At 43.5% G+C, this 288,358-nt stretch overlaps 1 protein-coding gene across 5 annotated transcripts; it reads right to left on the minus strand.

Annotated features, from left to right (window-relative positions):
• Positions 1-35,746: 35,746 nt before the first annotated feature.
• Positions 35,747-207,119, minus strand: LOC129707370 (sickle tail protein homolog). Of its 5 annotated transcripts, none has more exons than XM_055652365.1 (18): positions 206,901-207,118; positions 183,531-183,627; positions 139,694-140,511; positions 126,027-126,125; positions 125,891-125,937; positions 119,940-120,097; positions 86,405-86,580; positions 64,461-64,591; positions 62,616-62,763; positions 60,175-60,703; positions 59,863-60,043; positions 58,948-59,105; positions 55,690-55,833; positions 44,134-44,250; positions 40,896-40,967; positions 39,020-40,759; positions 38,422-38,550; positions 35,747-37,706 (listed from the first exon to the last, which is right to left on the minus strand). In XM_055652365.1, the coding sequence occupies exons 1-18, from the start codon at positions 207,053-207,055 to the stop codon at positions 37,233-37,235; spliced, it is 5,373 nt and encodes a 1,790-aa protein (XP_055508340.1). In that variant the 5' UTR covers positions 207,056-207,118; the 3' UTR covers positions 35,747-37,232. The 5 variants fall into 5 exon arrangements, with proteins under 5 accessions (XP_055508340.1, XP_055508333.1, XP_055508358.1 ...); XM_055652358.1 differs by having other exon boundaries at positions 40,896-40,970; XM_055652393.1 differs by having other exon boundaries at positions 37,566-37,853; positions 40,896-40,970; positions 206,901-207,119.
• Between the last annotated feature and the right edge of the window lie 81,239 nt (positions 207,120-288,358).

Here is a 288,358-nt window from a genome sequence, read left to right on the forward strand (position 1 = left end):
CGCATTGTCGCGGCCTCATTATGGTCGCCGTGAATTTTTCAACATGTAAAAAAATTAGCGGCGACTAGAATTAAGCCGCCATGGAGAGTAGCGAGATTTCTCGAGCTGTAGGTGGGTCGCTAGGAGGTCCTAATGGGTTGCCAGGAGGTCAGAGGTTCTTGTAGGTTGTAGCTGGTGCTGATCGGTGAATTTCATTGGCTCATTGGGGGAAAAAAAGGTAAGCAGTAGTTTTCAGAGCTAAGGTTACTTTAAATGTCCGCCGTGCTTCACAGCTGTGTTTCTCTGGCTTCTTAATAGTTGTCGCCACTCCTTCTTCCCCCTATCTTTTAAAGAACTTACCGTACACTGCTTTAGCCATCTTAATTACAGCGCCAACCTTCCTGTTCATCGCGGTGTGTGTCTGTAGCACCTTGGCTTTGCACCGTGTGAATTTTTTAGATAGGGCAAGCGGGGGGGAGCACTGCCTAAAAAATTCACATAGGCTGGTGAAGGAAGCAGTGTGTGTGTGTGTGTGTGTATGTGTGTGTTCCACTCTGATAGTTGCCGGTTTTTCATGCGACTGCCGGCAACTTGACAGTCGCCGGCAGTCCACTGAAAAATCGCCTAAGTGGGAGAGGCCCATAAGTTTCCATCTATCCCACAAAGATGTTGGTTAGGAATAGCAATTGTGCAGTGAAGATAATTTCTTACAGTTCTTGGTGAATAATTATGCCAACATGGATAAAGGTTGAAGTGGTCATTGATACTGTGGTGAAGGTATATGAATCACACTGAAATAATATGTTAAATAAGATGGGGATTGAGAGTTTGGAAAATGAAATGGGGGGGGAAAAGAGACAAAATACTACATTTTAAACCCAAGATCTTAAGCTTTTCTAATCTACGAATACAAAAATATTTCCTTTCTGACCCATAGTGCCACATCATGTTATGAAGTGTTTTTTAATTAACACTCCTAACTGTCAGCACCGGAATAACAGATACATTAACTTAATTGTCCTGCCTTTTTCCACGTAGCTTAAATCTGAGAATCATGGAATTTTGTGAACCAAAATAAAACTATTCCCTTTTTCAGAAGTGTTCCAAACTTCTGCCACCTTTTGTGTGTACAATTACAAAACCATTCCTGAAAGGTGTCACTGCACTTAGATTCAGGACTCTTCTTCAAAAGGATCCTCACCAGAAAAATCACTATCCATTTTCAGATCAGGGATCAATTCCAGAGATGCTGCCTGATCTGCTGAGTTACTCCAGCACTTTGCATCCTTTTGTATAAACTGGCATCTGCAGTTCCTTGTTACTGCAATTTAAAGATTGTGTGCCTTGTCCTGGTCTTCTCAACTATAAGTAGCTGCTTCTCCTCTTTTGACTTCCCTTAACATCTTAAACCAGCAAATTATGATCTAAATAAATTGCACGGACCTGTCATTCCTTTATAATGTTAACCTTTTGGAGTCTGCTTAATCTGAACCTTCCTTTGATGTAAAACATGAATCTTACAGTAAGCCGGTACAATCTAGCAAAGTTTTGGATAGACTTTACCCTTCCTTTATCTACACCACCCATGAATCCATCTTAACATTGAAGATCCACACCATCACCAAATTCACTTGGAGATGTCCGAGATGATCCAAGTGAATTTGAGTGCAGGATGGAAATTAGTAATGAAGTCAAATGAACCATCTCAACATTTCCCTTCCATTTCTTGATCTCACCAATAGATAGACCATCAACAGACATCTATTATAAACCTACTGACTCCCCCAGCTTATTCCCACCCTGCCTTCTGCAAAGACTCTATCCCCGACGCATCTGTGCCCCAGATGAGGTGTTCCATGCCAGGACATCTGAGATGACCTTGTATTGAACACCTCACCTTGGGCGCAGGACATCTGAGAATTCCTCGCCATTTAGGGAACGGGGGTTCCGCTCTTCCAGCACAGATGGGTCCCTCACACGGGTCTCCTTGGTATCCCACAGCTCTGTCCGCTCCTGTTCCCCCTTCCCCTAGCCACAAAAGGGGTAGAGTCCCCCGAGTTCTCACCTTTCACCCCATTAGCCGTTGCATACAGCACACCATCCTCTGATATTTTCACCACCACCAACAGGATCCCACCACTAGCCACGTCTTGCCCATCTCTACCCTTTTCCGCAGAGATCGTTCCTGCCGCAACTCACTGGTTAACTCATCCCTTCCCACCCAACCCACCCCCTCCCCAGGTACTTCCCCTACACCCGCAGGAGATGGAACACCTGACCCTATACCTCCTCTTTCGACTCTGTCCAGGGACCCCGGCAGTCATTTCAGGTGAGGCAGAGGTTCACTTGCACCACCTCCAACATCATTTACTGTATCCACTGTACCAGGCGTGGACTCCTAGATATCAGCGAGACCATGCGCAGACTCGGAGATTGTTTCACTGAACACCTCTGCCTAATCAGCCTAGGTCTACTAGATCTCTCGGTTGCTAAACACTAACTCCCTCTCCCATTTCCATACTGACCTTTCTGTCTTGGGCCTCCTCCACTGTCAGAGTGAGACCCAACATAAATTTGACAACAGCACCTCATATTTTGCTTGGGCAGCTTGGAACCCAGATGTATAAATATTGATTTCATTAACTTTAAGTAACCCTTGCTTTCCCTCTTTTTCGTCCTTCCCCCATCCTAGTTCTCCAACTAGTTTCACTGTCCTGATTGAATTTTACTGATTGTATACCTCGTTGTCATCTAATAATCAGCTAATAATGAACCATTCTACGTTTTCCTTGTTCATCGTCCCCTTTGACCTGTCATTTTCACACCTTACCCTTACATATCACTATGTCTCCCTCTCCCCTTACTCACTGAAGGTTTTGATCTGAAATATCACCCATTCTTTCTCTTCAAAGATGCTGCCTGACCCGCTGAGTTACTTCAGCATTTTGTGTCTATCTTCGGTGTAAACCAGTATCTGCAGTTCCTTCCTACACAACCTCATCACTTCTTGTTTGAATATAAATTATGTCCATCCAACTGCAAAGTCGCGACTGTCATATGAGGAAAGATTGAAAAGACGGCTTGTATTCACTGGAGTTTAGAAGGATGAGGGGGATCTTATAGAAACATATAAAATTATAAAGGTTTCGGCCTGAAACGTTGCCTATTTCCTTTGCTCCATAGATGCTGCTGCACCCGCTGAGTTTCTCCAGCATTTTTGTGTACCTAAAATTATAAAAGGACTGGACAAGCTAGATGCAGGAAAAATGTTCCCAATGTTGGGTGAGTCCAGAACCAGGAGCCACAGTCTTAGAATAAAGGGGAGGTCATTTAAGACTGAGGTGAGAAAAAACTTTTTCACCCAGAGAGTTGTGAATTTATGGAATTCCCTTCCACATAGGGCAGTGGAGGCCAAGTCATTGGATGGATTTAAGAGAGAGTAAGATAGAGCTATAGGGGCTAGTTGAGTCAAGGGATATGGGGAGAAGGCAGACACGGGTTATTGATGGGGGATGATCAGCCATGATCATAATGAATGGCAGTGCTGGCTCGAAGGGCCGAATGGCCTCCTCTTGCACCTATTTTCTATGTTTTACATTTTCACTGTCCAGGTTGGGGAAGAGAAGGGGGATCTACACACCTTTTAAATCCAAAGTGATAAATTTACATTGAGCAAATGGGAAAAAAATGATGGCAAATGTTTTTCAATAAAAGCATTAAATACCAATGCTGCCTGCCTTTAGTCATCAGCAAACTTAGAAATTGTATGATCTAACGCTGGGGTTCCCAACCTTTTTTGTCCCGTTTACCCCTGGCAACTTTACTAGCACATAACAATGTTATTTCACTTATTTATGAACAACTAATGATGAACAGAACCAAACACAGTCAGTCAATGAGAAAAAATATGTACAAATCCAGAATCAACTAATTTACCCCCTGGATAGGCAACATTTAAATGTACCCCAGGTTGGGAACCCTTGACTAAGGAATATATTCACCGAATATTTCCCCAAAGCAGATTGTTAGAAATTTGAGGTTATAACTAGTAGGATAGACAAGGTGAAAAATATTAAGAGTCAAACAACATGGAAACCAGCCCCTTGGCCCAATTTTTTGTTTATTTAGTTATGTAAAAGTGTATTTTTTTTGTGTTTTTTGGTGTTTTTATGTGGGGGAAGAGGGCACGGTGCGGGGGATACCGTCCTTCAGCCTCTTCCTGGTGAGGACGCGACTATTATTCGAGTCGCGTCCTCGCCCCCCCCCCCCCCCTCCCCCCACAGCGGCCTACCTACCTGGATTGGCGCGGCCTTTCCTGCCGGGATCGACCGGAGCTCCAGCAGCGGCGGGACAGTGCTGAAACATCGCGGGGCTGGCGATGCCTTACCGGGGGTCGCCGTCTGGAGCCCGGAGTGCCGGACCTGCTGCACCAACATCATGGAGCTGCGGTTTGCGGAGCTCCCAACGCGGGCGGCGCTGACTAACAACGCGGGGTCCTGCGACTCTGCCCGGCTCGGCCTGCGGACTCAGGAGCTGCAGACTCCGGCAGCGGGAGACGGCTGATCAGGAGGTCCAGGCCGCTGAGGAGGAGGATGTTCACCATCGGGGTTCGGCGTCGGCATTCCACCAGCCCGGCGTGAGGGCCTGAACATCGGGCCACCCGGGGCGGCGACTGCGGGTGCTCGGAAGGCCTCGACCACGGATGAACACGGAGGGGAGGCTGGCTGGACTATGGTGCCTTCCTCACCTTGGTGCCATATATGTTATGTTGTGTCGTTTCTGTGTTTGTGCTTTTTTTAAAAATTTTAATTCAATTTCAATTTTATTTTTAATATGTTTTATTATTTATTTATTATTTATTTTTATTATTTCTTTGTGATTTTTTTAATGATACTGCCTGTAAGGGAAATTCATTTCGTTGTCTCAAATTGAGACAATGACAATAAATTTGAATACAATACAATACAATTTGTCCATGCCGAACAAGGTGTCCCATCTACACTAGTCCCTTCAACCTGTGTTTGTCCCATGTCCTTTTAAACCTTTCCTATACATGAACCTATCCCAGAGACTGAAATATAATAGTAACCGCCTCCTCCGGCAGCTCGTTCCATAAACCCACCAACCTTTGCGTGAAACCATTGCCCCTTGGGTTCCATTAAATATTTCTCCTCTCACATTAAACCTGCGTGCTCTGGTTCTTGATTCCCCTACTTTGAGTAAAAGACTTTGTGCATTTACCCAATCTATTCCCCTCATGATCTTCTACACCTCCACAAGATCACCCCTCATCCTGCACTCCAAGGTATAAAGTCATAGCCTGCTCAACCTTTCACTACAGCTCAGGCCCATGAGTCCTGGCAACATGCAACTAGAGAGTAGTCCTGAACTACTATCTACCTTATTGATGACCATCGGACTTTACTGGCTTTACCTTGCACTAAATGTCATTCCCTTATCATGTATCTGTAAACTGTAAATGGCTCAATTATAATCATGTATTGTCTTTCCGCTGACTGGTTAGCACGCGACCAAATAAAATTAACTGAACATTCTCGTACATTTTCTCTGCACCCTTTATGGATCAACAACATCTGTCCTATAACAGGGTGACCAAAACTGAACTCTAAATGTGCCGTCAGCAATGTATATACAATTGCAACATAACATCCCAACTTACTAATCATCTCTACTACATTGTCATCCAAATCATTGATATAAACCACAAACAGCAATGTGCCCAAAACCAATCCCCGAGGCACACCACTAGTCCTCTAGTCTCTAAAACAATCATCCACTATCAACATCTGCTTCCGGAAGTGGCGGCGCTGCCTGACAGCTGCGGCTCGCCTGCAGTCCGTCTGTTTTTTTCTTTTGTCCTGTTTTAGTTAAATTTTAGTTTATTAGGTTGTGTATGCGGCGGCGTTCCGGTGGCGGCGACCTGAATTTGGGGGCTCGGCCGCGGGTCCAATGGACGACATCGTCAGAAGCTCGCAAGTCACAGGTTGGTGACCTGTTTTTCCGGAGCTCCCGCAACAACAGCTGCGTCCGCTGGACTGGAGGGCGGTAGCTTCGGCAGCTTCGACCGCCCCGGGCCGCGGAGCTTGAACCGGCCCGTTCGCGGTGCTCGGTTGAGCCGCGGAACTGACTTACCATCATCTGGCCGGGTCACAACAACGGAAGCCTGGATCGGCTCAGCGCAGAGGGAGAACAAGGAGGGAAGAGACAGTGACTTTAAGGCTTTTGCTTTCATCACAGTGAGGAGGTGCCTGGTGAACTCACTGTGGTGGATGTTAATTTGTGTTTATTGTATGTGTTTGTTATTTATTACTATATGTATGACTTTTTTTCACACAGAGAGTGGTTAATCTCTGGAACTCTCTGCCACAGAGGGTAGTTGAGGCCAGTTCATTGGCTATATTTAAGAGGGAGTTAGATGTGGCCCTTGTGGCCAAGGGAATCAGAGGGTATGGAGAGAAGGCAATTACGGGATACTGAGTTGGATGATCAGCCATGATCATATTGAATGGCGGTGCAGGCTCGAAGGGCCGAATGGCCTACTCCTGCCCCTAATTTCTATGTTTCTATGACTGCAGGCACGAAATTTCGTTCAGACCGAAAGGTCTGAATGACAATAAAGGAATTCAGATTTCATGAAGCCAGTTCTCTATCCAGTCAGTTAGCTCTCCCTGGATCCCATGCTATGTTAACTTTCCATAGTAGCCTACCCTGTGGAACCTTATCAAATTTCTTGCTGGATTCCGTATAGACAGGAGCTTTGCCCTCATCAACCATTTGTGTTACTTCAAAAAACTCAAGATTTGTGAGACATGATCTCCCATGTACAAAACCATGCTGATTATCCCATATATATATATATCTATGATATATATATTATATATATATATATATCTATATATATCCTATCTATGCATATATATATATATATATGCATATATATATATATATCTTATCCTCAGAATACTCTCCAGTAACTTGCCTACCACAGATATTAGGATCACTGGGCTATAGTTCCCAGGTTTTTTCTTGCAGCCTTTCTTAAATCAAGGCACAACATGAGCCTCCCACTGGTCTTTCAACAACACACCCATATCTAATGATGATTCGTATATCTCAGCCAGGATGCCTGCAATTTCATCTCGTGTCCTCTGGTATATGTGGGCCTGGGAGATTTATCCATCTTCATATGCCTAAGATATTGAGCACCTCCTCGATTGTAATGCTGTCCTCAAGCCACTTACATTAACTGTCCCATGTTCCCCAGTCTGCATATCTTTCTCTACAGTAAACACAGGGGAGAAATACTCATTAAGGACCTTGCCCATCTCCTGCGATCTGCAAGAAATTACTGCTTTGGTTTCTAAGGGTCCCAATTCTCTCTCTGGTCACCGTCTTTCCCTAATGTGCTTATAAAATATATATGTACTTCCCTTAATATTGGTCGGTGCTTTTTCCTGCCCCCTCTTTGGCCTTCTTCATAAGTACGCTCCTCAGTTCCCAAAACTCCAAGAATACACTCAATCTCAGTATCCTTTACCTGTCCATTGCCTCTCATCACCCAAGCTTCCTTACTCCCACTTGCCCTTCACTCTAACAGTAACCACACGCAGAATTCTTGTCACCCCACTTTTAAACGCATTCCAATTTCCGGATGCTCCTTTGCCTGCAAACAAACTGCAATCAACTTGAGCAAGTTCCTGTCTAATACCATTAAAGGTGGACTTGCCCCAATTCCAGAGAATCTTCAGTTACTTGCCCTTCCCAATTTCCTCAGAGTATATCCAGCTTTGCCCTCTCCCGTGTAGCACCCTCTAATATTGCTCAAGGAATCCTTTCTGAACACATTTCACAAATTCCACCCTGTCCAAGCCCCTGGCAATGCAACAGTCCCAGTCTATATTGGTAAAGTTAAAATTGCCCACTATGACTGCAATCTGTTGGCAATCTGCTGCTTGCAATCTGTTGGCATATTTGATCATCCAATTCCCACTGACTATTTGTTGGCCTGTAGTACACTGCCAACAAGATGCTCATCCCATTTTTATTAGTTCCATCAGAGATTGACTGGACAAACCATCAGTAATGTCATCTTGGACTTCTGCCATGACATTCTACTTGGTCAATAAAATAACACCCACTCCTCTTTTACCTCTATCTCTCCTGTGGCACCTGTACCCTGAACCATTAAGCTGCTAGGCGTGTCCCTCTTAGCCAGGTTTCCATAATGGCCACAACATCTCAGTCGCCTGTACCTATCCACACCCCGATTTCATCCATCTTACAAGTCATATTGAAATAAGTGCAATTTAACCCAACCGTCCTTCCTCACTCCTTGCTGTGCCCCTGCCTTTTCTGTCCACTGAACATTCTAACGTGTATTTTAACTTTCAGGGGGCTTTCAATAAAATGTCAGGCTAAAGCCAGTGGGAATGAGAATGTGAATGTACGAACACTAGTTGAGAACTGATTACTGGGCAGAAAATTAGTTTTTTTCAGACTGAAAGGAGAATCTTGTAATATAGTTACAATCTATATTAATGATCTGGACAAGGGATCTACTGTAATATATCTAAATAGCTGATGATACAATATTGAGTGTGTGGGTTGTACAGAGAATACCTAACTGCATTAAGGAGATATGGATAGGCTAAGTGAGTGGGTAAGATCATTCAATTTGACAGAAAAAGAAAGTTCCCTTTTAATTGGTGAGAATTCAGATGGACTTGACTGTCTTTGCACATGAATTACAATAGAGTAGGCCATTCAGCCCTTTGAGCCAGCACCGCCATTCAATGTGATCATGGCTGATCATCCAGAATCAGTACCCCGTTCCTGTCTTCTCCCCACATCCCCTTGACTCCGCTATCTTTAAGAGCTCTATCTAACTCTCTTGAAAGTATCCAGAGAATCAGTCTCCATTGCTTTCTGAGGCAGAGAATTCTACAGATTCACAACTCTCTGGTTGAAAACGTTTTTCCTCATCTCCATTCTAAATGGCCTACCTCTTATTCTTAAACTGTGGCCCCTGGTTCTGAAATCGGGAACATGTTTTCTGACTCTAGCGTGTCCAATCCCTTAATAATCTTATATGGTTCAATAAGATTCCCTCTCATCCTTCTAAATTCCAGTGCATTCAAGCCCAGTGGCTCCATTCTTTCAATACATGACAGTCCCGCCATCCCGGGAATTAACCTCGTGAACCTTCACTGCACTCCCTCAATTGCAAGAATGTCCTCAAATTATTATTATTTAAAAAAATATATTTTATTAGAAACAATTGTACAAGAATAAAACATTCGGCATGTAAAATTATACAATTATTGTACAGCTTCTATTTTGACCTTTTAACCTGAAAATGAGGGAAAAGAAGAGAAAGAACAAGAGAGGGGAAAAAGTGAAAAGATAGGACCCCTAGACTACCAAGGTTGTGTGGCCAACGAGTGAATAAAGATATAAGAGAGGAAAAGGAGAAAAAAAGAAAAAAGTGAAAATATACCTGCCCCTCGCCACAGACTCACCACTCTGTGAGAAAAAGTGTTTCCTCGTCTCTGTTCTAAATGGCTTACTCCTTATTCTTAAACTGTGGCCCCTGGTTCTGGACTCCCCCAACATTGGGAACATGTTTCCTGCCTCTAGCGTGTCCAAGCCCTTAACAATCTTATATGTTTCAATAAGATATCCTCTCATCCTTCTAAACTCCAAGAGTGTACAAGCCCAGCTGCTCCATTCTCTCAGCATATGACAGTCCCGCCATCCTGGGAATTAACCTTGTAAACCTATGCTGCACTCCCTCAATAGCAAGAATGTCCTTCCTCAAATTATGGGACCAAAACTACACACAATACTCCAGATGTGGTCTCACTAGGGCTCTGTACAACTGCAGAAGGACCTCTTTGCTCCTATATTTGATTCCTCTTGTTATATAGGCCAACATGCCATTCACTTTCTTCCCTGCCTGCTGTACCTGCATGCTTACGTTCATAGACTGATGTACAAGGACCCCCAGATTCCGTTGTACTTCCCCTTTTCCGAACTTGACGCCATTTAGATAGTAATCTGCCTTCCTGTTTTTGCTACTAAAGTGGATAACCTCACATTTATCCACATTAAACTTCATCTGCCATGCATCTGCCCACTCCCCCAACCTGTCCAATTCACCCTGCATTCTCATAGCATCCTGCTCACAGTTCACACTGCCACCTAGCTTTGTGTCATCTGCAAATTTGTTAATGTTCCTTTGAATCCCTTCATCCAAATCCCTTCATCCATGTATCTTGTAAATAGCTGTGGTCCCAACACTGAGCCTTGCGGTTCCCCACTAGTCGCTGTCTGCCATTCTGAAAGGGACCCGTTAATCCCTACTCTTTGTTTCCTGTCTGCCAACCATTTCTCTATCATGTCAGCACTCTACCTCCAATACCATGTGCCCTAATTTTACCCACTAATCTCCTATGTGGTACCTAATCAAATGCTTTCTGAAAGTCCAGGTACACTACATCCACTGGCTCTCCCTTGTCCATTTTCCTAGTTACATCTTCAAAACTTTCCAGAAGATTAGTCAAGCATGATTTCCCCTTGGACCGATCCTGTTACTGCTATCCAAATGTTCGGCTATCTCATCTTTAATAATTGACTCCAGCATCTTCCCCACCACCGATGTCAGGCTAACTGGTCCATAATTCCCCGTTTTCTCTCTCCCACCTTTCTTAAAAAGTGGGATAACATTATCTACCCTCCAATCCACAGGAACTGATCCTGAGTCTATAGAACATTGGAAAATTATCACCAATGCATCCACGATTTCTATAGCCACGTTCTTAAGTATGCTGGGATGCAGACCATCAGGCCCTGGGGATTTATCAGCCTTCAGTCCCATCAGTCTATCCAACACCTTTTCCTGCCTAATGTGGATTTCCTTCAGTTCCTCTGTCACCCAGACCCTCTGGCCACTACTATATCAGGAAGATTGTTTGTGTCCTCCTTAGTGAAGTCCTCTCGAGATTTATGCGTAGCCCCCTCTCCTCAGCCTCCTTGCCGAAGACTCTCGAGCTAGACTCACACTTTACTCACAAGGCACTTACCTCACAAGGCCGCTTCCTAAGAGCCGTCTTGCTTATATTCACTGATAAATTGCCTAATTTACCAATTTACAAAACAAATTCCTCAGTTTTAAACTGTTTTCCCCCTCTGACTCACTTCAAACTCTCCTCCCACTCGGCCTAGAGCCAATCACTGCTTTTTCCTGCTTCTCTTTGCTGCTTCTTCAAAATCCATGGGAGCTCTGAGTACCCTCATCAATCAGCCTCGTCACTTGCTCAAAACACTCAAATCAAGTTCGTAAAATATAACCTGCCATGGACAAAGGCATGTTCATTGTCCATAATAAATCTCTAGGCACAACACACACTGCAATTCATTGACTCGCTCATCCCTTTGCTTCCCTGGTACCTTGCTGCAACTGCAAGAAATGACACACCTGTCCCTACACCTCTTCCCTCACCTTTTCTAAGCTCTATTCTCATTTTAGCTCTGTTAATGTATGTTGATGGTTCTACTCCAGGATTGTCTCCTCCAACTCTCCAATCTCCTTCAACTCTCCAATCATCCTTCCACCAATCATCATTCCATCAGGCTGTTGGCCTACCGTTCTCCAAATCACCACCTCACATCCACAACCTCATTCAAAATTCCTCTATAGGTTGCAGCACTGCACAATTCAACCCCCACCTTTAACAAGTTCATACCCATCTTACCTGGAATTCTAGCTCTGTCATTTAAATCATCCAGCCACATGATGCCAGAGATAATTTATCTTTTCATGTCTTCCTCAAAATGGCATTGGCCTTTGTCAATAAGTCAGCATTCTCCACCTTGTGACTAGCAGAAATGGACTGTGCTTGCCTCGTTCAGTTTAGAGATACAGCATGGAAACAGGGTTTTCAGCCCACTGAGTCCACACTGACCAACAATCATCTGATCACACTAGTTCTATGTATCCTCATTTTTTTCATCAACTCCCTACACATTAGGGGAAATTTTACAGAGGCCAATTATCCTACATACCTGCATGTCTTTGTGGGATAGACACAACAAGCTGGAGTAACTCAGCGGGTCAAACAGCATCTCTGGAGAAAAAGGTGACGCTTCTGGTCGAGACCCTTCTTCAGACTGAGAGTCAGGGGAAAGGGAAACGACAGATAGAGATAGTGATATAGAACAATTGAATGAAAGATAAGCAAAAAAGTAACGATGATAAAGAAAAAGGCCATTGTTAGCTAAGGACGAGGTGAAACCGAGTTACAGACAATGAGACTCAACAAGACGACTATGAAGCAAGTATGACTTGGTTGCGGGAGGGATGGAGGGCGGTTGCTAGGACTACTTGAACTTAGAGAAATCAATATCCTATATCAACAATCTATACCGCTGGGTTGTTAACTGCCCAAACGAAATATGAGGTGCTGTTCCTCCAATTTGCATTGGGCCTCACTCAGACAATGGAGGAGGCCCATGACAGAAAAGTCTTTAGGCTCCTGTACCGTCTACCTGAAGGTAGTGGGGAGATGAGTGTGTGGCCAGGATGGTGTGGGTCCTTGATGATGCTGCCAGCCTTTTTGAGGCAGCGACTGCGATAGATCTCCTCGATGGAAGGAAGGTCAGAGCCTATGATGGATTGGGCAGTGTTTACCACTTTTTGTAGTCTTTTCCGCTCCAGGGCGCTCAAGGTTCCGAACCAAGCCACGATGCAACCAGTCAGCATGTTCTCCATTGTGCACCTGTAGAAGTTAGATAGAGTCCTCCTTGACAAACCGACTCTCCGTAATCTCAGGAAGTAGAGGCGCTGATGAACTTTCTTTATAATTGCATCAGTGTTCTCGGACCAGGAAAGATCTTCAGAGATATGCACGCCCAGGAATTTGAAGCTCTTAATCCCTTCCACCATCGACCCCTTCTTATATAAAAATTGTAACATTATCACTGTTCCCCAGAGTTTTCATTAACCCATTCAAGCTATTAACGAATCAATTTTCCATTACACACACTTAGATCAAAAATAGCGTCTTCCATCAGTGCTCACATCCCTAAACAATGGATAGAGAAAATAATATTTTCTTTAAATGTTAATACTCCACAATTACTGGGAGCAATTTTGCAATGTTTAAAGTGGCCTTTTTTTAATTAACATTTCCAATGGCTATCTTCAAAGTCTGAGTCTGGAACTGTTCTGAGGTGGTTCTAACCCTACCTTTACTGGTGTTTTTCCAGAAAGGACATCTCTCGACATCTATGTATCAGGAGCTTTGGTTTGTTTCTTTCCATGCCTCATTTCCTTGTTCCCTTCTTAGCAATTCAAGCTGTTGAACCCTTTGTGAATGTTCTTATGTAGTCTTGGTCTGGGATTCCACAGCCCAAATGTGGCTACTGGCAGACTCGTGTTGAAGATGGCAGCAATGTCAGAAAATGATTGTTGTATGCAGAGGCTAGTGGGGTGAAAGGTAAGGTTGAGAAGAACTTCATCCTTGTTCTGTCTGGGGGAAGGGGGTGCAAGAGCAGAAACATAGGGCACAGGAGATGCAGGTGAGAGATGAGGATCCATCTAGGACATTCTTGGGGGAAATCATGTTTATAAAAGAAAGAGGACATCACTGAAGTCTTGGAACAGAAAGCCTCATCTGGCGGTGGAGACATTCAGATTAAGGGATAACGTTTTTGCAAGTGGCAGGGTGGGAGTAGGTGTAGTCCAGAACACCGTGGGAATCTATGGGTTTGTAATTGAGTGGTGAATCTGTGGAATTCTCTGCCACAGAAGGTAGTTGGGGCCAGTTCATTGGCTATATTTAAGAGGGAGTTAGATGTGGCCCGTGTGGCTAAAGGTATCAGGGGGTATGGAGAGAAGGCAGGGATGGGATACTGAGTTGGATGATCAGCCATGATCATATTGAATGGCGGTGCAGGCTCGAAGGGCCGAATGGCCTACTCCTGCACCTAATTTCTATGTTTCTATGTTAAAATGAAGTTCTGCACGGCTCCAGGAGGATTCCCCTATGGAGTCATCAACATAGCAGAGAAAATGTTGGGAGATGGTGCCTTTTTTGAGTGGGTAATACATATACAGCGCCCTCCTTAATGTTTTGGAAGAAGACCCATCATTTATTCATTTGCCTCTGTACTCCACAATTTGAGATTTGCAATAGAAAAAAAATCACATGTGGTTAAAGTGCACTTTGTCAGATTTTAATAAAGGCCATTTTTGCACATCTTGGTTTCACTAAATAGAAATTACAGCTGTGTTTATACAGTCCCCCCCCATTTCAGGGCGCCATAATGTTAGGGACACATGGCTTCACAGGTGTTTGTAATTGCTAAGGTGTGTTTAATTGCCTCTTTAATGCAGCTATAAGAGAGCTCTCAGCACCTGGACTTTCATCCACTTTCCACCACCTTTGGAAACTTTTATTGCTGTTTATCAACATGAAACCTAAAGTTGTGCCAATGAAAGTCAAAGAAGTCAATATGAGACTGAGAAACAAGAATACATCTGTTAGAGACATCAGCCAAACCTTAGGCTTACCAAAATTAACTCTTTGGAACATCATTAATAAGAGATTGTGGATGATCAGCCATGATCATATTGAATGGCGGTGCTGGCTCGAAGGGTCGAATGGCCTACTCCTGCATCTATTGTCTATTGAAAGAGAGCACTGGTGAGCATACAAATCGCAAAGGGACTAGCAGGCCACATTCCCTCCTACATTTGGCAATAAGTCTTAGAACCTGCATCTGCAGTTTAACAGCGACAGTTGATTGGGGGAGCAGTAACAAATTTGCCAGTCACCACAGGACAAGCGTGGTAACCCAAGTTCAACAGACTTATTGCTCAATCTTTCCCTATAGCTCAGGACCTTAAGTCCTGGCAACATCCATGTTAAATCTTCTCTGCACTCTTTACAGTTTAACTACATTCTTACTATAGCAGGGTGACCAAAATTGAATTCAATACTTCAAATGTGACCTCACTAATGTATGTACAAGTGTAACATAACATCCTAGGTTCTATACTCAATAGCCTGATTTATCAGGACCAATGTACCAAAAGCCTTCTTGACCATCTTATCTACCAGTGGCACTACTTTTAAGGAACTATGTACCTGCACTCCTGGATCCCTTTTCGCACAGAGGGTGATGGGTATATGGAACGAGTTACCAGAGAAGGTAGTTGAGACAGGTGATACAATAACATTTAAAACTCATTTGCACAAGTTCATGGATAAGGAAACGTTTAGAGAGATATGGATCTAACATGGGCAGGAGGGACGAGCGTGGATGGGGCATCGTGGTTGGCATGGACAATTTGGGCTGAAGGGCTTGTTTTTATGTTGTACTAGACTAAGTGGGACCCGTTGGGTCCCATGTTCACACGGGAGGGCTGATCCCCCGACGCAATATTCCACCTCTCCACCAATTCCAATATTGGTGGCCAGTGGGGGGGCTTTCTGGAGTGCTGGTATGGGTTCTTGGGGTGGCAGCTCAGTCCCTCAAGCCTGATCTGCTGGCAGCTCACTCACGGCTGGTGGGCTGGCAGTTGACTGATGACTTTTCCTTGAAATTCCATTTAAAGCAGGGTGCAAGTCCACCAAATTCAAATCCATGTTCCTACCATTTCAAGCAGGGTGCAAGTCCACCAAATTCAAATCCATGTTCCTACCATTTCAAGCAGGGTTCAAGGCCACCAAATTCAAGTGCAGTTTCTTACCACTATGAACAGGGTGCAAGGCAAGTGCAGTTTCCAACCAATTCAAGCAGTGCACTTCAAATGCAGTTTCATACCACTTCAAGCTGGATCCAAGGCCATCAAATACAAGTGCAGTTTCATACCACTTTCAGCAGGGTGCAAGGCCACCAAATTCAGTGCAGTTCTATTCCACTTCAAGCAGGGTCCAAGGCCACCAAATTTAAATGCAGCTTCATACCATTTCATGCAGGGTGAAACCACCATAAAACCACACAGAACACCAAACTCACAGTTCAGTAGACATTCAGTGTGTTCAGTTGATTCACAGCTCAGACAGAGTCATGACCTCTCCCTCCCCCATCATGCAGAGACTGAGCCACACCCACACTTCCGGGTTTTATAACCCCTCCCCCTACCACCGCAAAAGGTGTGGCTTTCAGGGCGTGATTGACAGGAGAGAGATTCTCAACATTTTTTAAACACTAATAACACTTTTATTTTTCATTGATGGGAAGAATTCTCCGCACCTGCTCAGCGGAGGGGGGACTGAGTAAGATGGCCAAAAATCACAGCCATAAGTGTAGCATTTTATCTAAAATCAATATACAGTGCAAACAGGAAGTAAGTGCATTTGCAGTAGTGCCTTTTAACTTCAAGCCAAAGCACCCAAGCCGCTATTTGCTGTAAGTAGTGCCTTTCAACCTCAAGCCAAAGCACCCAAGCCACAATTTGCAGTAAGTAGTGCCTTTCAACTTCAAACCAAAGCACCCAAACAACCATTTGCAGGCAGTGCCTTTTTACTTCAAACAAACCATATTTTCATTTTCAAACCACATTAAGGGTACTCACAGTTGTGTAGAAATTTGTTCAGTGTTATTCAGAGCTCAGAGATGTGACCCTTGGCTTCATCCATCTTGCAGAGAGTGAGTGAGGCACACTACTTCGTGGTTTTATAGTCCCTCCCCCTCCCTCCAGCAGGGGCAGCAGAGAGAATGGTGGATGTTTTTAAACTTCAAGCCAAAGCTCCCAAGGCACCATTTCAGATTCAGATTCAATTTTAATTGTCATTGTCAGTGTACAGTACAGAGGAAATGCATTTGCAGTAAGTTGTACCTGTCAACCTCAAGCCAAAGCACCCAAGCCACCATTTGCAGTAAGAAGTGCCTTTCAACTTCAAGCCAAAGCACCCAAGCAACCATTTGCAGTTTCAAGTTCCTTTCAACTTCAAGCCAAAGTAAGTACCCAAGCCACCATTTGCAGTAAGTAGTGCCTTCAACCTCAAGCCAAAGCACCCAAGCCACCATTTGCAGTAAGTAGTGCCTTTCAACCTCAAGCCAAAGCACCCAAGCCACCATTTGCAGTAAGAAGTGCCTTTCAACCTCAAGCCAAAGCACCCAAGCCACCATTTGCAGTAAGTAGTGCCTTTCAACTTCAAGCCAAAGCTCCGAAGCCACCATTTGCGGTAAGTAGTGCCTTTCAACAAGCCAAAACACCCAAGCCACCATTTGCAGTAAGTAGTGCCTTTCAACTTCAAGCCAAAGCACCCAAGCCACCATTTGCAGTAAGTAGTGCCTTTCAACAAGCCAAAACACCCAAGCCACCATTTGCAGTAAGTAGTGCCTTTCAACTTCAAGCCAAAGCTCCCAAGCCACCATTTGCAGTAAGTAGTACCTTTCAACTGCAAGCCAAAGCACCCAAAACAACCATTTGCAGGCAGTGCCGTTTTACTTTAAAAAAAAACATACTTTCATTTTCAAACCACATTAAGGGTACTCACAGTTGTGTAGACATTTGTTCAGTGTCATTCAGAGCTCAGAGAGATGTGACCCTTGGCTTCATCCATCTTGCAGAGAGTGAATGAGGCACACCACTTCCTGGTTTTATAGTCCCTCCTCCTCTAGCAGGTACAGCAGAGAGAATGGTGATTTTTTTAAACTTCAAGCCAAAGCTCCCAAGCCACCATTTGCAGTAAGTAGTGCATTTTGAACTTTAAACCAAAGCTCTCAAGCCACCATTTGCAGTAAGTAGTGCATTTTGAACTTTAAACCAAAGCTCCCAAGCCACCATTTGCAGTAAATAGTGCATTTGCCACCATTTGCAGTAAGTAGTGCACCAACTTCAAGCCAAAGCATCCAAACAACCATTTGCAGGCAGTGCCTTTTTACTTCAAACAAACCATATTTTCATTTTCAAACCACATTAAGGGTACTCACAGTTGTGTAGAAATTTGTTCAGTGTTATTCAGAGCTCAGAGACGTGACCCTTGGCTTCATCCATCTTGCAGAGAATGGGTGAGGCACACCACTTCCTGGTTTTATAGTCCCTCCCCTTTCCTCCAGCAGGGGCAGCAGAGAAAATGGTGAATTTTTTTAAAATCATTAATCTCTCTCCGATTTGTCATCGATGGGAAATAACCTCCGCACCCGTATGGCGGAGGGGGGCTCTGGGCTAGGTGGCCAAAAATGACAGTCGTAGGTGGCGGCGTTCTGTCGGAAATCGCAGCACAGTAGGCCAAAAGCGGTCAAGATCAGAGATTTAGTAATATAGATTACTCTATGACTTTGAAATTCACTCCTCCTCATACTGCAGAGACATCAGAAGGCCAGTAGAGGGTGCACATGTTTCACTGCTGAAAACTCCACTTTGTTTTGATGGGCGAAGCCACAACCAACTATTTTGCAGTGTTACATTATATTATAAACTTACATTATATTATTTGATATAAAACATCATAGATTGACTGATCATTTATTACATGTTCAATAGATTTATCTGCTTTTATCATTCATCAGATTCATCCATCTATTTTTGGTTATCTTTCTTAATCTTTCATTAATATTTCTATAAATCAAGATTCATTATTCAGCGGGAGCTCGTGACAGCATTGTTCTTCTCTCCTTAAAACCCATTCTCTCCTTAAAACACCATTATTGTGCCAAATTCAAAACATTCAGTCCATTACCAGAGCCATTAATGTGCAGCAAAAAGTAATCGATCGTAACACTGATTGATTGTGTAAAACCCCTGTCCCACTTGCGTGTCCTTGGCATGCTAATTACGCGACCTTGTCGTTGCGTTGAGGCGCACGGGTATCGTGGGACCACAATACGGCCTGTGCGCGTGCGCGCTACGCTACGTTCCCTACAAAATCCCGGAGCGGCGCGCCATACCGCTCACAACTCCATTCCCCTCCGCGCTTCTCCATGCCACCGTTCCGCGCGGCCACGCGATACCCGTGCGCCTCAACGCGACGACGAGGGCAAGGACACGTAAACCTCACAAAAGAAAATGCATGAAAACTTCCATCAAGCTATTGAAACAACAATATAACTATCTAAATAAAAGTATTTGCAGAAAGATGTAAATGGATAAGAGACTCTGTACGTACACCCATTGTCCACCTGATCTACCCACAATTCTTAGCAGGATATGGGCCAAACATGGGCAGGGGGGACTAACATAGAGGGGGAGTTCCAAAAGGTTTCCAAATCTCGAAACTGTTTGGGCACACATGTCTCACACCACAGGTAGAAAATCATCCAGGGTAGGCTGACTTCCATTCAAATTTAGTAATATAGATTACTCTATGACTTGAAATTCACTCCTCCTCATACTGCAGAGACATCAGAAGGCCAGTAGAGGGTGCACATGTTTCACTGCTGAAAACTCCACTTTGTTTTGATGGGCGAAGCCACAACCAACTATTTTGCAGTGTTATATTATATTATAAACTTACATTATATTATTTGATATAAAACATCATAGATTGACTGATCATTTATTACATGTTCAATAGATTTATCTGCTTTTATCATTCATCAGATTCATCCATCTATTTTTGGTTATCTTTCTTAATCTTTCATTAATATTTCTATAAATCAAGATTCATTATTCAGCGGGAGCTCGTGACAGCATTGTTCTTCTCTCCTTAAAACCCATTCTCTCCTTAAAACACCATTATTGTGCCAAATTCAAAACATTCAGTCCATTACCAGAGCCATTAATGTGCAGCAAAAAGTAATCGATTGTAACACTGATTGATTGTGTAAAACCCTTGTCCCACTTGCGTGTCCTTGGCATGCTAATTACGCGACCTTGTCGTTGCGTTGAGGCGCACGGGTATCGTGGGACCACAATACGCCTGTGCGCGTACACGCTACGCTACGTTCCCTACAAAATCCCGGAGCGGCGCGCCATACCGCTCACAACTCCATTCCCCTCCGCGCTTCTCCATGCCACCGTTCCGCGCGGCCACACGATACCCGTGCGCCTCAACGCGACGACGAGGGCAACGACACGTAAACCTCACAAAAGAAAATGCATGAAAACTTCCATCAAGCTATTGAAACAACAATATAACTTTATCTAAATAAAAGTATTTGCAGAAAGATGTAAATGGATAAGAGACTCTGTACGTACACCACATTGTCTTCACCTGATCTACCCACAATTCTTAGCAGGATATGGGCCAAACATGGGCAGGGGGGACTAACATAGAGGGGGAGTTCCAAAAGGTTTCCAAATCTCGAAACTGTTTGGGCACACATGTCTCACACCACAGGTAGAAAATCATCCAGGGTAGGCTGACTTCCATTCAATCATTTTACAGGAGCAAGGAATCTCTGAACTGCCCTCACCCGAGTGTGGAGCAAATAAGAGGGAGGGTTGGTGGGAATGACTCTCTTCCAGCAGCCTGCCACTTGTTTTTGCTCTCCAAGTTTGATGCCTGGGATTCCCAACTCGTCACCCTGGCTGGGCTTGATGGCGCCCAGAATATTCAAATGTGATTTTAATGTCCGACCACAGCAATCAACTAACATTCACATATCTGCCACCACAACAAGCTATCCCGCCTCATTTATCTGCAGCCTTGTGGATTGAAATGACATGTTCATTTATTTGACATCACATTTAAGTGACAAGACACTTACACCGTGGTGCATTTGACCATCCCTGGCTCTTCTTACACTTTTCCAAGAAGGTAGTACAGTCCTCCATTGCTTCCAATATCTCATCAGCAGATGAATGTAAATCATCTCTGATTTAATATTGGGAAGGCTGAAACCATTACTTTTTACTGCTGCTCAGAGTCTTCCCCTGAACAATCCCCCCCCCCCCCCCCCCCAATCCCCCCCGTCTCATTGCCTGAAACCAAACAAGACCGTTCACAACATTGCTGTTATATTTGGTTCACCATAAGTTTTTGAATGCACATTCTCCCCTAGACCAAAGACTGTGTGCTTCCAGCCTCAGAATAATGCTCTACCTGTCTCAGCTTAACTTTGCCAACATCTTAATCAATGTAGTCAATGTAGGACGGGATTGTTGAACCTGGAGGCACCAGTGTTCTCTTGGGCAGTTATCCAGCACCCACAGCCTTCATCGCCCTCCCACATCCACCCACAGTTCCCCACCACCCCCCTCCCAAAATTGGACTCCATACAAAACTACCAGTATTCTAACAAAGTCCTATTAATCCAATAACATGTTTCCTCTTGTACTCCCTGAAGTGGAGCTCAATCCAACAATGTCTTCTTTGTATTCACATCCCTCCATGGGTCCACCCCCTCTGATCACTTTAATCCCCTCCAAAATCTCTAAACAGGGATCATTCAATGAAGATTGCCCATTTTTAACGTTTAGACTGAGAGGGATACGATCCAGAAACAGGTCCTACACTACACTGTCCACACCGATCATCAACCACACATTTGCACTAATCCGACATTGATCCCGTTTTCTCCCATTCTTCACACATTCTCTTCAAATCCTCCCATATCTTCCTACTCACTGACAGGCAGAATCATTTACGTATCTGCCTCTGTTTGTGGGATGACTGTTTCACACACCAGCAAGGCCAGCAAGCATTTAATTAAGTTATCATCACAATTGTTCAGGGAGCGTGTTCCAGGATTTAGACACAAAAATACATAATTCTGCCTGGAAACAGACCCTCCAGTGCAACTCGATTAAGATGCCGACCAATGGTTATTCATTTGAAAGTCAGGATGGTGGTCTGCTGTAATTAAGGGATCAACATTGATGTTATTAAGTTAGATCACAAGACCGCAATGAGATCTAGGAGCAGCATTAGGCCATTCAGCCCATTGGGTCTACACTGCCATTCAATCATGGCTGATCTATTTTTCCTTCTCAACCCCATTCTCCTGCCTCCCCCCCCGTAATATTTGACCTGTGGCCCTTCCTAATCAAGAACCTATCAATCTCTACCTTTCGATGTGAAACAGATTTTATCTCAAGAATAGGAATATAAGGAGTGTTAGAATACTAGCAAATGCTAACTACAAACACAGCCCTGAAATCACTGAAGTTTTGCTAGGAATCATTGTGCAGGCTCTGGGATTTTGAGCAGAGATCACAGAGAGAGCTCAATGCACACGTGCACTGGTAACCATCAATGGACAAGAATTAAATGCAAATTAGGAACAGAGGTAAGCCAGTCGACCCATCAAGCTTTTCAGACATGTAACAAAAACATAGCTGATCAAAATGTAACCCCAATGACTGCATTCTCATCTACACATGGTGACATTTAATCCCCTTTCTATCACTAGAATCATTCAATGGTTCTGCGTCTATCAACTACAGAGGAAGAGAGCTCCGAAAACACAACCATCAGGGGAAAAATAGTTTTATCTCTGTCTCAAATGTATTCTTCCAATGCCTTGAGGTGCAAGCTGGTGGTAGTCCAAGTCAAGGAAGCGTTTACGAGGATAAGGATTCTCCCCAATAGGAAACTTTCTCCACATCTATACTGTCATGGCTCCTCAGAATATTACACGTTTCATCAAAGTTGCCTCTCACTGTTCTGAATTGAACTGAACAAATTTTATTAGCATACAAGGAATTTACCTTGGTGCTTTGCTCGCAAGTAACAACACAATATGCAGTAGACAAATCAAACTAAAACATTATAATTTAAACATGTGAAGAATTTAAAATACCAGAGCAAGAATAGGCTACAGACTATTGGACGTTGAGTAGAGCTGCTTCTTGTGGAATAAAGCTGTTTTTATGTCTGGCTGTGGCGGCTTTGGCAATCCGGAGTCGCCTTCCAGAGGGAAGTGATTCAAAGAGTTTGTGGCCAGGGTGAGAGGGGTCAGAGATGATCTTACCCGCTCGCTTCCTGGCCCTTGCAGTGTACAGTTCATCAATGGGGAGGGGGGAAAGTTACAGCCAATAACCTTCTGGGCTGATCGAATGATGCTCTGCAGCCTCCGGCTGTCGTGCTTGGTGGCTGAGCCAAACCAGACGATGATGGAGAAGGTGAGGACAGACTCTATGATGGCCGTATAAAACTGGACCATCATTGCCTGTGGCAGATTGGGTTTTCTCAGCTGCCACGGGAAGTACATCCTCTGTTGGGCCTTTTTGACCAACAACCAATACCAGCCTAAAGGGCCTGTCCCACTTTCATGACCTAATTCACGATCTCTGCCGAGTTTGCCCTTGACTCGTACTCGCAGCATGGCCGTCACGAGGTCGTAGGAGGTCGTGGATTGGTTGTGATGCTAACCGTATGTACTCGTGGCATCAAGTAGGTCAGGGTATTTTTCTAGCCTGATGAAAAATGTCCATGAGTAAAACAGATCGTGAATTAGGTAGTGAAAGTGGGACAGGCCCTTTAAGTGGCCTCCCTCCCTTCATAAAATAATCCATCCATTCCAGCCATTAAAATCAAAACACTACTAATGTTGGAATTTCGAAATAAAAACAAAAATTGCTGCAAACATTTATCAGGTCAGGTAATATCTGTGGGAAGGTAAGATTTAGATACAGGATCCTTCATCATATAACCATATAACCATATAACAATTTACAGCACGGAAACAGGCCATCTCGACCCTTCTAGTCCGTGCCGAACACGTATTCTCCCCTAGTCCCATATACCTGCGCTCAGACCATAACCCTCCATTCCTTTCCCGTCCATATAACTATCCAATTTATTTTTAAATGATAAAAACGAACCTGCCTCCACCACCTTCACTGGAAGCTCATTCCACACAGCTACCACTCTCTGAGTAAAGAAGTTCCCCCTCATGTTACCCCTAAACTTCTGTCCCTTAATTCTCAAGTCATGTCCCCTTGTTTGAATCTTCCCTACTCTCAGTGGTAAATGTAAAAATTGTCCCTAGTGTTAATATGCGGGAATCGCTGGACTGCGCAGACTCGGTGGGCCGAAGGGCCTGTTTCCGCACCGTATCACTAAACTAAAAAACTAAGATGCTGCCTTACCTGGTTAGTATTGACAGCATTTTCTTAACTAATTCCAGTTATTAGTTCAGTAAACCTTTTCTGAACTGTTTCTGATGTGTTTATCATCCGACATTAAATATGGAGACTTGTACTGTGCGCAATCCTCCAGATATGGTCTCACAAATAAAAAATCTATGTAACCACGTTAGGTATGTTGCAAAGCCTACCTGAAGCGTCGCTGAAAATCTGTCCCAGCCCGTGTGCGCGATTTTGGCGCCGTTTAGAGGGGGGGGGGGGGGGGGGGGGTTATAACGCAATTTCCCCATGGCTGTTCATTTGGATGCATAGGGACACAGTGAATCGAGGATCGAGGATGTTCCGCCTAGTTAATTATTAACGAAAAAATCGCTGGAAAATTCCGTCGCTTTAGCTATTACTTTTAAGGGCTTTCTATAATTGTTATAGTAGTTTAAAAATTAACCTCTAAACCCCCGACCGCCGGCAACGGGACGGATCTCATACAGGGGACAACAGAAGGTAGGCTGTTTATTTTTACATTAAAAAGGGCTTCTTAAGATCCCTATATACAAAGTTTAAAGTTGCGAGTAGCTCATTTTGGGCCCATTATATCCCGCAGTATTTTTCTGGGCATTTGAGGGCACAAATCTACTGCAATGTGAATGTTCTAAACCAGCGCGTTCACAGGAACCCACTAGAAAGCTGATTTAAATTGACTTTAATTTACAGCAATTGAACACTAAATTCCTTCCATTTGGCCTATAAATTAATGTAAATGAGATTTAAAAATCATGTTTTATTGTGAATTATTTGTGAATATTATTTGGACACTTAGGCTATTTAAAAATGTTAATCATTTATTAAGAAATAGATAGATGTTTAGATCTAGTAATTGAAGTTTGAAATTAGCTCCAATTGGGTAACTAACTAATTATATGCTTTAATTTCAGGTCATCCAAGTAAGATTATTTATATTTGTTTCAGAATGCTTCAATCTATGATCTGAAAATTTCATTCAGTTCTCTTAATTTTTAAGAAAGTTATGGGCTTTTGACTGTCCACGATCACAGATTTTGTGTTATGTCCATAGAAAATCAATAGGGAACAAGATGGTAATTTCCGAGTATGAAAATGGCCATAACCTTTTTAATACTTGAGATGTGAAAGTGAATTAGGTGTCAAATTAAACTTCTTCTAATGCTTTATCTGATGGGATAAATTGCAGACTTGATTTTTTAAATCTCAAAATTTTGTAACATTGCTAACCACGTAGCAGTCATCCTTGCCCGAGGGTTAATGCTTCCGAGATCTGGACTACCCACAGCTGGCACCTCAAGGCACTGGAAGAATACCACTTGTGCCTTACAATACATTGGGAGGACAAACATACAATATTAGCATCCTCTCCCAGTCCTCCAGCCCTGCATTGAGACCTTCAATCAGCTACTATGGGTAGACCACATCGCTTGCCCACTGAAAATCAGACTTCCAAAGTTCTGTAAGTTCCCGCTTCTGTAGTGGGAGGAAACCACCAGTTGAACAAGGTGGAGAAAGATGCATGGATACGGTCAAAGCTTCTTTAGAATTACAATATTCCACTAACTCTAGCCAATGACCATTCAAAATGAAGAAGGAACTTTTGGGTTGGAATTGAGAACTTTGAGGCTTTGCACACACAAGCCTCGTAAAAGTAGCAGACCTTAAATTTCATTAGCCATTCCTCAGCCAAACTTGCCCAGCTGATCAAGATCCTACTGTAATTTTTGTTAACCTTGTTCAGTATCTACAATACAACCCACTTTAGTGTCATCTGCACACTTACTAATCATGCCTTGTACATTCTCATCCAAATCTGATATGAATCACAAGCAGCAATGGGCCCAACACTGAGACCTGAGACACACCACGAGTCACAGGCCTCCAGTCCGAAAAAACAACCTTCCACCACCACCCTCTGCTTCCTTCCATCACACCAATTCTGTATCTATTTTGATAGTTCTCCCTGCAATCGAATCTTCCAGAGCAGCCTACTATGAGGAATGCAGTCAAAGGGATGGCTGAAGTGCATATAGAAACCTCTATGGCCTTGTCCTCCAACTTTTTTTGGTTTCCACTTCAAAAAACACATTCAAATTCGTAAGGCATGAACACCCATATACAAAAAAAAACCATGTTGACTATCTCTAATCAGCCCGTCTCCCCAAATGCATATATACCTTATATGCTCTCCTGCAACTTACCTACCACAGATTTTAGGCTATCTATGTGCCTTTTGTCCACTTCAAACTTATTTTTCACTGCACCTTTAGTGTCTTCATGAATTTCATTTATATAAACTGTAAAAGGTAAATGCCCCAGCACCAATCATTTTGATTTGTTTGGTTTTTATTTCATAATTCCATCATCTTCCCACCCACAAAAACCTCAATTATGTTTTGTTGTGAGCTATCTATTAATCCTTGCCAGTACCTTACTTACACCAGCTTTTATGTTCCGCTATAATAAACCACTTATCAAAACCTAATTACATGCATGCACGATTTCCTCCTTTTCCACTGCATTTATACCTTCAAATATCTCCAATAAATTGCTCAAATATAATTTCCCTTCCACAAAACCATGTTGATTTTGCCCAATTACCTTGAATTTCCTTGTGTCGCTGAAGAAGGGACTCGACCCAAAATGTCACCCTTACGTTCTCTCCAGAGATGCTCCCTGTCCTGCTGAGTTACTCCAGTATTCTGTGTCTATCTTCGGGGCAAACAAGCATTTGCAGTTCCTTCCTACACAATGTATCTTTAATAATAGCTTCAAAATGTTTACCTTTGACAGATGTGAAACAGACATTTTTTTCCTGTCCTTTGCCTCCTACCCTTTTTGAATAAACCAGTTATATTTGCTATTTTCCAATCTAATTGAACCTTCCCTGAATCCAGGGAATCTTGGAGTAGTAAAACAAATCTATTAGCCACTCCCATTAGCCACCTCTTTAAAGATCTTTGGATGAAGTCCATCAGACTCTGGAGATGTGTCAGCAGTGGTAGCATTGACTGAATCTTTAATTCCCCATTAGCTAGGTCAGCAGAGGATATACATAAAGAAGCTAGTACATGCAATTTCCATATTGATATTCATGCAATGCTCAGTTGCTCAATGTGTAATCCTGATAATCAACTGGTGAGTTGTCTGACACTTTGAATCTGTGAATGGATTACTTCATTTTCTTCAGAGAAACCAAAGTTCATGTTAGCTGTTGGATGCCATCATTTTTTTTGAGTCAGCAATAAAATTGTGGTCACCCCAGGCAAAGGGTACTTTCTTTTGTCACATAGATAGAAACATAGAAAATAGGTGCATAGAGTAGGCCATTCGGCTCTTCGAGCCAGCACCCGCCATTCAATATAATCATGGCTGAACATCCAGAATCAGTACCCCGTTCCTGCTTTCTCCCCATATCACTTGATTCAGTTAGCCCTCAGAGCTACAGTGCATTCAGAACGTTTTCAGACCCCTTCACTTTTTCCACATTTTATTATGTTACAGCCTTATTCTAAAATGGATTAAATTATTTGTTTCTATCATCAATCTACACACAATACTCCATAATAAAAAATCGCAAACAGGCGTTAGAAATTTTTGCAAAGTAATTCAAAATAAATAACTGAAATTTCACATTTACATACCGGTAAGTATTCAGACCCTTTGCTATGACACTCAAAATTGAGCTTAGATGCATCCTGTTTCCATTCATTGTCCTTGAGATGTTTCTACAACTTGATTGGAGTCCACCAGTGGGAAATTGAATTGATTGGGCATGGTTTGGAAAGGCACACACCTGTCTATATAAGGTCCCACAGTTGACAGTGCATGTCAGAGCAAAGACCAAGCTATGAAGACAAAGGAATTGTCCGTAGACCTCAGAGACAGGATTGTGTCGAGACACAGATCTGGGAAAGGGTATAAAACAGTTTTTGCAGCATTGCAGGTCCAGAAGAGCGTAGTGGCCTCTGTCATTCTTAAATGGAAGAACTTTAAAATCACCAGGACTCTTCACGAGCTGGCCTCCCGGCCAAACTGAGTAATTGGGGAAAAAGAGCCTTGGTCAGGGAGGTGGCCCGATGGTCACTCTGACAGAGCTCCAGAGTTCCTCTGTGGAGATGGGAGAAACTTCCAGAAGTACAACTATATCTGCAGCACTCCACCAATCAGGCCATTATGGTAGAGTGGTCGGACAGAAGGCACTCCTCAGTAAAAGTCACATGACAGCCCACTTGGAGCTTGCCAAAATGCACCTAAACAAGATTCTCTTGCCTGATGAAAACAAGATTGAACTCTTTGGCTTAAATGCCAAGTGTCATGCCTGGAGGAAACCAGGCACCGCTCATCACCTGGCCAATACCATACCTACGGTGAAGCATGGTGGTGGCAGCATCATGCTGTGGGGATGTTTTTCAGCAGCAGGAACTGGGAGACTAGTCAGGATCGAGGGAAAGATGAATGGAGCAAAGTACAGAGAGATCCTTGATGAAAACCTGCTCCAGAGCTTTCTGGACCTCAGACCTTAAGTTCACAGCCAAGACAACGCAGGAGTGGCTTTGTGACAAGTCTGTGAATGTCCTTGAGTGGCCTAGCCAGAGCCTGGACTTGAACCCGATCGAATATCTCTGGAGGGACCTGAAAATAGCTGTGCATCAACGCTCCCCATCCAACCTGACGGAGCTTGAGAGGATCTGCAGAGAAGAATGAGAGAAATTACCCAAATACAGGAGTGCCAAGCTTGTAGTGTCACACCCAAGAAGACTGTAAATGTGATATTTCAGTTTTTATTTTTTTTTAATAGTCTAAAGTTGCAGGGGGAAAACTTTTCTAAACGTCTTCAAGTGTTTTCACTTTTTTATTCTCGCGCCCCCACCTCGGGTATTGGGAACCGGGATGAAAAAAAATGAAGTTTAATCTACCTGGGTCGCCGTTTGGAAGCGTTGGCTGTAACGTAACAGCTCTGTGAGAAAAAGTGAAGTCCTGGGGGTGCAGTGGGTGAACACTTCTGCGCGGCACTGTACGATCCGGTAGGAGGGGGCCGACTCTGGTGTCTTGAACACATCCAGTGAATTGGCCTCCACTGCCTTCGGAGGGCGGGGAGACCCTGACCCACAGATGGACAGAAGAATTGATGTTTCCCATTGGGAACTTTGGATGCCGTGACCAAAAGTAAAGGTGCAACCTGGTTATATTTTATAGGAGGTATTTCATATTTGACTTCAGTAAACCAACTAAATTTTAATGCAGATGCACATAATCTCCTCAGATCTTGCAAGATACATTTCCAGATTCATTGCTTAAACGTGGAAATCTGATTCATCGACAACAGGCTCCACATCCATATTTGGTGAGTACATATCCAAATTTGGGTCAAGGTCAAAGGTCAAAAACTTTATTTGCCATTTGTGCTTACACACATAGGAACTCTTGTGCGGTTCTTCAGACAGTCAAGTCAAGTTAAAAAGACACATAGACGACACATCATCTATAAAAACATATACTTCTCTAGAACTAAAAAAGAAAGAAAATGCCTAAAAACCCAATATAAAGGGGAAAGTGAGAGCATTGTAAATTACACAAACCCTATATAAAAAGTGTTGATTGCATTGTAAATTGTACAGGCCCAGGAGACAATATAATATAATATAATATGATGTGCTATGAGGTAGGTCAGGACATCAGTTCCTTTTGTTTTGGCCAAGAGTCTCACTGTGGCAGGGAAGAAGCTCTTAAAAAAGCGTGTTCTGTTTGTGACGATGCTGTCCGCTCGTCTGTGCCTGAGGTTGTATGTGCAGTTTTTGTGTTTGAGCAGGGAGTGAGCTGGATGTAGTGTGGCTCTGATGATTCTCTCTGCTCTTTTTTGACAGCGCTGTGTATAGATTGTATCCATGGAGGGGAGTTCCGTTCTGATAATCCTCTCTGCAGTCTTTATGACCCAAAACATTAATTTGGAATCAATGCTGGGATCTTTATTGCTTGGAATATATATATATTTTATATATATATTAGTGAAAAATGTAAGTGCTCTATTTAGTAAATTTGCAGATGACCAAGGACATAGCATTCTGAACACAGATAGAGTGGCAAAATATGGTAAGCTTGCATTAATAGGCCGGGTACTGTTGCAGCTTTATAAAACTTTGGTTAGGCATGGAAAATATGAGGTGATGCATATGAGGAGGTCAAAGGAAAGAGGAAAGTATACTGTAAATGGCAGCACCCTGAGGGGCATTGATATGCAGAAGGACCTTGGAGTTGGTCTGAAAGTCACAGCACATTTAGGTAGGTGGTAAGACAGCATAAGGCATGTGTTTGTTTCACTGGTCAAGGCATCATAAGTGATAGGAGTAGAATTAAGACATTCGGCCCATCAAGTCTACTCCACCATTCAATCATGGCTGATCTATCTCTCCCTCCTAACCCCATTCTCCTGCCTTCTCCCCATAACCTCTGACACCCGTGCTAATCATAAATCTATCTATCTCTGCCTTAAATATATCCACTGACTTTGCCTCCACAGATTCATCACCGTCTGACTAAAGAAATTCCTCCTCATATCCTTCCTAAAATAATATCCTTTAATTCTGAGGCTATGGCTTCTAGACTCAACCACTAGTGGAAACATCCTCTCCACATCCACTCAACCAAAGCTCAAGTCAAGTCAAGTCAAGTTTATTTGTCACATACACATACGAGATGTGCAGTGAAATGAAAGTGGCAATGCTCATGGACTTTTGTGCAAAAGACAAACAACCAAACAAACCATAAACACAATCATAACACACATATTCTTTTACATAATAAATAATGGAAGGAAAAACGTTCAGTAGAGTTAGTCCCTGGTGAGATAGGCGTTTACAGTCCGAATGGCCTCTGGGAAGAAACTCCTTCTCAACCTCTCCGTTCTCACCGCATGGCAACGGAGGCGTTTGCCTGACCGTAGCAGCTGGAACAGTCCGTTGCAGGGGTGGAAGGGGTCTCTCATGATATTGTTGGCTCTGGAGTTGCACCTCCTAATGTATAGTTCCTGCAGGGGGGCAAGTGAAGTTCCCATAGTGCATTCGGCCGAACGCACTAATCTCTGCAGAGCCTTCTTGTCCTTGGCAGAGCAATTCCCAAACAAGATGGTAATGTTCCCGGACAAGATGCTTTCCACCGCCGCTGCATAGAAGCACTGGAGGATCCTCGGAGACACTCTGAATTTCCTCAATTGCTTGAGGTGGTAAAGGCGCTGCCTTGCCTTACTCACGAGTGCTGAGGCGTGTGATGCCCATGTCATATCCTCGGAGATGTCGGAGCTTTTCACTATTCTGTAAGTTCCTCAGAGACGGTGCCAAAACTGCTCACAATATTCCAAATACGGCCTGACGAGAGCCTTAGAGCCTCAGAATTACTTTCCTGTTTTTGTATACTAGCCCTTTCTTTACTACTGATTCGACTTGCAGATTAACTTTTTGGAAATCCTGCACCAACACTCCCAAGCCCCTTTGCACCTCCGATCTCTGGATTCTCTCCCCATTTAGAAAATAATCTACGTCTTTATTCCTACTACCAAAATGATTGACTCCACATTTTGCTCACTATATTCCATCTGCCACTCCTCTGCCCACTCTCCCAACCTTTCCAAGTCCTTCTGCAGAGTCCCTGCTTTCTCTACACTACCTGCCCCTCCACCTATTTTCATATTATCCGCAAACTTGGCATCAAATATAAAAATCCAAAAGTCATGTTGCAGCTGCATAAAAACTTGTGTTTAGCAACATTTGAAATACTGTGTGCAGTTCTGGTCACCAGACTATAGGAAGGATCGAGAGTCTTTGGAGAAGGTGTAAAAATGATTCATTATAATTTTAGCTGGATTGGAGTGTATTAGCCATAAGGAGAGATTGAACAACCTCAATAGTTTGGGGCAAGGAGCAATCTGATGGTAATGTATATAAACTATGAGAAGCATAGATACAGAAAATAGTCAAAAGTGTTTTCTTAGTGTAGAAATTTCAAATACTAGCTTTGAAGTGAGAGTGGGTAAATTTAAAGGAGATTTATGAGGCAAGTTTTTCTTTTAAAACGCAGAGTGGGAGTGGTAGAAGCAGATAGCAATGCTTAGGCAAGTCTTTAGGCAAGAACATGAGCAGACATAACACCTTCATCATCATAATTCCAACCAAACTCATCTGCAAAATCCTGGACCTAAGACTCAATACCAACCTCTGCAATGGGATCTTTGACTCACTGACCCATAGACTGCAATCAGTAAGTGTAGGTGACAGAGCATTCTCTACAATAATTCTCAACACCAGTGCCCCACAGGCTGCGTCCTCAACTCCTACACAATCACGACTTTACAGGTAAATCCTGTTCTATCTCCATTTACAAGTTAGCAGTAGTTGATAGATCTCAAACAATGATGAGAAGGAGTACGGGAGGGAGGTAGAGATCTTAGTAACAAGTCCCTCACAGTTAGTAAAATGAAGGAGCTGGTCATTAACTTCAGAAAACTTTATTGTCTGTCGTAACAGAAAATCTTCTTTGACGTGGCTCAACACACAGACAGGACAATGTACTGATAAGCAGTCATACAACACAGATTTCTGCGAGCACACACAGTGTGTATCGATCTTAAAAGCAAATATAAAGATTAAAAACTGTAAAAATAGACAAGATAAAAGTTGTGGATACGTGTAAAGTGACAATGCGTCAGGGTTAATTTGTCCATTGTTCATTTTTTATTTAAGCTGTTTATGGCAATGGGTATGAATGAGTTTTTGTGGGTGTTTTTCTTGGATAGGGGGACTTTATATCGGCGGCCTGATGGCAGAAGTTGGAAAGACTTGTGCAGGGGGTGGGTGTGATCCTGTGTAATGAGATTGGCTTTCCTTTTAACTGCCTGGGTGTGGAGTACTGATAATTGATTTTGAGTTCTGCCAGTTATTTTGCTTGCCTGATTGATGATCCGGGAAAGCTTTGATTTGTCTTTGACAGAGGTGAGGGTGAACCAGGATGTGATGTTAAAGGTGAGTATACAGATTCTATAAGTGATTTGTAGACAGCTGTTAAAATGTTTTGGAAGCAAAGTGGAAACATGCGATCTATATTGGTGCTTTGTTTCATTGGTGCTGAAGTGGAGGTGGTTGAAGGTTTCAAGATCCTAGGTGTAAAAGTCACCAATAATTTGGCCTGGTCCAACCTCAGTGAAGCCACACCCAAGACAACATACTGTTACATTTACTTTCTCAGAAGGTTAAGGAAATTCGCCATCCCGCCTCTATGACTCTTACTCATTTTTGACACATGCAACATAGAATGCACCCTTTCCAGATGCATCCCAGCTTGCCATGGCAACTGTTCTGCCCAAAACCGCAGGAAATTGCAGAGTTGTGGGCACAGCCAAGTTTCATTACACGACCAATCCCGCCTCTGCCCCCTCCCCCTCCAACCCCCACCCAACAACCACATCCCTACTTCCAACTTGCCCCGGAAAAGCAGCCAACACATTCGAGGAATATTCAAACCCTAGTCATTCTCTCGTCTCCACTTTCCCATCGGGCAGAAGATACAAATGTCTGAAAGCACACAGCACCAGGTTCAAGGACTACTTCTTCGCTGACCTAATTTAGCCTCTTGCACAGGTTATTTGCTACATGCTCTCCCTTGCCAAGAACGAATGAACTGATCTTCCAGTCTTCTGCACTGTGGCCCTTTTTCTCCACTGTAGCTGTAACATAATACTCTGCACTCTGTCAATTTTCTCTTTTGCAAGACCTGATGTACTCTTGCATGTTATGATCTGCCTGGAGAATATACAAAGCAAAGCTTTTCATTGCATCGCTGTACATATGACAATAATAAACCAATACCAATACCAGGCAGGGATTAGTTGGATACAGAGCATGTGCAAGCAGATGGGATTAGTTCGATTGGCATCATGGTCAATACAAACGATGGGCCGAAGGGCCTGTTCCAGTCCTGTAGCATTCTATGCTCACTGTTTTTCTTTCCACAGATGCTACACGAGCTGCTGAGAGTTTCATTGACAATTAATAATGCTATATATTAATGGCTGGTTCTGATGAAAGGTCATTGATTCTACATGACTCTGTTTTGCTCTCTGCAGATGCTGCTGACTCTATCCAGCTATTTCTGTTTTTATTTCCACTTTCAAGCATCTGTAGGAATACAACATTGCAATTCACTTCTTCAGATGCACTGGGACCCACAGCCATCAGCAAAGCTGTTCTGGAATGTAAACATGACAAGGGCACAGCATTTTCAGCTTTGGTTTGAATGAAAACCTACATTTTGCTGACCTCTTTCACATGACGTTTTAGCTCTGGATTCAGTGAAAGCTTTTTAAACTTTGGAATGTGCAGGGTGTCACTTGCGTATACGGTGATTTTCCATTCTATTTGATGCTCTTCATTTATGGTTGGAAATCTCAATTTCCAAATGTGCCACAGACAACCTTCCCAAATTGCTGATCCTTTGGGATATGGTTTGTCCTTCTGGAGAAATGTGCAAACTATTCCCAAGGCTGTATCAACCTTCTGCTGTAATACAAACACAGTGGCGAAGTAGCTCCACATTTTCATCTCTTTACCAGCCGGGAACTATGCAAAATAACATTAAAAGGAATGGACAGGAGAGTGTCTGTGGATTGTAAATGGAGCACAGGAGAGTGTGTGTGAGAGAAAGAGTGTATGTGTGTGTGTGCGTGTGAGAGAGAGATGGAAAGAGTTTGTGTGTATGTGTGTGAGAGAGAGAGAGAGAGAGATGGAAAGAGTGTGAATGTGTGTGTGTGTGTGTGAGAGAGAGAGAGGGAACGGGAAAATGTATGTGTGAGAGATAGGAGTGTGTGTGTGTGTGAGATAGAGTGAGTGTGTGTGTAAGAGAAAGTGCATGTGTGTGAGAGCAGGGGCGGAAAACCCGGGGGGGGGGGGGCAGAGGGAACACACCCCCCCCCCCTCCCATGTTTTTGTAATCCAGAATTTAAAATCTCCGCTTTCCGCGAGGCAGTGGGGGTGGGACTGAGGATAGAATGCGGTGATTGGAGGAGGGAGACGCGGAACAGACCTGCGCCTCATCCGCAGGCAGGATCGATCCCGGCCGGGTCTCCGGTGCCGTCCCGAGTGCCCCCCCCACGGGTTGCCAGAGAGGTCAGGAGTCAGACACGAGCTGTACCCCCAGGCCCACAGCCAGCGCAGAGAAACAGCGCTAAACCCAGCTCAACTCCTCTGCCTGTCCCGCCAGGTGAACCTGCCTGGACCTGCGGGAAATATGGCCAACGTGGAGAAATCGTGCTGGTGTCCAGGCAGGGCTGTAGTTAACCCGGTGAGACAGGCAGAGTTGAGCTGCATTTAGCGCTGGATTGAGCCTACGAAGCCTCGCACGTGTGTGAGTGTGTGCATGCGCGCATGGCCGCCAATAAATTGTGTCCCCCGTCCCCTCCATGTTTTGATAGCGAGTTCCGCTCTTGTGTGAGAGGAGTGCGTATGTGTGAGATGGAGAGAGAGAGTGAGTGTTTGTGTGAGTGTGAATGAGAGAGCAAAAGAGCGAGAGAGGGCAAGAGAGACGGGTAGACACACACACACACACACACACGCACGCACGCACGCACGCACACGCACACACACACACACACACACACACACGAAGTGTGAAGGCAGGGTGGAAAATGGACATTTAGAACTCTACAAATAGATTACACTGATCCACATACCATTACTCAAATGACAAAAGATAGAACTACAAGCATGCGGCCCTTTATTTCATTGCTTCTTCACATGGCTAGAGTGTGCAGTTCACCACAATGCAGTCTTGTACAATATAATATGTTTTACAAATAACAAACCTATGTACAAAAAAAAACCTCTGGATGTGCAAACATGCCCCATCTTATAGATCACATATTCCCATCTGATTCTTAAAATATATCTTATAATAAAAAGACATGCGAATACACAAACTTTGGTACTAGAGTGAAAACTATAAGCATCCCTGCAGATTTATAAGCAGATATTGTGTATAACTTCATATACACACAAAACATATAGGTTTGCGAGTTTTACAAGTCTCTTAATATAGGTTAAAAAAATGTTTAATGTAGCTACGACTAGCATTCACTTTTATGAATCTAGGCAAAAAAAAGTTTCAAACAATTGTGTAACTATGTCTATTAAACTATTAAATTGAAGTACAAATAAAGCTTGCAGCAATTAGAGAGAATAGTCAGTTTTACATAAAAACTGATGCAAAATAGGAAACAGCATTTCATCAATCACTCCAAAAAAGCAATACTTATATTTTTATTATTGAGAGAATGGCAGTACAACACAAATAGTATATCTACAACATTACATAAGTCTTGCACTCATCCAAACAATGTATTTGATCAGCATTATCATGTCCCTTTTCGTCATCTTGTGAAGCATTATTATTTATAAACTCCTAATTGTGGAAAAGGAGACTTAATTGATTGCTTTAATGAAATATGTAGCGAGCTATGGTCAATGAAAATGCAACAGATCATCTCCTTAAGCTACAGGTAGCTAGCTGTCCATGAGTTAGCATTATTAGCTGCAGGGAAAACCCACTTGCTAGAATTAAAAAACAAGCATTAAATAAAGCATTTATGTCATATTCTTACTATAGCAATCTAATGTCAAATATACTGAAGAAAACCTAATTCAGTGCAAACTGTGTGCAGTTACTTAGTTAATGTTTTACCTTTTGACCTTATATTCATATTTCTATTACAGTTCCCCAGCTTTCCCCCCTGTACTGTGATATTTTGGTATGGAATAATTTATGTTAGTTTTAAAATCAATATCCCAGTGTCTATTATTCAAACTTTACAATAGTTAAAGCAATGCCAACTGCACAATGTGAAAATATACTCTGTATAAAAACAATGTGCTTGAAAAAATGTTGCCAGCGAGTGAATGTCTTTGCTACTACGGTCATTATACCTCAACACCCAATCTTGTATTTATTATATCAGCTGATTTTCAATCGGCTTCACTAGAATAATTATTTACAGGCAAGTTACTTCACATTTGCATCAAAAACAAGGAATTCAGTGTTTGTAGGTCAACAGCAATCTGTTAATTCTGGCTATGCTGAATGCACATTATGTGAGGAACTTTATAAAAATCATAATGAAATGAAAAGCAATCTACTGCAACGTTGAACAAAACAAAGAAAGATGAAGGAGGGTTCCACCACGCCTCTATGCCGTTTCTTTGACAGTGGATTTGCTGGGGTTGATGGTCTGTTGCTTGTAGCTTGCAAAACTAGCGGTATGAATTGTCCGGATGCTTTTCGCTCCTTGAGTCAGTGAGGTCGGAGAAACCGGGGGGGGGCCAGAGGATGAGGAAGATGAAGAGGGCCTGCCATTTGGAAAAGAAAGAGGCTGCCCTCTGCCTGTTAGGGCAGGGCTATGAGCATGAAGCTTATGCGAGCCATTAGAGGTAGAAGGAATATGGGACACAGTTGGAGCATGGGAATTGCGTCCTGCAACTGGAGTGAGGGAATTAGCGGTGGGTAAGGGATGTTTACTGGGCTGGTTAGTGCTTTCATTGCTGGGAGCAGTCACAGAGCTACTTTTCCCAGAGCTAGCAGAGGGGGCCGGGATCTTAGAAGCAGGTAAAGTAGGGGAAGTAGCCTTACTCTCCCCACCAGGTTTCTTAGCACTTCCATTAGCCTGCAAATAAAGATGGCAGGAGATAAGTTTGTCAGAGAGCCACCAACATTTTAGCTATGGGGCCTGTCAGAACAGTCCCAGTCAGACAAAAGAATTAACAGTGCAGAACCTTATTATCCTGGTGAGCCTTGCAGGGGTTTAACGGACCTGGTAAATCCCACAACATATAAATGTGGAAAGAAAGAAAATAAAAGAAAAAAAGTATGATTATTGAGAATTATTAGAACCATGCATTTCTACTATTAGAGTGCAAGCTTGGAAAATAAAACTAACTAACTAGTCATTCATATTCCAATCCATTCAGTAGACATACGTTATCATGGCAGTTAGTTTAGATGTATTGGTTAAATTTGGTTACTTTAGTCATTCCAGTCACACACTATAAAACCTGATGGAAAATTAATAGGAAACTAGTCAATAGCAAGTTACTTGTTAATGGGTTTTGCTACACAAAAGGTTACAGACATTCAACAAGAGTTGGCTGACAGAGAAATGAGAAAATCCTTGAAGTATTACAGAAGAAACACCAAATATTTCACAGTTCATCAGCATTTATACGCTGATACCAGGTCCGGTTTATAAATTAATGGAGTAATTAAAATCAGATGTTGTACCATTGACATTTAATGCATTTAATTAAGAAAAAGACTTTAAAGTTCATAAATATTTTAATTTCTTTCTTAATTTTCTGGACTGACTTCTAGAACAAAACTACCTGTCGAAACTGTCGCTGGGAGTCCTGAAGCTTCTGCTTTGTCACCTTTTCTGTGCTTCCTTGTTGCTGCCGTAGCTTTGATCCCAGAGAGACAGGCATTCTGCTGGTTGGAGACATCAGACTTGAACCCTACAAGAAAACCAAATCGTTGCACTTAAAACAATGTAGATCCTTACTGCCCGCAAAAATATCTGAATTGCAAGGTGGATTCAGAAGATCAGAAAAGAGCGTGCCTCCGTGCAGATCACTACCACCTTAAACACGGCAGAAATGCATTTACCTTAAACATGCACAGGGAACAGAACTGCCGTTCCCGTTTCAACCAGATTCAAGCTTGATTAGAAGTGCATAGATGGAAAATCAAAGTTAATTTATAAGCAGCTTTCATTACCTGGAGGTCAAACACCCAGTTAGACCAAAGCGTAATTGTATTTTCAATTAACATAGATCAAATCAGCTTTCAGATTAATATACATTAGCTTTGCCCAACACCAATGTCCACCAAACCGTTAACTAGTTAAGTTTCAAGTATTAGAACCAGAAAGAGGAATCACGTCACCCGCATGTAGCAGACTAGAAAAAAAATACAACAGGACACCTGCTGATCACTTGATTTTGTGGAGATTTTTGGAAGGAGAGGCGGTTTGACCTTGGTGGTTTGAGTGGTCTTTGCAGAGGAATGCAACAGGTAATCAGTTGGTGATTTGTTTTCATCCCCTGATACCGGCCCTTGAGATGATTCACAGATCTTTGAAGGGCATGTGGTGTACTTTTCCTCCGACATCTTTGGGCTCATTTCACTAATAGTCGTTTCTAACTGTTTGATGGTTTGCTCAAGACTGTCCAATGTCTTGTAAGTATTTTTCCGAATCTGGTCAGTTCGAGATGGATTGGATGCCACGTCAGTGTAACCATGTTCCCTTGGTTCTGGGGCTTCATCTTTGCTTTTGGATTGTTCAATGTTAAATCTTTTTGCCTCCTTGTGCCGTTTCACTGTTCCATCGGGCTCTTCTTCATCCTCATAAACAACCACCTGCAAGGTTTTCTTCCCAGTCTTTGTGCCGGTTTTAATAGCTTGGGTCAGAGCTGCAAACTGTTTCTTGGGGAATTTGAACTTAAACCTTTTCTTTGTGTCTGCCTTGTAGGCAAATGGGCCGCCTTCCACGCAATCTGATTTGGAGTCATCTTCTGCGGCACCAAATTTACTCTCTTTTGGCGCACTGACGTCAGTGGAACAAAGTTGTACGGTGCTGTTGGTCTTATCGCGCACCAAGCTGGGTGTTGACACCGCAGTGGGGGGCGTGTTTTTCAATTGTACTTCATCACCAATATTTGTGGGTTCTTCCAATGTTTCTTCAAGGGTCGATGTTTCCGATCCTTCACTCTCTTCGTCTATTTTTTCTTCAGCCATCATCTTTTCCAACTCTTCATCACATTCTTCAAACACTGTGGATAACCTTTTGTATGCAGATCGGATGTCCATTGGCTCATCAAAGATGATGATGACTGGTTTTCGGTCCATGTAGAGCACCGAGTTGTCCGGGCCAAACTCCTGGTACGTCTCCTGACGCGAAGTCATCTCTTGGTTTGCATCTACATTTACAGTATGAATGTATTCTCCTTTGTTTACAATTTCATTAACTTCCCCACTGGATAGAGCCTGGACCTCAGTGTTTGTAATCATGAACGCGATGTTGTCACTTGTTGGGGAATCTTCACCAGACGAGCTTGAAGATTCGTCATCCAAGTATTTAAATGTTACATTTTTGAGGGGCTTCTGTCTCAATACCACCGGCTGGCTAACGTTTTCTTTCTGTTTACTCATGTCTGTTGAATCCATGCTAAGATCTTTCCCCATTTCCCAATCAAGGGATTCACATTTGTTGGCAAATGAGCCGTGATGGTCTGGAACTACGGTGGGTCTTACTAAGGGTATTGCTAGACTTGATTTCTTAAGGCTGGGCTGAACACTCTGTCCAATAATCTCCACAGTAGTGGAAATATTTGTACAAGCTGACTTCTCTGCGCCATATGCCGAGTCAAAGTCCTGCAGCCCACTTTTTGTGTCGCCCATCACAGTGAATTCATCGGTCTTTATTGCTGGCAAAATCTCTTTCATTAGAGTGATATCTTTCTTATTTTCAACAGATTGAATGGTAACGTCCGGCTGATAAACCACAGATTCCTCTTCTTCATCATCTAAGCATTGTGACGTGACCTTATGGTGTGATGAATACAGAGGAACCTCATCCTGTGGCGGAAGCTCCATTTCAGTAAAAGCTGGTTGAATATCGTGGAATACAAACACATTGGAGGCCATTGTTGTATCGCAAGAAACCTGCAAAAAAAAAAGAAAATCTGCAAATATAAGTATATTCTGCAATGCAATATTAAAAAAATCTATCAATAATATGAAATACTAATAATTTGCAACAGAAGGCAGGTCTGTGGTGACACCTTTTTAGATTACTTACCACTTCAGAATCCAGCATAACTTTGTGTTCATTCTCTGTGCATATAACCTGCTCGCCAAAAGTGTCTGGTTTCTGCTAGGATAGTTGATTATGACAAGTTATTGCACAACAAATGCTCCGGAAATCAGTAACTGTATTTACCATAAAGCATTTAAAGTCTGTAATGCACACCTCAGTCATCTGTCTGCATTACTGCCCGTCACAAACAGTATCCACAATGTAATTACAAGTATTCTAATTAAGGCAACAAAAATATTAGAATGGATTTTTTTATTGTCTTATTTACATCATATTAAGCATTCACAAAGCAACAATGACCAGGCAAAACAGGAGCAAAATCCCATAAATTTGGCCCAGATTGAACAGCACAAGTTATAGATTGGACATTATTATCAATCACCAAATATCAAGATCTAAACAGCCCCGAGCATCAGATTTCAACAGAAACATTGCTAGCACCAAGGCCAGTCACCAATAGCCAAAGCTCCAAAACAAAAATGGCAACAGTAACATCCAAGAAAATCAACAAGCAAGCCCAAAGAAGCCAATACAAGTAAAGACATATCAAAGGAACAGGAATGCCTTTAAAGAAATTTGATTCACACCAAACACAGCAAACAAGTATTAATTCAAGTTTGAGATTGTAGGACATCTGTGATTTCAGTGTATATAAGTTTCAGTCTTCCATTCTGCAAAATCTTTTGTTTATTGCTGAAAAATTAATTTTGCTCCTCTTAATTCAAATTCCCTGTTACCAGAAATCCAAATGCAAATCGGTAGCAAATCTGTATCCAAATAATGTTTGAATGGAATGTTGTCCAACAGAAATAGGTAGTCTAGCTGATAGGCGCTGAAGCCTCTTTCTTTACAACTTCAAAATGGATATTGCTGCAATAATCCGAGTTTCAATTCAAGGATTATTCTTGCTATTTGTGGCAGCAAAAATTAAAATACTGCTTCATCTTGCAACCTACTTGAAAACTGTTCAGAAGTGAAAACACAGATGTTTAAAAATAGATTGTAAACCCCAAAAAATCTCTGCACTGAAATCAAAGAGTTCAGCAAGTCCCATTATATGAATCGACTGGGAAAGAAATCAGGACTCTATTTGGAAGTAAAAATGGGCTTCACAAAAGTATAACATTAAATTTGAAATTCCACAAAAAAATGCATTTTGCCCAATCCAGAAATATCAAGTAGATTCATATAATAGGAATGTGCTGGATTATTGACGGTGATTCTGCCATTTGTAAGAAAACAAGGAAATACAAGACTTTGAAGCTCAACTTCAATGTTTTCTCGTGAAAGTAAACGTAAAAGTGAAAACGAGCACATAAATCAAATGAAGAATCAGTATAACATCATAGTCCATTTAAATGATCATACCATTGCAAATAAAGTGTATTGAACTTAGACCATGGGTTAGCTATTGAACTAATTTGATATTTTGCGATAAGGACTTTAATGTGACTATTAGCGGTTGTGCTGTTTTTGGGTGGATGTCCGACACTCTTAATTTGCTGCATGAAATAATCATCATTTTTACCACTATGCCCAGCTGATGTAGGACTCGTCAGCTTTGTTACCCATGGTCTAATGATTCTTGGACAAACATTTTGTATTACAGAATATATACTGTGCAAATATCAAACCAGTTTTTTTAATGCATTTTTTAAACAACAGTCAAACCCGCAGCAAATGCACCAACGCGTGTCTATCTTTGGTGTAAACCAGCATCTGCAGTTCCTTCTTACACACATGGGGTAGACTACCTTTTGATGTTCCGGGGCATGGAGGAGGCCAATGTACAAATGCAGCCACAAAATGGTCAGCTCAAGTTACAAACACAATGATTTTATAAGCTCCTATTTTAATGAAATCATCTCTTTTGGAGATATCCATAAATGACACAACAAAACAATACATTATTTACCACATGAATTGGGGTGGTTTATAAATGTAGTATACTGAGGGTTATCATATTTGTGATTTTATGTTTGCAAGCATGAAATGCATACAAGCATGAAACAAAAGGGGTTTGACAATACCACACATTTTAACGATTATTAATTTTCACTAAGCCTGTGGGAATTATAGCAGAGGGCTGGGAATACTTTGCTCTATGATACCATTTTACATCGTCACTAGTATCATCAAGTGTAATTAAAATGTTTCCATCTTCTATCAATAATATCTGGCAAGTTTAGAAACATCGAATAAACAGAAAATATTATGGAAGAAGACTACTACATTATCATGGTTCTTTTGTTTTAAAAAACGTCAGAACTAGATTCTTGAGCAAAAATCTATCCTCCTTTTGCTGCAGATTCCAGCATCTGTTGTCTCTTGCATCTCACTGAAATAGATTCTTGTTTGACCTTTTGATTTTTATTTACTTCGAATGAGGTATTTAAATGAATATGAAAACATTTTGCCTTCCTAGTTACTTACTGAACTATAAAGTCGTTATTCAATCAGATGAAACGCACAGTTTACATCAAAGCCATGCAGTTTTTAACAGATTTTCTATATTATAATCATATATGCATTATTCATGGCCCTTTTTCTATTCACCAGGATGGGTCGATGAAGGAATTAAATGCAAGATCCTGTTCAGTAATGCCGAACGATTAATGGATCTGGCAAATACTTGCATGTTCTATTTGCATTAATGCAAAGCGAAAGTCCTTTCTTATTAAAAGAGAGAAAATGCAGGAGATTATAGTTGTCTTACAATTATATTAATCAGAGAGATGTTGAATGCAATGGGGAAGAACAACAGAGAAAGCAGGGGAACGGGCAGGTAATGGGCTTGAATTGAATTGTCCAACCTAAGTACCTGACTGGGTCAAATCACCAGCTCACATGCTGTTTCATTCAATGACAATGACAAATTACTACTCTGCCTTTAAAACTTTTATATTAAACTAGACGCTTTCAAAGGCATTACAATGTACAACTTAATTCAATTCAACAAAGAGAATTTTAAGTTACACTTAAAAAAGGAGAAATATCTGTCCCTGCAGATCATGTTAATGACAGGTCAAAGCTGCATGACAACAGATCTTTTATACATGCAGAGCCACTGCAGAAATGGCATAAGCCACTTTGGCCACAAAGCATGCCAGTTTCACAGAGTGTTTGGAATATAGGCTTCAGCAGGGAAGAGGTGGGGTTAGTGTTGAAGTAGGAAAGACTAGAGCAGCGCAAGCTCATATTCTGATGCTATACATGTTACCTTCTTTTCTTTGGGTGATAAGGTTGTGGACCTTACATCTCTGGCTTGCAATTCAACTTTCGGATGTTCAACAACTGATTTGGAACTTACATCCATAACTGAACATTTCTGGAAAGCCTGAGAGATTAAAGTATATGATGTTAGCCACAAATACATCACTCACATACCACTTTACACAAGAATCCATGAACTTTGTTAATACAGTGACACCAGGAAATCATAGTCAACCCCTTGCTGTTAGAGGTCATCACAAACACTCCAACACTTCGTATTCAAGAGTTACATCATTAAACTAAAGTGGCAATAAAGTGCGGCTTCAACAACAAAGCCACAATTTTATCACTGGCCTACTCTTTGAAGAAATAGCATGCAAACCAGATGCCAACATATTCTGTTGACAATTCGAAGTACAAATTCAGCTGTGCTTCACTGAATGACACCTCTCAGTTAGAAGGCGGAGTGTTCAAATCCTGTGTCCATGCCTTGAGCAGAACAATATCATTGCCATTCGCGGGAAACTTCACCAGGGTGTCCTGGCCAAGACTTATCCTTCAGGCAGCAGTATTAAAGAAGATTACATGATCATTATCAGTTTGCTGACCGCAATTTCACGATATTTCCTAAATTACAACCTGGATGTATTTATTTATTTATTTATTTATTTTATTATTTGTTTCAAACAGAATAAAAGAATAAAAAGCAAGTGTGAAACAGCATACAAAAAAACAAAACAAGAATATTTATAAAGTGTCATAAACAATATCTATAAATAAATGAAATCGTATGTGTCCAAAAAGGAGCAGGAAGAAGCCAAAGCTTATTAATTCCCACCCCTTATTCAACTGCTTGTAATTATCTTATACAAATTTAGCAGCTATATGTACACCATATGTACACCAGCCACTATATGTACACCAAATTATTTACATTTGAACACTAATCAAATATTTACAAAGCCATACAAAAAAGAAAAAAAGAAAAAGCCCACATATACTATACAGTATCTCAGTCATATATACAACCCATCACTCTATAATTTCAACTATTTAATTGGCTATGTGGCATGTTGACATGGCCCAAAGTCATGAGAGGTGCTTTGAAAATTCAAATCTTTCACCAGCTTTTATGTGGATCAGCTTTAATTCCCAGCAAAAAATAAGACAAAGATTTGTTACAATTTCACATACTATAAAAAATATTTAAAGGCTTACTTATTGAAAGGAAGGAGCTGATCATGGACTTTAGGAGGGCACATCATCCGAGGACGTACACTCCATTGAGGATAAATGGGGATCCTGTGGATAGGGTGAACTGTTTTAAATATCTGGGAGTCCACATCTCCGAGGATATGACATGGGCATCACACGCCTCAGCACTGGTGAGTAAGGCAAGGCAGCGCCTTTACCACCTCAGGCAATTGAGGAAACTCAGAGTGTCTCCGAGGATCCTCCAGTGCTTCTACGCAGCGGCGGTGGAAAGCATCTTGTCCGGGAACATTACCATCTGGTTTGGGAATTGCTCTGCCAAGGACAAGAAGGCTCTGCAGAGAGTAGTGTGTTCGGCCGAACGCACTATGGGAACTTCACTCGCCCCCCTGCAGGAACTATACAACAGGAGGTGCAACTCCAGAGCCAACAATATCATGAGAGACCCCTTCCACCCCTGCAATGGACTGTTCCAGCTGCTACGGTCAGACAAACGCCTCCGTTCCCATGTGGTGAGAACGGAGAGGTTGAGAAGGAGTTTCTTCCCAGAGGCCATTCGGACTGTAAACGCCTATCTCACCAGGCACTAACTCTACTGAACGTTTTTCCTTCCATTATTTATTATGTAAAAGAATATGTGTGTTATGATTGTGTTTATAGTTTGTTTGGTTGTTTGTCTTTTGCACAAAAGTCCGCGAGCATTGCCACTTTCATTTCACTGCACATCTCGTATGTGTATGTGACAAATAAACTTGACTTGACTTGACTTGACTTGACTTATTGTAAATATGCAGTTTTTATTGTGAACCCAAAATTCAGCGCTCAAAATGCTTGCAGGAGAGAATTGCTAATTAGTTGTCCCTTTAATGTGAATTAATTTCTCAGACAAAATTGACTGAACATTTGTTGATGAGCAAAATGTTATTTCTATTGTGTTTAAGAAGGAACTGCAGATGCTAGAAAATCGAAGGTACACAAAAATGCTGGAGAAACTCAGCGGGTGCAGCAGCATCTATGTTATTTCTATTGATCATTAAGTGAAAATATAAACAAGTACAGAGCGAAGGCTAGATATCAGATGTAGAGGAATACAATGCAGGCATATGGATTCGTTTAGATGGGCATTTTGGTTGGCATGGACAAAGTGGGCTGAAGGACCTATGTTTGTGCTGTATAACTCCGTTTCTCATCACAGAACTTTATCATGTGCAACATCTCATTCTGATGGTCAATAAAATTTATTCCGAACAAGATGTAATCAATCCATTAAATTTGTTCTTATACCCAGTGCCCACTTCATAAAAGCACCAAAAATAAAATTCAATAACATATTGTAATATTGGCTGATTACAAAAATAATCTGCATTATTATGAAGTCATGGTGGCACAGCAGTAGAGTTGTTGCCTCACAGTGCCAGAGACCCGGATTCGACCCTCATTATAGGCGCTGTCTGTACGGAGTTTGTATGTTCTCACCGTGACAGCATGGCTTCCTTCCACATTCCAAAGACATACAGGTTAATTGGCTTCGGAAAAAATTGTAAATTGTCGTGAATGTGCAGAGTGTGCTAGTTAAATGGGGATCACCGTATTTTTAGAATGCAGCCAGATGGTGTAAATGGCATGTACCCAGTCAGTTTAAAGGAATTGACCAGGTACATGTTCGGACAGTGCCAAAGGAATAGGTAGCTGAAAGGAGCGCCCCTGGGGAGGGTGGGCAATGCCATGGGAGCGACAAGCACGTTTGATTAACCTCCACCTGTCAAGTCTGGTAAGTACTGAATAACCAACAGCTTTGAAAATAATTTATTCTCGTGTTATATCTGTATACTTTCCATATAGGTAACAATCCAGCATTAGTAAACACAAACCTTAACTGATAGATATGCATCTAACCTTTCCAACTTACAACTTACTCAGAAGAATGCAGAATACTAAGAATTCAACAAAATTCCCAAACGGAGCACATGCAATTAACACCACACACTGCAAAAACAGCGCTGTTCAATACTGGAACACTGCTCACATTAATCATTGCCTGCAGACTTAAAATGTATTGTGTTCTCACCTATGCAGAAATCAGCGCACCCCCCCACAGCAGAAGAAATGGACTGAAAAATGTTGGAATTAACTGACTGAAAGTGATAAAAGCACCACACATTTTTTGGGGAGAAAATTAAAGAGGAAAAAAACACACTGCATCAGCACTGTATTAGCGTGGGCCCGTGGAAAAACAGATCCATTACTTGTGGTGACATGGGAAAAAAGTGGACTGTGTGGATCGTATCCAATGACAGGCTTGAGAGACTGTGGTGCCCTATTAACTTAGTGATCTATATCAGTTTCCGTAAAGGTAAATGCTTATGCAGTAACCTCTAGCAACATTCCCTGGCTAAAGCATTTCCACAGTAGTTATGTATTCAGCATGACATTTTAACCTTGTGAGATGATGGATGGTTTTGGATAGATTTTTAAAATATTTATTTAAAATATTTATCCAGAGATATAACAAATAATTGTACTCAGATATTCATTACTTTATAACAAAAAGTATTCCAACAATTGAGAATGTGCACACGATATATACATTAAATACAGTGAGTGATCATCGCACAGTGAGTTACAGGGAGAGCTGCCCTGTGGTGGGATTGCTGGAGAGGTCTGAACCAGGAATGCAATGGGTCAAGATCAAGACAGGCCATTTCCTGTGCTCAACCCCCTCGCAAATCCCGCCCACCCCCTCCCCAATTAGAGCCTTCCCGTCTCTTGATGCAGCCACATTTTGTGCTGGCCAGACGTCTGGTGCCCTGGAGGGTTCTGTTGCCTTCCAGTGAAGTGCAGCAACGCGCCAGCTAGCAGCCCCCAGCAGGCTCCAGGCAAGGGATCCCAAGGCCCCATCCCCGGAGGGCACTTGCTGCCATCAAAGATCTTTGATGTCTTGGAACAATTTAACGCAGATAGCAATAATCAAAATAAAAACCAATTACAAATTAATAAAAATAAATGTGCTTCAGGCCTAATTAACTGATATAACTTGCTTAAAAAACAATTAAAATAATAATAATGACCTCTGCAACCAAGGAAGCCAAATATTTTGAGAAATACTTTGGGGCTCTGCTATGTTTGAATGCCCGATACGTTTGTACTCTGGCCTTGAACTCAGTGTCATGGGGTGATAGTGTGGAAACAGGCCCAACTTCGGCAAGACTAAAGAGCCAGCTGCTGAATAGTCAGCTCCTGTGTCCTATTCCAATTTATTTTTAAAGTGTCAGCTCCCGTCAGGCAGAAGATACAGAAGATTGAAAGCACACACCACCAGACTCATAAACAACTTTTTCCCCCCTGTTATCAGGCTTCTGAACGATCCTTCCATCAACTAGGGTGCAGGCCAATTCACCTTTACCGCATTGAAGGCATTGGACTTTGTCTCTGAAACTGTTGCACTTCAATACTAAGAACTACATTGTACACTCTGCATCTGTCCCCTCACTGTACCCGAGGCTGACTTGATAGTAATCATGTAAAGTATTATTTGATTTGATTAGATTGCATGTGACAGTAATGAATGTAAGTCTAAACCATTCAACTAATATTTCAGTGTAACATCTCACTCACATTATGGCATCAGTTTGGGAAGAAATGAGAAAATAATCAAACTTCAAATAATCAAGTGTAAGACTATTTAGTCTCAAATAAATTGGTGGCATTTGCTGATTTTTTTATTGATTGGGGGGGGGGGGGGGGAGAAATATTGAAATTACTTAGTACTATGTTCTAATCATTGGGGGATTCTGACTTGATCTTTTGAGTAGTATAATTGTTGACCACGAAAGTCAGGTTTATTTCTCTGAATGTATCTGTGGTAGTCCAAAAAATGGATGTAATGTTAAAATTGTACAAGGCATTGGTGAGGCCAAATCTGGAGTATGGGGTACAATTTTGGTCGCCTAATTATAGGAAGGATGTCAACAAAATAGAGAGAGTACAGAGGAGATTTACTAGAATGTTGCCTGGGTTTCAGCAACTAAGTTACAGAGAAAGGTTGAACAAGTTAGGGCTTTATTCTTTGGAGCGCAGAAGATTAAGGGGGGACTTGATAGAGGTTTTTTAAATGATGAGAGGGATAGACAGAGTTGACGTGGATAAGCTTTTCCCATTGAGAGTAGGGAAGATTCAAACAAGAGGACATGACTTGAGAATTAAGGGACAGAAGTTTTGGGGTAACATGAGGGGGAACTTCTTTATTCAGAGAGTGGTAGCTGTGTGGAATGAGCTTCCAGTGGAAGTGGTAGAGGCAGGTTCGATTTTATCATTTAAAAATAAATTGGATAGGTATATGGATGGGAAAGGAATGGAGGGTTATGGTATGAGTGCAGGTATATGGGACTAGGGGAGAATAAGTGTTCGGCACGGACTTGAAGGGCCGAGATGGCCTGTTTCCGTGCTGTAATTGTTATCTGGTTATATGGTTAAATAGGCTGACCACAGAATTCAGTAAAGCCTGCAAAATCTCCATCTTAATTTGCAAAATCTCTTATTTTCCAAAATTCAACATTCTTTGCTGATCAGTAGACTTCATTGAAGGTGCTCCAGTTTTCTTCCAGCAGTTTACTATTGATTTTATTCATAGGGTCACTGATAATCATGTCACTTAGCAGGGTCAGGTCTGAAACACCCCAAAGATTAGAACACACTACTAATTAATTTTGATGCTCCTCCCTCCCACTGCCCTGCTTATCATCAGCAAAAGACTCAGTTCTTTTTTATTAGATAGCCTCATACATTAAGTTTTTTTTTTTTCTGTCTATTATCTAGTTTCAATTCAATTTGTTGGTTTCTAACTGTGAGTTGAAATATTACACTTTGCCAAATCATGGGGATACCAGTCACATTGCAGACACAAAGGCTAATGTGCAGACATTTAACTTAGAAACCACTCTCACAAGTCCTACATAGATTATATGCTGTTTCATCCAACAATTTCTAGCTTTCTGTTTAGGATTAAATTACATATTTAGGATGAAATAAGATAATAGGATCTACATGCTCCATATGGAAATCTTAATTAAAACTTTACATTTAACGATATTAGAAAAAATTCACCGCACCGTCACTCGTCATTGCATCATAGATAGAAACAAGCAGCACTATGCTAATGAAATGTTACTGGGTCATTTGTGAGATTTACTCAACCATAAGCATTCAGTGCAGTTTCTTCAGACATTACAAAACAGCCGGTTGGGACTATTCAAGCTAAAATTTGGCTTGCTTCATGAAAGCATTATGTACCTAGTACACTCAGATCCAAAATACTCATCAGGGAGACAAGCATAATAATTCTGTCATCCACGTAAAGAAAGGAACACAACACAACAGGTGCTGCAAACTTCTCATTCACATTGGCCAATTCACCAAAGCCCACGGCAGGTAAATTGGGCTGACAGGCATTTCACAATACCTCATTCAAATGGAGGTCCCAGCTTTGCTTGTCATGTTAAGCAGCTAATCTCACTTGTCAACCAAAAGGCAGCACATGTGCCAGGAAGAATAACAAAGTGCGCAAAAAAAAAGGTTCCCTTAAAACACCCATGAATAATTAATGAGGGATCTGCGATAAGTGTGATCAAATAAAACAGCTGACAAGCACGTCGCGATTGTGGACATCCTTTCAAAAGCGTCGCTATTGCAATCAACCCCGGCTCTAAAGTCAGACTGCACCAAAAACCAACTTCTCAATCCATTGTCACTTTTCCCAAGCACATTGAAACAACACCATTCATTGTTCACTAACCGGGGTTGGCTTTTCTCAATGTATCAATTGAAAGTAGTCTGGTTAAGCAAAGCCAGACAATGAGCAATATTGCTTCACAGAACAGATTCAGCAGGGGTAGTTATACCCTTCCTTCATTTTCCATTGCCAATGTTTTACCAATTCCCCATTTTTAATCACTAAGCTCTTTTTAATGGATGTGGTCTCCAATATAATCTTATTCCTTTGCTATCCAGTTGAAAAATTAGCAATTGTAGGCTTTTTTGTGAAGGCAAGGTTGGACAATCGAGGCTAGTATTCTTCTTAGAAGAGGAAAGGGAGCCTATAGGATCCTGAGGGTCTTGACAGGGTATATGTGGAAAAAGTCTTCTCTTGTGGGAAAACCTAGAATGAGGTGTCACTGTTTAAAAATAATCAGATTTACACTTAAGGTTAGTTTAGTGTAGTTTATTATTGTCATGTGTACCATGGTGCAGTGAAACTTGTTTTGTTGTGAGCTATCCAGTTAACAAAAAGACTATACATGATTACATTCAAGTTGTCCACAGTGTACAGATACAGGACAAAGGGTATAACATTTAGTACAAGGTAAAGATCCAGTAAAGATTAATTCTCCGATTAAGGATAGTTCAAAAGGTCTCCAGTCAAGTGCATGAGGCCAGGGCTGCACTCTAACTGGTGAGGGGGTGGTTCAGTTGCCTGATAACAGCTGGGAAGAAACCTTAACCTCCTTAATTGGAGGTCGGCATTTTCAAACTTCTGTACCTTTTGCCTGATAGGGCAGGGGAGAAGAGGAAGTGGCCGGGGTGACACTGGACCTTGATTATGCTGGCGGGTTTGCCGTGGCAGCGTGATGTGTAGATGGAGTCCATGGAAGGGAGGATGGTCTGGGCTACGTCCACAACTCTCCAGAACTTCTTGTGATCTTGGATGGAACTGTTCCCAAACGATGCTGTGATGCATCTTGATAAAATGCTTTCTACCGCTCGTCTGTGGAAGGTGGTGAGGGTTGCTGGGGACATGCCATACTTCCTATGCTTTCTAAGGTCGTAGAGGCATTGGTGTGCTTTCATGGCCATAGCTTTGATGCAAGTGGTCCAGGACAGATTGTGGGTATTACTGAAGCTCTATACAGTGTATACTGGGGTGTGTGCACTGCCTCGCTTCCTGAAGTTAATCACAATCTTTGCCCTGCTGACATTGAGGGAGAGGTTTGTTATCTTGGCGCCAGGTCACGAGGCTCTCAATCTCCTTCCTGTACTCTGTCTCGTCAATATTTGACATCTGGCCCACTACGGTGGTGTCACCTGCAACCTTGTCAATTGAGTTGGAATGGAATTTGGTTGCAGTCATGAGTGTATAAGGTAACGAGACAAGAGTCAAGAGTGTTTTATTATCATACGTCCCAGATAGAGCAATGAAATTCTTACTTGCTGCAGCACAACAAAATATGTAATCATAATAAATGATCAACGAGAGAGAAAAAAAGTTGTGTGCACATACACACACACTCACGTATATAATATATATATATATATATATATATATATATATATACACACACACACACAAACACGTGAAACATATATGTATGTATATGCATATATATGTATATACACACACACACATATATATATATATATATATACAAAAACACACATGGATATATACACATGTGAAATATATACATCTTCTAGATGCGCTGGGACACATCCTCAGTGATGTGACCTGGCGGTCATCAGGGGTTTCGGGTCTCACAACATCAGACACCCTTGCCCAGGCGACCCAGTCGGGATTGATCAGGCCCCGACTTGCTTCCCAGCAGCAACTGCCCACGTTATATGGTTATATGGTTAATAACTACTCTGCAGGGGTTGGGAGACTCTAGTGCATGGAGGGACTGGGCTCTGTGGGGTGAGTCCTGGCCGGGCCCCTCCTGCGTCTCACCAGGTTCAAGGCCTGTGCGCTGCACCTCTTTCTCCTTCTCCGAGCATTTCATTCTCGCCTGATGGATTCTTAGGCCACGGTGGTTCACAGTGGCCGACTCCTGCACCTATTTTCTATGTTTCTATTAGGTCTTTCCGTAGCTTTACATACACATATACACATATGTATATATATGGGGGTGATTGGTGTAGATGATGATTTTTCACCTATCCGCACTGTTGGCCAGGAGGTTGAGGATCCAGTTGCAGAGGCAAGTGCTTACGCCAATTTCCCCGGGTTTGGAGATGAACGATGAACTTTGGAGATAATTGTATTGAAAGCAGAGTTGTGGTCCATGAATGGAAGTTTGATGCAGGTGTCTTTCTAAGACATAGTTAAGGTGAATATATTTGGAATGCTCTGCCTCAAAGGCTGGGGGAGAGTCTTCAATTATTTAAGGCTGAAGAAAATGGAATTTTGTCATGCAGGGAATGAAATATTACTGGACATATCCTTTAATAAGATCAGAGTTGAGGTTGCAGACAAATCAGCCGTGATCGTAAAAGATGGTCTATGGCCAAGTGGCCTACTCTTGTTGTTAATTCATGTGGATATTCATAACTGTGGCTGTTAGTTGCCACTTGTGCAAGTTTCATGTAAAGTTCGCCCTCAGCCTCGTGAATGTTTTCTATATATCAATGAAATATTATCAGAGACCAGCAAAGTGCTTGTTCCAAGCTGAAAAACAGGACAAGTGCCACAGGAGGCAGCTATTTTAATTCTGGAGTCGTACCCAAGCAGCTAATGATCAGAGGCATGGAGGCATGAAAGACTGCACACACGTCAATCTAGAGCTTGAAAACAAACTGTTAAAGAATCTCGGTGGGCAGGTAGTGTCTGTGGAGGGAAATGGACTCCGGGTCGAAACCCTTTAACTGGACTGACTGATGGGGAGAAAATGATCAGAGATGCTCAAAGAAGTTCCTTCTCAAGGAAAGTTTCTTATAGAAACTTACAAAATTCTTAAGGGGTTGGACAGGCTAGATGCAGGGAGATTGTTCCCGATGTTGGGGAAGTCCAGAACAAGGGGTCACAGTTTAAGGATAAGGGGGAAATCTTTTAGGTCCGAGATGAGAAAAACATTTTTCACACAGAGAGTGGTGAATCTCTGGAATTCTCTGCCACAGAAGGTAGTTGAGGCCAGTTCATTGGCCATATTTAAGAGGGAGTTAGATGTGGCCCTTGTGGCTAAAGGGATCAGGGGGTATGGAGTGCAAGCGGGTACAGGATACTGAGTTGGATGATCAGCCATGATCATATTGAATGGCAGTGCAGTCTCAAAGGGCCGAATGGCCTACTCCTGCACCTATTTTCTATGTTTCTATGAAATTATTAATGCTTTCAACAGCACTACTTTGATGCATTTCCCCCACAAACTTGCCCTTCATATAAAGGGGGTATTAAAATGCTGGGCATGACTTTGGTCGTTTCCTATTCTACAATAAGTGGGAAAACTTCACAATCAAATCTTTGCATTATTGTTAAAATCTGACAGCTGTACACAAGACCAAAGCAAATGACATGAGATGGCGAGGTGTTGCTGGCAACATATAATACATTGGACAACAATCTAATGCATGTTCACAAGTTTTGCTGCTTGTTTTATTATCGACAGACAGCAACCAATATTTCAACTGCAATGCAACAGAGTAAGAAAGTTGGTGAAATTATTGTATGAACAACCCTCAGCCACAAGTAGAGGCAATGGCATGAAGATGATTAATCATTGTAAAGGCAGTTAAATTTGCTGACAGAGGTCACCTGCACAGCTCAACCCACCCGTAATGGCCATGAAAGCAATTGGCATCCACTGAGGAATGTCCAAAAAACCTAAATAAATTTCACAAATCCAATTTCAAAATAAAGGAGGATGTGGACGCATATATACAGGCGTGGTGGAAGCAGTCATTGCTTTCTTTGGAAAACTTGGTTCTTATGGATTTTATTGTACATTGTGCAAGAGGTCAGTTTCCACTAAACCTGAACCAAGGGAGCCTGAGGGCTCTATTACAAATAACACACTACACAATGTTGAAAAAACAACACTATTTTTCATTCTCCAAAGGCCCAATCTGCAACACTGCACTACAATGAAAATCAGCAGTTTTGGTTATGTTTGCCAAATGCAACTCTAAAATGCTTGTGCTACTGTTGTTTTCAGGTTGGCTTCCCTTTATTTATCTCCCTCTGCCTGGTCAGGCCATGGGCTAACTGGCACCTTTGGTCAACAGCATTTTAAATTACCCTGCAAACGTTGTTTATGCAGAACCTCAAGGCAAAGCTCTTTGATTCCCTTCAGCCGCCCTCCTCTCATCTCTTCTGCCAGATTCAACCCGCAGAGCTGACATTGGAAATATAATGCTCCTGGCCTTAAATTGACGCCACAATTAAATGGGATAAAAATATTTTTTGCAAACTTGGTCTAGTCATTAAAAATTAAAAAAGTCATAACCTTTGTCCGTATCTCTGATGGGGACAAGTGTTCCCCCGTGTGAAATTAGCTTTGTGGATTTGAGAACATTTGCACACTGGTCTATGGTTAACACAGTTGGTTTTGTTGTTTCATTTCTAACAGCACTGGTCATCAATATTTACCTGTAACTCAGCCATTATCCGGGTGCCCTCATCTTCATCTTCTTTGATGGCAGACGCTGCTATTGGTGCAGCCGTCAGTGTCAGGTCCTTTACATCCACGGGACTTCTTGGAGATTTGAGCAGCACTGGGCTGTTCTCTTCAGACTGACAAAATGAACAAGAATCCTTTTACCTTCTACACTTATGATAAAAATGAGAAATACCAACATGGCACAACACAGTTCCTTCTGTGAAACATAGAAAATAGGTGCAGGAGTAGGCCATTCGGCCCTTCGAGCCTGCGCCGCCATTCAATATGATCATAGCTGATCATCCAACTCAGTATCCTGTACCTGCCTACTCTCCATACCCCCTGATCCCTTTAGCCACAAGGGCCTCATCTAACTCCCTCTTAAATATAGCCAATGAACTGGCCTCAACTACCATCTGTGACAGAGAATTCCAGAGATTCACCACTCTGTGTGAAAAACTGTTTTTCTCATCCCGGTCCTAAAAGATTTCCCCCCTATCCTTAAACTGTGACCCCTTGTTCTGGACTTCCCCAACATCGGGAACAATCTTCCTGCATCTAGCCTATCCAACCCCTTAAGAATTTTGTAAGTTTCTATAAGATCCCCCCTCAATCTTCTAAATTCTAGCGAGTACAAGCCAAGTCTATCCAGTCTTTCTTCATATGAAAGTCCTGACATCCCAGGAATCAGTCTGGTGAACCTTCTCTCTACTCCCTCTATGGCAAGAATGTCTTTCCTCAGAATTAGGAGACCAAAATTGTATGCAATACTCCAGGTGTGGTCTCACCAAGACCCTGTACAATTGCAGTAGAACCTCCCTGCTCCTATACTCAAATCCTTTTGCTATGAATGCTAACATACCATTCGCTTTCTTCACTGCCTGCTGCACCTGCATGCCTACTTTCAATGACTGGTGTACCATGACACCCAGGTCTCGTTGCATCTCCCCTTTTCCTAATCGGAAATCTTGTGAAGACACAAGAGTCTGCAGTTGCTGGAATCTGGAGCAACAAACGTGGTGGCACGGTGGCGCTGCGGTAGTTGCTGGCCTACAGCGCTGGGGACCCGGGTTCGATCCTGACTACAGGTGATAGTCTGTACAGGGTTTGAACGTTCTCACTGTAACCGTGTGGGTTTTCCCCGAGTGGTTGGCGTGGACTCAGTGGGCTGAAGGGCCCGTTTCTGTTTTGTAACTCCTGAACTAAACAAAAAAATCTACTGCACCGACTCAACAGATCAGCTTCTGTGAAGGGTAAGGAAATGTTGATTCCATATAACCATATAACAATTACAGCACAGAAACAGGCCTTCTCGGCCCTACAAGTCCGTGCTGAACAACTTTTGTTCCCTTTAGTCCCACCTGCCTGCACTCATACCATAACCCTCCATTCCCTTCTCATCCATATGCCTATCCAATTTATTTTTAAATGATACCAATGAACCTGCCTCCGCCACTTCCACTGGCAGCTCATTCCACACCGCTACCACTCTCTGAGTAAAGATGTTCCCCCTCATATTACCCCTAAACTTCTGTCCCTTAATTCTGAAGTCATGTCCTCTTGTTTGAATCTTCCCTATGCTCAAAGGGAAAAGCTTGTCCACATCAACTCTGTCTATCCCTCTCATCATTTTAAAGACCTATATCAAGTCCCCCCTTAACCTTCTGCGCTCCAGAGAATAAAGACCTAACTTATTCAACCTATCTCTGTAACTTAGTTGTTGAGATTCGACAAATCCACGATTCCTTTCCCCTCCACAGAAGCGACATGTTCTGCTGAGTTCCTCCAGGTGATTGTTCACTGCTCCTTACAGTATTTGCAGATCTCTGACTGGCTCTTACAGTATTTGCTGATCTCAAGGGACGGCCAATGTGGGAAAAACAAGTGTGCAGAATGGAACTGCACATGCTGGTTTATACCAAAGATACCAACGAGTCAATAGACAATACAATAGACAATAGGTGCAGGAGCAGGCCATTTGGCCCTTCGAGCCAGCACCGCCATTCAATGTGATCAAGGCTGATCATTCCCAATCAGTACCCCGTTCCTGCCTTCTCCCTATATCCCCTGACTCCGCTATTTTTAAGAGCCCTATCTAACTCTCTCTTGAAGCATCCAGAGAACCCGCCTCCACCACCCTCTGAGGCAGAGAATTCCACAGACTCACCACTCTCTACGAGAAAAAGTGTTTCCTCGTCTCCGTTCTAAATGGCTTACCCCTTATTCTTAAACTGTGGCCCCTGGTTCTGGACTCCCCCAACATCGGGAACATGTTTCCTGCCTCCAGTGTGTCCAAACCCTTAATAATCTTATATGTTTCAATGAGATATCCTCTCATCCTTCTAAACTCCAGAGTGTACAAGCCCAGCTGCTCCATTCTCTCAGCCTATGACAGTCCCGCCATCCCGGGAATTAACCTTGTAAACCTACGCTGCACTCCCTCAATAGCAAGAATGTGCTTCCTAAATTTAGGGGACCAAAACTGCACACAATAATTAAGGTCAGGCAGCATCACTGGAGAAAATGGATGGGTGACCTTTCGGGTTGGGTCCCTTCTGCAGGCTGGCATAAGGCAGACTGACTTTAGTCTGAAGAAAGGTCCCATCCCTAAACATCATCCGTCCTTTTACTCAAGAGATGCTGCCTGACCCGCTTAGTTACTCCAGCAAAGGTCAGAAGTGATAGGAGCAGAATTAGGCCATTCGGCCCATCAAGGCTGATCTATCTCTCCCGCCTAACCCCATTCTCCTGCCTTCTCCCCATAATATCTGACACCCATACTAATCAAGAATCTATCTATCTCTGCCAAAGATATCTATTGACTTGGCCGCCACAGCGTTCTATGGCAAATAATACCAGATTCCTTATCCTCTGTCTAAAGACATTCTTTCTCATCTCCTTCCTGGAAGAAAATTATTTAATTCAGAGGCAATGACCTGGACTCTCCCACGAGTGGAAACATCCTCTCCACATCCACTCTATCCATGCCTTTCACTATCCGGTATGTTTCAATGAGGTCCCCTCTCATTCTTCTAAACTCCAGTGAGTACAGGCCCAGTGCAGTCAAACGCTCATCATATGTTCACCCACTCAAAAAGAATACTTATCGTTCAGCGAAATAAACAGATCCAAAAAAGGCATTTGCATGGAATTAGATAATTTGCTCTGCTTTCTCCAGCTCACTTCACTAACATTAGGTAATACTACAATTAACACATTGCTCTTCTGGTCCAGAAGCAAACACCTACTGTAACAGGACTGCTCTCCTTCTTGACAGTAAGTACCACTTCTCCAGACCTCGTCGTGGTCAGTCCAGAACCAGGTGGGTACGATCTGCGTGGAGGTGGTGGTGGCGGAGGAGATTTCATCGGCTTCTCATTCCCTGCTTCAAACATTGGCACCTCTTCTGCAAGAAACCAAACAGCATATATCACTCTGTCGTGCTTAAGACAGGCGCTCATTGATACTGGGTCAGAGGGTAGCGTGGGGAAGTTAAACCATAACTCATCATGCTCAGGTCAAGCAAATGTGGGTGAATAATCTTGCTTTTCAGACCTTAAAGACGTCTAACTCAGCAGGTTATCTATTATGTCAAATGCATTGCTGCTGCTTAATATCGATCAAAACTGTACGGAAACCTACCACAGCTTAACCATATAATAACCATATAACAATTACAGCACGGAAACAGGCCATCTCGGCCCTTCTAGTCCGTGCCCGAACACTTATTCTCCCCTAGTCCCATCTACCTGCACTCAGACCATAACCCTCCATTCCTTTCCCGCCCATATACCTATCCAATTTATTTTTAAATGATAAAATCGAACCTGCCTCCACCACTTCCATTGGAAGCTCATTCCACACAGCTACCACTCTCTGTGTAAAGAAGTTCCCCCTCATGTTACCCCTAAACTTCTGTCCCTTAATTCTCAAGTCATGTCCTCTTGTTTGAATCTTCCCTACTCTCAATGGGAAAAGCTTGTCCACGTAAAGCTAAAATAAAGCTTAAGCTAAAATTCGGCACGGACTTGTAGGACCGAGATGGCCTGTTTCCATGCTGTAATTGTTATATGGTTATATGGTTAAAATAAAAATTCTGAAAAGTTGTCTTTTTATTCTCCCATCTTAACTTTTGCCCTTACCAAGAAAGATGATGTTAATACCTAATTGTTTGATCCCGTCCACTTCCTCTGCTTTTACGGTTGTTTTCTGATCCGGTTCTACTTCAAGGCTAGGAATTCCCTTCATCATGTTAGCTTGCGCCTCCTCCAAAAGTCGTTCAAATTGCTTCTCGTCGTACTGATTCATGTTCAGCCTCTTCTCTTCCCACTCTTTCTCTGCTGCCTGTGATCAAAATAAAATCGGTCCTCAGATTTAAATGTATTTAACTAGAATTGCTGATGTAGCTGCATGCACTTGAAGCTTTCAGGAAAAGCACTAATCAAATTTATTCCATAATTACAAAAAAGGAATACCTCGATAGTCATTTTTCGGTGAATGCCTTTTTTGGTACTTGTTGCAGCATGAATTTCATCAAAGAAGAGGTTCTGACCAGGAGGTGCCTGGGCATTTGATGGCGGGCTCTGAAACTGGTGAACTGCAGCACTTTGGGTCTGAGATACTCCATCCGCCAACTCCTGAGATGGTCTAATGATCTGAAGCTGTGGCTGAACACTGTGGGGTTGCTTGGGCAAGACCAGAGGACTCGGGGTAGAATGAAGCAATGCCGAGGAGTGGCGAGATTGGTGGAATAGGACGGGAGAACTTTGAACATGGTGGACGACCAAACGTGACTCCGATTTCACCAGGGAATTCTGAGCCTCGGAGAGTGTGCCCGAGGGGCTCAGAGGTGGAGCAGCTTGTGCAGCATTAGACGGCTCCTGAACTCGCAAAGGAGAATCTTTGGCCATTTCAGTCTCATCAGCCGTGACAGTAGTTTCAGTATTGCTTGTCTGTGATGGACGAGGACACTCTACTCCTCTCAAAAGGTCTTCAGTTACATGTCTGGGTAGGAGGAAAAAAAATCAGCGTTTTAGAGATTTAGATTTTAGAGATACAACACAGAAACAGGCCCTTTGGCCCACCAACTCCGCACCAACCATCAATCACCCTGTACATTAGCACTATCCTACATGCCAGGGATAATTTACAATTGTTTTACCAAAGCCAATTAACCCACAGACCTGTACGTCTTTCGAGTGTGGGAGGAAACCGGAGCACCCGAAGAAAACCCACACGGTCACAGGGAGAACGTACAAACTTTGTATAGACAACACCAATAGTCACGGTGCATCGAACCCAGGTCTCGAAGGCAGCAACTCTACCGTGGCATCAATGTGCCGCCCTTGTGCGGTGAGTGTTGTGTTTGATGAGATTTGGATTAAACACACATTTATGGAATAGATAGTTTAATCAGGGCTGGAAGGAATGTTACATTTCCACACAAATTTAAATATAGATGGAAGGCAGGCAAAGTCCATAAATTTAACCAGGTAGACACACTCCGAGAACAATTAGTTGGCCGATAATGCAAGGTGAGGCGGTGCATACAGACTATATGCTCCAAACATATCTATGGTTCTTGCAATACAGATATCTTAAGAGGGGAATAGCATATTCAGCAAGCAACCCAATGAAGTATTTGAGGATTAGAGAGATGGAGCCACAAAGCTTTAGATGACTGTCAAAGTGGATGTATTTCTCTGCAGGCGAGGAGAAAGGTAGCTTCTTCTATTTAATCTTCCTGGTCATACCATTCAATCACCTTGCCTTTATTGACAATGAGACCCGCTATCTTTACTTGATTAAGGTCAGAGAGACCTAGATATTGTAACTGGAGCAGCTGTAAAGCAAGTCCACAAGGTGATTTGCTCAAAGCATGGTGTAAATATTGTGAGGAAGGTTTCGGCACAGGTGCCCATTTCTGATCCTTTGACCTCACTGTGCCCAGACTGAAACTCCAAACCCTTCAGACCACCAATGTCTCCCCGGGCTTGATCAATGCAATAGGTTCTCTTCACTGCCACAACCCAACTGCATTCCAAGTGAGCAGTGGACCCAAACCCTGTGTATAAGCATTGAAAGCCAATCAAAGTCTGAAAGATGTGCCTCGTTTTTTTTTTTGACAAACATTCCATAGCAGAATACAAAAGTAACAAAACACGATGGTATCGCATTCCATCAAACCAGGACGGGACATGTTGGTGAGTTTGGGGAATTTCGGCCGAAGGACCTGTTTCCACGCTGTATGACTTTATGATCAACAAAACTGTACTACTTTCCTATTGATCATGAAGAAGATATGAATTCCTAAGATGAATAATTAAGAGAATTAATCACAGTTTTCAGTTACAAACAGTGCCAGGTTGAAATTAACTCTTAGAAGCAAGATTGAGGGAGAGAAAGAAGGTAGAATGAGAGACTGAACGGATTTTCAAGACGTTTTAAGTATTACAAAACCAAGTCAAAGAAGGAGGGTCCTGACATAACGTCACCTATCCATGTTCGTCAGAAAGACTCCACCACAAATCACAGCCTTTATGCTTTCCAACAGAATATACAGCCAAGAAGATAGACACAAAATGATGGAGTAACTCAGCGGGACAGGCAGGAGAGAAGGAATGGGTCGAGAGAAATGTCACCCATTCCTTCTCTCCAGAGATGCTGCCTGTCCTGCTGAGTTACTCCAGCATTTTGTGTCAATCTTCAGTGTAAACCAGCATCTACATTTCCTTCCTACACATAACCAGCCATCTACTTTGTGAAATAGATTTCTCACAAGCCAGCCAAATCTTTCCACTGAGAAGCATTAAGGCACCGCAAGTTCAATTAATATTTCCCAAACTGAAACAAAAACCAATTGTCAAACTGCAAAGCTAATCTGCATTAAAGTGCACGTGAACAAATTGGATGTTACCTCCGTAAACTTGTGAGCACCTCAGTCATACTCTTGACTCTCTTTAGTAGACTCTCCAACTTGTGCGGCTCTTCCTTCAAAAATTTCACCGCTTCCACCTCCACACGCAGAACTGCTCGCATTTTATTTTGCAAAGTGGGGAACTCAACTGGAGATAAAATAAAAGGCAATGCAAGTGAGAAACATTGGGAGCTCAATGCTCATTTTCTTTCCTGATCCATGTATAAAGAACTAATAATTTGTGTTTACAGCAGTCGATTTTCAGTTTTCTCAGTTTAGGTTTATTATTGTCCCATATATTGAGGAACAGTGAAGGGCTGTGTTTTGCATGCTATCCAATTCGATAATACTATACGTAAATACAATCAAGCTAAACTCAAATACCATGGATAAAGCAAAGAGAAAGATACAGAGCGCAGAATATAGTTCTCTACATTGTAGTGCATCAGTTCCAGAGATAAAGTCCAGTGGGGTAGAGGCAAATAGGACTGTAACCTAGCTTATGGAGGAGGTTATTCAAAAGCCAGATAACAAAAGGGAAGAAGCTATTCCCAAGTCTGTTGTTGCACATTTTCAAGCTTCTGTACCTTCCGCCCGATGGCAGTAGGGAGTAGAAGGAATGACCAGAGTGCGACTGGTCTTTGATTATGTTTAGGAAGAAACTGCAGATGCTGGATTAAATTGAAGATAGACACGACATGCTGGAGTAACTCAGTGGGACAGGCAGCATCTCGGGAGAGAAGGAATGGGTGACATTTCGGGTCAAGACCCTTCTTCAGAATGAGTTACTCCAGCATGTCGTGTCCAGCCTTTGATTATGTTGGCTGCTTTTCCCCTTTAAAGGAATCCATCTTTCCAACTACGATGCTTAATGAATCTCATGAGTGTTGCAAATATCATGAAAGAAAAGAAATCCCAACTATCTCTGATGAACATTGATGCCGTCAGTGCAACGTAAAAGTTATCAACTTATTTTTTACAAATACACCCTCTACCTAACAGCACAGTAGTTAAATGCAACAGACAAAGGTACAAAACATTCCCACAATCTTGACTAGCACTATTTGTTCCAGCAGAAAAACCAGGAGGCTAACTAAGCAAGGCCTTGGCAACTGCAAACATTGGTGAAGAAATAAGAAAACCAAGTAGCAGTTTCCTAATTTTTTACAAAAGCAAATAGAGTTTCAATAGTATGAAAGTTGATAGTTTGCTTTTGTACACTGCCTGTGATGTATGGAAACATCCCACTGCATTTCACAGAGACAAACATGGTGACGTCAATGGGCTGTGTTTTAAGGAAGATCTGAAAGAAGGAGTAAAGAAAATACTTCATGAGGACAAATCCAAGGAAACTGAAGGCGTGATGACTAGTGGAGTGGTTGAAGGGGAGGCAGTAATGTCCAATAGGCTGGAGCCAGAGGAACAGAGAACCTACACAGAGATGTCCAAGATTACAGGTTACAGAGCTAGGGAACACAGTGGATTTAAAATACAAGCAAGGCTCGTTTTAAAAATCAGAGCGTGACCACAAGCCAACATATTCCACCTCCATACATAGAACTTCTCACATCTTATTCTGCAAAGTGGGAACCAAATTAGAGGTAAATTAAAGGCTAAAGCATGAGAGAGAGTTGGCCAGCTAAATGTTCATGTTCTTTCTGATCCAAGTATAAACATTCTTATTCTTATTCACAGCCAACTTTCAGTTTTTCTCCCATTTAAAGGGATATTATGTGTTTTCAACCCTTGCTGAATGATTCTCCTGGGCCAGGTGAGGTTCCTTTCCTGTGATCAAGAAGTGTCAAACATGTAAAATGAAGGAATGGTCAGAAGAAGTTCCCTCACCTTTGAGACCTGCCAGAGATTCACCCACATGGCGCAGTGCAAAGGCCCCTTCCTCCACATCCTTCAAGGTGACGAGTTGCTGGGTAGATGAGGCATCCTTATTCAGCCCATCTATGGATTTCTCCAACCCACTGCAGATCAAAAAGATCAAATTAGAAACCTTCTTGTGGCTCGTCAGCATAATCTTTCTGCAGTGGGTCAAGTCAAGACAAGTCAACTCACATTTATTTATATAGTACATTTAAAGAACAACTCTCGTTGGCCAAAGTGCTTTACATTGGTATAAGAATAGTATAACAAACAACAGTGGTTCATAGATTAAATACAAACATCACTACATACATATAGCCCTCGCTCAGCAGACGTCAAGAAAGGCTTGGGAGTAGAGATGTGTTTTTAGTCTCGACTTAAAGAAGTCGATGGAGGGGGCAGTTCTGATGGGAAGGGGGATGCTGTTCCACAGTCTAGGAGCTGCAACCGCAAAGGCACGGTCGCCCCTAAGTTTATGCCTAGACCGCGGGATATTCTGCAACCCCAAGTCGGCCGATCTGAGGAACCTGGAGGTGGTCTGGTGGGTGAGCATACTTTTAATGTAGGTGGGGGCAAGCCCATTGAGGGCTTTGTAGACATAGAGGAGGATCTTGAAATTTATTCGGAACCGCACAGGGAGCCAGTGGAGAGAGGCCAGGATCATTGTGCACTTATGTAAACGTTCCACATATGTAACTTCTTTGTTCTTCCTACAGATGCCGCGTGACTATCTAGATGTCAAGTAGCATTTTCTGCTTCTACTTTGGATTTTAAGCATATCTGCACCATTTTGCTAATTTGGGCTAAGATATTACACCCAGATATTGCCAGATAGCTTATTTTAAATTAATATATGGGCAAGTTTTGAAGACTGTGCTGGTGCCAATAAAACAAAACAACATGTTTTTAGGGAGCGAAGTGTAAGCGGCATGGTGGAGCAGCGGTGGAGCAGCGGTAGAGATACTGCGTTAAAGCCCTGTCCCACGAGTTCCAAGAGTTCTCCCGAGTTTGCCCCGATTCGAACTCGGAGATTTACGATAATGGCCACTCGTCGGTACTCGAGGCTCTCGTGGACATTTTTCAACATGTTGAAAAATCTTCACGAGTCTTACCTGCCGTTAGCGAGTCTTCCCGAGTACCTGCTGTTAGCGTTACGAGCCGCTAAGAGACGTCCCCGAGCTCCGACGTACCCGCTACGTTCATTCTCCGTGCTTACCACGAGTTTGATTCTTTTTTTTTAACTCGGGAGAGCTCTTGGAATGAACTCGTACCGTGGGACAGGGCTATTACAGTGCCAGACACCCGGGTTCAATCCTGACAATGGGTGATGTCGGCATGGAGTTTGCACATTCTCCCTGTGACTGTGCGAGCTTACTACAGCGGCTCCAGTTTCCTCTCACATTCCAAAGACGTGCACGTTTGCAGGTTAATTGGCTTCTGTAAATTGCCACTAGTGTGTAGGATGTAGCAAAAGTGGGATAACATAGAACTAGTGTACGGGTGACCGTTTGATGGTGCAGACGCATTGGGCCAAAGGGTCTGTTTCCACACTGTATCTCTGAAGCTAAATTCAAGGATGGGGAACATGGTCCGAACACTAGAGGGCAGCACCTGATAAGGAACAAATCGAAACCTGCTCCCATTTCCCAGTCAATGGAGAAGCCCCACTTGCAGTTCAATGGATGCGATGATTGATCAAAGTGAACTCTTCCTCCCCAGTAACATTTCCCACATGTATTCACTGACCATTTCTCAGTCCCTCTGCAGGTGACACCTTGCAGCACTAAATAACTAACATGTTCAGGGTTATATACCTCAAGGTATTTCACAGGAAAGGTATGAAACAAGAAGTGACACTGAACCATGTAAGTGGATATAAATATCCTAGATGCCTAAGACATTGGAGATTTTTTAAGTAGCAATTTAGCAGAGGAAAATGATGGGGAGGGGATAAGCAAGAAGTTTAGTTTATTGTCACGTGTACCGAGGTCCAGTGAAAAGCTTTGTTGCGTGCTAACTAGTCAGTGGAAAGACTATATGTGATTACAATCGAGCCATCCACAATGTACAGATAGATGATAAAGGGACTAATGCTAGATAAAGTCCAGTAAAGTCCCATTAAAGATAGTCAAAGGGTCTCCAATGAGGTAGATAGTTGCCCAGGACCACTCTCCAGTTGTTGATAGGATGGTTCAGTTGCCTGATTATAGCTGAACCATCCTATCAACAACTAAGGTGCTTTCTCATGATTACGGGGCAGGAAGAGATCAAGTCAAGTCAAGTTTATTCGTCACATACACATACGAGATGTGCAGTGAAATGAAAAGTGGCAATGCTCGCGGACTTTGTGCAAAAAGACAAACAAACAAACAAACAACCAAACAAACTACAAACAGAATCACATAATATTTTACATATTAAATATTGTGGGCGGAAGGAAAAAGGGAAAAAAACAGCAATTTTTTTAAAAAGCAGTAGAGTGGTTCAGTAAAGTTAGTCCCTGGTGAGATAGGAGTTTACAGTCCTAATGGCCTCTGGGAAGAAACTCCTTCACAACCTCTCCGTTTTCATAGCATGACCGTAGCAGCTGGAACAGTCCGTTGCAGGGGTGGAAGGGGTCTCCCATGATTTTATTCCTTGCACAGGAAGGAATGTCTTTAAAGCAAGCACCAGACTTTAAAAACGGAGGCAGGCACTGATTAATCTAGGACCAGCAGAGAACAGTGCACACACATGCAACTGATGTGTTCTTAGCCTCCGTTGAGATTTTTAGTCAATCTCTTCCCTGCGTTGTTTACAGTTATTCGGGTTGGTACTCAGTGAAGGTCGGTGAGTAATCAGTTCCTCAAGAGAGGTGTATATCATCCAGCAGGCACTACATTTATTTGTCAGCTGCAACAACACACCATGCTGCGCATTTTCCTGTTACATTTAAACAGCATCGATTTCTTCTGCTAAAGAAATGTACTGTTTGTAGGCGCGGTTGTCCACAACATAAATCTGCCTCCAGCTTTCATGTCAGTTGAACTTAATTAAAATGATCTTCAGTGAAGAACTGCTTCTAGCAATGCTACTACTTGCTGCATGTAGGGCACACCTGTTTTTTTTTGTGTAACACCACGAGATAGTTAAGGCTCGAAATCACCTTTGTTCAATGCCTACACTGAAATTACACCTTACTATTTTAAAATGAAATGGACAGGATTCTAAATTTACTTTTAAAGTGATTTTATTCAGTGATATATGGAACAAACAGAGGCATTATTGACTATTCAGTGAGCACAGCCAGAGAGAATTTACAGTCTTCTGATGAGGGGGTCCCAACCTGAAACGTCACCTCCAGAGATGCTGCCTGACCTGCTGCACCTCCAGCATTCAGAAGTTACTGTTATCAAACTAAACCCTGTTTGATCTCTGCCCGTGGCAAATCGACTAATTTCTAACAAGGAGCAGTGAGAATTTACATGTCACCTTAGGTCTTCTCTGTCCATTTCTAATGGAGAGCGAGGGAGAGAGTGGGAGCGTAAGATGCAGGGAGCGTGAGAAGCAGGGAAAGAGCGAGGAATAAACATAGGGAAGGAGAGAGAGACACACACAAGGGAGGGAGAGAGGGAGATAGATATAGAGTGAGAGATGCAGAGAGAGAGTAAGAGACGTGGAAAGAAAGACAGACATGGATAAAGTCATAGAGTGATACAGTGTGGAAACAGGCCCATCGGCCCAACTTGCCCACACCGGCCAACATGTCCCAGCCACACTAGTCCAAACAGCCTATGTTTGGTCCATATCCCTCCAAAACCTGTCCTATCCTTGTACCTGTCTAACTTCTTAAACATTGGAATAGTCCCTGCCTCAACTACCTGCTCTGGCAGCTTGTTCCATACACCCATCACCCTTTATGTGAAAAAGTTATCCCTCAGATTCCTATTAAATATTTCCCCCTTCACCTTAAACCTATGTCCACTGGTCCTCGATTCCCCTACTCTGGGCAAGAGGTTCTGTACATCTACCCGATCTATTCCTCTGAGGCTTTTATACACCTCTATATGATTACCCCTCATCCTCCTGTGCACCAAGGAATAGAGTCCGAGCCTCACCTATCCTAGTCCCAGTGGCGCAGAGAGAGAGGCACAGAGACACCAAATAAAAGAAGCGGAGCGGGGGGGTGTGTGATGTATATGTAAATGCCAGTGCCCCTTTAATATAAAGGGCTGTGCCTCATGATCGAGAGCAGGTGACCTTGGAGAAGGGTCCGTAGGTGGGGCAGAATAAATCATACTTACAAGATGTCGGACGTGTTCTCCTTTTGCTTGTGCTAGTCACAACAGGGCCTTAAGTGGTCTCAAACATTACATGGTGTCAGAAGTGGGATCCGAGCCCACGCCTCCACTTGGAATGTGAAACCCATATTTGGGAAACTAACGTGTGGAAAGTTAGGGCTTCTTGTGCGAAAGGAGGCGGTTGATAGCGTGAGTGCGAGCCCGTCATACACTGCAAGGATCATTGAGGAAAACCGTGAGATTTTCCAAGGGCTGGGAAGGCTAAAAAGACACGAGTACAACATAGCGCTGCAAGAGAACGTGCAACCTAAGCAAAACCCGCCACGCACTATCCCCTATAAGATCAGGGATAAGGTCAAAGCCGAATTAGAACGCATGGAAAGCTTGGGAGTCATAAAGCCCGTGAGTGAACCGACAGATTGGGTGAATTCAATGACTGTGGTCAGCAAACCTAATGGTGAAGTTCGCATATGCCTTGACCCACGTGACCTCAATGCGGCCATTCGTAGGGAGCATTTCCCAATGCCGACGTTCGAGAACATTGCAGCCCGCATGCCGAAGGCAGAATGGTTCTCAAAATTTGACGCTACAAGTGGGTACTGGCAGTTCCCACTGAGCGATGACAGCTCGCGTCTGACCACATTTAATATTCCCTTTGGGAGATACCGATACCTCGTGCTTCCATTTGGAATCTCATCCGCAAGTGAGATTTGGCAGCGGGCGATGCAGGAAGAGTTTGGCGATTTACAAGGGGTGGAGATAGTTGTCGACGACATTCTCGTTTGGGGTGTGAACGCAGCACAACATGACGCAAGGGTGAAAGCCCTACTCAAACGGGTGAAAGAATCCGGCCTAAAGCTCAATCCCTGAAAGTCGGTAATGCGCTCAAATGAGATTGAATATGTGGGACATGTCATCTCGCAAGCAGGCGTGTCACCAAGCCCATCTCGTGTCAGCAGCATGCTACAAATGCCATACCCGACAAACAAGGCTGAAGTGCAAACGTTCTTGGGGATGGTGACATACATGGCTAAGTTTATTCCGAACCTCTCAGAGATCACCGCCCCACTTAGACAGCTAACAGAAAAGGGAATAGCGTGGCATTTTGAGCAGAAGCACAGACATGCAGTAGACAAGCTGAAATGTCTTCTCACTTCACCACCCATACTCAAACTGTACGATGTGAACGCGCCCGTGTCAATTGCCACAGATGCTTCCAACAGCGGATTTGGAGCGGTCCTGATGCAAGACGAGAGACCTGTTGCATACGCATCACGACGTGTGAACGCGGCCGAGCGCAACTATGCAACTATAGAGAAGGAGCTGTGCTCCATACTGTATGCATGCAGAAAGTTTCATGACTTCATTGTTGGGCAGTGCACAGTAATTCTTACTGACCACAAGCCATTAGTAGGCTTGCTCGCCAAGCCATTACACAAACTAAGCCCCAGACTCCAGCGCATGCGAATGCACCCGCTACGGTACGACCTGGAAATACGTTGGAAGCCGGGACGTGAAATGTTTGTCCCCAATGCCCTGAGCCGGCTGCCCAGTGCAAACACACCTGCGGAAGAGTACACCGCACTGCCGAACGTGATACATGCTGTAGAAGCCATCCTACACATGTCAGACGAGCGCCTTGCGCAGTTCAAGGCTGAAACAAAGAAAGATCGAAACAACGAGCCCGTTATTTATTTGCGTGGCCAGGAATGAACGCACAGATTGAGGACACTGTGGGAAATTGCTCCATATGCCAGGCGACAAGGAAAGCACAAGCAAGCGATCCACTCCAACCACACTTCATCCCCAGCAGACCTTGGTCTAAGGTCGGCGCAGACATCTTCCGTCTGGATGGAGTTGACCATTTGCTTGTAGTGGACTATTACTCCAAGTACCCAGAAATAGCGCAACTGACAGACATGATGTCACATTGGGTGATACGTGAGATGAAGGGCATGTTTGCCCGGAATGGCATTCGTGACTTGGTGATGACTGACAACGCGAGACAATTTGTCTGTGCTGCGTTTCGTAGGTTCCAGGATGACTGGGAATTTGCCCATGTCACCTCAAGTCCCATATATCCACAGAGCAACGGGCAGATAGAGCGCTGTGTGCAAACTATAAAAGGTATCATGAGGAAAGCCAAACACAGCGGCCGTGACCCGATGTACGCCATCCTCGAATACCGCAACACCCCACTTGATGGGACAGGCGGCTATGCCCCCTTACAGTTACTGAACAGTAAACTGTTAAGAAGCAAATTGCCATCGCCTCTATCACTCTTACTGCCTCATCATGTCCTTCCCATGGGACCACAACTGGCCATCCGACAAGAAAAACAGGCAGCATACTTCAATGTGAAGGCAAGCGTCGAGCTGCTGCCACGCCTGGAACAACAACAACAGGTACGGTTTCATGCCAAACCAACTGAGTGGCAACGTGGCCGTATTGCAAGAGAAAACCTGTCCCCTCGGAGCGATGTCATCTCTACACCGAGCGGTACAGAGTTCCGCAGGAACAGGAAGGACATACGACCTGCACACAAAGCAGCTGAGCCATGCCCTGGCAACACGCAGCAGACAAGTGCGAACACTCTCCCACAAGGAGGAACCCCTCACCCAGAAGGAGCTAGTCTCCCAAACTCAAGCGAACTATCACAGGCCGCATCACAAGGGTCTGTGGTGGGGGAATCGGCTCAAAGCGAGCCAAGCCACACTCGCACACAACAGAAATACGACACAGAGCGAGTTGGAAAGACGACTTGCACGAGAAGTGGGCGATTGTCAAAACCCCCAACTCGACTTGTTATGTAAAATTGTTGGGCAATTTTTTTATAGTATTGTAGTATGACGAGCACTAAATTCATTAAGGTTCAAGTTATTAATTTTGACCAACGTTGAAGGGGGGATGTAAGGTAATTTAAGGGAATGGGGAGAATTGTAATTGAAGTAAAGGGGGAGGTGTGATGTATATGTAAATGCCTGTGCCCCTTTAATATAAAGGGCTGTGCCTCGTGATCGAGAGCAGGTGACCTTGGAGAAGTGTCCATGGGTGGGGCAGAATAAATCATACTTACAAGATGTCGGACGTGTTTTCCTTCTGCTTGTGCTAGTCACAACAGGGCCTTATGTGGTCTCAAACATTGCAGGGGGGACAGGCGCAGACAGAGGCACAGAGAGAGGGGGGGCACACAGGGAGAGAGGGGGAGGTGAGAATCGCACAGATCTACAGTGCCCTCCATAATGTTTTGGACAAAGGCCCATAATTTATTTATTTGCTTCTCTACTCCACAATTTGATATTTGTAATAGAAAAAATCACATGTGGTTATTAAAGTGCACATTGTCAGATTTTATTAAAGGGTATTTTTATACATTTTGGTATCACCGTATAGAAATTACAGCTGTGTTTATACACAGTCCCCCCATTTCAGGGCACCATAATGTTTGGGACACATGGCTTCACAGGTGTTTGTAATTGCTAAGGTGTGTTTAATTGCCTCTTTAATGCAGGTATAAGAGAGCTCTCAGCACCTAGTCTTCCCTCCAGTCTTCCCATCATCACCTTTAGAAACTTTTATTGCTCTTTATCAACATGACAACCAAAGTTGTGCCAAAACAAGAATAAAACTGTTAGAGACATCAGCCAAACCTCAGGCTTACCAACATCAACTGTTTGGAACATCATTAATAAGAAAAAGAGCACTGGTGAGCTTACTAATCGCAAAGGGACCGGCATCTGATGACCTCCACAGCTGATGACAGATGAATTCTCTCTATAATTAAACAACATCCCCAAACACCTGTCCGACAGATCTGAAACACTCTTCAGGAGTCAGGTGTGAATTTGTCAATGACCACTGTCGGCAGAGGACTTCATGAACAGAATTACAGAGGCTACACTGCAAGATGCAAACCACTGGTTAGCCGCAAAAATAGGATGGCCAGGTTACAGTTTTCCAAGAAGTAGAAACATAGAAACATAGAAACATAGGTGCAGGAGTAGGCCATTCGGCCCTTCGAGCCTGCACCGCCATTCAATATGATCATAGCTGATCATCCAACTCAGTATCCTGTACCTGCCTTCTCTCCATACCCCCTGATCCCTTTAGCTACAAGGGCCACATCTAACTCTCTCTTAAATATAGCCAATGAACTGGCCTCAACCACATTATGTACTTAAAAGAGCAACCACAGTTCTGGAAAAAGGTCTTGTGGACAGATGATGAACTTATATCAGAGTGATGGCAAGAGCAAAGTATGGAGGAGAAAAGGCACTGCCCAAGATCCAAAGCATACCACCTCATCTGTGAAACACTGTGGTGGGGGTGTTATGGCCTGGGCATGTATGGCTGCTGAAGGTGGTGGCTCACTTTACCTTCATTGATGATACAACTGCTGATGGTAGTAGCATCATGAATTCTGAAGTGTATAGACACATCCTATCTGCTCAAGTTCAAACGAATGCCTCAAAACTCATTGGCCACCGGTGCATTCTACAGTAAGACAATGATCCCAAACATACTGTCGAAGCAACAAAGGAGTTTTTCAAAGCTAAAAAATGGTCAGTTCCTGAGTGGCCAAGTCAATCACCCGATCTGAACACAATTGAGCATGTCTTTTATATGTTGAAGAGAAAACGGAAGGGGACTAGCCCCCAAAACAAGCATAAGCTAAAACTACAGCGCGGGTAGACCATCACCAGAGAAGACACCCAGCAACTGGTGATGTCCATCAATCGCAGACTTCAGGCAGTCATTGCATGCAAAGGATATGCAACAAAATACTAAACATGCAACACAATACTACACATGATTGCTTTCAAGAGGAAGGAAGATGACCAAACTTTATTGCCTTCCATCAAGGTGGGAAACGCTGATTCTGCTGTGTGAGGATGTCCATGTTAAATTCCGTCAAATCTGGTGTTCTTTTTATTCGTCCAGCTGTATGGCAACTCAAATTTCACTCCACCAATTGGTGCAGTGACAATAAATGTAAATTTGAACTTGATTTACATGAGATTGCTGTGTCCCAAACATTATGGTGCCCTGAATTGTGGGGACTAAGTATAAACACTGCTGTCATTTCTACATGGTGAAACCAAAATGTATAAAAATGGTCTTTATTAAAATCTGACAATGTGCATTTTAACCACATGTGATTTTTTTCTATTATAAATCTCAAATTGTGGTGTACAGAGGCAAATAAATAAGTGATGGGTCTATGTCCTAAACATTATGGAGGGCACTGTATATGCAAAAAAATACATTTTGCTGTCCCTTTGGTACACATGACAGTAAAAGAATTATTGAACCATTGAAGAATGGAGGTGAAATCGCCAGTCTGACATCTCTCCAGATACATAGAAACATAGAAAACATAGAAATTAGGTGCAGGAGTAGGCCATTCGGCCCTTCGAGCCTGCACCGCCATTCAATATGATCATGGCTGATCATCCAACTCCGTATCCCGTACCTGCCTTCTCTCCATACCCCCTGATCCCCTTAGCCACAAGGGCCACATCTAACTCCCTCTTAAATATAACCAATGAACTGGCCTCAACTACCGTCTGTGGCAGAGAGTTCCAGAGATTCACCACTCTCTGTGTGAAAAAAGTTCTTCTCATCTCGGTTTTAAAGGATTTCCCCCTTATCCTTAAGCTGTGACCCCTTGTCCTGGACTTCCCCAACATCGGGAACAATCTTCCTGCATCTAGCCTGTACAACCCCTTAAGAATTTTGTAAGTTTCTATAAGATCCCCTCTCAATCTTCTAAATTCTAGAGAGTATAAACCAAGGCTATCCAGTCTTTCTTCATAAGACAGTTCTGACATCCCAGGAATCAGTCTGGTGAACCTTCTCTGCACTCCCTCTATGGCAATAATGTCCTTCCTCAGATTTGGAGACCAAAACTGTACGCAATACTCCAGGTGTGGTCTCACCAAAACCCTGTACAACTGCAGTAGAACCTCCCTGCTCCTATACTCAAATCCTTTTGCAATGAAAGCTAACATACCATTCGCTTTCTTTACTGCCTGCTGCACCTGCATGCCTACCTTCAATGACTGGTGTACCATGACACCTAGGTCTCGCTGCATCTCCCCCTTTCCCAATCGGCCACCATTTAGATAATAGTCTGCTTTCCTGTTTTTGCCACCAAAATGGATAACCTCACATTTATCCACATTATACTGCATCTGCCAAACATTTGCCCACTCACCCAGCCTATCCAAGTCACCTTGCAGTCTCCTAGCATCCTCCTCACAGCTAACACTGCCCCCCAGCTTAGTGTCATCCGCAAACTTGGAGATATTGCCTTCAATTCCCTCATCCAGATCATTAATATATATTGTAAATACTAACTGGCCTTATGACAGCTGGTAGCATTTTCTATTTTCATTTAAAGAATGTCTCACACACACTTTGGTACACCCATGTGAATGGCAGCAGAGGGCACTGGTATCTGCAGGAACAGGAGCAGTCCCTGTAAACTGACATACTTTGCGATTCATCATTTCTTGTGCTTTACTTGGATGGTTTGGACTGACAACAAGAACCGCTCAAGCACAAGGAGCACCAAATGGTTTTCCCATGCGGCAGCTCTGGGTAATTAAAGTTAAACACAGAGGCCATCGCAAGGTTGTTTCTAAATCTGCCCTCAAATCTTCCCAGAAGCCTGGGTTACTTTGGGCAGAGACGTTTAGTCTATAGAGATGCAACGTGGAAACAGACCCACCGGGTCTGCACCGGCCAGCGATCACCCCGCCCGCCACACTAGCACTATCCTACCCACTAGCGACAATTTTAAATTTTACTGAAGCTAATTAACCTCTAAATCTGTACATCTTTGGAGTAGGGGAGGAAACCGGAGCACCCAGATGAAACTCACACGGTCATAGAGAGAACGTACAGACACGGCACAGACAGCACCCATAGTCAGGATCAAACTAAATCAGTAACGGGCACTGTGAGGCAGCAACTCTACCGCTGGGCCACCGTGTCGCAACTTATCTGGAGCAAGACTTATTTATTGATTTATTGATTTTTATTTTTAAACACACATAGTGGTGACTGATCTACTCTGATCAAGAAGGCTCATCAGCATCTCTTCTTCCTGAGGAGACTGAAGAAGATCCATCTGTCTCCTCAGATCCTGGTGAACTTCTACCGTTGCACCATCGAGAGCATCCTTACCAACTGTATCACAGTATGGCATGGCAACTGCTCTGTCTCCGACCGGAAGGCATTGCAGAGGGTGGTGAAAATTGCCCAACGCATCACCGGTTCCTCGCTCCCCTCCATTGAGTCTGTCCAAAGCAAGCGCTGTCTGCGGAGGGCGCTCAGCATCGGCAAGGACTGCTCTCACCCCAACCATGGACTGTTTACCCTCCTACCATCCAGGAGGCGCTACAGGTCTCTCCGTTGCCGAACCAGCAGGTCGAGGAACAGCTTCTTCCCTGCGGCTGTCACTCTACTCAACAACGTACCCCTGTGACTGCCAATCACCACCCCCCCCCCCCCGGACACTTATTATTATTTATTCAAATCATTTGCTATGTCGCTCTTCCAGGGAGATGCTAAATGCATTTCGTTGTCTCTGTACTGTACACTGACAATGACAATTAAAATTGAATCTGAATCTGAATCTGAATCTGAATCTGACTGCCGGGGTGGTGGAAACAGGCACAATAGTGGTGTTAAAGAGGTATTTTAGATAGACATGAATACGCAGGGAATGGAGGGATATGGAGCGCATGCAGGCAGAAGGCATTAGTTTAAGCAAACATTGTGTGGGGCACAGACATTGTGGGCTAAAGCCCCTGTTCCTATGTTGTGCTGCTCCATGTTACATGAAGGCTCAAACCCAGGTCTCTGGTGCTGCGAGTCAGCAGCTCCACTGCTGCACCACTGTTTTGCCCCACCCCCCCCCCAGATGATGATACGTTACTAGATATATGGTAGATTGAGCATTTTTGTATTTGTTGTATCCCACTCAATAAGTAATTGTAAACTGAAAGAATTGCAGCCGAGATGTATTGGCATGAAATTGATTCTGCTGCAAAATAAAATGTTGATTCTGAATGCATGTTAAAAGGGGGGGATATTAATATCAAGGCAAGAAGAATAAGTAGCATGCAACTTGTTGGATGTTTGACATGGAATTAAGTCACTGAGCCGAGCAAGCCAAGTGTTCCGGGATACCACTTATCAGGAACTTACTTTGGCAAATACCAGCCTTCCTTGATCTCCTTACATTTGCTCAGGCAAAATGATTAAACAAAATTAACGCACTGCAATGGGGAGGCAGAACTATTTGCTCCGTTTCTTGACTTGTTTCAAAACGTCAAGGGAACACAACTGGCACTCTTTGACTTTTGCAGATATTAAATACTGCCAAGGTAATAAATATTACTTCCTGCATCACCGATTTGAAGGAGGCATTCGAAAGTTATGTGAATTTCCCCGTCTCCGATCCACAGGGATAGAAAGGGGCAATTGGTGCATTCAGTTTTTACTTAAATAAATCCGAGCAAGAAACAGCAATTTCACAGAGCTTTACTCTGCAGCCCAAGATTACCTGAAGATCATCATATTGCTCCCCTGGCAGTGTTGAGATAACCAGAACAACCCCAGCAAAAGGAATTAACTCCATCGTATCTGACTGTGAGAAGCCTTGAATCAAAAGTCCCTCCTGGGCTATGAGGTAAACTTTAGAAGGTTGTGTAACATGGGAAGGAACTGCAGATGCTGGTTTACACCGAAGATAGACACAAAATGCAGGAGTCACTCAGCGGGACAGGCAGCATCTCTGGAGAAAAGGAATGGGCGACGTTTCAGGTCGAGACCCTTCTTCAGTCTGAACGTCACCCATTCCTTCTGTCTAGAGATGCTGCCTGTCCCACTGGGTTTACTCCATAGAACAAGGCAGCAAAGTTGCAAAAAAAAGTGACATTACCTTTTATTAATTACAGTAACTTGCAGAACTCAAGAAACAAATGTATTGCTGAGAAGAAAATAGCTTAAACTATGTCATACAGCATGGAAACGGGGTGGAAGATTGCAACCTTCACGTGGTCCGCCCTGTTTTGACTAATGCAATCAACCCGGCGTGCACAGTCAAATAAGATCAAATAGAACAAGTTGTCCTACAACTTTAGGCTGTGCACGCCATACGCAAGAAGAAGAAGCATGGAAACAAGCCCTTCGATCCAACTTGCCCACACTGACCAACATGTCTCATCTATACTAGTCCCACCTGCCTGTGTTTGGCTACTTCATTCAAGCCAACTTCGTAACGTTCAACTCAAATACCATCAGCATTTCTCTCCCCCACCCCACATAAGGTGTTCATCTCTTGAGCACTGCTACACTACCAAGTATGCCAGTCACTCCATCCCTCGCCTTCATTCCAGCCCAATCACTGGTTGCTTCTGCTTCTGCACAGATATTGAATCACAAGGCTCTAATTCACATGTTCTAAAACTTTAAAAATATTAAATTCATAGAAACATAGAAAATAGGTGCAGGAGTAGGCCATTCGGCCCTTCGAGCCTGCACCGCCATTCAATATGATCATGGCTGATCATCCATCTCAGTATCCCGTACCTGCCTTCTCTCCATACCCCCTGATCCCCTTAGCCACAAGGGCCACATCTAACTCCCTCTTAAATATAGCCAATGAACTGGCCTCAACTACCTTCTGTGGCAGAGAATTCCACAGATTCACCACTCTCTGTGTGAAAAATGTTTTTCTCATCTCGGTCCTAAAAGACTTCCCCCTTATCCTTAAAGTGTGTCTCGGTGTGGCCTTGTCAAACGTAAGGGTTAGCACTACACGCTACGAATCCCAGCTGTGGAGAAACTGGTTTCCGGTGCTGGCACTCTGTCACAACGTACCTCGGTGACTGCCAATCACCCCCCCCCCACGGACAACTTATTACACTTATTATTATTTATTCGAATCGTTTGCTATGTCGCACTTCCAGGGAGATGCTAATTGCATTTCGTTGTCTCTGTACTGTACACTGACAATGACAATTAAAATTGAATCTGAATCTGAATCTGAATCGTTGTCTCGTTGTAGGACATTGATAATTCTTTTAATCTGGATTTTTAATTCATGTATTGTGTTTTCTTTTTTTAATATAATTTATGATGCTTTTATAAGTGATATACTAAGATTTTATATGTACTTTATGATATTTAATATGCAATGCATTTTAATGTAATGTTGCCCCTTGTCTGGACCCCGAGTCCGAAATAAACTGTATTATTATTATTATTATTATTATTATGTTCTGCACCAACCCACCCCATTGCGACCTGGCCTTTCTTCCCGCCAGCCATCACTTCCTTCCATTCAGCAGTGGATGAGAGTCAACAAGTCATCAGTAAGTCATATCCCTCAGCCCAGAACTTGAACGTTGACATTTCTAAAGTTTGAACTTTGGTTCGTGTCATTCAAAAATATAAATCATTCACCGCCAAGCAGAATTTTTGCCACATGATCTGCAAGGCAAGAGAAGCTTATAGACTGTTGCTTCCCGCTGTGTGCTACAGTGTTTGGATTTGCCGTGGGCATTCCTGGCCGGTGCATTTCTTCATGACAAGGGTGCCTTTCAGGCTGGACTCTCACCAGCGTCCTCTTGTTTGAAAGCACTACCGCGCCATCTTTCAGTGATATCGAATTCCAACGTTAATATACGCCAAATCCCACTTCCCTTTGGCTCCTGCCCATGCCCCCCCGGCCCAGCTGCTGTGCTCAAATCAAAGTGACAGGAATGTTTCTCCACTCAAGCACCACTCCTCCTCTCCAGTGATGGGCACCGACACACAGTCACAAATTCACAAGTTAATGGATCATAGATTTCAGCGCAAGAAAATGATTAGCCACAGAATCACTTGCATGTTATTCAGACATATTCAGCGGAGAAATTTAGTTTTGATTTTACATAATATTATAGAAATGTTTCAATGTTTTCTGTTTTATTCTTAATGGTTTACTGTATGTCATGATGTTACTTGCGAGCGGAGCACCAAGGTAAATTCCTTGTATGTGTACACACTTGGCCAATAAACTTATGAATTCATTCATGCTTTCTTTAAAAACCAGAAAATATGCCACAATAAACAGTCTTCACAAGGCATAGGATTAAAATTAGGGCATTTGATCAATCGAGTCCACTCCACCATTTAATCACCGTTGATCCCTGCCTCCTAATCCCATTTTCCTGTCTTCTCCCCATAACCCTTGACACCCGTTCTAATCAAGAATTTGTCGATCTCTGCCTTCAAATTATCCACTGACTTGGCCTCCACAGCCCTCTGTGGCAATGAGTGCCACAGATTAACTACCCTCTGACTAAAAACGTTCATCCTCAGCTCTTTTCTAAAAGAGCAGAGCGCCCTTTGATCCTAGACTCTCCCACCAGTGGAAACATCGTTTCCACATCCACTCTATCTATGCCTTTCATTATTGTGTAAGTTTCAATGAGGTCCCCCCTCAACCTTCTAAACTCCAGCGAGTGGAGGCCCAGTGCTGTCAAATGCAAGCCGCACAGAACTGTACTCAAGTCTCACACATTCCTTCTCTCCAGAGATGCTGCCTGTCCCGCCGAGTTATTCCAGCTTTTTGTGTCTATCCTGCATTGAATACACTTGTTAAAACCCTGGCTAAGCCAGCTGGTGCCAGTGACCTCACCTCCAACTCGTTCCTCAGACTGAAGTGCCTGTACCTCTGACTCCCACTGGTTTCCTTCCAAGTAAATGCTCCAAGCATCGAGCCACAAATGCAGCTCTGACAGGGGAAGAGATAAGGGTTCAAAACAACTGATTTTCTCTCTTTGAGGAACTCACTGTGGATAACCCCTCCAGGATTTGCAGTAACGGATATCGTCATTACAAAAGATAAGGCCATTACAAAGCTTGTCCCAGATGCTGTAAGCAGTAAATTAAATGCCTCATTCCTAGTCTAGAAATACTAAAACCAAGCAAACTTTTCCTTTATGTGTAGGAAAGAACTGCAGATGCTGGTTGAAATCGAAGGTGGACATAAAATGCTGGAGCAACTCAGCGGGACATGCAGCATCTCTGGATACTTCCCATTCATTCTCTCCAGAGATGCTGCCTGTCCCGCTGAGTTACTCCAGCATTTTGTGTCTACCAAACCTTTCCTTTATTTCCCTATGACATGGGAGGCCATTTGACCCCTCGAGGCTGTGTTAGCTCAAACAGCAACCTTATTCTGCCAGTAATCTTCCCTATAACTGATTCCCATCAAATCCACCCAGCATCTACCACTCACCTATTAGGGCAATTTACGGTGGCCAATTACCTATGCAAACTGTGTGTTGTTTATCTGTACTCTCACTGTAGCTGTAAAACTATATTCGGCACAGTTTCCATGCTCTCTTTGCACCACCTGTTGTACTCATGTGTGGTATGTTTGCATGGATAGTACACCAAACAAAGTATTTAGGTACATGTAACAATGATAAACCAAACCGATATTTCTAAAACATATGCTGCAGATAAACCTTTCCAGTTAAATCAAGTTAAGCATTGGATAAAAGCAGTGCCCCCCCCACCCCACCCCCCACCAACCTTGCATGGGTGTACCCATTACCGTGTACAGGGCTTTCTGTCTCTCCCTTTGGGGGAATGCGACTTTCTTGTCGTATCCCCCTTCTCTGCCTCCGTCTGCGCTGAGGCCTAATGGCGGAGCTGGCGACCTCGAGGCTCCGGAGCCTGTCAGGACTCGCCCTGGGCTCGCTCCCGTGAGGGCGGCCCAGCTCGAGGGTAACGGCGCTCCCGTCAGGGGCTGAGACGCTCCCATGAGGGCGGCCTGGCGCGGGGCTGAGACACTCCCGTGAGGGAGGCCTGGCTCGAGGGTGGAACGACGCTCACGTGAGGGCGACCCGGCTGAGGGCTGGAACGGTGCTCCGGTGGCTGAGACGGCGTTCTGACGGCGGCATCCTGAGTCCGGGGTTCGGCCGCGGGCCAGTGGACGACATCGTCAACAGCTGCGTCCGCTGGACTGGAGGGCGGCAGCTTCGACCACCCCCGGGCCACGGAGTTTGAACCGGCCCGTTCGCGGAGCTCGGTGAGCCGCGGGACTGACTTACCATCGCCCGGTGGGGTATCGCCTCAGCGCAGAGAGAGAAGAGGAGGGAAGAGACAGTAACCCTAAGATTTTTGCCTCCATCACAGTGAGGAGGTGCCTGGTGGACTCACTGTGGTGGATGTTAATTTGTGTTTACTGTCTGTTCTGTTGTTTATTATTGTATGTATGGCTGCAGGTAACGACATTTCGTTCAGACCGTAAGGTCTGAATGACAAATAAAGGATCTAATTCTAATTCTAAAACCTGCCACAATTTGTCCTGCCTCTCCTCTCTACCAGTCCCCCCACCCCACCGCCACAATCAGTACGAAGAAGGGTCCAGACACGAAACGTCACTTATCCATGTTCTCCGGGGTTGCTGCCTGACCCACTGAGTTACTCCACTACTTTGTGACAATCTCTGAGCTGCCGCGTGCGAGTATATCCTCCTGACTGCTATTCGATATTTTTTGTATGTATATGTGATGTTCTAGAGGGGGGCAATGCAGGAGAGTTCTCAGTGACCATGGCCAGAGTGGATTAGTTTATTGTCATGTGTACCGAGGTACAGTGAAAAGCTTTTATTGTTGAGTGCTATCCAGTAAGCAGAAAGACTATACACGGCTTGTACACACTAGAATTTAGAATCGGCTTGTACACGCTAGAATTTAGAATCGGCTTGTACACGCTAGAATTGAGAAGATTGAGGGGGGATCTTATAGAAACTTACAAAATTCTTAAGGGGTTGGACAGGCTAGATGCAGGAAGATTATTCCCGATGTTGGGGAATTCCAGAACTAGGGGGTCACAGATTAAGGATAAGATAAGTCTTTTAGGACCGAGATGAGAAAATCATTTTTTACACAGAGAGTGGTGAATCTGTGGAATTCTCTGCCACAGAAGATAGTTGAGGCCAGTTCATTGGCTATATTTAAGAGGGAGTTAGATGTGGCCCTTGTGGCTAAAGGGATCAGGGGTTATGGAGAGAAGGCAGGGATGGGATACTGAGTTGGATGATCAGCCATGATCATATTGAATGGCGGTGCAGTCTCAAAGGGCCGAATGGCCTACTCCTGTACCTATGTTTCTATGATTACAGTAAAGCCGTCCAGTGTTCAGATAAAGTCCAGTACAGTCTGATTAAAGGTAGTCTGAGGGTCTCTAATGAGGTAGATGGTAAATCAGGACCGCTGTCTGGATGTTGATAGAATGATTTCAATTGCCTGATAACAGGTGGGAGGAAACTGTCCCTGAATTTGGAGGTATGCGTTTTCACACTTCTGTACCTCTTGCCTGATGAGAGAGGGGAGAAGAGGGAGTGCCCGGGGTGAGACTTGTCTTTGATTATAATGGTTTCGTTGCTGAGGCAGCAGGAAGTGTAAATGGATTCACAATTCTCTGCAATTGCCTGCCGTCATGGATGGAGCTGTTCCCAAACTATGCTGTGATGCAGCAATATGGTAGACTGCTATCATTCACAATCTAAAAAGCTCATGGAGCTCGCTGATCCAAATGGAGTAAACAAAGGAGAACATTGTGGAAGAATTTAATTCTCGAAGGGAGGGTGAAATGTGTCAGAATGGGATTGTAACTTTATGACGAAAATTCAGAAAGGACTAAGTCAGATGTGGCTGAAACTGGATGATGTTATTAGATCAATGGAGTGCAAGGTGGCATGTAATTAAAAGTTTCTCAGGTGCACTGAGCATCACACAGTCAGACAGGCCAGGACATCAGTGGAGGAGGGAAGTCTAATTGTGCAAAGTTTAAACTTAGTAGTTCACTTCAAAGAGAGATAAAGCAAAACCCATTGGTACCAGATTAAACCGTCTGGAAAGCCTTCCACACCTCCCACACGCACCCACCGAACGAAATACTGCTCCTCCCTCAACTCCTCCATGAGAACCAACTGTGACTACAACATCAACAGGAATATTTTAGAAGTTCTGCCAAGATTCTGCCTCACCCACAACAAGTAATTTTCACTATTTTTGGAACAGGATAATAAATAACAAGATTATAATTTGGAAAATTGGGCTGTTTACACCTGGGAAAAGAAAATGATTAATCAACAGACATGGTGCATCCTTTAGTTCCAATCAAAGGAACTCAACCAAAACCATTAACTGGTTTATTTTCTATTGACACTGCCTCATACGCTGAAGATTTTCCATCATTTTGTATTTTTACTTAAAACCACAGCGATCTGCAGGATATGTAATGGACTCCTGACACAATAATCCTTTCCAGAGGTGATCACAGGGGCAGATCTTCCACTTGCACACCAATGCATCTGTCAGAATGACTCATATTCCTTCTTTATTTAAGTAGGGCTGCAAGGATTAGCCTACATGCCAGCGTAAATTAGCTAATTGGAGAAAAATCAGAAGGGTCCCGAGAATAAAACAACATCCAGATGAACTGGGGAAGTGAACTGTGGAAAACCAGATGGAATTCACTCCTGACAAGTATAAAAGGTTGCATTTTGATATAACCATATAACAATTACAGCACGGAAACAGGCCATCTTGACCCTTCTAGTCCGTGCCGAACACATAATCTCCCCTAGTCCCATATACCTGCGCTCAGACCATAACCCTCCATTCCCTTCCCATCCATATGTTAAAGAAGGTGGGACTTGCTCAATAGGGCCCCAGGAGAGTGCCGTGGAGGTGAAATAACTCGTACAGGTACAGATTTCACCAAAGGTAGTGATACAGGTATTTAAGAAGGAACTGCAGATGCTGGAAAATCGAAGGTACACAAAAATGCGGGAGAAACTCAGCGGGTGCAGCAGCATCTATGGAGCGAAGGAAATAGGCAACGTTTTGGGCCGAAACCCTTCTTCAGACCTAGTGATACAGGTAGGCTGGCAGATGGTGGTGGCTTGGCACACTGCTCCGAGGAACACTCGTAGTGATGGCTTGAGATTGGGTTGATAGATCTCCAACAAGCACAGCAACCTCCCTTGGTGTGAGGCAAGATGCCAACTACTAAAGCATTTTCGTGCAACATCCAACTATTACTGAATGCGTCTCTAGTACATGGGAGAGACTGAACATAGAAACATAGAAATTAGGTGCAGGAGTAGGCCATTCGGCCCTTCGAGCCTGCACCGCCATTCAATATGGTCATGGCTGATCATCCAACTCAGTAACATGCTTTTGTAACTGATCGACACCAATGTTGTTGCTCAGTCAGTGCAATATGAAGTAAGTGATCTACTGCTTTGGAACTATAACTGTATTATCTTTTAGGCTTTTAGTTTGGGGCCAGAAGCGAGACTGGTGGTGTGTGACGGAGGAAGAAAGACAAATGCCATTTAGTTCAAACTTTAAGCACCAATTTAGATGCTTTTAGAACCGCTGAATAGGCACAAAGGCGCTGAAAGCATCCAGCCTGACAAAGGACATTGTGTAAACTGTAACAGACACGTGGATTACCCACAGGAAATCCTATAATCAGTCAAACAAAAGTGACAAGAGAAGAATGTGCACAGGAGTAAGCAAGGCTTGGCAGAATATAAATGCTAAATACTGTTTGCATTGTGCCAAAGTATTGCAAAGCTGATTATGAATACAAAACAGTGAGGTAATCCATGATGTGCAATGTCACATGTTGCTGACTTTATTCTCCCCATTCAAAAAGGCAAAGACTGGATTAGCTGCTTGTAAAAGATTAGGCGATTTCACAGTTGCTTCTCAATTAGCAAAATCAAAGATCTTCAAACATAGGGATACTTTTATGTCCATTTTATAATTGCAGCAGTTCAGGTTCCATCATAGAACAAAGAAGAGTACAGCACAGGAAAAGGGTCTTCGGCCCACCATGTCTGCACCAACTATGATGCCAATCTAGCCAATCCCATCTCCCTACACGTGGTCTGCAATCCATCCATTCTCCAGGGCTGCCAACATTGGGTGAGAGTTGGGAGTGAGAGATTGCGAGAGACCAATCCCGAGGGAGCGTAGCGAACTGGGGGGGAGGGGGAGGGGGGGTGGTGGTGGAAGGAGGGTGTCCCCCTCCCATTGGTACGGAACATTTGCATTTTTCAGCTTGAAATTGTGCAATATGGTGCACACTGTGGTGAGTCCGACGGCCCGGGACTCTTGCACTGAGGCTGCTCCATGGCCGGAACTGCAGTGAGCGACTCGCCAGCCCGGCAAACACTCGCCAGCCCCGCTCCCTGCTATACTGTTCATGTGTCTTTCCACATATATCTTAAACATTCCTATTGTATCCGCTTCTACCTCAGTACCCCAATGGTCCAAAGGGTTCTGCTATTCACGGAATTTTTTCTACCTTCATTTGTCCTCCAAAAAAGCCCCACCTCACACACTTGCCCCAATTAGACAACCTCTGACATTTTCCCCTCCTTTTTATTCAACTGATCTACATCCCGCTGTATCATTTGACAACTTTCCTTACTATCCAACAGGATGAAAGAAAAAGAAAACAGCATAAATTAACTGTAAAATTGACGATAGAGCATTCCAGAGAAAGTAAAACAATATCATTATAAATAATTGAACATACCAGAGTTGCTGTATTATTTTCTCTTCATCAGCCAAGTAATTCTGTCGCTCCTCTTCCACCAGTATACGCTGTCTCTGCAGAGGGTCTTCTGTTCTCCTCACTGCTTCAATTACCCTGCCGTTTATTTCAGACTCTGCTTTCTTGAACATTGCTTTGAGTGTGTCTTGGTTTGTGAGCTGGTGGTGAAAAATAATTCAAGCTCAGTTTTGTCTGCATGGTCAATGTCTTCAAAACTCAAGTGGCCTTCAGATGCCACTCTTCCCCACACGAGCTAAATCCCATTTTGTGGCTTGTATTTTATTTTGCAGGGATGGCATAGACACAGGTCAAAAGCCACCTAGCCATTTAACTGGAGAGAACAGGCAATGATTGTCGCAGTTAGATTACTGGCTATATTTAAAGTTGACACCTGCAACTTCATTTCATTCAATCATATGGTGTCCCTTTTCCTGCTGGTTTGTTAATTCGAGTCAATTATTCATTCGCAATCACTGAACTCTGCAGTAAAGAAACAGAAAGGAATCTTGTTAACCAGCACCCGAATTTCATTGTTTAAGAAGGAACTGCAGATGCTGGAAAATCGAAGGTCGACAAAAGTGCTGGAGAAACTCAGTGGGTGCAGCAGCGTCTATGGAGCGAAGGAAATAGGCAAGGAAACGTCACCTATTTCCTTCGCTCCATAGATGCTGCTGCACCCACTGAGTTTCTCCAGCACTTTTGTCTACCTGAATTTCATTTTTTTTATTGAACGAGGCATTCACTGCCACCTCTCAATCAAGTACACCAATGTGCCACCAAGAAGTTAACATAAAGTAAACTATTAAAGAAAACTTTTCAGTCTGAACAAAATTATATACTTTGCAGTCATAACATGGAATAAAATAACAAAACACACAATAAACACACTATAGTGAGTTCACCAGACACCTCCTCACTGTGGTGGAAGGCAAAAGTCTTAAAGTTCTTGTCTCTTCCCTCCTTGTTCTCCCTCTGCGTTGAGGCGATCCAGGCTTCCGGTTTTGGGCCCCCTGCCGGGTGATGGTAAGTCCAGCGGCCGCATCCGAGCTCCGCGAACGGGCCGGTTCAAACTCCGCAGCCCGGGGTGGTCGAAGCTGCCACCCTCCGGTCCAGCGGACAAAGCTGTCGTTGCAGGAGCTCCGGAGAACCGGTCACCAACCTGGGCCCCGCGAGCTCCCGACGATGTAGTCCACTGGACCCGCGGCCGAGCCTCCGAGACTCCGAAGTCGGGTCGCCGCCGCCGCAACGCCGCCACAGCCCCAAAGTCGGCCAGCCAGTGTCGGTAAGTAAGTCCTGGCTCTGCCTCCGGTTCCAGTTGGAGGCCGCCAGCTCTGCGATTAGGCCTCAGCGCAGACAGAGACGGAGATGGGATATACGACAAGAAAAGGTCGCATCCCCCAAAGGAGGAGACTAAAAACAGTTTATCCCCACCCCCACACACCTACTCAATTAAAATAAACGAAATAAACTAAACAACAGGTTTAAAAATAAATAAATAAATAAATATTAAAAAAAACGGACTGCAGGTGAGCCGCAGCTGCTTGGGCGGCGCCGCCACTTCCGGAACACGATATAACTGTGATGGGTTTCCAATAACACAGACCTCCAGCACTGAAACGGGCCCTTCATTCCACAATGTGTGTGTCAAACTTGATGCGAAGTTAAACTGATCTCATCTGCCTGTACATGATCCATATCCCTCTATTCCTTGCATTTCGATGTGCCTAACTAAAAATGCCACTATTGTATCCGCCTGCACCACCACCCCGGGTAATGCGTTACAGGCCCCCACTATTCCCTGTGTAAAAAAAAACATGCCCTGCACATCTCCATTAAACTTGCCTCCTCTCATCTTATAGCTATGTCCTCTAGTGATGGACATTTCCACCCTAGCATAAAGGTTCTGACGGTCCACTCTATTTCTGCCTCTCATAATATTATATACTGCAGTATTATGAACCAAAAGTAAAACAGAAACCTGAGGGCCCCAAAGACAAATTTATCTCGCTTTCCCCAAGCGTAGACTCAGCAACACTTGCGTTCGATACGCCAGGGCCTACGGGATCACTTGGTTGCTAAATAATTGGACTCCCCTTCCCATTCTGACCTTTCTGTCCTGGGCCTCCTCCTTTGCCATTGTGAGGCCACAGGCACACTTGAGGAACAGCACCTCATATTCTGCTTGTATAGCTTACAATCCAATAATAATAATAATAATAATAATAATAACTTTATTTATAGAGCACTTTAAAAACAACCACTGTTCCAACAAAGTGCTGTACATGACTAATCATGGACAAAAAACTATTACACGACAATAAAAACATAAAACGAGAGAGTAAAAACAATAAAATTAAAAACATTAAAAGCACTAAAACAGGAGCAAAGTCCCAATGGTGTGAACAATGAATTATTTGATTGTAGGTAGCTGCTAACAACCCCCTTCATCCATCCCCTTACCTTTTCTCCCCCACCACTCCCCCTTTCATCTCCACACACCCCATTTTCCCCACCTGGCCACGCACCCGTTTTTCGCCGCCCCTCCCCCTACATTCCTTTCTCCTGTCTCACATTTTCTGTTTTAATCTCTGGGCTCTGTTCCATCCATCTGCCTCTCAACCTCGCCCTCTCTCAACTTGGTCCACCTATTACTTGCCACGCTTTGTCTCCCTACATCTCCTCTCTCCCAGCTTTCTTTCTCCCCACCCCCCTACAATCTGTCTGACGAAGGGTCCCGACCTGAAACATCATCCATCCATTTTCTCCAGGGATGTTGCCTGGCCCGCTGAGTTACTCCAGCACTCTGTGTCCTTTTGTGTAAACCGGCATCTACCAATCCATGTTTCTCACCACTTCCCATGTTTCAACACACTATTCAATTAATCTATACATGACTAAAACTCTGATCTTCTGCTCCTCCGGTTTGCTCGTTATTTTTATATGCGCAAAAACAGTATGCGATAGTGCTACGAGTTTTGGTCAGCTCACTCACCGTTCTCCTGTGCTGCGAGTGCTCTATCGTTCAGATCGGTGTCATATTATAAAAGTTAGCGAGGTTTAAAATCGTAAAAACCACGTGTGTGCAGATCGATCTCCTCTCCTGCCACAGTCAGCGCTGCGCAGATTGGTCTCTTCTCCTGTCACTCCCCGGGACGGTCCGCCCCTTCCTGCGCCATCGCATCTTTACTGGAGCTGAGGATGGCTGTCGGAGGTCTCCAACCCAACACAGTTTTCGGAGGGACCGGAGGCGGCCCGGTGCGGCCAGGGAGATGTCGCCAAACGGAAAGCGGAGAGTCTGATCCCGGCGGAGGAGAGCGTCCAGCGCCCGCTGTGAACCCCAAACCCATTGCCGTCACAATGCCCCGCAGCTCCAGCCCTTTCCCCGCTGGTCACCCTCGCTGGCTCCTGCCTCCCTGCACAGTGATACCCACCTCTCCCCATGGCTCTTCCCCCATCTTTTCTCCGAGCTCTCCCCCCCTTCCCCCCGCCCCCCCCGTCCTCACGCCGGCGCAGCCGTGTCTGCTGGTGCTTCCGGGCCGATCCGAGGCCTGGCTCTGAGAGCTTCCAGGGCATGCAACAAGGGAGAGGAGCGGCAACCTCGAGATCCTGGGGAGGGAGAGTGGGGGAGGAGAGGGATCGAGGGAGAGGAGCGCAGTAGAGAGGGGAGAGGAGTTATGGAGGGAGGGAGCGACTGAGGGTAGGGGAAAGGAGAGGGGAGGGAGGGATCGGGGGAGGGTAGGTGGAGAGGGAAAAGAAGAGGGAGGAGGTGAGGAGGTAGAGTGGGGGAGGAGGGGAAAATAGAGGGAGAGGAGGAGGGAGTAGAGGAGGTGGAAGTGGGGGAGTTAGGGTGGGGAATACAGGGCAGTGGGGGAGGTGATGAGGGATTTGAGGGGATAGGAGAGATGAGGTGGGAGGTGGGGGATCGAGGGATAGGAGGGGAGTAGGGAGGGGAGAGGAGTTATGGAGGGAGGGAGCGAGTGACTGAGGGTAGGGGAAAGGAGAGGGAGGGAGAGGTGAGGGAGGGAATGGGGTACGGGAGGAGGAGAGGGGAAAGAGGAGGGGAGAGAGTGCTAGGGATGAGGGGAAATGTGCAGTTGGGGGCTATGGGTGAGTGGTGTAATATTTCATTGGGGACCAAGCCTCCTGTGTGACAGGGACCCTACAGGTCCCACTTAGTCTAGTTTATTATAAAAAGGCTTAGTGACATATTGCAAATGGTTGGCCAGCTCAACATTCAGATTGCTTGCAGTTTCCACGATTCACATTACATACGAGTCACGTGTACTTTTCAATCAGTGTTAATCAGTAGACTTACTTAGATGAGATTTATATCATGTTATCTAGCACTTCTGAAGATAACGGTAATATAAATAGCTCTCTTATTGCTAAATACACTATAAATTGAACATTAATATTTAATTAACAACATGATCTGTGGGTGGACTTTGGTTAGTGTTAATTAATGTCTTTCATTGTTAACCTCATAAGAGAAGTCCCCATACATTTTAACTCTTACTCTGATGGTAACTAATAATTGAAGGGAAAGGAATGTCAGGGAACTACTTTCCATTGATTTCAATGCCATTGCCATTTTGGTTTGTGCTGGAAATTTTAATAACTAACTAAATCCAAAGTGACCAAAGCCAGGGAAAAATTGCATCACTTGAGGCTAACCCGAATTAACAGATCAAAAAAAATTCCTGTCTGGGAGCTGCCTCCAAAAAAATTAAGTTTGGCGGATAGTCTGTGGGCAGATACATCTCGCTTGCCCATGATAGATTTTTAGAACTAGATATTTAAAACTACATTATTAAAGGCTTTCAGAAGACCTATACTTGAAAGTGTGGCCAAGAGGCATGAAATCCCAGAGTATTACTATGTTCGAGGATTAAAAAAACTGGCAGGACTGAGTCAAATGATTACTTACCAATGGATAACTAAATACCCTTTTGTTAGGGTATTGGAAATGGCAAATTAGAAGCATCACAGAGCTACACAGAGCACATTTACAGCACATGTACCATTTGCATTCAAGGAAATTATGGCAGAAGACTCAGGCTACTATCAGTCTGAAGAAGGGTCTCGACCCGAAACGAGGTTATCCATTTTGGTGGCAAAAACGGGAAAGCAGATTATTATCTAAACGGTGGCCGATTGGGAAAGGGGGAGATGCAGCGAGACCTGGGTGTCATGGTACACCAGTCATTGAAGGTAGGCATGCAGGTGCAGCAGGCAGTAAAGAAAGCGAATGGTATGTTGGCTTTCATAGCAAGAGGATTTGAGTATAGGAGCAGGGAGGTTCTACTGCAGTTGTACAGGGTCTTGGTGAGACCACACCTGGAGTATTGCGTGCAGTTTTGGTCTCCAAATCTGAGGAAGGACATTATTGTCATAGAGGGAGTGCAGAGAAGGTTCACCAGACTGATTCCTGGGATGTCAGGACTGTCTTATGAAGAAAGGCTGGATAGACTTGGTTTATACTCTCTAGAATTTAGGAGATTGAGAGGGGATCTTATAGAAACTTACAAAATTCTTAAGGGGTTGGACAGGCTAGAGCAGGAACATTGTTCCCGATGTTGGGGACTTCCAATTTAGGGTCATGCTTAAGGATAAGGGGGAAACCTTTAAAACCAATGAGGAGAACGGACAACAGAGCCATCTCGACTCTTCTACTCTCTGCCACAGAGGGTAGTTGAGGCCAGTTCATTGGCTATATTTAAGAGGGAGTTAGATGTGGCCCTTGTGGCTAAAGGGATCAGAGGGTATGGAGAGAAGGCAGGTACGGGATACTGAGTTGGATGATCAGCCATGATCATATTAAATGGCTGTGCAGGCTCGAAGGGCCGAATGGCCTACTCCTGCACCTAATTTCTATGTTTCTATGTCGCCTATTCCTTCGTTCCATAGATACTGCCTCACCCGCTGAGTTTCTCCAGCATTTCTGCTAACTTTAAAGATTTTTTTTGTCATTGGCACCAGATATAAAAGAACAGTGCAATTCTTATTAGCTTCAGCTTTACACGCATTAAGGATGATAAATATATAATTTTATCGCACCAACACTTCCAGATAGTTTAGAACTCCTCCACACTTTCTCCTATTGAAATCCCCTTCTATTTCCTCCACAGTAGTCAATCAGCCTGACAACTAGGTCATCTTTGCATATGGGAAGAAACCAGAGCACCTGTGGAAATCCCACCAGCCCAGAGGTGGAACATGGTTTGTATAATTAATACTTCAATTTAGTGCATGTATAGTGACCATATAACCATATAACAATTACAGCACGGAAACAGGCCATCTCGACCCTTCTAGTCCGTGCCGAACACGTATTCTCCCCTAGTCCCATCTACCTGCACTCAGACCATAACCCTCCATTGCTTTCCCGTCCATATAACTATCCAATTTATTTTTAAATGATAATAACGAACCTGCCTCCACCACCTTCACTGGAAGCTCATTCCACACAGCCACCACTCTCTGAGTAAAGAAGTTCCCCCTCATGTTACCCCTAAACTTCAGTCCCTTAATTCTCAAGTCATGTCCACTTGTTTGAATCTTCCCTACTCTCAGTGGGAAAAGCTTATCCACGTCAACTCCGTCTATCCCTCTCATCATTTTAAAGACCTCTATCATGTCCCCCCTTAACCTTCTGCGCTCCAAAGAATAAAGCCCTAACTCGTTCAACCTTTCTCTGTAACTTAGTTGCTACCTTCCATTTTCCAACATTCTAGTAAATCTCCTCTGTACTCTCTCTATTTTGTTGACATCCTTCCTATAATTAGGCGACCAAAATTGTACACCATACTCCAGAATTGGCCTCACCAATGCCTTGTACAATTTTAACATTACATCCCAATAGTGGCCGTATTTGGAGTGTGATGTAGCTTATCTTGCAATTCTTTATATTGAGGTCTAAAACTAGCGGGCATAGGTTTAAGGTGAGGGGATCTGAAGGGTGACCTTTTCACACAACTGTGGAACAGATATAGAACAAGGTGCCTGAGGCATGGTAGAGGCGGGTACAATGACTACATTTAAAAGGCACTTGAATAACTACAAAAGGTCAAGAATAACTAGAAGGTACACAAAATTGCTGGAGAAACACAGCGGGTGCAGCAGCATCAAGGAGCGAAGGAAATAGGCAACGTTTCGGGCCGAAACCCTTCTTCAGACTGGGTCTGTTTCGGCCCGAAACGTTGCCTATTTCCTTCGCTCCTAGATGCTGCTGCACCCGCTGAGTTTCTCCAGCAATTTTGTGTACCTTCGATTTTCCAGCATCTGCAGTTCCTTCTTGAACACAAGAATAACTAGAAAAGATTTGGAGGGAATTGGGCCATGCACAGGTGCGTGGGACTAGCTTGGTCAGGCAACTTGGTCAATATGGATGAGTTGGGCTGAAGGGCCCGTACCTGTGATTATAGAGCTCTATGATTATTTCTAGTGCCATTGCTTGATGTTGCAGTGGCTAACTCTCCAGAATAGATAATTGATCATGGCTGGTCAGTTCTTACATTCACAGCTCCCTAATCCACCTGACAGGTCTCTCAGTCATAAGGACTGCAGTGTTCCTTTCAGTGAATGATAAAACGTTTCCTCTCTCTCTGGCAGCTAATACATTACCCGGTTGCCAAGTAGGGGGTCTTTCTGCCATTGGTGTACAGAAAAGTGGCACTTACTCCACTTGATTACATGTGGTCCTGCCAGGAACTACATTGGAACAGGTGTCTGCATTTGATTCTGGCTGTGAAGTGCCGTCCCTTCTACCTACCGAGGGAATTCACCTCCATCATCCTGACCACTGGAGGAGCTGCACACCGTGGTCAACAAGCACCAGACGGCTTACCCCGAGGTGTTCACCACCATAGCCGGGGACTTCAACAAAGCCAACCTGAAGAAATCACTCCCTAACTTCCATCAACATGTCTCCTGCAGCACCAAACACCCTCGATCACTGCTACACGACCATCAAAGATGCCTATCGCTCTATCCCTTGCCCTCACTTCAGTAAATCCGACCATACTACAGGCAGCAATTGAAGAGCGCACCCCCAGAGGTGAGGACTGCACAGAGCTGGTCGGGGGAGGGGGGCAGAGGAACAACTCCAGGACTGTTTGGAGCCTGTAGACTGGGTAATGTTCAGGGACTCAGCAATGGACCTGAATGAATACGCCACAGTCGTTACAGACTAAAGAAATGTGTGGAGGACTGCATACCAACAAATACCTGCCGAGTGTTTCTTAACCAGAAGCCTTGGATGAACCATGAGATCCGCATTCTTCTGAAGTCCAGATCCCGGGCATTCAGGTCTGGAGATGCAGAGGTCTACAAAAAGTCCAGATACGACCTTGGTAAGCCATCAAAAAGGCCACAAGCTGGAGGATGAGACGGGTTCGGAAACTGTGGCAGGCCTTGAATGCCATCAGCTCCAACAAGGCAAAATCAGGAGGCAGCTCAATTGTCAGCGAAGCATCACTCCCTGACGAGCTCAATGTGTTTTACGCACGCTTTGATAGGGAGAACACTGATGTGCCTTCCCGAGCCCCCATTCGCCGTGATAGTATCTCAGTCACAGAGGCTGACGTCAGAATATCCTTCATGGGGGTGAACCCTTGGAAAGCGCCTGGACCTGATGTATACCCGGGTGTGTTTTAAAAACCTGTGCGGACCAACTGGCTGGAGTTTTTCAACCTCTCGCTTCTAAAGTCTGAAGTTCCCGCCTGGTTTAAAAAGGCATCACTAATACCAGTGCCCAAGAAGAGCAAGGTGACGTGCCTCAATGACTATCGACCAGTGGCACTAACGTCCGTGGTGATGAAGTGTTTGAGAGGTTGATTACAGCGCATATCAACTCCTACCTCTACAAGAACCTGGACCCACTGCAGTTCGCTTACCACCACAACAGATCAACGGTGGATGCGATTTCACTGGCTCTCCACTCCGCTCTGGACCACTTGGGACAACAGAAACTCATATGTCAGGCTGTTATTCATTGACTACAGCTCGGCGTTTAACACCATCATCCCCTTCAAGCTGGTTACCAAACTCTCAGATCTGGGTCTCAGCACATCCCTCTGCAATTGGATCCTCGACTTCCTCATCCACAGACCACAGTCTGTCCATATTGGTGGAAATGTGTCATCCTCGATAATAATCAGCACGGGAGCACCTCAAGGATGCGTGCTCAGCCCCCTGCTGTACTCACTCTATACTCATGACTGTGCAGCTGGACATAGTGCGAACTCCATCATCAAGTTCACCGATGACACCACTGTTGTGGGACGTAACACTGATGGGGACGAGTCAGAGTATAGAAGTGAGATCACCGATTGACCAAATGATGCCAGCACAATAACCTGGCTCTCAACACCAGCAAAACCAAGGAACTGATTGTGGACTTTGGAAGGGGTAGGACAGGGACCCACAATCCCGTTTATATCAACGGGACGATGGTGGAAAGGATCAAGTACTTCAAATTCCTAGGCATGCATATTTCCGAAGATCTTTCCTGATCCCAGCATACATATAAAGAAAGCACATCATAGAAACATAGAAACATAGAAATTAGGTGCAGGAGTAGGCCATTCGGCCCTTCGAGCCTGCACCGCCATTCAATATGATCATGGCTGATCATCCAACTCAGTATCCCGTACCTGCCTTCTCTCCATACCCCCTGATCCCCTTAGCCACAAGGGCCACATCTAACTCCCTCTTAAATATAGCCAATGAAGTGGCCTCAACTACCCTCTGTGGCAGAGAGTTCCAGAGATTCACCACTCTCTGCGTGAAAAATGTTCTTCACTTCCTCTACTTCCTGAGAAGATTGCAGAGAGTCGATATGTCAAAGAGGATTCTCTCGAACTTCTACAGGTGCACAGTAGAGAGCATACTGGCTGGTTGCATCGTGGCTTGGTTCGGCAACTTGAGCGTCCAGGAGCGGAAAAGAATGCAGGAAGTTGTGACCACCCCACAGTCCATCATCGGCTCTGACGTCTCCCACCATCGAAGGGATCTATTGCAGTCGCTGCCTCAAAAAGGCAGCCAACATCATCAAGGACCCACACCATCCTGGCCACACACTCATCCCTCTGCTGCCATCAGATAGAAGGTACAGGAGCCTGAAATCTGCTGATATCCAGGTTCAGGAACAGCTTCTTCCCCACAGCCATCAGGCTATTAAACTCACCATCAAACTAACTCTGAACTATAACAGCCTATTGCACTTTATCTGTTTATTTATATGTATATATATTGTCTATGCTATATAGACACACTAAACTGTTCTGTATTTATACTTACAATACTCTGTTGTACTGCAGCAAGCAAGAATTGCATTGTCCTATCTGGGACATGATAATAAACTCTCTTGACTTGACTTGAAAACCATTCTAATAGCCCTGTCCCACGGTGTGAGTTCATTCCAAGAGCTCCCCTGGTTTAAAAAAAAACAAATTTTTGGTAAGCACGGAGAATAAACGTAGCCGGTACGTCGGAGCTCGGGGACGTAGCGGGCTAACGGCAGGTGCTCGGGAAGCTGGTAAGACTCGTGAAGATTTTTCAACATGTTGCAAAATGTCCACGAGAGCCCCAAGTACCAACGAGTGGCCATTACCGTAAATCTCCGAGTTGGAATCAGGGCAAACTCGGGAGAGCTCTTGGAATGAACTCGTACCGTGGGACAGAGCTTTAACACTGGCTCAAATAAAATGTCCCTGTTATTTTTTGTTGAGGGATCCAATTGCAATCAAACTAAACAAAGCCTTCTTTAATGCTCGTCATCCATTCCATTATTTTACAGCTACTTCCATTGTGTAGGTAAATTATATTTTGAAGGGGGTTTGGATCAAACAGTTAATATTTATTTAAAAATTATTAACATTAGAATTCGGCAGACTAATCATTCCTGGTTTGGGATTTACAACAGAATTTGAAAATTAAACTGAAGTTTTACTATTCCTTGGCCGTGTCTCTGCAAATTTGTTGCTATGGTACCGAGGTTGGTCCTGCCTGGTTTCACAAACAAACACACAAATGGATTCAGGGATGACTCCAATGGTTGGAAAAGTAGATCTGAGATACAGAATCAGTCGTGGAGCAAGTATGAGGGCCTACTCCAGATTCTATTTTTATAACAGGATGATCTGCACAAATAGTGCTTTTATGTTCAGTCCACAATGGTTTGATTTAGAATGTCTGCCCAACCTCTCCCTTTAGCTCAGCTCCTCGAGTCCTGGTTGCTGAGCTTGTGTTTAAAACATGCAAAATAGGTTGTTTTTTCTTGTTCCTTCCTTGCACTCTCCCACACCCTTTGCCTAATCTATTGCTTCACATGGAACAACTACATTTGAAATGCATTCCTTCTCCTTCTCTCCAAAGATGCTGCCTGTCCCACTGAGTTACTCCAGCATTTTGCGTCTATCTTCGGTGTAAACCAGCATCTGCCGTTCCTTCCTACTCGCTGGATAAACAATAGTTTGGCTGTAAAATTCTGTATGAATATTTTAATTTAATTTAATATTTTAAATTCTGTATGAATATTTTAACTTCACGTAAGATGCCAGAATTTCCTTTATTTCCCTCTTTGCTCCATGCAGAAATAACAAAATTCACAAAATCGTATCCCCAGTTTTGCTACTTGTCCCCGAATGGCCAATATATGCTGATGACCAGTTGGTGAATCTGCAGAGAACCTCTGCTTGGCTGCAATGTACACAGCAAAACACTCTGGCTGCTCCATTTTGTGGATAAGCCATATGTTGAAGCACAAAGGCTGAGAATATGCTGGAGGACAGATGTGCACGCATCTGGTCTCTTGCTTCACTTGTCCTTGGCACTGAATGCAAGGCCATTGCTGTGCTGAGGGGCTGCAGTGTTTGAATGAAGCCGCTCACCTTCTTCCAGAAGGTAGGGCTTCCAAGCACATCCCCAATCCTTTCCACTCGCCACTTTAATTTCATGTATTTTGTATTTTATGATTGTTGGCAGATCAATTTTCCTCCTGGGATAAATAAAGTTGTTTCGTATCATTTCTTAAGTCTGGGAAGGTTTTGTTTATATTTCTTTATTTCATGATATATTTCTAATTTTAATCAATTAAGAGCAGTTTTAGGTTTGAATGTTTTAGGTTTTCACTTCACATTTTAATGTTTTGACTGGTGATTTTTGATTGTTAATTCTTTTCATCACAGACATCTGGAACTGGTTAAACGGACGGAATGAGCTGTCAGGGAGGCCATCAGGAATGAGGGTGAAATGACCTCAGGTTGTCCTCCATGAAGGGTCTTGACCCGAAACATCACCCAGAGATGCCGCCTGTCCCGCTGAGTTACTCCAGCATTTTGTGTCTACCTTAGGCTGTTCTCCATGATGTCTTATCTCTGTTTGCGTCCCTCTCTACCTTGTGGGTTGGCCATGGAGGGGACAGTGTCGGGAGCTACATCATCATGAGTGGTTGCAACACATGGGTGGGTGTGAGCCAGGTACAGTGCTTTCTTTTCACCCTCGCTGAACCTTGCCCTCCACGGAATGAATCGCTCATGGCAAAGTGCAAGTCATGAGCGAGAATGTACGGCAGCCAATCTCCATAAGGTATTAACTCACCTTCCAACCTGTAAATCTGCTTTAATTAAGCTGCACACACAATTACAAGCAACACAGATTGGTAACAGTCAGTAATGAAGAGTTATTGCAATCAGTATTTGCCCCCTACTGATCACTGCAGATTATCTCACCATTCAATTATTTTGGCAGCCATTTCAAAGGGGACTTAATGTGTATAACATTAGCCACTAAAGCTAATTTCTACATATAGAGGTCCAAGCAGCAGCTGGTTATTGATTTGCCCTACAATTTACATCTCAGGCAGCACAAGGTTAAGGTTCTTAAACCCCATTTCTCAGCTCATGTACATCACATCACCTTCATAATTAGTCCTAACAATGAACTTTGCCTTAAGCCTGCAACAGACCATTTCTGAGGACACGAGGAGACAAGTCAAGCACCAAGCCCAACTGAAACTGCATGAGATGGGAGCAAAAAAAATCATTATTTGCTCAATGTTACTTTGCCTTTTCACACAGAAAATGCTCAAAGTCATACAGCTTCCTACACGTCATATATGCCCTAAAAGTTGTCTATTTCCTTCGCTCCATAGATGCTGCTGCACCCGCTGAGTTTCTCCAGCACTTTTGTCTATCTTCATATTAAGATATTCTTGCTATTCTGAACGATTCTGAACCACACGGATTTGGGTACTAGAGTTCTGAACAGATCTGGTGAGGAAAACATTTTTCACACAGAGTGGGGAATCTGTGGAACTCTCTGCCACAGAAGGTAGTTGAGGCCCGTTCATTGGCTATATTTAAGAGGGAGTTAGATGTGGCCCTTGTGGCTAAGGGGATCAGGGGGTATGGAGAGAAGGCAGGTATGGGATACTGAGTTGGATGATCAGCCATGATCATATTGAATGGCGGTGCAGGCTTGAAGGGCCGAATGGCCTACTCCTGCACCTAATTTCTATGTTTCTATGTTTCTAACACTCAATTCCTCCATTCAAAAATTATTCATTCTTAAATAATAGTTTAGGTTTGATTTAATGATGGCCATCATTCTCTTTTGTTTCTCCAGGTCCCTATGGTGATTTGATTTGGTAGGAGGAGATTATTTCACTGTATTTTAAGGGAGATACAGTGCAGAAACAAATCCTTTCATTTTAGCAAGCCCACGGCAACCATCAAACATCATTTATGCTATTACTATCTTTTTTTTCATCTCTCCAAATTTTAATCAAAACTACTCCACTCAACACTACCACTCACCTACCCACTACGTGCAACCTGTGGTGGCTAATGAACCTACAAATCTACACATCTTTGGGATATGGGAGGAAATTGTAGCAACCAGAGAAAATCCACAAGGTAATTGGGAGAATGTGCAAACTCCACACAGACAGCACTCGAGGTCAGGATCGAGGCCAGGTATCTCGCACAGTGAAACAAGAGCTCCACTAGCACACCTCTGTGCCACCGCGATATAGAAAAAAACCCATAGAAACATAGAGAAATAGGTGCAGGAGTGGGCCATTCTGCTCTTCGAGCCATTCAATATGATCATGGCTGATATCCCTGGTTACTAGCACTAAACATGTGCAAGAATATCAGTCTATGGTTGTTCTCTCCTTCAGATATTTGGATTGAACTGAGCATTTGTTTATACATTTTTATATAATTATCTGTTCCACACTGCGTGTTTTCAACCCATCAGAGGGTTTTGTTATTTTAGAATTGTCATATAACATATAACCATATAACAATTACAGCACGGAAACAGGCCATCTCGGCCCTACAAGTCCATGCCGAACAAATTTTTTTCCCCTTAGTCCCACCTGCCTGCACTCATACCATAACCCTCCATTCCCTTCTCATCCATATGCCTATCCAATTTATTTTTAAATGATACCAATGAACCTGCCTCCACCACTTCCACTGGGAGCTCATTCCACACCGCCACCACTCTCTGCGTAAAGAAGTTCCCCCTCATATTACCCCTAAACTTCTATCCCTTAATTCTGAAGTCATGTCCTCTTGTTTGAATCTTCCCTATTCTCAAAGGGAAAAGCTTGTCCACATCAACTCTGTCTATCCCTCTCATCATTTTAAAGACCTCTATCAGGTCCCCCCTTAACCTTCTGCGCTCCAGAGAATAAAGACCTAACTTATTCAACCTATCTCTGTAACTTAGTTGTTGAAACCCAGGCAACATTCTAGTAAATCTACTCTGTACTCTCTCTATTTTGTTGACATCCTTCCTATAATTTGGCGACCAAAATTGTACCCCATACTCCAGATTTGGTCTCACCAATGCCTTGTACAATTTTAACATTACAACCCAGCTTCTATACTCAATGCTCTGATTTATAAAGGCTAGCATACCAAAAGCTTTCTTTACCACCCTATCTATATGAGATTCCACCTTCAAGGAACTATGCACGGTTATACCCAGATCCCTCTGTTCAACTGTATTCTTCAATTCCCTACCATTTACCATGTACGTCCTATTTTGATTTGTCCTGCCAAGGTGTAGCACCTCACATTTATCAGCATTAAACTCCATCTGCCATCTTTCAGCCCATTTTTCCAAATGGCCTAAATTGTCTTTAATAATTTCTTCTTAATTTCAATTGGTCAGACTGAAAAACATACGCTTCCATAATCTGCAATCACTTGCCTTATCAATTCACACGTGAGAATCAATTTTGCAGTTTATTTTTGGGTTTCTTTTCTAATTCCTATAATTCCCCTGGTAGAGTGACCATAAGTGAAAGGCAAGTGATGCACTGTAAATCTAGATCGCATTCTCCCACCATTACAAAAGGCCATTGAGTCCATAGGCCTGTGCTAATGCACAATTATCAAATCAGTTAAATAGGTTAAAAACTGGCTGTCTTGTGGGCAACACTATTGTTAATCATCTGATGTATGCAGCCGACCTGGTCCTGCTCTGTCCATATAGTGCTGGGCTGCAGCAGATGTTGAAGGTGTGCTCTCAGTATGGCCTTGATTATGACATAAAGTATAACGCTAAGAAAAGCCGCATAATGATAGTTAGAAGCGCTGAGGACAGGAAATCAACTTTTCCGACCTTTTATTTGTCAGACAGTCCTCTTGCTGTGTGTGAGGAAATTAAATACCTAGGTCATGTCATATCCGATGACTGGACGGATGACAAAGACCTCTACCGACAGCGCTGTAAAATTTATTTTCAAGCTAACATACTTATAAGGAAGTTTTCTATGTGCTGTGACTCTGTGAAGTGTTCCTTGTTCAGAACCTACATCACACCGTTATATACTGCTCAATTGTGGTCTAACTATACGAAAAATAGTATGCAGAGGCTCAAGGTAGCATCCAATGATGAAATGAGGTTGCTGCTTCGTGTCCCTAGGTGGCATAGTGCCAGTCAATTGTTTGTGTCCACTAGAGTGCCAACCTGTGAGGCACTCTTAAGACAGATGATGTTTAGTTTTATGATAGTTAGCTGTCATAGCAAAGGATTTGAGTATAGGAGCAGGGAGGTTCTACTGCAGTTGTACAGGGTCTTGGTGAGACCACACCTGGTGTATTGCGTACAGTTTTGGTCTCTAAATCTGAGGAAGGGCATTATTGCCATAGAGGGGGTGCAGACAAGGTTCACCAGACTGATTCCTGGGATGTCAGGACTGTCTTATGAAGAAAGACTGGATAGACTTGGTTTATACTTTCTAGAATTTAGAAGATTGAGAGGGGATCTTATAGAAACTTACAAAATTATTAAGGGGTTGGACAGTCTAGATGCAGGAAGATTGCTCCCGATGTTGGGGAAGTCCAGGACAAGGGGTCACAGGTTAAGGATAAGGGGGAAATCCTTTAAAACCGAGATGAGAAGAACTTTTTTCACACAGAGAGTGGTGAGTCTCTGGAACTCTCTGCCGCAGAGGGTAGTTGAGGCCAGTTCATTGGCTATATTTAAGAGGGAGTTAGATGTGGCCCTTGTGGCTAAGGGGATCAGAGGGTATGGAGAGAAGCAGGTACGGGATACTGAGTTGGATGATCAGCCATGATCATATTGAATGGCGGTGCAGGCTCGAAGGGCCGAATGTCCTACTCCTGCACCTAATTTCTATGTTTCTATGTGTCGCCTGGACAAGTCAGAGAACTACACAATTGAAGCCCTAGTCAGCCCTCTGAAAAGCTGCTATAGATTCACTTCTAGGCTAAGACGGCATTGGTGCAATAGCTTGTATATCTTATAGGCTAATATGAAATTTTTAATGTATTTTTTGTATCTCCTTATACTGTATGATGTGTTATATGGACCTGTGTCTGAAATAAAGCTTCATTATTAATGCATTATACTCCACGCGAACTTCATCCTTCTCCTTCACCCAGTCAACATATTTCTTTTATCCCTTTCTCCCCTGGGTAATCATCTAGCTTCTGCTTAAATGCTTCAATACAAATCACCTTAAAATAATAGTTGTGAGGTTCACATTCCAACCAATCTCAAGCTGAAGAAGATGTTTTCAGTATTTCATGCTGTTTGTTAATGGCTATCTTACAATTCACTGTCAGAGAATCATAGACACATAGAATGGAAATAGGCCCTTTGTCCAATTGAGTCCACACCAACCATGCAGCTCTCATGTAAACCAGATTCAAGAACAGCTTCTTCCCCGCTGCTATGTACTTGAATGGACTCTCATATGATAAGGATGAATTCCCGATCTTCCAGTCTACCTCATGGCTGCTCTTTCAATGTAGTTTTTTTATCTGCACTTCCACCGTGGCTGTACAACTTTATTGTACATGCTGTTTATTTTCTCTTTACTTAACCTGATGTACTCATGTATGATATGATTTGCCTGGATCAAAGATTTTACTACCAAATAAAACCACCGTAAACTAAATTACATTATTCCTATACAAATCCCATTTTATCCTCCCATTATTTTTATCAATACCCCACCGATTTTACCAACGGCCGAAATCTAAGAGAATTTAAGTGACCAATTAACCTAACGATTGTTGAGGTGTGGAGGGAAGCACGGCAATAGGAGGAATCCCATCAAGTCACAGGGAGAACATGCAAACTCCATATAGAGAGCAGGATGTCAGGATTGATTGCTGGAGCTGAGAGGCAGCAGCTCTACCAAGATTCAAGATTCAAGATACATTTAATTGTCACATGTGCCAGATGGCACAGTGAAATGAAATTCCCATACAGCCATACAATAAAAAAAATAACGAACACACACTATAGAATTTGACATAAAACATATTCACACAGCAGAATCAAAGTTTCCCACTGTGTGGGAAGGCACCAAAGTCAGTCTCTTCCTCCACTGTTCCTCGAGGTCAGGGCCTCCCCGTGCCCTCCGCAGTTGCAGCTACGGGCGGCCCGATGTCCAGGACCGCTCGCCGGTGTGATACAAGTCCGACGTCGGGGCTGCGGGATGTCCTCAGCGGCGTGGACACTTCGGCCCCCTCCCCTACCTCGGCGGCTCCCAAAGTCCCCCCCCCCCTCTGCAAGGCGCCCCAGGAAAAGTTAAAGTCTCCGCCCCAACACGATGTTGGAAAAATGCTTCCAAACGGCGACCCAGGTAGGCATCGCCCGCTCCGCGGTGACTCCAGCGCTGCGCAGCCGCTGTAGCAGCCCCGGTCCGGTTCCCGGTCCCCAGCAGGAAAGGCCGCTCCGATCCAGCTGGTAGGCCGCGAGGTGGGTGGCGAGGACGCGACTCGGAGAAATAGTCGCGTCCCCACCAGGAAGAGACTGGGAAACGGTTTCCCCCTTACCCTGCCCCCCCCCTCCCCCACATAGAAAAGTTAAAGTTTCCCCCAACACAAAACTTTAGACTAACTAAAAATTTTAAAAAAGATTGAAATAACAAGCCAGTGCAGCGCCCCTAGACTTCCAGCTGTATCTACCGGCCCTATCAACCTGCCAGTATAAATGTCTTCTCTTTATCTACCTTATCATGCCTGTCTTTCTCCAACACTCCATGTTTGATGTTAAATGGAGACCGTACTGGAACTGATATAATTTACTTCACTTCATAATGTCTCTGCATTAAAATAATAAATTTGCAATTAGAGCCAATTCCCGCATCAAGTCTTCCCATGACATTTCAATTCAATTCACTGTCACAGTTTTTTTTTTTTTTAATTCATTAATTATGTTTTACAATAATTAATATTACATTTCACTAAATTCCTCTGCAGCTGAAGCTCTCATCTGTATCTTGATACCACAATTCGAAGGTATTTCTGGTAAGCTTCCTACATTTTGCTCCAGCTTGAGATTGGTTGAAATGTGAACCTCGCTACTATTATTTTAAGGTGATTTGTATTGAAGCATTTAAGCAGAAGCTATGAATTTGAGATCAAAACTCCTAAACTACACAATCATCCATCTCCCCTCTGCCAAAAAAAGACACAAAGTGCGAGGGCCAGGCAGCACCTCTGGAGGACATGGATCGGTGACATTCAGGGTCGGGACTGATCGTGGTGAGGGGGGAGAAACCCTGGTGAGTGACAGGTGGATACAGGTGAGGTCGCTTTTTATTGGCAGATGGTTGAACAAAAGCCTGATATGAAATGGAAAAAAAGTGATATAAGTAGATAAGGATAGAAGAGGTGCAAATTGTGAAGCTAGAGGAAGGAATACAGATGTGAGGAGTTAGGTTCCCTTTCTGCTCCCCCCCCCCATCACAAAAAAGTGTATTGAGTTGAAACGCTACCTATTCAGTTTGTCCAGAAATGCTACCTGAGCCTCTGAGATATACCAGCTCTTTGTATCTTATTTTGTAAACCAGCTTGTGCAGTTCTTCATGTCTCCCCTGTTCCAACTTGTCCACTAACTCCGAGTTAAGCATGTGTTCAAATCTTAACATTATGTTTTGTTTACAAATCAACGTGGCATCACTCCCTTCAATTCCTAGTACAGACACTCTGCCACTTATGCAAGGGCTTCGTTCCTTACCTAAGTTGGATTTTATGCGTCAGAATCACCTTAAAACTAGGTATAAACAAAGAACTGCAGATGCTAGATAATACACAAAATGATCCAAAGTGCTGGAGTAACTCAGCATGTCAGGCAGCATCTCATGAGAACATGTGATAGGTGACATTTTGTGTCGGGTCCCTTCTTCAGACTAAGTCGGCCCTGCTGAGTTTCTCCAGCACCTTGTGTCATTTCACCATAAAACTAGGCTGCGATGCCACGGGTCGACATAAGCGAGCCCTTCTTCACCAGTTGCCGCACCGTCTGATTGACGTGGCTATTGTTGCAGCTCACGTGTTGCCCCTGGTCAACAGCAGTTTCTTCAGGCTGCCTCCACTGACAGGATGCACCCGGTCACCATAGAGCTCCCTCCCCTCTCACTAGACGCCGCTTCTTCCTGTCAGCTGTTGCTTTGTCCGCTTCCCGCTCCACTGCTGCCTCCTCCACCTTCTCCCCCGCAGTCACCGACATCGTCCAAGGTGGAAGATGTCAGCAACTCCGTGGTACGAGGCTGTGGCAGTGGTGGAGGGGGGAGCGGCAGAGTGGACAAGACGATGGGAGTTTACGCAAGTCGCCTATTACAGAAGTCGGTGAGCGCCTGTAATATGTCACAATCCTCCAATTCAACGACTCAGGCCCAGGAGTACAGGCCCAGGAGTACAGGCCCAGGAGTACAGGCCCAGAAGTACAGCATGCCAGATAAGGTAGAGAAGATGTGGCTGAAAAACTGTAATAAAAAGCTGCCTGTTTCTGTAGTCGGAGAGCAATTAGAGAACGGACAGGTGGTGTCATCTCTGAATTTTCCAGCTGATGTTTGCAAATACAGGCTTTCGTCTTCTTGAAGAATTCTCCATGTCTGTGTCATCACTGAGTTGGATGATCAGCCATGATCATATTGAAGGGTGGTGCAGGCTCGAAGGGCCGAATGGCCTACTCCTGCACCTAATTTCTATGTTTCTATGTCTATCTTATCCATCTCTGAGTCTCTAAACCACGACAGTAGTAGATCAGCATGTTATTCGTAGGTAATCAAAGGCAGTCGAAGGTAGTCAAAGGTAGTCGTAGATAGTGTTAGTCTAGTCGAAGGTAGTCGAAGATGGTCATCTTCACCCTCCACTATTCAGTGTCCAATTTTCCCAAAGCTAGTCGAAGCTAGTCTTCCACATAGTCGAATCTCCTTCGACTATGTAGAAGACCTCCTTCAATCTCCTTCGACCTCCTTTGAATATGTTGAAGACTAGCGTTGACTAGCTTTGGGAAAATTGGACACCAAATAGTGGAGAGTGAAGACGGCCACCTTCGACTATACTAACACTATCTACATATTCGTAGGAGGTTCTCTACATAGTCGAAGGAGGTGTTCTATTTCGGCGATACAACAAGACCATGACACTTTTAAAAAATCCTCCTAAACTCTTCTAAACTCGCAAATTAGGTTCCCGCAGTGAGACAGGCCCTTTTGTTGGTGCTTGGAGAAATGAATTCATTCCTTGCATCCACCTCTTTGACGAATCTTTACCATCACCTGGCTTTGAATTTCCTTTTGTACATTGCTGATGAAAGTTTCTTGGCACTCCTGTGAAGTACTTTACCATGTTTTTTTATGTGTAAAATTCTACATCAATACACCTTGTTTTAATTTACTTCCCACATGTTATAAGCCCAACAAAAAATTAGTTGATGAAAATCAAAAACAAAATGAGGATGCTGGGAATCTGAAATTAATAACAGAAAAGGCTGGAAACACAGCAGGTTTGGGCAAAAGCTCTTTGATCTAACAGATTAATTCCAAGTTTCTCTTTCCACAGATACTATCAGCACTGGGGTGTTTCTAGCATTCTGTATTTTTTATCTGTAATCATTTAGCAGAGTTAAATCCAACATTCCATTAAGTTTTTAAATGGTTTGATAACAAAATACTGCAATATACTGCAAAAGTATGACATTTAAAACAGGTATTCAGATCCTACCTGCAAGGCTCCAGACCTATGAAGGACCTACAGGTTTTTTCAATTGATTTTAATGCAAACTACTGAACTGTTCTTTGCAGACTGCAACAAAGTGGCAAGATTTATTGAACTCATTCATCTGAGTGAAATCAGTAACAACCATGTGCATTTAAGTAATGTTATTTTCAAAGTAAAACATCGAGAGACTTCATGTTATGTGCAGTAATTGACCTTTTAATTTACCTTTAATGCAGTCTCGTGCTTGTACTCGCTAGAATTTACAAGATTGAGGGGGGGGGAGGATCTTATAGAAACTTACAAAATTCTTAAGGGGTTGGACAGGCTAGATGCGGGAAGATTGTTCCCGATGTTGGGGAAGTCCAGTACAAGGGGTCACACTTTAAGGATAAGGGGGAAGTCTTTTAGGACCGAGATGAGAAAAACATTTTTCACACAGAGAGTGGTGAATCTGTGGAATTCTCTGCCACAGAAGGCAGTTGAGGCCAGTTCATTGGCTATATTTAAGAGGGAGTTAGATGTGGCCCTTGTGGCTAAGGGGATCAGGGGGTATGGAGAGAAGGCAGGTACAGGATACTGAGTTGGATGATCAGCCATGATCATATTGAATGGCGGTGCAGGCTCGAAGGGCCGAATGGCCTACTCCTGCACCAATTTTCTATGTTTTTCTATGTACACTTTCAAAGTGTTACATTCACCAGCGCACTTTTCTGTCAATGTTGAAATGCATTGGAGACTAGGCACCAAGTCGAAGCGCAGGTCTTCATCTTTAGTTTTTCTGCACTCCCTCACATTTATCCAACCCACAGCACATATATTGTTAACAATCTGGTGAAATTCCTCCTGCCTTTATCTTACTGGTTGTCCCACAGTTGAGGGGAAATATATTCACGGAGGAATATGCTGCAGTAGCGATGAGAAGAAAAAAGGATAATTTCTTGTAATCAATGGCAGTGCATTCCTTGCCTAAGAATATTTTCGACGCTGATATCAGCATTGAACACTGTACTCCCACTCATAGCTATTCAGGAAAACAGACTTACGAATGCAAATAATGGCTAATGACAAAAATTTAGCCAATTTCAGTCAGGAATTTAATATAAAGTAATAAATCTATCAAGATTAACAAAAAAACAACCACTTGCCCAGCAATTATGATGGTAATTAATTTCTAATATTCTAAGAGGCCAACAAAGTCAAAGATCAACAAGGGCAACCTAATGATAGAAAGAAAAATATAGACACAGGAAATCAGACAAAACAAATCGCAGGGCAATCAAACCTTTAAAAAGGATTTAAAATTACAACTATGAATAACCATCAGAAGACAAAGCGCTCCATTTTACATTCTAATGCTCAATGATGAGTTTTGTCATTTGAAAATTTAATGCATTGCACTGTGTTTCAATTAGAACTACTCATTCTGGTCTGCACAGCTGCCGAAAGCTCATTCCCAGTGTTCTTATTCCATTAAGTGCTTTGCAGACAAGAGAGAGAGAGAGAATGTGCAATCACCCACCCACCAGCCTGCAGTAAGAGCCTGCAGTTATGAATCAACTATAATGTTATTTAATGTCCTGAAATATTAAAATCCCATTGGCCAAGAAGCAATGCACACTAAATGCTGCGGAGCTCTCATCAGGCTGAGTGATGCCCAGACTGCACTCTGCAGACGCCTCGCTACATCCATATTTATGATCTTGTCTCTACTTTAATTGCAACCTTAGAATGACACTGGTTTCAGTATTTCACAACAGTATTTCATATAGCGATGAAGTAGATTAGGGTTGGACTACATTTTGCTACAATGGAACTGGGTTTGTGCAGGACAGTTAATCTCCAATTGTGTTAACACTGCCTCGGACAGTTTCTTCCCAGCTGTAGTCAGGCAACTGAATGGTCCCTCTCATCAGGTAGAGAGCAGTTCTGACCTCCAATCCACCTCACTGGAGATCTTTGAACTATCTTTACTCAGAATTTATCAGACATTATCTTGCACTTTTCTCCTTTCTCCGTATAACTGTAGATGGCTTGACTGTATTGGAAGTGTAGGAAAGAACTGGAGATGCTGGTTTAAATCGAAGGTAAACACAAAATGCTGGAGTAACAGCGGGACAGGCAGCATCTCTGGAGAGAAAGAATGGGTGACATTTTGGGTCAAAACCCTTCTTCACCCATTCCTTCCCTCCAGAGATGCTGCCTGTCCCGCCCGCTGAGTTACTCCAGCATTGTGTGTCTATCTTCGCTTGATTATATTCATCTGTAGTCTTTCCTTTGACTGGATAGCATGCAAACAAAAGCTTTTCACTGTACCTCGGTACACGTGACACTAATAAACAAAACTCCTCTCCACCAAGCCTCTATACCGCTTAGAAGGGAAGATGCTGAATAGATGGCTTTTGAAGGAAGCGGAATACTGGAAGAGAAATAACCAATGCACAATCCACCAGTCATCTGGCAAACAACATCACTCAAAACTGCTTCAAACAATAAAACTAACGTTCTCGAGAATACATTGGTTGCAGCATTTGTAGGGAAAATGACAAAAAGAAAGATCAGTCAAACCTATGACCTTTTACACAATTCCTTTGCAATGGAGCATCAAATGAACACGCTCTAGCAGAAAACATTGACAATGCCATTATATATTTCTGAATACGTTTGGTACTAGATTTAAGGAATAAAATTGTTACTGATCTTGCTTTTCTTCAGGTTACTAAGTTTCTCTTTTTTATGGAATATTATTATAGATGAGTACTACCTAGAAAGAGCAAGGCAACAATTGTGTCCTTTCATGATAAGATGGAAAACACAAATGATGAAAATAATAAATCAATAAACCAAACTGAATGTGCCTTCTCAGTTATTTATGGAATTTTAGTAGATTCTATTTTTGATGCAAAGCAAGCCCAAATCAAATTTAAATCTGACAACTAGGTTATCAACTATATATTGGCATAGAACATTATAGGGCAAAGTTCCCAACAGGCATTATTCACTGATGAAAAACAAATCAATCACTTTTGCAACTTACTCTTAAAACTGCCCACTCATGTCAGAGAGCTGTTCCAAATAGCAGCTTATTCTTATCCTATCAGCTTTCATTCGACAGTCTTGCTGATTTTCTTAACAAATTAGCTGGATGTCCCACGTCCTACCCTGAGAATTGAGTTGAGAAATCCCAGCCCTAGGTTTGCAATAATATAGACAACACAAGTAGACCGTGCAAGATATTGGTACGGTTGCATTTGGAGTACTGTGTAAGGTTTTGGTCGCCCTGCTATAGGAAGGATGTCATTAAACTGGAAAGGGGCCACAAAAGATTTATGAGGATGTTACTGGAGGTGGAGTGTTTGAGTTATAGGGCAAGGCTGGATAGGCTGCATCTTTTTACCCTGGAGCATAGAGGGGTGAGCATGACGTTGGAGGTATATAAAATCATGCATTGCAAAGATGGGCTAGATAGTCACAGTGTTTTCCCCCTGTGTGGGAGAGGTAAAATCCGGAGAGTATGGTTTTAGGGTGAAAGGCGAACAATTAAAAAAAGACGGGGGGGGGGGGGGGGGGGGGGGAATAGACGGAATTTTCACCCAAAGGGTGGAGGTCAATGAATAGTAGAATTAGGCCATTCGGCCCATCGTCTACGCTATTCAATCATAGCTGATCTATCTCTCCCTCCTAACCCCAATCAGGTTGTGGGCATGGAGCAGACGGGGGGAGGTGATAAAGAATTGTACAATTATCACATTTAAATTGCACTTAGACATGAACATAGATCGGAAACCTTTGGAGCGATATGGATCAGGCAAAGAGAAGTCCGACTAGCTAGGACAAGCAACTATTTTGCTGAATAATTAAAACCTTTCTGTATGTTTAAAGGGATACATAAGTTGACTCGACTATTTTAACAGGTTATACAGCTGGTAAGCTTAGTAGGAATGAAGCTATTAAGGAGTCACATTCATAACCCTAACTAGTAATGGTAGGTTTGACTATAGAGAGAGAGCGGGGAAACAGGCCCTTCGACCAGCAATTACTCCATACACGCACTATCCTGCACACAAGGGACAATTTACAATTTTACCAAAGCCAATCAACCTAAAAACCTGTATGTCTTTGGAGTTTGGGAGGAAACCAGAGGACCCAGAGAAAACCCATGTGGTCACAGGGAGAACGTACAAATTCCATATGGACAATACCCATAGTCAGGATTCAATCCGAGCCTCCGGCACTATACGGCAGCAATTCTACCGCTGCGCCATTGTGCCAACCACTGTTTGCTGATAAAGTATTGCAAAAATCAGCAACAAATTCCTGTTCCTGTTCCTGTCACATCTCCCATCTTTTCCCCAAGTGAATTAAACGGCAGTACCTTTCAGATCTAACAGTTTCTGGTTCGGGGGGCATGGCTTGGAAAGCTGCCAAATAACTCTGTGGGACTCCAGAGCCCTTCTGGCTGCAAGATAGATTTAAATTTGCTTCAGAAATGATGCACAAGAACCCTGCCCCACTACATCTGCTGGAACAATCAGTGATTCATATCCTGGGGTTAATCAATCTTGGGACCTGCCTGGAGCTCGGAATTTGTAGTTCAAGTGCTGAGGTTGACATAATTCGAAAATGTGTGCGATGTGCATATTTTATAACGGGAAGCTGATTTTTTCCATTTAGACAATAGGTGCAGGAGTAGGCCATTCGGCCCTTCGAGCCAGCACCACCATTCAATATGATCATGGCTGATCATCCCCAATCAGTACCCAGTTCCTGCCTTCTCCCCATATCCCCTGACTCCGCTACTTTTAAGAGGCCTATCTAGCTCTCTCTTGAAAGCATCCAGAGAACCCACCTCCACCGCCCTCTGAGGCAGAGAATTCCACAGACTCACCACTCTCTGTGAGAAAAAGTGTTTCCTCGTCTCCGTTCTAAATGGCTTACTCCTTATTCTTACGCTGTGGCCCCTGGTTCTGGACTCCCCCAACATCGGGAACATGTTTCCTGCCTCTAGCGTGTCCAAACCCTTAACAATCTTATATGGTTCAATGAGATATCCTCTCATCCTTCTAAACTCCAGTGTACAAGCCTAGCTGCTCCATTCTCTCAGCATATGACAGTCCCGCCATCCCGGGAATTAACCTTGCACACCTACGCTGCACTCCCTCAATAGCAAGAATGTCCTTCCTCAAATTAGGGGACCAAAACTGCACACAATACTCCAGATGTGGTCTCACTGGGTTCTCTGTACAACTGCAGAAGGACCTCTTTGCTCCTATATTCGATTCCTCTTGTTATATAGGCCAACATGCCATTCTTTTTCTTCACTGTCTGCTGTACCTGCATGCTTACTTTCAGAGACTGATGTATAAGGACCCCCGATTTCCCGTTGTACTTCCTCTTTTCCCAACTTGACGCCATTTAGATTTAAGCACAGCGTGTCCCATTCATTCCTGGGCATATATTCACTATTGGCTCATGAGGAAATCATAGTAAAATACTATAACCACAGGACTTAATCTTGTAAACCTATTTTCTCGCATACTTCAAAGTAACACTGTAACACGGAATGTTATTTTAAGTGGGCAATATACTTGTTTTATTTTTATATTCATATAAAAAGATTCATTTAAAGGATCAGACATGGACTAGTTGATAGCACTGTAAATCGAGTCAGAATGTTGTGAGTTCAAATCCTGTTCCAGAGACTTGAACATAAAAATCTACGCCAGCACTGAGAGTACTCCACTGTTGAAGGCACCATTTTTGAGATGAAGCATCAGACCAATAATTTATCTGTTCTCAAAAGCAATAGATCTCATGGCCAACATTTAACCCTCAAACCAACACCACTTACAAATTACAGAGTCAGTTGTTGTTAAACAAGTGTTGTGAGAAACTCAGTGTGGCGGGCAGCATTCGTGGAGGGAATCAAACAGAGGACGGGGACATTTCGGGTCAGGTCTCTTTGTACTGATTAGCATGGGAGAGAATAGCTGGAAAAGAGAGGTGGATCAAAGGCTGGTAAATGCTATATTTAAGAGGGAGTTAGATGTGGCCCTTGTGGCTAAGGGGATCAGAGGGTATGGAGAGAAGGCAGGTACGGGATACTGAGTTGGATGATCAGCCATGATCATATTGAATGGCGGTGCAGGCTCGAAGGGCCGAATGGCCTACTCCTGCACCTAATTTCTATGTTTCTAAAGGTGGTATTGTTTTGTCGCAGCTTGGCATGTGTAAACTGCACTGGACTGGACTTCTTTGAGTATAATTGCATTTACAATTTGTTTAGGAAGGAACTGCAGATGCAGGTTTACACCAAAGATAGACACAAAATGCTGGAGTAACTCAGCGAGACGTAGCATCTCTGGATAGAAGAAATGTATGATGTTTCGGGTCGAGACTCTTCTTCAGGTTCAGAGATGCTGCCTGTCCCGTTGAGTTCCTCCAGCATTTTGTGTCTTTTCTCAGTATTTACAATTTACTTCCTTTACACTGATTGTAAAATGTTTTGGGACTGCCTGAGGTTGTAAAAGTCATTATATGAATACAAATGCACAAGACCAAACGATGTTGCTTCTTTCCAAAATAAGGCCAATACAATTGTTGATAGGAAAGCATTAAGAGAAGACATGGGTTATAGAGAATTACATTAGCCATCTGGTAGCCTAAGCACAAATCTGGAGTGCCACCATAGTGGCTCCTCTGGTGTGCATTGACTTCCAGTTTATATTTGTCATTGTTTCAGATGTTCAACCATCACATTTGTCAGATGGTCAACAGTCACATGTCTGAACAACAGACCCACCCTGAGTCTAAAATTGTTTTGTAACAGAGAACACAAAACTTCGACAGACTTTATTGAATACAAGCTTGGAGACATTAAACCAGCAATAGAAACTGTGGAGCTTTTCAACCAAATAAGGCTGGAACTACAGATTTGATGCAGAGGTTTACCATACAGAATCAGGTCATTCAGCCTAATAGATTGATGCCAATGCTTTTGCTCCCCACCTAATTCCAACAGTGAATAAAAGTTACCTTAGAATAATAGTTACCTTAAAACAAGAAGTTGTACATGAAATGTATTATGTTATTCATGTTTTATATTATTAGGAGTCAAATGTAAAGTTGTTGAGGGTGAGGACCAACTCCACTAGGCGGAGGAGAGTGTCAGTGGCTGGGTATAGGTTGCTTCTCTGGTCGAGGAAGAACCGGAGGGCTTTGAGGCCATCCTGGTGGGGGATGGAGGTGTAGAGTGACTGGACATCCATGGTGAAGATGAGGGGGTGAGGGCCTAGAGAGTGGAATGCGCGGAGGCGGCGGAGCGTGTCTGAGGTGCCTAGAACATAGGTGGGAAGGGATTTGACCAAGGGGGATAGTATGGAGTCATCTCCACATACCTTGACTCCATACTACGAGTTGGTCCTCACCCTCAACAACTTTACGTTTGACTCCTCCCATTTCCTCCAACCACAAGGCGTAGCTATGGGCACACGCATGGGCCCCAGCTACGCCTGCCTATTTGTCGGGTACGTTGAACAATCCTTGTTCAATACGTACCAGGGCCCCATCCCCGACCTCTACCTCTGTTACATTGACGACTGCTTTGGGGCCACCTCCTGCACCCACACACAACTGACTGACTTCATCCACTTCATCACCAACTTGCACCCGGCACTCCAATACACCTGGACCATTTCCGACACTTCCCTACCATTCCTTGACCTCACCATCTCCATCGCAGGGGACAGACTTCTGACCGACATCCACTACAAACCCAATGACTCCCATGGCTATCTGGACTACACGTCTTCCCACCCTGCCCCCTGTAAAGACTCCATCCTCTACTCCCAATTCCTCCGCGTATGCTGCATCTGCTCCCAGGATGAGGCGTTCCACACCAGGGCATCGGAAATGTCCTCGCTCTACAGGGAACGGGGATTCCCGTCCGCCACCATAGATGAGGCTCGCACCAGGGTATCATCCATACCCCGCAACACTGCTCTCTCTCCCCATTCCCGCTTTCGCAACAAGGGCAGAGTCCCCCTAGTCCTCACCTTTCACCCCACCAGCCGGCAAATACAACACATAATCCTCCGCCATTTCCGCCACCTCCAACGTGACCCCACCACTCACCACATCTTCCCATCTCCCCCCATGTCTGCCTGCCGCAAAGACCGCTCCCTCCGCAACTCCCTTGTCAATTCTTCCCTTCCCTCCCGTACCACCCCAGGGCACTTACCGTTGCAACCACAAGAAATGCAACACCTGTCCCTTCACCTCCCCCCTCGACTCCATTCAAGGACCCAAGCAGTCGTTCCAGGTGCGACAAAGGTTCACCTGTATCTCCTCCAACCTCATCTACTGCATCCGCTGCTCTAGATGTCAGCTGATTTACGTCGGGGAGACTAAGCGGAGGTTGGGCGATCGTTTTGCCGAACACCTCCGCTCAGTCCGCAATAACCTACCTGAACTCCCGGTGGCTCAGCACTTCAACTCCCCCTCCCATTCCCAATCCGACCTCTCTGTCCTTGGTCTCCTCAATTGCCAGAGTGAGCAACACCGGAAATTGGAGGAACAGCACCTCATATTCCGCCTGGGTTGCTTGCGTCCGGATGGCATGAACGTTGAATTCTCCCAGTTTTGCTAGCCCTTGCTGTCTCCTCCCCTTCCTTAACCCTCGAGCTGTCTCCTCCCATCCCCCCGCCCTCGGGCTCCTCCTCCTCCCTTTTTCCTTCCTTCTCCCCCCCACCCCCCATCAGTCTGAAGAAGGGTTTCAGCCCGAAACGTCGCCTATTTCCTTTGCTCCATAGATGCTGCTGCATCCGCTGAGTTTCTCCAGCATTTTTGTGTACCTAGTGAAAGAGGATAGTTGCATTCATCGGATGGAACGCTGAGTACAAGAGTTGGAACATCATGTTACAACTGCACAAGACGTTGGTGAGACCACACCGGAAATATTGAGTGCAGTTCCAAATCATCATATTACACAGATGTCATTAAGCTACAAAGGGTGCAGAAAAGATTTGCAAAGATGTTGCTGGGACTGGAGGAATAAGGGTTATAAGGAGAGGCTGGAGAAGTTATGATTATTTCCCTGTGACACCATACCTTGGGCATGCTGTTGCGTTTGCAACACTATGCAGATGTCATTAAAGTAGAGAGAGGGTTTAGAAAAGAAGTTGCAGGGACTGGAGGGCTTGAGTTATTAGGAGAGACTGGAGAGGTTATAATGATTTTCCCTGCTTTATAAAATCATGAGGGGTATAGATAAGATGGATTGTTACAGTCTTTTTCTGAGGGAGTATAAACTCGGAGTGCGCGGTTTTAAGTTAAAAGGGCAGAGATTTAAAGAGGACATGAGAGGCAAGTTATTCACACCAAGGGCGGTGGATATATGGAACGGGCTGCCAGAGGAAGTGGCAGGGGTAACTGTAAGCAATTACAATGTTTAAAATACACTTGGACAGGTATGTGGATAGCAAAAGGTTTAGAGAGAAATTAGCTAAAAGCAGGGAAATGGGGCAAGCTGAGGAAGACTCCTTGGTCCACATGGACAAGTTGGGGCAAAAGGCCTGTTCTGTGCTGTATAACTCTATTTTGTCAGTCAATAGCACAAGGTGTTTATTTTTGTGACTGGGGTAAAGAGTTCTGAAGCTCAGTATTGATTTTTGGCAGTGTAGTCTCTTCCAGAAGATGCGGTACAGTATAAAATAGGAAAAACTGATCAGGCTGCCAGAGGAAACATAAAGATACAAACAGGGCATTTGGGGTAACTGTAAGTGATGATTGAACTTTAAATGTCTGGGGCTCTTTCAAAAGTACACTTGGCTAAATTTAAACAGGTGTAGTGGATACTCAAACCAGGCCTGGGACTTTAGCCAATCTCCAAGCTGAAATTAGCTAAAATCATGGGAAATAGGGCTGAAAGCTCCTGGAGGAATCCGGGAGGTCTCCTTGGTCCATGCATGGACAGAGCTTTGGGGCTAAAAAGGCCTGTTCTGTGCTGGACCTATCGAACTCTATTTTGTCAGTCAAACAGCACAAGTGGTTCAGGTTTATCTTGTGGTGTAAGCCTTGGTGGCCTTGAAAGAGTTCTGAAGCTCAATTTTAGTATTGATTTTTTCCACTGGGCAGTGTAGTCTGGCATTCTTTCAGAAGATAGCCAGTTGTACACTCAGGAAAGAAGTCCCTAAAATCACTTCTGTCTTGTCTTGAGGAAAATAGCTCCGAAAAAAAAGACAGAAGTGATCTAAGCTGCCTGAACTTCCCTCCTTGGGTCACTTGCAGTGTTCCCTAACCTGGGGAAACACAATACTGTCCAGCTTCTTTACAAAGCTGGCAAGTTTCATTCTCGAGCGGCAGCATTTTGAAACATTCCTCTTTATTTCATCTCGGCTGGTGTAATGATGGAGTCTGCTTCGTTGGCTCATCTCCAGTTGGTCCAAAACTCGTAACCGGAACTCTGGGGGCACATTACGCCAATTTTGGCCTCCCTTTTCAGTGCACTTCGAGTTCATTTTAAAAGTCTTTTATTTGTTTTTTAAATCTTTGAATGGCCTCGCCCCCTTACCTCTCTGAGGGCTCCACCTATATGCCTACCCGGTGCTCAGGTCAGCGGATCAGCTGCTCCAGGTACCAAGGTCTAAGCTCAGAGGGGATAGAGCTTTTCTTCGGACTCTGGAAACCTTGCCGCTGCAGATCAGACAGGCCCCTTCATGCCATCTTTAAATCCTCCCTAAAAGCACTTTTATTCACTGGAGACACTGGCATATTGCTCACCAGTGCGCATGTCTTTTAAACTGTGCTGTATCTTAATAAAGTAATTTGGATAACTTTTTGTGATTTCCCATGTACAGCACTTTGTGGTAACTGATGTTGCCTAAAAGTGCTTTATAAATAAAGTTATTATTATTATTATTATTACATACGCCAGAAGCCAGACAGCCTATGCATGCATCTTCGACAGAAATGTTACTCCCAACAATGCCATTCCTAAAGACAGAGAAGCATAGCTCACCATCGCAGTGAAACTGTGCTATACAATAAAGGGCCTGTCCCACTTACATGTCCTTGGCACGCAAATTGAGGCGCACGGGCATCTTATGGCCGCGAGGGGCTGGTCCCACTTAGAAGCGCAGAGGGGTTTGGAGTTGTGCGCGACATCGCGTGGGGCTCCGAAATTCTTGTAGTGAACTAAATCTTCACGCTCTAATGGCCTGTCGTGGAACTGACGGCCAAAGTGGGACAGGCCCAAGACCTTGGCGCGACGCAACGTCTCACCTTCAACAGCAGCAAAAGCAGGCAAACAATCGCCGAACTCGGCCTGGGGCTCACAGCCATTGCGGTCCGGATCCGCCCCCACGTCTACTCCCAGAGCGGGGCCAAGAAAATTGAAGATAGACACAAAATGCAGGAGTAACTCAGTGGGACTGGCTGCATCTCTGGAGAGAAGCAATTGGTGACGTTTCGGGTCAAAACCCTTCTTTTCAGACTGAAGAAGAGTCTCGACACGAAAAGTCACCCATTGCTTCTCTCCAGAGATGCTGCCGGTCCTGCTGAGTTACTCCAGCTGTGTGTCCATCTTCAAATGACATCACGCGCTCCAGACGGCTGTGCGTACGCATGTAATCGTGCCCGACTTTCGCGGGATCGTCTCGGCTCAACGCGACCACGGGGTTGCGTAGTTAGCGTGCCAAGGACACGTAAGTGGGACAGGCCCTTAAATTGCTTCAGAAATAAATGCCACATAAAGATGAGTTCCACTGCTGCTTAGCAAGGACACATGCAGTTTGCTCTGTATCACTGTAAGCCAGCATTTAACACTGTATACAATCTTTGGCATATCAATCTACAATGCAGAACAAATGCTTATTCCAATCCTAATGTAGGATGAATGAGAATAAAGTAACATACATTCATAATCTTATCGCAATTAACTAAGCTCTTAATCTCTGAGGGGAAACATTTAGATACTGTGGCAAGTTTATAGTCTTGTGGGTGGAAACGTGAACAGATACCTGTGATTGTCTCAACTGCTGAAGCTGCATGCGCAGGTCATGAATATTCTTCCGTAAATCATACACGTTGCTTTGAATTTTCTGCTGACAGGAAGCAGAGGGTTGGGCAGCCACGCCCGAAGATTCCAGAATCACCACTGAGGTTTCACTTGTTACACCTGCAAGGGAAAATTATTCCATGAGCTGGAAAAAAACAAAAAACAAAAGCCCTTTTTGGGAAGATTTAAATTTGGCTGCAGTCAATGCTCAATGTAATTCTGAGGAGAAAACCTGGCTGCTTGCAAGCAGGCAGTTGTTACAGATGTCTGAAGGGTTCAGATTAATACCATGGCAAAACACAATTTTCACAATGCACAAGCAGATCAACAAATCCAGATTACAGAATGAAACATAATTCAGCTTGAATTCAGCAATTCAACTTTGGAATTTAATAATAAACGATTATCATTAAGAAAAGATTAATACTCTGCCATATGAGTGGAACTCTATCTGACATTTACATGATCAGTTTAAAATATCAAAATGTTACATTTTATTTTATACTAGACCAAGTGGACCCGTTGGGTCCCTGTCACATGGGAGGGCTGGTCCCCAAACCCAATATTCTGCCACTCACCCATAGCCCCCACCTGCGTTCCAGTTGTGACGCCAGAGATCCACGTTATGACGCGAGTCACGGCAACTCGCCATCACTCTTCCTACTCCTATCCTCCTTCATTCCCCCAACACTCCCTCCCCCTCCTCTTCACCCTCCCTCTTCTCTTTCCTCTCCTCCTCCTCCCACACTCCCCCCTCTCCCTCCCTCTCCTTTCCCCTACCCTCAGTTACTCCCTTCCCTCCCTCCATAACCCCTCTCCCCACCCTACCCCACTCCTCTCCCCCTATCTCCCTGCTTCCCCCACTCCTCACCTCTCCTCTATCCCACTTCCCCACCAAACACAATGTTTAAATAACATTTCTCCTCTTCCCCTATCCCACTCCCTTCCTCCCTCTCCTTACAACAATGTAACAAATCTCTCACTGCACTGGGTGAAACACTGTTGATGGGCAGTTCATGTAAATGAGACCCCATTGTGATGTCATACGCTGCTAACTGCCAGTGAAACACTGCTGTCGGGCAGTTTAGGTAAATAAGATCCCATTGTGACGTCATAGCTGCTAACTGCCACTGTGATTTCAAGTGATTTTTTCTCAAACTGGATTTTGCAAAGTTAAAAAAGTGAATAACTTGTAAAATATAACATCAATCTGAACGAAACTTGATAAAAACACACCACAAGACAATTGTGAATAAGGTGGTCCAAAAATTGTGGTGTTATCGTGTACCATTTTGGTGTAGTTCCGGAAGCAGATGGGACAATTGCACGCAGACAGACAGAATCACAAACAAGATGAGAGTTTTAGTAATATATAGATAATTTGCATACATCATCAAACATTGTAAGTAGTTTATGCAGTTTTCTAAAATTTATCAGATTTAACCTCACTTGATTGTACAACCAACTACTTGTATTGTACTTGTAACCTCACCTGATTGTACAACCAATTAATCTACTTTTTCTCACATTTGGATTAAGGGTGGCGTATCTGCTTTGAACAGATTGCAAATGTTCTTCAATCACTTTGGCACATTTTATTAGACAGTAATCACTCTGAAACTTGAATTTCAAACTAATCTAGACAGATGGAATGAGTCAGCTCCCTATAATCACTGCTAAGGTTCATAAATCATATGTGCAGCTAATTCAGTCCTTGCTGAGCTAGAGCCCAAGGCTCTAGGATACACGGAATTCAAAATTAAATGAAACAATTCTATCAGTCACCCACAAAAAAAAGGTAAGTGGGTGGGAACTTAACATGCCACTATTATTATTAGAGGCAAGAGGCGTATAACGTTTCAACCAGTACAAACACTGTGTTTTAGTCACCAATAGGAAATGCTGCTCTCAACAAAGTGTCCGACTTGAAATATCATCTATCTGTGTCCTTGAGAAATGCTGCCTAACCTATTGAGTTACTCCAGCACATTGTGACTTTGTTGTAAACCAGCATCTGCAGCCCCTTGATCTACAATATTAGCCTCCCACTGAGGTTAAAAATAATTTCACTCATAATACTGAATAACCTTATCCTGTAAAATGCAATACCATTGAATCTTCAAAACCCTAAGTTTCAAAGTGCATTTTTTTGGAATTTGCTTAATTTGGAAATCAGTCCGGAATACACATGGAGTGTGAAATAGAAACTGGTGCCGCTGCTATTAAAGAGAGATTAAGACCAGACATCAGAATGAGTTTCCATACAGTGAATAGGAATGTGTGGAGGAGGTACTGATCTCGTTGGTTGCTGCAGTCATAACAACAGGGTACAGATGCAAGACAATCACAAACAATACAAAAGGAGAGATTAGTGTAATTCATGTTATAACAGCGTGATCCACGAACAACATTGGAAGCAGAATCCACAAACTTGAAACTAAAAATGATTTTAAAAGGTATGGAAAGAGCAGGCCTGATGGTCTGAATGGCTTCTTTCTGCACTGGTGGAGCCGGCGTACGTTGTAACTTTGTCAATGCCATAGGTGGCTGCTATTTGTACACCTTGGGTATACAAGCAAAGAATCTCACAGTACACAAAAAAGCTGGAGAAACTCAGCGGGTGCAGCAGCATCTATGGAGCGAAGGAAATAGGCGACGTTTCGGGCCGAAACCCTTCTTCAGACTGATCGGGGGCGGGGACAAGAAAGGAAAAAGGAGGAGGAGCCCGAAGGCTGGGGGATGGGAGGAGACAGCAGGGGGACTGAGGAAGGGGAGGAGATAGCAAGGACTAACAAAATTGGGAGAATTCGATGTTCATGCCCCCAGGATGCAGACTCCCCAAGCGGAATATGAGGTACTGTTCCCCCAATTTCCGGTGCTGCTCGCTGTGGCCATGGAGGAGACCCAGGACAGAGAGGTCGGAGACGGAGTGGGAGGGGGAGTTGAAGTGCTGAGCCACCGGGAGGTCAGCTTGCTTATTGCGGACCGAGCGGAGGTGTTCGGCGAAACGATCGCCCAACCTCCGCTTGGTCTCACCGATATAGATCTAGAATCTCACAGTGCTTTGTGACAATATTCCATTCCATTCCACTTTTCCTTCATTTCTGTTTTCTCCTCGCCAATTATCTTCCTATGCACAACACCACCTCACTGCAGCAGCACGTTTGCTGCGTCCCTTATTTAGGATCATGAAGTGCCATTTTGAAAATACACATTACCCACATCTAGTGCAGCCCAGTAGCCATTGCAACAAGGTTGGTCAGGTATGACTTATCTAAAAAAATAACTATCAGAAAATACCGTATGATCCTACTTCTGTAACAAGATAGTTTAATCTCCCGCAGTGGCGACAAGTTTCCTTACATGCCAGACTGATTGACTGCACTAAAATAGCAGCAAGACAGTAAGGCTCCTCTACAGTCCCACAGTGTTAGGCTCTTGCTGTTTCTTCATAGACAAACTAAAGGGCAATAAAGAGTTTGTACATTCTCCCTGTGACCATGCGGGTTTTTTCAGGGTGCTCTGATTTCCTCCAACACTCCAAAGACTTGCATGTTTGTAGATTGTAGATTGTAGGAATAACTGTGCATAGTTCCCTGAAGGTGGAATCTCATGTAGATAGGGTGGTAAAGAAAGCTTTTGGTGTGCTGGCCTTTATAAATCAGAGCATTGAGTGTAGAAGTTGGGATGTAATGTTAAAATTGTACAAGGCATTGGTGAGGCCAATTCTGGAGTATGGTGTACAATTTTGGTTGCCTAATTATAGGAAAGATGTCAACAAAATAGAGAGAGTACAGAGGAGATTTACTAGAATGTTGCCTGGGTTTCAGCAACTAAGTTACAGAGAAAGGTTGAACAAGTTAGGTCTTTATTCTTTGAAGCGCAGAAGGTTAAGGGGGGGACTTGATAGAGGTCTTTAAAATGATGAGAGGGATAGACAGAGTTGACGTGGGTAAGTTTTTCCCATTGAGAGTAGGGAAGATTCAAACAAGAGGACATTACTTGAGAATTAAGGGACAGAAGTTTAGGGGTAACATGAGGGGGAACTTTCTTTACTCAGAGAGTGGTAGCTGTGTGGATTGAGCTTCCAGTGGAGGTGGTGGAGGCAGGTTCGATTTTAACATTTAAAAATAAATTGGATAGGTATATGGACGGGAAAGGAATGGAGGGTTATGGTCTGAGCGCAGGTAGATGGGACTAGGGGAAAATAAGTGTTCGACACGGACTTGAAGGGCTGAGGGCCTGCTTCTGTGCTGTTATTGTTATATGGTCATATGGTTATATTAATAGGTTATGATAAAATTGGCTCTGGTGTGCAGGATAGTGCTAGTGTTCGGGGTGATCACCAGTCAGCGTTGTCTCAGTGCACAGAAGAGTATGTTAACGCACTGTATCTCTAAAGTCTAAACAGGAGAGACGATGAGCATAAATGAATAAGTTACACTGATGCACGCAATAGCTCTCAATTTCTCAGAGTTTCAGACTCTGCAGATCTCCGATAGCTCAGAGTTCATCGTTTAGATTAGTTTCAAGATACAGCACGGAAACAGGCCCTTCGGCCCACTGTTACACTATCCTTCAAACACTAGAGACAATTTACAATTATACCAAGCCAACTAACTTACAAACCTTTGGAGTGTGGGAAAAAAACCTACGCAGGTGGCGGTAAGAATGTACAAATACTGTACAAGCAGCTACTGTAGTCAGGATCAAACCTGGGTCTCTGGCACTGAAATAGACTCCACTGTTGCACCACCGTGCTGCCCAGAAGTACACTGAAACAATCTGCCTGGCATGCACTTATTTCAGTCTGGAATAAATGCAACTCTGCTTTCAACCCAAGCCAGCACAAGAGACAAATGCAAATAGCTGAATGTTATTAAAATATTCCATTGCTGTCATATCTTCAGCAAAGGATTTGAGCTAAAATGTCAGGCAGGTGCAATAACCTCAATGTTGCCCAGGTCAGATTCAGAGTACTTCAATAAAAAATGAATTATAACTAATAAGCAAAGGTTCACACACAGAGTGAAAAACTTCTCAATTCCAATATCCCACAAAGCCTTCTGATACCTCTTCACTTGTTCTATTGGTCTCCTCTAGGATGTGCTGTACTGGTTTCAAGTTGATTATCATTTTTTTTTGGTTTCGTTTAGAGATACAGTGTGGAAAAAGGCCCCGCACACTTACACTATCCAAGAAACACTACAGGCAACTTACAATTATATCAACCCAATTAACCCACAAACTTCTATGCCTTTGGAGCGTGGGAGGAAACATGAACACCCGGGAAAAAGCCACTCAGGTCACGGGGAGAATGTACAGACAAGCACCCATAGTCAGGATCGAACCCGGGTCTCTGGAGCTGTAAGGTAGCAACTCTACCGCTGCACCACTGTGCCGCCATTTTCTTTTGCCTCCATGTATATTTTCTTTTTGCTGAGGGTTGAATCTATTTCCTCCAGATTACCTGCTGCCAAAGGAAGTACCCTGTCAATCTGCAAGGTGTGTGAGCCTTTTAGGTGGTATATGTATCCAGTTTGCTTAATTGATGTCATTTGATCTTCCAAGTCAGCAACTTATGGCTCAACACTACTTCAGGAATTGAGCCAAGCATTTCAGGACTGACATGGTACCATGTTTTAAGAACATACCTCCTTTAAATGAATCGCTAAACCAAAGCCCTCCTATGTTGCCAGATTATGGAGGAGGCTACTGAATGTATGAGCAGTTCCAAAGAACACATTCATCTCCTCCATTAAAATTGCTTGTGATGTTAAATTGGTCCTTTCCATTTCCTCTGAGCTATAAAATGTGTGATACATGATGTTGCATTTACTCACTGTGATCAATCAATACATTTGAAGTATTCTAGAGAAAATGTTTCCATTTGGAAAATGAAGAAATAATTACCTTGTATCTCATTGATGATGGTTTGTGGCACACCTTTTAACTTCTCACTGAGGAAAGAAAAACCAAGTAAATGTGTAAGTTTTTTATTTACTGAATGTTTCCATCATTTTCTGTTTTTATGTTCCTTTTCTCTTACCTGGGAAGTTCTTTTGTACCATTGCCTCCCTTGAACAGTGCAGACTGAACAAGTCCCGTCAAACTAGCAATCTGTTTCTCCATAGCTTTCATTCGTTCCCTAAGTAAAAAAAAGTCAGATTTTAGTTGTGCATTGGAACAGACTAATTAATCATTGAGTCATAGAGTGATCCAGTGTGGAAACAGGCCCTTCGGCCCAACTTGCCCACACCGGCCAACATGTCCCACCTGCCTGCGTTTGGTCCAAAGCCCTCCAAACTTGTCCTATTCATGTACATGTCTAACTGTGTCTTAAACGTTGGGATAGTCCCAGCCTCAACCACCTCCTCTGACAGCTTGTTCCAGACACCCACCACCCTTTTTGTGAAAAAGTCATCCCTCAAATTCCTGTTAAATCTTTTCCCCTTCACCTTGAACCTATGTCCTCTGGTCCTCGATTCCCCTACCCTGGGCAAAGATTCTGTGCATCTACCCAATCTATTCCTCTCATGATTTTATACACCCCTATAAGATCAGCCCTCAACCTCCTGCGCTCCAAGGAATAGAGACCCAGCCTACTCAACCTCTCCCTATAGCTCAGATTCTCTAGTCCTGGCTATATCCTCGTAAATCTTCTCTGAACATTTTCAAGTTTGACAATATCTTTCCTATAACATGGTGCCCAGAAGTGTGAACGCAATACTCCCAATGCAGTCTCAGTAACATCTTAAGGGCCTGTCCCACCAGCATGCGATTGCATGCGTCTAGCGCGACCAAACGTGGTGGCTTGAGCTGTACGGCCTCGCAGGGCCGGTCCCACTTCCAACCGCGGAGCCGTCTGAAGCTGGTCCCGATATCATACTCACCAATCAGCTGGGCAGGAGGCGGGCCGACTGAATTTGGACGTCGCACGGCATCGGGCGGTTACGTAATCACGCAACGGCACGCCAGGCGGTGACGTCATCGCGCAACGTCACGCGCTACACGTACGGCGTCAAGACGCTGCGTACGGCGTCGAGACGCTGCGTACGCCCATCGAGACGCTGCATACGGAATCAATGCGGCTGCGGGCTGGCAGGCCGTTGTCGCTCGGGATTTTTGGACAGTGTCAGTTTTTTTGAGCCCCGCGCGATGTCGGGACCAGCCCCACACAACTCCATACGGCTCCGGCGATTGAAGTGGGACCGGCCCCGCGAGGCCGTAGGCTCAAGCGACCACGTTAGGTCGTGCTTGTCATGCAGTCGCATGCTGGTGGGACAGGCCCTTTATACAACTGCAACATGACCTTCCAACATCTCTTCGCAATACACTAACTAATGAAGGCCAGTGTGCCATTATTATGTGCAATTAGGAGCAGGAACAGATCACTTGGCTACTCTCCCATCAAAATTCAGGAGCAACAGGTAAATGTACTTAAAATGAACAGCTCGTGAGCTTCGATAGCTGAGTGGTTTAGGTGCTGGACTTAAAATCTAACGAGGAATCCTCACACAGGTTTGAACCCTGCTGCATATTCTTGATAATGTACTAGTGTCATGGATAGGAGAGGTTTAAAAGGATATGGACAAAATACCGGCAATTGTGACTAGGGCAGCATAGTGGTGCAGCTGGAAGAGCTACTGCTTCATAGCACCAGAGTCCCAGGTTTGAGCCTGACCCTGGGTGCTGCTTGTGTGGAGTTTGTACGTTCTCCCTGTGACCCCCCCCCCCCCCCCCCCACCAGGGTTTCCTCCAGGTGCTCCGGTTTCCGACAACATCCTAAAGACATATGGGGTTTGTTGGTTAATTGGCCCTAGTGCAGAAAAGACTTGTTAAATAACATAGAACTAGTGTGAAAGGGTAATTAGAATGGACAAACTGGATCACAAGACTTGTTCCCGTGCCATATAATTATGATTTTAAAGTTTTTCATTTCTATTGACAAGGTAACATCTATTTACTGTCCATTTCCAATTAACCTGAGCTTGAGTTAGTGAGCTTTTACTCAGCAGTCACGGCACTAGCAAGGGATTTAACATTCAAAGCCTGTGCTGTCCTATAAATCTAACAAGATAATAAAAATACTGTAAGCCCACTCAGGGAAGCAACTCACTCTGCACACACAGCAGACTGCTCATTACATGAAATACTTCCACAGCAATAGAAAACATGGAAGAGAGGAATGGCTTAAACACCATTTGTAAACTGTATTTAAATCCAAAAATCCCTTTATTTGTTTGACTCTATTGAAAAATATTCATTGTAATAACGATTGGATATTATTATACTGGCAGCTCGACCAGGATTTAGACCACATAAGCAAAATCATATCACAACATTCAAATAATAAGCCTTTCATACTGCTGAAATAATCCCCATAAATCTACCGTGTTCCTGTGAAATCTAATCATGTGAAAATAGCCCACCTGTGGAACTTTGGTCTGATGTGCTAAACTGGTTTATAAGTAGAATTTTGTGACCTTCTAAAGCTTGTGATTTATTTTAACATTGGGAAGTGGTTGTAATGGCATGAAATGAAGAAAATAGCTGGTTGGGCTTGAATCTCAATTATAGTGGTCAAAGCCAATGAGTTTCAGACATTTGCAGTAGTAAATTTCTGGAACAGAAAAGCACGAATGCACATTCTCGTTCCAGGGATATGCCTGCATTCTTCACGATACGTGATCAGGAGAAAAACAAATTGAAAATTGCTGACTAATTACTTTTGTCTATTAAGTAAGGGTCAATACCTTCTCATAATGCAAATGAAGTGCATTTGCAGTCTACTGATTCAGAGATTAATTAGAGCACAAAGAGGACCACTCAGCAGATTCATAACCTCATTCAACGAGGTCAGGCAGCACAGCATCTGATGATCATTTCTGTGGCTCTGTATCTGCCCAGGAGATGGCTGTAGGCTTTGGATTTTATAAATGGTTCCCCGACATTATAGAGCGAACATCACACAGGAAGAGGACATTATGGTGGATGCGTGGAGGATGGGCGGTGAGGAAATGGTTAATTACTGCAGGGAAATGATATGGATCAAGTTGGGAAGGTATGGCATCCTAGCGTGGGGAGAAAAAATCCATAATCAGTACTGGGGAGAAGTAAGTTTCAGGAAGGAGTCACGAGGCAATCCTGCTCCTCGGTTCACTGCCACTGGTGTCAAACAGGTGCTTAGATTGTTTAGCGAGCAGGTTCCACCCTCTTACTGCCAGGTTTCCCTAGCCTGGGAAAAACACACTACGATAGTTGATAGCCAATAAACAAGCCTCGACTTGCATTTGGATGTTAATATAATGTACTGCCTCGTGGAGACAGGCTCAGGGCAGTGCTGAACTACTATCTACCTCTTTGATGTCCCTCGAACGATGCTTGACTGGACTTTGCTGGCTTTATCTTGCACAAAATGTTATTCCCTTATCATGTATCTATACACTGTAAATAGATTGATTGTAATCATGTGTTGGCTTTCTGCTGACTGGTTAGAAACATAGAAACGTAGAAAATAGGTGCAGGCCATTCGGCCCTTCGAGCCTGTACCTATTCAATATGATCATGGCTGATCATCCAACTCAGTATCCTGTACCTGCCTTCTCTCCATACCTCCTGATCCCTTTAGCCACAAGGGCTACATCTAACTCCCTCTTAAATATAGCCAATGAACTGGCCTCAACTACCTTCTGTAGCAGAGAGTTCCAGAGATTCATCACTCTCTGTGTGAAAAATGATTTTCTCATCGCAGTGCTAAAAGACTTCCCCCTTATCCTTAACTGTGACCCCTTGTTCTGGATTTCTCCAACATCGGGAACAATCTTCCTGCATCTAGCCTGTCCAACCCCTTAAGAATTTTGTAAGTTTCTATAAGATCCCCCCCTCAATCTTCTAAATTCTAGCGAGTACAAGCCGAGTCTATCCAGTCTTTCTTCATATGAAAGTCCTGACATCCCAGGAATCAGTCTGGTGAACTTTCTCTGTACTCCCTCTATGTTGGCACGCAACAAGGGCTTTTCACTATACATTGGTACATGTGACAATAAACTCAACTGATGTCACAAAACTTGCCAATGTAAAAAAGGCAATGTGATTGGAGTGGTAATTTGTGCATTTAGTTCTTCATCTCAACTCACACCTGCTGGTCTTGGTGGCATTAATACTAAGGCCCTTTGGTCTGAACATCTGCACAGCATTATATACAATTGCTGATGATAAATCAGTATTTCTATATCCAGAGCAGCAGACCAAGGCCATAAATGGGAAAGGTTTTAACCAATCTTGACTTGACACCTTCACGAAATTCTCCATGGTTAAACATTTTAATTGGCAGTCAGTACCCTTATTCATGTGTAAAATAGTGCAAAATAAAATGTGAGATTAGAAGCCAAGTACATGCATCTTTCTAATGCAACAATTCTTAGTTGTGTGATCGCACAGCAAGAATATTTACAAGTGGCATCCACTACAACTTGCCTTCCTGCATTCCATCTGACCAATTGAGCTAGGACTCTCAGGACTGACCAAGCTCGGGAATGAGGATTTTAGTCCTATTCTATTTATATTGTGCACAGAAGATCATTGGTTGCCCTCTTCCCTCCCTGATGGATATCTACACCTCCCGCTGCCTTAGCAGGGCAAAGAATATCATCAAGGACAGCTCCCATCCTGCGTTTGGACTGTTCGACCTGCTGCCCTCTGGAAGGCGCTATAGGTGCATCAAATCCAGGACAAATAGACTCAGGAATAGTTGTTTTCCGAAAGTCATAACTACTCTTAATTCACACATGCACTGACTTCACAGCCCAACACCCGGACTTCCATCTATTCTATCCACGTACTGAAATTTGGAACTGTAATGTGTATTGTAACTGTCATTTTTAATATTTTTTAAAAACATTTTTTAATATTTAATATAATCTTTAAACATCTGCCTAAGAATACTACCTATTCATCCTTCACCATTTTGCCTTTATAGATATGTATATAGCGCTGCAGAATTGTGCACCTATCTCCCCCCCCCTTTGGTTTTGTTTTCTGTTTCTTGTTTTTTGTACTAAATTATATGTATGCACTGAGTACGAGCTACTTTTAATCTCATTGTACATGTATAGTGACAATAAATGGCTAATAATAATAATTTAAAAAAATCCTGATGGGTCGTGCGGTGGTGACCCTCCTCCGGGAGATGTCCCAAGTGGCCAATGTGGCAGCATAAGGGATCGCTTAGTGAAATGGCAGATGACCTCCATGCCACACAGATCCATAACATGGGCTAAAGTATCACTGAAACCAGGTGGTGAACTCTGAAACACTCTCCCCCTTGGCTAACTATGGTCCCAAGATAATCATTAGCTTTTCCTGCATCTGGGAGTAATGATAGCACTGTCATGCATGATGACCTGTGTGGTTTTCACTGAGTTGTGCTTCAATACTTTGCAACTTTTGGGGTGAAAAATCTAGATGTTCAGCATTCATATTCTGGGTTGTCATACCATATTGGCAAAGACCTTCTCATGGACTCAATACGCCAAATGGTCTCCTTGGGAAACTGAAAACATTGTGACCACAGGGAATAGCTCAATCGCATCAAAAGTTAGTGTTAATTCAAACTGCCAAAAGCAAATATCAAGGAAGAGTGCTGGTTCTGCACTCCAAGCAACTTCCATTTAGGAAGATCATAGGGCAGTCTGACATAATAGTTTACTCCATAACCAGAAACTAACAATTACATCAACATGCGAGTTTCAAGAAAATCACAGCCACCATACAACATGTCGACTGCCATTGTCCCATTCACAGCCGGAGTGGGGGTACATAACATTATCTCGACAGTGGCAATGATGGTACCAGTTTCATATTCAGAATTCTAGAACTGCTGAAGAAACAAAGGGAGAGCTGTTGAAGTGGTAATCTAATTTCTCTCTGCTTTCTGCCTAATGGCATTGCTTTGGCATCAGCTCAAGGAGGCCACACTGCATGTAGATATGGAAAGATGCCACTGGGCAAGATGCAAGTTACTGCAGTTAAAGATGAAGGAGGAAAACTGCAGGAATAACTAAAAGGGAATGTCTAGCGTTCAGTCATTGAAGAGAACGTGCCCTGTCTTAGCAGGTTAAACAGACATGGGCACAAGGGCAGGAATTTCAGTTAATTTCACAACGGATTTTCTCCTCTCCTGAAGGTATTCACTCTTCACTGGGTATAGTTTCACTAATAGCACTCTAACGCAGTTTGCTCTAGTGGTCATGTGTATGTGAACCTGGAGAGTCAAGAGTCAAATGATTCCACCTCGGAGAGCATCACACCTGTCTCCATCCTCGGATGCCCATCCACACTTACACAAGTGTAACTTTGGGTGGCACAGCTGCTGCCGCACACTGCCAGATACCCGAGTTCAATCCTGACCCCCCTTGGGAGCTGTCTGTGTGGAGTTTGCACATTCTCCCTGTGTCTAGGTGGATATCTTCCGGGTATCCCCAATTTCCTCCCACATCCCAAAACGTGCAGGTTTGTAGGTTAATTGGCTTCTAAAAAAGCTGCCCCCAACATTTAGGGAGTAAATGAGAAAGTGGGATAACATAGAACTAGTGTGCATGGGTGATCGATGGTCAGAGTGGATTCGGTGGGCAGTAGGGCCTGTTTCCATGTTGCATCTCTGAAACTTAAACTGAAGAGCAAGAGGCCAATTGCCAGAAGCAGAAACCTTTCTTGATTATCTCCCAATCCTAATCCAGGGGCTATTTATAGCAACACAACGACAGCCCCAACGAGAAACAACTAACTGTGCCAGATCCAGTGACTGGGCCAAAGGGGGAAACTTCAGTCTGAGCACACTAAAACCTGTGCATTCAGCTCTAGTAAATCTAACAGCTCAGTCAAATCTGGTCAATGCATTGTTTAAACAACTTAAATGAATACACGTACACAGTGTTCCATTTGACCACCCACCCAGGTTAAATGTAACCAAGAAAACTTGAATCATTGCCAAACAAAAATCCTATTAGGACAGTTGCTCATTATTCATTGTGAATGTATTTTATGTTTCACTATTCTGGAGCAGACTTCCCAGCTATTTTTTTTTTAAATATGCAAGCAGTTTTTGTGCACAAAAAATAAATAAAAGTAGTAATAATAACTTTGGTATTTGAAACGTGGCCTCATTATGATTTCTTTCAATAACCAGACTATCACAATAAAGGAAAAGCAGGAATGTGGGATTTCAGGAATCTACGCAGGGAGATTTAAAGACTCAAGCTTCAGCCTGTTGCACTTTGACTCGCTCCAGTGTTTTGTTTTGGAGACATGAGCACAATACAATTACTGAAAAAGGCATGGAAAAAAAGTCCATCAAGTTGGTGTGAGCACTTCAATCAGTTGTAGGGACAGCTGAGTACCGCTTTTTCCATGCCTTTTTTCAGTGATGGGGCTGATCACCGACGGTGATGAAACAAATTACAGAGCGGAGGTGCAGAACCTGGCGGACTGGTGCACATGTAACAACTTGTCACTAAACACCTCCAAAACCAAGGAGCTCATTATTGACTTCAGGAGGTCCCATAATGGAGAATACGCCCCAATCTCCATTTACGGGGAAAGTGTGGAGAGAGTGTCCAGCTTTAAGTTTCTGGGCACTCGCATTTCAGAGGACCTCACATGTTCCACCAACACCGCTACGCTGGTCAGGAAGGCACAGCAATGACTATTCTTCCTGAGGACATTAAACAAGACTGGTCTGCCCCAACAGCTGCTGACAACCTTCTACCGCTGCACCACAGAGAGCATATTAACATATGGCATCTCTGTGTGGTATCTTAGCTGCACGGAGGCGGAGAGGAGAGCTCTTGAGCGCGTCGTCCACAGAGCGCAGAGGATTATTGGGACACAGCTACCAGTCTTGGAGGGCATCTACTACACACGGTGCCTCAGGAAGGCCGTCAGCATCCATAAAGACTCATCACACCCTTTTTAACGGACTGTTCGAACTACTTTCCTCCGGCAGACGTTACAAGGCCTTCTACGCCCGAACCTCCAGACTCAGAAACAGCTTCATTCCCAGAGCTATAGCGCCTCTGAACCGGCCCTGCTGAGTTGCCCCCCCCATCCCCCCTGGACTGCCTCCCTCGGATGGTCACATCGCACAGTTTATTTATTTATTATTGTTTTGACATCGGATGGAAGCTGCATACCAAATCTCGTTGCACTGATGTGCAATGACAATAAAAGATATTATTATTATTATTATTATTGTGAGAAGATTAACCCCTTCACTCAAACCGCACTCACAATTGATGGGTGTGGTGAGAAATGAAGCAGGTATATCAACATGTAATGGTCCTTTTTTTCTTTTCCTTTATTATTTTTTGTTTTTGTCTTCTTATTCTTCTATAGGCTTTTACTTATTCACTCCTGGACTGCACTATCTGGTAGTCTAGGGGTTTACACATTCACTGTTTATTTCACTCTCTTTCTCTCTTGTTCCATTTCTTTTTTGTTAAATTTAAAATGGAAGATGTACATTAAATCTCACTGGGTGTCATGGTACACCAGTCATTGAAGGTAGGCATGCAGGTGCAGCAGGCAGTACAGAAAAGCGAATGGTATGTTAGCTTTCATTGCAAAAGGATTTTGAGTATAGGAGCAGGGAGGTTCTACTGCAGTTGTACAGGGTCTTGGTGAGACCACACCTGGAGTATTGCGTATAGTTTTTGGTCTCCAAATCTGAGGAAGGACATTATTGCCATAGAAGGAGTGCAGAGACGGTTCACCAGACTGATTCCTGGGATGTCAGAACTGTCTTATGAAGAAAGACTGGATAGACTTGGTTTATACTCTCTAGAATTTAGAAGATTGAGAGGGGATCTTATAGAAACTTACAAAATTCTTAAGGGGTTGGACAGGCTAGATGCAGGAAGATTGTTCCCGATGTTGGGGAAGTCCAGGACAAGGGGGTCACAGCTTAAGGATAAGGGGGGAAATCCTTTAAAACTGAGATGAGAAGAACTTTTTTCACACAGAGAGTGGTGAATCTCTGGAACTCTCTGCCACAGAGGGTAGTTGAGGCCAGTTCATTGGCTATATTTAAGAGGGAGTTAGATGTGGCCCTTGTGGCTAAGGGGATCAGGGGGTATGGAGAGAAGGCAGGTACGGGATACTGAGTTGGATGATCAGCCATGATCATATTGAATGGCGGTGCAGGCTCGAAGGGCCGAATGGCCTACTCCTGCACCTAATTTCTATGTTTTCTATGTCTATGTCTAAATGTATTTTGTCATATGCCGCAGTTAATACTACTGTACATGGCTTCTAATAAAAATATTAATTAAACAATTGGTCACACCAATTATCGGAACACATAAAAACTCAAAGAAGGAACAGGAGCAGGCCTCCAGCCCCAACAAAACTGCCCCACACATCAAAACCATCTGTACTGAGTTTGTATGTTCTCCTCATGATCGCATGGGTTTTCCCCAGGTGCTCCAGTTTCCTCCCACACTCCAAAGACATACACGTTTGTAGTTTGTGGTGATTGGCTTTAATAAAGATTGCAAATTGTCCCTAGTCTGTACGATAATGTTAGTGTACGGGGATCGTTGGTCGGGCCGGAATCAGTGGACTGAAGGGCCTGTTTCCGCGCTGCATCTCTAAACTAAACCAAAACATGATTGTGGCTGATCTATTCTGCACCAGTTCCCCCATTGCTCTCAATTCCTCAGTCTTTCCAATATATGTCCCTCTCCACACTAAATATCTCTAACGATAGCTTCCACTACCCTCAGGGACGGAGTTTCATTACTCTCTGAGAGAAAGACAAGTTACTAGAATGTTTATGTTATTCCTCCTGAGCTTTTCTGAAATGATAGTTCAAACTTAGATGGACCATTGTGTTTAGCCCAGGACACGAGAATGTCAGGGCTGCCACGGTGGCGCAGCGGTAGAGTTGCTGCCTTACAGCGAATGCAGCACCGGAGACCCGGGTTCGATCCCAACTACGGGTGCTGTCTGTACGGAGTTTGTCCCTGTGACCTGTGTGGGTTTTCTCCAAGATCTTCGGTTTCCTTCCACACTCCAAAGATGTACTTGGTTTATTGGCTTTGTAAATGTAAAATTGTCCCTAGTTGGTGTAGGTTAGTGTTAATGTGCGGGGATCACTGGTCGGCCCAGACCCGATGGGCCGAAGTGCCTGTTCCCGCTCTGTCTCTAAACTAAACTAAATTAAATAAGGTGTCAAAGAGGTTTACTAGAATTGCACCATGGAAAAGGGATCACACTTGAGGAGAGATCCTGACGTCACTCTTCTTAAATAGGAAAGGTCGAGAGATTTGACCGTGTTCAGAATCATAAGCAATTTAGTAAGAGTAAATATGTTGAAACTGCTTCCAGCGGTAAGATAGCTGGCAACCAGGGGATGTCGATTTAAAGCAGCTGCCAAAATAACCAAAGATCAGATTAAGAAATATTTCACTTTATTTTCAAACAGAATTCTTGTGATCTGGAAAGCACTGCCAGGGAGTACAATGGAAGCAGATTCAACCATGACATTCAAAACAGAACTGGATTGCGAAAGCTTTTCACTGTGTCTATTTACAAGTGACAATAATAGACTAACACTGAGCCAAGGGCAGGGCTGAAAGAAACATCAGAACGTTTCATCACCTTTCAGGGAACTAAGTAATTCTACTCCTCCATCCCTCGCTCTACAATACTCTCCAGGATCTTACCATTCACTGTGAAGGCCCTGCCTTCCCAAAATGCAACTCTTCAAATTTATCCGAATTAAACTCCTTTCGTCATTCCTCTACACAAACCACCCTGCCTTCCATTGACTTCATTTATACCTCATGCTGCCTCGGCAAGGCCAGCAGCATAATCAAGGATGAGATACACCCTAGCCCACTCCCTCTTCTCCACTCTCCCATCGGGCAAAAGGTATACCAGTGTGAAAACGCACACCTCCAGATTCAGGGGCAGTTTCTTCCCAGTTGTTATCAGGCAACTGAATCATCCTACCATAACCAGAGAGCAGCGCTGAACTACTATCTACCTTAATGGTGACTCTTGGACTATCCTTGATCGGACTTTCCCTTGCACTAAACATTATTCCCTTCTGTATCTATACACTATATATGGCTCGATGTTATATGGTTATATGGTTATATGATTGTAATCATGTATTGTCTTTCCACTGACTGGATGGCTTGCAGCAGAGGATTTTCACTGTACCTTGGTGCACGAAACAACAAACTAAACTGTAAGCTGATCAAGATCTTGCTGTAATTCTCAATAACCATCTTCACTGTTTATAATTTCATCTACCATATTTCCCCGCGTCCAAGATGTTATATTTTACTCTAAAATAAAGCCCGAAAATTTACCTGCGTCTTGGAGGCCGAAGGTTAGGCCGAGCAATGCCACTCTCGTAGCGACTGCTCCACAGAACCTGCCACGTCTTCGACCCAGGAACTGTGTGAAGTGGGAAGCGGCTGTAAAAGGACAGCGCCGCTGGGGGGAGAGAGTTCCTTTCCACAGCGTGTGGGGAGTCTGGCCCTGGTGAGCATGGCCTGGGCTGTACAAAGTAGTAAACATCGCTGGGCCGCCAGGGGTAAAGTTGCAGAGAGGGCAGGAGCGTTGAGAAGGAGGGGGTCGGGGATCATGCCAGCAACTCACTCACCGCTGCCACGGCGCTCCGGGCACGAAGCCACCGCATTGGGGCCGGGGAGGGAAGTAGCTCGGGTGGTTGTGACCGGTCGCCGGGACCAGACGCCACCTCAGCGCCTTCTGCCGGCCCGCCCACCAGCCCGCCATGGTGCCCTTTGGCACAGGCGCAACCGGTGAAAGTGGGGGGGTGCATCTTCATTGCCGGGAAATACGGTATTTTAGTATCATCTGCATACTTACAAATCATGCCTTGTACATTCTCATCCAAATCATTGATGTAGGTGCCAAACAAACTATGGGCCCAACACTGACACCTGTGACACATCACTAGTCACAGGCCTCTACTCCAAAAAGCAATCTTCCACGATCACTTCTGCTTCCTGCCATCAAGCCAATCCTGTGTCCAGTTTTGATTCGTTTTGGAGGTAAAATGGCAGCATACTTGTCAAAAGGAACGTGAATAGGAACACTGTTCTTTCTCCAAGAAGCAGCTTTATGGGCATCAGCAAAATTCTTTCTTTGACAATTCACAAATAAGCATGATTCAAAAGACATTCAAGTCTCAAAAGGGTTAAGACTAATTGAAAATATGAGCAACCACCTTTTGAAAAAAATCAGTCCCTGAGTCAGCTCTCCTCCATTTGCAAAGAGCAATAGTTCAATTTAGTCAATAGCTCAGTGAAATAATGTATAACCATGCCTGTTTGTACTCCAACCCATCCACACTTGCAGAACTGATCAGGACACGATAAATCAAGTTTTGAGTGTCACCTCAATGACACATTCCACTGTTTTTTTCAATAGATTGGGGCAGAATGTTTGGAAGTTGGCAGCTATACTTGTCGACATGTTTGTGGGGCTGACAAACCTACAGGGTAATAAAGAGTCATCATGCTCTGTTTTAACAGATGGTTCAAATGACTGCCAGGATCATCATGAACAGAGGTCAGTGAACAGAATATTTTCTTTCTCTGAACCATCTCATGTTAAGGCACGAGAGAGACATCGGAGGGAAGAAGGCCGAGGGTAAATAACAGCTCACAAGAAAATGACGAATGTAAAATATTTTGTTTAGCCCCAGATTGATTAAAATGACCACACAAACCAACCTGGAATAACAGGAGTTCTACCTTTAAAGTCATTATTTACCAAGAAGAACTTTACCATGTGCTACGGATTGGATAAAGTTTCTTTGCACCAACTCACAGATGAAAGCACAATACTGGTGTTTTATACTATTACAGGGAAGGCACACGAGGGAGAGGTAAAAATAACGATATCATCCAAAATGGAAGAATCTAAGTGTGTTCCAGCCAAGGCTCAGCATGATATAAATCACGCTTTCATCCACTAGCTGGAAGCCCGAGGGCAGCGGGCGTTGGGGAATGTCACCATCTCGACGTTCCACTCCAAATAACACTGGGACATGCATTACTGCTTCTTCATTGCACCCAGGCCCAAATTCTGGAACCTTGTGTAAATATTTCACAAAATGTTAACAAATCTATCAGGTTCTTACCTGCGTTCATCTCATTCATAAGTCGTGGAGTCACACAGTGGAAACAGCCCCTTCGGTCCAATTTGCCCACATCGACCAACATGTCCAATCTAAACTAGTCACACTTGCCTGCGTTTGGCCCATATCCCTCTAAACCTGTTCTATCCATGTACCTGTCTAATTGCTTCTTTAAACGTCGTGATCGTCCCAGCCTCCATTACCTCCTCTGGCAGCTCGTTCCATGCACCCACCACCCATAGTGTGAAAAGGTTATCCCTCAGCATCCTATAAAATCTTTCCCCCTTCATCTCAAACCGATGCCCTCTGCTTCTCAATTCCACCAAACTAAACAAGAGACTCCACGCGACCACCTAATCTATTCCTCTCATTATTTTATACAGCTCCATAAGATCGTTCCTCATCCTCCTGCCCTCCAGGGAATAGAGTTCGAGTCTATTCAACAATTAATCTAAAAACCTGCAGAGTTCACTTTTCCAAAAAGGCTCCATTCTTCAACTTTTTATCACCATTTCGAATCACCTCTTGGTCACCCTCACCTGGTCTCTGGATCATTTGGTGTCCCTGCAGCCCCACCGTAGCCTGGCATTAGCTTATCAGCTGAAAACGGCACCACATCAGAAATGGAAGGCGAGGAAGCAGCGCTGCGCGACTTGATCACTGAGGATTCCATGACCATCGCTGGCCCAGAGTCTTTCCTGAGGGAGTTTCGTACGGAAGATGATCTGTCAAGCTGGGCCAGGTGAGCCATGTGAGTGCTCTGCCCGTGTATATCAATCATGCGCATTTCACTTAACTTCTGAGGAGAAGGTGGTGGTGTTTTGGAGCTAATTGCTGGTGCATAGCCATCAGAGTATTTCCTGGGCTTCGTTCTGTACATCGGCTGTTCCATCATGTCAGCTTGCCCACTGGCGTTTTGGTATGGGTTACCAGACCTCAGCGAAGCCCGATGGTACAGCATGTGATCGGGTACATCCCCGGGGATTCCTGCACCAGATGAAGCGATACTCATTCTTCCATCGTGATACATGTAAGGATCAGCGTACAGACCTTCGTTTCGGAAGAGGGGAATATTTTTACCACTCATATCTTCATCGGGCTTCACATCTCTCCTCTCCAAGATGGCACTCGGACTGGGGGATATGGACCTTGATGGTGGCACGCTGGACAGCCGGTCCCGAGGGACAGTGGCACTGCCTGGCATAGGTAAGGTCCTTCCTCCATTGTACGGGATTCTGGATGGTGAAGGTGGCATTGATTGAGTTATCGGTGGAGAATTTGGTGGTCCGTGAGGAAGAGGTCCATGGTGGCGGAAGGAAGGAGGAGCTTCTTTTGTGTATACCATCTCCCTCTGCATCTGGAAAAAAAAGGAAGATTATGTTAAGAGCTTAAGGTGGCAAGACATTGACCATGATGCCCAGGTAAATATGGGGTCTAATAAAACTGCATTGTACAAAGAGTTGCAATAACTGCAATATGCAGGCTCCAATCTGGCTCCAATCCCAATCTGTACTTCAGATGCAGGTGGGAAAGCATTCACTCTGTGGGAGTCTTAAACTGAAGTGTAGCAAACATCTCTAAACAGATAGGAAGGGAAGGAACCAAAAGGCAAGATCTGCACAACCCACTCCCAAATACCTCGTTATGTCATTTGCTTCCAGAATTCAAAGGCCTTTCCCCAGGTCAAAAAACAATCAAATACTGCAAACAATTCATCAAAGCCTCACAGTTCCAGAGACATTGACTATCTCTGGCAACCACAATGATGTTTCGCCCTCACTCTTACTTACCTCTTTCCAGTCAGTTGTTCATCAGGATCTTCACCTCGGCAGTAACAACCTGGAATTCCCAAAACATTGCTGCTCGAGCTCAAGAACGCTCCTAATATCCAGCATCTGCAATGCCTAATATTAGACAATAGACAATAGGTGCAGGAGTAGGCCATTCGGCCCTTCGAGCCAGCACCGCCATTCAATGTGATCATGGCTGATCATCCCCAATCAGTACCCCGTTCCTGCCTTCTCCCCATATCCCCTGACTCTGCTATTTTTAAGAGCCCTATCTAGCTCTCTCTTGAAAGCATCCAGAGAACCTACCTCCATCGCCCTCTGAGCAGAGAATTCCACAGACTCACCACTCTCTGTGAGAAAAAATGTTTCTTCGTCTCCGTTCTAAATGGCTTACTCATTATTCTTAAACTGTGGCCCCTGGTTCTGGACTCCGCCAACATCAGGAACATGTGTCCTGCCTCTAGCGTGTCCAGCCCTTAACAATCTTATATGTTTCAATGAGATCCCCTCTCATTCTTCAAAACTCCAGAGTGTACAAGCCCAGCTGCTCCATTCTCTCAGCATATGACAGTCCCGCCATCCCGGGAATTAACCTTGTAAACCTACGCTGCATTCCCTCAATAGCAAGAATGTCCTTCCTCAAATTAGGGGACCAAAATTGCACACAATACTCCAGGTGTGGTCTCACTAAGGCTCTGTACAACTGCAGAAGGACCTATTTACTCCTATATTAGATTCCTCTTGTTATAAAGGCCAACATGCCATTCGCTTTAAGAGCCCTATCTAGCTCTCTCTTGAAAGCCGGCCTCCACCGCCCTCCGAGGCAGAGAATTCCACAGACTCACCACTCTCTATGAGAAAAAGTGTTTCCTCATCTCTGTTTTAAATGGCTCACTCCTTATTCTTAAACTGTGGCCCCTGGTTCTGGACTCCCCCAACATCGGGAACATGTTTCCTGCCTCTAGCGTTCTGTGCTGGGCCCCCAACTTTCTCCAGCTGACGCCCAACACTACTGCACACCGATGCCAGTTTCATTAGGATGAGAAAATACGCCTCTTCAAAGACTTCAGACGGCTCACAATCTCAGCCGTCTGGTAACCCTGCACAAATGCATTCCAAGTCTAGACATCCATCACAAGATACTGTTTAAAAATAAGGAAAAGCCCGTTTAAGATGGGGATGAGGCAAAATAATTTCCTTCAGAACATAGCAGGTCTCTCTCTCTCAAAGGAGGATGGAAGAAAGATTTTTAATTATTTTAATGGCAAAAAAACAAACAATCTTGAAAAATTACTCAGGGTTTGCAGGAATGCAGATTACAATCAGACCTTATTGAATGACGGAGTCGATTTAAAATGCTTACTCCTGCTTGGTCTTTGTACAGTCATAAATTGGTAAATTAACACTTGGACATTTCCTGCACATTATTGACTTAAAAAAGATGAATGAAATACAAATACTTAGATAGAATAAATCATAAGCTCGGGTCAAATAGGTAAAGAATTTTGGTCAACAAACATGGTGCCTTTGAGTTATTTTGACAGAAGAATTTAGGAATTCTAGAACTGGCTGCCAAAAACCTTAGCAAAAAAAAAAATCAATAATTCCTGGTTCCCAGAATAAATTATGGAAGAAGAATGAGGTCATTCGGCCCATCAAGTCTACTCCACCATTCCCTCATGGCTGATCTATCTTTCCCTCTCCACTTCATTCTTCTGCCTTTTCCACATTGCCCCTGAATTTCATGTTACTGGAATTGAGTTCACAGAATCATAGAGAGATTACAGTAGGGCGGGCGTTATTTGCCACATCAAGTCTGTGGCAGCTCAATGAATGAGCAATCCAGCAGACACTGAGTATTTAGATTAGTTTAGTTTAGAGATACAGCGTGGAAACAGGCCCCTTGGCCCACCGCCAAGCGATCACCCCACACATTAACGCTGTTCTATACACGCTAGGGACAATTTACACATACACTAAGTCAATTAACCTACATACCTGTACGGCTTTGGAGTGTGGGAGGAACCCGGATATCGAAACATAGAAACATAGAAAATAGGTGCAGGAGGAGGCCATTCGGCCGTTCGAGCTAGCACCACCATTCATTGTGATCATGGCTGATCGTCCCCTATCAATAACCCATGCCTGCCTTCTCCCCATATCCCTTGACTCCACTAGCCCCTAGAGCTCTATCTAACTCTCTCTTAAATCCATCCAGTGACTTGGCCTCCACTGCCCTCTGTGGCAGGGAATTCCATAAATTCACAACTCTCTGGGTGAAAAAGTTTTTTCTCACCTCAGTCTTAAATGACCTCCCCTTTATTCTAAGACTGTGGCCCCTAGTTCTGGACTGGCCCAACATTGGGAACATTTTTCCTGCATCTAGCTCGTCCAGTCCTTTTATAATTTTATGTTTCTATAAGAACACCTCTCATCCGTCTAAACTCCAATGAATACAAGCCTAGTCTTTTTAATCTTTCCTGATATGACAGACCCGCCATCCCAGGGATCAATCTCGTGAACCTACGCTGCACTGCCTCAATCACAAGGATGTCCTTCCTCAAATTAGGAAACCAAAACAGTACACAATACTCCAGGATTACACAATATCTTGGAGAAAACTTACGCGATCACAGGGAGAATGTACAAACTCCGTACAGACAGCACCCGTAGTCGGGATCGAAATCGGGTCTTCGGCGCTGCAAGTGTTGTACGGCAGCGACTCTACCGCTGCGCCCCCATGCCGCCTATCCAGTTCCTTTCTGAGCAGTATGATTGAATGTATGGAATCAGCTGCCAAAGGAAGTGTTGGAGGCAGGTACAATTGTGACATTTAAAGGACACTTGGGCCAGTTTGGAGGGATATGGGCCAGGTACCTCTTGGGGGATAAGTTTGGTTAGACAATTTGGCCGGCATGGACTAGTTGGGCCAAAGGGCCAGCCTCGGTGCTATATAGCTCCATGAATCCTTGACTCTAGGATTTAAAATTTAATTTTGCAAAAGGCATAATATCAGATACGCAATCATAAAAATTAAATATTTCACAAAACATGTCAATTGAATTGCTATGCATGTCAGAGTAAATTCATTCATATTGCAACCGAGGCCAAGAAGCTCTCAACTTCTCAAATGTTCTTTTCGTGCCATTAATATATCAAAAAACATCCTACATCTGCGCTGGATACATCTGAGCAGGACTGTTATTTACTGCGAATCCCAACTTGCCCTGTAATGGCAGAGATAAATTTAGCCTTTAAATCATTATTTCGCTAATTACATGAGATAGGGAATTCTAAATGAGAGTGATTTGGGAGCTCGTAAGGGAAAGAATGCCAGTGGTTACTCCAAATAGACTTTTAAGTTTATACTAGACCAAGTGCAGACCCGTTGGGTCTGCTCCCAAAATGGTGTGATCCCCCAACCCAATATTCCACCATGCACCCGTCTCCTCCAACGGAACTGAACCCGTTCCCAAATGTAAGATTCCAGCACTCCCCTGCCTCCCTCAGCAGTGGATTATTTTTTTTTCCAATTTCACCTCCCCTGCCTGCTGCAGCAGTTCCAATTGCAATATCAATTGGCCCTCCCCCTCCTGTTGAAGCACTTGCTGTGATATCCCATTGAGGTGAAAAGTTCAGAGTGTTCCTGTCTTGCAACTTTGTTTTGAAGTGTGTTGGAAGCTGATAGGAAGGAGCAGCGAATCAAAAGGAAGAAAGGCAGCCGGCAGCCGGACGGACGGCTGCAGCAGCCACAGATTTTTAAATAATAATAGATATTGGTACAGAAATATTGCAAATTGCTATTGACTTTTTAAAAAAGTCTATATTTGTCCACAGTTTAGATCTTGACTTGCATTTTTAATTTAAGCTTTGCCAGTATTGGCCTTCTGAGAGGGAATTGTGCAATGGGCAATTCTTGTGTCGCATTTGATCTCCCTCAATTGGACCTCCCCTTGAGGCTGCAGCAGTGAAAAGGAGGCAAACATCCTGTTTTGAGAGTTTTGTTTTGAAGTGTCCATGAGAAGATGACAGGAAGGAGTACATTTAGGAATCAAAAGGAAGAAAGGCAGGATGAAAGCCGGACGGCAGGCAAGGCAGCCACAGATTTTATATATATACTAGAAAAAGGGTGCAGGATCCGTTGGGTCTCGGCCCTTCAACGCAGCCGTTCCCTACCCGTAGCCCCCACGGGAGACATTCGGCCCTCCAACTCAGCGGCATTGGTTTTAAATGGCGTCTTTGAGGCGAGATGCGGGCGCCAGCTCTCCATTATGGTCCCTGGCCAGCAGGGGCGACATCTAACTCCCTGAGTGAGTATAGCCAATGGGGGGAAGAAGGATTTAATGAAAAATGTGGCATAAACATAACGAGAATCACCCCTGAGGAGTGGATACTTAGAAAGAAAAGTGAAATCTCTAGAAAAATAGAAAAGATCTCGGCGATTGTGCAGGAGGATTCGGCGTGGCAAGGAATCAAAGGAAACAGCATGCTTCGAGCCAGCAGCCGCCATGTAAATGGATCCATTCCAATTGTCCATCTGCAAGCATCGGCCATTCCGACTGGACATCTGCGAGTATTGGGCATTGTGACATCACACGATGGAATGAATCAAAAGGCAGAAAGGCAGCCGGACGGCAGGCGGCAGCCACAGAGTTTTATATAATAATAGATAGATAGATAGATAGATAGATAGATAGATAGATAGATAGATAGATAGATAGATAGATAGATAGATATTGGTACAGAAATATTGCAAATTGTTATTGACTTTTTAAAAAAGTCTATATTTGTCCACAGTTTAGATCTTGATTTGTATTTTTAATTTAAGCTTTGCCAGTATTGGCCTTCTGAGAGGGAATTGTGCAATGGGCAATTCTTGTGTCGCATTTGATCCCAGATAACACTTGGGATTAAAGATTGAGGCTCTGCTCAGGAAAAGGAGGCAAACATCAGATTTAGAGAGTTTAGATCAAATAAATCCATCCATGAGTACAAGAAGTGTAGGAGTACACTTAGGAAGGTAATCATGAAAGCAAAAATAGGATGAAATAGAACTGGCTTTTGTGTCAAAGAAAAATTAGAAACATAGAAAATAGTTGTGCAGGAGGAGGCCATTCGGCCCTTCGAAAAGGACCCAGCTACTCCGCCATTCGTCTGTGATCATGGCTCTATCCATGTCAACATCCTACCCCATGTGCTCTAATTTTAGTCCCCAGTCTCCCTTGACCTTATCTAGCCCCTCTGAAAGTCTATCTAACACTACTTTCTTAAATCCCCTCCATGGCTTGGCCTCCATTTTGCCCTCCTCAAAAAATTCCAGAAGATAAATTCACAATGATCTCTCTGGGTGAAAACGTTTTTTCTCTGCAGAAGAACCTCTTTACTCCTATACTGAAATCCTCATGTAATGAAGGCCAACATTCCATTAGCTTTCTTCACTGCCTGCCGTACCTGCACGCCAACTTTCAGTGACCGGTGTACAAGGATGCCCAGGTCTCGCTGCACCTCCCCCTTACCTAACCTAAACCCATTGAGATAATAATCTGCCCCCTTGATTTTGCCGACAAAGTGGATAACCACACATTTATCTATATTATACTGCATCTGCCCACTCACTCAACCTGTCCAGGTCACCCTGCAACCTCCTAACATCCTCTTCACAGTTCACACTGCCACCCAGCTTTGTGTCATCCGCAAACTTGCTAGTGTTGCTCCTAATTCGCTCTTCCAAATCATTAATAAATCTGGGAGATTGTTTGTGTCTTCCTCAATGAAGACAGATCCAAAGTACCTATTCAACTCTTCTGCCATTTCTTTGTTGCCCATAATAATTCCACCCATGTCTGCCTTCAAGGGACCCACATTTGACTTTGCTACTCTTTTTCCCTTAACATATCTAAAGAAGCTTTTACTGTACTTCTTTATATTCCTGGCCAGCTTCCCCTCGTACTTCATCTTTTCAGCCCGTATTGCCCGTTTTGTTTCCTTCTGTTGTCCTATGAAAGTTTCCCAATCATCTGGCTTGCAGTTACTCTGACACTGACATTGACCTCCTATGTGCCCATTGCATCTTATGTATGCTAGCTCTCACCATACCTTAAAATCATTTAACTATAGGCCCGCTAAGATGTCTAAATGTCTAAATGTCTCATCCTTCCTGAAGATGATGTGCACCTGGACTTCACTGCCTCCCTCCTGCGTTCTCTAAACATGATGCCCTTCTCCATGGTGAGAAATATTCATATAAGACCTCACCAATGTCCCCTGATACCATGCATTATTTGGCCTGATAACTCCAAAGCGCCTTCCTGTTTCTCTCGTTACCCTCTTAGATTCATTGTCATACAGTGTGGAAACAGGCCCTTCGGCCCAACTTGCCCACACCCTTAAAACACTCACAAAATGCCCTTGTTTGCAAGTGACATTTTGTGCTCCATATTTTCCCTTCTAATCTCTGCAGCTCTGCCATCACAAAGAGCAGTTATGTACACCTTCACAACCTGGTGAATCTATCCCTGCCCAAGCTCTTTTCCAGATCTAAGCTCTCCAAACCCCTACATGCGATCACTCCAACACACCCTCTTGCAAACCTCCCGAACACAACCCTCCATTACTTTGAAGTAATCCACAACTTAGTTGCTCACATTCCCACACATCACTTCCACACTTTGTGACCTACGATAGCTCCTAGTCAAGCAACAACTCAATTTTAAAGCTCTAAATTTAGTTTCCACACTCATTCCTTTCTATTTCTGTAATTTCACTGCATCTCAATTCCTTTAATTTAACTCTCTTTCTGTCCCTCTCTCTCCTCCTAACTTGCTCCACCATTGCTCAATATGTTTTCAGCCACCTAGGTCCTAACCTCTGAAACTCCCTTCCGTAACCTCTTCTTGTGTCTATCTCTCTCTCCCCCCTTCAGCTGCTCCATCAAAACTTCTGACCAACATCCTCCACATCTCAGTGGTCAAGTATTTGGCGGCATCCTTGGAAAAAGCTAAGAAATCTGGCAACGTTAAACCCGTTGTTTTCTGCCTTTGTTCAGACAAAACAATTTCAAAAATAAACCAAAGCAGCTTTTGAGTGGAATTTCCATATCAAAACGATTCCTAACGTTTCTTTTGAAAAACCTCAGTGTTCAGGGCAGGGATGCGAAAGCATTTGATGATGCCTTTGTGTTTTCAGATGTTTACATTCAGAATTCCAAAACAATGATTTACACAAAGGCTTAATTAAGAAGCAGTAAACCACCATGTCTTCAAAGAGCAGAAGCAGAAAGAATACACATAATTATTGTCAGGAATCAAATATAGAAAATGTTTTCACCTTAATTTCCAAAATTAACACATGTACAAATATTTCTAAAAGTTTGAAAGGGAGACGACAACTGATCTTTTGTTAGCTGTTAAACCATCTTGGGGCGACATCGACACAAATTAAGGTTAGGTCTTTTTACGAATATTACTGAATAAAAGAAAATCTATAGGATCCAGGTTATATTTTGTTGCCCCACATGGATTTGGTAAGCGTGTTAAATAGCAATTAACAAAACCTTCCGTTCTCACGATCATTTAAATTAGTTTAATTGCATTGACTGCATAGGAAAGTCTCTTACCTGCTCCATTAATCACTCTCAATAAAATGTCAAGTTCATTTGCACGGAAGCAACAAACTATCAGAGGGCAGGACAGGACTTGTGCGACTGCCTGTCACCACACTGGAGCTTGCCTTTATACTGAATCTCTGGTGCCTGCCAATGATTGGGTGGGAGGGCCAGCACCAAACTGAAATAAAGTACTTCCCACAAAGAAAATATGATGTGAAACCAGAGTACATCCATCGCAGGGCGAAACCTATCCTGGAGCTGCCAGTCATATCTTTTGGCTGGCGATTACGGAGCCTCATTGGTTGGCCCAACAGCAATATGACATTTGAGTTAGAACTGAACAAATAAAATTTGCATTCAACAGCTGTGTATGAGCATAAATTAGTACAACCAGTACAGGAGGGACGGGCACAATGCAGTTAGATGTGATGGTGAAGAGCAACGCATTGTGGGAAGTGTCACACTTAGGAAACCTGAATGGAAACCTCTGGAGACTTTGCTCCCCACCCAAGGTTCTGGGCGGTTCCCGGAGGTTGCGGGTGGTTGCTGGAGGTTGCAGGTAGTGGAAGCAGGTAGGGAGACTGACAAAAACATCCGGGAACCTCCGGGAATCGCACGGAAACCTTGGGTGGGGCGCAAAGTCTCCAGGGGTTTCTGTTCAGGTTTCCTAAGTGGGACAGGGGCAGAGGTGGTGCCAACATTTACTGGGTAGCTAGTTGAGCTTGGAAGAACAGCTCCTCCTGGCTCACGAGCAGTGGAAGAACGGCACTTCCCTCAAGGATTTGGTCCATTACAACTTCTTCCAACTACTGAGTTCTTCCAAGACCCGAGAGGCCCATCTGCACAAAAGGACCCAACATGCTGCAGTAACTCGGCAGGTCAGGCTGCATCTCTGGAGAACATGACAAAGTTTGCACCAGTTTGCATTGACGGCGACCAAGTAGAGATGGTTGAAAACTTTGAATTCCTAGGAGTCAATATCGCCAACAACTTCTCCTGGACCACCCATATTGAAGCAACGGCCAAGAAAGCACACCAACGCCTCGACTTCGTTAGAAGGTTTAGGATATTTGGCATGTCCCCTCCAATTGCAGATGCACCATCAAAAGCATTTTTATCAGGATGCTTCACAGTTTGGTTTTAGGAACAACTCCATCCAAGATCTCAAGAAATTGCAGCGAATTGTGGACGCAGCCCAGACCATCACACACACCAACCTTCCTTCTACTGACTCCATTTATACTTCACTTTGCTTTGGCAAGGCCAGCGGCATAATCAAGGACAAGTTGCACCCTGGCCACTTCCTCTTCTCAATACAATACAATACAATACGGTTTATTTGTCACATTGAAATGAATATGTCAGCAGCGGTACAATTATAAAGAACACACACAAAAACACAATAAAAATTTAACATAAACATCCACCACAGCATTCATCACTGTGGTGGAAGGCACACAATTTGGGCCAGTCCTCCTCCATTTTCCCCCATTTGGCAAAAGGTATAGAAGTCCAAAGATTCAGGGACAGTTTCTTCCCAGCTGTTATCAGGTAACTGAATCATCCTACCACAACCAGAGAGCAGTGCTGAACTACTATCTACCTCTTTGGTGACCTTTGGACTATCCTTGATCGGACTTTGCTGGCTTTACCTTGCGTAAATGTTATTCCCTTATTGTGTAACTATACACTGTAAATGGGTCAATTGTAATAATGTGTTGTCTTTCTGCTGACTGGTTAGCATGCAACAAAAGCTTTTCACTGTACCTCAGTACACATGACAATAAAATAAACTAAAAATAGTCTGAAGAAGGGTCTCAACCCGAAATGCCACCTGTGCATGTTGTCCAGAGATGCAGCCTGATCTGCAGAGTTGCTCTGCACTTAGAGTCCTTTTGTGTATTAACCAGCATGTACATGTTCTCTGTTTTATATGAGATTATAAAGAGGACACCTGTCAAAATACAGGATGAAGGTAGAAGCGTTTGAGAGGGTGAAAGAGAGGTTTATCAGGATGCTGCGTGGATTAGTTTAATTTAGTGTAGTTCATTGCAATGTGTAGCAAGCTATAGTGAAAAGTTTTATTTATGCAGTCAGTGAAAGGACTATGCATGATTAAAATCAAGCCATCAATAGTGTAGAGATACAGGATAGAGGGAATAACATTTAGTGCAAGATAAAGTCCGGCAAAGTCCGATAAATGATAGACAGAGGGCCTCAAAAGAGGTAGATGGTAGGTCAGGATCGCTCTCTAGTTGGTGATAGGATGGCTAAGTTGCCTGATAACTGCTGGGGGTATGAGCTTCACAGAGGATATGAGCTATTGGATTCTCTGGAGCATTGAAGGTTGAAGGGAGAAATGATAGAAGTATATCAAATTATGAGATACGTATTATAGTAGACAATCAGAACTTCCCCCCCCCCCCGAGTATGGAAATGTCAAATATTAGAGGACAAAGCTATAATATGAGAGAGGGAAGGAGATGTGTGGAGCAAGTGTCACACACAGAGTGTGGTAGCTACCAGGGGTCGTGGAAACAGGCACATCAGTGGTGTTTAAGAGGTTTTTTTTTAATGCAGGGAATGGAGGGATATGGAGCACATGCAGGCAGAAGGGATTAGTTTAAGCAAGTATGTGTGTGGCACATACATTGTGGATTTAAGGGCCTGTTCCTGTGCTGCATTGTTCTCTGTTAAATGAAAGCAGGAAGTCTCGTTATAGTACTTTAACGAACCAACTAATTGCTCCACAGAGGGCCCATCTCCCAACCAACAATTGATGGACGGGTTTGGTGGACGGGTTTAACTCTCATCCCAGTTATCTTTTGCATTTTAACCTTGGATATGACCCATTTTGGGGAATAAAGATTGTGTGCTTTGAACATAAAGTAAGCCTGATCTTTAGTTTCCGATCAGTATAATGTCATATACATCAGGGAGCAATTAAATTCCTCATTGATGTGAAGGTCACAGAGTAAACAATGCACATGGTCATGATAGAAAAATAAATATGACAAATGCAATAGTAGAATGGTGCAGAGATTGTGGCACAATCTGAAGTATTGCAAAAAAAATACTAAAGGGCAATAGAGAAATAATCGAATGTAGTTAAGAGTAATGGGCCTGTCCCACGTGGGCGACTCTTTAGGCGACTGCAGGGGACTATGCAGTCACCACATGTCTGCGGGTGGTTGCTGGGGAGTCGCCTTCATGGTCGTGAGGAGTTCCCACATTCTGGTAACTGGTCACGGCTTCATGAATTTTTCAACATGTTGAATAATCAGCGGCGACTAGAATGAAGCCGCCATGGAGAGTAGTGAGAATTCTCGTGCCGTAGGTGGGTCGGCAGGAGGTCCTGGTGGGTCGCCAGGAGGTCGAAGGTTCTCGTAGATTCTTGTAGGTTGTAGCTGGTGCCGGACCAGTGAATTTCATTGGGGAAAAAAACCGAAAGCAGTAGTTTTCAGATCCAAGGATAACCGACCGGTAATGTTAAATGTCCGCCGACCTTCACGGCCGTGTATCTCTGGCTTCTTAAAAGTTGTCTTCACTCCTTCTCTCCACCCCCCCTCTTTTAAATGACTTGTTATACACTGTGCTTTAGCCCTCTTAATTACAGCGCCAATCTTCCTGTTCATCGCGGTGTGCATCTATATCACCTTGGCTTTTCACCGTGTGAATTTCAGACAGCGCTCCCCCACTTGCACTGTCCCCCACTTGCGATGTGTTTGTGTGCGTGTGCGTGTGTCTGTGTGTGTGTGTGTGTGCGCGTGTGCGTGTGCATGTGTCTGTGTCTCAGAATCAGAATCAATTTTAATTGTCATTGTCAGTGTACAGTACAGAGACAACAAAATGTATTGTGTGTGTGCAGTCTGTGTGTGTGCGTTCCACTCTGCCAGTCGCCGTTCCAGTTGCCAGTTTTTCAGGCGATTGCAGGCAACTTAACAGTCGCCGGCAGTCGCCTGAAAAATCGCCTAAGTGGGACAGGCCCATCAGTACCGTTGGGAAGGGGCTATAAAAGAGAGGATTAGTTCAGGAATTTGATATTGGAAGGGATGAAGTCTTTTCAATTTGTGATCAAATATCTTGCTGCTTCTTGACATGCAGAACCAAATAATTCATTTTTGCAATGCACTCATTCCCTAATATGCCCCTGTCCCACTTAGGAAACCTGAGCGGAAACCTCTGTAGACTTTGCGCCCCAGCCAAGGTTTCCATGCGGTTCCCGGAGGTTTTTGTCAGTCTCCCTATCTGCTTCCACTACCTATAACCTCCGGCAACCACCTGCAACCTCTGGGAACCGCACGGAAACCTTGGGTGGGGCGCAAAGTCTCCAGAGGTTTCCGTGCAGGTTTCCTAAGTGGGACAGGGGCATAAGGAATAAATATTTGCTTAGGTCAATGGCATGACCAATTTTACTCTCTGATGACCTAACCAGATTACTTTTATCAACAACCGAAGACAATTGCATTGCAGCTTTCTGTTCTCAGCTGGGAAAATAAAATGAACAATTTTACTGACTGATAACTAACAGTATGAGGTCATTTGTATGAGGTCAAGGTGTGGCTTGGTTCTGCATTGGACAAGCAAAGTAAGCAGGAGTGGCTTGCATTTATAGAGGTCCTTGCATGACCTCAGAATGCTCCGAAGTAGTTTTTGTTTTAGAGATACAGTGTGGAAACAGACACTTCAGCCCACCCAGTCCGTGCTGACCAACAATCACCCGTATACTAGTTTTCTGCCATCCCAGTTTTGCATCCTATACACTAGGGGCAATTTACAGAAATTAATCTATAATGTGGAATGTGGGAGGAAAACTGGTGCACCCGGAGAAAACCCAGCAACTCTGCTGCTGTGCCACTGTGCAGCCCCTAGAGATGGGATATGTTAGGAAAATGCTGGAGTTTAGACTATTTAGTGCTTGCACTGCAGTTTTCTGCTTGGCTTCATCCACCTCACAGTGAGACACAAAGAGCTTGGTACTTTGCCAGATGCTGCTCCACCTTTTTGAGTAGTCTTGGTTCAGAATTACACATGAGTCAGTGACGATCTTGTTTTTACTTTAGCACGGAGCTGATGTTGAGAGTCTACTTGAAATATTTTCTCAGTTCTCCTGGTAAGTGATTACTATGACAGAGATTGGCGTGTAATTGAGTCATACAGCACATGTGTGGGCGCCGTTGCCAATCATTCCGTATTCAACCCTTTTAAACTAATCTTACATGAATCCCATTTTATTCTGTTGGCCCGGAAGTCTGGTGTGGCCAAACATCTGAACTGGTTCAAGGTAATCAGTGCTTTGATACTTGGGATATTTGTCCGAGGGGGAGTCACACGTACTGGTTCCCCTATCCTGAATTGGAGGATTTTGCAGAGGGAAATTTGTTAATTATTCTCCATCCTGTACAAATGTAGCAATGTGGTGTCACCCACAGCAGTGAATCTAGAATCATAGACAGGCCAGCTCAGATAAGAATGGAAACGCTTTTTCCCCAAAGAACTTTCAAAGACTAGATAGATTATTCCAACAATCCAGTTGCCCCATGGTTACGACCATTGAAGTGTACTTAATAATTTAATTATGTAAAAAAAAAACAATTGCCACAATTCGATTCATATTAATTTATGGCAGCTGGTTCAATAACGTAAACCACAATCAAGCCCGGCAACATTGGGTGCGAGTTGAGAGTGAGAAATTGCAAGGGAGCGTAGCGACTGAGGGGTGGAGGGTGGTCCCCACTCCCACGGTAGGGAGCTTTCGCATTTTTCAGCTTGAAATTGTACAATCTGGTGCATACTGTAATGGATCATTTAACTTACACTTGAATGCAACATTTATGCTTTAAATTGGATTAGGTATGAATAAGGTAAGGCAAAATTACATTCCTAATTACATTCCACAGTAGAGCCCAGGCTCTGATCAACACGTGCAGCACATGAATGGCTATATTCATGTATGGAAATCAGAGTATAATTCATGCTGTTATGCATATATATATAGAGAGAAACAAAACAGGATAAACAAGGCTAGTTGGACTTCCATCTCTGTTCTGGTCGATGATGAGGAAGGTAAACGGCTGCCACAGAGTACAGTAAGTCCTTTAGAGAGCGCGGGAGGGGGAGAGAAGGGGGAGAAGGGAAGAGGGGGGAGAGACAATGGGGGGAGAGAAGGGGAGAAGGGGGGACAAGGGGGGGGGAGCAAGGGGGGAAGGGGGGGGGGACAAAAGGGGGACCAGGGGGGGGGGGACAAGGGGGACAAGGGGGGGACAGGGGGGACAAGGGGGGACAAGGGGGGACAAGGGGGGACAAGGGGGGACAAGGAAAAGGGGGGGGACAGGGGGGACAGGGGGGACAAGGGGGGAAAAACAAGGGGGGACAAACAAGGGGGGACAGGGGGGGACAAGGGGGGGACAAGGGGGGGACACAAGGGGGGACAAGGGGGGGACAAGGGAGGAGAAAGTTTTAAGCAAAGATCCTATAGCAAGCAAGATATACCACTCTTTCTAAATGCATTGGGCTGACGAGTAGTATGCAATGGAGCAGAACGTGGGCCTTTTTTTCATCCATTTTAGTAACCCGACTCGCAGTGTAATCAGCGTTGCGGGGGAACAGTTTGTGTTAATAAATTATAATTCTGAAAATGAGGACAAGATTTTTCCCAAATAACTTTTATTTTTACGAGGATATTTCCGTAACCGGCTTCCATCTCCGCACTAGTATCCTATTGAATCTTTGGTGCGGAGACGGAAGCCGGTTACGCAAATGGGGCCGAAGATTACCCATGAATCTGCCCATGACCGTACTACTTCTTTTTCGTCGAGTGATCTATCTTGCTTGCTATAAGATCTTTGGTTTTAACAAGTTTAATAAAATTTAGCGGGCATTTCACCTTCCGGCGGATCTTCTAGGTCCTGAAAACTCCAATAAGCCAATCAAAATGTCCGGTCAGCAAAGGAGATGGCCTTCGACTGCCTGTAAGTAAATAGCGGCCCCACTCCGCTGACTTCGACCAAACGGCAAACAGCAACGAGGCCGGTTTTGATTTTGTTGAAATAATCGAAGGAACATAGAAGAAGCCTCGACTATGCGGAAACCACTTTCGACCATTAGGGAAAGTGACCAAAACCTCCGGGAACCTCTTGGAAACCTTGGGTGGGGCGCAAGTTCACCAGAGGATTCCGTTCAGGTTTCCTAAGTGGGACAGGGGCATAAGGCAGCAACTCTTATTATGGTGACACGTCAATAAAGATGAACAGATGATTCTGATTTCTGACATTACTTGGATGACACACATCTCCAGTTATTATGTTTTTTGGCTGGTTTTAAACCTCTTCAGTCTGAAGGTCTAGACCCGAAACATCACCCATTCTTTCTCTCCAGAGATGCTGCCTGTCCTGCTGAGATTTTCTAGTTTTTACATAGAAACATAGAAACATAGAAAATAGGTGCAGGAGTAGGCCATTCGGCCCTTCGAGCCTGCACCGCCATTCAATATGATTATGGCTGATCCTCCAACACAGTATCCTGTACCTGCCTTCTCTCCATACCCCCTGATCCCATTAGCCACAAGGGCCACATCTAACTCCCTCTTAAATATAGCCAATGAACTGGCCTCAACCAAAACACCAAAAAATAAATAAATAAATAAATAAATTGGATAGTTATATGGACGGGAAAGGTATGGAGGGTTATGGTCTGATCGCAGGTGAAGTAGGGACTAGGGGACGTATACGTGTTCTGCAATGACTAGAAGGGTCGCCTTTGGCCTGTTTCCGTGCTTTACAATTGTGATTAGATATATGAGATGAGTCCCACTTCTTCTGCCCATGTACACCCCCCCAGGTTGATGTTTCACCTAGGAGCACCTCCAGTGCACAAAGATGACACAAAATGCTGGAGTAACTCATATACCACAGAGAGAGGTGAGAACCTTGCACTCAGACTAGTGGGACAGACTGAGGGACAGAGCAACCAAGTGAAGTAGGTCACAGCTGCACGTATAGTCACAGCTGCAATGTAAGAAATGCCTTTGCCATTAAAGTAAAGAGCAAGGGAGAGAAACAATAGTGATTAGATAAATATGAGAACAAGCCCAACCTTCTTCTATCCATGTACACCTCACATGGCCTCAGGTTGATGTTTCACCTTAAGGACAGCACCTCCAGTGCACAAAGATAGACACAAAATGCTGGAGTAACTCAGTGGGACAGGCAGCATCTCTGGAGAGAAGGAGTGGGTGTCGTTTCAGGTCGAGACCCTTCCTCAGACTAGTCATAGTCATAGAGTGATACAGTGTGGAAACAGGCCCTTCAGCCCAACTCGCCCACACCGGCCAACAATGTCCCAGCTACACTAGCCCCTCTTGCCTGCGCTTAGTCCATATCCCTCCAAACCTTTCCTAGCCATGTACCTGTCCAACTGTTCCTTAAACGATGGGATAGTCCCAACCTCAATTACCTCCTCTGCCAACTTGTTCCATACACCCACCGTGAAAATGTTACCCCTCGGATTCTTATTAAATTTTTTCCCCCACCTTGAACCTATGCCCTCTGGTCTTCGATTCCCCTACTCTGGGTAAAAGACTATGGGCATCTACCTGATCTATTCCTCTCATGATTTTGTATGCCTCTACAAGATCTCCCCTCATCCTCCTGTGCTCCATGGAATAGAGATCCAGCCTACTCAACCTCTCCCTATAGCTCACACCCTCTAGTCCTGACAACATCCTCTGAACACTTTCAAGCTTGACAATATCTTTCCTATAACATGGTGCCCAGAACTGAACATAATATTCTAAATGCGGTCTCACCAACGTCTTATACAACTGCAACACGACCTCCCAACTTCTGTACTCAATACTCTGACTGATGAAGGTCAAAGTGCCAAAAACCTTTTTGACCACCTTATCTACCTGGGACACAATCTTCAAGGAACCATGCGCCTGCACTCCTAGATCCCTCTGCTCTACAGCACTACCCAGAGGCCGACCATTTACTGTGTAGATCCTGCCCTTGTTCGACCTCCCAAAATGCAACTCCTCACACTTTTCTTTATTAAATTCCATAAACCATTCCTCCACCCACCTGGCCAATCGATCCAGGTCCTGCTGCAATCTTTCACAACCATCTTCACTATCTGCAAAACCACTAACTTTTGTATCATCAGCAAACTTGCTAATCTTGCCCTGTATGTTCAAGAAGCAACCTTCCACCATCACCCTCTGCTTCCTTCCATGAAGCCAATTTGCTATCCATTCAGCTATCTCTCCTTGAATCCCATGTGATCTAACCTTCCAGAACAGCCTACCATCCTGAACCTTGTTGAATGCCTCACTGAAGTCCATGTATGCAACATCTCCAACGCCGCCCTCATCAACCTTCTTGGTCACGTCTTGAAAACAATCAATCAGATTTGTGAAACACGACCTTCCACATACAAAACCATGCTGACTCTCCCAAATCAGCCCTTGCTCATCCAAATGCTTGTATATCCTATCCCTCAGAATACTCTCCAGTAACTTACCAACTACAGATGTTAAGGTCACCGGCCTATAGTTCCCAGCATTTTTCCTGCAGCCCTTCTTGAAAAGAGGCACAACATTTGCCACCCTCCAGACCTCTTGCACCTCTCCTGTATGTAAGGACGACTCGTAAATTTAAACCAGGGCTCCCGCAATTTCCATTCTAGTTTCCCGCAATGTCCTTGGATATATCTGATCAGGCCCTGGAGATTTGTCTTCCTTCAAGCACGAGCTGCCCAAGCGACATATGAGATGCTGTTCCTCCAATTTGCGTTTAGCCACAGTCAGTTCTACACTGAAGCAGACACAAAAAGCTTGAATAACTTAGTGGGATAGGCAGCATCTCTGGAGAAGAGGAATGCGTGACAGTTCGGGTTGAGACCCTTCTTCAGACTGGTTAGGGATAAGGGAAACAAGAGATATAGAGGGTGATATGGAGAGATAAAGAACAATAAATGAAAGATATGCAAAAAAGTAACGATGATAAAGGAAACAGCCCATTGTAAGCTGTTTGTAGGGTGAAAATGAGATGCCAGTGAGACTTGGGTGGGGGAGGGGTAGAGAGAGGGAATGCCGGGGCTACCTGATGTCAGAGAAATCAATAATCATACCACTGGGCTGTAAGGTGCCCAAATGAGATGCTGTTCCTCCAATTTGCGTTTAGCTTCACTCTGACAATTGAGGAGACCTGGGACATAAAGGTCCGTGTAGGAATGTGAAGGAGAATTAAAGTACCGGCAAGCAATGAAGAAGGCGAATGGTATGTTAGCATTCATAGCAAAAGGTTTTGAGTATAGGAGCAGGGAGGTTCTACTGCAGTTGTACAGGGTCTTGGTGAGACCACACCTGGAGTATTGCGTACAGATTTGGTCTCCTATTCTGAGGAAAGACATTCTTGCCATGGAGGGAGTTCACCAGACTGATTCCTGGGATGTCAGGACTTTCATATGAAGAAAGACTGGATAGACTCGGCTTGTACTCGCTAGAATTTAGAAGATTGAGGTGGGATCTTATAGAATCTTACAAAATTCTCAAGGGGTTGGACAGGCTACATGCAGGAATTTTGTTCCCGATGTTGGGGAAGTCCAGGACAAGGTATCACAGTTTAAGGATAAAGGAGAAATCAATTAGAACCAAGATGAGAAAAACATTTTTCACACAGAGTGGTGAATCTGTGGTTCTCTGCCACAGAGGGTAGTTGAGGCCAGTTCATTGGCTATATTTAAGAGGGAGTGAGATGTGGCCCTTGTGGCTAAAGGGATCAGTGGGTATGGAGAGAAGGCAGGTACGGGATACTGAGTTGGATGATCATCCATGATCATATTGATTGGCGGTGCAGGCTCAAAGGGCCGAATGGCCTACTCCTGCACCTATTTTCTATGTTTATGTTTCTATGTTTACCCAGCAGATGGGAGATCTGAAGAAGGGTTTCAACCCAAAACGCCACTCATTCCTTCTCTCTAGAGATGCTGCCTGACCCGCTGAGTTAATCCAGCATTTTGTGTCCAAAGGGAAGATCAGGTTGGTTCAGGCGGGCTAAGCGAAAGTGTTCCGCGAAGCGATCGCCCAGTCTGCGTTCGGTCTCGCCAATGTCCACGTCTTGAACAACAGATACAGTAGATACGGTTGGAAGATGTGCAAATGAACCTCTGCCTAACCTGAAAGGACTGTCGGGGTCCCTGGACAGAGCTGAGGGAGGAGGTGTAGCGACAGGTGTTGCATCTTCTGCGGTTGCAGGGGAAGGGACCTGGGGAGGGGGTGGTTTGGATGGGAAGGGATGAGTTAACCAGAGAATTGCAGAGGGAACGGTCTCTGCAGAAGGCGGAAAGGGGTGGAGATGGGAAAATGTGGCTAGTGGTGGGATCCCGTTGGAGATGACGGAAATTTTGGAGGATTAAGTGTTGTATGCGATGGCTGATGGGGTGGAAGGTAAAGGCCAGTGGGACTCTGACTCTGTTGCGACTAAGGGGGATAGCGTCTTTGCAGGAAGCAGGGTGGGAAGAAGTGTAGTCAAGATATTTGTGGGCGTCAGTGGGTTTGTAATAAACGTCAGTTAATAGTCTATTTCCTGTGATGGAGACTGATATCAAGAAAGGGGAGGGTGGTGTCGGAGATGGTTGAAGTAAATTTGAGTGCAGGATGAAAATTGTTGTGAAGTTGATGAATTCACAGAGTTCTGCATGGGTGCAGGAGCTAGCACCGATGCAGTCATCAATGTAACTGAGATAGAGTTTGGGGAGAGGTCCAGTGTACGTCTGGAACAGGGATTGTGCAACATACCCTACAAAGAGGCAGGCATAGCCGGGGCCCATGCGGGTGCCCGGAGCTACGCCTTGGGCTTGGAGGAAGAGGGAGGATTCAAAGGAAAAGTTGTTGAGGGTGAGGACCAGCTCCGCTAGGTGGAATAGTGTTAGTAGAGGGAAATTGGATGGTTCTGCACTTGAGGAAGAAACATAGGGCTTTAAGGCCTTCCTGGTGGGCGATGGAAGTGTAGAGTGACTGAACATCCATAGTAAAGATGAGGGAGTAAACAAGTCTCTGAGGTGTAAATTTGAACCTACAATCTCTGGATTAGACTTGAATGTATTACATTGAGCCACAAGTGAGTGATGCCAGAGGGGTTTGTTGAGTTAGGTACTATAACAACATTTCAAAGACATCTGAACAGGTATATGGATAGGAAAGGTTAGAGGGATACAAATGCACGCAGGTGGAAGTAGTATAGATGGGGCATTTTGATCGACATGAGCAAATTGGGCCAAAGGGTCTGTTCCCATGTTGTATGACTGTATGAGATACTTTAGTCCTTGTGGCTAAAGGGATCAGGGGGTATGGAGAGAAGGCAGGTACAGGATACTGAGTTGGATGATCAGCCATGATCATATTGAATGGCGGTGCAGGCTCGAAGGGCCGAATGGCCTACTCCTGCACCTATTTTCTATGTTTCTATGTTTCTAACTGGAGAGCTGGAGACAATCTAAATGAAGAAAGGAAGTGCTTTTTTATACCGAGGGAATAAGGTATGATCAAATCTTTTGAGTTAACAGTAAATATTCCTTATTTTTTCCTCATTAACTTAAACTACACACTTAAAAACACAAAAGCTGTTTGCCCTGCAGGCAGCTGAATATGAAAATGGTCAGGCCACGAATGCTATAACAGTGTTGTCAGATTTCCTTTCTTCTCTTTTCACGTTGCTTGCTTTCAACCGAGCTGTAGGCATGTATTACTTTGACTTACTTGCAGAATTAAAGAATTAGGAAGGAGATGAGGAGAAATTTCTTTAGTCAGAGGTTGGTGAATCTGTGGAATTCTTTGCCATAGAAAGCTATGGTGGCCAAGTAAGGATATTTTTAAGGCAGCGATAGATTCTTGATTAGTACGGGTGTCAGAGGTTATGGGGAGAAGGCAGGAGAATGGGGTTAGGAGGGAGAGATAGATCAGCCATGATTCAGTGGCAGAGTAGACTTGATGGGGCCAAATGGCCTAATTCTACTCCTATTCCTTATGACCTTATGATCGCGCTGCCACAGACTTTGGTCTTACATTGACCGAGCTGTTAGACAGTGGTCTCTCGTTGACCAAGCTGCCCCAAACAGTGGTCTTGCTTTCGTGTGCAGCAAGGCCCATGTTGAATTAGATTTGTTTTTTAAACTGTAAATTTATCATAATAAATCTATGCACAAAAGCTCCGGGTAATGTAAATAAATATATTAAAGGACAGTAGTTATTTTGAATCACAAATAAAGCAAAATCTTAAAATGATTAATGGGATAACTAAAGTGAAAATTGTGAAGTGACATGATGAAATTGGTGAAGACATTTTACTCCTCCAGGGATATTTAAGTGGACTAAGAACATCTGTGGCTGGGCTACATGCCTGAGAAGGAGCTTCAAATATCAGTCAGTAACAAGATTCTTGTATCTTCCTTGCATGGTGGGAAGCAAGAAGTGAAGAAAGAGGATCGTTTAACGAAAGGAGCACAGGTTTGCACACTAAGGGATTGGACAGGCCCGATGCAAGAAAAATGTTTCCGATGTTGTGGGGAGTCCAGAACCAGGGGTCACAGTTTACGAATAAGGGGTAGGCCATTTAGGACTGAGATGAGGAAAAACAGTTTCGCCCAGAGAGTTGTGAATCTGTGGAATTCCCTGCCACAGAAGGCAGTGGAGGCCAATTCACTGGATGTGTTCAAGAGAGAGTTAGATTTAGCTCTTAGGGCTAACGGAATCAACGGATATGGGGAGGCAACAGGAATGGTGTACTGTTTTGGATGATCAGCCATGATCATATTGAATGGCGGTGCTGGCTCAAAGGGCCAAATGGCCTACTCCTGCACCTGTTTTCTATGTTTCTATAGAACAGTAAAGCACAGGAACAGGCCCTTCGACCCACAGTGTCCGTGCTGAACATTATATCAAGTTAAACTTATCTCCTCTGCCTGTAAGTGATCTATATCCCTCTATTCCCTACCTTCTGTGTCCCTATCTTAAAGACTCTGAAACACCACTAGCATACCTACCCCTAACCACATTCCAGGCACATCTGCTCTTTTTCTAAAATAAAACTTGCCCGACAACTCCCCTTTCAACTTTGCCCCTTTCACCACAAAGGATGAATTAAAAAGTAGCTCCAGCTCTGTTTTGTCAGGAATTTTGCACCCAGAATTAGGTGGGATGCATGAGGAAATGAAGGCCTGTGTTAGGAATGTGCCCACACCTGGATAAAATATAACTGCAAAGCAGTGACCCTTCTTTGCAGCCTTACAAATCTTTAAAAAATATATTTACCCACTAACCTATTGAAGGCCGCAACCAAAACCCGCCCCCACCACATTTCTGCAGTTGTAGAGAGCCCTAGTGAGACCACACCTGGAATATTGTGTGCAGTTTTGGTCCCCAAATTTGAGGAAGGGCATTCTTGCTATTGAGGGAGTGCTGCGTAGGTTTACAAGGTTAATTCCTGGGATGGTGGGACTGTTTTTACTTCCAAGAGGATCTGTGTAAAATTGTCAGCGCAATTATATTGTGTGACAAGGAGACAGCAATTGGAATATTGTGTACAAATCTAAACCCTCTACCAAAGTAGAAGGTAAATGCAATAGGATTGCAATAACGTTTCCCGGATTAATTCCTGGGATTTATCCGGTGGGGAAAAGGTAAACAGATTGGCTGATACTTTCTCGAGTTTAGATGAAAAAAGATCATCTCAATGAAGCATTCTTCAAGGCTTGACAGGTTAAAGACAGTGGATGATGTCTGCCTGAAGTGTTGAGAAACAGGAGTCACGATTTCAAAGTAAAGAGTCCACAAGTCAGGACTGAGATGAGAAAAAATTCTCATCTAGAACGTTGTGAACATTGACATCAAGTTGGGAAAAGGGATCTGGGGGTACTGCGGGATCTGGGGGTCCTTGTTCATCAGTCTATGAAAGTAAGCATGCAGGTACAGCAGGCAGTGAAGAAAGCAAATGGCACGTTGGCCTTCGTAACAAGAGGAGTTGGGTATAGGAGCAAAGAGGTCCTTCTGCAGATGTATAGGGGCCTAGTGAGACCACACATGGAGTATTGTGTGCAGTTTTGATCCTGTCATTTGAGAAGGACATTCTTGCTATTGAGGGAGTGCAGCGTAGGTTTACAAGGTTAATTCCCGGGATGGTGGAACAGTCATATGCTGAGAGAATGGAGCGGCTGGGCTTGTACACTCTGGAGTTTAGAAGGATGAGAGGAGATATTATTGAAACACATAAGATTTTTAAGGGTTTGGACACGCTGGAGGCAGGAAACATATTCCCGATGTTGGGGGAGTCCAGAACCAGGGGCCACAGTTTAAGAATAAGGGGTAAGCCATTTAGAACGGAGACGAGGAAACACTTTTTCTTACAGAGACTTGTGAGTGTGTGGAAATCTCTGCCTCAGAGGCAGGTTCTCTGGATGCTTTCAAGAGAGAGCTGGATAGGGCTCTTAAAGATAACGGAGTCAGGGGATATGGAGAGACGGCAGGAACGGGGAACTGATTGGGGATGATCAGCTATGATCACATTGAATGGCGGTGCTGGCTCGAAGGGCCGAATGGCCTACTCCTGCACCTATTGTCTATTGAAAAACTGTACACAAGATATTAGGGGAATTAGCACTGGGGAAAAAGATCAGCTCTGACGTTCTCCTTTGGCTGGGTACGCATGAGAAGCCAGATGGCCAATCTCTTGCCATTACAATGGATCAGGAAAAGTTAACCTTGGGCTCAACTCACTACTCAATGTGGGTAGGGTGACGTGAAGATGGCAGTAAATGCTGACCTTTTACTTGCATCTGTACCTCATCACAAGGCAAATGCCGCCCCATGGCTTGTGCAAGATAAAATGACAATGACACAGTTCTCACAGTTGACAGATGATTAAATAAGAGTGTCAGAACAAACCTTCCCTGATGCAACTCTCAAAGAAGCCCAGAATGCAGGAAAGTCAAACAAATGCTGATAAACTGGGATGCTGAAGTTTTGGAAACCCAATGTGGGACAGAGGGACTGTGTTAAAAGGTGTCTCAAACAAGAGGTGCGCACTTTGGCAATGTTTTTGTTTCTCCAACAGGAGAAATGTTGGCAACAGCTGACAGAAGGGTATGGTGAGATGACTGGAACTATGGAACAGTGTGTGGTGGTAAAACCAACACTGATGTTCTATACAACATATGATAACCCAAATTCCAGAGTTAGCGATTTTAAAGAACTCAGCTCTCAAAAAGCCCCAACCATGTGAATGGTGATGTAAGCATTTAACCGTGAGGAAGAATGCTCAATCGAGCTTAACCGAAGTGTTGCTTTAACTCTTAAGTTTTGAAAGATTAATGTTGCTTATGTTGGATGGAAGTACAAGTCTTCAATTGAATGCAAACACATGAATGTTATGGTTCCAATATTGTACCATTTTCTTTGAACCATCTATTTGCAATGGTCTTCCATCCTCGGCATCAAGAAAGTCGAAGTACAGTAAGAATACCTGAGAATGGTTGAGTTTGCAAAGCTCACCAAACTCAAACCTTTTGATCACTTCAGCAGTTCTAAATATCAATCTGAAATTTATCTGAAACATTGAAACATAGAAATTAGGTGCAGGAGGAGGCCATTCGGCCCTTCGAGCCTGCGCCGCCATTCAATATGATCATGGCTGATCATCCAACTCAGTATCCTGTACCTGCCTTCTCTCCATCCCTTTAGCCACAAGGGCCACATCTAACTCCCTCTTAAATATAGCCAATGAACTGGCCTCAACTACCTTCTTTGGCAGAGAATTCCACAGATTCACCACTCTCTGTGTGAAAAATGTTTTTCTCATCTAGGTCCTAAAGGATTTCCCCCTTATCCTTAAACTATGACCCCTTGTTCTGGACTTCCCCAACATCGGGAACAATCTTCCAGCATCTAGCCTGTCCAACCCCTTAAGAATTTTGTAAGTTTCTATAAGATCCCCCCTCAATTTTCTAAATTCTAGTGAGTACAAGCCGAGTCTATCCAGTCTTTCTTCATATGAAAGCCCTGACATCCCAGGAATCAGTGTTCTCAGGGCTGTCCTCGGTATGGATGATGCCCATCAGCTGAAAGTCTAAGAGAAAAATAATTAACTGAATGCAAGTGGAGATAGTGTGCAGTAGGGGGTGAGGGGGAGAGAGAGAGATGGGGGAGTCAAATGGGGGGGGGGGGGGGGGGGGGGGGGGGGATTTGATTGTGGTTCTGAGAAGGTGGCACTAGATTATCCACACTTAACAAGGGAATCAGAGGAGTAGTGAAATGAGAGATGGAAGGGATGGAAGTTCCACTTAATTAGCTTTGGTTTTGGAGGCCTGGACTCCTGGGTACCTGGCTGCACAGAGAAAAGTCAGAGAAGCATATGGACATCAGTCTCTCAGGTTCATCTTCAAGGGGTGACAGAGGCCGACAAATGTGACATTCAAAGCCGCAGAGGTCCTTTGTGACAACAATACAAAGCTTTCCCCTTTGCTGCAATGGTGTAAGAGTAGGTTCAGTGTGATCTACTGCAAGTCTGTGGCAAGGGACCAACCAGAGACATTACCAACCTGGGGACCCACCTCTGTCAGAAGAGACGGTGCTCAAAATGAATCAGAATCATCCAGCCTTGATGTTGGACATTGTGGCTCCATACGCTGTTACTGGGCCACCTATCCCACTGCATGTTGAACCTATGGACCCTGTGCCAGTGGTGACACATGGAACCCACAATAACCATCATTTCAATTGGTGAAACACTTTAAAGCTCCCAAGGAATTATTTTGAACAAGGAAGCATTCAGAGCTACCTTGGAAGAAGGCCAACACTGTAGGAAAAGTCTTTCTATTTCCAACATATCTGTGTTTATTTCAAACATTAAAATGCCCAACACAGCTGATTTAATCTTGTTAGAACTATTTATACAGTTGGATCCACCCAACCTTATAATGTAAATTTATTGCTGTGATTACGTGACCAAACCTGAATTGTAACAAATGTAAGTCTCCCAAAAAAAAAAAACACCCAAGAAAAAACAAATCTCTCAAAGCTCATCTTGGAACGTTCAACAAAATGTCAAAGAAATTGCTTAAAGACCAATTAGGGCACAAACTGAGTCTAGGACAAGAATCTAGGACCTCGGCAGCTGAATGCACAACACAACTGGTGGAGAGACTCAAAAGGTAATTGTAAAAGGCTACTCCGTAATGAAGTGTGTAATAGGAGGAGGAAAAAAGTAAAGCAATTAATAAGAAAAAAAATATTTTAATTAGGGGGATAGCAAAAACAAGAGTGTGTTTGTGAGAAAAAGGATTTTTAAAGGGGATCTGAGGGGCAAATCTTTTGGGAAACAGAATGGGTGACATATAGAATGCAGTGCCAGAGGAGGTGGTGGAATCAGATGCAATTGCCACGTTTGAGTGGTATTTCGAGAGACTTTAAAATAGGCAGTGCATCCTAATGTGGGCAAATGACATTACTATAGGTGGGCAAAAAAAGACAGCATGGATGTAGTGGAACAGAGGGGTCCATTCCTGCACTGTTTGACTCAATGACATTATACCCAAAATATAATCAAAGATAATCAAATCTAATTTTGGTATCGGAATAGTTATCTGGTCCTTGTAAAAAGAGAAAGTAGACAAAAAAGCTGGAGAAACTCAGCAGGTGAGGCAGCATCTATGGAGCAAAGGAATCACCGACGTTTCGGGTTGAGACCCTTCTTCAGACTTATGTGCGGGGGGGGGGGAAAACGGGAAAAAGAAAGGAAGAGGCGGAGACAGTGGGCTGTGGGAGAGCTGGGAAGGGGAGGGGAAAGAAGGAGAAAGCAAGGACTACCTGAAATTGGAGAAGTCAATGTTCATACCGCTGGGGTATAAACTATCCAAGCGAAATATGAGGCGCTGTTCCTCCAATTTGCAGTGGGCCTCACTCTGGCCTTGGAGGAGGCCCAGGACAGAAAGGTCGGATTCGGAATGGGGGGGGGGGGGGGGGGGGTAGTTGAAGTGCTGAGCCACCGGGAGATCAGGTTGGTTATTGCGAATTGAGCGGAGGTGTTGGGCGGAGCGATCGCCAAGCCTGCGCTTTGTCTCACCGATGTAGAGAAGTTGACACCTGAAACAGCGGATGCAATAGATGAGGTTGGAGGAGGTGCAGGTGAACCTCTGCCTCACCTGGAAAGACGGCTTGGGTCCTTGGATGGAGTCGAGGGGGGAGGTCAAGCGACAAGTGTAGCATTTCCTGCGGTTGCGAGGGAAAGTGCCCGGAGAGGGTGTGGTTTGGGTGGGAGACATCATTATCCGACTAGTAATTCAAAGTCAATATTGCTACATACAGTAAGTCTTTGAGCATTTGTTCTGCTATAGGGCTATAGGGATGCACTGTTTAAGACTCAAGTGGATACAGGTCATCTCATCCTGTAATGCTGTTTTACATAGCAGCACTCATCAGAAATGTACACAACATAAAATCATTGTGTTTATATAAATCCTCACTATTTTCAGTGGTGTATTTGGGAGTCTGGTGTACTGGTTGCTAAGCAGACCAAGGTGGGCGAAGTATTTTAACACTCAAAAGAAAAGGTGCTTTCATGAATGCTCTCATTTTGAGACTAGGGCAATATTATGAATTCATACTCCCAGTGCAACTTTCTGCATGTCAAAATCTAAAGGTGTGCCTTCAACCATTTTCTATCCATTAAAAATAATAACAAAGCCCTGCTCCTGGAGCATAGATTTGTAAACATAACCTCTGTGGGTTTGCTGCAATAGGGACACACCCATGTTCAGTAAAGGTTACAATTAATTAGCTGAGCAACAAATTTGAAGAGGGAAAAAGTTCAGAACAGAATCTGATGTTACAATGGAAAAGCCTTGCATACATGTGTTTGAAAAATAATTGGAGCAGTTGGGAAAGGCTAATACATTCACTCAATTGCCCAGTGGGCCGTGCAAGGCCCTCATTTATTTGGCATTGATAGAAGTGCCAGACAAATTCCAATGAAAGGAAATTCCCCAAATGAGTAAACCATTCAGCATGGCTGAGCCTTAATTACGAGAAACTCAATAAAGTGACATAGAACTGAGCAGGAACCTATTTGGTGTTTTAGAATTACATTATGAGCAGGTTTGGGGTGGGAGATTGCAACCTTCACGTGGTCCACCCTGTTTCGACGAATGCAATCAACCTGGCGTGCACAAACAGAAGATCAAACAGAACAAGTTGTCTTGCAACTTTAGGCTGTGCACGCCACACACAAGAAGAAGCAGGTTTAAAGCGGAATGATATTTAGAGCGGGGTTTGTACGATGCAGAATATTACAGTATAATGATATATAATCAAAGAGTCAGCTCTTGCAGAAACAAGCCCTTTGGCTCACCACACCCATGCCAACCATTAATTGCCCATCTACACTAATGCCGTTTACCAGCACATGGTCTGGAGCTTTCTTTGCCTCGTCACTTCAGGCACTATTTCTTAAATGTGGCAAGGGCGTCTAGTTTTTGACACCTCTTTTATTGGGAAAAGCTCCTAAACCTCCTGCATTCAAAGAAACAAACCCATCTTATCCAGTCTCTCCTCATAACTGAAACACTTCGCCCTAGAGGAACCCTAGAGCATTCTCTCCAGCTCAATAATGTTCTTCCCGTAGCACAATGATCTAAACTGCACACAATTCCCCAGCTATGGTCCAAACTAAGTTTTATAAAGCTGTACCATAACCTCTCAGCTCTTATTCTATACCTCAAATAGTGAAGGCTAGTCATAGAGTGATACAGTGTGGAAACAGGCCCTTCGACCCAACTTGCCCACACCAGCCAACATGTCCCAGCTACACTTGTCCTACCAACCTGCACTTGGTCCATATCCCTCCAAGCTTGTCCTCACCATTTACCTGTCTAACTTTTCTTAAATGTTGTGATGGTCCCAGCCTCAACTACCTCCTCTGGCAGCTTGTCCCATACACCTACCACCCTTTGTGTGAAAAAGCTACCCCTCAGATACCTATTAACTAGGATGCCTTCTACACCTTATCAACCAGTGCGCTCACATGGCATGACTTGGCATGTAAAATCTTTCTATTGTTCAATACTCCTGAAGGACATGCCATTCATTGTGTATATCTGTAAAGAGTCCAAACTCACACAGGTTGAAACATAAGCATCTTTATTGATCAGGTCATTAACTACTAAGCAGATCATCACAGGTTCACACTGCTACTCTAACTGGTAGACAGTGTGTCATAAGTCTCTCATAATTGCAAGAAACACAACCACTTTGCTAATTGTTGTCTATCCAGTGGGAGTACGGCTTCAAGGACAAAGCTGCACCTGATTCATCTAGACCGATTCTTATTCCCGTGCACAAGACAAATCTTCCCACGGGAACAACTCTGATAACACAGACACTGAGTCTACCGTACTTTCCCTAAACCTGCGCACCCCAGGCAAAGAGACTGATATCCCACTTCTGACACCATGTAAAGAGTCCAAACTCACACAGGTTGAAACATAAGCATCTTTATTGATCAGGTCATTAACTACTAAGCAGATCATCACACGTTCACACTGCTACTCTAACTGGTAGACAGTGGACAGGATCTTACACTATGAATGTTTTAGGCGGGGTTATAATTACTAAGCATTCTAATTGGCTAACATGCTATAGCCAATCTAAAATATCCTACCTTTATTAGCCCTTCCAAAGTCTATTTCACTAAATGACCAGCATCTTTCTGTAACCCAAGACTATTCTTCTAACTATCTAATTTGCCAATTTACTCTGGATCCCATGAACTCTAAACCTTTGGACTAGACAGGAAGGCAGATTATTATCTGAATGGTGTCAGCTTGGGAAAAGGGGAAGTAAAAAGAGATCTGGGGGTCCTTGTTCATCACTCACTAAAAGTACACATGCAGTGAAGAAAGCTAATGGCATTCATAATGAGAGGAGTTGAGTATAGGAGCAAAGACGTCCTTCTGCAGTTGTACAGGACCCTAGTGAGACCACACCTGGAGTATTGTGTGCAGTTTTGGTCTCCAAATGTGAGGAAGGACATTCTTGCTATTGAGGGAGTGCATCGTAGGTTCACGAGATTAATTCTCGGGATGGAGGGACTGTCATATGTTGATAGAATGGAGTGGCTGGGCTTGTAAACTCTGGAATTTAGAAGGATGAGAGGGGATCTTATTGAAACATACAATATTATTAAGGGATTGGGCACACTAGAGGCAGAAAACATGTTCCTGATGTTGGGAGAGTCCAGAACCAGGGGCCACAGTTTAAGAATAAGGGGTAGACCATTTAGAACGGAGACAAGGAAAAACTTTTTCACCCAGAGAGTTGTGAACCTGTGGAATTCTCTGCCTCAGAAAGCAGTGGAGGCCAATTCTCTGGATGTTTTCAAGAGAGAGTTAGATAGAGCACTTAAAGATATGTGAGGGCAGGAACAGGGTACTGAATGTGGATGATCAGCCATGATCACAGTGAATGGCGGTGCTGGTGGTGCTGGCTTGAAGGGCCGACTGGTCTACTCCTGCACCTATTGTCTGTTGTCTAGACTTCTATGCAGGAACCGGTGAAATGAAGCCCCATGCAGATGACATTAATCATATTGCCCTCATCAACATACTTTGCGACCACGTTAAAAATTACAAATTGAGCAGATAGGGTCTCCCCCAAATAAAGTAATGTTAACTATTTTTGATTAAAACCTGCCTTTCAAAATATTCTGTCCCTCAAAACCTTTTTCCAACAACTTCCCTTCCAATGACATTAGACTCACAGGATTTTAGTTACAGTTATCAGGCTTATCCCTGGTGTCCATTATGAATAAAAGTACATCTCCTGTTCTCTCTTCATCTGGCATCTCTACTGGGGCCAGCAAAAATGTAATAGTTGTTTCCTCCTTGCCTCAATAACAACCTGGGATAAATCTCATCGGGCCCTGAGATTCATCCACCTATAACACTGAACATTTCCTCTATTTTGATGCTAACTTATTCTGAAATTATACCATCCTCTCCCCCGAATTCTTCAATTCCAGTTACATTCTTCTTAGTGAATACTACATTTCAGACCTCGTGAGAAATTAAAAGTTCCTGAGTGAAGAAAGGCATTTGCAACAAAGCTAATACAGCAACCACAGCATCCCTCTAATATCACGCAAAGAATTGAAAACTACCTTATACAAATTTCCAAAGAATTTTCATAAATTCATGTTCATAAGTTGTCGGAGCAGAATTAGGCCATTCAGCCCATCAAGTCTACTCTGCCATACAATCATGGCTGATATCTTTCCTTCTAAACCCTGCTCTCAATCCTGCCTTCTCCACATAACCTTTGACACCCTTACCAATCAAGAACCTCTTAAGCTCCACCTTAAAAATATCCTTTGACAGCCTCCACAACCTTCTGTGGCAATAAATTCCACAGATTCACCACTGTCTGACTAAAATACAATTACTTTTATTCTGAGACTATGGCCTCTGTTCCAAGACTCTCCCACCAGTGGAAACATCCTCTCCACATCCACTCTATCATCCACTGTAATGACAACTTGCCTTGGAAGAAGGAATATTTAAATGATTTGTATAAATGTACACTACAAAAACCCTACTATTTAGGCAGGTCTGCTCAATACTAGTATTTAAGCACCACATTCCCCAGGCAGGGCCATGCCCTCTCCTCACTGCTAGGGTGGGCAGGAAGTACAATAGTTTTGAAGTCCCACGTCACCAGGTTCAGAAACAGCAAATTCCCTGCTTCCATCAGGTTACTGAACTGACCCACACATCATGATCCTACCTCAACAACGGAGAGCTACAAACCACCTCTTGCACAATCATGGAATTGTTTTCTGATTGTATTTTACACAAATTTCTTGTTTTTTTTTGCAATTTCTTTCTTCCCACTGTCTTGCAGAATTTGTGTGTAATTTAGGCAGAATAAATTGGGATTGTAGGTGTTGTCTGATTCCATGTGCCCATGATGCTGTTGCAAGCAAGATTTCTGTTGTCCCTGTACCCCACTGTACATAGAAACATAGAAAATAGGTGCAGGAGTAGGCCATTCGGCCCTTTGAGACTGCACCGCCATTCAATATGATCATGGCTGATCATCCAACTCGGTATCCCGTACCTGCCTTATCTCCATACCCCCTGATGCCTTTAGCCACAAGGGCCACATATAACTCACTCTTAAATATAGCCAATGAACTGGCCTCAACTACCCTCTGTGGCAGAGAATTCCAGAGATTCACCACCAAAAATGTTTTTCTCATCTCGGTCCTAAAAGACTTCCCCTTTATCCTTAAACTGTGACCCCTTGTCCTGGACTTCCCCAACATCGGGAACAATCTTCCTGCATCTAGCCTGTCCAACTCCTTAAGAATTTTGTAAGTTTCTATAAGATACCCCTCAATCTTCTAAATTCTAGCGAGTACAAGCCGAGTCTATCCAGTCTTTCTTCATATGAAAGTCCTGACATCCAGGAATCAGTCTGGTGAACCTTCTCTGTACTCCCTCTATGGCAAGAATGTCTTTCCTCAGATTAGGAGACAAAAACTGTACGCAATACTCCAGGTGTGGATTCACCAAGACCCTGTACAACTGCAGTAGAACCTCCCTGCTCCTATACTCAAATCCTTTTGCATGCAGCCTCCTAGCATCCTCCTCACAGCTAACACTGCCCCCCAGCTTCGTGTCATCCGCAAACTTGGAGATATTGCATTCAATTCCCTCGTCCAAATCATTAACTTAATATATATTGTAAATAGCTGGTGTCCCAGCACCGAGCCTTGCGGTACCCCACTAGTCACTGCCTGCCATTGTGAAAAGGACATGCACATACGGCAATAAACTCAACTTGACTTTTCCCATTTTGGTTTTATATAACTATAATCTTGCTGGTGAAGTAATTTGTGCAACTGAACGGAAAGCTCCCTGTTTTTCTCTCGACAATAAATTCCTTATATTTTTAAACAACATGGAGCATCTATTTTCTTCCCTTCAAAATTGTATCATCTTATTCCATTGAAATCTTATATTGCACATATTAAACCCCATTTAGTTGTTCTATCCTGAAATGCTGAAAAAATGCAGCCAGTCGAGCAGCATCTGCAGTTTTATTTGCTCATTTCTGCAAAGAGAATAAAGACAGGTAACCCTCATTATAATGAACCATGTGGTGGGGTGGTGTCCATTATTGCTGATTGCCCGCTATAACCAAGTAAGGGATTTGCTCCAACCACCTAGCAGTCACTGCGTAAACCAACGTTGTTTTCCAATACAATGCAGTTCTTTTTAACAGCTAAAAATATCATTGCACAAGTGCAGAGTATTGCAGTACATTGCAGTACTTTGCGGAATATCATTGCTCCGGTATCGATTAAGGCAATTGCTTTTCAATTTCAATGGCCTTCCTCAGCGTAACAAGCAGCCTGTGCTCTCAAAGAGAAAATGGTGTCTTATTACTGTGGGACAATCCGTCTGCTATCCATAATTCATTATAAAGAGGTCTGTAATAATGAGGGCAGACTGGATTGTACTTTGCCATAAGGGTCGGTAGCTTCATATTTTAACTTTCATGCGTGAAGTGTAAAGGCGGCAAATGAGGCTCCAAGTCTGAGCACTCCTCTGCACCAGTGTACTCCTGTCACATTTCATGTACTGTCCTATATGGCATCAAGCTATTCATCTTTCGGAAGAGGACCAAATGAGGCTAATGTAATTCTTTGTGCATTTGTAATCTTCCATTTCGGTCATGGGATATCACTATATAGCCATGTCAGTTGATTTCTTCCCCTCTCTCCCAGAATACACCCATGTGCATGTTTGATGACTTTCCTGCTTATTCTGTTTGAACTTTGATTTAGACCATGGAGACTTCCTTTCAAATCAGCCTTCAAAGGGAGGTGACTGTAGAAGTGCAGAAAGTGGAACAGATGAAACTAATCCAAACCACACACTCCAAGTCCTCACAGGTGGACAATGGTATTTTAAGTCCAATGATCAAAGTGAGATCAGGACTGATGCCAGCTTCAGGTGGATCCTGAGGGCATGACCCAGCTTCCTGAAAACTTGCTGGGTGCAAATTAGTCCCAGGCACGTCATGTGATGCTAGACACAAAATGTTGGAGTAACTCAGCGGGACTGGCAGCATCTCTGGAGAGAACGAATAGGTGACGTTTCAGGTCGAGACCCTTCTTCAGTCTTGACCCGAAACGCCACCCATTCCTTCTCTCCAGAGATGCTGCCTGTCCCGCTGAGTTACTCCCGCTTTTTGTGTCTATCTTCAGTTTAAATCAGCATCTGAAGTTCCTTCTTACAAATGTCATGAGATGCTACAGACTCACTAATTCCTATTGGCATGCCTTGTTGGAGAACTCAGGGACTCTTTGTATAAGTAAGGCAGACCGCCTGTGTCCAGATGAGGCAAGTTTGGAGGAGTGGAGAATATTGATTCTAAGTGCGGATCAGTAGAACCCAATGCGGTGAGTTACGTTGTGGGACTTCTGAGAAGTGTGGATGTAGCCCAGACCATCACGCTAATCAACCTCCCATCCACTGACTCCATCGACACTTCGCACTCTGCAAGGCCACTATCATAATCAAGAACCAGTCTGATCCTGGCCACACCCTCTTCTCCCCTCACCCATCAGGCAGGAAGTATAGAAGTTTGAAAACGCATACTACTTCCAGATTCAGGGACTGTTATCCCAACTGTTATCAGGCAACGTAACCATCCTCTCACCAACTAGAGAGCAATCCTGACCTCCCATCTACCTCATTGAAGGCCTTCAAACTATCTTTATTCGGACATTACTGGGCTTTATCTTGCATGAAAGGTTATATTCTTTATCCTGTATCTGTACACTGTGGACGGCTTGATTTTTATTCATGTATAGTCTTTTCGCTGACTGGATAGCACACAACTAAAAGCTTTTCATAGTACCTCGGTACACGTGACATTATGACAAATAAATTGAATCTTGAATCTTGAAATTAATAAACAAAACTAAATACCGTTTGGATTGAATGAGGAAGTGTCTTGAGCATGAAAATTCAATTTAAAATTGGCAAAGAACTTAGGGAAAAATACAGTTGGACAATGCGAAATTAAATATTAAGCTCTTCGGTCTGAACAATACACTCCCTCCCCTCCCTGTATCATAATGACAAATTTTATTTTTCTTCACTGTCAAGATGCTCTCTGTACAGCACCTAAATACCCACATTTGTTTTTGAAGCTAACAAATGGGTAGTCCCACATCAGCATAGCTAGAAAGATGATTTGGGAACAGAATCGTGCACCAACTGTGATGTGCCATGGGATGTTTCTGTGTTCTGTGGGTAAGGGCTCGGCTCTGCTCACCAAGCCCTTATGCACACACCCCTGCAGCAGCAATAAGGTCCATAGAAAACATAGAAACATAGAAAATAAGTGCAGGAGTAGGCCATTCAGCCCTTCGAGCCTGCACCGCCATTCAATATGATCATGGCTGATCATCCAACTCAGTATCCTGTACCTGCCTTCTCTCCATACCCCCTGATCCCTTTATCCACAAGGGCCACATCTAACTCCCTCTTAAATATAGCCAATGAACTGGCCTCAACTACCTTCTGTGGCAGAGAATTCCAGAGATTCACCACTCTCTGTGTGGAAAATGTTTTTCTCATCTCGGTTCTAAAAGATTTCCCCCTTATCCTTAAACAGTGACCCCTTGTTCTGGACTTCACCAACATCGGGAACAATCTTCCTGCATCAAGCCTGTCCAACCCCTTAAGAATTTTGTACATTTCTATAAGATCCCCCCTCAATCTTCTAAATTCTAGCGAGTACAAACTGAGTCTATCCAGTCATTCTTCAATGAAAGTCCTGACATCCCAGGAATCAGTCTGGTGAATCTTCTCTGCACTCCCTCTACGGCAAGAATGTATTTCCTCAGATTTGGAGACCAAAACTGTACGCAATACAGTTGTGGCCTCACCAATGGTGTGGTCTCACCAAGACCCTGTACAACTGCAGTAGAACCTCCCTGCTCCTATACTCAAATCCTTTTGCTTTGAATGCTAACATACCAATCACTTTGTTCACTGCCTGCTGCATGTCCAGCTCGAATCAAAGAGATACAGTGCACCACAGATCATTCTTGCTGCAGACAGCAAGCCCTCTTTCTTTGGTCAGTTACCCCAAACCTACCTGTCTCCCTTGTAGCTGTTCTTCCCTGTTGAAGTGAATGGAGGGGTAACTACTGGGGAACTGCAGGATATTATAATATAATCTTATTTATATAGCACATTTTTAGTCAACTTGCATTGACCCCAAAGTGCTTCACATAATTACATTACATTTACACACAGGCAAAGGTGGGTGAAGTGTCTTGCCCCAAGGACACAACGACCGTATGCACTCCAAGCGGGATTCGAACCGGCTACCTTCCGGTCGCCAGCCGAACACTTAGCCCATTGTGCCATCTGTCGTCCCATATTGACACCCTGCTACTGGTCACATGATGAATGGTAGCCAGAACATCGTCAACTAGGCAACTTCATTTGCGTGAGTGACCCTCAGAAATTATGTTGATTATCCAGCTGGTATTCTCCACAAAAAAGTTGGGCATCATTGAATTAGTGGGGAACAATGTACAGATGTATCTCTGGGCCAGTTGGACTGTAACCGCCTGAATCATTCCACATGGGATTCCCAATTCATGACCCACCACTTGGGTTCATATTTGAAATCAGAACTTACAGGTCAGAGCTTGGTATTCCACTCAGCCCATCTATTTACTCATTAGTTTAAAACAACACTGCGAACTATTAATATATATTCCAGTGTTTAGTTTGACCTTGATACACACTGCGCCTGCACCTCAATTACCATTAATTGCTTGCAAAGAGCGCTGGGCCTCCCTGGAGACATACTTAAGTACCCATATAAATGCAAATTCTTTCCTGTGCTGTCCATTTGTGCAAGTCCAGATCACCAAATTAATTTAAATTAGATCATATAATTGGTATGTTGTTATAAAAGCCCATTCAATAGCAAATATTTTCTGGGTTAAAGTATTGCAATGAGTTCCTCACAAACCAATCTCTTGCTTTGAATGTGAATGGTTTAATTGCGATTACCTTAGTAAGTGAGAATGATGTTCTGCAGGTCAGTTATTTTCCCATTTTCACATGCTGTTATTTTCTCAAGGCAAAGATTCGGCATGGCAGTACAGAGAAAGACTTTGACCAATGATCCGATTCCCAGTGTCAAGCTTCCTGTTGAGTGTTTATCCATCTACTGTGCAATGTGTTGCATGACTTCAGATTGCACAGCAATCTTGTGCCATTCTGCTGTCTTGCACCCATTATTGTACTTATCATTACTGTGTGTATACTGTCAGCTTGTTGCAAACAACCAGTATTATTGCATGCTGGCCTATAATTACAATACGTCTATCTGAATCTGTGCTATTGATTTGTTGAGCCCATACTAGGTTATAGTTTTGGTTTTGAGAATGGTCTCGACCCGAAACGTCATCTATTCCTTCTCTCCAGAGATGCTGCCTGTCCCACACTCCAGCATTTTGTGTCTATCTTCGGTTTTAAACCAGCATCTGCAGTTCCTTCCTACACATGGAAACAGGCCCTTTGGCACACTGAGCCCATGCCGACCATCAATCACCCATTCTGTGCTATCCCACTTTCTCATCCACTTTCATCCACTCACACACTAGGGGGCCAATTTACCGAGGCCTACAAAACTGCACGCCTTTGGGATGTGGGAGGAAACCGGAGGACCCGAAGGAAACCCATATGGCCACAGTTCTTTTGCAAGAACAAACAAGTTGATCTTATACTTTGGCTTTTTCCCCCATGACTCGGCTTTTTATTTGCTATCTGCATATACAAAATGTATTGCAAAGTTTAAGTGAGCGCTGCCTCTCTACTGTAATTGAAAATGCATTTGGGGTAGTATCACATTCTGTGCAATTACACAAGGTAATATTCAATGCTATCCTCAGATGTTTCCTTGGCCAACATTTTTATTGAGTTACATTAACATCAAGCAAGACCATACTCCTGTAGCAAAAGTAATTAAAGTCTGACTGAAAAGGCCATTGCAGACATAGTAAAGAGGCTCAGACAAAATTCCACAGCCGTAATACAGTATAATCTAAGGCCACAGGTATGTGGCCCTGAGGAAAACTGTATCATTACACTTTGTTTAATTCCACAAACTATGTGGAGTTTTCCCCTGACGTGGCTATAGATCATGTTTGTGAGGAACTTATGGTATCCTGTTGTGCCAAGCTTATAGGTAATTTAGAATCAAATATACAGGTACCAGTTCAAGCCACTAAACTGTTTCCAGAGGTGGTTCTGTAACATCAAAAGCCCACTGAAGTATACTGAAACAGTTGAAGGTTAACATATAAACCTGAATACCAGAGTGATTGCAAGAGGCAGGATTCCAAGCACTTATTGCGGCATTTGTGAAACTGCAAAAAACATTTCATGCACTGGTTTTCACATTAACTACTTTCCCTTCGATCCTTCCTTCCACATTTAAGTTACGAATATGTTTTACCTAAGGTTGGGTAGGAAATCAGGGGATTATGCAATGATCAACAGCTTGAGGACCATTTCAGGGTCAACATTTTTGTCGTTACCTCAGCATTGAAAATAGCTAATAAAAGAACAATTCCTTTGAGGGGGAAAAAAAACGTATCCAGGCCTGGGGGTTTGTGAGTAGGTGGAAGGGAGTGAGGAAGAATGTGGGGGAAAGAGAGAAAATTAGCATGAGCCACAAATATGCACACTATTTTTATCGTGATAATTTGATACACATGCAGAGTGCCAATTGCTTGACTCCATTTATATCATGTGCTCACCAGCAAATAATAAAAAAAGATTGCCAAGCACGTTTATGGAAACAGTCCTTTAAAGACGCTAATACCAGGACAGTCAGGATAAATCAGTCTCACACTACTCTTTACTGTGGTCCAGGCCGTGCCTTTCTAGCATGTGTTTGTTCAGATGTGCTCCTTCTGCCCATGTGTTTAAGGAAAACATGGTTTGATTACAAAAACTGTATTAGTCAATACTTGGTTTAAAGATTTACAAGACTTGATTCGTTGAAGGGGTAGATTGGTTCAGCACGGGAACCTAACTGAAGCTTGAACTCAGGATTAGATGAAAAGTTATACTTTATCATTTACGAACCTGACTCCAATGATGTATTATTAGTAAATTATTCCCTTATCATGCCTTTTGTTTTGGTTTTTATTTCTCTTTCTCGCTTGCTCTCTTTCTATTAAAAAAAAACTAGAAGCAGAGTCAATACACAATTGATAATGTTATTGATGTACTACTGATTTACATGAAATGTTTTAATTATGATATGTACTTGCTTCTAATAAAAATATATATTTAAAAAAAAGGAAGATTTACAAGACAACAAACAGTCGCTGGAACAAATGAAGTGCTGTCCCGCACAGAATAATTTCAGTCCAAAATATGATTATGGCTTTAGTATCTGCAACTACCGTCACTTGTCCTTACAAAGATTATTTGCTTAACTTGCAAAGTGCCTGTGCAATGAAAGGTCCAGCACTAAAAACAGCCGGGGTTTGGAGATTTGATGAGAGCCCTCGGCTATCTTTGATCGGCCTTTTCTGACTTTATCTTGCACAAAACGTTATTCACACTATTCCCTTTATCATGTATCTGTACACTGTGAATTGGCTCGATTATAACCGCGTATTGTCTTCCCGCTAACTGTTTAGCATGCAACAAAAGCCTTTCACTGTACCTCTGAGCAGGTGACAATAAACCAAACTAAACCAAGATACAATGTGACAACAACATATTTCATACCATGAAAGGTGAAGGATCCATTCTTTGGTTAGGGGGGGTGGGGAGGGAGGGGGGGGGGGGACGGGGGTGGGGGGAGGGTGGGGGGTGGGGGAGGGAGGGAGGGTGGAGACAAAGGGGGGGGGGGAGGGGGGGAGAGGGAGTACATGCACTGGTCACACTCACCTCTCTCATTTATTTCCAGTGAATTTAATGAAACATATTGTTACGTTTTGTAGGTACACAAAAACGCTGGAGAAACTCAGCGGGTGCAACAGCATTTATGGAGCGAAGGAGATAGGCAATGTTTCGGGCCGAAACCCTTCTTCTGACTGCACGTTTTGTGTTGTTTTAGGAGGGTTTTGGTTCGGTGTAGGGTGGAAGAAGAGGAAAGTAAGAACCAAATTAGAATCTAACTCATCTCCTAATAACTGGCCAAAGCAAACTGCTGTAAAATGTGCTGAAGCAAAACTGCACGTGGTGATATAAAATAAGGATTAGTAGGCGGGAGCAATGCCTACCAGATGATGGCCAAGCTTGTATTTGTTTTAAAATAGCATGGGCCAGACAGGACACATTTTATGACCTCCCACAATGATTCAGCAAAGTGCACAGAAGACTGACAGAGACGAGGGAGGCGTTAGCTGAGCCAGTGGCAGCTCGGTGAGACACTTGGGTTTAGCACAGTCTTACAGTTTATTTGATCATTTTTATCAGAACCATCTTGAGCTTCTTTACTGTGTGATGGACATCATTGAATATGAATGAACAGGAACACATTTTGCATTGCGAAGGGAAAAAATAGACCGGCTGATAAACAGTGGTTGTTGGACAAGGGCAGGACTGGATTTGTCGGTGATCTCCAGAGGTTGAACAGCTGGCTAGTTTTTCAATACCAAGGCTCGGACCTTCATGATGACCAGGTCAGAAAAATCAATGCCAAGATTCAGACACAAATGGTGGTCAAATCAGAGAAGCATCTGACTAAGATAGATGCTTCTTTACCAAAGAGTAAAAGTATTTGTGACAGCAGAACATTGAAAGAGTTGTCCAGGGAAGAGGGGGTGGGGGGGGGGGTGGTTGAAGATAGTGGGGGGTGCAGAGGGACAGAATTTAAATCTCTCATCGTCTTACCACTCAGGTCTATTAATGTCGAGTTTCAGCCAACACCACAAAGAGTTTATATACTAACATAGCCTTCCTTAAAGGCCATAAGAGATCCTTTAAGTAAGGCTATGTTATTATGTAAACTTCATTTGGCATTCCCTGCCATTTCAATGGCAGAGAATACTTTCACTTTCTCATTCAGTGCTTTATGAATGAAAGTTCCACTTGATAATTCAGCACATCATTATTTAATTCCGTGAGTCTTTATGCCGCTTGTTCTGATGCTACTGCTGCTGCACCCACAATTTTGATCACTTTTCTTATACAGCTACAAGTCTACAGTAAAACAACCTTTTATGTCTGAAACTGGTAATCAGTTTGTAAGTTTTACCTCAACTCACTAGAAAACTGCACACCTCTCAGCAACACCAGGCAACAACTTTGATAGTCGGAGAGTTGATTTAGAAAGAGTTAAGTCAGCCTAGATCACAGACCTTCACGATGACTTTAATGTATTCTCAGGTCACAGTAGTTTCTCATGCAGGTTCAGAGACAATCTGCTCTATCATTGTGTCCGTCTGAACACAGAGTTCAATTTAAACACCGATTTAGCCTCCGCACTCCCTGAACACAACGCATATCAACCCCCTTCTTACGATGTTGAAGTTTATAACCACACGTACCTTCACCAACCGACGTCTCCACTAAATCTTCATTTTAAATGGACTGCAGATGTTCTTTTTCAAAGCATTTGTTCTCTCAAACCAGGCTGCGAACGAGTAGCTTCCAAAAATACATTCTGGAATGTTCCTTTGCGGAAAACATTGATCTAGGCTGAGGAGAGTGTGCAGAAAACTCACCTCTGAAATCAGGCGATGGGAACACTCCACTGCTGCTTATCGTAAATGCAAACAGATACAGTGGAGGGAGGAATGATATGATTACAGCCTGAACATAGCTGCTAGACCACACCTAAAATCTAGTGCTGAACTCGTTTAAAAACACAGCCAACAAGCTCTCACTGCTCCACATGTTTCTCTCTGGCAAGGAGTACCAGTGCATGTAATATCTGAGAACACAAGGGCATTTGTGAACTCTGTACATATTGATGTAATCACTTTGGGTTTTAATGGAAAGAAAACCTGCGTGGAATGCCACTCGGTGTACTAAAGGAACCTTCAATGCAGCACAATCACCGACAACAATGTAATGACTCATCCTCAACTGAGTTTCAATAGGCTTTTTGTTTAATAAGGAACTTGATAGCCATGCATTTTAACAAAATAGTGGAATTACTTACAACTAACTAGTACAGTTCAGTGTGACTAAATAATCCACACTATTAGTTATCATCCTGTTTTGAATCTAATATAATATTGCATCCAAAAAAAAATATTGCAAATGCATCATTTTACCAACTGAACAGATAAATTCAGTAAAGATTCTGCTAGAGGTTATAATTGCACATTGATGACTATTATTACAATCGTTCTAGCCAGAACAGAACACTCTCCACCTTTCTTTGCTTCCCATGTTGATAAGGATAGCAAGTTGTTGATAAGGGTAGCAAGTTTATGCTGTTTTTTTAAATGATAGAATTAGAAATCAATTCTAAACTGAATCCAAAGGAAAGTGGCATCCCATGAAAACATTCACTTTAAAAGGCAAAAATAATGGTAAAGAAAAAGACTGCCTCTGTGAAATGGCTTCCCAGTTTTAAAAAGTTACAAAATGCAGTGGGTCACCCACAAAAAAGACCTGCTATGAAAATCACCAAAGTGGAACCATGTGCTGCAGGGGTAGACATACGCGGTAATCCCAGATACATTTTCACATTATTCCATCAGCCGTCGTCTACAACTCAATTCATTCTTGTGAAAGTCCGTAGCCAGCAAAAGTTCACACAAACATCATTTGATCAGTTATACATAATTGAGAAATTAGGATAACAAGTATTTCAAACGGGCACACACATACATACAGTCTCATGTGTATAATTGTACTTACTCTTAGATCTCCATTTAAAGCCCTTGAAGAATGGTTAAAAGAAATATGAGCAGGATCCTTGTGGTAAACCTTCAATAGTGCTCGGTCTTGTATGTTCCTAGAATCAAACACACCACTTATTATGGAAGAAGACAATAGCTCGATTTCTACCATTTTCTTTGATGACATATGAGCTCAGAACCGCACAGCTGATATATCCTAGGTAGACAAAAATGTTGGAGAAACTCAGCGGGTGAGGCAGCATCTATGGAGCAGACTGAAGAAGGGTTTTGACCCAAAACGTCACCTATTCCTTCTCTCCATAGATGCTGCCTCACCCGCTGTTTCTCCAGCATTTTTCTCTACCTTCGATTTTTCCAGCATTTGCAGTTCTTTCTTAAACAGCTGATATATCCTGGCTATCACAAAGCAAATTTGCCGATACAGAAGGTTTTATAACATGTCAATAATCTCTATATCTGCGGAGCGAACATCCACTGCAGTTTTTCACCCATCAGATTGTGTGATATTAATCGAGATATAATTAACAGTGCATGTTATTAAAATAGTTTTCTGACATGATGCCAATATCAACCATAATCAGATTGCAATTCTGACAAATATGGGTGACTGATACTATTGCTTACATCGACATAAAGGCGTGAACTTTTTCTCCTGAACCCGCCCCCACCCCACAATTTAAAGATATGAAGCAGCACTAAAATATTGGTAAGATTCCAACGGATAAATAAAAATGTACACAAGCCTTAAAGCTTGTACAATTTTATTCAAGAGGGACAGCTAATCTGAGACAGTGCCATGGTCACTCATTGCATTTTGATTGTATTTCTTAAGGCAAATCTGCCAATTAAAGAAATTGACAGGCGCCCAAGAAATATTTTTGTATAAAATCACCTTGTAAAAGGATTGTAATTTTAGAGAGAATGATGGCTGAAAGTAAAATTTTGGTGAACACATTTCACCATGACTTGAGCATTTAATGCCAACACTTCATAATGCCACAATTATTTCACTTCAGAGCTCTCCCCATATTCATATGTGTGTGTATATGTGGTTGTCTTTACATCTTCGCAAAAAAAACTAAGCGGTAATGATTACATTTTTACATATTTTGATTGACGTTTTACTCCTCTAGGCAGTGGTCACCTTCACTGAACATTTTATGCTTTATTTCTCGGCTTAGTCTCAACTTATTACTGATTAAAAGTCTTAAAACAGTCAAAAAACTTTGAATTTAAAATGACCAGCTTCAACTGATGACGTCACAATGGCTCGGCTAGCAGTGATCAGCTTCACTGAAGATTTCGCCCTATATTTCACGTTATTCGCGATTAAAGCTGTAAAAATGACAACTTTAACAAGATTTTTACTGTTAAAAACATTACTGCCAGCTTCCAACACACATTGCACACAATGTTGCAACACAGGAACACTCTGAACTTTTCACCTCACAGGAGGGGGAGGGGAGGGTGAATTGCTATTGCCACACGCAGGGCAAATGCAATTGGAATTTTTTTTAAAGCCCACTGCTGAGGGAGGCTGGGGAGTGCTGGAATCTTACTTTCGGGAACGGCTTGAGTTGGAGGACCATGCCTCCCATAGCGAACAGGTGCGTTGGGGGAGCAGACTCAACGGGTCTGCACTTGGTCTAGTATATTACTAAAACTCTCATCTTGTTTGTTTGGATGTCTGTGAGAGAGTCAGATCCTGAAATTACGGCAAAACTATACACTATAGCGCTACAAGTTTTGCACCACCTTACTCACAATTGTCCTGTGGTGTGTTTTCAACAAGTTTCGTTCTGATCAATGTTAAATTTTACTAGTTATTAACATTTTTAGCGTTACAAAATCCAGTTTGAGAAAGATTCAGCAGCGTCAGTTAGAGCTATGACATCACAATGGGATCACATTTACATAACCTGCCCGTGAACAGTCTTCCAGTCCACAACAACATCACAACGGGATCAGCAGCTTCTACCACAAGGGGGTAGGGAGGGATGGGGGGGGAGATGAGTGCCGACGCTCACCCCCCCCCCCCCCAAGTGGGTTTTTTCATTGTGGGGGGCGACGGAATAGGAGAGAGGTTTCGAGTCAGCCCCGCCATTCAATGTGATACCAAAGATTTAATGTACCAGAATATTCCCACATTAATAACATTGCCATTATATTGAGAGAGAAAACAATTACAAAATGATGTATTTGAGAGTCATGGAACTACTGCCAAATGCACAATAAACCGTTACTAAAAATAGTATCTCTTTGTCTAAATACTAATCTTACTACCAGACAACTATGTCAGCATTCTGTAACATAAAATGAGTGTTAAAAGGTCCCAATGTCATGTTCTAGATATAATGTCTGAAATCGTTTGATCATTGGTACAGGACATTAACCAGATCTTCAAGTCATCATGGTTTGATAACAGCCTCATTCCTACATTATACTGCATGTAGTCACTAATTATATACGCAAGCTTCTATTTTAATAATCAACCCAAAAGCATTTAAACTTTTGCATTTAAACTCACCAGGTTTGCCACAGTAAACACTAACAATCATCTGGAAAGTTCTTTAAAGAGTTTTAAAAAAATCTGTTTGAAGACTAACACGTCTCCAAGTCCTTTGACCACAATGCCTGTTTCCATTCTACATGCAAATAAATCCCTGGTTAAAAAAAGGGGGCTTTTAACCTTCCACAATGATTACTTATATAGTAAATTAACTGTAAAATTATAGGTTTGCATTGCACATTTATTCTTGAGCATACATGTTGAATTAGTGGATTTCTCCCAATTATCTCTCAGTCAGTGCATGCAGTTACCTCCAGTACAGCTCTCGTCAAAAACCAATTCTACAAAACAGATCAAACACACAAGCATAACCACATCCTGGTACAGAATCAAAGGCAGATGCCAGTGTTGAGAAATTGTTACTGATCGACTGAATGGGAATAGAAAATATAATTCTATAAATCTCTAATAAAAACAATATGGCAAATGGAAACCATTAAGATGAAATACTGAATAAAAGTCTTCCTCAAACCTCACACAGGAAGTGCAATTTCACCAAATATTTTAATTCATCCACGTGATGTGGGTATTTGCTGTTATTGTCCATCCCCATTCACCAACACGCAAGTAGTTGCCCAATTTTAGAGGCCACTAGACCAAGTGCAGACCCGTTGGGTCTGCTCCCCCAATGGTGTGATCCCCCAACCCAATATTCCACCATGCACCCGTCTCCTCCAACGGAACTGAACCCGTTCCCAAATGTAAGATTCCAGCACTCCCCTGCCTCCCTCAGCAGTGGATTGAAAAAAAATTCCAATTACACCTCCCATGCCTGCTGCAGCAGTTCCAATTGCAATACCAATTGGCCCTCCCCCTCCTGTTGAAGCACTTGCTGTGATATCCCATTGAGGTGAAAAGTTCAGAGTGTTCCTGTCTTGCAACTTTGTTTTGAAGTGTGTTGGAAGCTGACAGGAAGGAGCAGCGAATCAAAAGGAAGAAAGGCAGCCGGCAGCCGGACGGACGGACGGCAGGCGACAGGCACACAGTTTTATATAATAATAGATGTATCCTGAGATGCATAAAGTGTGACAGGGTGGTCGATTTCCTTCCTCTGCAGGATATCAGTGAATTACATCAGGGTATCAGTCTTTATGACCATCTGGGATAAAGTTCCTTGGTCATAATTATTGAGACTCGATTTTGAACTTTAAATTTAGCTGCAGCTGTGAAAGACTAAAAAAATACTAAAATAGGTTATACAGTAATAAAGCAACTTAGATTTACATTGAAAGAAAGCCTCTAATTCAGCTACCTTTCATGGCTTTGCAATCTACACCTGTTTGTCATCAAGTCTGGAAGAGAATTTAAAATACAGTACATTTGCTAGGTTGTCAAGACCTCTTGCAAGATCACTGTTTTTTGGCACTACTTCAGCCCAATGGTTAAGGAACTCATCCAATTATTTGCTATTCCCCAAATTCATGCTCTCCTGGCCAGCCTCGTAGCTTCAATGCTCCACAAAATTGCCACTCCAGCATTGCTGCCGTACCGAAATTCACACCATAACCCATTTACAAACATTCCTCATCTTTGTTGACATAAATTGTCCCAAGCTCACGAATTACCGCTGTTAAATTGTTACCCTTGTGTTCAATTTCAGATCAAACTTCCACCAATCTTCGTGCTCCTCCAACTCAAAAAGCTACTATTTGCCATTGTCTTAGCATAGCTCAAAATTTGCAACTACTTGGATCTATACCTCTCTTATTTAGACATCCAGTTTTGGAATTCCTTCCTGATTCCATCTGCTTCTTTTCCCTTATTTAACAATCTCCTGGATCTCTGGACAAATGCATTTAAGGACCGGTCCTAATGCCTTTGTATTCAATTACATCCAAGGTTTCGGTACATCGAGGAGCAGTTTGCGTGTTATCCAATCAAATCAGATCACACTATATGTAAATACAAGTGGATGTGATTTGGAATATTTTATCAGGCTATAAACTGCAACGTAAATCAAAATTTGTCACGTATTTGTATCTAATTACAATCTTTGAAGTGCTTTAGGGTGTTTTCCTATGTGTTTATTACATAAATGTTGTTCTTCTTGTTTTGAATAGTCATGGATTCATACAGCATGTAAATCGGCCCACTGGCTCAACTCATTCATGTCAACCAAGGCACCCATTTAAACTAGTCCCATTTGCTTGCCTTATGGCCCACATCCCTATGAACCTTTCCTTATCCATGTGCTTTTCTTTTAAATGTTGATATGGTAATGGACTCAACCATTTCTGCTCGCAAAACTGAAGGTGCTGGAGGAACTCAACGGGTCAGGCAGCATCCATCGAGGGAATGGACAGGTGATATTTTGTGTCGGAACCTTTCTATCATGCTGAAGAAGCATTCCAACTCAAAATGACACCTGTCCATTCCCTCCACTGAGTTCCTCCAGCACTTGGTGTTTTGCTCAAAATTCCAGGATCTGCTGATCAATGTGTCTCCACTTCCTCATTCCATACGAGTACCATCCTCTGTGTGAATATATTGCCCCTAAGGTTCAATTAAATACTTGCTCTCTCATCTTAAACCTATGCTCACTAGATCATGATTCCTCAACCCTGGGAAAAATGTCTGAGTGCACACCTTTTTCTGTCCCTCGTGTTTTGTTACACCTTTAAAGGTAAGATCACCACACAAAAAGTCCAAGCCTGCCCAACCTCTCCCTTCAGTTCATTTCATTAGAAATAAATGATAAGCCATGACTGAGCTCTGCAATTAGAGATCAGGTTTTGTTAGGTGCATGGGAGATACAATTAGTAAAGGCTGATTACCTTTCATTCAAAGTTTACTTTTGCATCTTTTATAAGACTTCCTTGTTCACTTCTCAATAAAGAGTCACAACTGTCTTGTTTCTTATATGTAACTATGGATGTTAATCTATTTTGGGGTGCAGAGCCCTAAATCATCTTTGCACAGCAACTTCTGTCCAATGTCATTAAGATCAACCTTGGAGTGACAATGGATAAGAAATGGCAGATGCATATATATTTTGAATCAATGTGAGGTTATCCACTTTGGTGGCAAGAACAAGAAGGTGTCTTAATCTGACACCTGAATGGTGTCAGATTAAGAAAAGCGGTGGTGCAACAAGACCTGGGCGTCCTTGTACATCAGTCACTGAAAGTAAGCATGCAGTTACAGCAGGCAGTGAAGAAAGGAAATGGCATGTTGGCCTTCAAAGTGAGAGGATTTGAGTATAGGAGCAAGGAGGTCCTTCTTCAGTTATACAAGGCCCTGGCCGGGCCTTGTCCAGCTCGTTTCGAGATGGGCAACACCACCCCAGGTCTACCGACTATCGACAATACCGCCAGCGGGCTGGCTAACAAAGCTGAAGGGAGGAATGTGCACACATTCTCGCTGTCCGAGCACGATGTGAGGAGGGCTCTGACACGGGTGAACACGAGGAAAGCTGCAGGCCCCGATGGCATCTCAGGGCGAGTACTCAAGTCCTGTGCTACGCAGCTAGCTCCGGTACTCACTACAATATTCAACCTCTCCCTGGACAAGTCCGTGGTCCCTGCCTGCTTCAAAAAATCCATCATTGTACCGGTACCAAAAAATGCCTCCCCAGCCTGTCTGAATGACTACCGTCCGGTGGCCCTTACCTCGGTAGTCATGAAATGCTTTGAGATGCTGGTGAAGAAACACATCTGCGCCTTCCTCCCTCGCAACATGGACCTGACAGATCCACGGACGATGCGGTCTCCCAGGTTTTGCACACCGCTCTCTCTCATCTTGACAGCCAGAAGGGGGGCTACGTGAGGATGCTGTTCATAGACTTCAGTTCAGCCTTCAACACGATAGTCCCCACCAGACTGGCCGGGAAGCTACTGGAATTAGGGCTTAACACCTCCCTGTGTGCCTGGGTCCTGGACTTTCTCACCGCCAAGCCCCAGGTAGTCAAGATGGGAGGGAATACATCAAAGTCCCTCACCCTGAGCACAGGATCGCCCCAGGGTTGAGTCCTCAGCCCCCTATTGTACTCCCTGTACACACATGACTGTGTGGCTAGGTTCAGCTCCAATTCAATAATTAAGTTTGCTGATGACACTGTGGTGGTGGGCCTGATCTCAGACAACGACGAGAAGGCCTACCGGGAGGAGGTGGCTGATCTAGCACTCTGGTGCCAGGATAACAGCCTCCTCTTGAACATCAAAAAAACGAAGGAGCTGATCGTGGACTTTAGGAGGGCACATCATCCGAGGACGTACACTCCATTGAGGATAAATGGGGATCCTGTGGATAGGGTGAGCTGTTTTAAATATCTGGGAGTCCACATCTCTGAGGATATGACATGGACATCACACGCTGCAGCACTCGTGAGTAAGGCAAGGCAGCGCCTTTACCACCTCAGGCAAATGAGGAAATTCAGGGTGTCTCCGAGGATCCTCCAGTGCTTCTACTCAGCGGCTGTGGAAAGCATCTTGTCCGGAAATATTACCATCTGGTTTGGGAATTGCTCTGCCCAGGACAAGAAGGCTCTGTAGAGAGTAGTGCGTTCGGCCGAACGCACTATGGGAACTTCACTCGCCCCCCTGCAGGAACTATACATCAGAAGGTGCAACTCCAGAGCCAATAAAATCACGGGAGACCCCTTCCACCCCTGCAACGGACTGTTCCAGCTGCTATGGTCAGGCAAACGCCTCCGTTGCCATGCGGTGAGAACAGAGAGGTTGAGAAGGAGTTTCTTCCCAGAGGCCATTCGAACTGTAAACTCCTATCTCACCAGGGACTAACTTTACTGAACCTTTTTCCTTCCGCCCACAATATTTAATATGTAAAAGAATATGTGATTCTGTTTGTAGTTTGTTTGGTTGTTTGTTTGTTTGTCTTTTTGCACAAAGTCCGCGAGCATTGCCACTTTTCATTTCACTGCACATCTCGTATGTGTATGTGACGAATAAACTTGACTTGACTTGACCACATCTGGAGTATTGTGTACAGTTTTGGTCTAATTTGATGGAAGGACATTCTTGCTATTGAGGGGGTGCAGCGTAGGTTCAACAAATTAATTCCTGGGATGGAGGGACTGAAATATGATTAAAGAAGGGGTTGACTGGGCTTGTATTCACTGGAATTTAGGATGAGAGAGGATCTTATAAAAACATATACATTTCTTATGGGATTGGACAGGCTAGATGTTCCCGATGTTGGGGGTGTCCAGAACCAGGGGTCACTGTTTAAGAATAAGGGATAGGCCATTTAGAACTGAGATGAGGAAAAACATTTTCACCCAGAGAGTTGTCAATTTGTGGAATTCTCTACCATAGAAAGCAGTGGAGGCCAATTCACTGGATGTTTTCAAGAGAGAGTTAGAGCTAATATGACCGGTGACATGGTCAAGTTGAACTATTGCTTTACAGTGCCAGAGACCTGGGTTCAATCTTAATTACGGGTACTGTCTGTACAAAGTTTGTACGTTCTCCCCGTGACCTGCCTAGATTTTCTCTGAGATCTTCGGTTTCCTCCCACATTCCAAAGACGTGCAGGTTTGTACGTTGAATGTCTTGCGGTAAATGTAAAATTATCCCAAGTGTGTGTGTTCAAGAGTTCAAGATCAAGAGAGTTTATTGTCATGTGTCCCTGATAGGACAATGAAATTCGTGCTTTGCTTCAGCACAACAGAACATAATAGGCACTGATTTGTAAGGTAGTGTTAATGTAAGGTAGTAAGGTAGTGTTAATGTGTGGGGATCTTGGTAGGTGTGAACTCGGTGGGCTGAAGGACCTGTTTTCGCGCTGTATCTCTAAACTTGACTACTAATTTCTGCTCTGTTCAACCCAATGAAACTGAAATGTTATTGGTTCTTGGAATATAAAAAATATTCACTAAATAATCAAAAAGAACAAAAAATCTGTGTGGCTGCATATAAAAAAAATATTTGGACGCAGAGTTGTGAATCTGTGGAATTCTCTGCCACGGAAGTCAGTGGAGGCCAATTCACTGGAAGTTTTCAAGAGAGAGTTAGATTTAGCTCTTAGGGCTAACGGAATCAAGGGTTTTGGTGGAAAAGGCCAGAACACGGTACTGATTTTGGATGATTAGCCATGATCATATTGAATGGTGGTGCTGGCTCGAAGGGCTGAATGGCCTACTCCTGCACCTATTTTCTATGTTTCTATCCCTCGGGTGATCAACCAGTTGCTTCTGTCCTGGAAAATAGATGTTTTTCTCCTCCAAATCTTTCAGAGCATTTTCCTGAAGTTCGAGGCATACCTTGCTTAATGAAATCATACCAATGATTTAAAAACAGGTGCAGATACATTTAAAATGAGAGAATGACTTCTAATTGCCACACTGAGAGATTCATGTGTATGTGCCTTGGAGCATACTTCAAATTTTGCAAATATAAATTTGTCAACTGTTAATTTCGGAGTTTAATTTAATACTCTTCTCCGAATACAATAGCCAGAGAAAAGCGTGATAACAAAAGCCATTCTGAAGAACTTATCAAAATCTTTAATACACAAGGTTTGCAGGGATCAGTTCTGGGACATCATGACGAAAGAATGACGAAAGAAAATGTGGATGGGTTGCTGAGTAACTATGCAAATGACATAAGCATTGGTGCAGTTGAGACAATAAAGTAGACTGACAAAGGATACAATGGGATATTGATCAGTTAGAGATGTGGGAGGAGAAATGGCAGATGGAGTTTAGTGTTTAGTGAATAGTTCTGGAAAATATATTTAGCATTTCAATAGTTAATTAACTTAATACTATGGACCCTTATTCACTTTAATCCTCCTACAAGGAAATGTCTACTAAACACTACCTTCCGACAAGGAGTTGTGATTTTTTGAAGTTTCTCTTTTCTAATCATTTCTGGTCGAGTAATTTATTATAAAGACAAATTTAAATTTATTTTCTTGCTGAACTTATCACCTTGCATACTCAAAATAACTGCATCCACAGCTTCAATCTGTCGCATCATGCAACCATTCTTTTTCTTTGCATCAGTCCAAATTTTTCCAAAGAATAACAAATAACCTCTAGCACAGAAATCGGTCATTTGCCCAAATTATTGACACTGTTTTTTGAACTCCACTCAGGTGTCTCCTTCCACCACTCTAATGTCAAATCCTATCAGCACAGGATTTTATTTCTTTCTCATTCATATTCATCGTTTTCCTGTAAAAAAAACATTGCAATGCCAATTCAAATTACAGGGGATATTTCCACAAATAGGAAATGAAGAGTGATTACCGAGGGATACACCTCATGACTGAATCAATTAGTCATCAAGTTAAAAGGCAATGGGGAGGTTGAGTGATTTTAATGTTAAGCTGGCACATGCCTACATTAACTTGCATGTCATCAACTCCAAGGGAACTGTTGTGCACATCAGTGATTACATTGTGGTTAGTTTCAAAGACCATGTCAATGCCTGCTCATCCACAAAATCAGAGCATACTTTTCATGCTGTAATCAAGTTAATGCTTTGAAGTTTCATTATTCCTCAAATGCTTGACCAAAGAGGATATTGGAGGCGTAACGTGATCAACTCTCCCAACAAATGTAATGATTTGAGCACAACTAGCAATGCAAAGTATAAATTCCAAATGTAATCAGAAGAAAACATGAAACCATTTCTCACTGCTAGACTATGCTATTTTTATTCAGTTACTGTGACCACACACTATTTCGTAGAAGTCTAAACTGGGTATGAGAAGAGTTCAATATCAGAGGAAAGTCTTAGTGCCAAAAAAAATCATGGTACTCAAAATCAAACTTGGACTATTGGGTCCAAATTATCTGGACTATTGTGTCCAGCCACTAACTTGCTAAATAAAACCCTAACAAACAGTGCACGTAATCTTCTCACTTTGATGTGACCTGTTCAGTGCCACCCTCGAGTAGATGCGTTTTGGCTTAGTCACGTCATCCTTGATCTAGAAAAAACTCGGCACAGGGTGGCCAACAGTGGAAAAAAAACCTTGGCAGTGAACAGGTTAAAGATCAATATGTGACACAAGGATGTGGAATTTCATAACTAAAATAATACGAGGAAATGAAATGAAACTTATCAGAACCCTGGTTAGGCTGCTGCTTGTATAATTCTTCTTCCCATTCCCACACAGACCTTTCTGTCCCAGGTCTCCACCATTATCAGAGTGAGGCATAACGCTAATTGTAGGAACAGCATCTCATATTTCACTTGGGCAGCTTAGAGCTCAGTGGTATATCAATTTCTCTCACTTCAGGTAGCCCCGGCATTCCCTCTCTCTCTATCCCTCCCCCACCCAAGCCACACTAGTTTCTCATGTTCACCCTACAAACTGCTAACAATGGCCTGTTTCCTTCATCATCGTTACTTTTTTGCATATCTTTTACTCATTGTTCTTTATAACTCCACATCATCGTCTATATCTCTTGTTTCCTTTATCCCTATCCAGTCCGAAGAAGGGTCTTGTTCCGAAAACCTCACCCACTCCTTCTCTCCGGAGATGCTGCCTGACCCACTGAGCTACTCCAGCTTTTTATGTCTATCTTCAATGGAATTCAATTTCTTGCTCTTGTCCCAAGACACAGGAAAAATATTCATTCAAGTACGAAGGCAGTGTGGCAATAGACATACAAACATAGAAACATAGAAACATCGAAAATAGGTACAGGAGTAGGCCATTCGGCCCTTCGAGCTAGCACCATCATTCAATATGATCATGGCTGATCATAGACAATAGGCAATAGGTGCAGGAGTAGGCCATTCAGCCCTTTGAGCCAGCACCGTCATTCAATGTGATCATGGCTGATCATCCCCAATCAGTACCCCGTTCCTGCCTTCTATCCATATACCCTGACTCTGTTATTTTTAAGAGCCCTATCTAGCTCTCTCTTTAAAGTATCCAGAGAACTTGCCTCCACCGCCCTCTGAGGCAGAGAATTCCACAGACTCACCACTCTCTGTGAGAAAAAATGTTTCCTCGTCTCCATTCTAAATGGCTTACTCCTTATTCTTAAACTGCGGCCCCTGGTTCTGGACTCCGCCAACATCAGGAACATGTGTCCTGCCTCTAGCGTGTCCAAGCCCTTAACAATCTTATATGTTTCAATGAGATCCCCTCTCATTCTTCAAAACTCCAGAGTGTACAAGCCCAGCTCCTCCATTCTCTCAGCATATGACAGTCCCGCCACCCCGGGAATTAACCTTGTAAACCTACGCTGCATTCCCTCAATAGCAAGAATGTCCTTCCTCAAATTAGGGGACCAAAATTGCACACAATACTCCAGGTGTGGTCTCACTAAGGCTCTGTACAACTGCAGAAGGACCCATTTGCTCCTATATTAGATTCCTCTTGTTATAAAGGGGCCAACATGCCATTCGCTTTCTTCACTGCTTGCTGTACCTGCATGCTTACCTTCATAGACTGATGTACAAGGACCCCCAGATCCCGTTGTACTTCCCCTTTTCCCAACTTGACGCTATTTAGATAGTAATCTGCCTTCCTGTTTTTGCTACCGAAGTGGATAACCTCACATTTATCCGCATTAAACTTCATCTGCCATGCATCTGCCCACTCCCCCAACCTGTCCAAGTCACCCTACATTCTCATGGCAAAGGGTTAATGCCTAGTATCTAAGGTCTGGCAAATGAAAAATAGATTAGGAAAGCATAGATTGTTCACTGGGCGTGGCAGGGATGCAAGCTAGATGTTGGGAAAGTAATATTTTAATTGTTTGGGGCCGGATATTCAAACCAGAGGCAGAGAAATTTAACAATGATATCAGCAAATCAACATTAAAAAAAACAGATTATCACGTAAATTAGAAAACCTTGAGGATTAAGTGGATGCTACATCTGCAATGATTGAAGACATTTTAAAGAGAATATATTTAAATGCAATAAATAGCAATTCCCTTATGTGAGCACCTTGCACATAAAAAACAATCATACTTCATTATTCACATTGAAACTAAATAATTTAGTGCAATATTTTTAATCTCTGCTCAAGCTGAAGATCATTCAAAGGGGAATATGAATCAATTCAACGAGAACAAAAAAAAGGGACTGCAGATGCTGTAATAAGGAACATAAGACATAATGCTGGAAGGATTGTGCAGGTCAAGCAGCATCTGTGGAGTCAAAAGGTTTAAGTTTAGGATTGAGACTTGGCAGCAACAAGAAGCCAACAGTCTGTACAGCCTACAGATGCTGTGTAATCTAAGCGTAGGAAATTCAGCATGACCTGATTCAGCACTTCTGAAATACAATGAGGAAGTCGATTCAAGTTCAACTGAAGAATAGATCAGCTTGCCTCCAGTGAGGCTCGAGATCATAAACACTCTCTACCGCCCCATCATGTGATGTCGTAGAGTTATAAAATTGCCTCACAGCAGGATTAATCACAGCTCTATTAGAAATGTTCTTTAAAAGAACAGTTTCAATTTCTGTTTAGAAGGTGATGCATCAACAGTCAATGGCAAACTGGTATAAATTAAATTGGGAGCTATGTGAATTCAGAAGAAAACATAAGAATAGATAAGACTAGAGGGTGACTCATCCTGTACTGGTATTTAGGATGGGCAGCAATGACAAGCCAGGAAACAACAGGCTGGCGACCCTGATGTCATTGTCATTGTGGGTACATTGATGGAGGGGATTCTCAGAGACAGGATCTTCCAGAATTTGGAGAGGCTTGCACTGATGAGGGGTAGTCATGCATAGAAAATCATGTCTCACAAACCGATGTCGTTTTTTCGAAGAGGTCACCAAGTGGATTGCTAAGATACTGGCTCACATGTTTGGGATCATTGACTTGTTGTAGAATTAACCGGCAGCCAATGAGTTTTGAGACATTTGTATCATCAATGAAGATAAATGAGCCAGTACCTTCAGCAGTCATACATGCCCAGGCCATAACACCCCACCACTGTGTTTCACAGATGAGGTAGTATGCTTTGGATCTTGGGCAGTTTCTTCTCTCCTCCATACTTTGCTCTTGCCATCACTCTGATATGTTCATCTTCATCTCATTTGCCCACAAGATCTTTTTCCAGAACTGTGGTTGCTCTTTTAAGTATTTCTTGGCAAACTGTAACCCAGCCATCCTATTTTTGCAGCTAACCAGTGGTTTGCATCTTGCAGTGTAGCCTCTATATTTCTGTTCATGAAGTCTTCTGCGGACAGTGGTCATTGACAAATATACACCTGACTTCTGAAGATTGTTTCTGATCTGTCGGACAGGTGTTTCGGGGTTTTTTTTTTATTATAAAGAGAATTCTTCTGTCATCATCTGTGGAGATCTTCCTTGGCCTGCCAGTCCCTTTGCGATTAGTAAGCTCACCAGTGCTCCCTTTCTTCTTAATGATGTTCCAAACGGTTGATTTCTGTAAGCCTAAAGTTTGGCTGACATATCTAACAGTTTTATTCTTGTTTCTCAGTCTCATATTGGCTTCTTTGACTTTCATTGCCACAACTTTGGTCCTCATGTTGATAAACAGCATTAAAAGTGTCCAAAGGTGATGAAAAGAGTGGAGGAAACACTAGGTGCTGAGAGCTCTCTTATACCTGCATTAAGGAGGTAATTAAACACACCTGAGCAATTACAAACACCTGTGAAGCCATATGTCCCAAACATTATGGTGCCCTGAAATGGGGGGACTATGTATAAACACAGCTGTAATTTCTACAAAGATGGATAAAAATACTCTTTATTAAAATCTGACAATGTGTACTTTAACCGCATGTGATTTTTTTTCTATTACAAATCTCAAATTGAGGAGTACAGATGCAAGTAAATAAATGATGGGTCTTTGTCCCAAACAATATGGAGGGCACCGTAAATACATCAGTATCACACCTCATGACTCCAACAGCCCTGTTTTGATCCTGATTTCCAGTCAAGTCTGTGGTATGTTTGTATGTTTTTCTTACAATAGTGTAAGAATTGATTAGTACAGGTGTCAGGGGTTACGGGGAGAAGGCAGGAGAATGGGGTTAGGAGGGAGAGATACATAATTTATGGCGGAGCAGATTTGATGGGCCGAATGGCCTAATTCTGCTCCTATCACTTACGTAGATTTCCCTGGGTACTCTTTCCTTTTGCTTCCTGAAGACTTTCTGGTGAATAACCTTACAATGTAGCGTAGTTGGGCAGCATTAAAATCATTTGGGGTTGGGCAAGCGAGAAAAGATAGGTTAAGGGAATTAAATCAGGGAATGCTTCTTATGGGAATGCTCCAAGAATTGGTATAGACTCATTGCATCACATCATTGCAGCCTCCTTCTCTATTGTAACAAAAACACGAGAAAAGGCAGATATGTCGTAAGATGGATTACTCTCTCTCATCAATAGTTGATTGAGGATTTCTTTGATCAGGAACATTTTATTAAAAATAATCAGTCCTGGCACTTTTCATTGAAGCTCAGAAGCAGCAATTAAGTATGTTTCGTTCTGGGTGGTCATGCAGCTAAAGTAATTATACTCAGAGAAAGTTAAACAAAAACACACCCATTGCTTCTCTGTGAATCAACAATTCACTGTCAAAGTTCATTTTAATCTAACTTAATCTCAATCTCCCAGAATACATTTAAAATAGGCAACTTGCATAACACATTATAATTAATTAATTTAATTTCCCCCTTTTCTTCCGCATGTTACCTCCCTGTTGCCAAGACTTGCCACATCATCACCTTTACTGCCAGCACAATCAAAACAAACTGTGAGACTAACTCAAGGAGCCAAGCAGCATCTGAGGAGGCAAAGGAATGGTTGACACTTTGTATCAAGATCCTTTATTGGGACTTCAATTGAAATATCAACCAGCACTTTTCCTCCATAAATGCTGCCTGACCCACTGGGTTCTTCCAGCAGTTTGTTTTTTGTTCAAAATTCGAGCATCTGCAGCCTTTACTGTCAGCCCAGTTAAGGTAAGCAAGTAAAAAATGTTCTGCAAATCAATCAATCAATCAATCAATCAATCAGTTTTATTCATCACATTGCACATAAAGTGCAAGTGAAATGAATTTGCCAGCAGCGGTACAATGATAAAGAACACACAAATACAATAAAAATGTAACACAAACATCCACCACAGCATTCATCACGGTGGTGGAAGGCACAGAAATTGGCCGGTCCTCCTCCATTTTCCCCCGTGGTCGGGACCTCAACCCTCCACAGCTGTCGCTGCGGGTGTCCAGATGATAAAAGGACAAGGGAAAAGTCAAGGTAAGTCCAGGATCAGCTCTTCCCAACCGGAGAACGTGGCTTCAGGCTGGTGTAGGCCGCAGGCCGGCGGTCGAAGATTTAAAGTTCACGCCGCAGCCAGAACACCGCAGACCGCAGGGCCAACAGACGAAGCTCCCCTCCAGGGATCCCCGGCAATGGTAAGTCGCCACCGCGCCCACGGTAGAAGTTGGCCACGGGCCGGCAGTGGAAGTTTCTTCTTCCCCCTGGGTCCCCCACGAGGGATCCCGTGCTGCAGACGCTGCGCCAGCTGGAGCTGTGCAGACCACGGCTTCAGGCTGCCGGCTGCCATGGGCCAGCGAAACGGAACACTACCCTCCGGCGAGCCCCAGCGAGGGCTCACCCGCTCCACGCCGAGAGTCCACACTGCGCCCGCCGCAGAAGCCCCGGGCGCATCTCCGGGAAAGACCGCGCCGATCCTTGTTGTTAGGCCACGGGGGAGGCGAACTGGAAAAAGTCGACTCTCCATGGAGGAGGCGACCGAAGCGGTTTGGAACAGTCTCAAGGGCCTGTCCCACTTGGCCGTCATTTGTGCGCCATTTATGCGACCTCGTCGTCGCATTGAGGCGCACGAGTAGCGTGTGGGCGGCGTGGGACGGTCGCATGGAGAAACACGGAGGGGTATGGAGTTGCGCGCAGTATCGCGCGGTACTCCAGGATTTTGTAGTGCACAAAATCTTCGTGGGCCTCCGGCGTGATGTATCACATATGCACGCAGATGTATTGCGGTCGCACGCTGACGTCCTGACCTCGTATGTGTAGTGCGTGGTGACGCATGATTACGTGCCTAACCAAACGCCACCGCTCGCCACCCATACTCTGTCGGCCCGCCTTTTAAGCGTCATGGGTATAAGTGTGCACAATTTAAAAATTTGCACAGTTTCGTAGAGAAAACTACGTGGTGAACACCCAAAATATACTAAACCGAAAAGCGCAAATGTGAATTGATGCTTCACTTGCAATGACTGCTTGGGTCCCTGGATTGTGGGTAAGGAAGAGGTAAAAAAGACAAATGTTGTCTCTCCTGCAGTGGATGAACGAATGACATGAGAAGGGGTGGACTTGGTAGAAATGGAAGAGCAAACCAGATAAGTAATACAAAATGCTGGAGTAACTCAGCGGGACCGGCAGCATCTCTGGAGAGAAGCAATGGGTGATGTTTCGGGTCGAGACTCTTCTTCAGACTGAAGAAGAGTCTCGACCCAAAACATCATCCATTCCTTCTCTCCAGAGATGCTGCCTGTCCCGCCGAGTTACTCCAGCATTTTGTGTCTATCTTCAATTTAAACCAGCATCTGCAGTTCCTTCCTACAGATTAATTTGGTCTGCAGCTTGCTACTTTTCATTCACCTCTTTTTTTGAATAGGGGCATTACATCTGCAGTTTTTCCAATTGGTAGCACCACTCTGGAAACTGGAACATTTTAGAAAATCACCATAAATATCACAAACTGGGTAGATATCATAAACTGGGTATTCAAATGACATCACGCGCTCCAGACGGCTGTGATGCGCGCGACAGTCGTGTGTCAGTCACTACCGGCCTGTCACGTAAATGACGGCCATGTGGGACAGGCCCTTTAGTCTGTGTATTTCTGTGGCTTAGGTACATTTACTAAGGTACAATTAGAGAGCAGAGTAATTTAAATCCTTGCATTGATATAGCATGGTCCACGATACAACTTTTATATTTAAATAAGATTAATAAAAGGCAATAGATGGCAGCACTGTTTCAGTCAGTTACTAGCACATCACTAAAGCAGCACTTGGAAATAACTGAGATGGGTGCGTCTGCTTATGTATAGACACACCTGTATCTAAGTAAGAAAGTTCCAGTTAAAGTTGCCAACTAACTTCACATGTGGGGTATCCCTCTAACATACCAATGAGACTCACTATATTTTGTCGCTACCCATCTTTGAACACTCTGTTGAAACAGAGATTCACAAAATAGTTTTCAACGTGAGAATAAAGATTTATAACCTACTTTGAAAGGAACAACACCAGTATGAATGGCTTGTTATTAAAAGTAAAAAAAAAACACATTTGCAACGGCTGTAAAACAGAGATTGGACTGCAATGAAGACCTAATACCACAGCTGGAATTCCTGTTGTTTGCCCAGATTCCAGGGCCATCTGGAAGTGATGTTTGAGAAGGTTTCTCTTAAAATAAACTGTTGAATCAGATGAATGCAACAAGGCTGAGAGTGTAAAGTATGTGGACTCTAGGGTGAATCTCGAGTTTCTGATTTCCGGTTGTTTACATGAGGCTTTATTCTGGAGTTCACCATAGTGCATGTGAATTCATTAACAGAAAACCCCATTTACACATGGCTTTAGTCTTAACCAACTCTAGCTGAACATATAGTGGAACTGGCAGCAAAGGCTACAGAGGCCACAGAATATTTTATGGCACATCTAAAGCATCTATATTCCATTTTTTTTGTTGGAAAGATGGCTCTAAAATCTTTTATAGATCAGAGAACAAAAGTAAGAGTGGGAAAAATAAAATCAAGGGTTAAAGTTAAAGAAGACATTTGTAAAATCAGCACAAAGATTGAGCAATGCTCGGATCAGAGTCATGATTAGATGAAGATGATGATTGAGCAAGGGGAGGGAATAGGAGATACCATTAAGTAATTTGGAAAATTAAATGTCAAGGCTTGATATTGAAAGTTGAATCCTGGGGAGTTAATAATGGGTGTCGTGACCAGGAAATGGAAATGCAGTGCTCCAAGAGGTAAGAATGTCGACTCAAGCCTTTTAAATGTATTGCAGGCAGTTTGGCCAGGAAAGCCAAACCCACAGCCGATGGCGATCTGGATTAGAATTCTTCAGGCAGTGTCCCATTGAAAACAGCTAAGTATGGCAGTCCCAAGATAGAACAAACATGAGAAGTAGTGCAATCCAGCAACATATCTAAGTTCCACTCCACCGAGCACAGGATAACTTATGTAATTGAAGAAAGAGACATGTAGGAGTTGGCAGAGATTCAGGTCCAATGAAATGGAAAGATTTACTGTCCAAGCGTAAAGTAACGTGCATGCAAGTAAAACTGAGCAGGTTTTTCACATTTTTAATGCTCTATTTCCATAGAGCTATTAATAGCTGGCTTTAGACAGAACACACAGTTTCATATGACTACTTAATGAAAAATGATGACAAACACATTGATGCACAAACATTTTTTGTACTCCATTCTCCCACTATTCTTTCTTGTCACAACTGATTTGTTTCTATTGACACGCATTCACCAACATCTCTTCGTGAACACCAATCTGCCATCCATTTTCACTAAATCTACACCCTATAACCCCCCCCCCATTCAACATAAAACATACCAGTTTTCTAAATTTCCCCACTTCTGATCAAAGGTTATGGATATTAACTAAGCTCTCCTTTCCACAGATGCTGCTTGACCTGCTGAGCAAAGTTGTTGTTTTTTTTTTGTTTTAGATGCACTAAATAGCATGGAGCACAAATAAATGCAAAGCTGACGTATTTAAATCAATGGCATCCAGAAGGCCTCATGAATATAGGGTTATGGCATTTACACTAATGCAGAGTATCGAATTCAAATTCTCAAGTCTGCCAACTACCTCACACTGAAGTCACTGCCTGGATCATCCAAATAGATGATACATTAGCTCTAGACTATATAATGCTACAATGTGTCAAGAGAATCAAGAGTGTGTCAATGTTATATGCACCGACAATGGACCAAGGACATCCTTATTTGCAGCAGCTTAACAGGCCTGTAAACATATAACATAGATAACATATAAGAAGTTAAAAAATAATAATAACCACAATACTACTGCAAAAAAGATAGAGATCCACAGTTCCTAGATTAGTTAGTGTTGTATTGCGTAGTCACAGAGCTATAGTCATAAGGCACAAAAACAGACACTTTGGCCCAACCCGTCCATACCAGGTATGAGGTTGCTTTGGCAAGTAAGGTAAAAGTAAATCCGAAGGGTTTCTACCGCTATATTAATAGCAAAAGGTTAACGAGGGATAAAATTGGTCCATTAGAGAGTCAGAGTGGACAACTATCTGCAGACCCAAATGCGATGGTGTAGATATTGAACAATTTCTTTTCTTCGGTATTCACCAAGGAGAAGGATATTGAATTATGTGAGGTAAGGGAAACAAGTAGAGTAGCTATGGATACTATGAGATTCAAAGAAAAAGAAGTACTGACACTTTTGAAAAATATAAAAGTGGATAAGTCTCCAGGTCCTGACAGGATATTCCCTAGGACATTGAGGGAAGTTAGTGTAGAAATAGCAGGGGCTATGACAGAAATATTTCAAATGTCATTAGAAACTTGAATAGTGCCGGAGGATTGGTAGCAACTGCGCATGTTGTTCCATTGCTTGGGGGGAGTACCTCAATTATGACCTGTTAGATGCATTTTGACGTCAGTGGTGGGCAAATTAATGGAAAGAATACTTAGAGATAATATATATAAGCATCTGGATAAACAGGGTCTGATTAGGAACAGTCAACATGGATTTGTGCCTGGAAGGTCGTGTTTAACTAATCTTCTTGAATTTTTTGAAGATGTTACTCGGGAAATTGATGAGGGTAAAGCAGTGGATGTTGTGCATATGGACTTCAGTAAGGCCTTTGACAAGGTTCCTCATGGAAGGTTGGTTAAGAAAGTTCAATGGTTGGCTATTAATGGTGGAGTAGCAAGATGGATAAAAGTGGCTGAATGGGGGATTAATGGTGGATGGTTGTTTGTCAGGTTCCCCAGGCCAGTGACGAGTGGGGTGCCACATTATCTGTGTTGGGTCCACTGTTGTTTGTCATGACATCAATGATCTGGACTGATGGTGTGGTAAATTGGTTTAGTAGTATGCAGATGATACTAAGATAGGTGGGGTTGCGGGTAATGAAGTAGAGTTTCAAAGTCTACAGAGAGATTTATGCCAGTTGGAAGAGTGGGCTGAAAGATGGCAGATGGAGTTTAATGCTGATAAGTGTGAGGTGCTACATCTTGGCAGGACAAATCAAAATAGAACGTACATGGTAAATGGTAGGGAATTTAAGAATGTAGGTGAACAGAGGGATCTGGGAATAACTGTGCACAGTTCCCTGAAAATGGAATCTCATGTAGATAGGGTGGTAAAGAAAGCTTTTGGTGTGCTGGCCTTTATAAATCAGAGCATTGAGTATAGAAGTTGGGATGTAATGTTAAAATGTACAAGGCATTGGTGAGGCCAATTCTGGAGTATGGTGCACAGTTTTGGTCGCCTAATTATAGGAAGGATGTCAACAAAATAGAGCGAATACAGAGGAGATTTACTAGAATGTTGCCTGGGTTTCAGCAACTAAGTTACAGAGAAAGGTTGAACAAGTTAGGGCTTTATTCTTTGGAGCGCAGAAGGTTAAGGGGGGACGTGATAGAGGTTTTTAAAATGATGAGAGGGATAGACAGAGTTGACGTGGAAAAGCTTTTCCCACTGAGAGTAGGGAAGATTCAAACAAGGGGACATGACATGAGAATTAAGGGACTGAAGTTTAGGGGTAACATGAGGGGGGACTTCTTTACTCTGAGACTGGTAGCTGTGTGGAATGAGCTTCCAGTGAAGGTGGTGGAGGCAGGTTTCGTTTTTATCATTTAAAAATAAATTGGATAGTTATATGGATGGGAAGGGAATGGAGGGTTATGGTCTGAGCGCAGGTATATGGGACTAGGGGAGATTATGTGTTCGGCACGGACTAGAAGGGTCGAGATGGCCTGTTTCCGTGCTGTAATTGTTATATGGTTATATGGTTATATGGTTATACCAACCAAGATGCTAGTTCTATTTGCCTATATTTGGCCCATATCGCTCTAACCATTTCCCATCTATGTACTGATCCAAATGTCTTTTAAATGCTGTTATAGCTGTGTTCAAGAGTCTGATGGTTGTTGAGACCATTTACAATTTTATCGCAGCCAATTAGCCTACAAACCTGTACGTTTTTGGAGTGTGGGAGGTAACCGAAGCACCCGGAGAATGTGCAAACTCCGTACAGACACCACCCAAAATCAGGATCGAATGCGGCTCTCTGTCGCTATAAGACAGCAACTCTACCGCTGCATCACTGTGCCGTCCCAAACTTTTGTTGTTCACCGGCTTGTGGGGTAGCTCCCATGACTGGCCTCCATGCATGCTGATGCATTCTTGGCCCTACTGGGAGAGTGACAGGGAAACCCTACATAGCTATTCTCAACTGAATTTGTTTTTGAGGTAGCAACTTGCTTCATACTCACACACGCCTGTACATCCTAAATGCTGGCGTCAAGCTTTCCCTGTCAATAGCCTGAGAGGGAAGGAATGTTTTAAAAATGTATACATTTTACCTTATAGCTCGCTTTACTCTTGTGCCTAATATTCCCCCGTCTATGAGATAAAAGTTCAGAACTTTATTCCTTTCCTAGACAATCCCCATCCCAAACCACCCCCAACATTACTATTCTGGAATTTCCCTGCTGATCCCGACCAAATCCTAGACTGAACCAGTGATGCTGGTGTTTATAGGTTTTCCCTCATTAGGGGGCAACACACCACTCGGTCATCCCAGTACAAAGGAAACTCTCAGTAGAACCTGCTAGGTAGGAGGTGGAGAAGACACTGAATGCAGGAGTAACTCAGCGGGCCAGGCAGCATGCCAGGAAAAATGTGTAGGAAGGAACTGCAGATGCTGAAGATCAACGCAAAATGCTGGAGTAACTCAGTGGGACATGCAGCGTCTCTGGAGAGAAGGAATGGGTGACGTTTCGGGTCGAGATCATTTCTTCAGAAAAAATATGGATAGGCGACATTTTGGGGCCTGATGCGAAACATCACCTGTCCATGTTCTCCTGGAATGTTGCCTTACCTGCTGAGCTACTCCAGCACGTTGTGTTTTCTTCTGTAAGCCAGCATCTGCATTTTCTTGATTCAAGTAAAAAGGAGAGGCTGGCTGCTAATGTGCAGGCTAGGGTAATAAGCTCCCAGCAGTGTTGGCAGGCCACATCGAACGATCCAACTCACCAGCAAGTGGGAGATTGGGAGGTGGGAGTGTCAGTGATCACTGAGGGACTTCATTGGTACAACCAATGGCAATAGAGCTAATTGTAGTCCGTTTCTCCTGCAACTGCCAGTCTACAGATCAGACATGATCTGGCCCTTTATGAAACAGTTTTCATGTCTGACCCCACAGCTAATGTATCACATGTTATTATCCCCATCAGATTGTCCAGCTGGTCACACTTGTATTAGTTGAAAACTGTAGGTTATCACATAAGAAAATATTTTAACACACGGAAAAGGCATATTATGGTTTTGTACAGCAGGAGGGTATTACCACAATTAAAGACGGATTAACTTTAATTTTGCACATTCAGCTATATACCCGCAACTCAAGAAAACATTTTCAGCTGGTTTGAGAATAAACCTTTTCATTTAGCAACATTTATTTACAGAAGCAAACCTTAACTTCAAAATTTGAGATAATTCAAATCTAATGAAATGTTTTGTTATTTGCCTGATATAAGGACTTTAAGACCCAAGTTTTCCCATATCTAACTGTGTATGAATTGACATTAAGAATGTTGGCATCATTTGCTTACCTCAAGTCAGTTAGCTCATAGAACATATTCCTGGCTTCATCATTAATATACACAGCTACATTTTGAGATTCCAGCAACTTCATTGTGAGTTGTTTCGGGAAGGCACGTACAAAAAGTGCGTGAACTGTATCCATTGATGTAATTTCATTTGGCATTGTAAATTGTGTCACATCGTCTCCATACTGAAGGTACAGTGCACCTAGAAACAAAAATAAGAAATTAAAGTTACAAAGATAAAATTAGATTCACTTTAAACATGCAATTCCAGCACTATAAACATCTCAAGTACACAAATGCTGGAGCAGGAGTAGGTCACTCAGCACTTGAGCTTGCTCCTACTAAAAAAGAACAGCTTATATTTTGTGTTCTCTTTTGTTCCACAAGGAGGCAAGGAATATTGAACTATGTTACGAAAATAAGCTCCAAATTCCGAATCCCATTTTAATTTCCTCAGCCAGAATAGTAGTCCTTAATTCCCCAGAGTCGAAAAGAAAGCGAGACAGGTTCAAGTTTATTTCCATATGCATGAGTACAGTGAGACACAGGTACAATGAAAAACCGTGCTTGCAGCAGGATCACAGGCCCAAAGACTCAGAAAAACATTTGTAACTTATACATTAAATTCTAAAAGTACACTGTGAAAAAAAAAAGACATTAGTGCAAGAACATAATTGTAGAGATAGGATTAAGATTATGTAGGCTGGTTCAAGAAACTAATAATTGTTGGAAAATAGCAGTTTCCTAGCTTGATGATGTAGGACTTCAGACTTTTGTGCCTCCTATCCGATGGTAGCAGTGAGCAGTTGGCATGATCTAGATGATGGGGATCTTTGATGATAGATGCCAGCTTCTCGAGGCTTTCAATGGCGGGGAGGACTTTGCCCAAGATGGACCTGGCTGATTCCACCATTCTCTGCAGCCTCTTCCGTTCCTGTGCTTTTCAATTCCCATGCCAGACCATGAAGCAACTAGTCAGAATCAAAGATTATAGAGCAGAGCAAGATGCGCCACTCTGCGAAAAAAGCGTAGTATGACATGGATATGACATGACGCCATTTTATTGAGCTGCAATTTTCAATAATGATAATAAAATTTACAATAATATTAACTAAATATGTGAAGTTATCGATGCTATATAAAACACTGGCCCCTACAACACTGATTACACCAAAGATGATAGAGTGGACCAATCTTTGGAACGGATTACACCAAAGATACTAGAGGACTATTGCCCGCAGCCTCGGGAGCGCCAACCTCGCGCGGGCAGACGCTTGAGGCTCTCCCGCCGGACAGAGAGCCTGGTGCCGGCCGCCTTCATCTGGTATCAGAGGGACCAAGAATCAGTCCTGGATCAACTCAGGAGTGGAGGAAATGTCCTCTTCCCCCAAAGATACTAGAGGAACCTCTAGTATCTTTGCTTTTCCTGCGACCTGATGTAAGAGCAGATTGTATAACTGTGGAGTCCGTCCCCACTACTAAAGATGCCGTGTTTGGCATAAACAAATGGCGGCCGTGACGTTCCGTTACGTACTACACGTCAGTCTGCTGGATTTCGGAGGAGTGGTCTATCTTGCTCTGCTCTACACTCTTTGGTAGCGGGAGATCACGAGGTTCTTGGGGTGGAGAGGGGTGATAGCGGTATAAAGGGGAGGGTAGTGTCTTGTGTTCTGTGTCTTGTGTCTACTGTTTGTGGGTAAGTGTGTCTGTTTAGTGTTCAGCCATGAGCGAATGGCGGTGCGGGCTCGATGGACCTGGTGGTCTGCTCTCGCACCTACTTTCTATGTTTCTATGTTTCTATGGTCAGAATACTGTTGGGATGCATTCAAGAAACAGACAAAATGTGTCTCCCAAGAATCCAGCTTTCGAGAACTTTCCAATTAGTTTTTGGATGTGATGTAATAAATTGTTTGTTTGGATATTTAATGCAACATGAGCCGTCAAGGGGTGTTTCACAGCTTGTGGTAGTCACAGTGGGGAAAAAAAACATTTTAAATTGTCTTTCAGATGTATTCTGCAAACCCTGAGTATTCAAAAATTTAAGAAAATGGATCATATGATCATTCAAATCCTGGAGCCACGTTTATTGTTGAACTCAACTGCAATACCAACTGGTTGAACTGGTCATGCTACATAGCAATTTTTTTTTTGAATGTGTATTCTCCTTTGGTGATTAAAGCATCCATCTTCTACTTTATGATTCTGATTTTATCTTGTTTAGTTGCAAAAGTAGACAAAGGATTCAACTGTTCTGGAATGGAAATATCTTTTGTCTGATTAGCAATATCAGCTACTTTCAAGCCAGGCATTCCACATTTCGAGTCAGAATAAAGCTGCCTACTAGTTTTCTTGTGTCCTTGTGTGATGGGCAAATTAACAGTTTCATTTATAAAAATACAACTTCCATTTTTTTTTTAAATGAGCCTCAATCACCTGGCATCTTTCTGGGCAAATTTACTAGGCAGAAGCAATTCACCTTTCCCAGCATCATGAGGGTTGAGAGATAGAACGTCAGAGCTAAAATTTGACTGAATTTCAAATTCTCAATTTCAGTAAGAGCCTGTGCCACTTGGGAGACCTCCATCGCGACCTCTGGCAACCTTAAGCGACTAAAAAAAAAATCAAGGTCGCTGTGACCTACGACCTCCTACGACCTTCCTCGACTAAGTGAACGACATCCTACGACCTTTCTGGACTAAGTGAACGACCTCCTTCGACTATGTAGAAGACTGGCTTCGACCATGTGAAGACTGGCTTCGACGTTTTACTCGAGGATAGTCTCTGGCAAGTTGGTCCGTGAATGAGCACGACCCCCTTCCACCTCAGAGGACCACACTGAAAACCAACAACAACCAGTGACAAGTGTCTACAGCTCCAATGATCACCTGATTAAATTATGTCATGTCTGCATTTTTTTCCTCACTAAAAAATGCATGCCAGGTTTTTTTTTTAATCATTCTGCACCATGCAAGCAATGAAGGAACTAGTTTGGAGGATGTTAGTAAAAATACAACTACTGCTGTTTGCAGTAGCCCTTTTGCTTCAGCAGCCTTTTAAGAATGGCAGAAGGGGAAGAGCAAGGATGAAGAGGAAGCACAAGAAGAGGTCTCAATGGGTAAATGGAGATGGTGTGATGGACTGTCCCAGTACACCAGATGGCTGGATGAGAGTGGTGCTGGGCTTTGGGAAAAGATGGAACTGGAAGATAAGCACACATGTGGCGCAGTGGATGGCAAGCATGTCATTCTTGTCCCTGTCCCCCTCATTTTCCTTTTTGTACAGGATGGCATTCTGCTGGAACCATTCCTCAAGGTCCCCCTCCTGCTGCCAGGTGAAAGTGTAGGGCATAACCTTCCTCCAGCCCTCCCTCACCACCAATGGGGCATCTGCCTCTGATGCTGTGTCAGACCCAGGAGAAGGGGCTGCTTTGCTGCCTTCAAATGAGGCAGTGAAGGATGGGGTGGTGGTGGGGACATATACTACCACCCTGGTCTCCTCCTCCAGAGGTCTCTCATGCAGGGCTACCTCCTCCTGCACTATCACCTCCTGTGGCATCACCTCCTGCCACCCCTCCTCCTGGATGGGCCGCACCTTTTTGATGCCATCTTTGTTTTTTTTGCAGGGTTGTGCCCTCGACTGCGCTGCTGCCTTTTTGATTCCATCTGTAAAACACAAGTCTCCTCTCCAAAGAACTCTCCATCTATGAACGAGCAAGCCTTGGAGTGAAAGAGGTGACGTTCTGCTGTTTAAATTACCTTTTTTTCCCACTGACCTTTTTTCCACCCGGAGCTATTACCTTCAACCACCTTCGATACCTACGACTAGCATCACGACCTGCCACAACCGGCTTCGACTAGACCTACGACTAAACAAATATCGATTTTTCCCATTTCGACCTATTTTTAGTCGCGGTCAATTTTTAACATTTTGAAACATACGCCGCGACCTAGCTGAAGCCCCGACTACGCAGAGACCACTCTCGACCATGAAAGAGAGTGACGAAGACCTCCCACAACCTTGTGGCGACCTTGCCACGATTATGGGTTGCAGGCAAACTCGCCAGAGGTCGCGGTGGTGGTCGCCCAAGTGTGACAGGGGCTTTACTCTGCGCTACCCATTCGAGAATCAAAGGGGGTTGATGACCAGGATTATTCACACAGCGCAAATTGTTTATTGTTGTTTAATGATAATTTATATGGTCTTGGATGATTTGGCTTACCCAGTGCTACTTTTGGTCTAAATATTTTCCACTTTGTTGGAAAATATTTAGATGTCCATAACCCACAATTTCTTCGTATCTGTCTGAACAATCATGCAATCGTGCTTTGTGAACCACTGTGGACAGAGTTTTCCAGGTCTTCTGCAACCTGTTCTAGAAAAGAATCATAGACTTTCTTTAGGCTCCAGCTTCCTTTCTCTATCTGCCCTCCATTGCAGCCCTTGACGCAGCTATTCCCAGTCACTATTGTCTGCTTTGCTGCTCATCTTTGCCTTCCTGGTCTGATAGCAGCTTCACTGGACCACCCATAACTACCATTGGAAGCACTTTTAAGTCAGTCAGCAACATAAAAATAGTAAAAGTCTGCACCATGCACGTAGAAACTAACTTTCCTTAATTATACAAAAACTCAGCTGACAGACACCCAAACACTAACTGGCAGCTTTAAATTACAAACCAGCTGCAATTAAGCTGCATATTCCCCAGAATCAATTTAAATAGCTCTGGTCACACAAAGCTCTCTCAGAAAAGCACAGGGCGGCATAGTGGTAGAGTTGGTGCCTTAATGTGCCAGAGACCCGGGTTCAATCCTGACTACGGGTGCTGCCTGTATGGTGTCTCTGTCACTGTGTTTGTATACGGCCTTCAGCCCACCAAGTCCATGCTAAGCAACAATCTCCCATACACTAGATCTATCCTACACACTAGGAACAATTTACAGAGGTCAACTAACTACAAACCTGCACATCTTTGGAATGTGGGAGGAAACAGGCGCAACCGGAGAAAACCCACGCGGTCACAGTGAGAATGTACAAACTCCGTACAGACAGAACCCATAGATAGGTTCAGAACCCAGATCTCTGCGCAGTAAGGCGGCAGCTCTACTGCTGCACCACTGTACCAGCCTAAAGACACAAGGAACAGCAGATGTTGCAATCTTGCGTGTAACACAAAGTGCTGGAGTGAGTGACTCGGTGGATCGGGCAGCATTTATGGAAGACAACTCTGATGAGTGTGAGAAGAGTCCCGACCCGAAACTTTGCCTAACTGTGGCTTCCAGAGATGCTGCCTGATCCACAAAGTTATTCCAGCACTATATGTTCTAATCTGACCTCATGTGTTTTTGATTTTGCTCAAGATTCCAGCACCTGCACTTTCCTGAGCAACAGGGACATGAAATGGAACTGATTTTACCAGAGAGAGAGCACTGGGTGCGTCTTCTCTCATCACTCTCTCCAGCATCCCACCTCTCCACCATACCCACGCGCCAATTCTCAACTTCCCCAATTGGCAAAAAGCACCTTTGATTCCTCACTTAACTATAAAGCCTGCTCCAGGAATAACGTTGCAAATAAATATGTATTATGATTAAAAAGCAAGAATCATAATTTTAATTATTTAATCCATTTGAATTTGCCAGACATGTAGTTTTGAGTTTGAGTCTACCACATATCATAATAACATAGAACATAGGTGCAGGAGTAGGCCATTCGGCCCTTTGAGCCAGCACCGCCATTCAATATGATCATGGCTGATCATCCAAAATCAGTACCCCGTTCCTGCTTTCCCCCATATCCCTTGATTCCGTTAGCCCTAAGAGCTATATCTAACTCTCTCTTGAAAACATCCAGTGAATTGGCCTCCACTGCCTTCTGTGACAGAGAATTCCACAGATTCACAACTCTCTGGGTGAAAAAGGTTTTCCTCATCTCAGTCCTAAATGGCCCACCCCTTATTCTTAAACTGTGACCCCTGGTTCTGGAACCCATGTGGCACTTTCAGGAAGGGCAAAACACATTCAAGTTAATCCTTTTGCTCAAATTATTTGGTGTGATCAAAGTGACTGACAGGCAACCAGCAACTTTTCTCCAAGAGCATGTTAACAATAACAAGTGTCAACAACTCATTATGTGATAACAACATCAAACTTTTTCCCACCTCCAATGCCACAGAGGAACAAGATTGAAATCACGTTAATAATGAACTTGACATTTATCGACTCCATTCACCGAAATGATGCACGTTGAAAATAAACTTGTGCACATTATTATTGTTTCACTTCTTAAGTGATACATGTGTGAGACATTTTCACTTGAAATATTAACCATATAACCATATAACAATTACAGCACGGAAACAGGCCATCTCGGCCCTACAAGTCCATGCCGAACAAAATTTTTTTTCCCCTTAGTCCCCCCTGCCTGCACCCGTAACCTTACCCTCCCTTCCCTTCCCATCCAAATGCCTTACCAAATTAATTTTAAATGATACCAATGAACCTGCCTCCACCACTTCCACTGGGAGCTCATTCCACACCGCCACCACTCTCTGCGTAAAGAAGTTCCCCCTCATATTACCCCTAAACTTCTGTCCCTTAATTCTGAAGTCATGTCCTCTTGTTTGAATCTTCCCTATTCTCAAAGGGAAAAGCTTGTCCACATCAACTCTGTCTATCCCTCTCATCATTTTAAAGACCTCTATCAGGTCCTCCCTTAACCTTCTGCGCTCCAGAGAATAAAGACCTAACTTATTCAACCTATCTCTGTAACTTAGTTGTTGAAACCCAGGCAACATTCTGTAAATGAGTAAATCTCCTCTATACTCTCTCTATTTTGTTGACATCCTTCCTATAATTGGGTGACCAAAATTGTACACCATACTCCAGATTTGGTCTCACCAATGCCTTGTACAATTTTAACATTACATCCCAGCTTCTATACTCAATGCTCTGATTTATAAGAGCAAGAGTATATTTATAATATATGTTATATTATGCATTGTGTTTATTTACAAGGTGACAGTCAGCTAATACATAATATCCCACCTCACAGCCAATCCCACCATCCACCTTGGATGGTTTTAAGACCAATCACAGTTAGAAAAATCTTGGAATGTCTGTATTTAGCTCTCACTAATATGGAGAGATTTATTAATTCTTATGGTAACTCAGCGGGTCAGGACAGCATCTCTGTTGAAAAGAAATAGGCGATGTTTCAGATCGAAACCCTTCTTCAGACCTGTTTGAGTCTAAAGGGTCTTGACATTAAATGTCGCATATTTCTTTTCTCCAGAGATGATGCCTGACCCGCTGAGTTACTTCAGCATTTTCAGTCTATCTTCGGTGTAAACCTGCGCCTGCAGTTCCTGCCTACACATATTAATTCTTACAGGTTGCTACCAGGCATTAATTGACTTTCTACTTTCTCCTAAAGTTTTATAAACAATTGCATAGCTCACAAGATTCGCCAAACATTTGTATCAAACAACCTTTGTAGCTTCTGCCGCAGTGGAATCTGTCAAGGCAAAGGTAATTGCCATATATTATACACTGAAAATTAAAAAATAACTGGTAGGAGCAGTGAATGACTCAGGTCAAAGAACCTTTCCTCTCTTTTTCACATCTGATAAATGGTCTTGAACCTCTCCTCATATAGAAAATACAGAAAATGCATCATCTCAGGGACAACCTAGACAGAAACATCCATTACAAGTCTCCAGACTCCCAGAGTTTATTAAAGATAAACCATCCCACTCCGCCTTCTGTAAGGACTCCATTCCATTCTCCCAGTTGCTTGCAGTTGTTCTGATGATGAGATTTATTTACACAAGCATCTCTGAATATTTTCCTTTTTCCTGAACAATGACTTCCCAAATAGCATGGAGGTCAGAACCTGTACCATTACTCATCTATCACCTGCAAAACTGCTTCTAATATCCTCTCCTCCTAGCAGAGTGGAGTTAGAATTCCTCTAGTCTTCATCTTCCACCCCCACCAGTCTCTGCATTAGACAAATCATCCATCACAATTTCCACAAATCTGACAAGATTCCACCATGAGACAAACATTTCCCTCGCCATTCTCCTTCCATTAGCACATCTTGATCTATTGGCTATATCCCACAGCCCTCTTATGCACCACAGATCATATTTCTTTCTTTGATTCATCAACCTCAAACTACCCCATTACCACATTTGACCCTAATCTGAGGAAGGACATTCTTGCCGTAGAGGGAGTACAGAGAAGGTTCACCAGACTGATTCCTGGGATGTCAGGACTTTCATATGAAGAAAGTCTGGATAGACTCGGCTTGTACTCGCTAGAATTTAGAAGATTGAGGGGGGATCTTATAGAAACTTACAAAATTCTTAAGGGGTTGGACAGGCTAGATGCAGGAAGATTGTTCCCGATGTTGGGGAAGTCCAGAACAAGGGGTCACAGTTTACAGATAAAGGGGAAATCTTTTAGGACTGAGATGAGAAAAACATTTTACACACAGAGAGAGTGGTGAATCTCTGGAATTCTCTGCCACAGAATGTGGTTGTGGCCAGTTCATTGGCTATATTTAAGAGGGAGTTAGATGTGGCCCTTGTGGCTAAAGGGATCAGGGGGTATGGAGAGAAGGCAGGTACAGGATACTGAGTTGGATGATCAGCCATGATCATATTGAATGGCGGTGCAGGCTCGAAGGGCCGAATGGCCTACTCCTGCACCTATTTTCTATCTTTCTAGAACCATTTCAACTTACTCCCTCGGCAACCCTGGCTTCACTCTCCCACATATATGCCCTTTGTCTAATCTACTCCCCCCAAACCCCAATTTTTAATCATAATAAAACTAACCTGCTTTCAGTCTTTCTCAATTATGATGACAGATCTCCAAGCTGAGGTGTTAACTTTGTTTCTCATTTCACAGCTGCTGCCAGACTTGCTGAGTGTTTTTACTATTTTGTTTTCATTTTAGGCATTAGACATTTACCGAATCAAGTATCACTGGCACAGTTTTAGCATTGCATGACGTGTAGGGAGCAACTGCAGATGCTGGTTTATATTGGAGATAGACATAAAGTGCTGGAGTAACTCAGCAGGTCAGGCAGCATCTCTGGGGAAAAAAAGGGTGGGTGATGTTTCGGGTTGGAATCTGAAGAAAGGTTCCGAACCAAAGTGTCTATCCTATTTCTCCAGAGATGCTGCCTAATGCATTAAGTTACTCGAGCACTTTTTGCCTATCTTTAGCATTGCATAATTTACTTTGCGCAAAAGTATATGCTAGCTTCTTATTTTGATGAGGAAAATAGAAACATAGAAAATAGGTGCAGGAGTAGGCCATTCGGCCTTTCGAGCCTGCACCGCCATTCAATATGATCATGGCTGATCATCCAACTCAGTATCCTGTGCCTGCCTTCTCTCCATACCCCCTGATCCCTTTAGCCACAAGGGCCACATCTAACTCCCTCTTAAATATAGCCAATGAACTGGCCTCAACTACCTTCTGTGGCAGAGAATTCCAGAGATTCACCACTCTCTGTGTAAAAAATGTTTTTCTCATCTCAGTCCTAAAAGACTTCCCCCTTATCCTTAAACTGTGACCCCTTGTTCTGGACTTCCCCCAACATCGGGAACAATCTTCCTGCATCTAGAACTGAAGCCTTTTGCTGATTTAGCTAAGGTGCAGTGGAGGCACAGCCTGATATTTTGTTGAAATAAATCAAGGCTCTCCATTTTGTCATTTGGAAGCAGACCAATATATACATGCTCAGTTTAGGCCAAATCCCCAGCTGCAAAAGATTTTGCTCCTTCCAGAGACAGGTAAGAATTTGCAAAATGATAATATTGACCCAAACGACAAGATGATTTCCTCTCCTCTGATCCAAGCTAATAAGACTGCCTGTCGCAGTATGGGCTGCAATCAGCTGCAGCAGTATGAATCAATTGCTTCATCACCCAGTGCTACACTTTTAGCAAAGAAAAGTTATTTATACTGTGCCTTAATCACTGAATGGTTCACAATAATAAGATGTGTAGGAAAGAACTGCAGATGCTGGTTTAAATCGAAGATAGACACGGAATGCTGGAGCAACCCAGCGGGACAGGCAGCATCTCTGGAGAGAATAAATGGGTGATGTTTCGGGGGCGAGACCCTTCTTCAGAACGGCCAAATGGTCAAATATGATTACATATATTCACTGATGTATGATCGATGATTCACTGGATGCTTTCAAGAGGGAGTCAAGGGCCTGTCCCATGAGCATGTGACTCTATGCGGCAAGCGCGACCTAACATGGTCGCTTGAACCGTACGGCCTCGCGGGGCCAGTCCCACTTCGATCGCCGGAGCCGTATGGAATTGTGCAGGTCTGGTCCCGACATCGTGCGGGGCTCCTAAAAACTGACACTGTTCAAAAATTCCGCTTGGCAACGGCCTGCGTTGAGGCGGTACGCACGCACCGTCTCGACGCCGTATGCGCCGTCTCGACGCCGTATGCACCGTCTCGGCGCCGTACGCAGCGTCTTGATGGCGTACGCCTAGCGCGAATTTCTTGCGGACTTCGCTCGAACTTCACGTCGACTCGTACGGGATCACTCGACCTCCACGCGGCCCCTGCTTCCGGTTTGGTCGCGATTGCCGCATGCAGTCGCATGCTGGTGGGACTGGCCCTTAAAATATAGCTCTTAGGGCTAACGGAATCAAGGGATATGGGGAGAAAGCAGGAATGGGAATGATTTAGGATGATCGGCCAAGATCATATTGAATGGCTTGAAGGGCCATATGGCCTACCCCAGCACCTATTTTCAATGTTTCTATGTACGTACGTAATTATAGCAGAAGGATTGGGATTAAGACTGAAAAAAGTAAAGGGTCTAGAATTGGTTTTGTGCACTGATTGCTAACATGATACATAGAACAAAAAGAAACATGTCGGCACTTCATTCTGTCAGATACAAATTATTTGTGGATTCTAAAAGTTGCGATAATAGCAAGCAGAAACAGCTGAAACCATAAAGATCAATAGGCACCTCTGCCAGCTATTAAAACTAGTGTGATACTTGATAGCCTCACTTTAAAAAACCTTTCTCACAACAAGCTTTCTTTCACGAAAGAACAGCAAACCATTGCTTTGTTGTTTATTTAACCTAAGCTTCCTCAAAGAAGCTTTGATGTTATATAATGAAGTCAGACAGGAAATCAATGCCACAGTCATTTGTTCTGGTGTAGATTCAGGTTTATTGAAGCTTCTCACACAAAGGAAAAATCCCCCCATCTTATTTTCCTTGCCCCAAGACTGTCAGAGATGAATTTTGAACTCTGCTATTTCATGATATCTTTAAGTGACAATATTCTCATTCCATTTCATGATCTCTGATTGAACTTTCAGCAAAGGACTTAAAAGTGGTAAAAACAAATTAATTTGAAGAAAGTCAGCGTCTATGAACGAGCGTGTAAATTTTCATAAAATGCTGGAATAACCCAAGTCAAGTCAAGTCAAGTTTATTTGTCACATACACATATGAGATGTGCAGTGAAATGAAAGTAGCAATGCTCGCGGACTTTTGTGCAAAAAACAAACAACCAAACAACCAAACAAACTATAAACACAATCATAACACACATATTCTTTTACATAATAAATAATGGAAGGAAAAATGTTCAGTAGAGTTAGTCCCTGGTGAGATAGGCGTTCACAGTCCGAATGGCCTCTGGGAAGAAACTCCTTCTCAACCTCTCTGTTCTCACCGCATGGCAACGGAGGCGTTTGCCTGACCGTAGCAGCTGGAACAGTCCGTTGCAGGGGTGGAAGGGGTCTCTCATGATATTGTCGGCTCTGGAGTTGCACCTCCTGATGTATAGTTCCTGCAGGGGGGCAAGTGAAGTTCCCATAGTGCGTTCGGCCGAACGCACTACTCTCTGCAGAGCCTTCTTGTCCTTGGCAGAGCAATTCCCAAACCAGATGGTAATGTTCCCGGACAAGATGCTTTCCACCGCGCTGCTGCGTAGAAGCACTGGAGGATCCTCAGAGACACTCTGAATTTCCTCAATTGCCTGAGGTGGTAAAGGCGCTGCCTTGCCTTACTCAGGAGTGCTGAGGCGTGTGATGCCCATGTCATATCCTCGGTGATGTGTCCAAATAAATGCACGTTCTCCACCAAAGTTTACACCAAAGATAGACACAAAATGCCGGAGTAACTCAGCGGGACAGGCAGCATCTCTGGATAGAAGGAACAGGTGATGTTTTGGTCGGGACGCTCCATGAGACCCGAAATGTCACCCATTCCTTCTTTCCAGAGATGCTGCCTGTCCCGCTGAGCTACTCCAGCATTTTGTGTCTATCTTTGGTGTAAACCAGCATCTGCAGTTCCTTCCTCCACATGTAAAACATGGGTGGTGCCGTACAATGGCAGCCACACCAACAGTCTGTCTTGTCCTTTTCTTTCTTTTGTTGTTTTTAGTGTGTTGTTAAATGTATGTTTTTGTGTATCTTTAGGCTTTTTGTACTATGCGATGTGAGGGGGGGGGGGGGGGGGGGGGGGGGGGTAGGGGGAGTTGGGGGAAATTTTCTTAATCTCTTTCCTCGACGGAGATGCGATTTTTTTTCGATAGGCCTGTGGCCTAACATCGAGGAGCTGGTGGCCTCTTGCTGGGGATCGTCTTTGTGAGCTCCAGCTGCAGGAGCCTGCGGACTTAACCATGGAGCTCGCGATCCCTTGGTTAGTGATCGACCTCGAGAGCTCCACCCGCTGGAGCTTGCATAGTTAATATCGAGGAACTCGCGGTCCCTTGGTTAGGGACCGACTTCGGGAGATCCAAGCCGCAGGAGCTTCGACCGCACCGATCGCGGGAGCTTCGATCACCCCGACGAGGGAGCTTCAATCACCGGCTGCGGGACCTTTGATCGCCCCAGCTGCAGGTGGTTCGACTCCCCCCATCCGCGGGAGAATAAGGAGGAAAGCAGATGACTTTATTGCCTTCCATCACAGTGAGGAGCGTGGGGGAGCTGCAGTGGTGGATGTTTATGTTAACGTTTATGCAGTTGAGTGTCTTGTTGCATTTTTCTGGTATGACTGTATGGTAAATCAAATTTAATTGTACCTTAAATGGTACACATGACAATAAAGGACCATCGGACCCTTGAATTTCATATATAACTCTTGTGTTAATATGTATTGTGTTAATTGTATAACTCTATATTACCCATGTTTCAAAGCTAAATTTTACTAACCAGTGTAGACCTCTCTTTAAACGATTGGACCAAATGATGAGATCCCATAAGACTAGACCCACTGATTTGGACGAAGGGATTGAAGTGTTTGTGGCAAAGTTTGTGGATGATACAAAAATAGGTAACAATAGAAAAGTCATGGGAGAACTGGTGGATATGGTGTTTTGAACTGTGATGTTATTAAATGAAATTAAATCATATGATATTGGAGGTTGTATAGCAGCATGGATTGAAAACTTGGAATGTGTCGAAATCAGCAAATAGAAATAAACAGATCATTTACATCTTGGTAGACTATGACAAGAGATTATTTTTATTTACTAATTTTTGGGAAGGATCAGGACATTATTAACATTGTCAGCCCTAACTGCCGCTGGGAAGGTGATGGGGATCCACCTTCATCAACAACCGCAGTCTATCAACCAACTGCATTACTACAGTGCTGATGAGGAGCAGCTTCCAGGATTTAGACCAAGAGGCAACAATGGACTTATTTTCTAACGCATTCATTTGGATTTATTTCCTATTGCATAGCCTGGAGACGATGGTGTTCCCATTCACCTGTTTCTCTTGTCCTTCTTTCTGGTAGAAGTCATGGGTAAAGACGCTGTTATCAGAGTAGCTAGGCGAGTAGCTGTTTATTATTTAGAGTCACAGTCAAACAGCATAGAAACAGGCCATTTGCCCATGCCGAACGAGATGTCTCAATTGCACCAGTTCCACCTGCCCATGTTTGACAATATCTCTCAGAACTTTCCTATCTCTGTACCTGTCCAAAGTCATTAAAATATTGTTATTGTACCTGCCTCAACTACCTCCTCTGGCAGCTCATTCTATATAATACCCAACAAAAATACCCTCAGGTTCTTCTTAAATCTTTCCTCTCTCACTTGAAAAATAGAGAGAGGATTTGTTTATGTGCAAAGTGCAACCATTGTACTCTTGTGGTTGGGGAAATTAAAGTTAAGGGTAGTTGATAGGCAACATGATGGGTGATTCAGAAACAGCAACTCTAGTGGTTAGATTCTTTCTTGTTGGAAATACTTCATGCCGAGCACTTTTGACAGTAGTGTTACTTAAGATTATCCAAAACATTATTGGAAGATAGAAAAGGATTTAGCGATTGAAAAATCTACCACTTCTGCCACTTCAAGTCTGCCACTTCAGTCCATACTTGAATGTTGTCCAGATCTTGCTGGAACTGCTTCTATTTTTGAAGAGTTGGAATGGAATTCATCATTGTACAATTGCAAGCAAATATCTTCAAACCCCTTGTTTCCTCCTTTGATGTCCAATTTACCAGGATGCTTGATTCCACACCCAGTCAAATGCTGCTTTGACATCAGGAGCAGTTGCTCTCACTTAACCTCTGCTATTTAGCTCTTTGGTCTATGCTTGGACTAAGGAGACTCAGAGCAGATTACATGGGCCCAGCGTCCCATGACTGCAAATTCCATTGCGTCGTTACTGCCGAGCAGGGGCCACTTCCCCAACGCAGACAAGGACTTCACCAGAACAACATCAGCGAGAGTCCACAAGCTGCACAGGGCCCCGAGCTGCGACTCCAACCTATCCCACGATTTCACAACACAAGAAATCGAGCAGGCCATCCGACGGCTGAAAACCGGTAAGGCACCAGGTACCGACGGCATCCACCCGGAATACATAAAACACCAAGGCAAGAAGGCAACTGACTGGCTGTGCTCCTTCCTCTCCATATGTTTCCGCTGCCTGAAGCAGCCAAAGATCGGGCGCCGTGCCAAGGTGATCGCTCTGCCGAAGCCAAACAAGACTAGCGATGACCCCAAGGGATACTGACCCATCTCACTGCTGTGTGTTCCATACAATCTCCTGGAATGTCTCCTCCACACACGTCTCAATCCAGTGATCGACCCCCAGCTGTCTAAAGAACAGGCTGGCTTCCGAAGCGGTAGGTCAACGGCGGACCAGGTGACCCTCCTGTGCCAAGACATAGCGGACAGGCAGGGGAGAAGGCAGGCGCTGTCTGCTTGGACCTCACAGCTGCATATGATACTGTCTGGCTACGTGGACTACACATGAAGCTCCTACAAACCATCCCAGACAAGCACATGGTGAGCTTCATCATGGAGACGCAGCTTCAGGCTACACACCAACAACGGGCAATGCAGCAGGGTGAGGAAACGCAAGAACGGTGCCCCTCAGGGCTCAGTGCTGGCACCAATGCTGTTCATCTACATCCATGACCTGCCTGCAACCCAGTCAAAGAAGTATGGCTATACTGATGACCTGGCCATCCTACTCAGTAAACCATCCTGGGAAGCAGCAGAAGAGGGCCGGCCTCTCTGAAGACATGAACATTCCTGTCTTCATACCTGAGGAACTGGTGCCTCAAGCTCAGCATGGGTAAGACAACATCTTCAATGTTCCACCTCAACAACAGGGAAGCGACGCGCGAGATGAACGTCACGGTGGATAACGCCAGGTTACGGTCCCAGCCCGTCCCCACGTACCTCGGTGTGAAGCTCGACAGAACGTTGTCATTCAAACAACACCTGGAAGGTGCCAAGGCAAAGACAAGCGCCCGTGCCGCACTGATACGCCGCCTAGCCGTCACCACATGGGGAGCCACGACAAAGACACTGCGCATGTCCACAATGGACCTGGTGTTCTCAGCCGCCGTGTACTGCGCCACGGTCTGGTGCCGTAGCCCTCACGCCAAGAAGCTAGATGCTGCCCTCAACAGCGCCCTGCGGACTGTCTCCGGATGCCTACGAGCCACTCCAGTAAACCAACTGCCCGTCCTCGCTGGCATCGCCCCAGCCAACATCAGATGAGAAGCAGCCACGCTGGTCCTCTCTCTAAAGGCACAGACCAGTGAATCCCACCTCCTCCATCAGATCGTCACAGAGACACCACGACGAGCCCGCCTCAACTCACGGCGCCCCTTTGCCACGCAAGCCCAAGAGCTGCTCTGCACAACACCGGCTGATGCTTCTAAGACCGCCTGGGTCAAGACAAGATGGAGAGACCAGTGGAAGTCAGCGGAACCATCTAGGCTACACTATTACATCAATGGCCCCATGGACGTCCCTGGCCAGGACCTGCCCCGAAAGCAGTGGACAACCCTCGACCGCTTGAGGACAGGCATCGGACGCTATGGAGTAGCGATGAAGAGGTGGGGCCTCGTGGACAGCGCCTCCTGCGAGTGTGGGGACCCAACACAGACAGTGGAGCACATCGTCACCAGTTGCCCAAACACCGGCTTTCACCGAATGGTGAACGATGTTTGATTGGCCTGGACGATGACACGTTGGCCTGGCTCGCCTCAACGGAGCTGCAGGTCTAAAAGACATACGACAGCAGAAGAAGACATGGGCCCCAAGTGAAATGTATTTGTTTGCTAATGACTCTAAACTTGGTGGCAGTGTGGCCTGTGCGGAAGATGTGCTGCCTAGCATCAGGGGTCAGAGACTCAAATAAAGAGTAAAGGCAAACGTCTGGATGAACTCAGCGGGCCAAGCAGCATACATGGATGGAATTATCATGGTGCTTCAGGTCAGGACCCTTCTCCAATCATAATCTTCTACCATTCCCTCCACAGATGCTGCCTAGCCTGTTAAGTTCCTCCAGTTTGCTTTTTGCTCAAGATTCCAGTAGGTGAGTCTCTTGTATCTCAAAATAAGAGGTTGGTTATTCAGATATTTCTTCACCCGGAGTGTGGTGAATATTGGAACTGACTACTCAATAGGACTGCAGAGGCTCAGTTACTGAGTACATTCAAAGCAGAAATTATTATTATTAAAGCTTTATTTCAGACACAGGTCCATATAACACATCATACAGTATAAGGAGATACAAAAAATACATTAAAATTGCATATTAGCCTATAAGATATACAAGCTATTGCACCAATGCCATCTTAGCCTAGAAGTGAATCTATAGCAGCTTTTTAGAGGGCTGACTAGGGCTTCAATTATGTGGTTCTCTGACTTGTCCAGGCAACACATAAAACTAAACATCATCTGTCTTAAGAGTGCCTCACAGGTTGGCACTCTAGTGGACACAAACAATTGACTGGCACTATGCCACCTAGGGACACAAAGCAGCAACCTCATTGCATCATTGTATGCTACCTTAAGCCTCTGCATACTCTTTTTCTTATACTTAGACCACAATTGAGCAGTATATAATGGTGTGATATAGGTTCTGAACAGGGAACACTTCACATGGTCAGAGCACATATAAAACTTCCTTATAAGCATGTTGGCTTAAAGATAAATTTTACAGCGCTGTCTATAGACTTGTATTGTTAAGAGAAGCAGGGGTTAAGAGTATACTGTTATACTGTCGGAAAGAGGTACCAAGGTAAAATATGTCACAATCTTATTGGATGTGGAAACAGGCATGAGAGACTAAACGGTCTACACCTGCTGAAGGTCCAGACACAAAATGCTGGAGTAACTCAGCGGGACTGGCAGCATCTCTGAAGAAAAGGAATGGGTGACGTTTTGGGTCGAGACCATTCTTCTACATCTGTGTCTATCTGATTATGTTTAACTGCGTCCAAGTCCCATATCATTGCTTGGATGCCTGTGATGCTGAAAGTGTAAAACGCTCATCTCTCATCATCTGCAATGTGGCAATACAGCCTGATGGGTCTTCAGAGATATTAACAAATAACACTTAACGTGATTAAGATGGATGTGAATCCTTAAGCAGATTCAATTACAGTCAAGAGTGAATGTACTGAGTAATCGCTGTTGAGTCTCTACCCTCTCCAAAGAAAGTTCTGCTGATCCTAAACGCACTCGCGCGTTTTCTTAAATAGGATTCAAACGGCCTTTAATTATGCAATTGTTTTGTGTTACCAGGGTAAGCAATAATGGCTGACAAGGTTAAAATATTTTCGCTTTCCTTTCGTCCTAGCTTTGCGCGGACAAAATTAGACGTACAGAAGAGATGCTTTTGTAAACACCCCAGAACTCGTTGAAAATAAAATTAGCCTTGAATATAAAGTTCAAGATCGCCAAGAATTTGTGAGTAAGATGTTAAGGGTGCTCTAGAACTAATATTATAAACTAACTAACTATCACACCATGTGGCCCCTCAACTGCTTGTTCTTAATGCAGTACAATGGTATGGACGGATCTAAGGTAATCTTTAACTTGACACCGTACTTTCAGGCCTTTCCCGGCCATTGGAGCTTAAGTCCTTACTGGCAGGAGGCCACAATCTCTTGCATTTGCCCCTTGCTTGCATATCTTCAGGAGGGTGGGCTCTTGATTAATTGTCGCTCTGGAGGCGTTTACAGAACGGACGATCATGTTCCTGAGGCGTTGGACGGGTGGCACACTGTGATGGTTGAATGGGGGGGGGGTGGGCGCTTTTTTGAAACTGCTGGGACTGGGACGTCGCTTATCTTCTAGAATCTGCCAACAAGGGGAAACATCCTCTCAAAAGCATCTTCTGCCCTTTTAAACATGTTGCAACTAATCGAAGAGCAACACCAATAATTTAATGCAAACATAACTCCGAAGATAAATCAATTTTCATAAGCTCCCATGGTAAGGTGAACACCTTGATTGGTGTGAGGGGTGTCATGTGTTCAACTGTGGGGGGGCGGCGTTGTAGACGGGCTGAACATTTGGGTATTTTTTAGGCAGCATGTGTGGGGGGGGGGCGAGTCATTATGGGGTTTGTGGGTTCAAGCCAAGTCTTTTTGCGGTATTGATAATATCATTGAGTTTTTAGCGGTCAAATCGTCAGAACTTAGGAAGCTCAACTAATTCATCTGCAATCAAGAAAGGCATTCGTAAACAGAAATTGCAATAGTAATGGGTTGCGTTTACTGTTGCAGCCTTCCTACGTCATCGTAGGTACACCTTCAATTAAATGATAACGGGCAATAGGGAGCTCCCTACATGACCTACTCCCAAATAAAGTATAACTAGCCGCACAATCTCCAAAACCGTTTTGTCTACGTTTTTTCTACCTTGTAGCTACTAAAGTGCCTAAGGCGGTGAATAGTGCCAAACATAATTTGGAGAGTATGGCCTGATCAACACTTTCCAATAAAAGTCGGTCGGATTCAAAATGTTAACCATGTAACTGCATTTATAACAATTACAGGCAGTCAGCACGAAACGAGGCCAATCTTCGACGCGCTTCTAGTTCCGCGTAGCGCCGAACAGCCATAATCGCCATCTCCCTAGTCTTTGTCAATATAGGCCCTGCGCTCAGGACAATAACGCTCTCCATTGCGCTTCTCCCATCCATATAACTATCCAATTTATTTTTAAATGATAACAACGAAACTGGCTGCCACGCAGCCTTCACAATGGAAGCTCATTCACACAGCTACCATCTCGGTCTGATTACAGAGTTCCCCCGCATGTGGTACCCCTAAGCTTCAGTCCCTCATTCTCAAGTTCATGTCCCCTTGGTTTTGAATCTTTACCCTCTCTTTTTTTCAGTCTTTCTTTCTTATCTAATTCTTCTTTTCTTCATGGGGTTTATCTTGCTTGATCTGTTGGGGGGTGGGTTTTGTTGCTTTAAATGGCGTGTGGGCTCTTCTTGGGGGGTCTTGGCTTGGAGTCGTATGGCGGTGGAAAAGCTTGTGGTGTTGGGTCTTTTGGCGTGACCCTTTACTCTTGTCTATTTCCCTTCAATCTTTTATCTTCTTATGTTTCCCCCTCAAAAGCGCTCCAGTGGGGAAAAGCTTTGCACGTCAACCTGGCTATCCCGCTCATCATTTTAAAGCGGCTATCAAGTCCCGGCTTAACTTCAGGTGTCATAGCGCTCCCTGCAAATAAGCCCTAACAACTTGTTCAACCTAAATGTTGTCCTCTGCAGGTTACATGCATGAGTGCCCTTTTCCCCTTGACCAAGCAACCTCTAAAGCCCACACTGGAGTAGGGGGTCAGTAAGGGGCGCCGTTTGAAGGCAGCCTCTGCCTACAGTCTGGTTTTTTTCCATCGTTTTGTTATTTTTAGGTCCGTATTAAAAGTATGTTTTGGAGGGTTTGTTGAGCTCATTTTATGTGGCGGGGAGGGCGGCAGGTAAAGGGGAAACTTCGTTTTCTCTGCAGTCTTCCTGTCCCTAGTTGAGTGATGCGACTATTTCTCGGACGAGTCGCATCTTTGCCCCAAGCCTCATCGGCGGCCTAGCAACCGGATTGGCCTGGGCGGTAGCGGCTTTCTCTGCCGGTGAACTCGCTCCAAAGCTATCAGGGGCAGGCGGCAGCAACTGAATTAAGGCCGGTAGCCTGTACTGGGAGTTCTGTCGTTGTTGAAGTCTCCGAATGTTGGGCCTGCGCTGCTGGTTCAACATCGTTGAGGGCTGTGTTGCGGAGTATTCCACATGCTTGCGGAGCGTGTGCTGGACGGACCAAGCATGGGCTGGAGTCGCTTGTCGGGCGGTCTCGTTTTGGGCCTGAGGGGCCGGGCCAGTGTGAATCAGTCGCGCCCAGTCGTGGTCCTTTTGACTTCAGGGAGTGCTGCTGGAGGGGTCTGTAATAAAGCTGGCGCGATTCTAGAAACTGGCCGATTCGGAAATTCTGGCACATGAGACGTTGTTCTGCCGTTCGCCAGACGTCGGAGTTTCGATCAAATAGCGTCGCCGCGATAGGCCTGAAACATCGATGCGCCTACTCGAGCGCAACAGGAGTGTGAACAAGAGGAATGTGGTCTAGGATCTTTATTGTCCTTGCGCTTCATATTGGGAAATACGTTGATTATCTGATTTTGTGAGGGATGTTCTAATGGGTGGCCGGAGGGGAAAAAGAATAAAAAACCGAAGCGGAAAGTGGGAGATGCAGCGAGACAAGCTGGTGTTCCATGTGTACACCAGTTCATTGAAGTAGGCATGCAGGTGTCCAAGCAGGCAGTGAAGAAAACAAATGGTATGTTAGCATTCATAGCAAAAGGATTTGAGTATAGGAGCAGGGAGGTTCTACTGCAGTTGTACAGGGTCTTGGTGAGACCACACCTGGAGTATTGCGTACAGTTTTGGTCTCCATATCTGAGGAAAGACATTCTTGCCATAGAGGGAGTACAGAGAAGGTTCACCAGACTGATTCCTGGGATGTCAGGACTTTCATATGTAGAAAGACTGGATAGACTCGGCTTGTACTCGCTAGAATTTAGAAGATTGAGGGGCGATCTTATAGAAACTTACAAATATTCTTAGGGTTGGGGACAGGCTAGATGCAGGAAGATTTCCTCCCGATGTTGGGGCAAGTCCTTGCAGTGAGCCAGGGGGCATCAGTTTAAGGATAATGGGGAAATCCTTTAAAAAACTGAGATGAATTAAGAAGCTATTTTTCACACCGAAGTGGTGATGATCTCTGGAACTCTACTGGCTCACAGACGGTTAGTCGAGGGGCGCACATTCATTGGTCTATATTTTTGTTAAGAGGGAGTATATCTAGTTTCTGCTCTTGTGACTAAGGGGATCAGAGGGTATGGAGAGAAGGCAGGTACGGGATACTGAGTCAGATGATCAGTGATGATCATATTCAATGGCGGTGCAGGGTCGAAGGGCCGAATGGCCTCTACTCCTGCACTCAATTGCTATGTTTCTATGTTTATGTTAAATTCTCTCAGGTGTGATGTGTTCCTTTTTATTCTATTCGTAATGCTGTATGGCAACCCTTCACTTCTGCACTGTACTCAATTGGTGGCATGTGACAAGAAACGTAACACTTGAACTTTCACTTGAACTGGGAGGAGCGCGGACTGGTAAGGATTTACTATGGTGGCACAGGAAAAAAGACAATAGATACACACAGGTCTCCTTCAAAATTGGTTGTATTGAGAATATGAAAGTGTTGGCCGCAGTACCTTTTTACTAAAGACGAGTACTTACAGAAATGTGCAATATGGCTAAGCTTCTTTTCTGTCAACCTTCTAAACTTTCATAGTGTCAGAATATTTAATATTCCGCCGCATGCTCATTTTAGCCTGATGGCCCGGTTCTCACTTCGCGTTCCTGGCCTACCCGTCTTTAGCTCTTGTGAAACATGTCTAAGGAGTAACCTATTTACTGAGTTTGTTGGAGGTCATCTAAAGGCAGTAAATGTCTGGGCCGACAATGCGCTATGTCAAGGCTCTATGATCACATTGCCTGCGGTTTTGGCCTGCTTGATAGGGCTGAATAGCCGCCTACATTATCCGGATCCTGCACTCTATTTGTCTATTTGCCTGTTTCCTAAGGCCCCACATGATGTTGCTTGGCGCAGAAGGGTTAGGAACATCCGATGGGCCTCCATAGATGAGCTAGCAAATAGGAATTCAAAATTAGGCTGGGGTGCGGGAGCTCCTTGCAAACATCGTCGGGGGGGGGTGGGGTTTCTCGGCGGTGTAACTGTTTCCGCTAGGGTGTTGGAAACGTTAAGGTTTTCGGCCCAAACGTTGCGCTATTTCCTTCGGCTCCATAGATGGCTGTGCTGGGTCCCCGCTGATTTTCTCGGCATCTTTTTTGTTTACGTCCTTCAAATTAGCTTGATGGCTGGAGGGCGCGAGATATCTGGTGTCACATTTATGGAAGGTTTAAAGCTGCAGTGGGGGAGCTGCGTCAACTCTCACACGCATTTGGAGGCGTGAGAATCATGCGCCTCAAGCAAACCTCATCATCACCACTCCGGTCAGCGACACGCCGCCTCAACCAGCTGATGGCAGGCACATTTCTGCACGCTGCGTGGGCGGGGAGGCAGTGGTAGGGGAAAGTTTGGTGATAAACCATGTCCTGGTCGCGTGAGTGTATGAGCGAAAGCGCGGGGCTGGAAGGGAGAGGATGGGATCCTGGGCGGGGTCAGAGTACAGATGGGCGGAAGGCCTGTAGCTCTGTCAATGAGTGTTTGCGGGGCTCTCGCAGTGTTTGGCTGTCGCTGGCAGGGATCACCCTGCCGCGGGCTCGCTGCAAGCTCTTGCCATGGAGGCAGGCAGAGGGGTAAGAAGTGCAACTCCCAGTGGCACGTCCGCGGGCCGTGGAGGGTGCGTCGCGAGGCAGTTGCGTTCGCTGCCGAAGCCGGCGCAGAGTACTCTGGTGGCGAAGGGTACAGACCTTCTCAAGTGGAGTGGAGAGAGAGAGGAGGGCAAAGGAGTACAGGTAGACAGGTAGGGATGCAGGTGAGAGGGGGGTGAGAGGAGAGAGAGAGAGGAGCCATGAACATGGATGCGAGGTATGGGAAGTGAAGTGGTGGGATAGAGAGAGGGAGAGATGAACGAAATGGATATAGTAAAGGGGGGGCGAGTAGGATTGAGGAGGTATGAGTAGAATGGAGTAGAGAGAGGGGTAAGAGAGGGTGTGTAAAAGAGAGAGGGAGAGTAGGTGGAAAGGGGAGTAAAATGGGGGATGAGGAGAGAGATTGGGGGCATAAGAGAAAGATGTGAGAAGACATAAGAAAGAGAGAGGGGAGAGAGAGCCAGGGGGAGAGTGAGGTGGGAGGGAGTAACTGGGGAAGAGAAGAGAGAGGTGATAGGATGAGAAGGGGAAAGGCGAGAAGTAAATAGTGGAGAGATAGGGGAAGAGTAGAGGGGAGAGAGTAGGGAGGGGGGGTAGAGAGCAGGAGAGGGGGACAGCAGAGAGGGGAAAGGGTCTAGAGTGCAGTTGGATGGGAGAGAGGGAATATAGAGTAGTAAGAGGGAAGGAGAGAGTAAAAGGGGGCGGGTGGTTAGGAGAGGGTCAGAGAGAGGGGAAGATAGAGGAGAGAGAGGAGTAGTAGATGGGGTGAGTATAATTAGTGGGGTGGAGAGAGATGGAGTAGAGTGGGCGTATAGAGAGAGCAGGGTGAGGGAGAATAGAGCGGGAAGAGGTGGAGAGAGTGTACAGATGGTAGACAGAAGGAGAGGAAGTGAGAAAGGGGACGAATCATGAGGTAAAAGAGAGGGAAGGGGAGAGGTAGAGTATGGGAGAGGAGTATGTTGATAGTAGAGAAAGCAAAGAATAAAGCATAAGAGAGGGTTGAGAGAGAGATGGATGAGTTATTGCGTTGGTGATGGAGATAGTAGGGAAGAGAAAGCGATTTGAGAGTAGAAGTAAAGATAGTAGGAGTGTGACAGTTTAGAGTATTAGAGGTGGCGAAGTAGGAGAGAGGTGGACATCGAGGATGCCTAGAGGTAGATATAGAGGCTAGGTGGGCTGCCAACGTCTCCCCATGCTATGATTGCCTTTAGCTTCAAGCATTCACCATCTTCTTCATTTCGCTGATCCCTAAATTTCTCTATGTTTCGCTCTGTTGTAGAGAAATTCTGTGTCCAAGGTATGCATTTCAAACTTTCATATCAACTGCCTTGGGTTGTCCGGCGGAGTGTTGGGTGAGCCATACGCAGGTGGCTGGCCGTGGTACCAGATGCGGAGCGGGGAGCGGTGGCTGGCGAGTGTTTTCGGCGGGCATAGTCTGAGTTGCTGCACCCTGCAGCATTCCGCTCATGAGCATGGTCCTTCAGTGTTCAGAGTCCTCCGGGCTCTCGATTTCGAGTCGTCGAAGTGCGTTGCGCCCGCGCTGTTAGAGTCGTCTGTGCTGATTCGCCAGGTGCTGCACATGGCGGCATGATCAGGTGCGGCTCGGTACATCCTGGAAGATGCACCTAAGTGGCTTGTCTTGAAGATACTTAGCCTAATCATCTGGGTATAAACGGTGGAAGAAAGTGGACTTCAAATTGGGGGTGGTTGTGAAAGCTCTCTGCTTTGGCCTGGCTAGATGTTCGACTTAATGTAAGCTGCAGTAAAATGGTTCGTCCGTCTGTGGGGGGTGGGGGGGTTCGCTCAGACACCTATGGGTGTCACAGTTTAGAATAAAGGCTGAGTATGAGAAGCAACTTTGCGTCACACGGCAAGAGAGATTTGTGAATCTGTGTACATTCTCTGGTCGCACAGAGAGGCGTGCAAAGGACCAATCGACTGGATGTTTTCAATAGAAGTTACAATTTGTTCATTGTGGCTAATGACTATCAATGGGATATCGATGAAAAAACAGTGAATGGAGTAGCTGATTTAGATGAATAGCTCATGATCATTTGAATGGATGTGTCTGGTCTCGAGAGGGCCGGATGGCTGGTGCTATCGCTCTGGGGCACTTCTTATTTTTCTATGTTTCTGTGTGTAGTATATGTCAATATAAACTAGCTCGAATCACATTATTTTGAAGCATTCATGGCTACTGGTGGAGTTATAATGTAGTCCCCTCAGATTATGACAGTGTGGAAAACAGGTTCCTTCGGTGCAGACTTGCCCACAGGGCTGCCTTGCTCACATGTCCCAGCTACGCTACCCTGCTTTGGGTCCATAGCATCGCAAACTGGTCGGGGCTATCTATCCATTTATCAGAGTCCTAACTTTTTCCTTAAAATGTTGGGATTTCTCCTGCCGGTGCACTATACGCAATGCCATCTGGGGTCATGCTTGTTCCACTACCACCGCATTCACTCAAACCCTTTGTGGTGGAAATTAAAGGTTAATCCCCTTAAAAAGTTACCTCTAAAATACTTACCTAGGGGGCAAAAAAAGGCGCCATTGAATCATAGCTTGCTGACACGTGGCACAAAACATGATTTTACTAATAGCATCAAATTTCAAAACCCATTTCCTTACCGCTGGGAGGGGGTACTGCAAGCACCTTGCTTCGGTGGCAGCACCTCTCACCATTCCCCACCGTCGGTTGTCTCGCACTTCCTCAAAAAAAAAAAAAAAAAAAACCGGGTATCCCCCCACAAGGCCAGTGATCAGTGATTCGCAACAGCCTCCCCCGCCACTCACGCCCTCCCTTGTCAAAATGCTCCGAAGCCAATTTAAAAGCATATATATTGGGTTGCATTTGCAATGTATATTTAAAAGACGGCGTCGCTCAATAAGTATGTCACACATATTGTGCACAATATTCAAGCTGAAGAAAGGCAATATCTCGTAGTACGCGAATGGGAGAGGGACACACGCCTCTTCCCCCTCCTGAAGACCAAACAGCAGACCCTTCCTTTTTGCTTGGGGGCATGCTTAGCAGGACCGCAGGTCGTATCGAATCTTATGGCTCTACTTTCAATGTAACGGGACCACTATAACGATCCACGCCAGTCTCTGTTCGGGTCATGCCTCTCCGGAGCCCCTAGTCGATTGTATTTGTTCACGTCTCGCCCTGGTTCTAAGTTTCATTGTACAAGCTACTCATTTTCACCACCTTGGGTGGCGCCGCCACAGCATACCAAGGGGGCCTTTTCTTTATCATGGTTACTGTTTTTTTTTTGCATATTGTTCATCCCACCCCTATTTGTGTCTAGTATCGTCTCTAATCTGCATACTATATCTCGTTATCAATCACGTTCGGCCATTTTCCAACCATTGGTCTGAAGGTAAGGGTCTGGACCCCAAACGTCCTTATCCTATTTCTTCAATAATGATTCCCATGACTGATCAGGACAGGCGAGTTCCAAAGGGCGCTCTTTGTTTTCGCCCGATCCAATGTTAATGCAATGGCTCACTTTCAGAAATTTTCAAGGTGGGGCAAGAAATTTGGCCCTAGGAGGAATTTCTCCTAACGTGTCATTCAAGAGAATTTGTATTATGCAACAAAAGCATACATTGACAATGTGTAGGGAATAACTAAGAGTCCACTTAACTAATAATATTAATGTGAGAGAAACATTTAAAATGATTCCAGCAGTGCAGAGCAGTCCTTGTCCATGTTTCCATATTGGATGTATCGGTGACAAGATAAAAACACGAGGAGCTTAGAGATGTATTTGGTCTCAGAACAGTTTTTGGACAGATGTAGTGAAAGCCTGATCTACAGGGAGGTAAACATTCATTTACATTTTAAAGATACATGCACCTGAGCAAGCTGAAGAGGCCATAGGTCCCCCGTTTCCTATCAGGGATTAACGACAGAGTAATCAGCACAAGTTATAAACAGCGCTAAATAGGCTGCGAATCTTAGAGAGCATATGGATGTGATGGGATGGATGGTCTCTCGCAACTGTGTTGTCTGTAATTTGCATTGTGTTTATGAACTCCTGCATATATCTTCATATATAAAAAACATTCCCCATTGTTCCAGATCCACATAAAACGTCACAAGATAAAAATTTAGCCGTAACTGTGTTCTTGCCAATCACTTATGTCTATTGTCAAATCACAATGTCTCAGGCTAAGTATGCATTCACTATCTCTCATTAATTTTTCAAACATGCCAATCATAAAAATAATCCAATCCATTTTGGCATTTCTAAATTACCAATTCGTTATAAAGCCCAAAGTTCCAGAGGTTATTACTAGTATGTGTTCCAACAGTTTTGTGGTGGAAGAACAAGGCAGCTGGGTTTTCCCTTGCAAACTGCTGTAATACTATGCGCATAGGGGCTAACAGGCTCTCTGGAATTCGCGACATGAATAAGTACAATAACAGAGGCTAAGAACATTTTGCTTCGACTTATTTAGCAGGGTTGGTGGCGCAAGGCTATTTCACAGCAGCATTTTGGTTGAAAGAATTTAGTATGAGAGGAGATAGCTAGTGTTGGAAAGACCAGGCCCTATCGCCCAGCGAGTCGCAACGGTCAACGACCATGTCAAATGAAAAAAATAAATCGATCATAGCGCTTGGACACTAGTTCTTTCTATGTTTATTCGTCGAGCCTCTCCTCCAAATCCCCCCGGCATCCCAGCGCCTCTGCCCACGTAGGTCAATTGTTAGAAAGCGCCTATTTAACGCTACTACATCATGTTCACTTCTTTGAACAGTCTTAAGTGGAAGGATAACCGGAAGTCAACTCGCGGCAGAAAATAATGGCAATGCGGTCATGCCAAGGCAAGTAACTATAAACAAACTCCTAGCACAGAGCAACAACACCCGCAAAAGTTTTAAGAAAAATCGAACGCATGTTCCTGCTGGGTCATTTGTGAGGCAGCCAGCTATTTAACAAGCTATGCCCTGCCCGCTCATTTTCTTGTTGGTTTAAACACTCTTGATTATATGTGAAAACCCAAGAGCCTATTAGCCAAGATCCACGGAATTATTAACCTCATTAACAGGTGCAAAAATGTAAATGTTTAAATGAGATTGCAGTAGTACAGTTAAAGTGCCTAGGGGTTTACCTTCCCCATGTGATCGGTGGATCCCTTGGTCCCCCCCCCCCCCCCCTGGGTTTAGTTTTTTTTTGACGGTTAATCGAAGAAACAACGGGAGGCTTGTGCACGTCAAGCGGTGGTCCCATCTGTTTTGTATTAAAAGAATGTGTGATGCATTCCCCTGTTGCTACTGGCCATTCTCTCGCTCTCAAATGGAATGCTGAGCCTGATGGGTGCAACTGATTAGGTGGCGTCAGGGTCCTGGCTCCGCGACAACCAGGGGCTGGGAGCCTTCTTAATTAATGCTGTTGGGCTCACTGGCGCTGCCAAGATGGGAAAAAAGTAGGATTTTATCTTTTTAGAATTCTGACAACAAGGTTTTGTTGCTTCACAATCTCAAGACCCGTTTTCTGGCAAAACCATTAACAACAATTAGAACCCAAGGTTCACAACCAACACAATTCATATTCTCTTTGCGCTCTGCCCGTTGTTAAAAAAAGGTTATCTAGCAAGAATGGTTGTGTTTATTAAATAATTTAAAGCAGCAAAAACATCAAATGTCAGATGGGATGGTTAATCTCATTCGTCCATGTTGCAGTTTGCAGGCAGGGATACAGCCTGAGGAAACCTGATAATCTTTCATGATTAAATTCTCGCAATTATAACATAACCCCTTCTTTTTTTAACATTGAAAATCTGCAGATGAATTGATAGAACATTTGAGTATATATTTGGAATAGCAATTTATTAATCGGCTTAATCATCAGCCCCAAGTAATGAATTGAAGTATTGCATCACTGAAGAAGGGTTATCAATCATTCTATCTGATAGAAAAGGTTTGTTTTTCGGGATGCCCGCGAAATGTTTGTGCCTCATTTTCCTTTCGGCGTATCCATATGATAGCTTGGGTCTGCTGCAGAAACATCCTGCTGAGTTGCTAACATCGCTACATTTTTTGTGTACCTTTGTACCTGTGATATTGAGTCCCCCCCCACTCACTAATATCCTGGAGTCTAATTGGATTTTAGCCGACATAAAGAATCTCCATTATGGGTGGTCCCTAAAAAAATGAGGGACTATGGTATACATCCTAGGCTCGTAATTTCTTTTCCCTATCATGGTGAAGCCAAAATGTAAGTAAAAATACAGCCGCTTAATTAATAAATCTAAGACGATGTGCAAACTTTAAAGACACGTGGTGCACATGACGATGTGATTTTTTTTTTCTATTTAGGTCAATACCAATCTCAAATTGATGGGCAGGTTATTCAGAGGGCAGCAAATAAATGAAATGAACTGGATTCCCCCCTTTTGTTCCCCCCCGGGCCAAAAGCATTATGGAGGGCTGCTTGTATCTCCAGGGCTATAAATTCCTCCTTCCCCACTTTTTTTTGTTTTCCCCTTCCCCTTTTCCCAAAAAATATCTGGCCATACGCGCTTCCGCGCGATCTCAAGGCGAGTAGATAGAGAGGATTGCCTTATACACACGCGAGGGGTCTTTTGGTAAGTAGCTGTGGGCAATAGAAGGTGGTAGGAGCAGTAAGGAGCATGGGTCAAATTGCAACACCGTGTCTTAACATTCTTGTTGTTCTCTCATTAAAAAATCACTCCAGCAATCGCAGAAGCAACCGTCATTCTAGCCTGGAGGTCGAACATCCAGGGCCAGTCGCCCCCAGCATTCACAAAGAAAGATTAAGCATAGGCACAATTCGCTGTCCGCAGGCGACACAGGGATAAACATAGTAAGTGAAGTAGGAATACTAAGAGTTTCAAGGTAACGCTCTTTCGCAAAGGTTTAAGAACATTTATTAGGCCCCAGGTACCATGGATTGGGTGGTTAAGGCCTTAAAGGTCCGCCAGTGGTATGAGCAGTGGGGGCTGGTGACTGGATGAAAGATGGGCACATATGTTTGGCTCCTGTCGTAAATACAAGGTAGGCTTCAGAGTATAGGGGTGGCCTGTTTTCCCGCAACTGCTGTAACATGACTCCTATGAGCAACTAAAGAAAGAATCTAAAGTATAATTTTTCCCCCTGACATTGCCTTCTCCCACACCGTCCATTTGGTTGAAGGAGCTAGACATGAGGGCATTTGTGGAGTTCAGGCAGGGGGACCCCCCTGTTTGCTTGGATTAAGGAATGACAAATATAAAACTTACATCACAAATACTCTGGTTTAATAATAATGCTGTCGACATTTTTAAATCTTCCCGACCAAATTATAAAATAAATATGTGGACAGGGGCATACTAATGACACACATACTTTCTTTCATTCATTTTGGATTACTCTACAGAAAGGTTTATTTTTATCGCTGGCACTTAACTTGTCCTACATGACAATTAAACAATAATCCAGGTTGGAAGTAGTATTCGATGTCAGTTTTATTTGGTATTGGCCTGCAACACATAACCAGATAGCTGGGTCCCCGCACATAATCAGCAAACTGAAATGGTAATCTATCATCTTGGGCTAATACACTTTTTGGGGTACCTCAAAAAAACTGTGGAGATAGATGGTCAACAAACAAACTGTAACTGTCCCCCCATCAGTGTTTTTTTAGAAACAGGCAAATAATCAAAGGGTTGGTAAAGGGGGGGGATACTCTCCCATGGATAAAGATCCCTGAAAAATCAAGGGAGTGTTGTATTTCCACAATTTGGGAATAACGCACAAACCATTTTGTGCGGACGTCAAAAAAAAAAAAAACTGGGGTAACATCCATGAGCGCTCATTATAATAAGCTCTTTTTTTCTTACAAACCTTTGAGAAAAAATGCTACTTAAGGAAGTAATCGTTCTACCCAAAATTTTGAGAAAGGAGAAGGTTAAATCCGGAAGTGTCGAGTGTATGCAAACCTGAAACAAAGGGGACTATTTTGAGAAAGTGGCATGAGAGAGGATTCTGGGCCAAGGGTAAGACTTGGTAGGAAAGGGAAAAATTCCTAGACAAGGGTAATGAACCGGGTGGAACAAGCAATGGCAGGAAAAATATCTTGGGTCATTATATCCGGAGTACGCGAGGAATCCAATCCCTCCATTCCAAAAAGGAGAAAGAGTTATTTCTAAGGGGGAAGTAGGGAGGCATAGCAACCGTGGCCTTTGACAGAAGAAGTTTAGGGACTATATAATAACAAACACAAGGAAAATATGGTTAATAAACACACGGGGGGGGCAATAGAGTAGCTCTCTTAAAGGCCAGAGGATTGGGAACGTTCATAGGCACGACCACAGAATGAACACAAACGGGGGCTAATGATCCGGGCCTGAAAAGATGCAAGTAACAAAGGGGGAATCTTGGCTGGCAGAGAATATAAAGCTAGGAGCGTAAAAAAATAAAAACTCTCTTTTAAGAAGTTATGTTTAAGGAAAAAAGACGTAAGCAAATGCAGATGTTGGGATGCGCTGAAGGCGAGATACGGGTGGGGGAACAATTAAAAAAATTTAAAAAATTGTGGCGAACAAGGAAATGGCAGAGGGAGTTTAACAGTCCCCAATCTATTGTTTTTAGGTCGTAGCGAGGCCGTGTTTGATATTTAGTTGAAATTAAATCCCGCAGAGAAGCAATGGAAGAACACTGCGCGACTCACTGGGAGGCGCGGTCGAAACCACCTTTCGAACGTCATTTAGGGAGATGTGAAAACACCCAAAACCTCTAGACTCCGGAACCTCCCTATGGAAACCTTGTGGTTGGGTGCTCAGGGGTGCACCAGAGTTTTTCGCAGTTCAGGGTGTTTCCTTAAGTGGGGAGACAGGGGCATAAAGTCTAAAGGAGGAGGCGCCAATTATAAGGATCTAAGGTGAGGAAAAAAATAAAGCTTTTTTCACGCCCAGAAGAGTGTTGTGAATTAAGTGGAAATATCCTGGGCTTCCAGGCAGAGGGTGCAAGTGGGTGGGCCAATCAACACCTGGATTTGGATTTTAAGCAGTTGGGAAGGTTTTAGATTAGAGGCTCTTAGGGGCTAAGTTGGATAAAAGTCAAGGGATATGGGGGCAGAAGGCGCAGGCACTGGGTTATTTGATTGGGGTACGGATCTAGTCCATCCAATGAATCACCCCATATTGAAAATGGCGAGGTGCTGGGCTGGACGGGGCCCTTCAAAGTGCCCCCTCCGCTCCGCCTTGCATCTATTTTCTATGTTTTTTTTTCCTAATGGTTTTTTTAAATGTTCATTCAAGACCCGCCTGGATGGTACTAATGGGGGTCAAAATTAACGTGATGAAATGTGCATAGGCTGCAACAATTCAACATCACAAATTGGCAAATGATTCGCAAATGTGAGTTCCCCGTCATGTAATGTCTGCAAAGAGTTTTTGAAGGTGGTTCCTGAATGAAAAAATATGGATTTCCCAATTGGAAACATTTAAAGAAATTAACATGTTTTTTTTGGAAAAATGCAATGAAGGACAGGCTTCCTTGGAAACGCAAGCAGAAGGCATGTATTTAAATATTAAAACCGAAAAGCGCTTGGGTCAAATCCTAAATAGAAACATGATATCCCCCTCGAAAACTCTTGCCATGGCAATCTCCCAACAGTTTTTGTTTTTTTTGAGGATATTGGTTAAAGAAAATGAAGCGTAGGTTGCAAAAAATATAGTCAACATTTTTGGTTCAGTGTGGGAATCACAGTCATCGTGGGGCTTAAGTAAATGAGTCAATGGTCGTCAATAGAACAAAAACCGGATTATACTGCCCCCATAAGCCATTCGAATTATAAATTTGGAACTCAAGTTTCTAATTCATTTCGTTTCACGATTGGAGGTAGAGCTCTTTAGGCAAGGTGTCCCCCCATGTTTATCGGTGGGGAATGCAAATAGCAGTGGCTGTGAGGGCTTGCAAAGTTTTGCATACCGGCTATAACCTTTTTACACATGTTTGTTATTGTAGGCCAGCAACAAGGGCTTCAGCATAACGTAAATGTATTTTATTGGGAATGTTATGTGATCTGATCGACAAGCGACAATTGGCGCCTACTGGGGTGTGAAAGTTGGTGGAAGTGAAAATGATTACGTTGGGTTTTTTCTCAAATTTATTTACAAATAAAAAAAAAAGCTGAAAAAGTGCGGCGTGGGCCCAAAAAGTATTCAGGGGGGTTATGACCCCCCTGAAAGTTCAATCACTTTGTAGAGCAGCCCCCTCTGGCTAGTGGGTCCACATTACAGCTGCAAAAGTCTGGCACCCCTTTTGGGGTAATTCCCCCCCTCGGACCCATGCTTTTGGTCAGCAATCTAGAAGAGACATGAAATTTTTGGTCCAGATACCATTCTCTTCTTTGCCAAAAAATAGCCGTCAATCCCTCAGTCCCCCAGATTTGGAATGGAGAGGGGCTATCCTTGAACAGGCAATTTTCGCAATTGTCTTGAGCTTCAGAAATTCTCTCAAAAAAAACAAAAAAAAAAAATTGGGGGATTTAGGTCTGGACTTGGGACCTGGGACCATAAACTACACCATGAATATGCTTTGGATCTAAAGCCATTCCTGTCCTGTACAGCTCTCTGGTCTCTGGATGGTTTTAGGGGGGTTCGGTTGTTCCCTGCTTGGGACAGGTGAACCCTCCGCCCGCCAGTCCCACCCAAAGTTCCCTTTTGCAGACTCCTTAACAGGAAGGTTTCCCCCTCCTTTCCAAGATTTTGGTGCTCCTGTAATTTTGGCCTCCAATAGTTCCGATGGTTCCCATCATAGCTCTGACCATGCTATTCCTGCTGTCTTCGGGCTGGCTGAAAGAAAGTCCATCAGCCCACTAGGGAGGGCAATGAGGCTAGCCACGTCACCAGCTCGTGTGCGCAGTGGTTATGGGTGCTTTGTCAGGGTTGATGTGTCTAGTCTTCATAGTTTCTCCATCTCAAACATATCGTTTTGCATTTAGCCAAAATACCATTTCATTGCATTTTGCTCATCCTCTGACCAGAGGGGAACTCCTTCTCCCCCACTGGCCTTCCTTTCCTCTGACCCTTTCCACATGTCTTGTGTTAGTGTCGCCCTCTGCTCTTCTTCCGTCGTCCTCTCCTTTCTCCGAGCCCCTTTGTAGCGCACTACTTGGTCCTTGTGCCAACGTGTGGCAACAAACACTCGCCTTAGGCTGGGCTTTTTCAACAAATGGCATGTTCTTCTGTGCTAACCCTCTTCGCTTTTGTACCATAAATGGAAGCGCCGATTTGTGGTCGTGCACGACTAATAGTTGTCCCGTGGGTGGGACAGATTCTATCGGTCACCTCTGAGGATCTGCTGGATGCTCTTCCTGCAGGCTGATCCGGCTCCTAGTTTTACCTCTGATCCCACTATGGGTGTGTCCCGACTTTTCGATTCCCTGGTCTGGCTTCTGTCCTGATCAATGCTACTTGCCTTGCTCCGACCGGCCTCAGTTTAGGGTGGACTGTCTGCCATGGTACCCCATGGTTCTTGGGTAGGGTTTGCTGGCAGTTTGTGCCATGACTCTTCTGTGCCTATTGGTTCCATTTCAAAACCGGGATGATGGTTGAAACCGTGGCGCCCGTGGAGAAAATGGTGTTCCAAAAGACTTGGGAAACTGGGTGGGTGAGAATAGGGACCTATGCCCCGGCGGAACGTGCTGAAAACTTCTCACAACTGTTCGGCGGACTTCTGGGAAACTGGGTGTGTGGGATGCACGGTGTGGGGCTTTTCATGGATGCGGGGGGCACATCCTTGTTGTGTATGTGGCCCTTCTAACCACACCTGTAGAGTGGACAAAAAGGAGGACGGAAAAGAAAAGGATGGACTGAGACGCCCGAAGATTTGAGGAGCACACTTCAATGGAGATTACAAAGCCTAGGTGACTATGTAGGTGACTTGACCTTCTGAAGGGCATTTGTGTTGCACTGTTTTATCTGAATATCCCGGGGTATCCAGAGTAAAATAGAGGCGCGTGCTTTTGAATCACTGGTGCGCACAGCTCTAACAACTACTATCAGTGTTTGTTTTATATTGTAAAAAAAATGGTGAAACACGTCATGTCCACATCATTTGTCCTTCCCCCACCCCTGCAGCATTATTAGGCCACTTTTGGCACTTTGTGTTGGTCCCCTGTACAAACACTAAAATCGCCAATAAAAAATACATTAGCAATTTGTTAATTGACAAACAATAAACCGTGAACAAACTGTTGTGGAAAACGTTCATTACTGGCGCCCTAAATGAGGCAATCAGTCAGGAAATGTACATGAATCAAAGTGTCCATAGTTCATTTGGAATGTCATTGTAATTGGAATTAATTGCATTCACAGGTACAAATAAAAATGTTCAAAACAATGCATGCTGGAATACCAATGTATGCCATTCCATTGGTGTAAATCCAGTTTTTAAAATGAAAAGTTCCAATTTATTTCAACAAGTTGCACTTTGGAGCCTGTAACCCAGATAGCAGCCATTTATTCTAGCAACAGATCCATGAGGACTATCCCCATCCAAAAGCGTCAGATTAAACTTGCATTAATTGAGGTGCTTGCACAAAACTGTTGTCTATCAATCAAAAGGAATAAGCACAACTCACTGTGAGAAACAAAAAGACAAGGTACTAACTCTCTGAGATGATTCAATTTTCATCAAGAACCTTTGCATGTCAAGCTCAAATTGAAGGGATGCCAACATGCATTGCAAAGTCTGTGATTAGCAGAAAAAAAGAAAGTGAGGAAAACTCAGAAATAAATAATTCCACCTGAAATAGATGAAAAACAAATGTAAAATAATCAATGCATACATGTGTTTAAGAAGGAACTGCAGATGCTGGAAAATCGACGCTACACAAAAATGCTGGAAAAACTCAGCGGGTGCAGCAGCACCTATGGAGCGAAGGAAATAGGCAACATTTGCGGGCAGAAAACCCTTATTCATGACCTAGTGAATACAGGTAGGCTGTTATGATGGTGAGTGGCAGTTTGGTGGGACTAAGGGGAAAAAAAATTTGCTCCGCACGGACTTGTACACTCGTAGTGATGGCCTGTTTGAGATCCATAATGGTTATATGGTTATATGCTGCTGCACCCGCTGAGTTTCCCCAGCATTTTTGTGTACAATCAATGCATACAGTTGTTTTGCACCAGCTTCGAGAAGATACACATCAGTTATCTAATATCTTTTTTTTTTTAATTGCATTTGCATAATCCTTCAATATGTGAAATTCATAGCATTCCATGGCATATTATTCATTAAATCAGCAAAATAACCAATTTTAACCAACACAATCCTTAAAAAAAAAGTATACAATTGAAAAAAACCATGCAAATATGCAAATAGTTTTCAAATGATAATGGTACAAGCTTAGAACAGTGCATTTCCTAAAATATAACCAGACACACTTTTAATAAACAGTTCAACTCAAATGAGAACAAATAGCAGCCAGATTCGTCATTTCACAAAATGTAATGATATCATCAGGCAGCAAGAAACCTTCAGTAAAAAGGTACACAGACATTTGCACTGTATAGTTAGATGACATTAACAAAGCTGAGCAATACATTTTAGACAGAGGCACCTTTGTCATCAGGAATATTTTACCGCACTGCATTAATAATGTGTTATATATTGAAAAGACCATTCACTTTCACTGAAAGCAAAACGTTCCTTCATCCTGTGTTAACGGGGTATTGATTGGGGATGATCAGCCATGATCACATTGAATGGTGGTGCTGGCTCGAAGGGCCAAATGGCCTACCCTTGCACCTATTATCTATTGTCTATAGTTAATTAACATTTTCCACGATGAAATGGATATTTACACATTTAAATCTATTGTTTGATTTTAAAAAATTTAAATTCTACAATGGCTATAATCTTCCATGTGGCAACATCAACTTTTGCACGTAGGAAGGGTGCCCAGTTCTGAACAATATGAAGTTAGCAATGGTTACAACAGGCAACAGTGTCAATGGAAGCAGATAAAACTAATTTGCTTGAATAGGTGGCCACATTAATGAGCTTTTGTTTCTGAAACCATTCAGTTAGCCATTTGTTGCAGATCCTCATAGCCACGAGTGGCGAGTCTCAGGCTTACTGTTCAAGAAGGAACTGCAGATGCTGGAAGATGGAAGGTACACAAAAATGCTGGAGAAACTCAGCGGGTGCAGCAGCATCTATGGAGCGAAGGAAATAGGCGACGTTTCGGGCCGAAACGTTGCCTATTTCCTTCGCTCCATAGATGCTGCTTCACCCGCTGAGTTTCTCCAGCATTTTTGTCTACCTCAGGCTTACTGAATGGTTTAACGGGAGGCTTACGGGAGGTTTCCTAGGAATAGATGCATTCCTAAGAAACCTCTGTTTATTGAACATCACGTGAAAAAAACTGTTATAAATATAACAGTGATTGCTCAAATTAGAGCAGTTAATGTAAGTGTTATGTAAGACTGATCCTGGGATGTCAGGATGAAGAAAGACTGGATAGACTTGGTTTATACTCTCTAGAATTTAGGAGATTGAGAGGGGATCTTATAGAAACTTACAAAATTCTTAAGGGGTTGGACAGGCTAGATGCAGGAAGATTGTTCCCGATGTTGGGGAAGTCCAGGACAAGGGGTCACAGCTTAAGGATAAGGGGGGAAATCCTTTAAAACCGAGTGAGGGAGAACTTTTTCACACAGAGAGTGGTGAATCTCTGGAACTCTCTGCCACAGAGGGGTAGTTGAGGGCCAGTTTCATTGGCTATATTTAAGAGGGAGTTAAATGTGGCCCTTGTGGCCAAGGGGATCAGAGGGTATGGAGAGAAGGCAGGTACGGGATACTGAGTTGGATGATCAGCCATGATCATATTAAATGGCGGTGCAGGCTCGAAGGGCCGAATGGCCTACTCCTGCACCTAATTTCTATGTTTCTATGTTTCTATGTTACGATACGATACTACACGATATAACTATTTATCCCAGGAGTTAAACTGATCGCCCGTGGCGTTCTGTCCTGCATTTTGGCGGAACCGGTCTGTTGCTGAAGGTGCTCATCAGGATGACCAGTGTGTCATGGAGGAGGCAAGCTGTGTTGTCCAGGATGCTCTGCAGTTTGAGGAGCATCTTCCCCTACAAGACAACCTCCCATGAATCCAACTCCGCCCCCAGGCCAGAGCCAGCCTTCCTGATGAGTTTGTTAATTCTATTGGCCTTTGCCCTGCTGCCCCAGCACACGGCAGTGAAGATGATGGCACTGGCTACCACCAAATGGTAGAACATTTGCAGCATCTTTACTGCTGAACATGTTTACATCTTGTACAGATCATGTTTATATCTTCAAGATAAAAATCAGCAGAAGATGATTGGATAAAGAATGAATTGGGTCAATTCTTCAGATTGCACAGCTATTAATCCGTCTAACAGGCATGTTTTTACATCAAGGCATCGCAATTAATTGCAGAGCGTGAAGTGTAACGGTTGTTCTGCACCACGAAAGACTGATCAAACCAAATCAGTAAGGCGAGCTGCAGATTGTTAACAAGTTCCTGTACAGAACAAATGCCTGATGTCTGGACCAAGACTTAAATAATCGGAAAGACTGAATGTTTTCGTGAAACGTGAATGTATTTAACAGACGTAAAAAAGTGCAATGTTAAAATGTTAATTAACAGTAAACTGTCAAAAAATGGCAAGAATCCTTTTCTCATTCCCTTCCTTCAATTCATTAAGATCGAAATTGCACATTAATTTGAAAAATAATCTGTAAAACGATCATACCTAAAACTATTGAGATTGCACTGCAACAGAAGTGCATTTATTGAAGACCTTCTGCTACTTACAAACAAAACAAACAACTTCATACTGAGATTGCAATTTAGTATTTCAAAATGGCAAGCTGCCAATTTAGGGAATACTTCACAGTCAACGGGAATGCTAACAAATACAAATGGATTAACTAGTAGTGCAGCAAATACAACCAACCCTGGAATGAACACTAGGTGCTCTAGAGTCTGGAGGGATAAAAGATGGATCGTCAAAGTACAGGGTGGAATTGGTAATGGGCAGGGAAATGGAGAATTTTAAATTTGGATGGGCACAAAGACAGCATCAGGTGGCATGAACTATTTTCAGTTTCTGGCATCACTAACCAATTAATGCATTAGGTCATGAAAGGGTTCTTTGAATGATTAAGGGCAGCTCATCACATACAGTATCTACAAATGGGTAATCCAAGTCAGAAGGCCACCATTAAGGGGATGGCATGGGGAAAAATTAAGGGGATGGCATGGGGCAGCCATTTCCGCTTCCAAATCCATAACATTTCGGTGTCATACCATCACCACTCCAAAAAACTCTTGTCTGAAAAGATCTTTAGTGGCGTTTCTAAATCCTTTCATCATTTTGTGCAAGTAGATAGATTACACACGGTGGAATCTGCCTATCTGGCCTGAAAACTGCAAAGATGTTCAAAAGCATGCAACACTCAAATTTCAACACATAAGCTTTGCTATATTGGTATAGAAATGTATGTATGCGATGTAATGAGACTATGTTACATGACTTGGTTGTTGGTCTTCAATGGAACCACTCCTAAAATCCACACATCCTTGAATGTATTTGATGCAGTACTCACCAGGTCTACAATAATTATATATGCACCATTTCCTAATACATCAATGTTTTCCACAAGGATAGTTATGGACAGGGAGAAAATAAATAACTGTAGCGCAGTAGCTAGGTATGTTACAAAACTTACCTTCAGCGGCGCTGCAGTTCTGCCACTGGCCTTGTGCGCGACTTTGTCGCCTTTGAGAGGGGGGAGGGTTTAAAATGCCGTTTTCTCCAGCCTGCTGAAATCGATCTTTGTCAGGCTGTTTAGTTGCTGAAGAAAAATCGCTCCGACATTTGTTTTATCAAGTTTTTTTAAAATAGCGCTGGATAATTTAATAGCAGGAGTAAAATAAAAATCGTCTTCTAAAGCCGTTAACGCCGACAACGAGACGGATCTCATGTACGGGGCAAAGCAAGGTACGCCGTTTATTTTTACATATAAACTTGCTTCTTAGGATGCCTTAAATCAAAGTTTTACTTTGCGAAAAGGTGATTTAGGCCCCATACAAATTGGCAGTGTTTTTCCTGCCGATATGGGGTTTAAATTCACCGCAAACCGCAACATTCCAATCGATCGCGTTCCACAAAATCTCACTCGCAAGATGATTTAAATGGCCATTAATTAACAGGAATTAAACACTAAATTCCTTCCATTTGGCCAATAAATTCATGACAATGAGATAAATCATGTTATATTGTGAATTCTTGTGTGAATGTTATTTGGCCACTTAGGCTATTTAAAAATGTTAACCTTTTCTTAAGAAATGGATAGATGTTTTAGATCTCGTAATTGAATTTTGTAATTAGCTGCAATTAGGTAACTAACTAATTATATGCTTTAATTTCAGGTCATCCAAGTAAGATTGTTTTATATTTGTTTCAGAATGCTTCAATCTATAATAACTAAAAATGTAATTCAGTTCTCTTAATTTTTAAGAAAGCTATGGGTTTTTGACTGTCCTTGATCACAGCTTTTGAGTCAATGGTAAGATGCTAATTTCCGAATATGAAAATGGCCCTAACATTTTTAATACGGAAGATATGAAAGTGAATTAGGTGTCAAATTAAACTTATTTTTATGCTTTATCTGATGGGATAAATTACACTTGATTTTTTAAATCTCAAAATGTTGCAACATTGCTACAGCAACATTAACCAATGTACAATTTCCTGGTATGTCCCTATTGCCTCCTTAAATAACGAACAACATTGGGTGTTCTCCATTCCTCTGGAATGTCACCTGTGGCTAAAAAGGAAAAGATCTCTGTCAAGGGCCCAGCAATCTCCTCTCTTGCCTCTCAATAGCTTGGGACAGTTCCCATCAGAATGCACACGGACCTCTGACGACAATTTGCATTGAGTTTTTTGCTTTGAGTTTCTTCAAATGACTTGAGCGGCTTCTCTTTGTGCAGATGCTGCCTTACCTGCTCTGTTGTTCCAGCATTTTCTTTTAAGAAGTCGTCAGATTTCATTCCCCAGAACTGTCATATTTAAGCTGCGTGAGGGGTTGCTGTTTTTAAGTGGATCTTGGGAGGATCTGCACAAACAGCTGCAGCTGCACAATATTGGCTCCTGTGGGGTGAGGCTGGCAAGTGCAAGCATGTGCAACTCACAAACAGCATGCCAGGAGCTGTGCTCACTGGAGCCCGGTGAGAAGAATTCATGAGGTAATCTGTTCTTCATAAAATCAGTGAAAAAAAACACTGGTTCCAGGAGGCCGTTTCGGTCTCAGTTCAAAAAATTAGAAATAATGCAGCTGGCCATTCAAAAATCAACCTCATGCAACACCCCTTCACATTTGCAAATGCCACCTTTCAGGCTGACAATGCTTCAACTCATTGATTAACTAGTTTGGTTTTGCACAAAATTAACCATTAAGTAATATTTTCAACAAATTTACATTAGGATATCAAAATACATTGTAGAAATTAGAAAGAAATGAACCGATACTTACCGTCCTATCGAACTTTAAACACAAGTATTTGAAAAATACCTAACATCTAATTAAGCACCAGACAATTCCATTGTGGATAGGTATTCCTGCAGTTCAAACATTCCTTACTTATTGCCATGAAAATTTCCAACGTTTTTAACTGCCACAGAGTTAGTATTTCCAATTCAAAAGTAATTGAAATTACATCACAACACTCTCATGATAAGCTCAAACTTGACTAAAGATCTAAGAACAGTGAGGATAAAATTGTTCAGTTAACATTCAGAGAGCAGAAATTTAGGTTAGAAAGTGCACAAGCCCTCTCAGAAAAAAAAAATCTCCTTTTATGGCTTGATACCTAGTCAGCTTGGAGGTTGAATCACCACCAAGATTTATGAGTAATATTGTCTGGTTATATGGCAGATTCAAACACTGTTGTGGAAGGCACAGCATTGGTTTAAACAGGTTTCTTGCTGGACACTCAGTAATCAGGACCCTTGCTTGTTGACTATATTTGCCTATAGCAGGATAAAACTACAGAGAGTAACATGGATGTAAAACATCCATTCTTTTTACAGAAGTATTATGTTTAGGACATAACTGTTCCAACCACAGATTGTCACATAAACCATGATCACCGCACAGTTATTCTCCATAGGTACTTGCACCTGATAGCTTCTCTTTCTTAATTACTTCAGTCTCTTCCTCAACGTGCTTGTCCTCAACTTTATTTTCACCATCCTCCTCTGAAACATTTAAATTCTTCGTCCATATGAATTACACACATTTCCAGAGTACTATTTCTCCTTAATGTTACAAACAGAAAATGCTGAAAATACTAGGTAAACAAAAATGCTGGAGAAACTCAGCGGGTGAGGCGGCATCTATGGAGCGAAGGAAATAGACAACATTTCAGGTCGAAACGTTTCTTCAGACCCGAAACGTTGCCCATTTCCATCGCTCCATAGAAGCTGCCTCACCAGCTGAGTTTCTCCAGCATTTTTGTCTACCTTCGATTTTCCAGCATCTGCAGTTCCTTCTTAAACATGCTGAAAATAATCAGCAGGTTAGGCCACATCTGTGAGAAGAGAAACAGAGTTGATGTTTCTGGTCAAGACCCTCCACTGTGAGTTGAAAGTGACAACCCTCAACATAAACGCAGCTTTTGACTAGGTGTGATATGAAGAAGCCCTGGTAAAAGTGATGTCAATGTTCAACAAACAGAAAACATACCACTGAGTTTGAGTTTAGTTTATTGTCTCGTGCATCGAGATACAGTGAAAGGGTTTTGTTGCATGCTAGCCAGTCAACGGAAAGACAATACATGATTACAATCGAGACATCCACAGTGTACAGATACGTGATGAAGGGGTTGACATGAATAATGTTTAATGTAAGATAAAGTCCAGTAAAGTCCGATCAAAGAGAGTCCGAGGGTCTCCAGTGAGGTAGATAATAGCTCAGGATGGCTCTCTAGTTGTTGGTCATAACATGTAGAAATGATTATTGAGATAATTGACTATTGATCGACCCTGCTTCAAAACTATTTCCTCAGGATTTAGGACTAACTATCTTTCAGGTTAGAAATGAGAATGCTCACTGTTGGTTGTACATCAAAACTCTGATACTGTGCTATCCAATGACTCGTGAACCCGATGTTTCCGCATTTGGCTCAGCAGATGTTGATTCCATTCTCCCTTTAACTCACTGGGGCTCCAACGCTCCCTTACTCTAAACTCACTTGCTTCTGTTTTCTGCACTGCCTTGAAGGTTGAATAAGTTAGGTCTTTATTCTCTGGAGCGCAGAAGGTTAAGGGGGGACTTGATAGAGGTCTTTAAAATGATGAGAGGGATAGACAGAGTTGATGTGGACAAGCTTTTCCCTTTGAGAATAGGGAAGATTCAAACAAGGGGACATGACTTCAGAATTAAGGGACAGAGGTTTAGGGGTAATATGAGGGGGAACTTTTTTACTCAGATAGTGGTAGCGGTGTGGAATGAGCTTCCAGTGGAAGTGGGGGAGGCAGGTTCATTGGTATCATTTAAAAATAAATTGGATATGCATATGGATGAGAAGGGAATGGAGGGTTATGGTATGAGTGCAGGCAGGTGGGACTAAGGGGAAAAAAGTTGTTCGGCACGGAACTTGTAGGGTCCAGATGGCCTGTTTGCCGTGCTGTAATTGTTATATGTTAAAATGGTTATATGAATCAATGATATTTCAATGATACTTTATTGTCACGTGTACCAAGCTGCAGTGAAGTGCTTTGTTTTGCATACAAACCGGTAAAATCTTACAGCAGCCCTCGCCAATGCAGTGCACAAGTGTTGCCACGTGTCTGGTGCCGGCCAACTGATAAAAGTTCACAAAACATTCCAATCTACTGCTTGCTGCTGCACATGGCAGCAGGCGGCCCTCCGCTAGGTCCCCTCTTTGTTCCGGCCCCCCCACCCCCCCCCATTGTCCTTGATGCCCCCCCCCCCCCACCGCCAGGTCCCTCCATTGTTCATGATGGCCCACTAGTCGAGACCCCCCCTTGTGTTCACCTGCCTCTGTTTCCACTTCCTTGAAACTTACCAGGGTCATGTTTCCCACACCTTCTGCGTTTACTGGAAAATGTATTATTCTACTGTGTAACATCACAAAAATAAGTAAAAGATCATTGGAATGGTTATAAATAAAATGTGATAATCCTGAAAATCTGATGGTTTGGCGCCAAAGTTCCAACGGTCGTGTGCCGGGTTAACAGAGTTTTACTGTACAATGTTCCATTCCATTTGCAACTGCTTAGGGACTGAAGTAAACCATGCCCACTTGTAACAAGAGTGTTGCTAGCATGGGATGTTAAGTGGTAAATAAGATTTGTGCCTAAGCGCCAGACAAAAATAGAGAGTCTAGTCACTTACCCTTTATTATCAATGGCATTATTGAAAGCAAGTTTCCCCACTATCAGCATTCTAGCGGTCAGAATTGACCACACACTCAACTTGATCAGCCAAGTAACTATTGAGGCTACATGAATACTGTGTCTGTAAAAGCAAGTGTGAAACTGGGCATCCAAAACCTTTCCACCGTCCAAAAGGCACAAGGCGTGGCACAGTGGCGCAGCAGTAGAGTTACTGCCTCACAGCGCCAGAGACCCACATTTGATCCTGATCTCAGTGCTGTCCGTGTTGAGTTTGCGTGTTATCATTGTGACCTCATGGGTCCTCTCTGGGTGCTTCGGTTTCTCCCATATCCCAAGTTTGTAAGTGAATTGGCTTCTGTAAATTGTTCGTAGTGTGCAAGGAGTGGATGAGAAAGTCAGGGATAGCATAGAACTAGTTGAATGGCTGATTGATGGTCTGCGTGGATTTGGTGGGCTGAAGGGCCTGTTTCCATGCTGTATCTCTAAACTAAACTAAAGTCAGGAATCAGATGGAATATTCTTCACTTGCCTGGATGAGTACAACTTCAATTCAACTCAAAGTGCTTTTACTATCTAGGGTAACATAGCTCACATGATTGGGCACTCCATCGACCTCCTCAAGATGTGCATCTCCTCCACCACTGCGGCACTGCAAGTACCCTACAATCAATCTACAAAAGGCACTGCAGTTACTCACCCTATGGCTATCAGGGGTTATAGGAAGTATGGGGTTAGGAAGGAGAGATAGATCAGCCAAGATTGAATGGCAGAGTAGGTTTGTTGGGCCAAATAGCCTAATACTGTTCCTATCACTTATGGCCTTGGCTTTTCCAACTTCCCAAACCTTCTAATCCTTTTGTCTCACACTTGTGTGTATTCATCTCTGGCCTTTATCCAATCATCTGCCTATCAGAAGGCCCCCTCTCCTGTGTTCGCCTATGACCAGCCATGCTTTGTCCTGCACCTCCACTCTTCCAGCTTTCTCTCCCCACCAACCCCTGCAATCAGTCTGAAGAAGGATTCCGACCCAAAACGTCATCTATCCATGTTCTCCAGGGATGCTGCTTGACCCATTTTGTGTCTTTCCCAAACTCACAACCTCTTAATGAAGATGACCAAAACTTCCAACTCATGGGAAAGCACTATCTGCAGGTTCCACCAGACTCCTATCCCCCACCAAGTCATGCCCATCCTGACTTTGCATCACTGCTTCATTATTACTTTTTTAATTTTAATTTTATTTTTTATTAGAAGCAGCGTACAGTAGTAAAAACCGCGGCATATGACAAAATACATTTTGTGTACAACTTCGATTTTAAATTTAACAAGAAAGAGGTGGAACAAGAGAGAAAGAGCGAAAAATAGAAAGAGTGAAGGAAGTAGCGATGTGTAAACCCCATGACTACCAGATGTGCAGTCCAGGGGTGAACAAGTGATAGCCTATAGAAAAATAAAGACAAAAACCCATAAAATTATTTTTAAAAAAGAAAGGAAAAAAAAGAGAAAAGAAAAAAAAGAAAAAAAGGGGCCGTTATATGTGGATATACCTGCTTTATATCTCACCATCACCCAGTCCGGTTTATTTCCAGAGTTCGTGAATCGGTTTATTTCCAGAGTTGTGTTGCCACCATACTATACTTGTAATGAATCAATAAAAGGAGACCATGGCTTTAAGAATTGCTCTGATTTTCCTGCTAAGACGCGTCTCATACCTTCATTATTACTGAATGTAAATATTGGATCCTCCCACTCAAGAGTGTTGTAGGTGCAACATCACCAGAAGCTCTGCTGCTCCCGTCTTCTCAAGATCAATTAGGGGTGGGCAACAAATTCTGGCCTTGACACTGTCACTCACATCCAAAAAGGTAAATAATGTATTTTTAATTCTCCTGTCAAACCCATGAACTTGAGACCACAGAAGACTGCAGCTGCTGGAATCTGGAGCCAAAAAAAAAAACTGCGGGAAGAACTCAGCAGCATCTGCAGAAGGAATGGACAGTTTGAGTTGAAATTAATCCTCTGGAATGAAAACGTAGATGGGAGATGGCCAGTATTGAGGTGAAAGGGTGAGTCCATTCTTTGTTTTACATTTTGTTCTTTTATGCTCCCAATGTTGGGGAAGTCCAGGACAAGGGGTCACAGCTTAAGGATAAGGGGGAAATCCTTTAAAACCGAGATGAGAAGAACGTTTTTCACACAGAGTGTGGTGAATCTCTGGAACTCTCAGCCACAGAGGGTAGTCGAGGCCAGTTCATTGGCTATATTTAAGAGGGAGTTAGATGTGGCCCTTGTGGCTAAGGGGATCAGAGGGTATGGAGAGAAGGCAGGTACAGGATACTGAGTTGGATGATCAGCCATGATCATATTGAATGGCGGTGCAGGCTCGAAGGGCCGAATGGCCTACTCCTGCACCTAATTTCTATGTTTCTATGTTTATACGAGTCAGTCACTACATTTTCAGATGAGAACTTTCTTCCATGAGAACAAGTTTGATTGGGAAAAACTACAAATCATATCCCACTACTCAGGGTGGGGGAGAGGGAAAGGAAGATTGGGAAAGAGGAAGGGGGGTGGGGATGGGTGAGGAGAAGAATTGAGCCAGGAAATGATAGACCTGTTGATCTAACATCTGGTATGAAGTAGTTACTGGAAATACATAATTTAGGAAGGAGTAAATGTGCACCTGGAAATTTGATCTGAATAGAGTGAACCCATATGGGTTTATAAAGGGTAGGTTGGAGCTAACATGCTTAAATACATTTTTGAGGGAGTAACTGTAGAAGCAGAAAGAGAAACTTGATGGAAGTCATTAGTTTGCACTTCCAGAAGACATTTGGTCAGCCTCCAGCACAGAACCGGCTATTAGCTGAAATTAAAACTCACAGAATTTAAATCAAATTAATGAAAGTATAGTCAGGAGATAATATAGTTAGAACACTGGTTAAGGGCCTGTCCCACCAGCGCGACCTAACGTGGGCGCTTGAGCCGTACGGCCTCGTGGGGCCGGTCCCACTTCGATCGCCAGAGCCGTATGGAGTTGTGCGGAGCTGGTCCCGACATCGCGCGGGGCTCCGAAAAACTGACACTGTTTAAAAATTCCGCACGGCAACAGCCTGCCGGCCCGCAGCAGCCTCGACACCGTGTCACTCACTTGACCTCCGCGCGGCTCCCGCTTCTGGTTTGGTCGCGCTTGCCGCATGCCGTACGGCTCAAAGCGACCACATTAGGTCACGCTTGCCGCATGCAGGTCGCATGCTGGTGGGACAGGCCCTTAACAGACGATGGGATGATGGGCATGTACTCAAATGTGGTGTCCCCCAAATAAATGCATTGATTAACCTTGTTATTCTCCACTTTCAGCAACTTGGATTACACAATGTATAGCTATATATCCAAGATTCTGATGTACAAATGATGTGAGTAGAAATACATTTACAAAGATACTGATATATTACTGATATATGCTGGCCAATTTGCAGCAGATGAACCAACTCTAGTAAGTAAGAGGTCATTCCATTTGGATAAAGAAGACCTAATCTGAGTAATATTTAAATAGCGATAGACTTTGAATAACACGGGTCTAAAGAGACTTTGAATACTGATCACCAAAATGATGCTGCCTCACCCGCTGAGTTTCTCCAGCATTTTTGTCTACCTATCAAAATCTAATTAGTTAGGTACCAAAAGAATATTTTAAAAGGCTAATGGAGCATATTTCGTTATAACTATGAAAGGAAGTACAATGCCTAGCCTTTCTATTGTGGATGCTGCATTCTGAATGATTGAAATGCCACATGACTTGAACATGGCGTGCACAGTGCTAGATTAGTCATACAAAAGGGACACCAAGTACCATTCTTCTCTGCTGAAAACAAATTCTAACCTGACACTTTATGTAAGTAAAAAAATAAATCAAACTACATACTCTCATCATTGTTCAGTGATACAAAACCTCTCAACTAATTATTATAATATGATAATATTGAACTTAGAAAGGAGTCTATCTTGCCAGGACCAGATGGTCAGAGCTATAGGGAGAGTTTGAGTAGGCTCGGGCTCTGTTCCTTGTATTGCAGGAAGATGAGGGCTGATCTTATCGTGTACAAGATCATGAGAGGAATAGATCAGGTAGATGCACAGAATCTCTTGCCCAGAGTAGGTGAATTGAGGACCAGAGGACATGGGTTTAAGGTGAAGGAAAAAAGATTTAATAGGAATCTGAGGGGTAACTTTCTCACACAGAGTGTGGGTGTACGGAACAAGCTGCCAGTGGAGGTAGTTGAGGCAGGGACTATCCTAACATTTAAGAAACAGTCAGATAGGTACATGGATAGGACAGGTTTGGAGGGATGTGGGCCAAACGCAACCAGGTGGGACAAGTGGAGCTGGGACCTGTTGGCCGTTGTTGGCGAGTTGGGCCGAAGGCTTAATTTCCATGCTGTATTACTCTATGACTGTGAACCAAAATATTGGACTTAGATAGGAGACTAATATGGCATTTGTCATTTTTCTCGATTCAGAATCCCATTAGGTTGTTTTTACAGATTGGAAAAGAGTACAGTCTTGGTTCAAATCAAATGGAAGATGTCATTATCACCAGGGCTGCCAACGTTGGGTGAGAGTTGAGAGTGAGAAATTGCGAGAGACCAAGCCCGAGGGAGCATAGCGACCAGGGGGGGGGGGAGGGGGGGGAGGAGGGTGTCCCCCTCCCTTTGGTACGGAACATTTGCATTTTTCAGCTTGAAATTGTGCAATATGGTGCATACTGTAGCGAGTCTTTTAACTTACACTTGAATGCAATATATATGCTTTAAATTGGATTGGAGCATTTTTGAAAGGGGGGAGGCTGTGCGATCACTGATCACTGGCCTTGGGGGTACCCGGTGAGGGAGTGGAGCAACCGAGTGGGGAGAGGGTGTGGAAGAAGGGTGTCCCCCCTCCCAGGGTAGGAACGTTTTGAAATTTGATGTATTAAAATCATGTTTTAGTGCACTGTAGAAGTATGATTTCAATGTTTTTTGTATGAAGTATTTTTAAGAGGTAACTTTTTAAGGGGTAACTTTATCCACACAAAGGGTGATGGGTGTATGGAACAAGCTGCCAGAGGAGGTAGTTGAGGCAGGGACCATCCCAACATTTAAGAAAAAGTTAGACTGATACATGGATAGGACAGGTTTGGAGGTATGGACCAAAAGCAGGTGGCGTAGCTGGGACATGTTGGCGGGTGTGGGCAAGTTGCACCGAAGGGCCTGTTTTCACACTGTATCACTCTATGACTACATTATGCCTCCACCATGCATGGATGCTTCAAAATCAAGTGATCGAGTTTTATTGCCATATAGTCAAGCATCGAAACATAGAAAAATAGGTGCAGGAATAGGCCACCGGCCCTTCGAGCCAGCACTGCCATTCAATATGATCATGGCTATTCATCTAAAATCAGTACCTCTTTCCTGTTGTTTCCCCATATCCCTTGGTGTCGTTAGCCCCAAGAACTAAATGTAACTCTCTCTTGAAAACATCCAGTGAATTGGCCTCCACTGCCTTCTGTGGCAGAGAATTCCAGATTCACAACTCTCTGCGTGAAGAAAGTTTCTCATCTCAGTCCTAACTGGCCCCCCCTTTATTCTTAAACTGTGACCCATGGTTCTGAATGCCCCTAACATCGGGAACATTTTTCCTGCAGTTACAGTAAGTGAAAATCTAGCAGGCAAGCAGGATGCTTTCACCAACCACCCCCATTTGAAGTCCACTTTCTTCCACAGTATCTACCCAGTGCTTGGTACTTACTTCCAGCAGGCACTGGTTGTCCTCCAGGATGCACTGAGCCGCAGCCTGATCCATGCCGGTAACCTGGGCGAATTCGGCACAGAGACTCTCACGGCAGCGGTGCAACGCTTCGACGCCTCCAACGGCACGGGACTCTTGCACTGAGGCTGCTCCATGGCCGGAGCTGCAGTGAGCGACTCGCCAGCCCGGCAAACACTCGCCAGCCCCGCTCCCCTTCCGCATATGTCCCCGCCGCTGCTTCTGCTCCCAACACCCGCGGCCCATGCAGTTGATATGAGTTTTGAAATTTTCGTTGATCACAGAATTTCTCACAACAGAGCGAGAGAAATTTGTGATCAGCGTGAGAATTTGGTGAAATGCGTGATTCTCACGCTCAATGCATGGGAGTTGGCAGCCCTGCCTCTCTATCCCCCTCTCTCTCCCTCTTTCTCTCCCCCTCTCTCTCCTCTCTGTCCCCCTCTCTCTCTCCCTCCCACCTCACTCACATCCCTCTCTCTCTCCCCCTCTCTTTCACTCTCTCTCCTCTCAACCCCCCTCTCTCTCCCCTGTCTCATCCCACTCTCTCTCCCCTTCCCTCTCACTTCTCTCTCCCCTTCTCTCTCTCTCTCCCCCCCCCTCCCCCTCTCTCTCTCCCCCATCTCTCTCCCCCCCTCCTCTCTCTCTCCCCTCTCTCTCTCTCTCTCTCTCTCTTCCCCCTCTCTCCCTCCCACCTCTTCTCCCCCTCTCTCTCGTCCTCTCTCTCCTCTCTCTCTCCCTCCCCTTTCCCCTAACTCTCTCTCCCGTATCTCTCTCTCCCCCCCTCTCTCTCTCTCTCTCTCTCTCTCCCCCTCTCTCCTCTCTCTCTCTCTCCCTCTCTTCTCTCTCTCTCCCTCTCTCTCGCCCTCTCTCTCCCCCTCTCTCTCTCTTCTCCCTCCCTCTCTATCTCTCCCTCTCTATCTCTCTATCTCTATCTCCCTCTCTCTCTCTCATCTCTCTCTCCCTCTCTCCCCCCCATTTCTCCCTCCCACCTCACTCTTCTCTGTCTCTATCTACTCTTCCCTCTTTGCCCCTCCATCTCTCTCTCTTTCCCCCCCTCTCTCCCTCTCTCTTTTACCACCCTTCTCTCTCCCCCTCTCTCTCCCATTCTCTCCTACCCTCTCCACCCCTCTTCCCTTTCTTTCCCCCCCTTTCCCACCTCACTCCCCCCTCTCCCTCCCCTCTCCCTCTCTCTCTCCCCCCTCCCTCTTCTCTCTCTCCATTCACGCCACCCTCTGTCTCTCCCCTCTCTCTCCTCTTACCCCTCTCTCTCTCTCTCCCTACACTCTCCCTGTCTCCTTCCCCTCTCTATCTCTCTACCTCCCTTTGAGAGTCTGTCCCTTCGGCACAGAGACTCTCGCGGCAGCGGCAGTGGCGCGACGCTTCCGACGGCTCCGCATCCCGGGACACTCGCACTGTCCGGAGTGCTCCATGGCCGGAGCTGCAGCGTCAGCCAAGCAAACACTCGACAGCGCCGCAAACACTCGCCAGACCCGGCTCCCCGCATCTGGTCCCGCTGCTGGTTCTGCTCCCATCCCTCCCGCAGCCCCGGCTCTCCAACACCCGCGGACCATGCAGTTTATCCAAGTTTTGAAATTCTCACCACTGAGCGTGAGAAATGTCTGATCAGCGTGAGGGCGTGAGAGTTTGCTTGAGGGCGTGAGTCTCACGCTCAAAGCGTGACAGTTGGCAGCCCTGCTATCACATTTACATACACATGCAAAATCCCATTGAATCTAAACAAGATGGCTGCCAATCCACACATTTAAATACTCAGGCAGCGCAGTGGTTCCACCCTCAGTAACAGTGGTCCGCTTGTTTCATAATTTGAGACATACCATCCTCATTTATTGAGCACATATTTTAACGGGTTTACAAAATCCCGCACATCAAAATGTGCAATTTTGAATAAAATCAATCTTTTAAATGCACAAAGAGCTGTCTGTCTGAATTTCCAATATTACCTGAAATTTATGAAAATTAATGCATGCTGGAAGGATTCATTTTGCTTCACTTCAAATTTAAATAGACAGAACACAACAGCGCAGATTGGAGTTTAATGTACAGTTAAAAATGTTTAATGGGATAAAGTAATGATCAAAAACTTATTTTTTTAGGAGAGTGGTATACTTAATAGAAATCTGGAATTAATATAATGCATCTTCAAAGTAGAGGACGAGAAAAGTTTCAATTTAGCCGTAGTTTCATTATGAAATTATGAAAAACTACTGAAAGTCTTTTAAGCATAGCTAAATTTGGTCATTTCAAGGTGCTGGGCTCCAATATTACTTTGCTAGACTATACAGTTCTTATACAATGCAGATGATATATGAACACAGACAGCTAAACCAAACACAAGGCAGGCAAATTCACTTTCCAGTTCAAAGCAGTAAGGATGCACACAAGTTTTGCATTAGCAAGGGTCATGCTTTCAAAGACATTGAATGCCACATTTTTTTTCAATTTGCAGCAGCCAGAAAATGTTTCTACCTGCAAATTATAATTCCTTTAGTGTATAGTTAAAATGTTATGCAATTCAGTAAATAAATGAAAAATCAGACAAAGAAGGAGAAAAATATTAAGTCTTGTACTATAGACACAAAAAGTCAGAGTAACTCAGCGAGACAGGCGGATTCTCTGTAGAGAAGGAATGGGTGACGTTTCGGGTCGAGATTCTTCTTCAGACTGGTCAGGGATAAGGGAAACAAAAGATATAGATGGTGATGCGGAGAGATAAAGAATAATGAATGAAAGATATGGAAATTAGTAATGATGATAAAGGATGAAAATTTGTAGGGTGAAAATGAGAAGCTAGTGCGACTTGGGTGGGGGTAGGGATAGAGAGACAGGGAATGCCGGGGCTACCTGGAGTGAGAGAAATCAATATTTATACCACAGGGCTGTAAGCTGCCCAAGCGAAATATGAGATGCTGTTCCTCCAATTTGCATTTAGCCTCACTGACAATGGCAGAGACCAAGGACAGAAAGGTTTGTGTAGGAATGGGAAGGAGAATTAAAATGTCCAGCAACCGGGAGATCAGGTTGGTTCACGCGGGCTGAGAGAAGGTGTTCCGCGGAACGATCGCTCAGTCTGCGTTTGGTCTCACCGATGTAAGTCCACATCCTGGATAACAGATACAATAGATGATGTTGGAGGAGGTGCAAGGGAACTTTGAAGAAGTCTTGTACCATGTTCATTGCAGTGGAATGGAGAATGTTACTATGTAATCTATGTCTATGTTAATCGCACTGCAATACAAAAATTTCTGCCCATTTTAAAACGGTCCAAAGTAAAATTTAGCTTTCTGTATGTTCCAGAGCCCAGTAACAGCTTAAATGAAATCTGTAGCTCAAATAATTGCAAGTGCTGCTATTGTGCACGCACATGTTTCAAGGAGCCTCGAGACATATAGAGAACAAAAGTATCACAGCTGTCAGCTAAATCACACATCAGCTTAAGGCCCCACCCAGGAAATACCAGACTCAACATTTTACAGAAATATGGAGTAATTATTTTGGAGGCTCATTATGAAAAAAATAACATTTTGGATTGAGAAGTTGCAACGGTTTACTTTAATCTCTTTCCCAAATGTACAGAGAAAATATCACAGCAATGCCGATGAAACCAGGCTGCCATTTATTTCATACACATATTCCAAGGTTCGTATAACCATATAACCATATAACAATTACAGCACGGAAACAGGCCATCTCGGCCCTACAAGTCCGTGCCGAACAACTTTTTTCCCCTTAGTCCCACCTGCCTGCACTCATACCATAACCCTCCATTCCCTTCTCATCCATATCACAAAAAGAAGACAGCCATTCAGCCATAAAAGAAAGAATTAGTCTAATTTCATTACCCTTTCCCCGGGTGGGAGATTGCCACCTTCACATGGTCCACCCTGTTTCGACAAATGCAATCAACCCGTCGTGCACAAACAAATAGATGTAGTGTTTTGTTAGACTGTGCATGCAAGAAGACTACCCTTTCCCCATGATCCTGTAAGTATTTCCTTAGCAAGTAAATATCCAGTCTCTCACAGTGATGCGGATGATACTGTATATAAATGCAGGGCTGCCAACTCTCACGCATTGAGCATGAGACTCATGCATTTCATGAAATTCTCACGCTCTCACCATGATGATAGAAGTTGTCACGCTCATAAATATATATTTTTAATGTAAATAAATCAATAAATAAAGTCACACTCTTCCATACTCACCAATGAGAATAGTTTTCTGTCGCCGGGTTTCCCGCAAAGAACGAGCAATTTAATTGGCTTAAGCCCATCGCACACTATTTAAAATGGCAATGTAGACAAAAATGCTGAAGAAACTCAGCAGATTAGGTAGCATCTTATGTCAGGGTTCGATACTTTTTCACACTCAAGCATTTCTTCAGCATTTTTGTCTACTGCTCCATAGATGCTGCTTCACCCGCATTCACATTCCGATGCAGATGGTGTGATAGGTGAGACACAGGTGGTGGTCCCAGCACCGAACGCCCCCCCCCCCCCGGCACTGCTCACACCTCCAGCAGCCCTGTGTCCAGCGGCCGCTCTGTCCACACCCCATGGAGTTTTAACCCCAGCCCGGAGCCAGGAGCAGACCGGGTGAGTGGGGGGCATCGGTGCCGCCTCCAGAGCCACGGGGATGAATCTCGGGCTAAGGCTCCACTCCGAGGCCCGACCCCCGGCTCACTGCCCCTCACCTTCCCCGGACCTGCGGGTCACTGTCACTCACCTCCCCCGGACCCCAGCTAGATACAGAGCACTGGGGGGAGGGGGAGAGAGGGAAAAGCTCCCCGGACATCGCCAAGTCTCCGTTCACTCCAGGTGCTGTCGACGCTTCACTGACACACACTCTCACACACACACAACCTAACACACACACTGACACACAACCTAACACACACGCTGACACACAACCTTACACACACACTGACACACAACACACACACTGACACACAACCTAACACACACACTGACACACAACCTAACACACACACTGACACACAACCTTACACACACACTGACACACACAAGGTTTAAAGGGTTATGGGCCAAATGCAGATAAATGGGACTAGTTTAGTCAATTGATCTGCATGGACAAGTTGGAATGAAGGACCTGTCTCCATGCTGTAAGACTATGGCACATTGTAGAAAGGGTGCAATTGCTCTGGAGAGGATCCAGGGGCAATTTATGAACATGTTGCAGGGCTGGATTTTTTTTTTTCACTTTGAGAAAGATTTGATAACTGGGATTGCATTCTCTGCAGCAACGGGAGGTGAAGAAAAGACTTAGTTGAGGTGAATAATATTGTGAGAATAGGACCTGTTTAGCTTAACCAAGAGTGTAGGAAGGAACTGCAGATGGTGGTTTAAACTGAAGATAGACACAAAAAGCTGAAATAACTCAGCAGGACAAGCAACATCTCTGGAGAGAAAAAATAGGTGATGTTTGGGGTCTAGACCTTCAGACTGAAGAGGTTGAAAACCAGCCATAAAACACAATGACTGAAGATGTGTGTTATCGAACTAAGGGCAGAAATCAGAATCATGTGTTGGTCTTTATTGGTGTGACACCATAATAAATATATTACAGAAAATTTTAATTTAATGGGGCGGCACAGTGACGCAGCAGTAGAGTTGCTGCCTTAGAGCATCACAGACCCAGATTTGATCCTGACTACTGGTGCTGACTGTACAGTATTTGTACATTCTCCTTATGACCACATGGGTTTTCTCTGGATATCCCAGTTTCTCCCACATCCAAAAGAAGTGTAGGTTTGTAGGTTAATTGGCTTCTGTAAATTGTCCCTGGAGTGTAGGATAGAACTGGTATATGGTAGATTGTTGGTGGGCCGAAGGGCCTGTTTCCATATATATGTTTTACATATATATCTTAATTTCATTGAACCATATACGGTTGAATATGTGGCATTATTTTAATCTTGTTTTTCTAAGTCAAAGGGTAAGGTTGATTGAATGTGCAGAACAGTGATGGAAGTCAGACTCCTCTTGCTTTGTTTCTATGTTTTTGGTTCTCTATATATATGCATAACAGCATGAATTATAATCTGATTTCCATATATGAATATACTAAGGTCATTCATGTGCTGCACCTGTTGATCAGAGCCTGGCTCTACTGTGGAATGCAATTAGGAATGTAATTTAGCCTAACCTTATTCACTCACACCTAATCCAATTTGAAGCATAAATGTTGCATTCAAGTGTAAGTTAAAAGACTTGCTACAGTATGCACCAGATTGCACAATTTCAAGCTGAAAAGTGCAAAAGCTCCCCCCTCCCACAAACCCTCCCACACCCTCTCCCCCCCCTGGTCGCTATTCTCCCTCGCAATTTCTCACTCTCAACGTTGACAGCCCTGTAAATGACTATAGAAGATGTTTTCCTGTGGCAGACTGTAGGTTTCATCTACTGAAAACATGGACGATGTTTTGATTCAGATGGTACAGTTATGTTTTTCTTGATCTGGAGGATGGGGTTCGGAGGGAGAGATAGATTAGTCATGATTGAATGGCGGAACAGACTTGATGGGCCATATGGCCTAATTCTGTTCCCATCACTTATGACATCATGATCTTAAATGCGTCTTTCTTTTCTTTTCCCTTCCATCTTAACTCAATGTCCTCCAGTTCTGAATTATTCCACCTTTGGAATAAGCTTATTTTTACTTATCAAATTCCTTCAGCAGGATTCAACAGACTACATGCTGGTAAATGGCAATGGTATGGACAGGGACTTGATGGTCAGCATTGACATGGTGGACTGAAGGTCCTGTTTCTGTGTGTACATTTCTATGACTATGAGTTTAATTTTCTGTGCTCCAGTAAGAAGAATTTAGCCTTCGCTCCTAGATGCTGCTGCACCCGCTGAGTTTTTCCAGCATTTATGTGTACTTTAGAATTTACCTTATTTGCTTTGCACATAACTGAAGTCCTACATTTTTCACACCACCATGGTAAATGGCTGCTTGCTCTCCAAGGCCTTAAATCCTTCCTCAAGTGTGACGTCTGAAATGAGGCTTCTCTAAATGTATAAATGGTAATTCATATTTAACTCTATGACTCACCATCCTCACTTTTGTATTCCACGTCTCTTGCGATAAAGCCATTGACCCAAAGTCATTTTGTTTTGCTTGGAGATACAGCAAGGAAGCAGGCCTTATGCCCTACCAAGTCCATGCTGACCTATTCACACCGGTTCTGTATTATTTCGCTTTTGCATCCACTCCCTGCACACTGGGGGCAATCTACAGAGACCAATTGACTACATATCCACACATCTTTGGGATGCAGGAGGAATCTGGAGCAAACTCCCGAAGTCACAAGGAAAACATGCAAACACTATACAGACAGCACCCAAGGTCAGGATCAAACCTGGGTCTCTGGCGCTGTTTTTTAGTAGTTCTTATGCTGCTAATTTTAAAGTATAGAGTTTTCCTTTCCCTTCAGGTGTCGTCAATAAATTTTAACTTGACAGATTTAACTTTCATTGTCCTCCCATGTGTTTAAAACATTGCAATGATTCACACATTCCTGTACTAAATGTCAGCGGTGATTTTCTGCTCATTTCTCCAGCATATATAATTCTGAAATTTGTGACTATCATCAATTTGTCATCTGCATACTTTGAAATTATGCCTCAAACTAATTCTAAATCATTAACATATATCAGAAAGAGCAATGCTCTAATTGCCTTCCTTCCCATGCAGAACATCCATAAATAATTACCTTATGTTTCAAAAACAATATTGTTAGTCATAGAGTGTCACAGTGTGGAAACAGGCCCTTCGGCCCAACTTGCCCACACCGGCCAACATGTCCCAGCTACACTAGTCCCACCTGCCTGTGCTTGGTCCATATCTCTCCAAACCTGTCCTATCTATGTACCAGTCTAACTGTTTCTTAAATGTTGTGATAGTCCCAGCCTCAACCACCTCATCTGGCAGCTTGTTCCATACACCCACCACTTTGTGTGAAAAAGTTACCCCTCAGATTCCTATTAACTCTTTTCCCCTTCACCATAAACCTATGTCCTCTGGTTCTCGATTCCCCTACTCTGAGCAAGAGAGTGCATCTACCCGATCTATTCCTCTCATGATTTTATACATCTTAATAAGATCACCCCTCATCCTCCTGTGCTCTGAGGACTAGAGACCCAACATACTCAACCTCTCCCTATAGCTCACACCCTCTAGTCCTGGTAATCCTCGTAAATCTTCTCTGAAATGTTTCAAGGTTGACAATATCTTTCCTATAACATTGTGCCCAGAACTGAACACAATATTCTAAATGCCGTCTCACCAAGGTCTTATACAACTGCAACATGACCTCCCAACTTCTCTACTCAATACTCTGACTGATGAAGGCCAATGTGCCAAAAGCCTTTTTGATCACCCTATCTACCTGTGACTCAACCTTCAAGGAACCAATACCTGCACTCCTAGGTTCCTCTGCTCTACAACACTGTGCAGGTCCTGCCTTTGTTAGACGTCCAAAAATGCATCACCTCACACTTTGTATTAAATTCCATCAACCATTCCTCAGCCCACCTGGCCAATCGATCAAGATCTTTCTGCAATCTTTCACAACCATCTTCATTATCTGCGAAACCACACACTTTTGTATCATCAGCAAACTTGCTAATCTTGCCTTGTATGTTCTCATCCAAATCATTGATGTAGATGACAAAACGCAACGGGCCCTGCACCGAACCCTGAGGCACACCGCTAGTCACAGGCCTCCAGTCCTTGAAGCAACCTTCCACCATCACCCTCTGCTTCCTTCCACATCCATTCAGCTATTTCTCCTTGGATCCCATGCGATCTAATCTTCCAGAACAGCCTACCTCATGGAATCTTATCAAATGCCTTAGTGAAATCCATGTACACAGCATCTGCAGCTCTGCCCTCATCTACCTTTCTGGTCACTTCTTCATTAAAATCAATCAGATTTGTGACACACGACTTAAACCATATAACCATATAACAATTACAGCACGGAAACAGGCCATCTCGACCCTTCTAGTCCGTGCCGAACACATAATCTCCCCTAGTCCCATATACCTGCGCTCAGACCATAACCCTCCATTCCCTTCCCATCCATATAACTATCCAATTTTTTTTTTTCTTTTTTTTTTCCCCACATACTTCCCACATACAAAACCATGCTGACTCTCCCCAATCAGCCCTTGCCCGTCCAAATGCCTGGACAACCTATCCGTCAAAATACTTTATTAACGCTCCAACTACAGATATTACGCTCACCGGCCTATAGTTCCCAGCATGATCGGTTGGACTAAGACAGAGATGAAAAATGGGTGTTTAAGAAGGAACTGCAGATGCTGGAAAATGGAAGGTACACAAAAAAGCTGGAGAAACTCAATGGGTGCAGCAGCATCTATGGAGCAAAGGAAATAGGCAACGTTTCAGGTCGAAACCCTTCTTCAGACTTTTCAGATGAAAATCGGGTGCAAGACAAAAGGGATGCTGGCTGACCCCGAGTTACTCCAGCACTTTGTCTCCTTTTTATTGTAAACCCACATCTGCGATTCCTTGTTTCTACATTACTGTTCTCTGCTTTGTCTCAAGTATTTTATTTTGTCAGCTCTTATTTTAAAATAGTTTAATCCAACATGTTCAGCCTTCAAACTAGCCAATCATGTGCAACTTTATTAAATACCTGTTGGAAGTTCATGGGTTATTGATCTGCACGTCAATTTATCAATCTTCTCCATTATTTCAATTGATTCGGTTGGGGGTTTATTGTACGCTCCCTTATACTAGTCTCCTTGTCTCAAAGAAGAATTGTTCTTTATTTTTTATGGAACAATTATTTTCTTTTCTGGAAGTGATGGGGGAAACAATATTTAAAACAATACCTCAGGCTATCAACAATATGGTACTTATAGTATATGGAAATGCATAGACTATAATTAAAATTTCATTTTAAAAGGCACCCTGGTGGCTAATGGAACATTTAAATGGCAATTAAGACTAACAATGGATTAGTTAGAGTCATCTATTCCAAGTGATGTGAATTTGGGATGAAAGTTACCACCGGCAATCCAGGAAGGGAAATGTTTTATGAGAACATTCCTTGGAAGTATGGAAAGCACAGAGGTGCAGTTCAAAACGGTCTCTGTATTTTAGTAGATGGATGCAGAAATCAGAGACCGCAGACAAGATTTCCCAAGTTACAATAAGGCTGTCAGCCTGATAATGTGACAGCTTACACTGTGCAAGCACCAGTTGCTGAAATCAACAAATCATACAAAGATTGTAAAACAGTTATTTTAGATGAAGGCAAACTTTACAACACTATAGTTTCAAATAACGCATTCAAATGGTGTTGCATGAGTTACTGAGTTTTTCATTTAAAACAACTGGCTAGAACATTGTTCCGAATCAGTAGTACTACTGAGTCTGAAGAAGTGTCCCACCTAAAATGTCGTCTGTCCATTCCCTTCACAGATGCTGCCTTACCCGTTAAGTTCCTCCAGCACTATTTTGCTTCAGTCTCGAGACTGACTTCAGAACGGCAGTCAGTCTCTAAAATGTATTCCACTGACATTTTGTGGTGAAATGACTTTAGTGCTGTCAAGGCAAACTTCTGGGCCAAGACCATTCCATCAAAGCAAACGGTTTCTGCCCGAAACGTTGCCTATTTTCTTTGCTCCATATATGCTGCTGCACCCACTGAGTTTCTCCAGCATTTTTGTGTACTAAAGCAAAAGACCTGTTCTGGAGTGGCCCTGAGACTGTTGTCCAGCCACCCTTTGGAGCTGTGATTGTTTTTGCATAATCCAGAATGACAACAGACAGGGTGTGTTTGGCAAAGTGTGTTTGGCAGGCTGGAGTGATCAATTATCTGAAGGGATTTCATGCTCCATTTGAGTTATTTCAATATGTTTTATGACCTTTTCTTTCATGTTAGTGCAGAACTAACCTGCTTAATTTGACCTTTCAAAAAGCATTACAACTGAACCATGATACCTATTTTGCAATGGTAGGATGCTGGTCTTTGCACATATTTAATAGAATTCCCAACCTCGGTTACATCACTGAATTGAGATTCCCATTAGACGTCAAGTAGAAGGCAAAACAAAAATCAGTTGAATCCATCATAAGCGACACTCTCAATCAGTCCCATTATTGATTGCAATAGTGGAGCAGGTGACTTTCTTTAATCTAGACTACAGCTGTTTTGGAAAGATGGTGTGGGGACAAAGTTTAGTTTGGTTTATTATTGTCACGTGTACTGTGAAACAGGGAAAAGCTTTGTTTTGCGTGCTATACCATGAGCACATTCATACGCAAGTATAAGAGTGGAATGATTTTAATGGATCTCAGTAGATCCTCTCCAGGAATGGCATGCACAGAGTTCCAGCTCCATCTGGCAACTTTCAACCCTCAAGTCTCTGAAATGAAGTTTTATCAAGTCCTGAGAGGATAGGTATTTCTCATATTGTCATGGTTATTGTGTTTTGAATTAAAGATTTTTAAACCTTTGTTTAAAAATCAGCAGTACAAAATTTTAAAAAGTGAAATGAAAGGAAAGCTGTAAAGGTTTAAGATACTCCCTTTTAATATACCCAAGCAAATTTTAAGTTAGTTTTAATAAAATGCTGAATATTGTTTGCATAGGTAGAGTTTGCATTTTACACACAACACTCGCCATAAAACTATGAAAGTAAACAGATACAACTACACTTTATTTCCATACTGGACACGTTTACATCCTAACTCAACACCTGTTTTCTTTCATACCATTTTTTTCCCAGCGCAACTACCTTCCTTCCAAGCTAGTTCCCGAAGCAGCTGAAAAGCTTCACAACATTGGAACAAAAAGATCTATTGTTGCAACAAGCTTTTTTTCCTCTAGGGAGCAGACAGCACACATCAGGTGACAATGAATAAATTATTATGTATGAGCATGTTTGATCCAGTCAGGAGAATCCAATTATCAGCACAGTTGGCTGCTCATCAAATGAACCCAGTCACAGCCAAGTCATTAATACAGTTTATTACCCAGTGCAATAACAAGAGGAAGCAAAAGGGTGCATTCAATCTACCTAAGAGGGCCATTCCAAATATGTTTTTTCAACTGTTGAATGAGCTTCCTGAAATGCAAGTGAAAAACTCAATCCTGAGTGACAGCCAACAATGAAGTTGACCACATCCACAATTTGTGGAAATCAAGTGTTATTTTGTGTTCTTTATAATTTGTAAAATGAAATATTCTACAATTGAAAATTCACTAATGTATATTTAAATCCTTTCATGGCATATCAATGTTTGAGACGATTTATATAAATTCATGAAACTAAAATTAATGCATTTAGTAATGCTTCAAATGACAAATACCAATTGCAGGTGAAATTTGTTCTGTACCTCTCAATATCCTATATCATATAGTACTTTATGTAATTCCTCTTAATAGCTCAAATATATCAAGATGCTAAAACTAAATTCCTATGCTGCCCGAATTAATTTAGCAACTTTGAAAAATCTGATCATTCACTTCCTGTACATTATAGAATAATCACTCATTTTGAAAATAAAGCCTTCAATCCAAATAACATCGCTAAATAGCAACTAGAATACATTTCAAATACTACAAGAGTGCTGACCATGGTGAAACAATAACAATGAATTTAATGATATGATAATCACAACTTTGTAAGTGAGGTTCAGGAATATACCATTTCCCCGCTTTTAATGTTTGATCTTTATTGATGGACATGCGTCTTGATGATCACAGATGGCTATTTGTGATCCGTTTATCAAATTTGCTGGAAATATTCTATCAACAGGAAATTACATTATTATTCCATGGGGATTTGAGTATCAATGCCTGCTGGGCCAAATATGTTCTGCCCTTAAAATGGGCTGTAAAATGACCACTTCTCCAATCTGGAAAAATGGAGGGAATAAAATTATATCAGTGTAAAAATGCATATTTGATGGTTGGTGCAGATTCAATGGATCGATGGACTTTTTCATGCTGTATGACTCCGACATATCCATGGCACTCTCCATTTTTTAGTAGCTTTTTTCTCTTTTTACTTAAAATGCTTTGAAATAAACAAACTCCAGAACCATTTTGTTTCTCCATCAACTGTGAGATGTTGAGGGACAGAAGTGGAGCGAATCGCCAGTACTAAGAGGAAACTAATCAATCTACAGCGACTACATTTCAGAACCAAGGTCACCTAAACCTCAGTAGTCGGGCTGTGGTATGCACATAATGTTTTGTGTTTGCACAGGTTCAGAGGCAAAGTTCCAAGGCACTGACAACTCGTTCACTGGTGCATGCAGGAGAGTGAGCTTTACAGTCAACACTCGCAGGACAAAGATCTTTTTTCAAACTCCCCTTCTTTGTACATCACTGCCGTTCAGCAATAACGATTCACTCAGTGACCCTCGAATATGTGGATCATTTCTCATAACGTTGGGGCCACCTCTTGGCACCAGCAGATATCGAAGATGAAACATTGTTGCGTTCAAGATAGTAGCTGAGTTTTTGTAAAGGAAAGGTTTTTGAAAGTCAAAACCTCATACCTGATGCAAAACTCATGATCTACTGGGCAGCAGTGTTTTCTGCTCTCCAATATGCTTCTGTGACCTGAACTACGTACAATAGGTACCTCAGGGCAGTGGAAAGATACCGCCAAACTTCTATCTGCAAAATCCTACAACTTTTTCAGAAGGGAAAGTGAACAAACCAAGGGATTACTGAGCAGGCAGAGGAAAATATTTTTTTAAATGCACTCAATGCATCTTGTGGATATCTCTGACCAACAACAGCTCAAATTGGAGGAGGAGCATTGGGATGCCATTGAGAACGTCAAATTCACGTATCAGGAGACATAGAAGCATTGCGTAAATGGCAGAATGAGCGCTCACTTCACAAACCACCCGCCTGTTCATCTCCTCATCATCATATTGACCACCTCAGAACCCAGATCTGAAGCAGGAACAAGTCATGCTCGACCCAGAGAACCTGCCTGGGTAATACTGAGAAGATTGGCAAGTTGTGCAAGAAGCAACACTTAACTTGGGAGATACCTAAGAATAGCGTTCATTATTGCAAGGATGTCAGATTTCCATGAATATTTTATGGACTAAAAAGGATATTCATTTTTTTTGTTGATGTCTCCGACGTGGAGACAAACAGTGTAAATCAACCGGCCATTGTAGCTGTAGCAGAAGCAGACACTGGAAGCAATGATGACTTAGAATCCTGCCGGTGCCAACAGCTTATAGGTGAAATGGTGGTGTTCATAGGCAACATTGTGGAGGTCTCTGCAAACCTTCCGGTGATGGTGCAAACTGATTTGCGATCCAGCTCAAGGCTGAAGAGCTAGGGTCAAGAGTGTTTAATTGTCAAAAGTCTCGAAACAGGACAATGAAATTCTTACAGTAGACACAAAATGCTGGAGTAACTCAGCGGGTGAGGCAGCATCTATGAAGAGAAGGAATGGAATTCTTACTTTCAGCTGCAGCACAACGGGTTTATAAACAGTATTCAATAGATGACATAGCAAACCAAAAAAAGTTTAATAAATCAAAAACCCAATATAGTCCCAGTCTGAAGAAGGGTCCTGACCCGAAATGTCACCTATTCCTTTTCTCCAGAGATGCTGTCTGACCCACCGAGTTACTCCAGAATTTTGTGTCTATCTTCCGTGTAAACCAACATCTGCAGTTCCTTCTTATACAACAATACAATACTGTTGAAAGGAACAAAAACTGTAGGCTCTCCCGTATCTTTAATAATAATGATGAGTCATAGAATCACAGTGTGGAAACAGGCCCTTCAGCCCAACTTGCCCACACCGGCCAACATGTCCCAGCTACACTGGTCCCACCTGCCAGCATTTCGTCCATATCCCTCCAAACCTGTCCTATACATGTACCTGTCTAACTGCTTATTAAATGTTGGGATAGTCCCTGCCTCAACTATCTCCTCTGGCAGCTCGTTCCATTCATCCTCCACCCTGTGTGTGAAAAAGTTACCCCTCAGATTCCTATTTAATCTTTTCCCCTTCACCTCAAACCTATGTCCTCTGGTCCTCGATTCACTTATTCTGGGCAAGAGACTCTGTACATCTACCCGGGGTTACACAGAAAAGCTGGAGAAACTCAGCGGGTGCAGCAGCATCTATGGAGCGAAGGAAATAGGCAACGTTTCGGGCCGAAAACCTTCTTCAGACTGATCAGGGGTGGGGGTGGGTGGGGACAAGAAAGGGAAAAGGAGGAGTAGCCGGAAGGCTGGAGGTGTGGGAGGAGACAGCAGGGGAGCTGAGGAAGGGGAGGAGACAGCAAGGACTAACAGAATTGGAGAGAAATGTTCATGGCCCGGGGTGCAGACTCCCCCCAAACGGAATATGAGGTGCTGTTCCTCCAATTTCCGGTGCTGCTCGCTGTGGCCATGGAGGAGACCCAGGACAGAGAGGTCAGAGGCGGCCAGTTTGAAGTGCTGAGCCACCTGAGCCAATTGCGGTTATTATCGGACCGTAACCCCTTGGTTACAGCTGAGGGGAGGTTTCGGCGAAACGATCGCCCAACCTCCGCTTGGTCTCACCGATATCCCTGCTGACATCTAGAGCAGCGGACGCAATAGATGAGGGTTGGAAGAGATGCAGGTAAACCTCTGTCGCACCTGGAACGATTGCTTGGGTCCCTGAAAGGAGTTGAGGGGGGAGGTAAAGGGACAAGTGTTGCATCTGCTGCGGCCGCAAGGGAAAGTGCCCGGGGAGGGGGTGGACCGAGAGGGAAGGGAAGAATTGACAAGGGAGTTATGGAGGGAGCGGTCTTTGCGGAAGGCAGATATGGGGGGAGATGGGAAGATGTGGCCAGTAGTGGGGTCACGTTGGAGGTGGCGAAACTGACGGAGGATTATTTTTTGTATGTGATGGCTGGTGGGGTGAAAGGTGAGGACTAGGGGGACTCGGCCCTTGTTGCGAGTGCGGGGATGGGGAGAGAGAGCAGTGTTGCGGGGTATGGAAGAGACCCTGGTGCGAGCCTCATTTATGGTGGAGGAGGGGAACCCCCGTTCCCTGAATAGTGAGGACATTTCAGATGGATGTACATCTACCCGATCTATTCCTCTTATGATCTTATACACCTCTATAAGATCAGCCCTCATCCTCCCGCGCTCCAGGGAATAGATTCCCAGTCTACTAAATCTCTGCCTTTTGCTCACACCCTCTAGTCCTGGCAACATCCTCGTAAATCTTTTCTGTACCCTTTCCAGCTTGACAACATCTTTCCTATAACAAGGTGCCCAGAGCTGAACACAAACTGCAACATGACCTCCCAACTTCTATACTGAGTACTCTGGCTGATGAAGGCCAATGTGCCAAAAGCCTTTTTGACCACACAATCTACCTGCGACTGCACCTTCAGGGAGCTATGCACCTGCATTCCAAGATCCCTCTGCCCTATAATACTACCCAGAGCTCTACCATTCACTGTGTAACCCAGAGCCCTACCATTCAATGTTCAAGTGAACATTGCCACTTGGGTTTCCCCTGCTTTTAGATCAACTATTGGATAAATATCAGAGATTAAATGTTACCAACTAACAAAAAACAAATATAACTATATTCCCTGAGTATCCAGTTTCAATTTGAAGTTTTATTGCAGGGTTAAGTGCAGAATTTGCTCTTAACAGAAGTGTGTAATGAAGTAACAGTTAAAATCAAACTAACTTATTGATGGAGTTGCCTGCACTCAAAGGCTTTTGTGCTGCGCTGTCTAGACAACATAGAATTTATAGTGGGATGTATTTACTTCTCCTCCACTGGTGCATAATAACCAGCAGTGTACAGACATGACAGACATTAAACAATGCCAATGATATGGTCGTATTGTATAAATAATTTTCCTGAAACAGTGGCAACATAAAAAGCAAAGATATAGGTGCAAATATTAATATGTTTCATTGCAATTATTCCAAAGAGACAATGAAATGGCAAGTTTCTGATAATTAGCTCTGCTTGTCTTTTTTAGAAACGTATTTCGCTCAACAGATTCTTTTTTGACTTGACTCGAAGACAGCAGTCACTCAGCTCTAGAACTGGCCACCAGGAGGTGTCAGAGAGCAGGACAGAATATTGCCATTAGTCTTTCTCTTGAGATGGAGGAGAGAGCACTAGGGTCCGAAGAAGGGTCTCGACCCGAAACGCCACCTATTCCTTCGCTTCATAGATGCTGCCTCCCCCGCTGAGTTTCTCCAACATTTTTGTCTAACTTAGGTAGTAGAGTCAGAACCAACATCCAACTGTGAAGAAAAAACTCTGTAAATCTACGGCTTAACATCCCATTGCAAAATTCACTTCAGCACTCAACTACTGCGGAAATGAATTTTGCTACATAGTACGAGCAATCCCAGAATTGAATGCAACCTGATCAACTAATTAGAAACAAGGAATTGCAGATGGTGGTTTTTCAAAAGAAGACAGAGTGCTGGAGTAGCTCAGCAGGTCAGACAGCATCTTAGAAGAACATGGATAGGCGATGTTTCGGTTCGAGACCCATCTTGCTCAGTGGATCAGGCTGCATCTCAGGAGAACATGGATAGTCAACATTTCAGGTCAGGATCCTTCTTCAGTCTGAAGAAGTGCCCTGACCTGAAACGTCATCTATCACTGTTCTCCTTAGATCCATGCAAGTACAGCTGGCAGTGAAAAAAAACAATGGCATGTTGGCCTTCATTGAGAGAGGATTCGAGTTTAGGAGCAAAGAGGTCCTACTGCAGTTGTACAGGGCCCTGGTGAGACCGCACCTGGAGTATTGTGTGCAATTTTGGTCTCCTAATTTGAGGAAGGACATTATTGCTATTGAGGGAGTGCAGCGTAGGTTCACCAGGTAAATTCCAGGGATGGCGGGACTGACGTATGATGAAAGACTGGGTCAGCTGTGCTTGTATTCGCTGGAATTCAGAAGGATGAAAGGGTATCTTAAAGAACCATATAAAATTCTGTTTTATATGTTTGGATTGGACAGGGTAGATGCGGGAAAAATGTTCCCTATGTTGGGGGAATCCAGAACCAGAGGTCATAGTTTAAGAATAAGGGGTAGGTCATTTAGGACTGAGATGAGGAAAAACCTTTTCACCCAGAGAGTTGTGAATCTGTGGAATTCTCTGCCACAGCAGGCAGTGGAGGCCAATTCACTGGATGTTTTCAAGAGAGTTAGATTTAGCTCTTTGGACTAAGGGAATCAATGGATTTGGGGGGGGAAACGGAATGGGGTACTGATTTTGGATGGTACACAAAAATTCTGGAGAAACTCAGCGGGTGCAGCAGCATCTATGGAGCAAAGGAAATAGGCAACGTTTCGGGACAAAACCCTTCTTCAGGTTATACCTTCGATTTTCCAGCATCTGCAGTTCCTTCTTAAATACTGATTTTGGATGATCAGCCATAATCATATTAGAAACATAGAAACATAGAAAATAGGTGCAGGAGTAGGTCATTCGGCCCTTCGAGCCTGCACCGCCATTCGATATATGATCATGGCTGATCATCCAACTCAGTATCCCGTACCTGCCTTCTCTCCATACCTCCTGATCCCTTTAGCCACAAGGGCCACATCTAACTCCCTCTTAAATATAGCCAATGAACTGGCCTCAACTACCTTCTATGGCAGAGAATTCCACAGATTCACCACTCTCTGTGTGAAAAATGTTTTCCTCATCTCGGTCCTAAAAGACTTCCCTCTTATCCTTAAACTGTGACCCCTAGTTCTGGACTTCCCCAACATCGGGAATAATCTTCCTGCATCTAGCCTGTCCAACCCCTTAAAAATTTTTTTTTTTTTTGAATGGCAGTGCTGGCTTGAAGGGCCAAATGGCCTACTCCTGCACCTATTTTCTATGTTACTAACCCGCTGAGCTACTCCGGCACCATGTCTGCTTCTGACTAACTAATTACTAGTTTGGACTGGTTTGGAATTTCTGCCTTCAGAAATTCTACATTCCCAGGGTAAGATATAAGCATGGGCGAAAGTGATTTTAGTTTCTTTCTGCTATGGCCACATCGCTAACATTATACTGATTGTGCCAGCCATTTCCTTACCTGCAGCAGCCTGCTTTCATATATGGGTATATGTAATCAGTCCCTAACTTTGAAAGTTTTCATGTAAAAAGTATATCAATGTAGTCTGAGCCAAATATAGGGAAGTGTTCCAGTCTCTTGAGATTCATTCAGTCTCAATATATTCAATGGTGTCAATTATTCCACTCCAAGGCTAAGGTCTCACCCAACCTGAGAATAAATCATACAGATAACCACCGATGCCCAATTAGGAAAAAATGGGCGCCAAATCAAGTTTCGATTTTTAACGGTTTGATTCTATGGGGTGTCACTCTTACCCAGAGGCAAGAACTTGCAAAACTCTCCAAACATTCCTCCCTCACAGAAGATCACTGCTTAGAATTTCATGTTCATTCAAAGGCGTAGCAGTCCTGGGATTGACAAATGCACAAAGGCAGGAGCTTACCATAAATAAGGAAAATCATTGCAAACACATAATTTCTCGTGAAGGGTTACACCCGAGATGTTAATCTACTTTTTCAAACCGTTTGGCTATTTCCTTGTCGAGTTGTCTTTTCTCATCAGGGTTAGTCTCAATGCACACACAACTCTCTTGGAATCAAAAATAACCCAACAATTTAAATATTTCAGGTGGGTGTGAAATTCTTCACGTCCAGAAAAGTGATCATTTCAACACTTCATCTTCCCTTCTTTATCCACCTGCATCAAAAATGTAGGTAATTCACTGCTGGCCTTCATTTGCTTAAATTAATGTTGCAGTGGGAAGCTCACACCCACGAAAGCTTTTTACTCTCCATGTCATCTCATCAACACCATGCCAAAAGTACAGAAATACACTTGATATCTCTTGTTAATTACACATCAAGATATTTTGGTCCCTTTCGTCATCTCTGCCAAAAGGTACAGAAATATACTTGCTATCCTTGTTAATTGCATATCGAGACATCTTGATCCCTCTTGCCACTGGCGCCAAGAGGAACAGAAATATACTTGATATCACTTATCAATCAAACGGCAAGATATCTTGGGTGATTGGAACATGGCTGTGGAATGAAGGGATCATTTACGGACTAAGCAATGAGAACGGAAGGCTGGCCTGTGAACCGTAGCATTGTTGAATCATAGAGTCATAGAGTGATAGAGTGTGGAAGCAGGCCCTTCATCCAAACTTGCCCATGCCAGCCAACATGTCCCAGCTACACTAGCCCCACTCACCTCTGTTTGGTCTATATCCCAGTTTGGAATTTCTGCCTTCAGAAATTCTACATTCCCAGGGAAAGATGGCGCGGAAGTGGCTTTGTTTCCTTCTGATGCGTCCCCACATCGCTAACATTATACTGATTGTGGCAGGAACTTCCTTACCTGTAGCAACCCGCATTCATATATGGGTGTATGTAATCACTCCCTTACTTTGAAAGTTTTAATGTAAAAGTACAGTGCCCTCCATAATGTTTGGGACAAAGACCCATCATTTATTTATTTGCTTCTGTCCTCCACAATTTGAGATTTGTAATAGAAATTAATTGCATGGGGTTAAAGTGCAGATTTTAATAAAAGCCATTTTAATACATTTTGGTTTCACCATGTAGAAATTACATCAGTGTTTATACATAGTCCCCCCCATTTCAGGGCACCATAATGTTTGGGACACAGCAATGTCATGTAAATGAGAGTAGTCATATTTAGTATTTTGTTGCATATCCTTTGCATGCAATGACTACTTGAAGTCTGTGATTCATGGACATCACCAGTTGTTGTGTGCCTTCTCTGGTGATGTTCTGCCAGGCCTGTGTTGCAGCCATCTTTAACCTGTGCTTGTTTTGGGGGCTAGTCCCATTTAGTTTTCTCTTCAGCATATAAAAGGCATGCTCAATTGGCTTCAGATCGGGTGATTGACTTGGCCACTCAAGAATTGACCATGTTTTAGCTTTGAAAAACTCCTTTGTTGCTTTAGCAGTATGTTTGGGATCATTGTCTTGTTATAAAATTAACCGCCAGCCAATTAGTTTTTAGGCATTTGTATCATCAATGAAGATACATGAGCCATACCTTCAGCAGCCACACATGCCCAGGCCATAACACCCCCACCACTGTGTTTCACAGATGAGGTGGTATGCTTTGCATCTTGGGCAGTTCCTTCTTTCCTCCATACTTTGCTCTTGCCATCACTCTGATATAAGTTAATCTTTGTCTCATCTGTCCACAAGACCTTTTTCCAAAACTGTGGTTGCTGTTTTAATTACTTATTGGCAAACTGTAACCTGGCCATCCTATTTTTGCAGCTAACCAGTGGTTTGCATCTTGCAGTGTAGCCTCTGTATTTCTGGTCATGAAGTCCTCTTCAGACAGTGATCATTGGCAAATCCACACCTGACTCTTGAAGAGTGTTTCTGATCTGTCGGACAGGCGTTTGTTTTTATTTCTTTATTATAGAGATAATTCTTCTGTCATCAGCTGTGGAGGTCTTCCTTGGCCTGCCAGTCCCTTTGTGATTAGTAAGCTCACCTACTGCTGTAATTTCTACATCGTGAAACCAGAATGTATAAAAATGGCCTTTAATAAAAATCTGACAATGTGCACTTTAATCACAAGTGATTGTTTTCTATTACAAATCTCAAATTGTGGAGTACAAGGGCAAATAAATAAACGATGGGTCTTTGTCCCAAACATTGTGGAGGGCACTGTATATAAACGTACAGTCTGAACAAGACATTGGGAAGTGTTCCAATCTCTTGAGATTCATTCAGTCTCCCTATATTCAATTACAATGGTGTGTTGTTCCACTCCAAGCCCAAGGCCTCACCCAATCTGAGAATAGATTACACAGGCAAGCACTGATGCCCAATTAGGAAAAAATGGGAGGCACCAAATCAAGTTTTAATTCTTTGCAGTTTGATTCTATGGGATGTCATTTACCCAGAGGCAAGAACTTGCAAAATGTCTCCTCACATTCCTCCCTCACAGAAGATCACTGCTTAGAATTTCATATTCATTCAAAGGTGTAGTGGGCCTGGTATTGACAAATGCACAAAGGCAGGAGGTTACAATGTATTTGTATACATTGGGTATGCAGCTATAATTTCATTGTGCCTACTCATACTGTGACAATAAAGTATTTCATTCCATCCTTCAAACCCTGTCCTTTCCATGTCCCTGTCTAACTGCTTCTACCTACTCTGGCAGCTTGTTCCATACACCCACCACCACACCCATACCTCACACAGAGGGTGGTGAATCTGTGGAACTCTCTGCCACAGAAGGTAGTTGAGGCCAGTTCATTGGCTATATTTAAGAGGGAGTTAGATGTGGCCCTTGTGGCTAAAGGGATCAGGGGGTATGGAGAGAAGGCAGGTACGGGATACTGAGTTGGATGATCAGCCATGATCATATTGAATGGCGGTGCAGGCTCGAAGGGCCGAATGGCCTACTCCTGCACCTATTTTCTACGTTTCTATGTTTCTATGTGTGGATTATATTAAAGCTTTCACTTTTCCTGATATCAGAATTAGCAGAAGATGAAAGTGCGTTAATTAAACTATGCTTTGCTTTCTGCGTCATTGCTCAATTAAACAAAATAGTTAGAGGTGAGCCAATGTTACTGAACTGCATGAAGATGGAAGTGACAGCTGACAGCCACTGATGACCAGATGGCTCACTGCTGCCTGAAGTGCAGGCAGCTCTGCTAACCTAGATCACCAGAATCTCAAAATATCAATCACAACCGTGATTGCTGCCACAAAAAGCAAGCTAAAAGTTCCATTCCTGAATTCCCATTCCAATTAATCTTTTCAATGACCAGTTTTTTTGAAAGAAAAATGAGCTTTGTCCCTTCGAGTCCCAGTTTCACACTTTTGCTGCTGAGGACCAGCTGCCTGATGATGAATTCCTTTGCTGGTGCCTCAAAACCATGCAACTTCCTGGTGAGCCTGTGACTCCTTCCATCTCTCCATCTTCATGCACCCACCCACCCATCTGCAGGGTTCACTTCTGACACCAGAGGACTTGAAACTGCCCACTCTAGTGCAGCGCTAGCTAATACTCTGCAGCACCACACAGACCCCACAGCAGTCACGATGGTCTTCATGCAAGAGCAAGGTGATTATAGAAACATAGAAACATAGAAACATAGGTGCAGGAGTAGGCCATTCGGCCCTTCGAGCCTGCACCGCCATTCAATATGATCACGGCTGATCATCCAACTCAGTATCCCGTACCTGCCTTCTCTCCATACCCCCTGATCCCTTTAGCCACAAGGGCCACATCTAACTCCCTCTTAAATATAGTCAATGAACTGGCCTCAACTACCTTCTGTGGCAGAGAATTCCAGAGATTCACCACTCTCTGTGTAAAAAATGTTTTCCTCATCTCGGTCCTAAAAGATTTCCCCCTTTATCCTTAAACTGTGACCCCTTGTCCTGGACTTCCCCAACATCGGGAACAATCTTCCAGCATCTAGCCTGTCGAACCCCTTAAGAATTTTGTAAGTTTAAGGCCCTTCGACACGCATTTCGACAAATTCTCACGCTCTCACGCAGATCACACTGGTTCTTGTTATCCCACTTGTCGTGATCCTCTCTGTACACACAACGGGAATTTACAGAATACTCTTATCTTTACAAATGATTTGCGGGGGTAGGGGGGCAGAGTCTGAGTTGTAGAGTAATGGGGCAGCTGAAACAGCAGCCTTTACAGAGGGCTGACGGGGAGCTGGGGCATTGAGCGTGAGTTTGCCGGCATTTGGCAAATTCGCTCTCTCACGCAGATCACAAATTTGGAGCAGCTCTGTCGTGCAAAATTCCCGGGATCAACGAGATTTCAATACTCATAAACGTTGCATGGGTTGCCGTTTAAGTGATGGGCTGAATTCGGGGCTGAGGGAGGGATGGAAGGGGAAGCCGAAGCAGCGGCTCTGGACAGATGCGGACGGGGACTGGGGCTGGCGAGAGTTTCTAAGGGTCACAACCCAAAACCTTTGAAGGGTCTTGACCCGCCCTGTCACCTATTCCTCTCTCCAGAGAGTCCGGGACCTCTGAGTTGCGTCAGAATTTTTGCGCCGCTGTATTGTATAGAGTTTCTGTGCTGATTTCTGAGTATTCGCATACCGGAGGAAACAAAAAAACGTCAGGCACCGTCTCCTTCAGAGAAGGAATGGGTAAACGTTTTTGGTCGTGACTCTTCTTAGGGTCACGACGAAAACCTTTAGAAGGATCTTGACCCGAAATATCACCCATTCCTTCTCTCCAGAGATGCTGCCTGGCCTGCTGAGTTGCTTGTGCGCGATTTTGAGTCTCGCTTCGGTTTAAACCAGCATTGGCAGTTCCTTCTCACACAATGAGACCCAACAAGACGACTTTGAAGCTAGTACCACTCAGGTGGGAGAGTGACGGAGAGAGAGGGGATGTTAAAGAGATCTATATTCATACTCAATCGGGGAAATTAGTTGATATCTGTCTTTAAATTGATATTTTGTTCATCTTTAAATGTAAGTCTTGGATTCATGTATCGTGGGAACAAATAAGCAAAGGCAAGATGGTGAATATAAACTACAAATTAAATTCATAAAATGAAACTTGTAGAGATGAACTTTTCCCTTCACTTTACAAAGAATAACCTTACAAAGAAGATTATGCAGTAAATGCCATTCAAATACTCTGCAACCTTGGGATATATTGTTCATGTTCAAATCCGATAGGTAAGTCTTGATTTGTTCAATATTATAATTAGTTCAAGGATACAGCATGGAAACAGGCCCTTTGGCCCCTCGAGTCTGTGCCGACCATCGATCACCCGTTCACACTGGTTCTATGTTATCCCACTTTCTCATCATCTCCCTACACACTAGGGGGCAATTTACAGAGGGCTAATTAACCTACAAACCCGCACGTCTTTGGGATGTGGGAGGAAACCGGAGCACCCGGAGTAAACCCACGCGATCACAGGGAGAACGTGCAAACTCCACACAGACAGCAACTGAGACCAGGATCAAACTCGGGTCTCTGGCGCTGTGGGGCATTAATTGTAATGTTCCGCTGATATGCCGGGATGATTACTCAATATTACTGATTATTAATCCGTTGTATTATTGATTATATATGTTGCGCCCGTTCTCCTTTATCTGTACATTGTGAGCGGCTTGCTTGCATTTACCGGATAGCTTGCAACAAAAGCTTTTCCCTGTACTTTGCTGAAGTTGGCAATAGTAAACTAAATCAATCTATTTACATGTAGAAAATAGGTGCAGGAATAGGTCATTCGGCTCTTCGAGCCAGCACTGCCAATCAATATGATCATGACTATTCATCTAAAATGAGTACCTCTTTCCTGTTTTTTCCCTTTATCCCTTGATTTTGTGAGCCCCAAGAGCTAAAGTAACTCTCTTGAAAACATCCAGTGAATTGGCCTCCACTGCCTGTGGTAGCAGAGAATTCCACAGATTCACAACTCTCTGGGTGAAGAAAGTTTGTCCTCATCTCAGTCCTAACTGCCCCCCCCTTTATTCTTAAACTGTGACCCCTGGTTCTGAACTCCCCCAACATCGGGAACATTTTCCCTGCAGTTACGGTCAAGTGTTCCAAAATCTCAGCAGGAGCAAGCGTAAATGCCCCTTTCGGCCTAAACCGTGGGACTCATCCCCGCCTTTGGCCATCTATCGGAGAACAGGGGAGAGAAAAGACTTGCCTTTCTACCCACTGTGATGGTGTTTGTGTGACAGGGGTGTATGTCTGTAAGACAGTGTCTTTGTTTGTATGGCTGTGGAAACAACATTTCGTTTGAGTCTCACTGGGGCTCAAATGATAATAAATTTGTATTGTATTGTATTGTATTGTAAAAGCTTTTCCCTGTACTTTGCTGAAGTTGGCAATAGTAAACTAAATCAATCTATTTACATGTAGAAAATAGGTGCAGGAATAGGTCATTCGGCTCTTCGAGCCAGCACTGCCATTCAATATGATCATGGCTATTCATCTAAAATTAGTACCTCTTTCCTGATCATGATTTGTTAGATCATAAGTTATCCATGAATTGGGCCCTTGTGGCTAAGGGGAGTTTCAGGGGGTATGGAGAGAAGGCAGGTACGGGATACTAAACTGTGACCCTGGTTCTGAACTCCCCCAACATCGGGAACATTTTCCCTGCAGTTACAGTAAGTGAAAATCTAGCAGGCAAGCAGGATGCTTTCACCAACCACCCCCATTTGAAGGCCACTATCTTCACCGTTTCTACCCATTGCTTGGCACTTGGATGTTTTCAAGAGAATTACATTTAGCTCTAGGGGCTCGCAAAATCAAGGGATATGGGGAAAAAACAGGAAAGAGGTACTGAATTTAGATGAACAGCCATGATCATATTGCATGGAAGTGATGGCAATGCTGCCTCGAAGAGCCGATGGCCTATTCCTGCACCTATTTTCTATGTTTCTATGCTTGAGTATATGGCAATAAAACTCGACTACTTGATTTTGAAGCATTCATGCATGGTGGAGGTATAATGTAGTCATAGAGCGATACAGTGTGAAAACAGGCCCTTCGGCGCAACTTGCCCACACCTGCCAACATGTCCCAGCTACACTACCTGCTTTTGATCCCTCCAAACCTGTCCTATCCATGTATCAGTCTAACTGTTTCTTAAATGTTGGGATAGTCCCTGCCTCAACTACCTCCTCTGGCAGCTTGTTCCATACACCCACCACCGTTAAAAAGTTACCCCTTAAAAATACTACAAAGAAAAAATATTGAAACTTCTATAATGCACTAAAACATGATTTTAATACATCAAATTTCAAAAAGTCCCAACCGTGGGAGGGGGACATCCCTCCTCCAAACTTCCCCCCACTCGGTTGCTCCACTCCCTCGCCGGGTATCCCCATGGCCATTGATCATTGATCGCTCAGCCCCCCCACTTTCAAAAACGCTCTGTGGCCCCTGGTTCAGACAGAGAGCATTGCCAGATGTGAGCAGGGAAGTGAGGCCAGTTGTCCATGTTGTCTGGATCCCAATGCTCAGCACTTCGTGTTTCGGAGTTGACTAATGTTGTTGATTTGTAATTAGCCTGATTTGTAATTAGTTGACAAAACCTTAATTTATTAATCCGGAATATCCAGGGGGATGGGATAAGTGTAATATTAAAATGACATGCAAGGTCTGTAACAACATACAGCCCCAATAACCCATTATTTCCTTCAGTTAAATATTGGGAAGGTAGCACTTTTGTCGTTTGCCGCTCAACTATTATGTTTGTTTACCTCACTGACTATTTCTAACACCCCCCCCCCCCCAATTCCTTTGACAGGTTGAACAGAAGTGGCCCCAATCTCATTGGAACAGAAGTGGCCCCATCCTCAAGGAGTGTAACCAGATAGAAACTGATTCAGATGCGATGTTTAAGAGCTTTTTTAAAGAAAGGGCTTTTTTTTAAAGGAGTGACAGAGATACTTGCAGGGGAATGTGTGAGGAGGTTATTATTTGTCTGTATTTTTAGCTTGAACCAGGACATCTGAAGATTCAAAGTTTAATATACTAATTGTGCTGATACTGACTCCAACCAACCACGTAATGAATATCATCCATTCCGGAGGTTTTCTTTTTCTGATGCCATTTAAACTTCACTTGGATTTCAATCACTTCAATGTAAAAGTAATTGGGAATGGGGAATGTTGGACAAAAATTTGCCCTCGGTACATATTAACTGTAATATAATAATGTATGCATGTTGTTAGGTGCAATCAAACCTAAGATCTTTTTATCATTGTTCTGTTATGAATACCACAGAAAATATCCAGAATAATTGGAACACAGGAGCATTATTTGCCTGAGGCATTGTAAATAAATGTATACACGCAGACATGCAAACGTGTATTCATGAAAATCAAACAGTGTACTAATTTGATCTGGTATTTGTTTCAGCCTAACTTTTGAATTAGTGTAAATAGCTAAAATAAAAATTTACTTGGGATTTCATTTATAAGTTGGTGCATGGAGATCTGTTGATGTTACATTATGTCTAACCATATAACAATTACAGCACGGAAACAGGCCATCTCGGCCCTACAAGTCCGTGCCGAACAACGTTTTTCCCTTAGTCCCACCTGCCTGCCTGTCCTGTTGTTTCTGAATGATATTTTATCAGCACAGCAAGAACCATCAACATAGAGATATAAACTTTATTTGTAAACAATTTGCGTGTTAGAAGATTTTCTACGAAACCATTTAAGCATCTAAGATGCAGTTATCATTATTTTTGATAAATCGGACAATTTTAAAACCTCAGTAAAATCAACAATTATTGGGCTTTTGATCTTCAGAAAGTGTGATTAATTTTTTACAGGTCAGTGGAAAACTAATGCTGTTGAAGAAATCAGCGTGTCGGTTTTAATTATTTCTACACTACAACCTTTGTGTCTGTAGGCTCCAGGTTCAAATTCCACTGGAATAATTGGTGCAAAAATATCTAGGTTGAAAATCCATTGACATACAGAGGGAGATTAAAACTGAAATCCAAGCAGTTCTTACAGGTATTCATGTTCAATGGCAAAAATAAACCAATGGTGCTACATTTTCAAAGCAGGCCAGTGTTTCCTAGTTATGTATGGTTAGTCCTGCAATCAACATTATTAGAATTGATAATCTGATTCATTTACATTGCTGTTTGTGAGAGATTGCTGAGCAGAATTTGGGCACCATGCTTCCCACATTACAAAATCCAATAAAGTTTAAAATAACTTCCGGGCATTCTGAATGGCATGTGAGGAAGCTCTTTAAACGCAAGCTTTCATAGACATGTAAATTAGTTGCACAAAAAGGGAAAGCAGTCAGAGGAATTTAGCAGGTCAGGTGGCATTTGTGAAGGGACAGCGGCATTTGACACTTCATCAAGAAGGAACTCAACTCGAAACGTTGCATGTCCATTTTCCTCCACATTTGATGCCTGATCCTGTAAATTCTTCTGACTGCTCTGCTTTTTTTCTCCAGGTTCCAACATCTGCATGCCTCCATTTATTCATTGTAATTGGAGACACCGTCAAGTGTTATCATCAACCCTTTTCATATGCAAAGGTCAGTCTTCACAATGGGCGATTCATAAATTTCTGAAACAAACCATCTACCAAAATGTCAACCTAGGGTAAGGCAACTTTACATCCTATATCTCATAACAGTCGCATTTGTTTTAAGTTAAGTGCAACTTCAAATTAATTTTCATCAGCGACAAACTTAAAGCTCAAAACTTTTCCTGCATCTTGCCTGGTTTCAGACCCCAGAAATGCAGCAAACTCAGTCACAAAGTGGCCTTTGCACAGCTTTTAACTCGAGGAATAAAACAGAGCCTCAGCACATAATTTGTGTTCACTGGAGCCAGAAAGGAATGATCTTTGAAGTCTGATGATGGGTACTGCAGATAAACCATGTTTTCTTTCAAACCACGTATATCATTACAAGAAAGGTCACTGCATGCAATTTATCACAAAACACGCTTCATCTGAATAGATCTTCATGTAAACCATGTACATTCAAAGCAATCAGCAAATTATAGTCAGTCACATAGCACAGAAACAGGTCCCTGAGCTAACCACACCCATGCCAACCATTAAGCCCCATCTACACCAGTCCCATTATTTACCAATTGGTTTCCAACCTTTCATGCCATGGTGATTCAAGTGTGTGTCTAGCAAACTTCTTAAATGTTGTCAGAGTCACTGTCTCCACCACCTCCTCACACAGCGAGTCCAAATTTCAATCAGTTAACATAGAAATATAGAAAATAGGTGCAGGAGTAGGCCATTTGGCCCTTCGAGCCTGCACCGCTATTCAGTATGATCATGGCTGATCATCCAACTCAGTATCCTGTACCTGCCTTCTCTCCATACCCCCTGATCCCCTTAGCCACAAGGACCACATCTAACTCCCTCTTAAATATAGCCAATGAACTGACCTCAACTACCTTCTGTGGCAGAGAATTCCAGAGATTCACCACTCTCTGTGTGAACATTTTTTTTTCTCACCTCGGTCCTAAAAGACATCCCCCTTATCCTTAAAGACTTCCCCTTTATCCTTAAGAACAAAATTCTTCCTCAGATCCCCAAGCGGTGGAGGCAGGTTCTCTGGATGCTTTCAAGAGAGAGCTAGATAGGGCTCTTAAAGATAGCGGAGTCAGGGGATATGGGGAGAAGGCAGGAACAGGGTACTGATTGGGGATGATCAGCCATGATCACATTGAACGGCGGTGCTGGCTCGAAGGGCCGAATGGCCTACTCCTGCACCTATTGTCTATTGTCCACTGCCATTTTGATAATGGATGACTACATATTTCCTGATGTCCCCCACTGCTTTACATCCAATTCATTATACGTGAAGCTTAGTCAAAAAGTTAGTGCTTTTAGGTTCTAATGACGCCATTGAAATAATGGAAAACCCCCAGTTTTTACATCAAGCACAGTGGTATTAACAACGTTAATCCAATACAAAAGGTGCTGGTAATTTCTTACGCTTCCCAAATACTCACCTGAGATTCAATGCGCTCAAATCATTAATAAACTAGGTAAACTAGCAGGTAACTGAGCGTTCATTGAGCAACAGTTGCTTGTTGCTGCGGTCAGTACAGATTGTAACCCAGCACTAATGCTAAGGGATTAAATATCCAAGGAATCACACCTTAATCATCGATGAACAGCTGACTGAACAGCTGAAACTGCCCAAAATAGCTGGTCTTTGAACATGCTTTAATCATGCTCTTTATCACTGGGACTGGGAAATGACATCCTGGAGATTCCTGGTAATAACTACCACACGTAATAATCAGGCATGTGATCACCAACGATGACTTTACTGGTTGGAAAAATGTCAGTTAATCAGGTGCTTCTTTTAAATTTTTAATATCCACCATGTGGAAATGAATTTAAATCAATCTTAGGAATGAACACAAACCAGATGTCAAAGTATAAGCAATGCTCCCCTCCCTGACTTCAACAATTGAATGA

The sequence above is a fragment of the Leucoraja erinacea genome, chromosome 2, assembly GCF_028641065.1.
Source record: "Leucoraja erinacea ecotype New England chromosome 2, Leri_hhj_1, whole genome shotgun sequence".
Classification (NCBI taxonomy): Eukaryota; Metazoa; Chordata; class Chondrichthyes; order Rajiformes; family Rajidae; genus Leucoraja; species Leucoraja erinaceus.

Excerpts from the sequence above, each read along its gene's own strand:
- LOC129707370 (XM_055652358.1), bottom strand. The coding sequence starts at position 207,055 with ATGCCAAATGAAATTACATCAATGGATACAGTTCACGCACTTTTTGTA. Across the intron at positions 64,592-86,404 it reads AAAATAATACAGCAACTCTG|TGGGTTGGAGAAATCCATAG; the intron begins GTATGTTCAATT and ends TTTGATCTGCAG. Across the intron at positions 40,760-40,895 it reads TTATGCTGGATTCTGAAGTG|GTTTCTTGCGATACAACAAT; the intron begins GTAAGTAATCTA and ends TTTTTTTTGCAG.